Source organism: Aplidium turbinatum, chromosome 17 (genome assembly GCF_918807975.1).
Source record: "Aplidium turbinatum chromosome 17, kaAplTurb1.1, whole genome shotgun sequence".
Lineage (NCBI taxonomy): Eukaryota > Metazoa > Chordata > Ascidiacea > Aplousobranchia > Polyclinidae > Aplidium > Aplidium turbinatum.
The window spans coordinates 12593492-12862769 of NC_137488.1; the positions used below are offsets into that span (position 1 = coordinate 12593492).

General features: G+C 37.3%; 14 protein-coding genes and 1 non-coding gene across 20 annotated transcripts; 6 read left to right on the plus strand and 9 right to left on the minus strand.

Moving 5' to 3' along the window:
• Positions 1-4574: 4574 nt before the first annotated feature.
• Positions 4575-13692, plus strand: LOC145786336 (trans-1,2-dihydrobenzene-1,2-diol dehydrogenase-like). Of its 2 annotated transcripts, XR_014291287.1 has the most exons (10): positions 4575-4754; positions 6406-6517; positions 7358-7521; positions 8415-8583; positions 10299-10378; positions 11502-11633; positions 12313-12481; positions 12865-12967; positions 13063-13201; positions 13416-13692. XR_014291287.1 is itself a non-coding variant. In XM_082597975.1 (9 exons), exons 1-8 carry the CDS (start codon positions 4656-4658, stop codon positions 13179-13181), a joined length of 1044 nt encoding a protein of 347 aa, XP_082454101.1. In that variant the 5' UTR covers positions 4578-4655; the 3' UTR covers positions 13182-13201; positions 13416-13692. The 2 variants fall into 2 exon arrangements, 1 of the variants encoding a protein (XP_082454101.1); XM_082597975.1 differs by lacking the exon at positions 12865-12967 and having other exon boundaries at positions 4578-4754.
• Positions 13693-14097: 405 nt separating this feature from the next.
• LOC145786334 (sodium- and chloride-dependent creatine transporter 1-like) lies at positions 14098-40238 on the minus strand. 3 transcript variants are annotated; one of them, XM_082597972.1, is made up of 14 exons: positions 39596-40220; positions 36129-36235; positions 33642-33772; positions 33253-33379; positions 32245-32368; positions 30092-30227; positions 29690-29824; positions 28128-28231; positions 26505-26629; positions 24414-24526; positions 20690-20818; positions 17471-17674; positions 16324-16491; positions 14098-14237 (listed from the first exon to the last, which is right to left on the minus strand). In XM_082597972.1, the coding sequence occupies exons 1-14, from the start codon at positions 39712-39714 to the stop codon at positions 14184-14186; spliced, it is 1776 nt and encodes a 591-aa protein (XP_082454098.1). In that variant the 5' UTR covers positions 39715-40220; the 3' UTR covers positions 14098-14183. The 3 variants fall into 3 exon arrangements, with proteins under 3 accessions (XP_082454098.1, XP_082454100.1, XP_082454099.1); XM_082597974.1 differs by lacking the exon at positions 17471-17674 and having other exon boundaries at positions 20690-20831; positions 39596-40238; XM_082597973.1 differs by lacking the exon at positions 17471-17674 and having other exon boundaries at positions 39596-40232.
• Positions 40239-56109: 15871 nt separating this feature from the next.
• On the plus strand, positions 56110-59138 carry LOC145786613 (histidine protein methyltransferase 1 homolog). Its single transcript, XM_082598301.1, has one exon. It carries the CDS (start codon positions 57937-57939, stop codon positions 58969-58971), a length of 1035 nt encoding a protein of 344 aa, XP_082454427.1. The 5' UTR covers positions 56110-57936; the 3' UTR covers positions 58972-59138.
• A 3219-nt stretch (positions 59139-62357) lies between these two features.
• On the minus strand, positions 62358-86042 carry LOC145786727 (uncharacterized). The gene is made up of 12 exons (XM_082598451.1): positions 85881-86042; positions 77694-77798; positions 77407-77526; positions 77113-77298; positions 76431-76580; positions 71387-71515; positions 70151-70337; positions 69763-69903; positions 67568-67596; positions 67250-67370; positions 62980-63053; positions 62358-62681 (listed from the first exon to the last, which is right to left on the minus strand). The coding sequence occupies exons 1-12, from the start codon at positions 85963-85965 to the stop codon at positions 62452-62454; spliced, it is 1557 nt and encodes a 518-aa protein (XP_082454577.1). The 5' UTR covers positions 85966-86042; the 3' UTR covers positions 62358-62451.
• A 5028-nt stretch (positions 86043-91070) lies between these two features.
• LOC145786198 (uncharacterized) lies at positions 91071-97355 on the plus strand. The gene is made up of 4 exons (XM_082597844.1): positions 91071-91601; positions 92494-96378; positions 96794-96858; positions 97307-97355. Exons 1-4 carry the CDS (start codon positions 91071-91073, stop codon positions 97353-97355), a joined length of 4530 nt encoding a protein of 1509 aa, XP_082453970.1.
• A 7906-nt stretch (positions 97356-105261) lies between these two features.
• On the plus strand, positions 105262-122712 carry LOC145786664 (short-chain dehydrogenase/reductase family 42E member 1-like). Of its 3 annotated transcripts, none has more exons than XM_082598372.1 (13): positions 105262-105419; positions 106330-106486; positions 108002-108097; positions 108767-108824; positions 109992-110107; positions 112117-112192; positions 113652-113734; positions 116236-116367; positions 118013-118078; positions 118691-118754; positions 119762-119835; positions 119973-120123; positions 120479-122712. In XM_082598372.1, the coding sequence occupies exons 2-13, from the start codon at positions 106337-106339 to the stop codon at positions 120598-120600; spliced, it is 1188 nt and encodes a 395-aa protein (XP_082454498.1). In that variant the 5' UTR covers positions 105262-105419; positions 106330-106336; the 3' UTR covers positions 120601-122712. The 3 variants fall into 3 exon arrangements, with proteins under 3 accessions (XP_082454498.1, XP_082454496.1, XP_082454499.1); XM_082598370.1 differs by lacking the exon at positions 105262-105419 and adding an exon at positions 105660-105798; XM_082598373.1 differs by lacking the exons at positions 105262-105419; positions 116236-116367 and adding an exon at positions 105660-105798.
• Positions 122713-135192: 12480 nt separating this feature from the next.
• LOC145786199 (uncharacterized) lies at positions 135193-142830 on the plus strand. Its single transcript, XM_082597845.1, has 3 exons — positions 135193-137784; positions 138523-138565; positions 139399-142830. Exons 1-3 carry the CDS (start codon positions 135193-135195, stop codon positions 139485-139487), a joined length of 2724 nt encoding a protein of 907 aa, XP_082453971.1. The 3' UTR covers positions 139488-142830.
• A 10253-nt stretch (positions 142831-153083) lies between these two features.
• On the minus strand, positions 153084-169754 carry LOC145786346 (polyamine-transporting ATPase 13A3-like). Its single transcript, XM_082597989.1, has 22 exons — positions 169535-169754; positions 168869-169000; positions 168138-168199; positions 166918-167008; positions 166603-166737; positions 166128-166286; positions 165428-165608; positions 164897-165053; positions 164269-164458; positions 162345-162521; positions 161540-161827; positions 161044-161163; positions 160532-160747; positions 160181-160340; positions 159601-159814; positions 159231-159303; positions 158766-158859; positions 157831-157985; positions 157338-157597; positions 155841-155995; positions 155102-155169; positions 153084-154622 (listed from the first exon to the last, which is right to left on the minus strand). The coding sequence occupies exons 1-22, from the start codon at positions 169628-169630 to the stop codon at positions 154077-154079; spliced, it is 3729 nt and encodes a 1242-aa protein (XP_082454115.1). The 5' UTR covers positions 169631-169754; the 3' UTR covers positions 153084-154076.
• Positions 169755-172351: 2597 nt separating this feature from the next.
• Positions 172352-191966, minus strand: LOC145786786 (growth arrest-specific protein 7-like). Its single transcript, XM_082598528.1, has 15 exons — positions 191846-191966; positions 191199-191327; positions 190060-190150; positions 189247-189345; positions 188368-188441; positions 184758-184937; positions 179319-179408; positions 178709-178818; positions 177914-177988; positions 176929-177007; positions 176613-176722; positions 175667-175748; positions 174709-174754; positions 174341-174519; positions 172352-172969 (listed from the first exon to the last, which is right to left on the minus strand). Exons 1-15 carry the CDS (start codon positions 191900-191902, stop codon positions 172856-172858), a joined length of 1515 nt encoding a protein of 504 aa, XP_082454654.1. The 5' UTR covers positions 191903-191966; the 3' UTR covers positions 172352-172855.
• A 2907-nt stretch (positions 191967-194873) lies between these two features.
• Positions 194874-196636, minus strand: LOC145786665 (uncharacterized). The gene is made up of 2 exons (XM_082598374.1): positions 196373-196636; positions 194874-195487 (listed from the first exon to the last, which is right to left on the minus strand). The coding sequence occupies exons 1-2, from the start codon at positions 196572-196574 to the stop codon at positions 195198-195200; spliced, it is 492 nt and encodes a 163-aa protein (XP_082454500.1). The 5' UTR covers positions 196575-196636; the 3' UTR covers positions 194874-195197.
• Positions 196637-197071: 435 nt separating this feature from the next.
• On the minus strand, positions 197072-207266 carry LOC145786200 (5-hydroxytryptamine receptor 3A-like). The gene is made up of 11 exons (XM_082597846.1): positions 207165-207266; positions 206345-206477; positions 205730-205806; positions 205077-205191; positions 202545-202732; positions 201245-201397; positions 200507-200658; positions 198482-198536; positions 197685-197969; positions 197193-197324; positions 197072-197101 (listed from the first exon to the last, which is right to left on the minus strand). The coding sequence occupies exons 1-11, from the start codon at positions 207264-207266 to the stop codon at positions 197072-197074; spliced, it is 1422 nt and encodes a 473-aa protein (XP_082453972.1).
• Positions 207267-211595: 4329 nt separating this feature from the next.
• Positions 211596-223781, plus strand: LOC145786202 (homeobox protein DBX1-B-like). The gene is made up of 4 exons (XM_082597847.1): positions 211596-212304; positions 215496-215606; positions 218282-218490; positions 222037-223781. Exons 1-4 carry the CDS (start codon positions 211596-211598, stop codon positions 222277-222279), a joined length of 1272 nt encoding a protein of 423 aa, XP_082453973.1. The 3' UTR covers positions 222280-223781.
• A 9472-nt stretch (positions 223782-233253) lies between these two features.
• Trnal-aag (transfer RNA leucine (anticodon AAG)) lies at positions 233254-233335 on the minus strand. The gene has a single exon. It is a non-coding gene; the product is annotated as a tRNA-Leu (tRNA).
• A 2042-nt stretch (positions 233336-235377) lies between these two features.
• LOC145786631 (xylose isomerase-like) lies at positions 235378-243058 on the minus strand. The gene is made up of 10 exons (XM_082598322.1): positions 242945-243058; positions 242138-242287; positions 241755-241876; positions 240718-240875; positions 240089-240294; positions 239197-239280; positions 238729-238784; positions 238181-238357; positions 235932-236114; positions 235378-235772 (listed from the first exon to the last, which is right to left on the minus strand). Exons 1-10 carry the CDS (start codon positions 243021-243023, stop codon positions 235611-235613), a joined length of 1377 nt encoding a protein of 458 aa, XP_082454448.1. The 5' UTR covers positions 243024-243058; the 3' UTR covers positions 235378-235610.
• Positions 243059-246480: 3422 nt separating this feature from the next.
• On the minus strand, positions 246481-263700 carry LOC145786754 (uncharacterized). Its single transcript, XM_082598486.1, has 8 exons — positions 263646-263700; positions 263207-263305; positions 261466-261747; positions 260940-261037; positions 260537-260726; positions 260174-260279; positions 259817-259905; positions 246481-251328 (listed from the first exon to the last, which is right to left on the minus strand). The coding sequence occupies exons 2-8, from the start codon at positions 263301-263303 to the stop codon at positions 251006-251008; spliced, it is 1185 nt and encodes a 394-aa protein (XP_082454612.1). The 5' UTR covers positions 263304-263305; positions 263646-263700; the 3' UTR covers positions 246481-251005.
• Positions 263701-269278: the final 5578 nt, after the last annotated feature.

A 269278-nucleotide genomic window follows, 5' to 3' on the forward strand; every position in this document is an offset into this window, starting at 1 on the left:
TTTCAAGCAACAATTTTAAGAATGACGAGAATAGACCGCAATCTTCCAAACGCACGTAACCATCTTCTGTGACGTAATAATGATAAGCATTATGAAGCTATTCAAGCACCTGTTAAATTTGGCTTACAAAATATCTCGTAATTCAAGATTTAACGATGATGTAATGTTTCAACAGGTGTGACAAAGGTGATGCAATCTTTGCTTATTTCTAGCAAGTCCATGAAGTAAGACGTCAGGTTCAGTAGACAACGGTTTTATGTGACGTTTGATTTGTACAGAGATTGTCCGTAACAACGTTAACCAAATCAGCAAATCAATCAGCAAATCAAATCTTTTTACATTGACTCAACACCTGCAGACGTTGAATCAATGTAAAAATCACTGAATTGCTCGCTGAGTAGGATACGCAAGGATCGTTTAAACAGGGGTGGGCAAACTTTTTGTATTGAGGGCCACAGTTGAAAAAATGTTGCAGCCGGGGGGCCGCACACTCTCATTACAAAGTAGGAAAGTTTACCAGGTGTGTAAATAAACGCATATTCACATTAAACACAATTTTTGTAATTCACACTCAGTTACGTTTAAAACTATGCAATCATCTTCACAAAACTTAATGAGACTTGTGCAGCTGTTCACAGTTTTTCACTATCTTCTGTAAATTGGGAGCAAGTTTGCTGGTAGATATCCTCATAACATCATGCAAGTTGGTGTCTTTCAGCAAAGACCTGTTCTTCGACTTGTTTATTTTTAAACAAGAAAATGCTTGTTCGCATATGTATGTGGATCCAAACAGTGTCAAAAACTCAGCAGCAAAGTTTTTAAAGTTTGGAAACAAATCGTCAGATAATGACTTGTAAAAGTCAGGCAGTGAATCTGACTTAAAATTCTCTTTCAAGTCATTATTTGCTTGCAAGTCCAGCAGTTCCAGCTGTAAATCCTCAGGAACCGAGTAAACTTCTGTAGTGAATGGAGAGCTGAGCATATTAAACTGCGGTTTCAGGTTTTTTTAAGTCTTGGAACCTTCTGCCGAATTCGATAGCCAAGGTATCCAACTGAACTTTATACTTTGCTGCAAGTTCACCAGAAGTTTTTGCTTCTTTCAGCAAAGGAAAGTGACAAAACCTGTTGTTACCAGTTTTAATTAAAACAATAAGTGATGAGTAGGAGTTTCTGCAAGTGCCGGCGGGCCGCATAAAATGGTCTCGCGGGCCGCATGCGGCCTGCGGGCCGTAGTTTGCCCACCCCTGGTTTAAAATACTCTATAGTGAGACAACATGTGTCGTGATGCAAGGTGATAAACGTTATCGCGGAGTATATAGAACTCTTTCTTTCATTTAAGGATAGATTTTGACAACTCAGATTGCGGAAAAAAGTCTAAATAACAAGACTACGCTTGAAGCGATTTCATTTTTATCAAACTTAAAACGCCTATTCGAACCAAATTAAAAAAAATTGCATCGAAATACTGCTCGTCGTCGTCGTCTGAGCTTCTGGGGCCGAGGGTCTATCCTTTTACCACCCCAGATTCACGATGTTCCCGGACTACACTGGAAGGCTGCTAGAGAGCAGCCAGTCTCCGATACCGAAGTCACCCGCATGCCATGTGGACCATTTTCATAATTATCATCTTCACTACATTTTTCATCATTCATGATCATCAGTGTAATATCATGCTCAAATAATAAGTTAATTAATCTAAATTCCTGTACCCATCAGTTATCAATTCCTATTCAATATCACACCACTGTCGTTGCTGCGAACACTCCATTTTACTTAAAACGATGCACTGTACATAGTATTTTGTATATGTAATATGTTTAATATGTAAATAATATGTAATATGTTTAATATGTAATAATATACCGTATGTTCATTGTTTATTCTTGAATGCTCGTGTTGTTGATTTTTCTTTTTTATATTGGTTGTAAGGTTCAGTCGTCCCCGCATGGTTTCATTAACTGGCACACCTCCAGTTGCTTTTAGGTATGTGGAGCCAACTGGTTCTTCCAACTAATTCATCTACCTTAAACTGTTAGGTTTGGTGGCCGTACTTAATTTAAATTCGTGTACGTAACCTTTAAATTTGCATCGCATGCACGTTTTAAACTTTTGTAGTTTTGCCACCTTTTCCTTTTGTTGGTTTTGTTCCCGTTCACTATTTGTAACTTTATCATTGTTGTTGTTTTCCGACAAAGAAAAATAAATTGAATTGAATTGAAAAAAAAAAAAATTGAATTGAATTGAATCATCCATGACGCGCAGACCTTCCACTCCGTTAGGTGGCTTGAAAATGGTACAGTCATTGATGATGTGGTCTGCGGTCTGTTCCTCGGCACCACATTCACAGGAGGAGGAAGAAGCCATTCCCCATTGGTGCATGGTTGAGCGGAAAAGCCCGACGCCCGTACGGAGACGGTTGAGGCGCACCCATGCCTGTCTCTGTAGTGTCAGGCCGATGGAGCGTGTGTCCTCGGCGTCGGGGATGAATGAATGGAGTCTGGTGGTGCTTGACTTCCATTCAGAATTCCATTTTATTTATGGTCCGCTCAAGTAGCCGCAGAGATGTCTTGTTCATCAGCTTCGTTGATCAGAAGCCGAGCGGCTGGCACGAATGGGTGTCTTGATTTCAGTCGACGGGGGTGCCCGTTTGGGAAGGCAGAGATCTTGTGGTGGAGAAGATTGTAATAGGCTCCAGTGCTCGTCGACCGAGGGACAGAGTGGCTTCTTCGCGACGAAGCTCAGCAGGTTGAATGCCAGCGAGAATGGGGAGATTGTCCAATGGTGTGGGACGCAGGCATCCGGTCACTGTGCGCAGGGCGCTGTTTATGGCAGTGTCGATGTTGTGGCAGTGAGCACTGCAGCACCAAACAGGTGCACAGTACTCTGCAGAAGAGTAGACAAGGGCTAAGGCTGCTATTCGCAAAGTGTCAGCCCTCGCCCGCCAGCCTGAGCCTGCCAGGCGCTTCAGTAAGCCTGGTGCAGCGCGGGATGTCAGTTTCTTGAGCAGTGACACCAAATGGTGGCGGTATGTGAGCGATCTGTCTATAGTGGTTAGGTAGGAGGACAGAGGTTTCCGTTGTTGTGGACATATAGCTCACGATCAGCTTCCCGATTGTGGAGGTGGAAAGCTGCTGCCACAGTTTTGGTTTCGCTGAGCTTCAGTCGCCAGTTCTGGAGATAAGCTGAAATGGTTTGCATGTCCTGGCTCAAGGTGTCTTCTAGATTTTCCCACGGCTTTGTGGAGTGGAGAATTGCCAGATCGTCCGCATATGCGTATTTTGCGGAGACCGTGGTTGGCAGGTCGTGGGTGTAGATGTTGAAAAGAAGTGGAGCCAGGACCGATCCCTGTGGGACGCCATTTTTCAGGCGTCTCAGTCTGCTTCGCCGTGGATTGCCGGTGGTGAGGGTGAAGCTTCGATTCCTGACAAGTTCCATAATCATATGGACCATATGTCGGTCAGGAAGCAGGCGAAGCAGCTTGTAAGTAAGGCCGCGATGCCATAGCCTACAGTATCGTAGGCAGCTGTGAGATCTAGAAAGACAGCGCAATACTAAGAAGCGCAATACTAGAAAGACAACAACAATACTAACACACGAATTCAATGCAAGATACACAAATTGGCGATGGACAGATCACATGATATGCACTTTGCACAACACAAAACACTAACTAGTTAAAGATGTCCAATTCTGCAGTAAAACGTTGTATGGTGTGCAATATAGCCTAGCATACGCCTAAGCAAACATCACGCGTTTTTCCCAAAACAAAGGAGGCCCGTAGTGAAAGGGGGGCCCGGAATGACTCTTCGTACCCCTAGTAAAAATTTCTCTCAGAGGCCCTGGTTCGAGATACGCTCTCTCGAGGCATGCGCTCTCGGAGTATGCGCTTGAGCAATGCATTTTCAATTCTGCTCTCCATTCATTGGCATCTAGTGGGTGGAATAATTCCCCAGCAACAACATTTCAACAATCGGAAACTTCACTCTGCCGATGTCGGTAACCAGCCCAACGTCAAAAGCCTCTATAAGTATGCGAAACTATCGGGAATAACCTATCAAGGCTTTGTCAGTCCGAGGATAGATTCAAACTGGCTTGCACGCATGCATTTGTGTATTACAACGTTTCTTATGAATCTCTGGATTCAAAACCAAACTAAGAAATAACCATGGCGGCCAACCTACAGTCCTGCACAGGCCATGCCCACGTAGGCTGCAAGCTTCAAATTGACTCGAAGCCGATCTGCTAGTAGACAAAATTAAAAGTATAAGTTGATAGTTTGATTAGTTGTTAATTAACATAGTTTTTGTGTATATTTTATGTGATCTTGAGCTAAGTTTGTGGAGGGGTTTTGCGTTATTGTTTCTATGCATGTGGCAACTCTAGTATAGGCAAATTGTGAAATTTCTAATTTTGCACTTTGCAGTGATTTGATTTGAGATTCAGTTTCAGTTTATTTTTATTTCTGTTTCTGACTATCACAGCGAATAACAATATATGTCTAACATGGCACGAGTAACATAACATAGCATGGCACGAGTCGGAAAACTTCTACTCTGACGCTACCGGTTCCTGCCATATGTATAAATTTCAGCTTTTTTTAGGAAAATATTTGGTATTAAAACTGTGATATACATTACGCCCAATACATCAGTGTCATGATGGAAGGATTGCTGAGATGGGGAATTTGTTGTGCTGGAAGAGTTTGCCATGATTTTGTTGTTTGTCTGAATTCGCTACCAAAAAGTGAGCACAAGGTGAAATAAGTTGTTATTTTTTTGTGTGCATTCATAAGCTTTAGTGATTGATTTGATCTTTATCCTCGGACTTGGATAGCTTCTTTGAGAGCTTGATCCTGGCAGTTTCGCATGCTTGTAGAGGCTTTGAACCACTGATGCAAACCTGGTCACTGAGATTGACGGAGTGAAGTTTCTGATTGTTGTTGCCGGAAAATTATTCCATCCACTTGATGCCGCTGAATGGAGAACAGTCCTGGAATACGTTGCTCAAGTGCACACCCCGAGAGCCGAACCAGCGCCACTTGATCTTTAGTCGAGCGCGTAACCATTAAGCTAACAAAATGTAAGCTACAGTATATAGCCTACTGTAATATTGTCATAGAGTAGCCTATATTATAATGTATATACATACATACCGTCTGTATAATATTATATAATTACATACCGTATGCATTATAGTGTACGGTATACTGGTAGCTGGTGTACAAGTCTTTGCCCTGGTAAGTGGTTATAAATGTTATGACATGAACATACTTCAAAGATTTCAATCAACCAAGACATATAGGGTGAAGTTAGTGGACAGTTTTCTATCATCCTTAGGTGAAGTGTATGAACAATAAAGCAAAGGTAAAGTAGTTTCACCCTATATTTTTAGTCGATTCTCATGAATGACATTGTGGTATTTTGGCCAGGGTGGAGACTTGTACACCAGCTCTGTATACTCTACATTCTTTGAAGCAAGCTAATCTAATGCCATGCACATATTTTAATCAATGCAGTATAGGCTCAGTTAGCAACTTCCTTTTTTAGGAAGTGGTTATATCTGCGGCGACATACAATTGCAAGCTGCACACAATAACACGTTTAGAATTATTTGCCTATGCAAAATTCCAGTCTTGTAACAACATCATAGATGCAGCCACTTTTTATTTAATATATCCTATTCAAAAAATTTTTCAAATAAAAATACTGGCACTCGAAATCTAATCAAAGCTATTAAATGGTTTTATGTGTTGCAATTTTTGAACAAGAAAAGAAATAATTGAATATCGTATTTTAACTTGCGTTGTTTTCTTCTGGCTTCCACTATAAACATACTAATGCATACTTCTGGCAAATAGTGGAGCTTCTTTTTCTTCGTCGTATGAGCTGTCTTCTTCCGGACTATATGTTTGGGCATGAGGTCATCAGCCACTCGACAGTCTCATCATCCAGGGCCTTCAGACCAAGCGTTCCATGTGGTGGTTGATGCATTAGGCAGTCATGGACGACATTGTCTACTGTCTGGTCTGTGGCACCACACTCGCATCCTGGTGAGGGAGCCAGGCCCCATCTGCACATGTCTGAACGAAAGCGACCGACGCCGGTTCATAGGCGGTTAAGCCGGACCCACGCAAGTCTTGCGAGGGACATTCCCGGAGGGTGGGGATCGATGTCGGGTAGGAAATCACGGAGTCGGGAGGTGTTGTTTTGCCACTCTGTGTTCCATGTGTAGCTGATGTCATGTTACTAAAGCTTTTTGTTGTTTTATTAGAAAGTGAATGTGTATTGTTTTAGCTTGTAACAATATATACCTTGTGGAACTTTTTTATTCTACAAAGGCCACAAGCATTAATCATCTGAATGATCAAATGGATGTTCCTATAATTTGGCCCACTTGCACTTTTAGGTTGTTGCTGTAGCTGCCAGAGATCATGAAAAAGCGCAAACTTTTGCAAAGGCTCATTCCATACCAGCGTTTTATTCTGATTACATAGATTTGACAACCGATCCAGACATTGGTAATTTAGTTATAAAGTTGCTTTAATTTTTACATATATACTGTACGGGTCTGATACTATTCGGTGAGTCCGATTCGGTGAATCCGATTCGGTGAGTCTGATTCGGTGAGTTCCTAACTTCTAACCCCTAACCCTAAAACGGCAATGATAATTAGGCTACGGTACCCCATAATTTAAAAAAAAAATTGAAAAAATCCCCCGTTAAAGGATCGGACTCACCGAATCGGACTAACCGAATCGGACTCACCGAAACGGGCCATTCCGATACTGTACATACAAAGCATTGTAGGTTATTGGTCAACTACTAAAAGTTAAAAATCAACAAAATGTTATTGGAAAAGTGCTTACTTGTACCATCTGTCAGTCTTGCCTTGACTTACTTGGTGATGAAGTTCAAAAGTTTTATAATTCATAAGTTTCTGGTTGACTAGGGTACTTAGTTATTGTCATACAATAAAAAGTTATTTTAAGATAATATGCAACTTGAAACAGTGGATGCTATAAGCTATATATAATTGCTTTGCATTGAGCATTGTTATCAACAAGAGCATTATCTAAAATAGATTTTATTTTACAAATTTATGATGTTCTGAGTTTATCAGTTTTTATTATATTTGTTTCTGAATTATTATTGGTGAAAGCTAAAACTATTGAGCAGCTTATTATTAAAAAATAATAAAAAGGAACTGCTCAAACTTTGACCTAAACAGTCAAAAACGAAGAGCTTTAAATTGATGTCTTAAATTTCAAGTATTTTTTTTTTCATGTTAATTCAAATAAATTTCAATTAACCCTTATGATGTGGAAAGTATTCATATTTAGTTTGTTTTTGCTTTACAGATATAGTGTATATTGGGGCAATACACACAGAACACTTCAAGCTTGCAAAGATGATGCTAAACGCTGGAAAGCATGTTCTTTGTGAAAAGCCCATCTGTGTCACTGCTGCTCAGACAAAGTCACTTTTTGCCTTCGCGAAATCAAAGAACCTTTTCCTCATGGAGGTTTTTAGTTTGATCAATCTTTAATAACAGAATGCAAAGCTGTATGTAAAGCTTTCTCATATGTTTGAACTGTCGTATATTTTTAATAATATGGAATTTAGATGTTTTTGAAGTTATGTGTAAAAAGTAACATCTTGAGTTTGTATTGTATGTTTATGTATAGTACTATTCTATTCAGTGTATGGTATAGTATATAATTACATATATTCAATATATTTTATGCAATTTCGGCATTTTATGAGCTAGTGCAGTTGTGTGCAACTCTTTTTGATAGTAGGTCAAATACGGTTAACTGGATATTAATCTATTACCACGATGGATCACATAGCCCAGTGAACTTTTACCACTTACTTGAAATTCTGATGTATCATGTATACTATATATAATCATGTTGTTTACTTTAGAAACTTTTAAAACTGCTAGAGTGCTGGCAGTTGTGCTTAGTCTTAAATAAAAAGTTTTGGTCATGAAACCTATGACATGGTTATTGATTAAACATAACGACTTTTATGTATACATAAAATTAGTTAATGACTGGTCAAATCTTTGTAAAATTGTATTACTACATTCTCTTTATTTGCTAATTCCTGCAATTAGATTGTTATGAGTGCCTGTGGACATATCATATAAGTCATCCATTGATATAAGGTTAAAAAAGTTAACTCCAGTCGCTTATGTATTTTATGATTGACAGTCAGGGAAATAAAAGAGGTGGGAATTACTTGCAAGAACCGCACTAAACTTATGTTTTAATTTGCACATTCCTGGGCTCCTAGCACATTTGGTTGTGATGTGTTGTAACCCTAGTTTTCTGCACACATAGCATGAAAAACCGATGTTTAGCAGCGTCGGCTATATTTGTTTACTAACACAATAACAACACTTCGATATAGGGATTTTGGAGTCGTTGCTTTCCTGCTTATCAAAAGATACAAGATCTGATAAAATCCGGTGTCATCGGAGAAGTACGCAGTGTGTTTGCTCAGTTTGGTAAATGTTATACAACCCTCAGGGAAAGAATGCGATACAAAGAAACTGCCGGTGGTGCCTTGTTTGATATAGGTAAGACCGTAAGTTGCTTGTGTAATGTGTATATACTCCAGGGATTTTTTGGGTTTTATTGTTTTTTTTTAAAAAAGATGCAAAAAAAGGTAGATTCATGCTTATTTCACCTCAAAACTACTTTTTACGAATGAAGTGCCTTTTACTCACAGTACATGCTGGCTGCTGCGCCTGGATGTAACAACGTGATCTGTGGCGGCCTCAAACGCAAGAAGAAGACAGTACATGCTTGCATAACTCAATAAAATAATACACTAGGGCTGTTGTTGCTTGAATGTTGCATCATCCATTAATTTCAAGATCAAGTTGGATGTTGCATCATCCACTGATTTCTATACCAAGTTGATGCTACCGTGGTAGAAATCACATTATTGCATCATTTGCTTTAGATTTGAAGGCAAGGAGCATTTATGCCATCATGTTTAAATATTTTTTATCGTTTGTATATATATTATATATAGTAATGGATGAGCAATTGAGCGATTGCGTGGCCAATGGCCATTTAGGCAAATGCTCTGAAACAGCCATGCGTTAGAATCCAGAATCTGTAATTGGTAAATAGCCTCCTAAATTGCATTTCACATCATATATACAGACTACAGTAGAGTAGTACTTTCACCAGTTTAACTATAAGGCCTTCTTGCATAAATGGTTTTAGTGTAGTATACACAAAGTGGCATTACTTGATTTTTGTGTACTGTACAATATCCACTGCGTTTTCAGTTTACTCTTGGAAATTTACTTCACAATCACATCCTTAAGTCCTAATTTGAAGTTTGTTTTAAGTGTCTTGTAGTGTTTTTGTTCACTTTTTTAATTTTCTAATAAAAAGTGGACAAATATGATGCTCTGGGTTTTTTTAAGTGTTTTTTTTTGGGTCGGGTAAAATACCGACAACCCTGATATACTCTGTGCGGTTACTTCGTAAGAAATAGTATCAGATTTATCATAAAATGTTGTAACTGTTTACGTGTCAGACTACCGAGCATGGTTATTCTGAAGTGCGGTATTTGAACGGTGGTATTGAGCTCGTTTTCCAAATAATACGATGCTGTTTAGAATCCTGGCTTAAGTTGGTTGTTGAAAAAACAGTACACCTTGTCCTCCACTCAGGATGTGATAAATTGGGTGGGCGTAGCGGGTCTGCTACTATTCGGTGAGTCCGATTCGGTGAGTTCCTAACCTCTAACCCAAACCCCTAACCCTAAAACGGCAATGATAATTAGGCTACGGTACCCGACAATTAAAAAAGAAAATCCCCCGTTAAGGGATCGGACTCACCGAATCGGACTCACCGAAACGGGCCATTCCTGGGCGTAGCCGTTATTAGTGCCAAAGGCTTAGTATAATGAGAACCATATCTTTTCACCTCTGATGCTTAGTATTGAGTACGGGAATCACCTTTATTTTTCTTGTAACTTAGGAGAATCTATTTCCCTTGTGGGACTGTGAATGTTAAATTATTTTCAACCATTTCTTGTTATTGATACTTGAGCAATGAGCAGTTGACACCCTTGTGCTATTTCTGTAAAATTAACTTTAAACCAGACCAGCTGCCAATATTTAACCTTATCAACAACTTGTAGTGTATTTTGTGTATTTGGATGCTATATTTTTGGTCGTTTGTGCTAAACATACCTCAACTTTATTACGTTGTGTTGTATCATGGTGGAATTGCATGATTTTTATTTCCATAACACCTGATGACATTACAGGTGTCTATGCTCTTCAGTTTGTTCAGTTTGTATACAACGTGCCTCCCATTGAACAGTACTCCCATGGATCGCTTTTGGAGGTATATGACTAATATATCGAGTTTAAACGACGCAGTATTTGTGATCTAAAATGTGTTTTTTGTTTTCATGGCTCTTACTTTTACTAGTTTTCGAGTTAAATTCATAATTCTGGCTTGCTTTCACATTTTAAACTCCTCAACGTCTTGCGCACAGCCGTTTTACTAAAAAGTTATAGTGCATTCCAAATAACTATGTTACGAATGGAGCGGTTATTTTGCACCAATGTTCTGCAACTCTGTAAGGTAAGTTGCAGTTGTAACAAGGCTAAGACTTTATGAAATTACAGTTATATATACAGTAGGCCTATATAAAACAAATCCTTTAACTTTGCGAATAGTCTTCAGTTTTGTAAAAGCAGCAACTAATTACGTTCAGCTCAATTTCAATCCTGTTTACCGTGTTGATATTTTATGATAGAGATTAGAGAACCTATTTTTTACGTCGTTGATTTTTTTCCTTCGCATTTATACACCAGACTCCACTTTCTGTTTTTCTATTAGGTGGCTAACCGCTGGTTGAAACCACCAGAGCTCCATGGCATATTAAATGGATAACGTAAAAAATTGTCTACTACATTGAAAGGATCAGCCATTTTCAGTGCCAAAACAAAAATGGCTTGCTTTAACGGGTCTGCTACTATTCAGCGAGTCCGATTCGGCGAGTCCAATTCGGCTAGTCCGATTCGGCGAGAGCCCTTTTCGGCGAGTTCCCTATTCGGCGATTTTTTGAATTTTTTTTTTAAATTATCGGTTACCGTAGCCTAATTATCATTGCCGCTTTTACATCGTTTTAACGTCGCTAAACGTTGAAATAAGACTCCAACCCCTAACCCTTACCACAAACCTAACCCCAAATCCTAACCTCTAACCCCAACCCCTAAAACGGCAATGATAATTAGGCTACGGTACCCAATAATTTAAAAAAAAAATTCAAAAAATTGCCGAATAGGGAACTCGCCGAAAAGGGCTCTCGCCGAATAGGGCACTCGCCGAATCGAACTAGCCGAATTGGACTCGCCGAATCGGACTCACCGAAACGGGCCATTCCGTGCTTTAACCAAGTTTGCATTTTTAAAACTGAAATCAATACAAATTTCCGCTAAACTTGTCAAGTTTCTTTCAGGAGTCTGGAGTGGATTCACAGTGCGACATATTTTTAAGATACCCAAACAATTGTACAGCCTCCATTAGCACGTCTTTGTTGGCTTACCTCTCCCGGGAAGGGACGATTTGCGGAACAAAAGGAATAATAAAGGTATGAAGCTCAGTGTTAGGGTAGTCTCTAATAAATCATTTGTTTTTCACTACTGTTGACAGTTTTGATATATTTTTCTGGTCTAAATAAGCTAACTTGTCTTGTAAACATGCTAATAATCTGCATTTATTGCGACGTTCGTCTACCTGACATGACTGACTTCTTTAAGAAATCATTGCTTCTGGTGATGACCTCTTGTTTGCCATATTTTGCAATGCAAAACCGTGTAGCCGGTTGTTCGAATTTTTCGCTGTTGAAATGAAGCGTTAAACTATTATTGACATACAAAACAAAGTAACTTCAACGGTTTACACAAAGAAATGCAACTTAATTAAAATAAACTCGAACGTTTTTGACACGTAGCCTACTTGTGTTCTCACCAGGAATTACTTTAAATCTGCAATATTAAATTAATTAAATAGGAAATATCAGAAATATACATAAAAATGAGAATTAGTAGATAAATCTGACTATGCACTGTAACGACACTCCGGACTAAAAAGCACAAACTCTATAGTGATATAAGAATGATTACGAGTAAACAACAGGGCGGAAAAAGTGTTATTTCTTGAAAAGACAGTTCCAAACGAAAGTTTTGCTAAGAAACTTGGTCAAAATAAATCTCTTCGTAACAATATTCCGATTTTTTAAAATCTCTCTAACAGATATTCTACTGCAGGTGTGCTATCCGTTCTGGTGCCCTACTAGGCTCGAAGTTTCCGTTGACTACGGAGAAGCTGAAGTCTACGAATTTCCTTTGCCTGCCGTTCCCGATGGGAAATTAAATTTTAAAAACAGTGAAGGTTTTGTCTACGAAGCAATAGAAGTAAGAAAGTGCATTTTGAACGGTAAGTTGCATGGCCTCGGCTCATTTGATATTTCATCTCAGTGGAAAGCAAAGTTATTAGAAAGGATATTGATCTTCCCACTGATGTACTTCAAGCGCTTATGTTTCAAAACTAATTTCCACTCGACGCTTGTAAGTTGCAAAAACAACCAGTTCTTGTTTGCATCATTTTAAGTTTTTTAAGACTTTTAATGACTGGACTGGGCCTATGCACTGTTGTGAATTTTACCACCAAACTAAATTTATTTATGTTTTTCCAAATTCCTGCACTCTTATGCGTTGGGCTAACTGCACCAAGTGTTAGCTTATCCGAGAAACTGTTTGCCTGGTGGAAATAAGACACCAATGAATTCGATTCTAACATATATCTCCAATTTCATTCAGCGGGACCCAATGGTTGCAGTAATTCACAGATAATAACAAGCGTAAACTTCACTTTGTCAAACTCGGTGACCAGGCCTGCGTCAGTTGTGCAAAGCCAGCACAGGTATGCTAAGCTGCCAAAATTAAGCTTTCAAGCAGGCATTCCTAGTCGAAAGATAGCTGCAATCCATATCAGCTCTCAACTTTTATTATTTTCAGGTTTAACCGAGTCACCCCTGGTGACACCAACGGCCAGTATCGAGGTATCGGAGATCATTAACAACGCAAGACTGGAACTAGGATATACATTGCCACAAGATAAAGAACAACCATCCTGATTTTTAATTCACATGTTATGGTATGCGTAAAGGCTATTTGAGTTTTTGGCATTGAAAGGCTACCGTGCTAAATTTGCATTTTTTATACGGTAATTCTTATTCTGAAACCAATGCTAACCATTTTTGAACTGCTTTTTCTTTTTGGACAATTAGCTAGTTTTAACTTAGCGTACTTCGTATTTCCCATTCAACTCAGTTTAACTCTTAATATTTAAGTTTGTTCTGTTCTTGCAGCTTGGCACGGGTGATCGAACAAGTTCAGCTACCAGTCGGCTTACTTTGAAGCATGACAGCTTCTAACAGACTCAAGTGTTTGCTGCTACTTTAATTGCTATAGTTTTGTTTCACATTTGTGTTACTCGTAACGTTTTACTTTTTGTGCACATGGCTTGCTGAAGTGAAATGCGTAATGAAAATGCTTTGTTCTAAAGCTTGTGTGGATCTTGCTACAAGATCTCTTTGCCGCACAAGGGTCTATTTGAACCAGAAACAAACAGTAATTGACAATGTGCCTGTTGGAGTGTTGGTGTGTCTTCTGTCAGTTGGATAGCCGAAGTCTTACCATAACTGGTGTAGTCTATCTTTGCATACCGAATTAGCCTGTTTAACGAAGTGAATTTGTCACCAAAACTGGGTAGCAGTTGTATTTGCAGAAAATATGGCTGCAACTCAATATGAATTATTTTAGTTTGTGATAGCTATGGTGCAGAAAGGTTGCAGCTACCGTTACCCAAGCTCAGTGAGGTTGGTAAAACTAGAACAGAGACCAAAATGCAAGATTATCCAATGAAAACCTTTCATGTATGCCAACTTCGTGGAAGTCAAACCATGCGTATGGTAAACTTTGCGCTGCAGATCCTGTTGGGGTACATTGCAAAAACGGATTGTCATTCATGCTTAAAGTACCGACATTCATTCATTGGAGACAACGAAGGTGTAAATGTTGCTTTAATGAAAGCTGGTTACTATCCACATAACTGGTTCTGGTTCTTCTCGACAAATTTACTTAGTCCTTTTTTTCTGCTGCCGTATTGGTTTCATTCCAGTGGCCACTTTCTAAAAATATGGAAAAGTAGTGAGAGATCATTGTACCTGGTTAATGGTTAGCCTATTTTTTTTTTGGCAAAGCGACGCAAATGAAACATAGTTAAAGCAAACCCGTTTACTCTACTGTCACTGAGCAGCCCTGAATGCCCACACTGCAGATCTAACACTCAAGACGTCGACCATCCAATCAAACAGTGTCCAACGACTATTACACTTGTCCACAAGCAACTTTTGATTTATACAATTAGCTGAATTTAGATCGATGATTTCAAATCTGCAGTCGGATTGTTTTCAGTTACCTATCACGCCAAGGTTTCGAGAGACCGGTATCAAATTAGGCTATTTTCGGAATACAACAAAATTTAGCCAAAAACAATAATCTATCACTAGGCTGTGCTCATTTTTTGTGGTTTAAAAGCTTGTTGCTTTGATTTGTAGCCTGCGTAGTTGCAGTAAAAAAAGTTCAAAGCGTTATTTGGCATTTGTTGCTTATTACATTTGCTGAAATTTGTGTTGTCAGTAAAAAATCGAAGCTTGTTTGCGAACTGTTCACCAACTTGTTACGTGATATTAAGATGTTGCGACCGTGCCTTATTTTAAATGGATTGTCCTGTTTTGGTGTCAAGCACGTTTATAACGTTCTCGTTTTGTCGCTTCGATCTCTGCTATGTTTGACATACAGGTATATTCATACTGGTATTCGTTGTGATTAGTGGCGTACCGTGACCACTTTGACAGGGTGTTCAGTGACGGCAAAGCAACAGCTGGGGGGTCTCCCCCAGAAATTTTTTAAAATTAACATTGAATTTGGTGCGTTCTGAGAGCATTTTCAGCACAAATTCTGAACATGAACAGAACTGACAAAAATAATGTTGTCGGAACGGAGAAGAATACAAAATAGATATTTATTTGACAGCGCCTATTGAATAAAAGACTTAATAATATCAAACATTAAGTTGCATTTCTAAAGTCACATACTTCAGTTCAGTTTTTATTTCCGACCATCAAAACGAACAATATTACTTGCCATAACACAGCAGGAGTCTGAAAAAACGCGAAACTTAAAGCGTGCTCGAGATGGAAATGATTTACTTCATGCAAGGATTAGGCACGGTCGCAACACCTTGAGAAATGTAGGCTACAAGCGAATTAAAAACAAACAGGTGAAAGTTAAAACAAAAAACAATAGCAAAGCAACTCGATAATAAACAAGAAAAGAAAGTCGATTGCTATGTTGGTCGTCTGTACTTTTATCCGCCGTACTACTTAGTAAAAACGAAAATGTTTAACACCTCGACTACAGAAGGAAAATTCATCTACAGCATAATTCGATTCTACTTGTTTGTGCAATAAATTTTTGAATTACATCGTCGTAGAAAGCTTGCTTTTGCTTCAGTTCTAGCAAAAGTTCCTTCTCTATTGAAAGCAAGCTGAGCGAGCTCAGTCTTTCTTGTCCTTGTGTGGAAATTACAAAACGATTAGATGTGTTGTTTTAGAATGGTGCATCAATGATATTGGCTGTTGCCATAAGCTTTGTTGCAGATTTAGACAAGCTAGTCCTAATTTACTGGCACTTGGTGCATAAAAAACATTTTATCTTATCTTGTTTCCAACTCTGATCACCTCAAACTCTAATCCAACAAGCTAAAACTTGCTATTGCCTGGAATTCCCCCAATGACGCGCCTATGTGTTCAAATCAGCGAGTGCACAGCCTGGCTGACCTAAAACCATTGCTGTTTTCGCTGCCTTGTGACGTCATTTTTCTTAATTGTTTATTTTAAATAGCACTCGCCAAGCTGTCAGTGCACACCAGCTTAAAGGTAATGAGCGAAAAAAAATTAAAGGCAATGACCTCAAACGTTGGAGTATTAAAATTAGAAGGGGACGAGTTTTGCAATTGAAAAGAAAGCAATCAACATGCAGCAAGATGTTAGAATATCATGAAAGTAAAGAACATCGACAACCGATGGAAATTTTCTTTTTTTCTGGATTTCTTGGGGTGTTCAGTGCACACCTTGAACACCCTGAATATACGCCACTGGTTGTGATGGTCAGAAATACAAACAAACCGAACTGATATGATGTGACTCGTACCTGTCGAAAAGTTCCCTCATTATGTAACACATTGTAGATGGCATAGCACGGGACACAGAGCATGGATGACAAACATGACATCCACCCAATTGCGTTCGCCCATGGAGGAAAAACATAGCCATGGACTACCAGTGGAGCGAATTTCACAATGTAGTAAAGGATCACCAGCTGAAAAAAAAGTGAAGTGTCAGGATACAAACCAACATAACAGCATAAGTGTAGTATAATGCTAACATTGTGGTCACTCGTGCGTGACGTCCCGGCGTAAACACGAGGGACAATGCTGACATTCGGAAAGACGCCACGAGAGAGAACGTACTATATACAGATTGCGCATAATACAACAATAAGGGGCTGTCCAATGTCCATAAACGACGTCTGCAGTCAAGCGGAAAGGGGGGCGGTTTGCAAATTGCGGGCTTTTGTGAAGAAGGGGAGGGTTCTTGGGATGCGGACATATTTTTGATAGTAGGGAAAATACAAACAACAAAATCATTTTACCAATCGTCTGACCTCCACGTCCCCATATCTATTTCTAAGGCAATACACATCAAACACAAATGTAATGAAGATGTTAACTCACAAGTCGAGTAAAAGAGTGAAGTTGAATTGGAAAAAATTGATGAGTAGGCTATGCTACCATGATGGTATTCTTTGTGTACCAGGCTAAGGCGCTCATGCATAGTTCTTTCCATTTAGGCTCAATATTTGACTGTAGGCTAAGTTATTTAAAATTGTTATGGTTGTTGAGGGAAGTGAGGCGCTGTTTTTCACGAGTTCGTTTTCCATTGATTTTTCCACAAAGCATTGTGCTCCAACATGATCAACAGAAGGATTTGGAGCGAAGATGACTAGATTGGGCCAACATAGTTTGCATAGGCCTACATTTTGCGGAAATAGGGGAAGGAAGGTACCTAATGTTTTGCAATTTAATGAGGACGTCTTTTATAAGAAGCTCTTGAGAAATCTTTCGCTGTCTAAATGTGCAGTTTCGAACCAGTATTGCGCGTTAACCAATTCTATATTAATATTTAGGCTACAGTGACAAACGACTTGCTTAGCTCAGGGCACATACCCAGGACTTCTCAAACTAAGGGGTCGCGAAACATTAAAAGTAGGTCATCTGTCAGTCTTTAACGTATCTTACCAGGGTTAGTATTGGAGTTGCAAACCGTATGCAGAATTTGAGGTAAATTGATGGATAGTAGCCTATCATATCATGTACATCTTCATAAAAGTTGTCAGCACCGTACATCCATCCGACCGTGATTGACTGCATCAAAACGAGCCAAAGCAAAGCGATGCCACCCACAGTGTAGTTGTTAAATAACTCAAACACATAAATTCCTCCCTGATGTAAGATTATAAACAAATCTAAGTAATTGAAACAATACAAGTAAATGAAATTAGTCTACTACGGTAAATTATAAAAGTCGCTTGCAGGCTTGCACATAAAAATATCTAAATCAACTTTATTGGATAAGCAAAGCGCCTGGGTTGACGCTTGAACAAATTGCAAGATCATAACGGCGTGGCCAGTAATTTAATTTCCAAAGCCTGCATTTCAAAGGCAACTTCCCATTCAGTAACAAAAGTAAGCGGAAACTGCTAACTTCGGTAAGCTTGTCTGCATTCGTGGTTCAACGGTTCTAGCCTATAGTCTAGCCCAGTGTTTCTTAAACAGGTGAATGGTTCACCCCAGAGTGAATAAAATTTTTGCAGGGGTGAACCAACCAAAAGGGGTGAATAAGGGTGAACCGTTAGAAATGGATGATAGCTTGCGAGCAGGGCAGATATTCAGGATGTTCCACCTGAGAATTTCCAAAAACAAAATCCATTCTAAGTTTTTCAATTTTTAATCAAAACTAATTGTCTTTTATAAATTTCAATATTTTTTATTGTTTGATTCTTTTATAAATTTCAAAAAACTGACTGAAAACTAAAAAGAGAAATGCACTGAAATGTGTGAACTCATTGATGAGAGTGGCATTAGAAGAACTGATTCATCCGCGATTTGAAAAACTACTTGCGAAAGTTCAGGAGCAGCCTAGTCTAGAGGTTCTCAACCTTTTGAGATTCAAGGACCACTTAAAAAAATTGTGTCTCAGTCACGGACCACTACTCCCCTCCCTATCCTCCCCCCCTTGTAACGAACAAATGTCACTTATTGCTTGCTAAGTCATAAACAGTAGTTGGTTTTACAAAGATTGCTACATTGGTGCGAGCCTTGAGCTTGCACATTTGAGCACAACATATCCAAACGAGGTGTACGGTAATGCTTGAAAGACTCAATCGGAGTTCATCTTCGACTAAGTCTAAAACGATAGGCTACTTTGTTTTTATTGTAACCAATGCAGAAAATCCACGTTCGCAAAGAAAAGATGCCGCAAAAGGTAAAATTATTTTCAAAGCTTTCTGAGACAGTTGTGGATAGCCTACTCATGCGAAGCTTGTATCCAAAATTTTATCAAGATCACTCTCAGATGAATGCAACATATTCAGAGTAGTGTCACTGGTCAGTTCACGGACTGGAAACCCATGAAAAACTCTGAACGTTGAAATCTCCAAAGCAGAAGTTAAATTGATCCTGCAGTGACTGAGTATGGTCAGAAATAAAATTCATCAACAGTTGTTTATTGATTTCAGCATTTTCTGGTTTCTCAGTGAATTCGTACAATTGATCAAACATGTCAAAGTTGCCGTGCAATAATCTTGTCCTCAAAAGATAAAGTTTTTTTTATAAAAGCAGAAACTTTATCACTGAGGGTAATTAAATGTATCTGCTTTCCTTGCAGCGATGAATTAAGTTTATTCAGTTGTTCAAAAATGTCAGCCAAATAAGCCAGAACTGCAACCAAAAGCTATCGTTGAAATGAGCAGCAAACTTGGATGTTTTCTCTAAGAAACTCTCATGCAGCATCACGTAACTCAAACAGTCGGTTAAACACTTTTCCCCTTGATAACCAGCAAACCTGAATAATGCATCAGTAGCTGTTCATGATCAAGATCCTTATTCGAACATAATGAAGCAAAGAGACGACAATTTAGTGGATGAGCCTTGATAAAATTGACAGCTTTTATGCAAATGGTTAAAAAACAACGATTTCAGACTTAGCTCTCGAACCACCAAGCAAATGCCCGCAGACCACTAGTGGTCCGAGGACCACAGGTTGAGAACCGCTGTTTTAGTCACTGGTAAACAATTTTTTGCAGTAAATCGACTACTGAACTGTTGTTTTTTTGCTTATTGTAATAGTGAAGTTGTTTTGCACTGAGTGTATAAGTACAAAAATTTGTTGACTGTGTTTTGTAGCTTTATATCTCTGGACTCGAGAAATTGTTGCTTGCAATGGTAAAACTTAGCTTGCAATGGTAAAACTTAGCTTGAGTTGATCTTAACAAAAATCGAAACAACCTAACTCATTTTGTGCTGTTATATATAAGCGAGATAGTATTATCATACCGGTGTCATGAGACAAGGGTGAATGAAATCTGGAGATAGATGCTAGGGGTGAACAAAACAAAAAAAGTTTAAGAAGCGCTGGTCTAGCCTACCTATCAAGGCTTCGTCAGTCCGAGGGTAAAGATTCAAAACTATACCAAGATTAAATAGCACCAGTTCGAAGACAGTCACTTTTTACAATTATTGTGCAAAGCAAATCTGTCTGACGATGTTTTACGATGATTCACATTATGAAACAGAACACTACTTTACTTTCTTGGTGTGCTGACAAATTGAACAAAACTTGCCAATATGAAAAAGTAACACGAAATAAAATTAGCTTTCTAAAAGGCTTAATACCCTACAATAAAATAATTCATGTGACAAAAGTTTAAACTTAGCCTATAGTCTGCGAAAGGAATATTCCAGATCCTAGCCGTAGGAGAGTAAAACATTTGGGGGGGGGGGGGGGCAAACAAAATTTGCCCAAATTTTGTCTGTGCAAAAATACTTTCAAAAACGCAAGATTATTCGCAATCTCTGGGATGGTGTGTAGTGTAGTCTAATACTATGCGCGGACATTTTGCCGAAACCCATTTTGCCGAAAGACATTTTGCCGAAACCCATTTTGCCGAAGGACATTTTGCCGAAAGGACATTATGCCGAAGGACATTTTGCCGAATGGACAAATTGCCGAAACAATTTGGAAAAAAATTACTTTGAAGTGACACAAAGTCTCGTTACTATGCAAGCAGTGCCTTTCGACCGACGAGTCTCCGTCATAGCCTACACCCCACGATACGTCGACTGACAGTAAAGTTGATAAAGGAACAATCGCACAACGAACTAATCATTAAAATATTTGCAGTAAGCCAGCGGTTTATTTTTTGTGAAATTTATAAATGTCTTATTTAAGTTACTTACGTTTGTGATCAACATAATTCCGAATAAAAACAAAATGAAGCATGCAATTGCACTGGCAAATTCTTTGTGCTGTTTTGCTTTTTCCCAGTGATCTGATATTGTTGTGAGCATACCCTCCACTCCTGAAAACTAAAATATATAACTGCAACAAAATAACTAAAAAATCCATACAAGGAAAAATGCTGCGTTGCATTTCACCAGTAGACTAACTAGAAAAAAAAGTAAAGATCTTATTTAGTTTCATCAACGTGAACATTGTAGGCTAATGAAAAAATAAGCTATGACCAACAAAAGGTAAGCCTAATGAGCCAAACGCCATAGTGGGAAAACTGATATAATTAAGTTAGTTACTATACCGATATAGTCTACCAGCCTAGATTTGTAGTGTAATTATTGTAATAGAAGCAGTAGCCTACAAGGTGGTTATACAGACTTAATAGCCTATAGGTTACAATTAATGTGATCATATCTTTATAAGATAGTTATATTATAACAGGTTATTAACAGTTAAAAGACTGATTGCTTAAAATCTATTAGTTCATTTTATTGCAAAAATGTATCAGTGTATTCGTAGCTCTATGCGTAAACCTCATAGAATATCTTCAGTTGTCTCACTTGTAGCTTTCATTGCAAATCATTTAGCATCACTTGGGTGTATGTTGTTGTTCTCTTTAAGTTTTTTGATCAAACTTGTAATATCTTATCGTGATTTTTTTCTGTATATTATTTTGTTGTCTTGTTTTGCATACTCTGTTACTTTTTGCTTAATAGAAAAACTTAAGAGTAGATTTTTTTTTTCTTCAGCCATGTAGAATAAGAAGCTGTTTCTTCCCAATACAAAATCCAAGTTTAAACATCGTTTAGGTGATCCTCAGTTATGTTATTGTCGCTTTCTTATGTATTGCATTATTTTGTACATCATTCATTTTTTTGTCGATTCACCAATTTTTGTTTGGATAATCTCATGGTCATAGCCGTACGAGACCAAACCATTTTGGGGGGGCAGAAAGTAATTTGCCCAAATGTGCACGCTTTTATAGAAATTGCCCAAATATAATGTATGCGGTGCATGATAACAGTGAAAAAGCAACATAACAAGATCACCAGCAGTGGCGTAGCCAGTAATTTTGAAAGGGGGGGGGTTTGAGGGCGTGTTTTGCTTATTACGATACCCAGCAGCGGGGGGTCTGGGGGGCCTCCCCCAGAAAATTTTGAAAAATTACTTTGAATTTGGTGCATTCTGAGAGTATTTTCAACAAAAATGTGGTTATGAATATTCCTGTAAAATGGTGCTGTCCGGTGGCATAGCAAAAGGATAAGATCATGTTTTCTTCAGTATTTTTCGGAAATAAAGCTACAATTCTCAATGTTTCCTTGTTGCTAATTCCTGGCTGAGATATTTGAATATTTGGTAATGGCAAAACTCGCTCTTTGCAATACCCAGCCCCCCCCCCGGCTACGCCACTGATCACCAGCTAGCTAGAATTTCTTACCAAAGTAATCAAGATAGAACAACTGAATTCATCTTTGAAGAGCATGGTAAGTAGGAGTAACAAATATTGTTTTACACATCACAAATAATAAACAAGGCCACTTAAATATTCAGTTGTGATGTCATAAAAGACTCAGAAAAATAAACATTGCAGGAAACCGGCTCAGGGTGACCATGCGGATTCAGAAAAAAGTAATTAAATGTAATAAAACACAGACATACCGTACTACTTCTGTTCAAATAAACTTTGTTCAATCAATTAAAGTAGTTTTGATGATACGAATTTTAGTACAAAAATAAAAAGGTCTGGCAGCACTACTTCTAAAAATATGGTTAGGCCAGGTAATTTGATGACAAAAATAACTAAGTTTAATATGTTCTAAGTTTGCATACAGACGGTGACGTAGGATTCAAAGAAACCAATTAGCCTAACAGTATGTATTTACATTGATTCAATGTCTGAATATTGAATAATATTCAATCATCGGATTTGCAGAAGGCGTCGTTGGATTTTCAAAAAATCGCCGAATAGGAAACTCGCCGAAAAAGGCTCTCACCGAATAGGGAACTCGCCGAATAGGGAACTCGCCGAATAGTAGCAGAACCTTTTATGAAAGTAACCAAACAAAGCTAAGCAATATCTTAACATTACAGTACTTTTAACAGGTATAACATGTTTTTGTTAAATGTTGTGGTGTTGCTTAGCTATGTCCATTTATGGTTGAAAAAGTACTGTGACCTTCCCACCCGAATTGTTTTGTAAAAGTAGGCTATTCACCGGATTTATATAAATTCCTATTTTGTAGTTGCCCAAATCAAGATGATGCATTTATGGATAGGCTATTATGAAAAAAATTAAAGACTTTGTAAATTTTGATGCCGAGGCAACTGCATCATGCCAATTTGGGCAGTTTTATAAATAGGCCTAGACTATGATGAGATAATTTCATATTTTTGTTGCCCAAATCTAAACGATACAGTTATGTAAATGGGAAAAATTAATGAATTTGTTCATTTTGGGGAAACTGCCTCACGCTAATTTGGGCAGTTGCATAAACAGAACATAAACAGACAGTTTCATCAAATAATTTCATGTTTTTAGCTGCCCAAATCAACACGATGCATTTGTGAAAATTAATAAAATTAGCTTTATAGCAAATTTTGTGTTTTGATTTGGGCAGTTTCACAAAAGTATTAGAGACATATTTTGGTGGTTGCCCAAATTGGCATGATGCAGTTGGTTAAATGCATTTCGTACTATAGTTTGATCACCATGCAATACAATACATCAATACGGGTGTGCCAAATGAAAATTTTGCGGCACATTTTTTATGCAAATAAGAGGCTGTACTTAGTTTGATAGGTAAAATATATTAATTTATAGTTTTTCTTAATTCATGCAACTTTGTAGCTTTTTATATAGCAATTTTTGCCCTAATAATTTTAAGATTTTGCCCGGATTCGCAACGTTTTGAAACAACAGGGGGGGCGGCTGCCCCCCCTGCCCCCCTGGCTCGTACGGCTATGCTCATGGTTCATCTGGGGGAGGGCTGGTGTGACGTTTGACTTCGATCACCGCAAGCCCGCGCGAGAAACTAAATTAGTCTCGCGCTTGCCTTCAGATGATCTCACATTTTTTGTAAGTAACACGTTCCTTTTTTTGACTACGTTGAGCAAAATTCATCAGTTTTTAATTTGGTTGAGGTAAAGAATGGTCGTTTGTTTGCTTGTTACTAGATTTAGAGAAAAGGAAGAAATAAAACAAAAGGTGCACAATTGTTTCCGTTTATTGTCATAGCGTCAAAACTTAGACCAAAGAAAACAGAGGGGAAAAAGCCCGTTTTCGCACATGGCCACCATTTCCCCGCCAGTGGCAATATCTTACAGGCTTGACGGACTACCCCAATTGTAGTCTGCAGCAAAGAGGATGAGTTGTTAAAACACTTTTACCGTCGGTGTCCTGCTTTCCTAGTTGACTGTCATCACCACTAATTAGGAACATCAATGGACAAGCTCGATGGCCTTTTACTGGGCAGTCTGTGTGGGCTCCTGCGGTGATTGAGTGATTCAATAACAACAACACTTTGGACGGATGCAGAACCTTATGTTTCCTAATTTGGGGGATGTTTCTGCTTCCGTGGTCAAAGGCTCTTAGCCTACAAGCGTGAAAAGTTACCTGGGTTGGGTTTTCTAAAGGAAAGGATCTTAAACATTTAGGAATCCCTAAACTACCTGGCTGTCCACGGCGATGACAATAATCATCAAAAAGAACAATCCATTCCACAATTGAGGCAGGCCCAACAGTGACAATGCAAATGGGTAGGTAATAAAAGCAAGACCTGGACCTGTAAGACAACAAGATATATGGCATGACACATTTTGCAAAAATATTTCAACTAAAAAAATGTCGTTGTTGTCGCACAGTATGATAAAGTAGGCCAATGCATGGTAAATTATCGCAATCATAGGAACAGTGGAAAAGTTATTGTATTCTTGTCACAAAGACAGCCCCAAACAAGATAGCACGTTTCTTCTTTTTTCTCGTCGTATGAGTGATTGGAGCCGAGGGTTTATTTTTGAATATTATTATCCTATATTCCCGTGAGGTTGTTCTCGTATAAGCAAAAGATTTTAAGATGAGCGACTTCTGCTGCAAAGCAGGGTGTTGATGTTTTTTTGTGCCGTTGAAATCAATTCAGTTTGTTTTTATACTTTATTAACACAGAAAAATGTGGTCATGATGGGCAGTTGGGCACCCATCGAATAACAAAAAGTAAAAATTAGAAATGAATTGACTTTGCAAAAAAGTAGATGAGGCTCTCGTTTAACAGATGAGCAGCTAATCATTTCGCCAAATTTACCAGCATTATCTACTCCCTATGTCCCAATCATACAACGCCTACCATCACGGCGCCCTTTTGTAAGGCATGCTGCAAAACTCCAGCTCGCTGATTTCAGCACGTCAGATGCCTGGTCCGAGGAATTGAGCACTGTGCCAAAAATAAAGTCTCGCCTCGTTCTATTCGATGTCTCTCCTGCCTCTTCACTCCCACTTGGTTCTGAACTTCAGAGAAGGGAGTGGGTGACACTGAACCGAATAAGAACGGGAGTTGGCCGCTTCAATGCTTGCTTGACACGCTGGGGCATAAGGGACTCTGCTGCTTGTCAGTGCGGTGCGACGGAGCAAACAGCTAACCACATCATCTTTGGGTGTCCCATCTATTCCCCTCCCAATGGAATAACAGGCCTCCGCACACTTAACGATCTGACGAAAAGTTGGCTCCAAGTCCTTCCATTCGGCTGACCACAAACTTTCTGCTTCATACGAACGACGACGACGACCAGCATTATAAAAAGCTCAAATTGACTAAATGTATGCAAAAAATAAAGTGCACATTGGCCTACTAATTTGTTGCAATAATCTGCAGTCACAATGTACTGCGATTAATTATTATTAATTACTCATTGAGTCACTACTATTTCACAGTGTTGTACGCGTCAATGAAATAAATTGACGGCGTCAGCGTTAGCGCGAATTGCCTAAAATTTTTACTGCGTAAGCTCTTAAAAAAATTGACGGCGTCAGCGCTAATTTCTAGCGTTATTTTAGCCAGGGTCTCACAAAACGGAAGTATTCGACTTCTAACGAGTTTGGTGTTTGAGACTGTTTCGAGCTGCGAAAGACGATTTCGTCTTTTCTCGATTCATGTTAACCCAGGATAGCCTACGATAAACAAACTTGAAACTGCAGAATTGGATAGACGAACAGCTGCCACAGAAAAAGATTGTTCATTGCTATCAGTCTGAAAGTCAAAACGTCAAACAAAATTCAACTCTCATTGTGAAACGAGATTTTCCATGCAAACGAAAAATGACGCATAGCGCGTGACGCTTAAAATCGGCAAAATAGTTGACGACGTATCACTTCCGTCAACTAAAAAATTAACCGACGGCGCTAGCCTCAGCGTCAACGTAGGCTACAACAATGCTATTTCATAGATGTAGGCCTGACACAGCAAAGCAAAAGTAGGGTTGTTCAAAACTAATTTGGTTAGCTCTAAATGACATCAAGACACAAAGAGAATTGCGTCCCAATAAAGATTTTTAAATCTGTAGGCCTACTGTACTAGTTTTAAAATACTGTACTATTTTTATGCTATATTCTATAGAGTTTTGATGTGCTTTTTATTTTGTGTTTTGAGTACGAAAACACGACATAGATTTTTTGCCAAAATAAACGAATTCAAAGGTTTGAAAATCTTATTGCTTCGGACAGTCTCAGTTAACATTAATTAGACGAAGTATCTTAAGTTGTGACATCACCCGACGCAACGACATTATCAACTTCTTTGTGCATCACTGTAGCCATGTGGCCAAGCACCCCAAACACTGCAATTCCTGCTGCAAAAGACGTGGCCGAACAGGATACAGACAGCATGATGCTGTGCCTGTGGAGAAATAACATCGCTGAGAAAAAAAATCAAGATACCTTACAGCAGGGTTAATCAACTAATCGCAACAAAGGTCCAGTTCGACAAGTTGAATATTTTTAGCGGTCCGGTGAATCAGTTGATTGGTGTTGAATTTTTATCCTCGGACTGACAAAGCCCTGATTGGTTATTCTTGGTAGTTTCGCCAGGGCCGTTGACAGGATTTCTCGGGCCCGGTACCAAATTATTTTCGGGCCCCCTTCATCGACAAAGTTATGAATATAAAGGTTGTGTACAAACTTTTATTGATGTCGTTTAAGCACTGTCGTTTCACCATAGGACCAGAAGTGCTCGAAGTGACAGACCACTTCACCTACCTTGGTTCAACGGTCACCAGCAACCTGTCCTTGGACAAGGAAATCGACAGACAGATATCCAGGGCTGCAGGAGTGATGACTCAACTCGGGGCGAGAGTGTGGGACAATAATCTTTTGACACTTAACACAAAACTCAAAATGTACCGTGCGTGTGTTCTTAGTACTCTGCTGTACGGTAGTGAGTCCTGGACCACTTATGCCAGACAAGAAAACCGCCTTGAAAGCTTTCACCTTCGTTGCTTGAGGCGCATTCTTGGTATTTCCTGGAAGGACAGAGTACCCAACACCACTGTTCTGGAACGATCTTGCTCCCTGAGCATGCACCTTCTCCTCTGCCAGCGACGTCTACGCTGGTTGGGGCATGTATCCAGGGATGGGCGCATTCCAAAGGACATTCTGTACAGTAAACTTGCCACAGGGAAACGCCCAGTAGGACGACCTGCACTGCGTTAGAGACGTTTGCAAACGCGACCTGAAGCGAACTGACATAGACCCTGCCAGCTGGGAACTGATCGCAGCAAACCGCAACAGATGGTGCTACGAAGTCAGTGCGAGTCTAGACCCCCCTGTCAACGCCCCTGTGTTTCGCATACTTGTAGAGGTTCTTGACACAGGGCCGGTTACCGAGATTGGCAGAGTGAAATTTTTCGACTGTTGAAGTGTTGTTGCCGGGGAATTATTCCATTCACTATGTGCCGCTGAATGGAGAGCAGTCCTGATATGCGTTGCTCAAGCGCACATCCCGAGAGTCGAACCAGCGCCGCGTGATCTTGAGCCGGGCGCGTAACCACTGAGCTAACGGGGCGGACAGAAAATTATTTCACACGCAACATGGAAAGTTAAACTATCTGTACCAAACCACGTAAAATGTAACTCGAATTGGATTTCTGAGAAAGCGTTGGGGTTCTGCGAGTCGAAGCTCCCCAGCAACTAGAATAATCATTGCAAAAATTGCTTTCTCCCAGTAGAAATATGTTTAAAGAAGCCCTGAAACGTGGCAATAAGGTTATTCTTCCAAAAGCTCAAGGTCCGCCATCAACACCCAGAAGGTCCGGATTCGGACCGCGGTCCGCCAGTTGAGTGGCCCTGCCATACACTTAGCCTATAAACAACGTGCGACAGATACATAAGTAACTTACTTGTAACAGTCCATGTGATATTCATTATAACTTCCTAACGTCACAAGCACAGCAAAGCAAATCGCATAAGAATAACATACTTGAGTGCCAGCTTGAACCCAAACCTAAAATGAAACAATGAAAAAACGCTTTATAATTATACTCACAGTACAATTCATACAGTATTACATATACAATTCATACATTCATACAGTACAGTACATTCAAAGATTGTAATTTATCCAGGGTAACCAAACTTTTTCTTTTTATGAGGTAGACCTATGCGTTTTTTCTTTTGAGCCGCTTGTTAACTACCGTACATATGATTAAGCTAAAGTTTTAACACCAAAGTTTATAACACGCACAACGATTCTTCTTGCCTTTTTTGGTTACTTGAATCATACGTGAAAAAGCGATAAACCTTATAAAACAAAATGAGGTGAAACGGTAGAAAAGACTGGATCGTCAAGGAAGGTCAAGACCGCCATAATCGAGAGGTGAGAACACTGGTAAGATCGATACTAGAAAGGGCAAAAGTTTGATACCGCCCCAGAGCATGCGGTAGCTGTATTGTTGGCAGGACACTTAAAAGGCATGCCTGAAGGTGGACACGAAGATGGGCTTCCTTGCCTTTCCGTCCACTTAACCTAAATCTTCAACTACAGTGCGTTAAAGGCATAGTAAATGAAATTTTCAAACGGGAATTAAGCATTAAAATGCGTAAACTGAACATTCAAGAATACATTTAAAAAAGAATTACCGAAAAGAAATTATTTTCAATGGCACTGGCAAGGCCCAAAGTTCAATGTTTCATTTATTTCTATTTTTTTTCAAAATGACCAAAAGGTGCAAACACTGCTCGAGAATACGTCACTATCGACAGCAATAACAAAAGCCACGTTAACACTAACATCAGATCTGATGTTTTGAGCAAACTGTCTGATGTTTTGATGTTGAAATCTGCTGTTTTAATGTACATACATACATAGCCTACTACAGTTAAATCGCCCGCAGTAACAACTATTGCGCGATCAACTGATTGCTCGCCTATAGTGACGTAGACTGTACAGTCGCACGCTTCGCTGCTCACGCCAATTCTAGTTTTGAAAGCTCTGACCAAAGCGGGCGCGGAATGCTGATCAGACCGCAATGGGGCAAAATTTTATTGAAAATCGTTTTATGGTAGCATGTTTAACACAAAGAACGTGGAAAATCGCCAAGTCAGGTTTTTCTTTTACTATCCCTTTAAGTCTGGATACAACAAAGAAGAGTCAGCCAAAAATCGTAAACTTCCGAGATTTACGAAGTGATTAAAAATAATCTGTGTATCCTCTGTGTTCAGAAACTTAATTTAAAAATCTCATTGTAAAGTTAGCCCAATTTTTCGTATCAAACATAATTTAACAAAAATGTAATTAATAAGTCCACCTCCAATCCTAGATTATCATTTCTGACCCTTGAAGAAGGTAAGATGAAATCTTTACCAGCTCAGCTTACTGAGCCACCCAACATTACAGCATCGTTTTATAAGGCTAAGTCAAATCAATATTATAAAGAATCTCAAGTTACGTTTGAAAACTTACATTTGGATCTTGAAGTTTGGTCATATTGGGTCGTAAATAATAAACGATTCCTTCAGAAGCTCCCTCTAGTGTGCAAGCTTGTACAATCAAAATAGCCAGAATCACATAAGGAAAAATTGCGGTAAAATAGACAGCCTAAAATTTTCAGTTATTTTTAATTATTTGTATTTCTAAATACCACAGCAAAATCAACATAGTAAAAGTATAAAAAAGGTATTAGCGACAAAACGCAAAAGTTAAAACGTGCCTTCTTTAATACTGATACCGTGATACCGTACAAACATAATTTTATTGGTAATCCTTCTGTGGTTTCAGTAATGTGATGAACTTACTGATGTAGCCTATAGCACTGAAACGAGTTTCTAATCCCGTAGTTATAGATATCCCTGACTTCAAACATACCTTTCCTACTGACTTTACACCCTTGAATATGCAAAAATATACCAATACCCACGCCGCTATCAGACACAATAACATTGGCCAGTTTTCAAGTGTCCCAACACCCTGCAATCCAGAGGATTTTCGAAGCACGTAGTTGCTGTAAAATAAAAGAGCTGAACTGCTAAACCTATGAGTAGGAGCAGTAGCGTTGACAATGGGTTCAGTGGGTACTTGGACTTCGGATGACTTTTGCCCCCCATAACATATCTAAAAGGTCCGGAAACTAAAAAACCACCGCGTACTGTAACGTATATAGCCTAATGCATTTTTAGATATAATGCATTTTTATTACCAGATGGTAATAAAAATGTCTGGACTCTGGCCTTCTGGGGTCCCGAGAATCTCATTCGTACCGCACCCAAATTATACTCTCAACGGCCCTGAGCAGGGGGAGGGTTATTTGGCATTTTTTTCAAATAGCCCACCTACAGCTTTAGCCCTGGTTTTAGTTTAGGAGTAGCCTACAAGGTTCAGAACAAACGTGTGTTTGTTGGTTCATTTTTATATAGTTTAACCTACTTACATATATTTTGTGTTTGTTAGCACAATAACACATTATTTGTCTATTTTTGTGAATTAGCTACAAATATGGTCCACAGATGCAGGGCTTCCGAGAGAAATAAGGACTGGTCGGGAAACAATGACGCTCTAGTTGGTTGAGCAAAAATGGTACACGCTCAGCTAAAGTAGCACTAGTTTTTAAGTTAAAACAATAGAAACCGTTCGGTGGTATAGAAATCCGTAGGATAAAGAACATCACAGACTCTACAGACGTTGAATCAATGTAAAAAGCGAATGATTGGATGTTAGGGTTCAGATTTTATATCTTGAAGCAGTTTAACACAGCCTACATGAATATAAGAATGATTTGTTCTTAATGAGAAACATCTGAAATAGTGGCATCAACAATGATCGAAAAATACTTGAAACAACGTATTTCATCCAAATTTGTTCATTTTTAAGTTGTTTCATTTTTATTTTATTGGTAAAATCCCTCCCTCCTCTCAAAAAAGAAAAAAAAAATTATATAGGCTACTCGTTTTTCCTTTACAATGTTATGCCAGGGGGGAAAGTTGCCCGACTTCTCCTCTCCTCTGGGAGTGCATGCACAGATGGAGAAGTTGTGTCCTAAGAGAAATTGCTAACAATGCTCGTTAGCCAATTTTATAAAAGAAAAGTTGTTTTTCTCATCATTGGGCTGCTTTCACCACTCAACCATTTTAGCAGATTCCAAACAAAATACAAAATTGAAAGAAGCAGGCTGCAATCGCTAAAAATAAATTGAGCAATTGTAGAGCTGCTACTACTAAGACTAAGCCACAACGGAATTTAAATGAAACCAATCCTTCTTAAATGACTATCAATTCCACATACCTCCGTATAATTTACGATCAATTATACTCTTCTCACGACCTCTTTTTGAGGCCGTGACCGCAATTGTGGAAACTATGCCGCAAACAATTGAATGGTCTCGAGCCGTAGCATGTGGTCTATTCAAATTTTATGACGTTTTTGAAACGTGTTCTCAACTTAGTGAAAACCAAGTTTCATGTACGGAAGAAGCAAATATACCAAAGCAGGACCGGAATGAGACTACATATTAAATATCATCATTCTTATCCGAAACCAGTTATGGTATTGTTATTTTGAAAATAACGTTCAGAAAGCTGAGAGAAGCAAAAAATAAAAAGGTTGATAATCTTGATTTAAAATTTGTAGTGAAACGTTTGCATTGCCTTATTTAGGTCTACTGAGCTGTAAGACAAACATTTTAGAATTGAAACAAATCAACCATTCTTATTGCACTGTCTTGGAATCGATTAAACAATGTGCAGTAAAATCAAAACACATTTACTATGACCAAGAAATAATAGCCTACCATTCTCTGTGACTCTTGACCAAACTTTAGGCTACACTTCAGTATCATCAGTTAGCTATGCGGCACTTTCAGATAAGGCCTAGTGCAGAGGTGCTCAATCTATTGTTATCATGCTTGTGTTGACTTTTGAAGGAAATTTACCTCCTTCAGTCATAAAGCTTAAAATTGTAGTAACAATTATGCTTCAAATTTTGAAAAAGCAAACATGCCATACATTACTGCAATACTTTCTTACTTCCAAAATTCCACAATGGGAAGCATCTTTCCTGTGTTATTTCCATTAAAAAGATCAGTATCATTTGAAGAAACATTAACGAACATCTCATGGGAAAGGCAGTTATCACTATTCCACCAGTTTTCTACAAATATTCACAGAACAATCAATAAATAAATAAGAAATGCTGCTATTTATTAATTTTGATTTCCACTGTGTGGCACAGTTTATTTATTTCATTGTCTGGAACCTATTCCCTTGACATTTCAGTCCTTGCAAGTTTTCTTTCATTACTTGTTTGCAAGTTACAACCGCGTTTCGAAAATATAGAGTTTCTTTGCTTTAGTTTATTAGTTTCTTGTTGGGCATCTTGTGCTTATGTGTATAAGTTACAAAAACACATTTAATTTTTAGTGGCTAATTTGAACATCTTTATTCCTTCCTCTATTTTGTTAGATCTTTGTCAATCAAAAATGAAATGATGTAGGGCTTTCTTCTTGGCCGTCAGTAGCCTACAAGGCTGAATATAGAACAGCGAGCAACTGCGATGAATAACCATAACGCGGTGTAGGCTCCTAGCCCTAGCTCGCCATTCGACACCAATCGACAGCCGATTGAAGGCCAAGCATTGACAGTAATAGACACGTGTTTATACCACGACGTTGAAGCTCATCCGTATCGGATGACCCCAACCTCATGGGAGAAACACGTGTCCATCGCTGTCAATTCTTGCTGCAACGGCTGCCGAGAAACATAAAAATGAAAAAGTTGGCTCTCAAAAATATTAAACAAGTTTAACATAAAAAAACGAAAAGTTACAAATTCGAAACGTCAATTTGCTAGACAAATCAAAATATCACAATTACATTGTCCAACGTAGATTAAATGCTAAAATCAAAATTTGAAAGTTATCATTCAAATCATGCTCAGGCGGCTCAGGTACAGCTAATAATAAATGACGAAATAGCCCGTATTGTAAAACGTTATGATTTGGTGAAACATCAGGTTACTTAACATACAATAGCTTACCACAATGCATCCAAGGCAATGTCGCTGAAGTTAGTGAATGCACAAAGTAGAAAATGGCCCACGCCATCACCACAATGTAGTAAATGTTACTGTAGGTTATTATAAGTGTGCAGCCAATGCCAATTCCCTGAAACCATTGAATAATGATAAGAACCTATCGGTATTTTACCTTTGGGGGATACATTTTACCAAAACGTGTGTTCAAAAATAAGTCAATCTAGCCTACGTTTCTTGTGTACAAAGTAGGCTATAAGCATTAGGCAAACATTGTATGGTGTTTGCAAACCACTATTAATTTAATTTGTGCAGCTTGAGATAATGATGTGAAAAGAATAATAAGGTTTATGTTGTAAAATGTCATTACAGTCATACGTGTAAGAGAATCCTACCCTCATCATTGGTGCTATATCCCATACTTTCACTGCACCTCCTCTCCTGTGTTGTCCGAGAGCAATTTCTGTAAAGAGCATTGGAAAACCACACAGCAAAGCGAACAATGCGTATGGAATGAGAAATGCTCCTGCAAATAAGTTACATTGCAACATCATCAGGTTTTAGGGAAAAACAGAAATTACAGTTTAAAAGGCACAGACATTTACCAGAAAGGACAACTAGACACAAGCTCAAATTCTCAGTATGATACAATGCGGCTAGGGACACCAATTAGAAGGTGATAAACCTACTTAAAACTGATGCTAAAAAGTCACAGAAATGAAGGCAACTGGTAACACGAAAATTCAGGGGTCGACCTTAACTTTTTTTCGCACTGGCCAACCGGACCAGTGGCTCACCATTTGCACTGGTCCGCACGAGATCGCACTGGTCCGTCCCGTTTACTGATAAAAACAAGATTGTCGTGGGAAGCACGGAGAGACGTCTGATTAAGTTTTCGACTTGACATAGCTCCCTTTTGACTACAATATCGCAACTTATGACTGACCTGCTTTCAACTTTATGACTGACCTGTTTTAGCGTTGCAGATGAAACAAAAGATGCGCATATTCCCCGCCTTTGATCGGGTTTCCATGGCAACGGTCGTGTGTGCGCTGGTTTTGAACCAGCCCTTGTTGCGCTGGTTGGTGGTTACGTCGTGCCGAGACTTCAAGTTCATTTTCACAGCGAGCGATTCACTGCCGCGACAATTCACTGCAGACGTTTCGACTTTCGAAAGCAACATCGAGTCTGTTTGCAAGCGCATAAAGCTAAACGCACGCTCCGTCTACGTAGCAAATTATGTTGTTTTTGGGTGCATTCAACATCTGATGACATTGAATCGACACAAAATGGTAGATTTTTGCTATGTCGCAGGCAGCAAAATCAGTCACTTTTACATTGATTTAACGTCAGACGTTGAATCAATGTAAAAATGACAGATTTTGTTTGGTGTGGAATTGTAGCATCCTACTCGTTCTAGTGATTATTATTTATCGCGAAGCTGCTGCGGTTTGCTTTCAAAAAATGTTGTCCTGCTGCCGATCGCTAGTTCATCTATTGTTTTATGCATCAATACAGCATAAAAAGTTGGCGCCTATGTTGTAGCTAGTCAGGAAGTGCAAATTTTGGTTTGTATCAGCTACTTGAAAGGAAATATTTTCATCAGAAAAAATGACCGAAATAAATAAAAAATGACCGAATTTTTTCAAGTCATTTCGGACAAATGACCGAAAAGCGTCAGCGAAAAAAAAAACCAGGGTTGAAATGATGTAAAAATGGCTACTTTTGCCATCAGCTCGTTAACCACGCCACTCTAATGTGATCTTTAAAGCAATTGCCTGTACTATTATTGTTTCAGCTCCGTATTTTTTTTGCGTTAAACAAACAATTGTAACAATTCAAATTTAAAATATATTTTTGCAGCATTAGCTTTATTTTTGTCAAAAATTTTGCGGCGGTCATTTATGACCGACCATTGAGTCGGCTTCGGCAGACATTCGAGTTCATTCCGGCGGTCATGTCCGCCGGATATTTCGAGGCCTGATGAATGGTGGCAATAACATGGAAATATACAATGGCAATAACAGTAACAACAGTTTATCTAGGCAAGACATTCAATCTACTGGGCTACCAGAGCTCACGTGTTGTTGCGATTCCCCTTTTTCTTTCGATTTAATATCGTCACATGATGTTGCGATTGCTTTTTTCTTATGATTTAACACGTGATGTTGCTGCCTTTTTCTTACGGTTTAACACGCACAGATCACGTGTTTTCTTGTTTGAACAGAAGCGCAAACGAGAACCACGCACTAAACGATCAAACGACATAATGCGATGATATTTTCGCACTGGACAGTCGGACAGTGCGAAACGATTCGTACTGGTTCGCGGAGAACTCGCACTAGACATTGGCCAGAGGACCAGCGCTAAGATCGAACCCTGCGGAAAAATATCTCCGGTCGAACCTGTCGACCGACCGAGACACAGACACAAAATCTTTACAGCTAATAGGCTAAGTTTGCCTTGCCTTTTTTGATTTATACTTTTCCATACATTATTAAATAAAGTAAACATTTACATATAGTTTGCATTGCACGTTTGTACAAGACAGTTTCCCCATGCAACATAGTTTAGCGGAAAAAAGTGAACCTAACTAAGATAGGAGCCAACATGGCAACATCTAAAAAGCACAATAGGCGTGATTGCTGTATTGCAGTAAAAGCGTAGCCAATATCAAAATGCTTAAGCAGGAGGGTGCGTTCTTTGCAAAGGCATGTCGGTTAATCTTAATTTTGAACTTTCGTTTTTTTATTGATCCCGTCACAGCTTAGACCCAATTATTAACTCGCGACTTAGAACCTCAACAGCGTTACTTTTAACTTAACGTAAAAATAACACGAGCGTTTTAACGTTTTAGCAAGAACATCAACCTGATACCTCACCTCCTCCATGAGCATAGGTGATGTAAGGAAATCTCCAGATATTACCAAGTCCAATGATTCCACCTAATACGGATAAAAATGATTGCAAATTGTTGGACCATGTCTCCCTGAAAAAAGCAAAAAGATCAATTGAATAATGAAGCTTGCCATCTATCGTAAGCTAACTAAGTCTTACGGTGTCGAACCAACGTCCTTTCAAAAGTCGTGTCAACACTCTCGCACCTAACGGCTACACCAGTGGTTCCCAACCTTTTTCATGTTGCGGCACCCTATCAAAGAGATAAATAGTTTGCGGCACCCTGGCAAAACTGGATCAGTTTTATGAGTTTTCGATATTTCAAATTTATACAAATAGCAAATGACAGAGAAGTTTGGAAGACCATGATCGCCAACGATTGTATCAGATCAGGCACTTAATCATCATCATGTTTCAAATAACTGTATGAAATAACACAAAATGAGTTGTACAGTATAGCGCGCATAAATAAATGTACTTATTCAAAAGTCAGTGTAAAATTTGGGCTTGACTTCCTGCACAAGTCCCTATCTGGGGGACATTCGATAAAGCCACAGCTTATCACACGTCTGGTAATTACGGAGATCTTCCCCCCCCCAGTGCTGACGTGTGAATAGATTGGTTTACAATAATTGTTCGCAAACAATCGTGCAATTTTATAATCGTGATGGGTCATACAATCCGATAATCCATCACTGCAATTTGACTTTGTGCGCCGTAAAACGCAAAATAAAATCATGAAAATTGGCAATAATGATGCGTTTCAAACGTTTTTATGCAAAGAACAGCAACGAGTCAAAATCTCTTTCACGCTGTTTTTTCTGGGCGAGAAAAACAAAGGCTTATCGCGGATTAGAGTTAAAATAAATAAATAAATTCCGTACTTGACGGGTTAAAGTTAAAATAAAGAATGGGCCGCAACCCGCAGTATTGCAATATCTCGCGGCACCCTTGAGCATTGCAATTGGCATCCCAGGGTGCCGCGGCACCCCTGTTGGGAACCACTGGGCTACACAGACAAATCTTACAAAAGAGAGAAGTGGAAAACTAATTTACATCACCGGTAGTATAAACTATGCATCTTATTTTGCTTAAGTTCAAAAGATATAGGCCAAAGTCAAAGTGAACTTTCATTCTGTAGCGTGTAAGTTTAATTAAAATTAAGCAAATTGGCCAAACATGGAGACTTAAGCTTTTTTCATATACCGGTGTAGCAGTCCAAGAGTTACTGCAGGTCAAAAGTTACAAGGGTTGCCAAATATTTTATTTTAATTTTGTTTTGAAAAATATTTAAATTTTTAACCTCTCAAAAGGTCAGATTAATAATTATAAGTATTTTGTAATGTTTTAACTAAAAAGCTTGCATTAGTTTGAGAGCAATAAATTTATTACACTTAGTTGAAACAATTTTCGCTTTTCTATCGATTGCGAAAACGCCGGGCACCCCTGGTAACTTTTATACTGACAGGAACTTCCAAACTGCAACGCCGCAGAAGCAGTCCAAAAGTTACTGCTATTGTAAGTGGGTGTGCTTTTTCAAAATTCGTTTGGGAAAACTTGTAAATGGACTGAAAATTTTTAAACTTTACTTGGTCAGTAGATTAAACCCTCTGCAATCATTCGAAAGAGGAATTCCAAGGATAAATATTCTCACCACGAAACCATTATTCTTGACTTTAAGTTTCGTGCCACGTGTTTTCGATAGGAGTTCAACAGAAATTCATTGAAATCTCAAAGTGTTCAACACTTTCGTAAAAGTTAAAGCCTTCCCCGCGTGTGAGACTGTGATAGCCTACTCACTGAAGGTTGATGGCGTTTTGACTATTGGTTGGCCTACATGTAGCCTAAGTTACTTTATATTTCTTCAAAACGGTAGTTATGAAAGACCAGACCAAAAATAGGCTCAGTGCTTCATTCACTAGAAAACTTTAGTTTTAACTTTCATGAAATACATAAAATATAGTCAAAGACTATGTTCGTCAACTACAACTCAAGACCAGCCACTAACAAGTCAGCCTTCAAATGCAAACTTTGCACGATACAGTAAGGCCTGTAGCTTATTAAATGCCACTGATTCCCGTATATAGCAACGATTCAAACTTTGGAATGTTTGGAGCAATGATCAGTTAAGTTATTTGTTTCAACAGCGCTGTATAGCCTACAACTACAACGAGTCAATAAAACACTCATAACACTATACATTGTGAATTGTAGGTTGCATCATAGCAGAATCAGGATGACAGCAAAATACTATAGGCAGTGCCGGTCTTAGGGTTTTTCGGGCCCTGTGCGGAATATGCTTTTGCGGGCCCCAATGACAATAATCCAATTCAGTGGCGTAGCTAGGTACTTTGAAAGGGGAGGGGCGGCGGTGGCGGCGACAACCAGCGGCGGGGGGCCTGGGGGGCCTCCCCCAGAAAATTTTGAAAAATTACTTTGAATTTGGGACATTCTGAGAGCATGTTCAACAAAAATTTAGGTATGAATATTACTGTGAAATGGTGCTGTCCGGTGGCATAGCAAAAGGATAAGATCATGCTTTCTTTGGCATTTTTCGGAAATAAAGCTATGTCTCTACAGTATGTTGAGTCTGGATGCAACCTATTTCGTCCCCTGAAATCGTGTAACAAAATTAAATTTCGACTTATTTCGTCCCCTGAAAAGATCGAGAAATTTTGAAATGTTTGCGGCAACTCCGATCAGCGATTTCGGCTACGTCGTTTTTTTTTCTCGATCTTTTCAGGGTACGAAATATTCAGGCGACGAAATAGGTTGAATTCGTTGAGTCTCTATGTTTTCTTGTTGCGAATTCCTTTGCTGAATTCACTTGTTGAATTTTTTCTTTGAAAAAGACAAAATTACTGCATTTTCTGAGTAAATTGCGGGCCCCCTAATTTGCGGGCCCTGTGCGATCGCACGGTTTGCACATCCCAAAGACCGGCACTGCTATAGGCTTAGTGGTCATCTAGTCAATCACCTCCCTATGCAAATATATTTGCCAACGCACGTAAGGCATGGACACAACTTCAAATGGTATAATACAAACAAATCAGGTTAAAATGATAGCCTACGTAAATTGTTTGGTTACAAATTAAAATTTCATTCCAATACATCAACAATTTCTGGTACAAAACTCATCTTTTAACTTTCATCTTATTTTCGCTTCATTCCCAATTAGGTTTATGCTGTAAACCATGTTGTTAAGATGCAATGGTGGATAAGTCTTCAAGTTCAACATGTTTCCAATGTTGAAATCATTTATACAAATCTGCTGCAGGCGTCAAATCTGACAACCCTGCTTTAGTAACTTCTGGACTGGCAGTAACTTTCAGACCGCATATACGCGGTCCAGAAGTTACGGTAACTTTCAGACCGCAGTAACTCCTGGACCGTTACACCGGTATCTTTTTATTTTGTTAAACATGTGTAGAAAATGAAGTCACAGACCTACCTTTTAATTTCACGATTATCCGGATATAATTTTTCGTCTAGATCACTGCTGTTGTTTCTTGACATACTTCCTTTTTTAAGCTCAATTAATAAACAATTATTTGCATCCATCTTGTTCATTTTAATAAATAGCCTTAGTTCTTAGGGTGTACGAGATTTTATAAGAGGTAGCTTCTCTTTTCCTACCTACCTGTTCTTTTCTACCTACCTACCTATTCTAATCTACCTACCTGTCCTCCACTAAAATTCTAAGTTTTACTTATGGCTCCACGTAGTTGTACAATGTGCATACCAACGGCTACACTCTGGTAACAACTCGACTGTCGGACTAAACTAAGCTTGTCTAAATGGTTTGCTCTTGTCATGCTTTATTGGGAAGTCAATCCGTAAAGTGTAAGAAAAAACTGGAGTGGCTGAAGAGGTAAACAAACCTACAAATCGGGTCAATGGTTCTAAGGGCGCAAGAGCACAGCGACGTGACTTGCAAGATCATGCTCTTGATGCTCAGTCATGTGGAAAGAAATTGGAGCCTCATCGAGTATTTTTCTTCGTTGTTTAGATGAACAAAAGTAATAATAAAGCGAGAGATGCGGATCAAACCGTGTCCACTACAGAGAAATCGTCCAAGTGCTAAAGGAAAGGATAAATGCTTTTTTTACTACAATCGTACAATTGATTGCTAGTCTATTAGTCTTGGACAAACTTGTTTTGAAGCTTCATCATTAAAAATACTTTCTTGCCTATACAAAACTGGTAAGATCTGTGCAATTTCTCTCAGCTTATAACGTGGAAAATTTGAACTGCAGAAACATGAAATGGACATGCCACTTTAATAGTTTATGGAAATTTTTGAGTTTAATTACTTGCTTTTAATTAGTGTAAAACTTTAAGAATGACAAGTTCATGAATCTTCGTATATTTTTTGCTAACTAGCTTCAATCTAAAGTGTATTTGTTACCATTGAAAATTAATCTTAAAAGTTTGAAAAGTATCGAAGAATCATGCAATTTGTACGAAAATGTAAAATTAACTAACTTTCTTTTTTGTTTATTCTCACTTAGCATTATTCTACTCACTTGAGATCTAGCTTGCTTATAATAACTAATCATCATCATCATCAATATGTTCCTACCTCCTATTAATAACTAAATAAATAGAAAAATACTGAACTGCAACAACAAAAACTACAATACAATGAGTTGAAACAGTTTCCTGCAAAAGCACAAATATTAACTATTTACAACATGCATGAAAAAGGGTTCCGAAAATTTAATCTGTGTCGAGTGATGGTTATAAAAGTAAAATAATCTTGGATCTAATGAAGCATAAAATCAACACTTGATGCTCGTCTGACAGCTGGGTAAGGCTGGTACATATATCGAAAATTCTGCGTCAGGTTGTTGCTCACCGATGTAAGACTACTTCAACATTTATCATATTTCAACGTTTTTAAAAAAATCTTTCAGGGGTGAACTCGTTGGTGATGTGAAATAGCGCTTGACCGGCAGGAAATGCTACCTCGCACGATTGTTTTGTTTTATAGTGATTCAACGTTTGCATACGTTGAATCATCATTAAAAGAATGCAAATACATCGTTGCTGTAGCTTAAAGTTGTGGTTCAATTGTGCAACGTCGTTTCACTTTTACTAAAGCGATGCTTGCCATCGCATGCAATCACTGGCAAAGCGATCAAAATAGTTTGTTGCAGATTAGTCTCTCATTCGGCACAATGTACAAACGCAGAAAGTGTAACACTATAAGCGTTGATTACGCGAGAACAGGGGACGGCACCCCATCGGGTTTGAGACAGAGGGGGTGAGATATGTCTAGCCCCTTGGTTCTTGTTATTTTAACAACTTTGTCAGACTGCTGGCTTTGCGCATTTTACGCGAATGCACAAGCTCTCTCTCTCTCTTTAGGTATCATAGCTGATGCAGCCCTCGATGTACAATGATGTTCCAGTTTGATCGATCTCGTGCTTCTTGCCAAATTTTAGTAGGGTTTTTGATAAGTGGTTGAAAATTGTGCAAAAATGTGAATCTTTGTGCTCCTCTTGACCGTTTACCTAGAATTTTTCCACTTAAAGATAAATCTTCAAGTTCTCCTTTCCTTATAATGTGACCTAAGAACTTCAGCTGTCGCATTTCTAAAGATCTCAGTATCTGCTGCTCCTGGCCCATCTGTTGGAGAACTGATCTGTTGGTTTGAAAAGCTGTCCATGGAATTTTAAGAATTCTTCGGTAAAACCACATTTCTGCAGCTTCAATTTTATTTCGGGTTTTTGCCGTTAGTGTCCAGGTTTCACATCCGTACATCAAAATTGACCAAACAAAGCATTTTAACAAACGAATTTTTAAGGTTTTGGAGAGCTTTCGATCTTTAAAGATTTTTGCCATGGTGTTGAAACTTGACTTTGATAATGCAATGCGTCGTCTAATTTCTTCTTCACATCGGGTGCTTGGATTCAGTATTGAGCCCAAATAATTAAATTTTTGAACCTGTTCAATTTTGTTATCATTGCAGTACACGCAAATTGTTGGTTCAGGAAGACGTTTCGAGACTGCCAGAGTTTTGGTTTTGTTAATGTTGATTTTTAGTCCATATTTTTCACTGGATGTTTGAACTGCATCAAGTAAAACTTGCAAACCACATTGTGACGTTGCAAGCAAGACTGTGTCATCTGCATATCGAATGTTATTTATAAGGTTTCCGTTTATATTAATTCCTTCATCAATTTCTTCCAGTTCTCTAAGGATGAGTTCACTATACAAATTGAAGAGATCAAGCTACCTTTCTTCGAATTTTCAACAGTCGGCTTCGCCAAATGTCTTGTTACAAAGGTTGCTAGTCGGATTGTGCTGTGGCAATTTTAGCTTGTCTATTTAACGTTGAATAACGAGCTTGTCTGCAATGCTAGTCGAGTCTGAGTTGCTAGTCGGATTGTGCAGTGGCAATTTTAGCTTGTCTATTTAACGTTGAGTAACGAGCTTGTCTGGAATGCCTGTTACGTTTTTTGGCAATACATGTATGTAGTCTAACAGTCTGGCAAGCTTGTGTTGCGACTGTGGTTAGTAGCCACATACTTTTTCATACTTCACAATAAAAACACAACAAATATAACTACAAAAGCAACAAACTATGCGTGAACGTTAGCTACTGTCAGGGCCTATGAGAGTGGGGTACGGAGGGTACAGCGTACCCTTGAGGGCCTAGGCCTGTGTTTGTTGGGGGGCCCGGAATTGTGGTTTTATAATTTACGCGCAAAAATGTTTGGTTAAAACCATCTTAAACAACTGATTTCAAGCATAAAAGTTGTTATTCTTTAGTCCTGGGGGGGCGTAATCTAGAAAAAGGGCCCAGAAAGGTAATCGAGTGCCTTTTGAGAAAATTAGGGGCCTAAAGTGGTAATTTAATGCTTTACGTGCAAAAATGTTCTGCTAAAAGCACCCTAAATTAATTAATAAAAGTTAGTTACTTTCCTGTCCTGGGGGGAGGGGGGGGGGGGGGGGAGGCATAGTGTACGCCGCGAAGATCGCTCCTTTCCAGCACAATCTATGACTGTTTCAGTCGATCTTAAACCTTGGCTGTGGAATAAAACGATGATGTAGGATTGTAGGTAATAAACCAAGGTACCGTAATGCTAGGTAATAAACGTCTTCAATGCAGGCAGCTGATCACACAAAAACAGTTTTATAGAAAAACATGAGAAAATAAAGTAAAAATGCCCGAAAAGTTGAAGCGATAGGCCTACCACACCCATTAACGGCAATATTCAATCTTCATCGTTTAGTAGCTTGCATAAATATTTTTAAATTGTATCACGGTTTGGACACGAAAAATTGAAGAAGATTGAAAATGTTCATAACGTCAAAAACGTAACATTTATATTTGCGACCCAAGCCCATTGAGTACCTTTCATGATATTACGATTTAATGCTCACCCATGACGAATAGGCTCAGTGCCGGTCTTATGGTATTTCGGCCCCTGTAGCCTACGGAAATGCTTTGCTGGCTTTAATGACAATGATCCAATTCACTAGCGTGGCTAGGTATTTTGAAAGGGGAGGGGTGTGGTTAGACGGTCGGCGTGCGAAGCTTGACGCCGTGATCGGCCAAGGCGACACCTAGCGGCGGAGGGTATGGGGGACCTCTCCCAGTAAATTTTGAAAAATTGTTTTGAATTTGGGGCATTCTGAGAACATGTTTAACAAAAATTTGGGTATGAATATTACGGTACCGTACTGTAAAATGGTGCTGTCCGGTGGCATAGCAAAATGATAAGATCATGCTTTCTTTGGCATTTTTCGAAAATAAAGCTATGTCTCTGTGTTGAGTCTAGATGCAACCTATTTCGTCCCCTGAAAAATTCGTACCCCGATTTCGTACATTGAAATCCGAGTAACAAAATCAAATTTCGACCTATTTCGTCCCCTAAAAAGATCGAGAGAAATTTTGAAATGTTTGCTGCATTGCAACTCCGATCAGCGACTTCGGCTCTGTTGTTTTGCGTGCAAACACAAGGAACAAATCGCGTAGGCTACCGAAACAGTGAACAATTTTGTGCTAAGGGGGTTTTTACGCCCTTAATGATGGCTTCTTGTATGGCTCCCGGTTGTACTAACCGGGGAATCGTCAAAGGGGTATCCTTTCATCGTTTACCTCTGAATAATGACGACAAGCTGAAGAAATGGATCTCGGCGATGAAACTCAAAGACCCACCTGTAAACCAGCACTGCCGTGTGTGCAGCAATCATTTTCTGGCCAGCGATTACCAACGTGATCTACAGGCAGAGCTACAAGGCACCAACCAAGTCCAGACACTTGCTCATCCCTGAAGCTGTTCCTTCAGTCTTTGATTTTTCAAGATAAGTGAAAGCCACTGTCAATGCAGTACCCACAAAACTCGATCGACCTAGGTGGTAGGCTACAGGTCTGTGAGTACGATCAGCAGGCGTTTGGATCGAATAGCAAAGAGAGAAAAGAACAAGACTTTGAAACAGGTCAGTAAGACAGTAAAACATTGGTTTTAGCTAACACAGAGTCATTCTCCTGGCAACATTCGCTTTCGATTATTGTCAGCATGATGGCATAATTACCACACATAGGCCTACACCAATGCAAATTTTCCATCCGCTGCTGTCCGAACTGGTGTTGTCAGAGAATGAGTCAGAATGATGTTCTTCGCTGTCAAGTCGCCGTCTTTTTGGTTCAAAGAGAAATCCTTGTCTAGTTTCAGACATCTTGTTTGTGCTGATATTCTATTAGCCTACTCAATATACAATGACCTATGCGACGTTTCTAAGGCAAATGTGTGAAGATGTTTACTTGGCTGTCCGCCGATGACGATACAAGACACATAGCGCCATCAGGTGGCTGATTTTCATTTGGTTATATCTCCCAAACAAAAAGGTAGGCTATATCAAAATTTTTTTTTGAGAAATATAATACTTTTGACACACTAAAGACTCATCAAAAAAAAATTTTTTTTTTATTTCAGGTCCCCTTTAAGCCAATGAAATACAATTGAGCGAGCCACGCAAGCGAGAATTTTTTTCAAAAATGAAATGTTTTTTCTTTTGATTGATATGCAAAGCTAAAACAACGGGAGAGAAATTTTAAAAACATCTAGCAACTTTGTTGACGGCTGAGCAGAAACTTGGCAGCAGATTTTCTGTTGCATTTATAATTACAAATTGGGTTGCCATTATAAGTAGTATGTTTGTGTAAAGTTACTAAGTTGGCAGAATTTTGGTAGGATTTTTTGTGAGTTGGCAGAATTTGAAAAGTGTTTGGCAGTTTGGACCATCCACTAATTTGGCAACACTGGTCTTCGTTCACAAACATTAACATTTACAACTTAGATCGAGCAGTTGAGTGAGGAGCACTCCAGCCAGTGTTTCCACTTTTAGGGAAATTTCCCTAAATTAGGGAAATTTAGAGTAAATTTTTGTCTGTAGGGAAATTTTTAGGGAATTGCTTGTTTTAGGGAAATATTTAGGGAAATTTAAATTTTACAAAACGAAATCAATTTTTTTTTATAAATTAGAATTTGGCTGATAATTTAAAAAAAAAAGCTTTAAATTTAGGTTTTTCAATTTTATTTTGAAACACTGGAATTTCGCAGAAAATTTTCAGGCCAGGAGTCAACAAAGTTGAAAATTTAAATGGCCTTGCGCTGATTCGCTACGGTGTAGAATTTATCGAAGCTGGCTGCTGCGAAGTGCCTTCAAAAGTTCAAATTGTGTTTTAGGCAGCCCATTTTTGAAAACGTGTTTGTTTAAGTATCACTTGTATTTTGTTGTAACTTTTTATTTGGTGGAGTCTTCTCTGACATCAAAATTCATTTTTAAAAATGCCCTTAAAATAAGAAGTTTAGAAAACTTGTTACATTTTTAATTTCTTTTCAATTTAATTTTTCATTGCTGGCACAAACATGTAGTGAACAGCAAAGTAACAAAAGGGAAACTAGCAAAATAACAAAACGTAATTTGCCGATGCTTGACATTTGTCACATTAAAAACAGGGAAGCTGACTCGATGACTGATTTCTTTTGTTGCATCCTGTCTGTTGTGGTATCTAGACTGGTATGGTGCTATCTTATTCATATTGTATATAATTGGGTGCTGGTTAAAGATCGGCCGCCTTGGTCAGTGACGTCACGAAAAAGTGTGACGTCATGCAAAAAAACGCAACTACTTTTAGGAAGGGTGCAAAAACGCGGAATAGAAGTAAAAGCGGAATGCTTAACTTAAACTGTACTATTTTGTACCAATTCTCAGCAATTCAATTTTTACAATAAAAATACCAAACCAACACAAATTAAAAATGTATGTTTTGCTTTATTAACCTACCAAGTTTCACGTTTATATGTTATCTACAAAACAAGCTTTTTTCCAAGGCGATTCGATCGTGGTTCAGTATTAGCCGCCCACAGTTTGCTGTGATCGATGAATACTGCCTCCACCAAATATGCTGTAGCTTTCTCATTTCTGCTCGGATTTTAACAATTTTTCTATTGTTGGATGGCATTATGCTTCATCTACTCGAATGCATTAATTGCCAATCTAAAGTAGGCATTATATTTATGTAGCGCTAACTTAAACTTTACTATTTTGTACCAGATCTCAGCAATTCATTTTTTACAATAAAAATACCAAACCAACACAAATTAAAAGAGTATGTCTTGGTTTATTCATATGTTAACTTTCACATTTATATCTAATCCACAAAACGAGCAATCGTTGTTCAAACGTAACCGCTCGACGAAGCTTTTTTCCAATGCATTTTTCAAGGCGATTCGATCGTGGTTCAGCATAAGCCGCCCACAGTTTGCAGTGATCGATGAATACTGCCTCCACCAAATGTGTTGTAGCTTTCTCATTTCTGCGTGGATTTGAGAAATTTTACCATCGTTGGAAAGCACAATACTGCATCTATCCGATTTAATTAGTTGCAAGTTTAAAGTATGCATTATATTGATCTAGCGCTAACTTAAACTTTACTATTTTGTACCAATTCTCAGCAATTCAACTTTTACAATAAAAATATCAAACCAACACAAATTAAAAGAGTATGTCTTGGTTTATTCATATGTTAACTTTCACATTTATATCTAATCAACAAAACGAACAATCGTTGTTCAAACGTAACCGCTCGACGAAGCTTTTTTCCAATGCATTTTTCAAGGCGATTCGATCGTGGTTAAGTATTAGCCGCCCACAGTTTGCTGTGATCGATTCATACTGCCTCCACCAAATATGCTGTAGCTTTCTCATTTCTGCCCAGATTCTAACAATTTTACTATCGTTGGATGGCATTATGCTTTATCTACTCGAATGGATTAATTGCCAATCTAAAGTAGGCATTATATTTATGTAGCGATAACTTAAACTTTACTATTTTGTACCAATTCTCAGCAATTCAATTTTTACAATAAAAATACCAAACCAACACAAATTAAAAGAGTATGTCTTGCCTTATTAACCTACCAACTTTCACGTTTATATGTTATCTACAAAACGAGAAATCGTTGTTCAAACGTAACCGCTTGACGAAGCTTTTTTCCAAGGCGATTCGATCGTGGTTCAGTATCAGCCGCCCACAGTTTGCTGTGATCGATGAATACTGCCTCCACCAAATATGCTGTAGCTTTCTCATTTCTGCTCGGATTCTAACAATTTTACTATCGTTGGATGGCATTATGCTTCATCTACTCGAATGGATTAATTGCCAATCTAAAGTAGGCATTATATTTATGTAGCGCTAACTTAAACTTTACTATTTTGTACCAATTCTCAGAAATTCATTTTTTACAATAAAAATACCAAACCAACACAAATTAAAAGAGTATGTCTTGGTTTATTCATATGTTAACTTTCACATTTATATCTAATCCACAAAACGAGCAATCGTTATTCAAACGTAACCGCTCGATGAAGCTTTTTTGACAATTTTACTGACGTTGGAAAGCACGATACTGCATCTACCCGAATCAATTGATTGCATGTCCAAGGTATACAGTATATTTATCTGCTAACTTAAACTTCACTATTATAACATCAATTACTCCGAAAGTGATATGACATTTGGACAACACCATGAATTCCAAACAGACTTAAGCAATGATATCCATAAGCAGACACTAGGCAAAAAGTGTTTACTAATTCTCTTTAATTGAATCTTGCTTGAACATTTTTAATTATTCCAGACATGTTGGATCAATGTGCTTGGCCTACGCAGTTTTTGAAGTCAAGATTCAGTTGGTCAAGTAAAAATAGTAGGCTACACATTTAGCCAAACACAGCAACACCAGTTTTCAAGATTAAACAATAGAAACCCTTTAATGATGCAGAAATCAGTAGTCTTAACAGCATCAAATTTTACGTCTTGAAGCAGTTTAACATCGCCTATTTTAATACGAGAAGTAAAATGGGGTGACTTTGGTCCAATTATGAGCCAACGCTTACTTTAATTTTACAATGGTTCTGGGAGAAAACTTTAATTGTGACCGATATTGAGGGCTATCAAGAGCCCTTACATATTACCAATTTTGAAGTCATTTGGTCCATGCGTAGAGTTTCAAAAAAAACAAAACTATAAGTGGTTTTCACTCCAGTGTTTATTTGTGAATTAGGGTTAACTGATTCGTGTAGATGAAGTATCGTGCTTTCTAACTATGGTAAAATTATTGAAATCCGAGCAGAAATGAGAAAGCTAAAGCACATTTGGTGGAGGCACTATTCACCGATCACAGCGAACGGGGGGAAAATCGAGTCGTCTGAATGCATTGGAAAAAAACTTCGTCGAGCGGTTACGTTTGAACAACGATTTCTCGTTTTGTAGATAACATATAAACGTGAAAGTTGGTAGGTTAAGAAAGCAAGACATACTCTTTTAATTTGTGTTGGTTTGGTATTTTTATTGTACAAAATGAATTGCTGAGAATTGGTACAAAATAGTAAAGTTTAAATTAACGTTACATAATTATAATGCCTACTTTAGATTGGCAATTAATCCATTCGGGTAGATGAAGCATAATGCCATCCAACGATGGTAAAATTGTTAAAATCCGAGCAGAAATGAGAAAGCTACAGCATATTTGGTGGAGGCAGTATTCATCGATCACAGCAAACTGTGGGCGGCTAATACTTAACCACGATCGAATCGCCTTGAAAAATGCATTGGAAAAAAGCTTTGTCGAGCGGTTACGTTTGAACAACGATTGCTCGTTTTGTTGATTAGATATAAATGTGAAAGTTAACATATGAATAAACCAAGACATACTCTTTTAATTTGTGTTGGTTTGATATTTTTATTGTAAAAGTTGAATTGCTGAGAATTGGTACAAAATAGTAAAGTTTAAGTTAGCGCTAGATCAATATAATGCATACTTTAAACTTGCAACTAATTAAATCGGATAGATGCAGTATTGTGCTTTCCAACGATGGTAAAATTTCTCAAATCCACGCAGAAATGAGAAAGCTACAACACATTTGGTGGAGGCAGTATTCATCGATCACTGCAAACTGTGGGCGGCTTATGCTGAACCACGATCGAATCGCCTTGAAAAATGCATTGGAAAAAAGCTTCGTCGAGCGGTTACGTTTGAACAACGATTGCTCGTTTTGTGGATTAGATATAAATGTGAAAGTTAACATATGAATAAAGCAAGACATACTCTTTTAATTTGTGTTGGTTTAGTATTTTTATTGTAAAAAATGAATTTCTGAAAATTAATACAAGATAGTAAAGTTTAAGCTTCGTCGAGCGGTTACGTTTGAACAACAATTGCTCGTTTTGTGGATTAGATATAAATGTGAAAGTTAACATATGAATAAACCAAGACATACTCTTTTAATTTGTGTTGGTTTGGTAATTTTATTGTAAAAAATGAATTTCTGAGAATTGGTACAAAATAGTAAAGTTTAAGTTAGCGCTACATAAATATAATGTCTACTTTAGATTGGCAATTAATGCATTCGAGTAGATGAAGCATAATGCCATCCAACAATAGAAAAATTGTTAGAATCCGAGCAGAAATGAGAAAGCTACAGCATATTTGGTGGAGGCAGTATTCATCGATCACAGCAAACTGTGGGCGGCTAATACTTAACCACGATCAAATCGCCTTGAAAAATGCATTGGAAAAAAGCTTTGTCGAGCGGTTACGTTTGAACAACGATTGCTCGTTTTGTAGATAACATATAAACGTGAAAGTTGGTAGGTTAATAAGGCAAGACATACTCTTTTAATTTGTGTTGGTTTGGTATTTTTATTGTAAAAATTGAATTGCTGAGAATTGGTACAAAATAGTAAAGTTTAAGTTATCGCTACATAAATATAATGCCTACTTTAGATTGGCAATTAATCCATTCGAGTAGATGAAGCATAATGCCATCCAACGATAGTAAAATTGTTAGAATCCGAGCAGAAATGAGAAAGCTACAGCATATTTGGTGGAGGCAGTATTCATCGATCACAGCAAACTGTGGGCGGCTAATACTGAACCACGATCGAATCGCCTTGGAAAAAAGCTTCGTCGAGCGGTTACGTTTGAACAACGATGTCTCGTTTTGTAGATAACATATAAACGTGAAAGTTGGTAGGTTAATAAAGCAAGACATACTCTTTTAATTTGTGTTGGTTTGGTATTTTTATTGTAAAAATTGAATTGCTGAGAATTGGTACAAAATAGTAAAGTTTAAGTTAGCGCTACATAAATATAATGCCTACTTTAGATTGGCAATTAATCCATTCGAGTAGATGAAGCATAATGCCATCCAACGATAGTAAAATTGTTAGAATCCGAGCAGAAATGAGAAAGCTGCAGCATATTTGGTGGAGACAGTATTCATCGATCACAGCAAACTGTGGGCGGCTAACACTGAACCACGATCGAATCGCCTTGGAAAAAAGCTTCGTCGAGCGGTTACGTTTGAACAACGATTTCTCGTTTTGTAGATAACATATAAACGTGAAAGTTGGTAGGTTAATAAAGCAAATCATACTCTTTTAATTTGTGTTGGTTTGGTATTTTTATTGTAAAAATTGAATTGCTGAGAATTGGTACAAAATAGTAAAGTTTAAGTTAGCGCTACATAAATATAATGCCTACTTTAGATTGGCAATTAATCCATTCGAGTAGATGAAGCATAATGCCATCCAACAATAGAAAAATTGTTAGAATCCGAGCAGAAATGAGAAAGCTACAGCATATTTGGTGGAGGCAGTATGAATCGATCACAGCAAACTGTGGGCGGCTAATACTGAACCACGATCGAATCGCCTTGGAAAAAAGCTTGTTTTGTAGAAACGTGAAAGTTGGTAGGTTAATAAAGCAAGAATTGGTACAAAATAGTACAGTTTAAGTTTAAAATCAATAGGCATTCCGCTTTTACTTCTATTCCGCGTTTTTGCACCCTTCCTAAAAGTAGTTGCGTTTTTTTGCATGACGTCACACTTTTCGTGACGTCACTGACCAAGGCGGCCGATCCTTAACCAGCACCTGTAATAGACCGATCCATCGCCTAGCAACGCTCAGCCAATCAGAGCGAAGGAGAGCAAGCTATTTTTCCAAGCCCACTATCTAGCATTGCTTTTATGCAGTTTCCGTCACATTTATGCTGTGATTTTTTAGAAGTAGAATTTTCTTTTGCGGTACTTGCAGGTTTGACAGCAAATACCTATTTGAGATGTCTTAAAAAACTTAAAATCGGAAACCTGCTGCAAATAGTGCTTTCTAAGACACAGTTTAACTGGGTTGTTAGAGCCATGCAGTGTTATCAATAGTTTGAATAGTTGATCATATTTTTATAGAAGAAGTTATATAGCCTGGATGGTGTGCTGTGCTGCAACTGCTACGTTGTTTGTTTGATTTGTTACAATTCACTGGAGTGAAAAATTAATCTATAGGCCAAATCTTTTAAATGAAACCCACTTCTTAGCCTGCAAAGAGTCAAAAGTGGCTGATTTTCCAAAGACAATTTCAAACATTTTTCTTTGCATTCTTTGTATTTAATGGCACTTGTGGCATTTTGCATCAAAAAATTAAACAGGGTTTTAAATTGCACGTGACTTAAACCAGTATAATTTGCAAATAATTCACTAACAGGAGAATTTAAAATGGATCTTGCACTAATAAATGACCCTTCTTGCAATTGTAGCAAAAAACGAGATTGCGATTCATGTTGCATTTTTAGAGCACAAAGTTCTTCTTTCAAAGCTTGATTTTCAGTTATCAGCTTGCATGATGCATTATTGCATTGCATAATAATGATGCAATGAACAGTGAATGAGATGACTATGTAGGCTACAAAAGAAGCAAAAAAGTATTTCAAAAGCACAAAACATTAGCCTAGTAGGTTATAATTATCCATGACATCTCATTTAGTCATTTTGCAATGGGTAGGGCTATGGTTTATTTCTTGATTTGTATGAATTAATTAGGCTACTGGTAGCTTACGGTAGGCTACTAGGCTACCATTGGTATTATATGTTTCAGTTCATTTTTTTTTATCTTATGCAACCATTGAATTTAAACAACCATAGTTTACAGGCTATGCTATTCATTGCAGAATCATGCAAGCTGATAACTGAAAATCAAGCTTTGAAAGAAGAACTTTGTGCTCTAAAAATGCAACATGAATCACAATCTCTTCTTTTGCTACAATTGCAAGAAGGGTCATTTATTAGTGTAAGATCCATTTTAAATTCTCCTGTTTGTGAATTGTTTGCATATTAGGCCTATACTGGTTTAAGTCACGTGCAATTTAAAACCCTGTTTGATTTTTTGATGTAAAATGCCACAAGTGCCATTAAATACAAAGAATGCAAAGAAAAATGTTTGAAATTGTCTTTGGAGAATCAGCCACTTTTGACTCTTTGCAGGCTAAGAAGTGGGTTTCATTTAAAAGATTCGGCCTATAGATTAATTTTTTACTCCAGTGAATTGTAACAAATCAAACAAACAACGTAGCAGTTGCAGCACAGCACACCATCCAGGCTATGTAACTTCTTCTATAAAAATATGATCAACTATTCAAACTATTGATAACACTGCATGGCTCTAACAACCCAGTTAAACTGTGTCTTAGAAAGCACTATTTGCAGCAGGTTTCCGATTTTAAGTTTTTTAAGACATCTCAAATAGGTAGGTATTTGCTGTCAAACCTGCAAGTACCGCAGAAGAAAATTCTACTTCTAAAAAATCACAGCATAAATGTGATGGAAACTGCATAAAAGCAATGCTAGATAGTGGGCTTGGAAAGATGGCTTGCTCTCCTTCGCTCTGATTGGCTGAGCGTTGCTAGGCGATGGATCGGTCTATTGTACCATACTACTCTCGCAACAGACAAATAAAAGTTTTCTCTCTGTAATATCAATGAATTGATATTGAATGGCTCACACAGTATGAAGAAAAAGAGAACTCAGAACAAAAGTTTGGCTGGTTTGTAATTGTGTATACATATATTGTAAATGCACAATTGTGGCAGTAGCAGATCTCGAAACAATTAAATAATTTTAAAAATTTCTGTTGATTGAGCGAGATTCTTTTGTTGTTTCATTTTTTGCCATTTTTTGTGTGCTTATCAAATTCCCATGTGTATCTATCATTCGTTGTTTTTTTTATCTGTTGCTACATATAGAAACCTGGTTTTTTTATGCTTTTTTCAACACATATTTGTTCTTTTATTTTAGGGAAATTTTTAGGGAATTTCAAGGTTTGATTTAGGGAAATTTAAGCAAACTGTACACTAAATTTAGGAAAATTGAAAATTTGAAAGTGGAAGCACTGACTCCAGCTGCGAGCAGTTTACCAGTTTACCAACACCAAAGGAAAAGTTGTGCGCCAAGTGCAGTTTTGCATTGGTTAATCGTACCATAACCTGGTGATTCTCCGTTGGAATTAGTAATGTTTAAAATTTTATCAACAGTATTAGCCTACTAGAAATGGTAAATTTATTTATTTTTGTTGTTGTAAATGTTTTTTTTTTGTGAAAGCAAAATATGTTTGTTCTTTATCAATTTATCGTAAACAAATAAAACCTAACAACCAGACGGCATTTAACATAATATACCGTAATAACATAAAAATAACCCAAAAATTACAAACATTTTCGGCTATGCTCATGTCGCCGCCCCCCTTTTCAAGTTACCAACTGACTGATGTTTTTCATAAGTTGAAAGTACAAAACTGATTTACTGTACATACACAAAAATTGAAAAAAAAAAAAGAAATGCATAAGAATGCAATGGCAGAGGAGAGGCAAAATCACGCAATGCTTAATTGTCGAGGAAAAAATCACAAGTCAATGATAACGCAAAAGTACGTGAAGACATGACATTTAGAAGATAGGAAACGTCTGCAGCAAACCGCTGCCTATTGAGCGAGGATTGCAAGATTTTATGAGCAAAACCTCATGGATTTTAGTATCAAATTCGGTGAAACATTTAGGTACAATTCTGAAAGACGTACAATTGTATTCTCAATAGGCAGTTGTTTTCTGCAGGCGCCTCCTATCTTTTTAATGTTGTTTCATTCTTATGCATTATTTTTTTTTAGATTTTTGTCTATGCAGATCAGTTTTGTAATTTTAAGTAATGAAGAACATCAGTCAGTTGGTAACTTGAAAAGGGCTAACATGAGTATGGCCGAAAACGTTTGTAATTTTTAGTTTATTTTCATGTTATTATATTATGTTAAATGCCATCTGGTTGTTAAAGAATGATTTGGATGAACTTGTAAATTTCTGTTGATAACTTAAAGGATACGTAAAGATACTAACAGACAATCACATTCTGGATGACCAAAATCATCAAAGACACCATGGAATGTTGATGCAGTCAGCAGCTTGGAAAGAACCTGGAGTCTGTGCAGAAAATTTTGATCGTAGATCTGAACTTCTATCTAAGTATAGGATACAGATCAAACAAAAACTTATATCTGACGACATTAGGCAATGAGTAATCATGTATCAGTGGTTTTGTGGTAAGATTGACGCTGTACCAGACTTCCTTGACAATGTCTGGTTTTCGGATGAGGCACATTTTCTACTGTCAGGTCATGTGAACCCTAAAAACAACATCTTTTGGACTAGCACACCCCCTCAGTAATGTCTGCTAAGGCCATTACACTCTGTCAAGTTCACTGCATGGGTCGCCATCTCCAAACATGGCATCATTGGACCATTCTAGTTTGAGGACTAAAACAAGTGGTCTGTGACAATTAACACCGAGCGATATATTCAGGTGCTTAGAAAATTCTGGACAGCACTTGGTTGATAAAGAGAGGTCATCATGGATCTCTAGTGGTTCCAACAGGATAGTGCCACCCCCCACACCTCAAACAAATCATTGGCATGGCTACAGCAGCGTTTCCCTGACCGACTGATTAACCGCAGGTATGACCCGAAGCATTCATCGACTTAGTTACCCGATTTTTATCTGTGGAGATGCCTTAAGGACGGGTCCACGTCTATTAGGCGCAGACAGTTACCGTAGGTGCTGGTCAAATAGGCGCGGACACTGTGGTGTCGGGATATTTAGGTCCGGAGCACTGTGGCGCCCGTTCATTAAGGTGCTATTCCTAGTAAAGTTTGCAGATTGTATCAGCTCAGCTTTTGCAAAACCTAGTCGGGGTTTTGATGGAAAACTACAAGTTACTCTTCACTCAAGCCTACCACCCGCTTGAATATAGGCTATGGCATATTTTTTACTGATGTTTAGTGTAGTTATTATTTGACTTATATAACTAAAAGTGAACTCAGTCATGTTCGGAAACTTGAATAATTTATTAATAAAGCTTTCGCCGACGCAAAGCTGGACTAACAACAAATAAATGCCGAACACGCCCATTAAAAGAACAATATAGTTTTCTGTTCAATATAAGATTTTGTGTGAAAAGCATTGCCGGTTTAAGCAGATTCACTCACTGAAGCCATGACATATTTTTCTGTTCAATATAACATTTTGTGTGAAAACTATTGCCGGTTTAAGCAGCTTCACTCACCGAAGCCATGACATATTTTTCTGTTCAATACAACATTTTGTGTGAAAAAGCATTGCCAGATAAAGCAGCTTCACTCACTGAAGCCACTCACATGACTAACAACAAATAAATGCACTCGCATTAACAAAACAACATATTTTTATGTTCAATCTAACATTTTGTGTGAAAAGCATTGCCCTACCTGCCAAGCTGATACAATCTGCAGATATTACTACGAATAGCACCTAAATGAACGGGTTCTACAGTGCTCCGCACCTAAATATCCAGACGCCACAGTGTGTGCACCTAATTGACTGGAGCCTAACTGTCTGCACCTAAAAGACTTGCTCCCTTAAGGACAGGGTGTATGGCAACAACCCTCAGATTATCCTTGATTTGAAGGCTGCAATAAGAGCTCTCTCAAAGGAAGAATGTGGGAGGGTCATCAAGAACTTTGCCAGTCTAATCCAAATGTGTTTGCAGCACCGGGGAGCTCATTTAGGGCACATTTTTTGAGCGCCAGTTAAACAAAGAGTTTTTGTGGAACAGACTTGATACTCTGGAGATGTCTTCTACATAGACTTAATAACCTAATGTAGCTGAATTCTTGTGTTGATCTAAGTAAAATTTTGGAAGGTAATTGATTTTATTGATGAATATTTTTTTTGTGTCGCCCAGTAGATCACCTTTCATGCCAAAGCAGCTCTGATTAGTCTATTTCATTTGATTACAAATTCCAATGCTTTTAATAATTCAAAAACAATGAGCTCCAAGATTTAATTTATTGTGAAACATGGCATCAGGCTCTGACGTTACAAATTGGGGAGCTGGTGTACAAGACTCCGCTCTGGTTATAAATGGCAAGGTGTAAATATACGCCAAAGGTCGGAATCAATCGACCAATCATATAGGGTGAAATATGTGAACTCCATTTAACCAAGCGAAAGCTGTTTATGCTTTTACTACTTTTTTTACTTCAGTATTTTGTAACCCTAACCTTTAGAGTTAGGTGAAGGTTTCAGTTGGGTTTAGAAAATAGTAAAGCAAAGGTAAAGTAGTTGACACAAAACAGCTACTTCACCCTATATTTTCGGTCGATTCTAATTTATGACATCATGTCATTTTTGACCAGGGCGGAAACTTGTACACCAGCTACCAAATTGGTTAGTTGGAGCAAGAACTTCTAGCCATTTGTATTAGCCTACTTTGATCAAATAAATTAATTTTCAGACTGAGTAAGCCTTTTTTAAAACCTAATCATGGCAGTTTCGTCTACATGTAATTTAAACCGCTAATGCAGGCTCAGTCATTGAGATTGCCAGCTCTAGTGAATTTTTTCACTTGTTGAAATGTTGTTGTCTGTGAATTAATCCATCCATGATGTGCCACTGAATTGAGAACTGTACTTGAAGTGCGTTTTACAAGCATAGGCTGTATATATCATGAGAGTCGAACCAGCACTGCTTGACTTTACTGTTTCTTTGTTCACAGTCAAGAGCTTAACCAACTGACTTAAAGAGAAAGTTTGAATAGTGTATCAATGTTATTTTTTTTTAGTACCGTTTCTAATTTTCTAAAGTGAATTGAACTACAGTAATAAAAAGCAACTAGCCTCGAGTAAGACATATTCAGATTTTTGCTTTTTTATTGTTATGTTTAAGTGAATTCATCTCTCTTTTGATTCATGTATTCGACCATCGACATACATTAATTTTAATTAAATTTTTTTCAGTGTAAACCATACACAGTATTTCAAAAATATTTTGCAAAGAATAATACTTTGTGTTTTCTGATATAGAAAGTAGGTTAAACATATTACAGTTAAGTCTGCTGAACAACCTATCAAGTTCATTTTATGGCCTTCCAATTCAACTTTAATGTCAAGGAAGAAGTTAATGAGAATATAATAAAAAGCAATGATGCAATTCGTGACGTTCAAACAGTTGTTTCCTGCAAAAATATGAAGCCAAAAGTGCAAATTAAATCATGCGTCTTGTCGTCATTAAATGAAATATTGAGTCGTTGGAGAAGCAGTGACGATCCCTACAGCATAGAGTGGATTCAGCTGAACAATGATGAAAAAATATGTTATGTAAGGTCACATACTACTGAAAGCAATTTCAATGTCAGGGTATGTGGTGAACATAATGAAGAGAAAAATATCACCAGTAAAGATAGTCCAACACCTTGTGCTAATTTATTAGAAACTGCAGATTTAGTACCACAAGTATATGAAGGTGGCTTAAAAATTTGGGACTGTTCTATGGATTTGGCAAATTTTGTTGTTGAATCTGAGTTGAATTTTAAAGATAAAATTATATTAGAAGTCGGGTGTGGCGTAGGCTTGCCAGGCATGGTAGCTGCTAAGGCATCGGCAAAAACAGTTGTTTTTCAAGATTTCAATGAATTTGTATTAGATACACTAACTGGACCATCTGTCTACCTTAATGAATCGATACAAAATCAGAAAAACAATGAAGTTTCTGAGAAGATTCAATCACTAGGCTGTGGTGGAAATGAATTTGATTTGATTGCCGCTGAAGTATTTGACATGGGTTGCCCAACGTCCAGTGAAAAATACAGTTTTATCGCTGGGGACTGGAGCGATGTTGAAAGTTGCTTAAACACCAAGGTTGACATTGTATTATCATCAGAAACGATCTATGATCCAGCAAATTATGAAAAACTACACAGTTTAATATGCAACTCTTTACTTCGCAAAGGTATTGCTTACATTGCTGCTAAATCATTTTACTTTGGAGTTGGTGGTGGTGTGCAATCATGGATAGAATTCGTTGCATCCAAACGTATTTTCCTTGTACAACGGATACAAGTTATTGATGCTCCTTTAAAACGAGAAATTTTAAAAATGACTTTTCAACAAAACTGATTCGTAGCTGTATTGTAACATCATATTTTATTCTTTTTTAAAACAAATATTTGGTGCCAAACCCTCTGCTGCTGCTTTGGAATAAGACATATTTAGCCTTTGGCATTCGGGGCCTTTAGATAGCTAGCTTGACAATCCAGGCGTAAGTCCAGGCCTCGAAATTCACGGCGGACACCGCGGACATGTCCGCCGTTACAGCATGTGATGTCCGCGGGAAGTACCATCTAGATCGGTCATATTTGTCCGCCGAAAAATAACACAGGAACTAATACAAATCGTCATTGCATAGCACGAACAATTGTTGAGAGAATACAATTTCCCGCGCATTCTAGCGCGCATCTAGAAAATGTGAATACTGTATCCCTTATAATCCCTTAGCTTTCATTCAAGTCAGAAAACTTTTGATTTTTACGTTGTTTCAACGATTGATGACATTGAATCATGATTGATTGATTGATTGAATTTTTATCCTCGGACTGGGAAAGCTTCTTGCAGAGCTTAATCCTGGCAGTTTCGCATACTTGTAGAGGCTTTGAATCACTGACGCAGGCCCGGTCACCGAGATTGACAGAGTGAAGTTTCCGATTGTTGAAGTCTTGTTGCCGGGGAACTATTCCATCCACTAGGTGCCGCTGAATGGAGAGCAGTCCTTAACGTACGTTGCTCAAGCGCACACCCCGAGAGTCGAACCAGCGCCGCTTGATCTTGAAGCTTCTTCGTTCCAGAAGTGACGCGCTAACCAATTGACCTATCGGGGCGGTTGATCGGGCGGGGCAATTGATCATCGTAGCATTACGTGAATTCTTCGCAAAGAATCGATGGGAGTAGGCCTACGGGTGCTTCTACACTAATCACGCGCAACTTAGTTCATGTCTTATGTCACAATGTCTGGCTTTGATCTCCGAGTAATATTGATAAAGAAAGGTTGGTTACAAAATTAGAAATGCGAGTGGGCTATTACAGCAAGATACAGCAACAGTTGTTAAGTTTTGGTTTTACAGTAAGAAAAAGCCCAGGGAAAATTCACTTTCGCTCACATGACACGCAAAAATAAACCTTAAAAAAGCCTAGTAAATAGTGATGCTTTGCACAGCAGAAAATAGTAGCGTTAGTGCAGAAGTTTTCCGACTTGTGCCCAGAGCATTGTGACCTGTTTTTTTTTCGCTGAGACTTTTCGGTTATTTGTCCGAAATGACTTGAAAAAATTCGGTCATTTTTTATTTATTTCGGTCATTTTTTCTGATAAAAGTATTTCCTTTCAAGTAGCTGAGTGATACAACCCAAAATATGCACTTTCTGACTAGCTACAACATTAAGTTTCGCTGAGAAACGTTGTCGTGTTTTATCTGAGAAAAGTTAAAGCAGACAAACGTTTCTTCAATATTCATCAGCGAAACTCAACCTTGCAACATCCGGCCGCAGACATTGACTATGACTATATATTTTTTCGGACTTTTTGACCGAATTGACTAAGTTATATTTTTTTCGGACATTTTGACCGAATTGACTACATGTTTTTTCGGACATTTTAAACGAATTGACTATATTTTTTTCGGACGTTTTGCTAAAAAATTGGTCAATCACCGATAAACAACCGAAAAAAAGAAACCCAGATTGTGACGCAAGAAGCCACACGACCACGTTCGGTGGAAGTTAACCAGTTATGCTGCGTATTAAGCAGCTACTCGGCGCTTTTACTCTTCAAGCGCACGTCGTTGGTCTGATGAAAGCCTTTCAGAGTGACTTCACTGAAATTTAAAGTCTTCTAAACCGTATAGTTATAGTTCTCAAATGGCGAAGAAATATCAAGTTAAAGTGATTAAGCATGACGATCGACGTCAAAACTGGTGTGTCCGCCGAGATAGCTGCTCAGACCGGACACGTATGTCCGCCGTCAACAAAAAAGAATTTCGACGCCTGTAAGTCGATGATTGTGAACAAAAAGATGCTTTGAAATCAAAATTGTCACAATGTCCCATTTACTTACACTTAAAAACTGTGATCTAAATTTTAATCGAAACATTATTCACGCAATTTGGCTGTTATTCTGTTTTTAGGTGGTTTAGCGTACCAGGCTACCAAGTATCAGTATACTGTAGTTTCAGTTGATTAGCACAATTGAATTCATTTGGTTCTGTAAATGGTTCGCCTCGATAGCGCAATAGTCTGCGAATCGCTCAACGACGATGATTTTGCTCTCGGGGTGTGTCCGCTCTGCATCCAGCAGCACCATACATTCAGGAGATGGAATAAACAGACAATAAGCAGCAAGCGGAAACATTCCTTTGCCAGCTCGGTAACCTGGCCTGCGTCAGTGATTCAAATTCGTTACAAGTGTGCAAAACTGCCTGGATTAAGTTTTAGTCAGACTTTTTGGGTCCAAGTATAAAGATTCCCACAGTCAATAATAATTTCTTTAACCAGGTGTCACGTCCTTTTGCACTTGTTTTTTTTCCATCAAATAGCTACAGTATGTTTCATCAGTTTAAATTAACATTTTCTGCATCCTCTGTATGATGCAATTTCTTATGTAACACAGTGGGCTACGCTTTGATACAACTGCTGGCGTACAGTTTTCTGTAGGCTAAGTGGCAGCTGTCTTACTGAGATATAATATCAACATTGGGTGTTGAAAACATAATAATATCAAACTTACAATGGGTTAGCAGTTCACGTTTTTTTCTGTAACTTCTCTAGTTATTTGAATGTGTTGTAAGTTTTAAGATATACGATAGTGTTGTGAACTACTTTTGTGTCTTTTCATATGTGCGTCTGCTTAAAAGGCCCTGTTCAAAGCTTGGTTAATCTATTTCTATTCATCTTGCCAATAAAGTGCAGCTTACATTTTGAGTGATTGAACAGACAAGCGTAGCCAATAGCCATTGTCATACTTTGTAAATTTTCAATATGGATCAATTTTACAAGATCATAAACAGTTTTTTGAGGCTATCCCGGTGGCCTGTCTTATATAATTAATTTTCTATCCATCTTTCTCCGCGCAATGTAGCTTGGGAAAGCGGCAAACACTGGTGGCCAAGACTGTTGATTGAGGTCAACACCATGGTCTTATAAGGCTGCAGTGACATAATGTAATTTTTTTTAGTTCGAACACGTAGCTGTGTTGTGTTTGCATCAATTCATATTAAGCTTTGAGCATTTTTTAACGAATTTAAACCCATTCTCAGAGAATTAGTTAAGTTTAAGAGCACTGAGGTAAGCTTTCTCCTCTCCGAGTAGCTTACCAGTGCATGGAATGTCTAGGCTCCCTACCTGTAAAAAGATTGCACTAATATCGAGAAATCGTTTTCGCGGGGTCTTGTCCGAACTAGGTGCTCAACCAATTCTGTCACTGTCTCAGAAAACATCACTGCTTTGAGATACGATCATGTGTTTTGTGTATTTTACACTTATCAAGCAACTTGTTTGAACTGTTCTGTCAATGTTTTTATAAAGCATGACAATTTTTTTCGAAAAATCTTTTCAGTTGTGGATTGGTTTTAGCCCAAGCCTTCTTCGAGACGATCTTTGACGACTTTTCTTCTTTTTCAGTCGTCGTAAACGTCGCTTTCTTGTTTTCTTTGAGACTTTATTGTTACGTGATTGATGGACGCCGCCGATTCTCTCGTTTTGTTGTGAATTCGCAGTTTCTGGGCGGCTTGGTGCAGTTCGTACAGTGGGCCTATCTATTTCGCCAGAAACACTGGCCAGATCTGGAATGTGTCATAACATCACTCAAAAGAAAGAAGCCTACTCTTAGTCTATAGGAAAATTCTTCAAACTAATCACACCACAGCAAGGAAGTTTCCGTACCTAGTTTCTTAATCGATCTAGCCGTAAATAGCCTAGTTATTTGTTGATACAGAAATATTTATGAGTAAGTTCCAGAAAATTGTGACATTGCCATCTACTGTATAGTTTCGATGATGCATGTAGGATATTTTTTTCAGCTCAAAATTAGGACGATATCTAAACAAACTAATGACTTATTTTAATATTTATAATAATTACCGTTTGACGTCGAACCAAATTCCCGGCAACAAGTTTTGTATGCGCTTTTGCAGTTTTTTCTCATGCCGCTATAGCTGCAAATACAGAGATACTGATAACGAAAGTACAAAACAAAGGTTTGGAGACACGGTATAGGCAGCAGCTCAGCCAGGGTTGGGACTATCGATTACGAATCGATATTCGATAGCGCTATTCTTTACTTTGTCACTATCGAATCCGTGTTTTCTTTTCTTTTTCAAATAAGTATCGATTGGCTGCTATTCTTTACTTTTTTGTGCGTTGAATCCGATATTCGGTACTTTTCTGTAAAGTTTACAAATAAACAACGTAAAATATTAACCGAATTCCACAATTTTATTAGGCAGAATTTGAAATTCTATTAAAAGGAGGAGCGAAGTTTTTTTGCGGGGAAACCCTGGTTGATCGATTTAAACTGTGTTTGTGGGTAGGCACTTTAACATTACCCACTGGTCGAAGAGGTACGCAATCATGCGTGACATGTTCATTTGCGATTCAGCTGATTTCAGTCATGTGACTCGTGACGTGATATTCTGATCGAAAAATTTTGATACAAAGAAATTTAACTGTATAAGAAATTTAACTGTATACTGTATAAGAAATTTAACTGAATGCTTCACCACAACCACCGTTGCCTAATGGTTAGGGCAGAGGAGTATAGTAATTTCGATTTCGTGGGTTCGATTCCCACCCTCTGCTAATACTATTTTTTCTTCTGCAACTGAACTGAGTGCAAGAAGGATCTTAATGGTAGCCACTTTAACAAGTCGAAATTGTGACTAAAACACAAATATTGATTGAACATTGTCACGCATGATTGCGTACCTCTTCGACCAGTGGGTAATGTTAAAGTGCCTACCGTGTTTGTGACTCTTCTCAGAAGGATTATTATTGCATAACTGCATTTTAAAACTATGTTTTGTTACTCCTAGTCCTTTGAGTGGGAAGTATTTTTCACTTCTTTGAATTTTTTTCAATTTGTTACTGCCTTGAGCATTCAGAAAGAGTGGTGGAAATAATTGTTTTTTTTTCAATATCGATTACTACATTCTTTATTCTTTACTTTTTTTTCTAGTATCGAAATCGGTTAATTCTTTACTTTTTGTGGCACTATCGAATATCGGAATATTCTTTACTTTTTCACTATCGACTCCCATCCCTGAGCTCAGCCCTAACTTAAAGAAATTCATAATATTTTACAAAAAAAAGATTAAAAAAACGATTTCGTTTTCTGTTGATCTATTGTTTTAAATGCTCTTAATTTAGTTTTAAATAAATTTAATTTTTACACACAAAAAATAACATAATTAAAATAAACTCAAATTCGACACTTAGGCTACGTGTGTCCTCATCCGGAATTAAATCTTCAATATACATAAAATCATAAAATGAAAATTCGTACGATAAATTTGACTTTGCACAATAACTGTAACGACACTCTGGACTGAAAAGCACAAACTCGTCGTCGTCGTGTGAGCCTCTGGGGCCGAGGGTCTCTCCATTTACCACCCCAGATTCACGATGTTCCCGGACTACACTGGAAGGCTACTAGAGAGCAGCCAGTCTTTGATTTCATCATCCATGACACGCAGACCTTCCACTCCGTTAGGTGACTTGAAGATGGAACAGTCATTGATAATGTTGTCTGCGGTCTGTTCCTCGGCACCACATTCACAGGAGGAGGAAGAGGCCATTCCCCATTGGTGCATGGTTGAGCGGAAAAGCCCGACGTCGGTACGAAGACGGTTGAGGCGCACCCATGCCTGTCTAGGTAGTGTTAGGCCGATGGGGCGTGTGTCGGTGTCGGGGATGAACGAATGGAGTCTGGTGGCGCTTGACTTCCATTCAGAAATCCATTTATGGTCCGCCCAAGTAGCCGCAGAGATGTCTTGTACATCAGCTTCGTTGATAAGAAGTTGAGCGGCTGGCACGAATGGGTGTCTTGATTTCAGTCGACGGGGGTGCTCGTTTGGGAGAGCAGAGATCTTGTGGTGGAGAAGGTGGTTATTCCAGTGCTCGTCGACCGAGGGACAGAGTGGCTTCTTCGCGACGAAGCTCAGCAGGTTGGATGCCAGCGAGAATGGGGAGATTGTCCAATGGTGTGGGACGCAGGCATCCGGTCACTGTGCGCAGGGCGCTGTTTATGGCAGTGTCGATGTTGTGGCAGTGAGCACTGCGGCACCAAACAGGTGCACAGTACTCTGCAGAAGAGTAGACAAGGGCTAAGGCTGCTATACGCAAAGTGTCAGCCCTCGGCCCCCAGCTAGAGCCTGCCAGGCGCTTGAGTAGCGCAGCGCGGGATGTCAGTTTCTTGCGCAGTGACACCAAATGGTGGTGGTATGTGAGCGATCTGTCCAGTGTTACCCCAAGATATGTTGGTTCGGGGCAGAAGGACAGAGATTTTCCGTTGGTCTGGACATGTAGCTCACGATCAGCTTCCCGATTGTGGAGGTGGAAAGCTGCTGCCACAGTTTTGGTTTCGCTGAGTTTCAGTCGCCAGTTCTGGAGATAGGCTGAGAGAGTTTTCATGTCCTGGTTCAAGGTGTCTTCTAGATTTTCCCACGACTCTGTGGAGTGGAGAATTGCCAAGTCGTCCGCATAAGCGTATTTTGCGGAGACCGTGGTTGGCAGGTCGTGGGTGGAGATGTTGAAAAGAAGTGGAGCCAGGACCGATCCCTGTGGGACGCCGTATTTTAGGCGTCTCAGTCTGCTTCGCCGTGAGCTACCGGTGGTGAGGGTGAAGCTTCGGTTCCTGACAAGTTCCATAATCATATGAACCATATGTCGGTCAGGAAGCAGGCGAAGCAGCTTGCAAGTAAGGCCGCGATGCCATACGATGTCATAGGCAGCTGTGAGATCTAGAAAGACAGCGCCGGCCTTCTTTTTTGCCTCAAAGCAATCCTCGATGTCTTGGGTTAAGAGTGTGACCTGATCTACGGTGGATTTTCCGCGCCGAAACCCAGCTTGCTCTATTGGAAGGATCGGGTCAATGATTGGGTTGACGCGGGCATAGATCAGTCTTTCGAGGATCTTAAAAGGAACACAGAAGAAGGATATCGGATGATAACTCCTTGGGTCCTCTGGTGGCTTGTGAGGCTTAGGGATCGCAACTACTAAAGCTCTTCTCCAGATTTTTGGGATTGTGAGGTGGTGCAGGCAGGAAGAGAGGAATCTACGTAACCAGGACTTTAGGGCATGGCCAACATGGAGCACAAGCTCAGGGCAGATCTTATCCGGCCCTGGAGACTTGTGTGGTTTCACTAGGCGGAGGGCGGTGGCGAATTCCTCTGGAGTGAAGTCTCCAGAGATTGCTTCTTCTTGTGGTGTTTCCACTCGCCACAGGGCCGGAATGGCCCGTTTCGGTGAGTCCGATTCGGTGAGTCCGATCCCTTAACGGGGGATTTTTTCAATTTTTTTTTTTAGTTATTGGGTACTGTAGCCTAATTATCATTGCCGTTTTAGGGTTAGGGGTTTGGGGTTAGGGTTAGAGGTTAGGAACTCACCGAATCAGACTCACCGAATCGGACTCACCGAATCGGACTCACCGAATAGTAGCAGACCCCCACAGGGCAGATACTTCCTTGGCAACAAGGCGGAATGTCTCGCGGTCCTTTGTCTTGTAGACCCTGTTCTGCACTAGCTGGGAAGCGATGGCATTAGCAGAAACGGGGCACTGACGAGGGGAGTTTGCTGAGCGCTCATTGAGGTTGTTGATGATGCTCCATGCTTTGCGGCTTGAGTGTGAGAAGTCGATGGTTTGGACAGCTTCGTTCCATCGCTCAAGCTTCTTTGTGTCCAGCCGCTCAAGTAGTCTGGTGGCGGCCATGTTAGAAGCAGCACCACTTGTGGTGGCTAGGTATGAGCGATAGAGAGCTTCACACTCAGAGTCTCAGCATGGCGTATAGCTGGTTCGATGGCCACGTGGTATTGTGGCCTTTGCCGCAGTTATTATGGCGTTGCAGAAACTGAAGAAATGACACAAGAATGATTACGAGTAAATTATGCGGTGGGAAACAGATCACATGAGGTGTAAACTGCAGGCATTGGACAAACAAACATTTTCATTTTATGTAGGCTATAGCAATAGGCCTATTGCAGATTGCATCCCACTGATGGCTATGTATGAGCGTGTATGCTGAACAACAGCGTCCGCTACATTCACATGAAGTGTTCAGGTCTTCTTAAGTTACAGTAGGCTACCGTACAGCATTAAGTTATCCAATGCAGTTTCCTAAAAATTAAATCATCTTACCGATAGAATCGTTTCAGAGAATATATTTTTGAGTCGCGTTCGCATATTATGCGGCGATTGTTGGATCGTTTCCGTGGTCGAGCCGCTTTGCAACATTCCTTGAATATCCAATTAGGACCTCCTGGCGAGAGATTCTGAAGTTACTCGTGTTTTTTTTAGCTACATCTTAAATGACGATTCACATCACCAGAGGCGGCTAAACTCTGAGGTAGGTCTACTTAAATTGATTTTCCAATGTAGCCTACAGTATTTTAAAATGCTATGATTGATAAACTTTGTAGGCTATGGATAAAAAAAGGAGAGCACTCAGCCACTCACCTTTTTTTTTCTTTGTCCGAAGGTTGCTTCTGAAAACAGACAATACATCTTTAGAGAATTTATTAAATAGGCCTATGCTAGAAAAAACAGTTGCATGGCACAGTTCAATTTCGGTAAAATAAATGCGAAAACAAAGTTCGCTAAATTGTTTTTTAATTCATTGATCTTATTCAATCAATTAGGCTACAAATAATTTAGACTGTCGGCAAGTGCAATTTTCAAATGATAGAACAACGCTCAACATCAAACTGCCTGTTGGGCTGCCTATTCCGTTGAGTTTTGATTGATTAATTTGTGGAAACCTTTATCCTCAGACTGAAAATGCTCTTTTGAAAGCTTAATTCTAGCAGTTTTGTATTATAGGCTTGTATGATCGACGCAGGCCCGGTCACCGAGATTGGCCGAATGAAGTTTCCGCTTGATGAAGTGTTGTTGTATGAATAATTTTATCCATGGTGCCATTGAATGGAAGGCTGTCCTCCCGAAACAACTACGTTGCTCAAGTGCATACCCCAAAACGCCGAACCAGTGCTGACTACTGCTTAATCTTGCGGTTACACGTACGCTAGGAAGTAGGCTAAACGGCATCCAGGCCGGATAGCGACTGTCAAAACAGCGACTGTCATAATGGCGACTTCATAATAGCGACGTAATGAAGTGAGCGACATTCCAAACAGCGATTGTATAAATGCCGACTGCATTAAAACAGCGACTGTTATGATAGCGACTTAACATATGCCAGTATGGCCAGTATGATCTGCGGCAGTTCCTTCGAGCCCTTGCTCACAATTTAGAAATAAACGTGGCTTGATTTTTATTGCAAGACTTTTGGTTGTTTTAAAGTCCCTTTTGGTTTCAATCTTTTTCTAGACCCTGAATTTTATTGCAAGGCTTGACGACTTTCTGTTGTTTGGCTTGACTAGCCTATTTCTTTTTAAATCATGTGACTTCTATGGATAGTCCAAATAAAATGTTGTTTTAAAGTCCCTTTTGGTTTCAATCTTTCACTACGCAGTGTTTGCCTATTTGTGCGTGCATACGTGTGTAGAGAGGTGTGGGGGATGGAAGGTATGTGTGGAGGGAGTGAAAGAGTGCGTGTGCGCGTAAGCCTTGGATTTAATAAAAGAAGTGAGGTCGCTGTTGTGGCAGTCGCTGTTTTTGATGAATCGCTGTCGTGTAGTCGCTCTATTGACAGTCGCTGTTTTAAATGAATCGCTGTCGTGTGGTCGCTCTATTGACAGTCGCTGTTCTGACAGTCGCTATTTGGAACCCGAGCCAGGCTAAACAAACAAGTGGTAGCCTATAATTTTTGGCAAAAAAGAAGTAGTTTTGATAATTCAAAATTTTTTTTCTTTTTAGAAGCGTAATGCTGTATGCCAGTGAGACGTGGCCAGTTATTGATTGATTGAATCTTTATCCTCGGACTGGGTAAGCTTCCAGTAGAGCTTAATCCTGGCAGTTGCGCATACTTGAAGAGGCTTTGAACCACTGACGCAGGCCCGGTCACTGAGATTGACAGAGTGAAGTTTCCGATTGTTGAAGTCTTGTTGCCAGGGAATTATTCCATCCATTAGATGCCGCTGAATGGAGAGCAGTCCTTAACATGCGTTGCTCAAACGCACACCTCGAGAGTCGAGCCAACGCCGCTTGATCTTGAAGCTTCTTCGTTCCAGAAATCACGCGCTGACCGAGCTGTCGGGGCGAACAACGCGGAGATTATCAAGCGTTTGAGTCATAATGACAGCGCTATGGTAGGCTAATCGGTAAGGTCTAAGGTGGATATGCTCTAATGGACTGGCGGACAGAGTAGCCTATCAAGTGAAGAATTGAGAAGAAGGCTTGGTATCTACCAAGTAGAAAAGGTCGTACGGTGAAGGAGACTCCGTTATTATGGCTCAGAAGGTTCAGGAAGAAGTTTATGAAAGAAGAAGGGCGTAATCCACGTAGACGACCAAAGAAGATGTAGTGCGATAACGTGCGCAGCGACCCATGAAAGGGGAACCTTGTGGCGGTCAATGTTCAAAGTAGGAGTACGTGAAAAGCCGCCATTAAGCCGGGTCGAAATTTACTGACGTCCAACCCTCGCAATACGGGAAACAAAGGATGTAAAACCGTGCACTTACTAACTAAGAGACTCTATGAATCACTGACTCTTTTAAACCATCTCCTCTGTTAAATGCTCGATGAAAATTTACCTCTTTCGTTTTGAAATGCTATTCACTCTGGCGCACACAGTGCGGAGTAGAGGGCGGTTTATCTTGCCACTAGATGTCGCGGACTCCAAAGTGTCATCATATAAATAAGCATTAATTTCCGTATAGTCCACTACAGATGCTCTAAAAGAAAAAAGATGTGGTTAGACAGTAGGGGCTGTTTTGATTCTAAAAAAAAACAAACTAACACAATAGACTAAACTTGCAGTCAACTAAATCATCCAACCGTAGGCCTATAACCACACTGTTTGCTTTGGAACTTATTTTAAAAATGAATTGTAATGTCATAGAAGATTCCGCAAGGTAAAAAATTACAGGAAACCGGCTCCGTGAAGAGCAAACAAGAGAAATTTGTAAAAACAGCAACTACCTTATGTACACGCATCCACAAGACGGCGCTATCCAATCCACAGACACCATCGTTTTGTTTGTGGTTTCGTCACTTTCGACTGCTGTGTTGCGACATTGTGGAACAACTCGTGCGTGCGCGTATGAGCCGTTTCGAGATTCTTCTAAATAACCCGTTTCACAGTTGCCGTCGGAAATGTGGTTCGCTCCTTTATCAAATATAATATAGGAAATTAGGTGTCGAAAATACAATTTCATCTGGGGAAAAGGGTCTTTCAATGTTTTTATCACGTTTTTCATTTTGATCAATGTCTTTTTTATCATTGGACTACGTTGTTTTTAAATTTTCTAGAAGTTTTTTTTGCCAGTTATGACAAAACTGATTTCTGTTCAGAAGGAAAAATCTGAGAGGCCAAAGAAGAGGTAGTTAGAGTTGGTGAAACAAGACATTCCTAGCGAAGAGTCACTGGGTATATTCAACCCCAAAAAAAGGGAACGGTAGTCGCTAACTTTAGAAAAACCTGGCTGACCTATCCTAACTGAGACAAACACCTTGTCACCAGTAGCGTTTACAGGGGTAGGCTGCTTTTGGATCAGGGTCGGGATAAATTTAGGAGCAGGTAACATTTCCAAGGGGCACATGAACTTGAAGAAACCATCGCGTATTCTTTGATTATAGTGTGATTTGGTGCCCGAGGACCTTGATTTGGGTCTCGACGATCTTATTGGTACCGGGCCCAAATTAGGTCTAGTCTTTCAACGGTCCACTTATTACTTTATCACATGAAGAGATAGGATAAACGCATTTTCCCTAAATTCCTTCTTTTAAGTAACGAACAGGATTAAATAAAGAAAAAAATTAAGCCAAAATTCAATTCAAAATGATATAGAAACACAAATAGTTCTATAATAACAACCGCTCAACGAGTAAGAATAATCATCTAACTCCAATACAAAGGAAGATTGAACAACAGTGCTTCAATTCTCGGGGTAGGCTATATTGTATACCCCGAGAATTGAAGCACTGTTGTGCTTGAGCACAGCAGCTCTCCACTCAGCGGTACCTTGTAGACGGAATCAACATTTTGACAAAGCGTGAAAACTGTAGCTTACACAGCACACTCTCAAAATAGACGACCCGCGTCAACAGTTCAAAGATACAAAACTACCGGGATTAAGCTTTCTTAGGTCGAAGATAAAAATGTTCTCAATCAATCAATGTAGTAGACCCAAGACTGTCTTAAAAATGCTTCATCACCTCTTGCGGCAGGCAAAACCGGATTCCGTTTGTGCATTCGTTTCTTTCTGATAAATACATTTCCAGCTTGAGCTACTTCAAAGAGGAATTCTTTGAACGGACAATTCACATTGATTGCTTTTAGGACAACTGAAATACAACATTATTGCTATATTAAATATTACGGAAAAACAACGCTATTGTTATTATTAAACTATCATTATTGTAAAACTCCAGCGCTTTGTGACTTATGGACATACTTTTATGCTAATGAACTGCTATACCATTACTGTAAAGAAAGGTGACTGGGACAATTGTCTCTATTCCTGAGGCGTTGCAATTAACTTTTCTCAAAACCACATGCATACACAAACTACACAAGTCGCATTTTTCAAATTTTGGATTTGTGCTGAAACTTTAACTTAATAGCCAAAGTATATGGCCCTGTGTAAAAACGTAGCGACTCAGTAAAAGAATTTTGATTTTGAGAGAAGAACATCTTTCGGCATGAGGGTTGGCCCAGCAAAACTTCAACTTTCTTGTTCGCAAAGTCATTTTTGCGACCTGACTTTTTGTTAGCAGTTTTTCAATTCACGGGCTCTCGAAACGTTCCAGGTAGAAAAACTTGCCGTTTGCACATTGTTTCAACGTAACAAAGTGTTGTTTGGCTATTGCTGTTAGATAGTTTGTAGTGATTAGAAATCTGTCATCAGTTCAAAATCATACAGACACAATAGCGGATGAAGAAACAAATTCTTGAAGGGCACCAAAGTTCAGACAAATCGAAAATTGTAAGAAAAGCCGAAACTGGACAATGCAAACGTTGGAGTCCAAACAAACTGAGGGGGGGTGGTGGCTTGTTCCCAGGAAATTTTAAGAAACTTCAGAACGTTGCGGTTGCTTTTTGCATGCTTTGTGGGATTATAGGCCTAAGAATTTTCTGCTTCCGACGCAAACTTTGTACTTTACCATAATCACCATAGCTAGAATTCTATGAAAGTTAAAATTTTTGTGTCAACTTTGAAGTTTCATTTAAAATCTTCTTCTGATGACCACGGATAAATTTCAATGACCGTTTTTTAAGAAGTTTAAATTACCTTTATGTGTTTATGATATCACGAGAAGGTAAGTAGGCTAGGTATACAATACATATTATACACCCTACAGTTTAAACAAAGGGAGAATTCTGTTTTCCTACTTTATACCTACCTCATACCTTTGTTGCCAGCGGAATAGGTTAAATTAATTGTCAACCTAAAACTTGAGAAAGTAATCTTTTTCCTTCATTTTGTTGGCAGTGTTTGATATGCACATTGCCTCATTCCAACCATACCCCTTAAAACAGCTCCCAATTTGAAGTACTTGTGCTAGTGCTCCCTATGCCGCCGGTTATAGGTTAATGCGATGTAGTTGAACGGGCAAAGCAAGCGAGAAAACTTTACAAAACCACAAACAGTTAACATGTTTTTTTTTCAGTTTTCTGAGGTCATGTGTCCAAGCGTTCCCATTCCAGATCCGCTGCTGCATAAATAGTCACACACTGGCTGCAAAGCAATGAATGACTTCGTAATTGAATTTGCAAGGGTAGAAATTTGATCTGCACCGTTAGGCAGTTTACTTGTTACACATCTGCCTTGCAGAATGCCATGGATCTTTTGTGTGGGGTTATTTGCTTTATCAGGCAATATTAGAGGTTGCGTAATAATGCTATATGCAGGCTACCACCGTTCATTAACGTTGGTCATAGCTGGGAGTCAATTTTATCTGATGTAACAAAAATAATTTATTTAACCACAGAGCTAAGAGTGAAAAGATGGTTCCTACTTATTTCAACTTTTAAGAAAAACAATCCTTTTTTATTTAGAAGTCAATAATCAGATTTTTGAACTTTAGTTTTTTGTCGAAATGAAAATACGCTTCGCCTACAAAAGGAGGTTTTAAACAAAACGAAATTCATCGTCCCAAAATAGGCCTAATTAGAAATAAAATGAAGACAAAGACATTTTTGTCGGAGCGAGATTTTGTTTTGTTAAAAAATTGTTTTGCACACTTAATCATGAATAACTAGTAGGCTGTGGTTATTCTTCGAAGATCATTGCTCGAAGCCGCAGACTTTAATTGCTGTGTGCTTTCTGAGAGCAAAACAAAGAATAAACAAGAAAGACAAAAATGAAACATTGCTTTCCTTTCGAAAAAAGAAAAGACAAAATTTCTTAGACATTATATGTTTTTGAAATCGATAGACTATAAGAAATCCTTCAACAATTCAAAAAAATTTGTACAGCTCCATCTAACCTTGATTGACAGTTTATTAAAAGTGATTATTGTCTCCAAATGTGCGGAAACGTATTTTTCGAAAAGAAAATGAACTGGTAGCCTACAAGAAGAGAATGAGTTTTATTTAGTTGCTGAAATTACATTCCAGACAAAACACCTTCTCGATGTGCTTGTTCTATTTTTAAACTGTCGTTTCAATAGAATTTTCGCTTGATAAATTGTCGTAATACCCTGTTTTATATCAGTCACAAAAGGTAAGCTTTTGCGAACCATCAAAGCAGAAAATGTCTGAACGATAACTTCATTTGTGCTAGTCTACTGTTTCAAATATCTCGATGAACCTGAAGAAATGTCATTAACTGCTTAGTTGCGGTTTCGCGCGCGCTAGCGACAAAGTGGAACCATGCTTTTTTAAAAACGGGAAAGGCCGTTTCTTGATGCCAATAAAACAATTTCGTACCTGCACAAATTGTTTTACTACCAGTACTTATGTTTTATGGGCAAATGTGCACACTTTTCTATTTTACGCTCGGTATCTGCGGAGATATTGTATCAATGTATGTAACTTTTATGACTGCACGAATAACATTCGTGTACTGTTATACAGTCAAAATTCACAGTGCAATATTTCTCTAGACAGCAAATCAACCATTTTTTTACATTGATTAAACGTCTGCAGACATTGCATCAATGTAAAAACGTTTGATTTGCTGTCTGGGTCAGTTTATGATTTGCGCCTAGTTTCATGATTTATTTCAGTACCATTCAAACATCTTCAAATGATAAGACCGAAAACTGAAAACAGTTTAATCCAGGGATCCAACAAATTGGTAAAAACAATGCTTTTTAAAGCCCAAGCCTAATGCACTACATTCGCTTCTACAACAAAACCAATTTCCAAATAGGCTATAGGTTGTAGAATTGGCCCTCTTGGCAATGAAAAGCCTTTGATTTCAGCAAGCTTATTAATTTCTTGCTGGGGCCCGCTTTTTAGTTATAAGTAGTCTATGTTTGCCTAAAGTTTGCACAACCATGCCGATACTGTTATTTGCAACAAAGCTGGCAGCCAGGTGCAAGTTGACGGGGTAAGAAAACTTCACGTCAATGTTAAACAACAACAAACAAATTAGGAACAAGTTATTTAAGTGTACACTATAGTAATTACAAGGTTGTCACAAAATTTATGTTTTTTTCCAAAGTGTAGTGGTTCTCAACAAGAAGGAGTTCCTTTCTAGAAATGGTTTGGTTTGGAATATCTTCGAATATATTTTGTCGTACCCAGGCTTACTGCTGGCCATTGAAGGGTTTAGGTTGCGCATCTTTATTTTCAACGAGAACTTATAAGAGATTAAAAAAACATCCCTTCAACTCTTTCTGCCATTTTGTGTGCTAATGGAGAGGTGATAGATTCCTAACTATTTTTAGTGAAAAATGTATTAAAAAAGGCTGAAAACCGCATCACTGCATTAATGTAAGTTTGAATGTTAGATTTGTATTTCTGCAGGTGTAATGGGTTAAAAAAATTCATGTCAATTTAAAAACAATGATAGATGAGTTCCAAACAAGGTATTCAAGCATAAGCTACAACAATTTTCTAAAAAGGAAGCATTGTCAAATAATTTGTGATTTTTTTAAAAGTGTGTAGTGTAACTTAGGTGAAAAGTTCAAATGTAAACATGTATTGCTACAACGATAACAATGCCATTTCAGGCTGGCATTTGTTTGTTCTTTTTTTTGTTTATCTGTTGAAAGTTTCAAGAAATGTTTGGATTTGAACTTTGGCGGCGGCACGCACATTAAATTATTATGTGGTCCACATTTTCAACCGCGGCACAGCTGCGTAAACAGCAAGATACCTTCCCAGACAGCAAAATCTGTCATTTTTACATTGATTCAACGTCTGCTGACGTTGAATCAATGTAAATGTGACGGATTTTGCTGTCTGGGTTTTAACAAGTGATACGAAGCTGGGAAAAATATATCACGACCAACACTTATCCAACTAAAAACATCTATTGTTTTTACAATGTTTTAGATTTTATGGACGTTGAAGCAAAGTAAAAAAGACGACTTTGTTAGCAATTAGTTCATTTCCAGAATAAGCGATCGTTGTAATATTAATTCAGTGTCAGATGGCCAATAAAACATTACAGCCATCGCTAAAAACATCTAACATATATCGATTTGAGTTATTTAAGGATTAAGAAGATAATCTTCTTTTTATTAAAAGAAGAGTTTGTGATGGCATCACGAATTAAACAGCAAAAGGATAGAAGAGTATAAACAAATGTAAAGCTAGGAATAAATATTGAAAAACGTGCTGGTTCAGTGCACCGCAAGATGTTTTCAAATTAATGTTAAACATCTTTTGGACATTTAATTAACAAACAATTTTGGAAAAAAAAGTACAAAATTTTATTTCAATATCTCCGTGATTATTGTAATGTCGTGACTTTGTGCAATGCCGGATGAGGTACACCACAAGTAGGCCAACTAGCATGAACAGTGCAAATACTGCAGCAATGCAAATGTTTGCTCAATGCTCAATGCATAAAACACGATTAGAATTTTGCAAGACAACAACTCCAACAAGTTTTTTGATGTGTGAAATCTGCACAATACACAATCCACATTAGTCTATCAAACATAGAAGTCTTCTTAATGATTGGTATATGTCCCTAGCCTAGCAATATCCGCGAACAGTAGCCTATTACTTCCTATCATCACCTTCATGTTAAAAATATGATTCATTCAAAATTTAAATTAATAGTTTAGTTTTTCAACTTACTTTTGTATTTCTGGCCAGGTATAAATCCTTTTCTTAATTTTCCCAAAGTCAATTTATATTTTGGGACATCACTACCTTCCACAATTCTATTTGTCCCGCGTGACATTTGTGTGCCATCCAATAGCTCTCGAGAGTGTGGACATGAATCTCCTATCATTAAAAATTGTGGATATGAATCCCCTATCATTAAACAAGAACATAGCCCATCAAGCATGTTGTGCTTGAATATTCACTAAACATTTTACATCTATTGGTATAGATAGGGATTAAAAGTAGAAAAGCACGATTTCAGCTGGTAATATTATTTTGCATTTATTCAACGTCTACAGACTTTGTACTACAATTTAGTTGGCTGGAAGCGCTCAGTTAGCATCTCATTCCAACTTTCCTTCAAATATTGTTTACGTTCTCACACAACTTACAAGGCAGTTGAGTTCTTTACAACCAGAAAATCAGTCTTTCTGGCAAAGTCTGTAGACGTTGAATCGGTCCTTTCAAAGATTAGAAAAATTGTACAGGTTGTCTTACTTCTCACGAAAACCTGAGAGAAGTTTCATAAAAATGCAACTTCATAATCGAAATGATGCCCTGTGATATTAACGGAAATACGACACAAAATGGAAAAAATTGCAGTCATAAAAATAACATTAGTAGCTGAAAAATGACAATAAATAAGTCGTACCGTTATTATTATTACTAGAAAAGTTTTCGATGCCAAGCTGTGCAAGATAAATGTTCAAAGCGTCCGTCTCGCATTCACAAATAGAACATCCAGTCGTTGGATCGACCCGTAGATTTTCGCATTCCAGTCCATTGCACTGAGTGGGTGCACAAGAAGTACCAGTGCCTTCTGCATTCCCGGAAGAACCTGTAAATAGGTCAGTAGTTTGGGTCAGCTAAAAACGTGACAAATATTTCTAAAGTAAAAATTTGTTTGAAGTCTCCAAATAGTTGACGACTAAAAATGGGCAGTTACTTGTGCTGTTGCATTCACATAATGTGCATCCATCAGGGGTCCGTTTCAATCCTGCTGAACAACCTAAAAGATCTGCTGTACAGCCATGGAGGGCGCAATGGCGATTCAGAGTTAGAGTTTCTGAAAAAAGATATGATACATTTAACAAAAGAAGTTACTTGTTGAACTATGCCAATGTTTGCTTTGTAAAGCGCTAAGAGCATCACATATCTGGATACAGTGTTAAAAAAATGACGTTATTATTATTAGTAGGGTGACTGCTTACTATATAAGACCTTGAAACATACCCTCGCATCTGCAGAGTTGACAGCCTAACTCATCTATCATTAAGCGGTTATTGGAACATCCCAATCTTTCTGCTGTGCACAAGTGAAAAGGGCAGCTTGATGTTTCTGCATAAAAACAATGGTTTTAGGTCACAGTAACATTTTCATTTAGCTCTTGAAGCTTTTAAAAAAAAAAATTATTTAACAATAAATGTAAGCAGATCCTCTTCTTATTGATACATGTGATATTGATGAGAGTAATGCTCTTAGCAAAGGAAAATCTTGCATAGCCAGTAGCCACAGACGAAGTTACAGTACCATAGAGGGATCGAGTCAAATTGGTCCAAGTAAAGCTAGTAATCCCAAATTCAAAACTAAAATCGGGATGAGGAAAAAACGTTTGATTAATCATGGACTTATTTAAATGCAGTAAATGTAAACAACAAAATAACCAAAAATAATGAGTATCACAATTTAGGATAGTTGTTAGTTATGTTTGTCATACGGAGAGGTATCTACTTATAAGAAAAACTACTTTCATATCCTATTATAACGAATGTCAACTGTATCTCGAATTGAAGTGTTTAAATTGAATTTGATCTTTACTGAAAGGCTGCGGTTCACAAAATTTCTTGGGGCTATATGGGATACTGTGTTCTAGACACAATATTACAAATATTTTGATAATGAAACCGCATTGAATCTACCCAGACAAAAATTAATCGTGTGCAGACGTTGAATCAATATAAAAAAACGGTTGATTTGCTGTCTGGATATTGACTTCAATCTGTCACTGAAAAACGGAACAAACAAACAGTCAATTTATCGACAACGCCACTTTTCTGAAATTACTACAAAAAGCGAATGAAATGTTTTTAAAGTTCAAACGCGTTCGCAAAGGGTGGAAGATTTGGTTACTGGTCGTTTTTCTGCGAATGATGACAATCTAATTCAAAGTTGAGTTTATAGGTTTCATAGTTCCCTCACTGATTCACATAAATTCGAAAAAGTTTTTTTACAACCTTGACGGAAACAGGTATCATCCAATGGTTGAGTTAATTACTTGGTTCACTGAACCTAATCGAAAAACATTTATATGATAGTAAATCAACAAAAGAGAAAATAAAGTTTGTCAGGATGAGGTATTACATATAAAAATCTTGTCTAGACTTGTTGACACCCAAACAACAACGCTTAACAATACGGCATAAATTAGTCACACACAGCAGGAAACTCCATAAAATTTTGTGGTTATACTGTACAATTGTTGCAGTAAATAAATCGGTTACATGCTAAGATTTGCTTAAGCGTTTGTCATTGAGATGAAGAAGTTTTGAAAGGCATATGGGCAAAACAAAAAATTTACATATTGGCAATTGCTAGATTCTCTATGGAAGGTGGGACATGATAGGCTATTATCACTGTGCGATAACCTCTTTGTGATGTCACCAAATTGTCGGGTCAAGCTTCCTTTAATATAAGTGCTACTCAATTAACTATGAATGAAACCTAACCCACGCAGAAAAGAAAAAAACTATTCTTGAAACTGAAAAGTATAACTGTTTATAGTGTTTAGGTTATAAAAGCTATAGCGAAAGCACAGACTACTTTTAAAAATACAAAATGCTTTAATAAAAGATAAAGTGAGTTACAGATATGTTTATTTCAAATAGATAGTTTTCCAAGTACTGCATTTTTTGTGATGCGTGAAATTAAAGGTTTAACGTTAAGTTATAAGACGTTGATGCGACACTGAGAGTATTCCTTGGGAAGCACAAGTTGTAAATGTGGACAGGAGCAAATGATGCAACGTCTCCTCGAATGCCCTGTCCTAAAAGCAATATGCTCTGCACAGGATTTATCCGAGTTCAACGATAGAGCAAGAGCTTGCGTGATGCTCTGGGCTACGGCCGTGTGACACACGACGAAGAAGAAGCGTGTCTGTTTTACAGACTAAATGACCTCGATTCTCTCTTAAAAAAAGATAAAAAATGTTAGTTTTTTGTGACAAAAACAAAAGGTGGGCTCAAGGGAGAAACGATATAGGTTCTTCCTTGCGTGGGACGTTTTGATAATTTCTTCAGATAGAGTTTCGTACCTTTATCGCAAGCAACAACATTCCGTTTACTCCCCCACATTGCCGTGCCAGAAATATTGTTCGCATATTTTTGAAAGCTATTAGTCTTTCGTTTGCAAAATGGGAAGGGAAATAGTCTAATCATAAAACAAGGCAAGCGATTGACTGAAAGTCTTGATAGCAAAAAAAACTTTTCTGAATACACTCATAGGTCGACATACAGTTGAATTGTTGTCACGTGGTTTATCAAAAAACAAAGACATATAAAAACCTAACATTAAGTTAAAACTGTTATAAAACAAGAGATAAATAAAAACAAACACCGTACGTTGTTATTCAGACAAAGTTGACTTGAAAAAAGTTTGCATCAAAACCCGAAAATCAGGTTCCAAGTATCGGGAGCGCATGATGCTAACTTCATCATCGCACCATGGTCTGACCAAAGTGAGCAACTCCCCAGACAGCAAATCAGTCGGTTTTACATTGATTCAACGTCTTAGACTGGGTAATTGTCTGGTATCACAAGCGTGCCGACATGTGTTACATATTAACGACTTTGTACTTAAGTTAAGAAGTCAACTATTTGTTACATTTTTTGTTTTTTTTAAGATGGCAGAATACATAGCTTTTGAGAAAGTCTAGTCCCAGAAGATATCAAAGGTTAAGTATTTGGCGAATGGTTGTGAAAGTAAGCCCACAGTACTCGTGAAAATGTTTCAAATAAAACAGTTCTAACGTATATTTTATTCAAGGGCGTTTATTGATTTCGTTTTGGTTGAAGTAAAGCAAAAATTTAAATTACTCTATGAAAAAGCGGCTTGAAATAAAACAACGTGAACATTTCTACTAAGAAGAAACTCAATTAAAGAAACAAAATTAAGATTTTAACTTACTTTTGATAGGTAGACTACTACTTAAAGACTATAGAACAACGGCATGCACTTTTGACTTTATAACACTTTTTTATTCAATACTTTTGACAATGTTGTGCTCTCAGAAAAGTTAGTGTATATAATTTTAAATTATTCTATTTGCATTTACTGTAATTAAGTTTCGCATTGCAGATTAACTTGCATCAGCATAATACGCGATACACAAAAACATACAATAAAAGTTTCGACAAACCACGAATATTTTTAAGATTAATTTTATTATAATTTTATACCTTTTATGAAAAATGCTGTGGTTGCTTTCTTACGTTGTTACGTTTAGTTTTTGGAAACACGAAAACTGGCAGCTGTCCAGAGTCGTTGCTTTCTTACGTTGTTACGTTTAGTTTTTGGAAACACAAAAACTGGCAGCTGTCCAGAGTCATTCAAAATGGTATCGTTTTATTCGCTGGTTATAATTTTGATCGTCGGTATATTTTCTTGGTAGTTGTTGTCAAAAACAATTGTTGTAAGTTTTGGATTGTATCAAACGCATTGTGAAGGACGTTGTTCACTGGATAACCTAATGCAGACTCCTTGGCAAAGGCATGGGAAATTCTTTGACTTTCAAACTTTGAAGCGAATTCATACAGATGCACAATTATATTTCACTTTGCCTTTTGCGACTTTGTCTTGAAACATGTAGCAAGTTCTCGTACACTTGTTTCTTATTGCTATCATAAAAAGGTGAAGAATAAAAACGTTCGTAAAAAGTCAGATGATGTAACAGCAGCACTCTTTTCAGTATTGTTCAAGGAGTAACCCGTACAACAAAATCCGTCAATTTTACATTGATTCAACGTCTGCAGACGTAACTTCGTCATTTAATTTGTAACATCTTTAACTCTTCATTTTGGTTTCTTAAAGTCTTTTTATAACTTTTATAAAAGCGAAAAGACTTAAAACCAGTTAATAAAATTGGTTCGACAGGTGTACAGACGTAGAACCAATATCTTTATTGCGGAAACAAAAAAAAACATGATTCACAAGTTATCCGCCTGGTTGTCTGTGGGTGGAATGTCAATTGAAGGTTGTGCTTTTAAAATTGAAAAGTTAAAATAACACCATTTTCAGGTGTTCACATGAAAATTAATCACTTTGTTCATAATTTTCGCAAAACAAATTGACACCAAGGTGTCTAGACTTAAACAGGCAAAGTGGTTTTCTCCTAAGGTCGGGAATTCCATTTCGTTCTGCGAATTTTCATGCGAAATAGCAGCTTCATGAGCAAAAAAGAAAAATAAATATGTACGCAAAACCTTGCATAGCTTTAACGCATTAAACTCAGAATATTTTTTTATCAAAACCGCAGCACATATTTTCTATCTCCCGAACAAAGCAAACCATTGAGATCTTTTTATTTCTTCGACGAAGAGAACTTTTTTATCTTGCAAAATCAAACCTCATTGCCAACAGCTACCTGATAAAATACGATCTTTATGTCTGATCTAAGGCCAAGAGATAGGCTATGTTCCATCAAAACACGACCAAATTAAGCAAACACTCAATTTATGAAAAAAGGCAATCCGATTGGTTTGCTCCTTCATTGCAACACAACAACAAACCTGACAGCGGTGAAACAACCTGAAGGTTTAACTTCAACAAAGTTATTATACCTTTTTATTGCATTGAAATATTGATGAGAGCAACTAAGTGGGCGTAGCCTACTTGCGCATTTGTTCACGATCGCATAGCTTGTATTTGTTCACGATCGCATTTGTTCACGATCGCATAGCTATTGGACGAATATAGCTTCTTTCATTGTATTAACCCAGGGGTGGGCAACGTGCGGCCCTTTTCCATTTTTTGTGCGGCCCTTCATTTTCTTCCAGCTATTTTCCCTCAAATAAGGCTATTTAAGGCTATTTTCATCTCAATTTATACAATTTCGAAGCTTAAGAAGTGATATGACCGTCTTTTCACTCCCCTGTAGGCTACTTGTGAAATAAGTTTTACGCCTGTAGAAATCCAGCTTGAATTGAATTCACTGCAGGAGGATGACAGTCTTGTACAAAATTTCAATAAGATAAACTCCATTGCTGAAAATATGAATTAGTGTTTATTTGATATTAACCAAACGCGGTCAACACCAGTAGGCTTACGGAGGTGTAAGAACCAGAGATTCATAAAAGTTCGAGATGACCAACTTGGCCATGGTACCTGACAAGAGAAGGGTCTGTCAAACAAAAGTGCTGCCGGATATTTTTAGAATTAAAAAAAAAAGTTAAATAGTGGTCGCCCAAATCTTTCCCGTTTGAAACTAGCCTGAAGTTTGAAGTTGAACAAAATTGATTTAAAACAACTTTTGAATTATGTTAATTTGCAAAGAAATTGTGAAACTACTTACAAAACATAAATTGAGAAGAACATACAGGTTTATAAAATAAATTATCAAGTATTAAAAGACGAAAATTTAAGAAAACATCAAACACACCTCAGAAATATAAAGCTTCATGTTCCAAATGTTGAAACCTGTATTTTTTTCAAGTTATAAATTTTAAGCGTAGGAAAGGTAAGTTTGCAAACACTGTGATGGTTAGATAAGTGGATAATAAAATTGCTTTAAATTAATTTTGGAATAGTTTTTTTGCGAGCATGTTTTGAGTTTCTCAACGGAAAAATACTAATTCCTCTTAAAAATTTGAAAAACGTCTGGCATCACTTTTATTTAACGAACCCTTCGGTTGTGAGGTCGTTGGACATCCCGCACTTCTATGAATTCCTGGTATGAACGTTTAAGATTGGAACTTTTTGGTGAATGATAGAGCACAATTTTGCTTGTTTTAGGCTTAATTTAAAAAAGTATATTTCTGCGATCCAAAAGCTCACGAAATTAGTTCTGGCATTATTTCATAGCCATTTTGAGTTAGAAGGTCATGCATTATTTCCTTAACGATTTACAAACAAAATTTGAAAAGGAGCTTTCCGCAAGATTTAGATCAAACTGTAAGTTAGAAAACCTGTTTATCTTTTGAGTTTTTTACTGCTTGGCATCAGACACAAAACTTATAAAATTTGAAACAACTTTTTTTTTTATAATCCATCTTATAATTTTAATTATAACCTAGGCTACTGCCCGCAGCCCTTTCGTGTCTCTTCTTTTTCGTAAGTGTGTTATTTTTCTTTGTATAAAAATGTTCTTTGCATGAGAATCTGTCACCCTTTTTTTAACTTTACCAATCCACTCAAACCAACCTTTTTACATCAATTTAACGTCTACACATGTTGAACAAATATAAAAATGACGGCTTTGTTAGTCCAGTGCAGAGATCAACACGAATTCATTCTGACTCCTTTATTTATTTTCTTTTAACCATTTAATGCTCTCTATTTTGCTTCAGTAAGTTGCTTGAGTGAATCACTATGGTTTTGGAAAACCATTTATCCTACTTTTTGTCTCTATTGAATGCACCACCAATCAGTTAAGAACAGTTTAAAATGGTAAAAGGTCATTTTGTCACCAACAGTTTTAAAGCTAGCATCAATCCATAACTCAAAAAATTCTTGATCGTTTAATAAAACATCGATGAAAAGCACGAAACAAAATGAAGGATCGATTGAATTCGCTCAAACATCTTGTGACATATGCCGGCCTCCGCCTACAACGCTTCTTACTGCGACAGAAAATGCTCAAAAAGCATAGGTTGCAACGGTAGGATAATAAAATTGTAAATAATATGACTTTAATTCAATTATGCTAAACCAAAACCAGTAGGCTGATAATGAACTGTTTAATATGTCTGACAATACCAGTACTAAGTAGGCCAGTGCTACTCAAACGCCGGTACGCGTACCGGTGCCGGCACGCGAGCACTTGGCTGCTGGTACGCGGTCAGTTAGGAGAAATTGTAAATTGAGTAATTTGTTTTATGTTGATCAGAACGTCTATATAATAATTTTTAGGCAAGGATAATGTTCAATCTGCTTTCAAAGCTATAGACTGTTTGGTGGTCTGCTACTACGACGACTTCCAGCTACGTCACAAAGAAATGTTATTTCGTAATTGTTATCCATTATTTCAACAAAGTATCGCAATGTTCGATGCGAGATGATCATCCTTTTTGTGTGTTTGTGCTGTATCCACGTGCTTGACTATACCTGCAGCGTCCAGTAACGAGTAGAGAAGTGAGAGGCTCAATCGATCGGCCACACTCTGACTTCAAAATATCAGATGATTGTAGTGAGTTGAGCATGTTTTTACATAGATTTGTTGAAGCTATAAACCTTGTTCTTTTTTAGAAAGTGAGTTAGCTGTTAGCCTATATTAGCATATAAAAAGTATAGTTTCAGCTTTGCATTTGCACCAACTGTAAACGTAGAAGAGTTAAATATAAGTGTCGATTTAAAAGATAAATTATTGGATCTATCTGCTGATGAAGGTTTGCGAAAATCTTTTGAATCAAACTCCCTGGCAAGCTTCTGGGTCAAAATAAAAGCAGAATATCCGAGACTGTGTACCATGGCTATTAAAACACTGCTTCCACTCCCTTCTACATATCTATGTGAAGCCGGCTTTTCTACCATGAGCTGTTTAAAGGGAAAACACAGAAACGCGTTGGATATCCATGCTCCTCTTCGAGTAGCATTGTCTTCCATTGAACCGCAATTGGATAAGCTGGTTGCAAATAAGCAAGCGCACACTTCGCATCAAAATTGGAAAGACCATTAATAAAAGTCTTTTTTTACTTGTTTTTTTGTGTATTTGTTACAAAAGTAATAATGACTTTGCTCTTGTCTTTTTTTCCAAATTGACCGGGACGCCAAGTGATGGAAGGTGCTGAGCCGGTACACGGCATAAAAAAGTTTGAGTAGCACTGAAGTAGGCAACTTAAAAGGCAAAACAGTACCGTAATAATATTGAAGTGTTAAACATCTTCGAGGCTGACTTACAGTTAATTGTAGGGATGGTGATACACAAATAATGGGGTAGTTTCATAAAAAAAAAATAATGAATGCTTATAACTTAGCGATTCTTATCCCATAGTCCACAGATCTCTTGGAAGTCCATGAAAACTTTTACGGAAGTTAGGAAAAAATACTAAAGCTGAAATAGGCAACAAACTTTACACATTCAAGAGCAATTTGATAAGATTATTCGGCGGGGTCACTCAAAGGCATTTAGAGGCCGCAAACTTATTTTTTTTGAGAAAGATCCGTAACCATAAAATGGTCGGAAACCACTGCGCTAACTCTTTGACTTACCTTGACAAAAAACGGATTGTACAATCAGAGAGAAGTGGAAAACAATAACTAAAATGTCACGAAGGGCTAGAACAGTCTTCTTCATTCTTCAAAAGAAGCTAAAGCAAGAGCGTTAAGGATTAGCCTAAATTCAGAATTTTTCACAATCAATTTCATCAATTTTTTTCTAGAATATTGAAAAACAAAAATAACTTGTAATTTTGACATAACAAATGCAGCTTATGAGCTTAGCAGTGAAGGCTGTTTGAAACAAAGATAGCCCACTTTGAAATACTTGGCTCAGACACAAATTGAAATAATTAATTATAGGTTTTATTGTTTAGTTAAACATAAAAGTTCTGTTTGCTTATAACTTGTCAACTATCGCTTATTCAAACTTATTTAGTGCATAGCCAAAAATATTTCGAATTATTTCGGTTTCAATGCAAGATTTGTCGTTTTTGTGTCTTTTCATTTCAAACTTAGAAGTTAAATGTGATTGCGCGTTTTGCAATCATGACTTTGTTCCTGTAGGCTACAGCAGCTGGTAGAACAACGACTGTGCTTTCTGCCTTTCAACCTTACAACGCAAAAACACCACAAAGGTGTTCTTGAAATCTCATCAGCTGCTCGCTAACTGGTTTATAAATACCTGATTTCTTAGCCTGTGCTGTGGTCTGTAAAGTAGGATATCCTTGTCTGAGCTTTTACAAAACTTGACCTGTTAATATCAAACATAAAGATATCGTCACAAAAATTAGTTCATCTATTTAGCTAATGCTATAGGCCTACAGAACGAGAAAGGCAAGGCATACAAGCGTTGTGAAATCTAAATACAAACAAATCTAAATGATAACAAACAAGATAGGAAGGCAACGTCTGGCAACTCTGAAACGTATTTCCAATCAAGACAACAAGGTTTCCTTTTTATTTTGTCGGATATTCTTAGTAGTCTAAATGCAAACATTAAGAGATCTTAATTTATTGCAAATCTACATCTACGCAAAACTGACATGTAGCCTAAGTATTCTGCCCTAAGTTAACACCATCTATAGTCATGTTTATATTCTCTGCAGCAACTACAATCTTTTCGAATCTGTAACTATTTGGAACAGGTTAACAAGCAAAGCACCACCAATTCTTTTAATATAACACAACTCGCCATGAGAAGAGACCCGCGAGCTGCTGCGAGCGCACAGCTGGTAGAATATTTCATTCGATTTTGACAAAGGAAAAAAAGCGCGACGGTTTTTGACAAAAAAATAACAATCATCTAATTCTAATCGCTCTGTTTCGTAAGCTCGCCTTTCAGCAGCTTTAGGTTTTTTAACTCAGACAACTTCAACAGAGAACATCACACTGATCAGAGGTTTTTACCTTTTTTGCAATCAACGTAGCCTTGTGACCCTCCATAATAGTTTTAACAAGAACATATTTAATGTATAATTTTACCAAATTTGATTTATAGCCTAACGAAATCCAGTTATGTCTGGTTTTGCTGTTATAATGCTAACTTCTGAAAACAAAAATATGTTTTTTCGCAATGTTATTACTGTTTTTATTGCGATTCTCTGATTATTTTCATTTCTTATCAAGCGGCTTGATTTCCCATTTTTACCGGTTGAATTTATTGCAACCGTTTATCGATTTTATTTAAATCAGATTCAGTGAGATGGTTAGTAGGCTACTTCATCTTTCAAGCTTGTCAATGGTTGGAGCTGTCGATAAAAGAACTTTTAAACAAAACAGCATACAAAATGATATTTTTCAGTGCCGTTTTTCGATATCGACAGATTCATGTCTGACACAGGATTCCAAATCATCTCGCTGTTTTGCTGTGCATGGTTACTGGTTAACTTTAGTCTGCACAAAGCAACGTAGACTACTAGAACTAGGTGAAAATGTCGAAAGCTTTCTCGTTGTTAAAGCTTTTGAAACCTCTGAAAAGTTAAACAATAGAGCAGTGGTTCTTGACCTTTTGCCTTGTCGGCACCACCTTGAAATTACCAACCAGTTCTCGCACCCCCTCCAAGGATTGGCTGAAAAGGAATAGTTGCCTACAGTTCGAAATTTTTGTTGAAACCTGGAAAAAACAATTTTGCTTCTTACGTCTTATTATAACAAACCTTGATAATAATTCAGCATCCCCGCACCGCCTAGGCACAGGTCTCGCACACCTTAGGCCTAGTGGTGCGTGCACCGCTAGTTAAGAACCCCTGTTTTGACTGGAGGGGGTAGGATTATGAAAAAAGGGCACTTTTGTTGCTGAAAAGCCAATTTTTTTAAAGTTTTAAGATAAGATATTATTTTGAGGCAAACATGAAAGATTACAATTAGGCTAAATGCTAATAGTAGAAATTGTTATATTGCGAAAGCCGAAATGTGCAGTAGCTTACATGACCTTAAAAGGGCACCATTGCCCCCCATCCACGTAGATCAGGTCACACTCTTAACCCAAGACATCGAGGATTGCTTTGAGGCAAAAAAGAAGGACGGCGCTGCCTTTCTAGACAGGGGCGCCGGAACGATTTTTAACTGGGGGGGGGGGGGCAAGATTACGAAAAAAGGGCACTTAATTTTTTTCAAGTTTTAAGATAAGATATGGTGATAATGCTAATCTATCAGCTCACTATGTAGGCTAGTATGTATTGAGTAATGATAGCCTACAAGTGTCCGGTATACAAAGAAGGGCATCATGCTATGTTATAATGATGTAGCCTAACCTACTGTCAAGCCTTAAAGCATCCGGCGGCCATGGTCGCTAAGTGCTTGAATGACTGTTGGTGCTACCTCCTCAATTGGCCAAGTTTGGCCGCCGGTCTCTTCTAGCCAATTATTTAATTTCGCAGTAGAATGATCGTGGATTAACTGTCGAAAATATGTAGTATCAAAGAGTGACGCAAAATTAGGTCAGAGCGTCATCATCGCCACTGTTGCACTGTGCGGAAATATTTGTTATTGATGGAATATATCCATCTGCGATCACCAGCGCTGTAAGTCTTGTTTGTAATTTCCGACGTTTATTTTAACAAAGTGGTCACAACGGTAAACCATAATCTCTTCGTGGGAAAATTGTAACATAAGATTCCCGGATCCGTTCGTCTGCATGCAATGACCGAAAAGAAACACTCCTCCGAAAACGTCTATTCGAGAATTGTATTTCTGTAAAAAATAGCCCACGGCTGTCGAAATTGGGACGCAACACGGTACTCCACTAAAACTTGTCACTACAATACAGATTACTTGGATAAAAGACGGAAACTTTGTCCAGCTGGCAAGCACTAAGAAATACAGTTAAATTTGCGACCAACTTCCAAGTAACAATTTTACGAATGGTCAGAATAATTTGCAATATCTCAAACTCACGTAAGCAGTTATGTGACGTAATAATGAAAGGAATTGTGAAGCAATTCAAACAGGTGTTCAAAGGTGATGATGCAATGTTTCATCAGGTCTTACGAACGATGGTGCAATATTTGGACATTTTCTAGCAATTTCCATGGCGTAAGATGCCAGCTAGGTTAAGTAGACCATAACGGTTTTATATGACGTTTGATTTGGTGAACAATTGGCTGGAACATAGCGGCCCCTAGTTATGACAGTCTAACATGGCATAACTAAAAAAGAATTGACGACAATTGTGAGCCAATGAATAAAAACACACGATACACAAATTGTTTGAATCACTCACGTTTAAGTTAATACGCAAATACAAAGGGCATGCAAAGAATGAACAACAATACGAATAATACACGACGATACATGAAATTGGTACCATAGGTACACGCTAAAATGACGCTATATACAATGGTTGCGATAATAACCGACTGTTCTGGGCTCAGACAAGGGTCGGCCACCGCAGACAAAACCAGGCTCAAACCCTAACACTTAAGTGTTCTTTACGGGGGCGAGGCACGAAATATCCCTCAACACGTAGTCTACTTTCACTTTCCCCGTACTCTCATCATAGTTGCAGACGGCAACTTTAGCTCTACGAACCACAGGCTTCCCTTTCCTAATTTGTGGGACCACCTCATGCACCCTCCCAAGTTGATACTTTCCACGTTTACCAATATCTTGGAGAGAACCCACCACTACAAGTTGACCAGGCTCCAAAGTTTCGGCCATTTTTAACCATTTTTTCCGGCCCTGAAGCCCTGGCAAGTAAAAATCTATCCATTTGCTCCAAAACTGCTGAGAAAGTGACAAATTGAACCGATAATCCCTTCTTAGTTGGTCACGATCATGTGGTTGCCCAACAGCACAGTATGGGTCTAAGTATGGGGTCAAAAGTGAGGCAGGGGTGATGACAGTAAAATCCCTAGGGTCGTCACTCAAAGGTACCAAAGGGCGTTCGTTCACGATCCGAACGGCACTGCCTGTGTACGTAAGCAGTTCAATAAAATTGGGCTTACGTATTGAAGTGTCCAAAATGTGAAAAAAGTACTTGGTCATATCGACCACGAAATCAAATCTACCTAGCCGAAATCTAGCCAAGAGATCTGCCAGAGGGTTTAACAAATCAGGACCCGAAAACATTACATCATTAACACAAGTTCCTCGAAATTCAGACTTGCCATCGTAAACAATACGCTTTTTTAATTGTGCCGTCACAAAGTATAATAAATACCACTCAAATCCCTTTACATTTACTGCTTCACCAGCACGCTCAATATAGGCATTAGATTTAAGATCCTTCATGGTGTCAGTAAGGAAATCACGAAGTTCAGGTTGTTTTAAAGCCTTCTTCCTTAAAACAGCAGCTCTATCTGACGATAGAGCTGCTGTTTTAAGCTCTATCTGACGATATTTCCACACAGCAATCTGTGTGGAAATGCTTAAAGCCCTGGACGAAGAAGGAATATACATCATATAGAAGCTCTTAGACAGAATATATGAAAGTGGTGTGATTCCTGAGGACATGTTGAAATCAGTATTCATTGCACTACCCAAAGTTCCAGGAACACTTGATTGTGACAAACATCGCACTATTAGTCTGATCTCACACACTGTGAAATTGCTGCTAAAGATCATCCTCCAACGCTTAAGAAGGCAATTGCTTCCAGAAATAAGGGGCAATCAATTTTGAAAATTGCGCTGTTATCCCTAGGGTTAGTAACAATATTTAACAATAAAAAAAAAGAAAAAAAAAAACTTAAAAAAAACAAACTATAAAATGATATAAAAAACAAACAAAAAAACATTGGCTTCATGAAAGCAGGGACCTCAGAATACTTCAGAGATCCCTGCATGAAAGACAGGGGAACAACCAACGCAATCTTTACGATGAGAATACTTGGTGAAAGAGCAATCGAAGTTCAACAAGACCTATATCTAGCATTTGTAGATTTCAAAAAAGCCTTCGATAAAGTTCGTCACGAACAGCTTTTTGAGATGCTGAACAACATTAACGTTGATCACAAGGACCTGCGCATAATTAAGAATGTGTATTACCAACAACAAGCTGCAGTTCGCCTACCGGAAGGTCTGTCTAGATATTTTGAAATTCAACGTGGGGTCAGACAAGGCTGTGTGATGTCACCAGATCTGTTTAACTTGTATAGTGAAATGATTCTCAGAGAAATAGAAGGTATTGATGAGGGAGTTTTAGTGAACGGCATCTCATTAAACAATATTCGCTATGCTGATGACACTGTGCTCATAGCGACATCCCCGGACGGTTTACAAACACTGATTAACAAAACTTCAGACATCAGTGCAAAATATGGAATTGAAATTAACGTATGATGTCTACTTGTATATTGTGGTAACTGTTTATTATTATTATACGTTTTCGTATTCGTAAAGTCACGGTTATTTTCCCCAGAGAAAAACCGCGACCTGACGAGGACAAATTGAGTGCTTCGAAGACAATTGCGCGTTTTTCCAACATAGAACAATCATCCCAGCTTGTTGGTGGTATGCGAGCAGACAAGTTCAAGTGGAATCACCTCAGTGTAGATCAGGTGTTTTAACATCAGACAACCCGCACCGCTATACGATCTTACATTGAAAGTTTTTCTCGGTTGACGGAGGTATCAACCGATTGATCCGGTCGTAAGTATAAACCGGTAGTGTACAGAATTATTTCTTTTAGTAAGAAATTTTCTGGTCGCAGAGTTGCGACTCGTTTGTCATCGTTCGAATAACGATTGGCAGTTCTCGTTGATCTCTTGAAGAAGTTTACTTAGTATTGTTATATCGCCTTTTCCTCTTTCTTAAAACTCTTTGAATCTTAAGAAGTGGGAAATTTTATAGCAAAATGGCCTGTGAAACTATTGAAACTGCTGTTAAAAATTTAAATGATTTCTATCTTGAAATCAATAACCTTATGAAGACTCCCCATTGCGCAAAAACGGTACGCGCTCGTCTTCCTGATTTAGATAATTTGTTCAGTTCTCTTATGGCACTTTGTGTTGACATTTCTGCTGATAAACCACTTCTGGAATCTTGTACTTTTAGTAAAGATGACTATTCTCGTGGTAAAGACGAATTCTTGACTTTTGTTGAAGGCTGGTTGCGAGAGCAGGATGATGAACACGAGAGTGGTCATACTCCTTCTATTGATATAATTCGTGTTTTGCAACGTTCCAAAAATGGCTCTAAAACCGGTAGCCATATGACGACGACTTAGAGATCTTGCAGGAGTTCTAAACAAAAGACGCTGCAAGCCAAGTTGGAACTTGCGCAACTGGCGGTAAAACACAATCAACAACGTCGTCTGGAAGAAGAAAGGGAAGCTAAGTTGAAGGCCGAACGAGCTGCCGCTGAAGCTAAGTTGAAGGCCGAACTCGCCGCCGCTGAAGACCGTCGCGTTCTGGAAGCAGCCCGGTTAGAAGCCGAGGTCTGGGAGGTCAACTCCCAAGAAGGTTCTCTGCGAAACATTCGATCTCAACCCTTCGACCATCTCAACCCAAACAAGGTACAGTCAACAATGTTTCGTTCCAGTTCTTGTCATATAAATCCTGGGTGTTCTAGCTTTAATGCCGATGTGCCTAATCCCGGTGTTCCAGCACAGAACCTTCCCTTGCCAAATGTTAAAATTAACGAACAATTTTCTATGAAGAATGACTCTGCTATTCTAGCAGGAATAGTTACTGCCGTTAGCGCTGGCATGAATATGCCAAAATATGAATGCCCCAAATTTTCAGGGGATCCTAAAGACTATTTTACTTTCTTCCGTCATTTCGAAGAAACTATAAATTGCGCAGATATAAGCCCCAGCAAAAAACTGAGTTACTTACTTCTATACACAACTGGCAAAGCGCATAACTCGATTAGTCACTGTCCTTCACTTAAAACGCCTGAAGAAGGCTACAGTAAAGCGTTAACAATTTTGCATGACTTGTTTGGGCAGCCGCGCGTCATAGCAGAATCTTTTAAACGACAGTTGCTTAAAATCTCTGCAATCAAACATCTCGACAAAGAAGCAATGCATAGCTTCTCCACAGCTTTGAGAAAGTGTTACGAAACCTTAGATAGCCATGGACATTCTTACGAATTAAACTCTTACTTAGATGATCTTGCTGACAAGTTACCGCCGTGTATAAACAATTCTTGGAAGAGAAAGTACGCAAAAATTCAATGCAGACAACAAAGGGCTTCTACCTTTCGGGACTTCGTCGAATTCGTAGAAGATGAAGCAAAACTTTTAAATGCTTATCCTACTAAAATTGAAAGCGAAAGTTCTAAGCGCCACGTAAATTCTTTTGGTCGTAGTGGACAAAAATTCAGCAGTCAGCGAACTTGTGCTACGGTTTCAGCCACCCGTGGTAATCGTGCGTCACAATCCTTTGAAGGCAAAACACGACAAAGACAGCGATTTGCCGGTCGCCAGTGTTTCTTTTGCTCTGGAAATCATATACTTTATAAGTGTAATGAGTTTTCCAAAATTTCTTTACAGGATCGCCGAGATTTTCTAAACAAAGAGAGGCGTTGTTTTAATTGTTTCAATAAACATGCCACTTCAGATTGTAGGTTTGAGAGTACATGTACCGAAAAGGGTTGCAAAGGTCATCACCATTCTTTGATGCACTACGTCTCTAGTAAAGCGTCTCCTGATGTCACTCGAGTCAACACAGGTAAGTTGCTTTCAACTTCTGTTTCTTCCGATTCAGTGTTAGGTCATAAAAGTTTCTTTAACGTCGTTCCTATTAAAGCAAGGGCTAATGGGAAAGAAGTTAAAACTTACGCCTTTCTCGACACTGGATCGGATGCAACTTTCTGCGATCACAGTTTGATCGCGTCGCTTGACTTAGAGGGCGAGCCCAGCCAAATAAAGCTGAGCACTGTAAATAAAAGCTTAGATACTATTAAAAGTAAAAGAGTCAGTGTCTCAATTTCTTCTTTAGATGAAAAGGTCAACTTTGAAACAGTGCAAGCCTACGCCATAGACAAAATACCAGTGTCTCCAAATCCTAATCTTTCTTGCGACGATGTTTCCAAATTTCCTTATTTGAAAGATTTAAATTTTGAAACTTTAGAAAACGCCCATGTCTCAATCTTAATTGGCATCGATGTTTTAAAGGCTCATAAAGTTTTAGAGCAGAGAGAAGGAAACAATGGTGAACCCAGTGCAATAAAAACACCCTTAGGTTGGTCACTTTTGGGATCATCAAAAAATCAAAACAACATTTTATCTAATTTTATTCATTCAGATGAAAAATTGGACAATGCAATCCAACAGTCTTGGTTTGAAGATTTCAAACCGGAAGAGCTTTCTTTTCCATCGTCTGTGCAAGACAGACATGTTCTTAAAGTGCTACGTGAAGAGGTGTCACGCACTGATGGTCACTATTACGCACCGCTACCCTGGCGGAAGGACGTAAGTTTGCCTGAAAATAGTCGCTTGATGGCAACAAAGCGCTTAAATTCTTTGAAGAAACGCTTTGAACGTGACGATCAATTAAAGCAAAAATATGCGTCAAAAATGCAGGAGTATCTAGAAAACAAACATGCAGAGGTTGTAAACGAATCAAGTAGTGATGATGAACAAGGGCAAAAACGTGTTTGGTACTTGCCACATCATCCAGTGATTCATCCCCGCAAACCAGACAAAGTCAGAATAGTGTTTGACTGCGCTGCTCAGCACAGAGGGGTAGCTTTAAATGATGCCTTGCTGCAAGGTCCTGATCTTGTAAATAGCCTTGTTAGTGTATTGACACGCTTTCGCAGAGAGCCAATTGCCTTGGTAGCAGATGTAGAAGCGATGTTTCATCAAGTTAAAATAAAAGAACATGATAAAGATGCATTTCGTTTTCTTTGGTGGCCTGGAGGAGATCTTTCTAAACCTCCCGTCAGCCATCGTATGCTGATACACATCTTTGGTGCTACATCTTCGCCTTGTTGTGCGACCTTCTGTCTGAGGCAAACTGAACAAGAGTTCGGTTCAAACTTCAACTCTGCTACATGTGATGTTGTTAAAAATGATTTTTATGTAGACGATTGTCTAACGTCTGCTAGTTCTGTAGATGACGCTGTTCTTTTAGTCAAACAGCTTAGAGAGTTGCTTCAAATTGGTGGCTTTAACCTTACAAAATGGATTTCAACGAGTCAGGAAGTTCTTAAAACTATTCCTGAAAATGATAGAGCGAAATCTGTTATGAATGTTGATCTCAACAGTCCGTTGAAGGAACGTGTGCTAGGTGTTTCTTGGAACGTTTCCAATGACCAATTTGCGTTTCAGGTTTCAGACAATTTTGAGTTGAAAACGTTTACGAGACGTTCCATTCTATCTGCTGTTAATTCTCTGTATGACCCATTGGGTTTCATTGCTCCAGTCGTGCTGACTGCTAGAATTCTGCAGCAAAACATCATTCAGCAAAAACTTGGCTGGGATGATCAACTGCGGAATTCAGATGTGCTTGAGTGGCAAACATGGTTTAAGCAACTGCATGATCTTGGTGAGTTGAATTTATTTCGTTGTTTTAAACCTCTTAACTTTGGTAAAGTTGTTAGTCATCAACTTCATCACTTTTCGGATGCTTCTGTTCAAGGTTACGGGTTTGTATCTTACTTGCGCCTGGTCGACGATACGGGATCTATTCATTGTTCTTTTGTGTGTGGCAAAGCTAAAGTTACACCACCCAAATCAGAAAGTATTCCAAGACCGGAACTTGTAGCAGCGGTGTTGGCAGTTAAAGCCGACAAGTGGCTTCGTTCTCAACTTGATTATTCAAACTGTCAGTCAATCTTTTGGACTGACTCTAGTGCGGTAAGAAGGAGTATTAATAATGAAAACAAACGATTTAGGACCTTTGTGTCAAACCGTTTGGCAAAAATTCATCGACAAACTACGCCTTCCCAATGGAGGCACGTCAATTCTCATATCAATCCAGCCGACGATGCATCTCGCGGCCTATCTGTAATTCAGTTGTTGAAGTCTCGATGGCTAAAAGCTCCGAAGTTCTTGTGGAAAACAGAAGACTTCTGGCCTTCTATTCCCGCTTCAGAAGTAAATTTTGAGTCTCTTCCTTTAGATTTTCAGCCTCTTGAGCCTAATATTGTCTCTGCAGTTCAGGTAAGTCAGACAGTAGCCGTAGACAATCTAATTAGTTATTTTTCGACCTTGCACCGTTTAAAAAAGGCCACAGCATGGCTAAAACGGTTTTGCAAGTTTGTCCAAGACAGGTCTTCTGTAACAATTAAAATCTTTACAATTAGACAAAAAATGATATTCAACTTGACCACGTGACGAACAATAAAAACATGCCGGTAGGTCACTACGTCTGGTCACACCACCGCGCGGTGCGCCAACAGCAGTCGAGTAGGGGAGACTCGGGTAAGTTGGCCCAGCAAAATGTAAAATTGAATTTGTGAGCTAATTACAAAACATATGTTAAAGCGAATGCCATTGAAGAGTAGAGAATTTATCACTCTAGAAGTAGACATATTCTTGCATCAAACCAACATTCTTAGGTATGTAATTTTTCAAGTTTTCCGAAAAATTAAAATGGACCATCTTGCCCGCCTGTGCAGGTAATTTAGCCCACCATGGAAGGTAAGTTGGCCACCTGGCCAACGTGTCCATCTCTCGGTTTAATAAACAGTAGAAAAGCTCTCTTTCTCCTCAATTTTTCTTTCTAATTATTGCTTGGTTTTATACAGGCATGCATACATTGTATGCAGTCATGTACGGTACCGGTTTGGTTTATACTATTATAATGCAGTATTTTACCTCAGTAAACTTTTCGTACATGGGTACACCAAATAAACTTTCGAAAATAATCAAGGCTATATCAAATATCATGTAGTTGAAACGGCATGCCTTTATATTCCTAACGATGCTGATAGGTAGGACCTTGCTTGCAGTACAAACCCCATTTTGCATGGGTACCAACACCGGAACAATTTTTAATGTATCTCCGAAGCGGGGTACGTTTTAGACCGTCGCTTGAGAAGTGGTTGCATATTTTTCTTTGACTCACACCATTCCTCAACATCTTTAGCCCTCTTGATACAACTGCTGAGACACAGTTTCGCCATTGGTTTTCTTGATCTAATTACTTACCATTATTCTATTATTACAATATGGGTTAGGAATAAGTTGTCGCAATATGTGGCATAAAAACGATGTTAGGAAGTGAATTAGCCTATTGTTATTGATTGCTGATGTAAAGCCGCGATTTACTTACTTTGGATACTTGGTGCTTCAATCTTGAAAAAATAAGTCATCGTATTAGTTAGTCCATTATCATTCTATATAATCCATCATGAAGGCAAGTTGGCCATGGTGGCCAACCTACCCACCTACGAAATGGGCCAACTTCCCTGCATGGCAACCATATTGTAAAAACTAAAATTTATGTCAAACTATCAAACTTCTAAGAACGGCTTCACCGTCAAAGTGAGCTCTAATAACTACCCTAGCGTTGCACTCACTAAATAATAACCTTTCTTATATAGTAAGAAAAAACTCACACAACATGTAAAAAATTCTAAAATCCAAAAATTTTAAAAATCACAATTTTTCATACAAAAATCGAGCTCACAAGCTCATACTGCTTGCTAGAGCCTCCCAACCTGGTGATAAGGTAGTTTAAACAGCCTTTTCTTGGTATGTGTATGATACGTCACAATAACTATTGTGCTTAAAAAATTATTTCGAGTGGGCCAACTTGCCCGTTGGGCCAACTTACCTGAGTCTCTCCTACTGCGAACTCCCTGAAATCACATTATCATGGGGTTTTACCGACGTCTGCCTAACCGGACATGAAGGCAATTTTCCTTTGCCAAACTTTTTAAAATGCTGCGACTCACCAGAATCGCCCATTAGCATAATGCTAAAATCAGTCGACTTACGCGTTTCCTCCCGTACTACAAAATCGAACAAACTCTGAAAAGTAGGCTCATTAGTGCCACCATACTGATCACCTAAAAAGTCAAGATAACGCTGCTTAGCGTCAAACGGGAGTCGCTTAGCCAAATCCAAAACAAAACGTCCTTCCAATTATCACGCTGACCATAAGCTTGCGCGTAAAGCAGACACTGCGACAATTCATCTTTAAACTCTTTCAAATCACTAGAAGAAATCGAAGCCAATTTGCTACCATAGCGATACTTTCTAATTTCCGGTTCGGCGAAAAGACCTCCACGAACTCCAAAACGCTGGGACAAGCGAGCTAACGACATTTCTATCCTGTCTTCCTCTGACAAGCCAGGAGTGTCAGAAACCAAATTAGCAATCGTTTGCGCAGCTGTTCTAACACAAGCTGCTTGTAACAAAGTCAAACGAGTTCTTTTAAAGGGCGAAGCTGCCATTAAGGCCGTAACACGATTTTTAAAGAAGATAAATGGCATATTATTACCATCGTAACCAATCAAGGCTGTCTTATCAAAAAACGTCCTACTATTTTGGTATTCAAAAAAGCAATCCTGCTGTTGAGAACTCGATTTAGCGGGAGAAGACAAGCTATATCCCTTAAGGGGCTGAGTGGGCTCAGTCACATGCACAGCCCGATCACGACCCTCACACACGTTAAAATCAGGAGACGCGATACGCCTCTCACAACCACCCAAATTACGTGTAGCTGGGCGATCAAAAACTAGCGGCGCAGAAAACTGTGAAGGGGGCAAAACATTACTGCTAATGGCGGCCACGTGACCTGTACGCTCTGGGGGAGGAGTTAGGTTATAATTCACAGGCCTTGGCTCTAGAGCCTTCGGAAAACCCTTAGCGCGGCCCCTAGACGTCCTGAAACAGCTGGAAAACGTGTGGATTGCCCTGGTCCACTCACGGACTGAACAGGCGCTTGGAAAAGGTTATGTAAATTAAACTGCGGTTGATGTTCACTTCTGGAATGGCTAGAAGAGCCCTTCTTAGAACTACGCCGGGAGCCCAAATCTGAACGATATTCAGCTAAAACTACCTCTTTACGTTGTTCAGCCTTCAACTGAGCGTCTTTGAGTGCGAACTCAGCAGCTCTCGCTTCGACCTCAGCAGCTCTCGCTTCGGCCTCTGCTCGTGCGGCCTCAGCAGCTCTCGCGTCGGCCTCAGCTCTCGCGGCAGCCTCTGCTCGTATGGCCTCAGCTCTCGCCATGGCCTCAGCAGCTCTTGCTTCGGCCTCAGCTTGTATCTGGAGCTCCTCTCGTCTTAGCTGTAGGTTAATTTGTGCAACTATCCGAGACAAACTCCTAGACATCCTAGTGCTTACATTTGAGGCGCTATCCCCAGGATGTATGTCAGCATCCAACATATCTGAGAACTCACTTATTTTTTGTTCGAAGTTATTTTTTAAGGAATAAAATTCGGGATCTACCCTATCACGAAGTTCTGCCAAAATTGCAGAGTTGAAAATTTTACTCAAAAGAGCATGGAAATGCCGTAATTCCTTCTAAAGTAGATAAGTTAGATTGAAAAATTAACAGTTCCTGCTTATCACTCAAAGAACCTAGAGCTACAGAAAATTCTCCAATTTAAGTCAAAATATCCCGTCTAAGATGCCGGGCCTCTCGAACTGACTTAGCCTCATCGTTACTGGGTCCCTCCCCAGAATGGCCTGCCCGACCGCAAAGAAGATCATCAGGCTTAAACTCAGTCGAGTCGACGGCGGTCGAGTCCCTGTCGCCACCAAGTGTAGACATATTAAATGTTGGGGCTAAATTTACCAATTAAAAAATTAAGTTACACAAACACACAAAATTATTACAGTACCGTAGTTATAAAAAACTTAACTGCAAAGACCGTAAAAATACAAAAAAGAATTTAAATGCACAATACCGTAGATGTAAGGGTATATGAATGAAGTCCAAAAGTTCCACAAAACTTGCTTGGATTCGTCCACTTGAATCTTCAAGCACAGATCGATTGTCTTTAATTTTCTTTTTTCTTGCCAATGAATGTCAATGTTGTTTTTTCTTCAGAACCAACAAAGAAACGCCTTTAATTTTTAACTTGAAGTTCTTCAGTACCAACTGAGAAGAAAAGTCTTTAATTTTCTTTTGCTTTTGTAGACTACCAACCAACAAGATCTTCTTTTATTATTTCTTTGCTTCTGTAGCCTACCAACCAACAACTTCGTCTTTTACTATTTTGTGCTTCTAAGTTCCAACTGACAACAACGTCTTTTATTATTTATGTGCTTTAAGTGCTTCTTGGCTTACCAACTAACAAACCACGTCTTTTATTATTTATGGTCACAACGGTAAACCATAAGCTCTTCGTGGGAAAATTGTAACATAAGATTCCCGGATCCGTTCGTCTGCATGCAATGACCGAAAAGAAACACTCCTCCGAAAACGTCTATTCGAGAATTGTATTTCTGTAAAAAATAGCCCACGGCTGTCGAAATTGGGACGCAACACGGTACGCCACTAAAACTTGTCACTACAATACAGATTACTTGGATAAAAGACGGAAACTTTGTCCAGCTGGCAAGCACTAAGAAATACAGTTAAATTTGCGACCAACTTCCAAGTAACAATTTTACGAATGGTCAGAATAATTTGCAATATCTCAAACTCACGTAAGCAGTTATGTGACGTAATAATGAAAGGAATTGTGAAGCAATTCAAACAGGTGTTCAAAGGTGATGATGCAATGTTTCATCAGGTCTTAAGAACGATGATGCAATATTTGGACATTTTCTAGCAATTTCCATGGCGTAAGATGCCAGCTAGGTTAAGTAGACCATAACGGTTTTATATGACGTTTGATTTGGTGAACAATTGGCTGGAACACAAAGTGTTAATCCGAAGTGCTAATTTACATCGGCTGGCAATATTGTCGTTTTTATGTCGATTCGATGTTGTCGGACATTGAATCGTTGTTAAAAAGGAGAACTAGGTTAGTTGACATCCGAAGGAAAAACATTTTTGATCATATTTTGCAAAAATTATGCTTCTTTTAGTAGCCTATCGGTAATGTCTTCACATCATTGAAATACTTATTTTATTACCTTGCTGTCATCGTCAACACAATCATGTCGAACGTTGGGACGTCGCCCAGGCCCAGACTTCAACAACGCTAATTAATCATTTTAGCATTGTTGCAAGTTTAATTCTATTTACTTGTGCTATCGTTATTTTTATTTTGTATTTTGGCCGCTCAGCACGCAGATTTGGCCGCCGAGAAGGAGCTCCCGGTAGGCCACGATGGCTGCCGAAAAAAAAACGAGTTTTAAGGCCTGTTACCTGTGTTGCAAAATTTTGTGCCGTAAATATTATTTTGAGGCAAAAATGAAAGATTATATTTAGGCTAAAAGCGAATAGCAGAAATTGTTATAACCTATTGCAAAATGTGCAGTAACTTACATGACTTTAAAAGGGCACCATTGCCCCCCTGCCCCTCCATCTGCAGAACAATTGAGGGCAGGGGGGCATCCACCCCTCTGCCCCCGCTTCCGGCGCCCTTGTTTCTAGATCTCACAGCTGCCTATGACACCGTATGGCATCGCGGCCTTACTTGCAAGCTGCTTCGCCTGCTTCCTGACCGACATATGGTTCATATGATTATGGAACTTGTCAGGAACCGAAGCTTCACCCTCACCACCGGTAGCTCACGACGAAGCAGACTAAGACGCCTGAAAAACGGCGTCTCACAGGGATCGGTCCTGTCTCCACTTCTTTTCAACATCTACACCCACGACCTGCCAACTACGGTCTCCGCAAAATACGCTTATGCGGACGACCTGGCAATTCTCCACTCCACAAAGTCGTGGGAAAATCTAGAAGACACCTTGAGCCAGGACATGAAAACTCTCTCAGCCTATCTCCAGAACTGGCGACTGAAACTCAGCGAAACCAAAACTGTGGTAGCAGCTTTCCACCTCCACAATCGGGAAGCTGATCGTGAGCTACACGTCCAGAACAACGGAAAATCTCTGTCCTTCTGCCCCGAACCAAGATATCTTGGGGTAACACTGGACAGATCGCTCACATACCGCCACCATTTGGTGTCACTGCGCAAGAAACTGACATCCCGCGCTGCGCTACTCAAGCGCCTGGCAGGCTCTAGCTGGGGGGCGAGGGCTGACACTTTGCGAATAGCAGCCTTAGCCCTTGTCTACTCTTCAGCAGAGTACTGTGCACCTGTTTGGTGCCACAGTGCTCACTGCCACAACATCGACACTGCCATAAACAGCGCACTGCGCACAGTGACCGGATGCCTGCGTCCCACACCATTGGACAATCTCCCCATTCTCGCTGGCATCCAACCCGCTGAGCTTCGTCGCGAAGAAGCCACTCTGTCTCTCGGTCGACGAGCACTGGAGCCTAACCACCTTCTCCACCACAAGATCTCTGCTCTCCCAAACCAGCACCCCCGTCGACTGAAATCAAGACACCCATTCGTGCCAGCCGCTCAACTTCTTATCAGCAAAGCTGATGTACAAGACATCTCTGCGGCTACTTGGGCGGACCATAAATGGAGTTCTGAATGAAAGTCAAACGCCACCAGACTCCATTCGTTCATCCCCGACGCCGACACACGCCCCATCGGCCTAACACTACCTAGACAGGCATGTGTGCGCCTCAACCGTCTTCGTACCGGCGTCGGGCTTTTCCGCTCAACCATGCACCAATGGGGAATGGCCTCTTCCTCCTCCTGTGAATGTGGTGCCGAGGAACAGACCGCAGACCACATTATCAATGACTGTTCCATCTTCAAGTCACCTAACGGAGTGGAAGGTCTGCGTGTCATGGATGATGAAACCAAAGACTGGCTGCTCTCTAGTAGCCTTCCAGTGTAGTCCGGGAACATCGTGAATCTGGGGTGAGAAAAGGATAGACCTTCGGCCCCAGAAGCTCAGACGACGACGACGACGATCCACAGAAAAATTGAAGGCAGGAGGGCACACGCCCAAAGCTTAACATCAATCGAAGCTTAACATTCAACCCAAACTGCAATACCGAATGCAAAAGCTTCCAAAATTGATGATGCTGCATTTTACATTCTAAAAAATGTTAATGTAGGCTACATCAAAATACCGTATCCTACACTACGGTATAGGTGGTCACAGCGGTAAACCATAATCTCTTCGTGGGAAAATTGTAACATAAGATTCCCGAATCAGTTCGTCTGTATGTATCGACCGAAAAAGAAACACTCCTTGAAACGTCTATTCAATAAGTGTATTCCTGTAAAATTAGCCCGCGGCTATCGAAATCGAGATGCAACGCCGTACACCTCTAAAAACTGTCACTACGATACAGATTACTTGGATAAAAGACGGAACTTTTGTCCAGTTAGCAAGCACTAAGCAAACAGTTAAATGTGCCGCCAACTTTCAAACAATCATTTTACGAATGACCAGAATAGATAGCAATATCTCAAACTCACATATGCAGTACTGTGACGCAATAATGAAAGACAATTATGAAGTCATTCAAACAGGTGTTTAAAGCTGATGTAATATTTTCTGTTTAAACAGGTTTCAAACTGAAACAGGCCCAAACAGGTCCAAACAGGTTTGACACAAGTCTTATGAACGATGGTGCAATTTTGGCACATTTTCTAGCAACTTCCATGACGTAATATTCAGTAGACTTGAACGGTTTTTATATGACGTTTGATTAGGTGAACCATTGTCTGGAACAATAGGCTACAAAGTTTCTAAACTAGAAAAATGTTAAAAACGCATGGTAAAAATTGAATTTTCCTTATAACTAGACATTTATGCCCAAATGATTTTATTAATAACTGCATTAGTAGAATATAGAGTAGGCTAAAGAAGCAAAAAAACTCACAAGATTACCGGTACCAATAACCAACAGGTTTTTGAATCCTAGGCTACCCGTGAAGAAATGTAGCCAAACAAGCTAGTGAATAAGCTTACCTCTGCTCACCAATTGTGCTCTTTTACCGTTACTTTTTGCAAATGTTGAATCAAAATTTATCATTCTATCTAAATTGCAATAGGCTACCACATGCAACAGTTTCCAAAATCGGTGATAATACATTTTACAGTTATTGGAAAATATGAAATATCAATGTACGGTATCTCATAAATTATAACAATTATGTAAAGTTTGTAAATTGAAGAGGTCAAAACATCATGGTAAGATTGATTTGCCCAAACAGCTGGACTTCTTTGCCTAAATTCGCGACGTTTTTTTTTCAGCGGAGGAGCGACCACCCCCCTTGCCCCCATTTCCTACGGCAATAGATGTAAAGCAGTCTGAATGGATTTGTGGACCTCAGAAATTATTGAAACCACTAGTTAAGAAAAAAGAACATCAAACGTTCCAAACAACACAACACGTAACTAGAGTAGCCTACAGCAGAATCGTGCTTGAATACGAAATGATACCATTGAAAGCCCTTCCATATGCGCAAACCGGCAATTTGTAAATTTGCCGTTATACGTCGCTGCTGCTTAGCTATTTTGAATTAGTTACCGTGAACGCTAAAACGAATGACGATCCAGCTGCCTGGCTGGATCGAAAATGTTTTTTTGAGCCTCATAATACTTTTCTGTGAAAGGTAAATATTGAATGGAATAAGTATGGTTGTTACGGCCAATCTCTGTACAAATCAAACGTCATATAAAACCGTTCAAGTCTACTGAATATTACGTCATGGAAGTTGCTAGAAAATGTGCCAAAATTGCACCATCGTTCATAGACTTGTGTCAAACTTGTTTGGACTTGTTTGGGCCTGTTTAAACAGGAAATATTACATCAGCTTTAAACACCTGTTGGAATGACTTCATAATTGTCTTTCATTTATTGCGTCACAGTTACTTTCTACGTGAATTTGAGATATTGATATCTATTCTGGTCATTCGTAAAATGATTGTTTGAAAGTTGGCCGCACATTTAACTGTTGGCTTAGTGCTTGCTAGCTGGACAAAGGTTCCGTCTTTTATCCAAGTAATTTGTATTGTAGTGACAGTTTTTAGGTGTACGGCGTTGCACCAGTCATTTCGATAGCCTCGGGCTAATTTTACTGGAATACACTTTTGAATAGACGTTTCGAAAGTGTGTTTATTTTTGGGTCATTGCATGCAGACGAACGGATTTGGGAATCTTACGTTACAATTTTCCCACGAAGAGATTATGGTTTACCGCTGTGACCAATGGTAAAACATATGCTACTACCCTCTTACTGCTGTTTTGTTCTTGGTAAGATGCGATATATTACATGAAAATATCAGTCTTTGATGTGATTGAGATAAAGTACGGTAGCCTACCTTGTTTTGACAGCAATATCAGGACATGCTCAAAAATTGTGAGTTAGGCGATAGACATACTGTTGCACATGAGGTATTTACATTGATTTTTATTTCTTTTTTTGCCATATCGTCTGAGTGAGTTCTTATGAACTTTCACAATTTTAATAATATATAACAAATTGATATTGGCAGAAACATTAGGTCTACTACTTTTTTCCCACAACTCTTGAAAGTTTTTGTCAAGTCCATATCGAAAGTAGCACTGACTCTGCAGATGCTATTAATGTACTTCCAGATTTTAATTTAATGACAGGACTAAATGGACACAGGTAAAGATTGACAATATTAATTAGCCACAACAAGAGATGTATTTATGGTATACATTGGTTGTGTTTTTATTTCCATGTTGCAAAATAACGTAGTTCAGTTCAGTTGTTTTGCATTCATCAAATGCTGGAATTTGCACAACGATCTAACCTCTTAGTGTAATTTATTAAGAATCGATTTCGCTACAATAATAGCTTCGGTTCTTCAACAGTTTTAATGATTCTGTGAAAAGGATTCTTCCCTTTGGTATTGGTAGGCTGCAGTGCTATATTTGTATATATTCAATAATAATCCTTTAACTGTACCTGCATCTGTGTAAATATTGTATTAACATAAAGAAAAAATCAATTCATTGCATAAACTGTTTCATTGCATAAGATTTTTAAATTTAAACATTAACATACCGTAATTTGGTTTGATAATCGCATATTTTGGTAAACTTATAAAGAAGTTTGAAAAATCACTTATATGTGATTATCTGGTTTCAGCTGTATATTGATATAATCAAAGTCTTTTGTGTTTTTTCTTTTCAGTCACAAGATGAGGTTCTTGGTGACTGGCGGTTGTGGTTACTTTGGCTTTAGACTAGCTCAATCTCTTTATTGTCTTGGTGCTCATGTGAAATTGCTTGATTTGGAACTTTCTTTAAATATAGAAAAACAGTTGGACAATCGATTAACATTTTTTAAAGTAAGTAGGATTTATATCAAAACACATTATTTTTAAAAGTTTTGGTTGTTGTGTAATGTATAGGCCTATGCTAATTAACTATCTCACTATATAACAGCAATTGCAGTATAGCCTGCTATGTCTAGAACTTTTAACTGGTGTTTGTCAGTCAGTCAGTTCATTTATTTGTCACAAACACAAACATGAAAAGAATACAAAGTATATTATATACAATAATCGGTTGTGGGTCATATGACGAGGAGACTGCGAAAAGACCAAACGGTCATCTAGTCAGCAGCCACCTCAAGCTAGGTGATGTAGGCCTAAATAACATATACGTATACAGTAAATACACAAACACATATACAAAAAAATCAAGCATTTGGTGATACAGATACACATGTTTTCATTATGCAAAAAAAGAGAGAAAAAAAAAAAAGCAAACAAACTAAGCAGGTTTACCATGCTGCTGAATGAATTAATTGTGAGTGGAGTTTAAGAGATATTAATCGACAATTTTAATCAGTAAAAAAGATAAAAAGCAACATATATATACCAAAGAGATGAGCAAATAGAATAGAATAATGTAATTATATAGACAAAACAGTTATTATTCAACAGTGTCGTTTAAATCAAGAAGGTAGTGTTTAAAGTTTCTTTTAAAAGAAGTTGGAGAAAGACCTTTGAGATCACCTGGGACCTCATGCAACACTTTAGGACCCCTTATTAACATCTGCCTTTTACCTAATTCAGTACGCACCCTTGAAACAAAATAGTTACTGCTGGATGATTGGCGCGTATTGTGTGAGTGGCATTCAGATAGTCTGTGGAAGATATTACATTCCGTTTCTGGTAATAGATTTAAATGGACTCTGTGCATGTATTTTGCTATCTCCAGTTTATAAATTTCTTGTATATTTAACAGCTGTAGTTTTTGGAAGAGTTGCAATGTGTGAGCTGTATAGTTGCTGAATGTCATGGTTCTAACAACTCTTTTATGCAGTTTGGAATGCTAATGTTTTTATTGAAACTGTTCAGCTGTTCTGCAAGCAACTCATTAGTATTAAACAATGTGTTTGAAGAATTATTGTGAAAATAGTGCCATGAAACTACATCAAAATTTCTTGTGTTGCATGACCATTTATTAAAAAAAGGACCTACATGGAATGAAAAATACCCAAATGTAACTGTGATCGATAAACTGTTTGTTTGATGAACTAGGAAGTTTGAAAGTGTATAATATTATATAGACTACATGATGTAACAATACACCATTGTTCTGACTCTCTGAGTTTTCTTGGCACAATAACGAAGATTTGCTGTCTCCACTACCTAGAATTATGTGCAGCTTTGTGCTCAACTAGTTTGAATACTACACTGAAAAAACTAAAAACTAAATACACATTGTGTACATGCATTACATAGTTATTCATATTTTTTGCTAGGTTGTAGTGTAATTTATGGTTTTGTTGGGTTGGAGATCTAAGACATTTTCAACTTGGACTAAACCACTGGACTATGCTCTGAATTTTTCAGGGAGATATTTGTCATCTTTCGTCTTTGTTAAACGCCTTGGTTGATGTCGACTGTGTCTTTCATGTTGCCTCTTTTGGGCTCAGTGGATCTGATCAGGTTAGTATCTACATTTGTATTTTGTTTGTTTCCTAGCTTATGCTCAGTGTTTAAAGATTTATCATACATTTTACAATATGTTGGTAGGAAGGTGAAACTGGCAATTTTTATCTCCACCTTCAAGCCTGTGACTATGTCTCTTGCTAAGGAATAGCCATATACTCTTGAGCATTTAAATTAATTCTTTTTATGTGTCATGCAGCTCTTCTCATTACTTGACCAATGACCATGCAGTTAGTAGCGTTGGCAAATTGGTCCAAGGGCTACTTTTGTTCCCTAGCCCAAAATAAATATAGGAGTCTAAAATCTTTCCAGGGGACTGAGAAAGTTAAAGAAAATGTTGCACTATAGTTTTGTTATGGTCTTTTTTTAGCAATGTCTTGTTTTGGGAGCCTGAGAATTTCATTGGTACCGCTTGCCAGGTCCACCGGTTCAATATAGGCTCTCAGCGAGCCTGCATGCAGTAGTTGTGTAACAAGTTTAAGTTTGTGAAAATAATACTTTAAAATTAGTTTAATTGGGCATCATAACAAGAATTGTTTGCAGATGCATTGTTACTATTAATATTGCATATATTCTACATTACATTTTTTGCCACAATATTGTAGAAATATAATATAATACAATATATACCATTGAAAATACTGTAGCGCATCAATAATTTTTCAGCTTTGTAAGAAATTAACTGAAGAAGTCAACGTGAATGGCACGAAAAATGTCATAACTGGTATGTTGTTTACTGATTTGCTAGCACACAACATTATCGTTGAACTGTGTTTATTTGTGACTGTACATGAAAGGTTTGTTCGGTTTTCATTTAGTATAAGCACTTGAACACTTATTCGTGCATAAAATGGCATAAATTGAACACTTACTCAATTACTCATTTTAGACTAGTTAGACGCTGAAAAGTCCACAAACGGTACCTGAGAAGAAAACTATTGAAAGCGCATTAGCTTATTACATTTATTTCATACTTTAATGGTTGACAAATAAAACCTAACAACCAGACAACACATTTTACAAACCTAACAACACCTAACAACACAAACCTAACAACACATTTAACACAATAACATGAAAATAAACTAAAAATTACAAACATTTTTCGCCCATACTCATGTTAGCCCCTTTCAAGTAACCAACTGACTGATGTTCTTCATAAATTGAAATTACAGAAACTGATCTACATAAACAAAAATCGGAAAAAGAAACGCATAAGAATGAAACGGCAAGGCGGAGAGGCAAAATCACATGACGCTTGCCTGGGAAAAACATAAATCAGTGACATTCAGCAGATACGGTAGAGGCGCCTGCGGCAAACAGCTGCCTATTGAGGCGAGGATTGCAATATTTTATGAGCAAAGCCTCATGGATTTTTCAAATCTCGATCAAATTCCGTGAAGCATTTACGGGCAATTCTAAAAGACTCAAAGACTAAAAGATGGTTTATTGTTTGAACAAGTTTGACAATCCAGTGTATGATCTTTAAAGGCACTTTTTCTGTTGAGAGCAGTTAAATCCAAATACTTCCTCACTCTTGTGGCCAAATGTCGCGTGGACATACCAATGTATGTACAGTCCGCGTCGTACGAACAAGTGAACTTGTTCACGACATTTAAACACAGAACTTGAAAAAGGGCTAACATGAGTATGGGCGAAAACGTTTGTAATTTTTAGTTTATTGTGATGTTATTATGTTAAATGTCGTCTGGTTGTTAGGTTTTATTTGTCTATGGTTAAAAAAATCAGCTCTCTACCAAAATTGCACTTTAATGGTTGTGTATTAAATTGAAAGCTCAACAGCTAAGTATAAAGTTTGTTAGTAACAAAATGACACAATCACATAAATTTTATGCGTTTTAATGTTAAAAAATGTTGATTTTCATGTAAGCATGCCAAGAAGCAGGAGTGGAAAAGCTGGTCTATACAAGCAGTTACAATGTTGTATTCGAAGGCGATCCTATCGTGTGGGGCGATGAAAGCATGCCGTATGCTGATCCAGACAAGGTATTTTTTGGTGGTTTATTATGGTGCAACTAATGTGTTTAAATAACTACGTGAAACTTTACACGTAATTGATAGTTTTCGATTTGTCATTGTCCAAAAAAAATAAAAATGTCTCAAAATGTAATGTCTGCGGAGTTTCATTTTTAAAGATTTTTGTAGTTTTAAAACGAGATTTCTTGATTAATCTTGTGAGTTGGTGTTTCTTAAATACATTGCATTTGAAGTTAGTCTTGTCGTCGTGTGAGCCTCTGGGGCCGAAGGTCTATCCTTTTACCACCCCAGATTCACCATGTTCCCGGACTACGCTGGAAGGCTACTAGAGAGCAGCCAGTCTTTTGGTTCATCATTTAAGACACGCAAACCTTCCACTCCATGCGGTGGCTTGAAGATGGTACAATCGTTGATGATGTGGTCTGCGGTCTGTTCTTCAGCACCACATCCACAAGCAGAGAGAGAAGCCATTTCTCATTGGTGCATGGTTGAGCGGAAAAGCCTGACGCCCGTACGGAGACGGTTGAGGCGCACCCACGCTTGTTTTTGTAATGTCAGGCCGCTGGGACGGGTGTCGGTATCGGGGATGAACGAATGGAGTCTGGTGGGCGGTGGCGTTTGACTTCCATTGAGAGTTCCATTTGTGGTCAGCTCAATTAGCTGCAGAAATGTTTTGTCCATCAGCTTTGTTGATCAGAAGTTGGTTGGTTTTTAATCTTATTCTCGGACTGACAAAACCTTGTTTAGGTTATTCCTGGTAGTTTCGCATACTTGTAGAAACGTTTGACACAGGGCTGGTTACCGAGATTGGCAGAGTGAAGTTTTCCGATTGTTGAAGTTTTGTTGATTGTGGATAATAATTATTCCTCCATTAGGTGCCGCTGAATGTGGAGAGCAGTTCTTGAAAATGCGTTGCTTAAATGCTTAAGCGTATAAAGCCGTATATCCCGAGAGTCGAACCAGCGCCGCTTGCGAGTCGGGTGCGTAACCACTGAGCTAACGGGACGGACATTGAGTGGCTGGCACGAGTGGGTGTCTTGATTTCAGTCAACGATGGTGCTCTTTTGGAGGAGCAGAGATCTTGGAATGAAGAAAATGGTTGAGGTCCAATGCTCGTCGTCCGAGAGACAGAGCGGCTTCTTCGCGACAAAGCTCAGCAGGTTGGATGTCAGCAAGAATGAGAAGATTGTTCAACGGTATTGACGCAGGCGCAGACCGTTGTTAATGGCACTGTCGATGTTGTGGCAGTGAGCAGCATGGCACCAATCAGGTGCACAGTATTCTAATGAGGAGTAGACAAGGGCGAGGGCTGCTATACGCAAAGTGTCATCACTCGCTCCTCAGCTGGAGCCTGCCAAGCGCTTGAACACGCGATGAGAGTTTCTTGTGTGGTGACACCAAATGGGGGCAGTACATGAGCGATCTATCTAATGTTACCCCGAGGTATTTTGGTTCGGGGCAGAAGGACAGTGATTTTCCGTTGTTCAGGACATTCAGCTCACGATCAGCTTCCGGTTATATAGATAGAAAGCTGCTGCCACAGTTTTGGTTGGTTTCGCTGAGTTTCAATCGCCATTTCTGGAGATATGCTGAGTGGGTTTTTGTGAGAAGACACAAATTTGTGCTGCCGCCATACCAATGCATCTATACAGTTCAATTCACCACGCCATAGCTCTCAGAAGGGCTGAAGACATTTCTTTCTAGAGCAGCATACTGTTCATAATCATGAAAGAAATCAAGGGCTATATTGGAAGGGGCACCGCTTCGCAATTGACGGCATGTCTTTAGTGGTGTCGAACCGGCTCTTGAGCGGTATCGAACCATGGCTATCACCACTTGGCTACACGTCTATCCAGTTATGGGTTTGTCTTTTGATCAATGGATGTACAGCGAGATAACGACCTGAAACATCACCAAATTACAAGCGTTGGCTTACTTTTTAGTGCCAGTATTTTGCCTTTTTCGTTCGTGATAATCCATGATATTGCTGATTGATTAAACCAAAGTTTTCGTTGCAGCTGGTCGACTTTTATTCAAAAACCAAGCAGAAAGCAGACCAGCTTGTTCTGAAAGCTAATGAGACCCATACACATGGTAAAATTTTATCATTTTTTTTCTTTAAGTTTTACATTTATTGTGAATTATCGTTTTCTATTTTTATACCTCAGATTGTACTGTACTGACTCAACATGCGGTGATCATCAAGTGGGGAGCGGTAAAAAAAAAATTGAATTTCCAAAAAGAGTTGTTCTAAAATAGTGGCCTAGACGTAAAAAACATGTCTTATTATATTTTTGGGCAGTTGCCTCCAACAAAAGCGGGAAAAGCCATAAAATTGATATAACTTGTGAACCGTAGGTAATGGAAACCTGATTTTTGGCTCTACGGATTCAGAAAAATTATGTTCCTATTTCCTTTAAGAAAGAATTATCATCTAAAGCCAAATGTTTTTTTGTAAATGTGGAAAAATATATATCATATAGTTTCTCTCCTATCATGCAGTTTCTCTCTTTAACACGCTTTAAGGAAAATAATCAACAATCTTTGACGCATCTCTAAAAGTAAAGCAAATTACATTTCGTGATTTTGTAAATGACGTGTTAGTAAATACGATACGACTTTCATTTTGTTATTTTCCACAAGTGATGTTTGAAACTTGGGCGTTGATGCGACAGTTTCAACACCTTGCCTATGCAGAGGTGAGACGGTTGATAGAAATCGGCATTCTTTTTGTTAGCAACTTTCGTGTCAGTAAAAGAGTACCGTTATATTATTGCTGTTTCGTGTCCGTGCGAAATACATATCAAAATAATGCATACCTATCCGTCGTATCTAAACGTGCATTGACAAACTGTTTTCCCGTGTTTACGTTGGTAGGTAGTATGTCAAACTGCCAATGTCCGTGTTATTATGCAGGGTCTTTTAAAACGCTATAATCCGCTACTGTTCTATCATGTTTTTTTGGGTGGGTTGAACATATCGCTAGATCAGTAATGTTGTGGCCTAGGAGTCACGGAAAAACTTCTGGTAGGTCACGAAAACGTATTATCACGTCCCTGATTGAGTATTTGCTTCATAAATATCACCCCTAGTGGTTTTGCTAAATTAGATACTATAATTATTTAATATTCATCTACAATTGTTTATGTACCTTTTGCCAGTGCGTTGGATTAAACTATTGTACTTTTGTAACGTTTCAACGCTCAGTAGTACTTAAGTTAAGACGACTGGATATAATGTTGGGTAATGTGACATCCATGATGAAAACGCTGCAAACATCAACAACAAAGATATTCAAAAGAATTGTAGTAGTTTTTTCATCATTAGGCCTGGTTTTGTGTCTGCCGTTGAATATAAAAATAAACCACTACGGCTGGTATTTAAAGTAGCCAATTTTTACGAGATAAAACCCTAAAAATGGCCACAAGCATTATCTGTGTACGCCCTTGTGATCAATTATAAACTATGTGGCAACCGTGTTGCTGTTCCGAAAATATTCGCAGATGGCATTGAATCACAGTTGGACAGCACTGACTTATACTCAACTGAACAGGTGGAGGTTTACTGAGGACATGCTGCTTGAGACCAGCTGGGATATACGGCCCTGGAGAACGACGACATATTGAAAGGGTCACAGTAAGCGTTTGGTGTGGGTCGCTTACGTTTGTTTGTGTTTCAAAATGGATTTCGGAAGTTTCAAACTAAAATTTGTAGACGTAGTGTGTATAGCATCCTGCTTCAAAAAGACATTTCAAAGTCAATGTCGTCTTAGATTTCATACAGTAACTTTGGCCTGGCACGCTAAAAACCACAAGCACATACGAGAAAAGAACAAAACTAAGTTACGATGGGAAAGCAACTTGCTAAAGGTTAATAAGGGAAAAAATGCAAATTGTTGAGACTGATTGGAGTGGTTGCATTAGTGCTAGACTGATTTCGCACAAAGAGTTGATTCTTGTTTATCCTTGAGAGCATATCACGGCACATAAACAGAATAAATTTGCTGTTGCTTAATAACGTGTTTCAAGATGAAACGACGTATTTACAATTATTGTGTTGGCAAGTGGCAGTTGTTGCAACCTGGCACGTATCATCATCATGTAATAAAAGGGTCACTTGATCAAAAACACTGGACAATTTGAACAAAAAGATGAGGAAAATACACTGAAAGATATTGTTTTGTAACATTTGGCTCGCATGGAAATGTTGTATAAAGCTCTTTACTCTTAAAGGTTGAATTAACCAGGTATGTATAGATTACTTCCACCACAATCCTATTTTTTCTAATTCATTCCTGAATGGAATTGCTGTCTGCTTAAAGGATTACTTTTATAAAGGTGCTCTATCTCTCAATTGGTCGCCTCTGTGTTGATGAAACGGTCCAAATTGTTTACAAATGGTTTAATAGCTTTTCCTTGTAAATGGTTTGTTAGACATTGTGAGGTACTCGTCGACCTCTTCTAAGTTATATCACAATAGAAGCGGTGGGTTATTCCCATGATTAGCTGTTGCCTGTACAGCAAGCCCAATTAACCATCGCAAATTTCTTTTTGTCCTATTTCGTTCTAGACAAACAAGAGCACTGTTGAATGCTTTTCTTTTTGATTGTTCGTCTTCCGTTCATGTTTGGACCAGCAAAATTGAAATTCGTTTTTCTGATTATTCCAATGGAACTGAATTTGGAATTTTATTTCTTGAAAACGCCTGAGCATATACGCCAACTCACAATTAAAATTTTTAAATTGAACACGAAATCTCGAGACCACGAAAAGACATCGGATATCGATCATTGACCGGAAATTTGACTCGTATAAGTCTGTTAAAAGTAGGCTAATCTGGGCAATTTGTTTTATTTTTAAACTTTTAAAGGGATACTAAAGGAAAAACCTGACTTGGCGATTTTCCACGTTCTTTGTGTTTAACATGCTACCATAAAACGATTTTCAATAAAATTTTGCCCCATTGCGGTCTGACCACTATTGTGGGCGTGCTTTTGTCAGAGCTTTCAAAATGAGATTGAGCCTGAGCAACGAAGCGTGCGACTGTGCAGTCTACGTCATAAAGGCTAGCAATCAACCAATCACGCAATAGTTGTTACTGCGGGCGATTTGACTGTAGGCTATGTATGTATTTACATCAAAACAGCACATTTTAACATCAAAACAGCAGACAGTTTGCTCAAAACATCAGATTGGTAACGTGGCTTTTGTTATTGCTGGCCTTTATGACGTATTCTCGAGCAGTGTTTGCACGTTTTGGTCATTTTGAAAAAAATGAAAATAAATGAAACTCTGGACTTTGGGCCTTGCCAGCGCCATTGAAAACAAATTTTTTTCGGTAATTGTTTTTGAAATGTATTCTTGAATGTTCAGTTTACTCATTTTAATGCTTAATTCCGGTTTGAAATTTTCCTTTAGTATGCCTTTAATTAATTTGAAATTTAACATAATCACTGTCATAATTGAGATGTCAGGATGCGTTCAACTTTTGGACCTGCAACTTTTGTGGTTGTGATAAGAAATTAATCATACGATTTTTCGACAATGGTGAAAGCTGGTACTGCTTTTTGCATTCATCAAATGCTGGCATTTGCACAAAGATCCAACTTCTTAGTGTAATCTATTAAGAATCGATTTCGCTATAGTAATAGCAACCTCACCTTATTCAAATAGATGAAATGGTGAAAGCTTTTTTTTAAATCTTTGAAGTTTCTGTTGAAAGGTTCACGGTAATTTACATCCTCTATAAAAACTTGGTGTAAAGTCATAGTTGAAAATCGTTTTGACATTTTGAATTCTTGGCAAAATAATGTTTGGCGAAGACAAAGCATAATCATCTATTTTTGAAAGTATTTTGATGGCAATATTTAGATCAACAAGGGCATTGAGTTAGCGTTTTGTTGTATTGACACTTCAACACTGCATCAAGCTTGTTCAATGATTTCCATAGTATCAATCAATCGTAGTATCAAATCAGTCGTATCCATAGTTACAAAGTGTTTCATTTGTCTAGGCTGTCTCATTTGTCTCATTTGTCATTCGGGTGAGTTGCTGTCTTTAATAGACAGCAACCAGTGCATCTTAACATTGATCTGCTGGCTGGGTAAATCACCCGAATGACAACGCTTTTGTTTGAAGGGCTACATCAATGGCCGCATGATGCTGATGCGAGTAGGAGACGCTGTTACCGATTGGGTGCATGTCGAAAACCTGATACAGGCCCATCTTCTCGCTTTGCAAGGCTTGTCGTTGGCTTCCGATCATATTGCAGTGAGTAATCGCTCGCTTTGTATTGTTTATGCTCCCGTTCATTAAATTAATCACTTTTTACACTGATTCAACCTCTGCAGACGTTGAATCAATGCGAAAATGGGCTCATTTGTTGACTGGATTAGCTGTTGTCACTTTTTGCATATTTTGCGGTGCTTTCTGTCATGTAGGTTTTGTTGCAAGGTTGACTTTACGCTTGCAATATACTTTTTTTTATCCCATCAACCTTTTAGCATGTACCTTTAATAGCTTGCAAGGTTTTGCCATAATTTTCTGTGCATTGGCTTGTTGGCATAACGTACATTACGCCACTGAACAAACCAGCAACAAAAAATTAAATCAGAATATTTTTTGATTTTTGACCCGACAGTAGCCTATTTTTCTGTTTAATGATTATATCGCAGTATGGTAACTTTTGAGTGTTTCATTTTCTGGTTGGAAATGTCGCTCATTTATGACGTTATGTGCTTCAATAAATTCCTTGATTTCGATTCTGACTTGAATGGCCTTGTTTACGTTTAAGATACGTTACCGTTCCATTTGTTCTCTGTACTCAAATGTGTTTTTCGTGACGTTATGTTTGTTTACAATATATTGCAGAGCAGCCTTCTTCAGGGGTTACTATTGGTCATTTGCAGGCTGTCAAATGTCAACCAGTTGCATGTTTAAATATCTGCCAAGGCAAAGATGGCTTAGATTTTCTGCTCTCTTTATCCCTTGACTAGTTTTTGAAGTCAAGTCATCTTTTTAACTACTTATTCCGACATCATTCCGCTGGGCTCTGTTAAAACTTATTTGTGTTGTAGCAATTAGTCTATACAAAAAAATATGCTCACGCTTTATCGATTCACATTTTCTGCATCAAACAGAAACATTAAATGTGAAACATGGAAACAGCTTGCATTATAAACAATTTTTTCATACAATTTGTATGTGAGACAATACATTTTTGGCATAGCCACTTGAGCGGAAAACGAACAGACGTTTACTTGCTTTTTTTCTTTAGCCAACCAAATCGCTTGTGCCGATTTCAGGTGCAAAGATATTACACCCGGTCACTAAACTCTATAAATTTAAGGTTCATCTTTCGTTGGAAAATTTACATTCGTTCACCCATAGTTAACGCTTATAGAAATATCCGCAGAATGTCCAAACAATGTTTTGAACATGTTTGCAGGCTTGGAGTTTGTATTTCCTCAGTTTCTTGATGTTTTGGAAATTGGTTTGACGTCATTGAAGGTTGAGCTTATTCATGAAGGGTCTTAAGGAGGTTTGACGCCACTACATGGCTTGATGGGGCGGAAGCACTCAATGGTTCATGCCATGATTGACAAAGTCGAGGAAACGTTGTTTAAATGAAGCCCTTGTGTGGTTTACTTCAGGATTTATGATGAAATATTGATTTTGACACTTGACCAACTGCATTAGCCTACTTTTTTAACGGGATCTATACATTCGCCATTGTTCACATCAATCAAAGCTTGCTTGTATGAAGCAAATTACCAAAGCAGTTTTCAAACTCACCTAGTCAACAGAATAGGTATTTTTCGCATTGATTCGAAGTCTCCAGGCGTTGAAAAAAGATAGTACTCGTTGTCTGTGTTTTGAAAACTACTTGTTTCTTTTAGAATTTTTTATTGTGTAGGCTGGAAAAGCTTACTTTGTGTCAGACAACAACCCGATAAAGGTGTACGATTTCCTTCAGCCTTTAGTAAGTTATATTTTGAAATACTTATACAGCTTTTATTTTTGACATGACGTGAATCATCTGCCGCGTAACCTGAAAGTTTATTGATTGAACTGCCTGATTTATTTGCCTCATCTACCGTTGCTCTGCTGACCACCGAACGTCGCAATTGCACACAAACGCACAGCTTCCTCACAAACAAAGCGTTCAGTTTCTGCTCTGATTTGCTTTTATTTCGTGTTTCGGTATCCAGTTGTTTCAAATACTTTTGCTACCTTTTCTTATTTTACGTTAAATCGCCAGCAATAATATGAAGTCACTTTCGGAGTATTGATGTAAACAAATCAAATCAAATATAGTTATTACTATCTGAAGCCTTTATGATGTAAACAATCATGTACTCTAGCTTTTAAATTTAATTTTTTTTATTTGCAATGCACTAAGCAAGCACTTTTTATTACATTTTTCGATGGTTTGATATAGCATTCTTAAAAGAATACTTATTACTTATCCTTTAAAAAAAAAGTGAAATCAAAAACGATTTGCCCCTAATTGCCGTTAACAAATGCGGCCATGATACTGTTGCAGATGCAGCAACTAATATGAGATATTCTTTCGCTTTCACTTTGCTTTCAGTTTCATCAATTGGATGCAACAGTGCCGAGGTGGAAGTGTCCATATTTTCTAATTTACTTTATCGGTAAGTTCTTGTGCACGATTAGTTTCCGCGGTGAGTCAGTAACTTTATGAATAAAAAATTAAGAATATGGTCGGAAAAAAATTGTTACATTTTCATAGCTCTTTTAATTAACATCGTAGTTATCAAAACTTTTATGATGCGTTTGTAAGGTGAGGAGGAATTCTTAACATAAACTTTGCTTGATTGAGAATCTCATAACTTTGACAAGGGAGTCATGTTTGTGTCATGCTGTGCGAATAAAAATTCAATCGCCATCTCCGCTTGAAGCAGATTGCGCATCAACATGGATCCATGACCATGAGTCACGGTTTTTAGCTAGCTCGCCCAGTGTCGTCAAATTGAGTTCGGTCCATGACTGGATGTTGTCATGCCATCGTCTTGGTGGTCTGCCCCTTTTTCTCTTTCTATTTGTTTCAGCCTACATCAATCCGAGGCTGCTGATTTAAACCCCTGGCCGTAACTGTCACATCAGTCCGGGGGTGCTGATGTGCCCTCCTGGTCGACGTGCGAGGACCCGGATGTAATATATTCTTAGTTGCGATGCCATTAGTTTGACATATTGATACCGTGAGATTTTAAAGGCCGTACTGCTTCCATGCTGGCTCACTGCAGGTTGGAAGAGAGTGATTAGTTTATGTCACTGTCATCAGGAGATTGTCTTACGGGGCTAGAGAGCTCTTTTGCCCTAGTCGGGGGGACTAGGTTTTGTCTGGCCTCTACCTTTCGATCAACCTCGCTTGGGTGGCCCTTCCAGGAGCAAATGCTCCCGCCAGTACAGTTCTAGAGGTCATTGAGGCACTGAAACTCTTTCACCACGTTAAAGTAGTAGTCCAAGAGAGACTACTACTTTCAAGATTCGTCTCTGGATTTAGTTATTTTCTTAACGAAGGCACGATGTTACTCCGCAAACGTTTAAATTAGTTGCCTTTTTTCTGGTTTGTTCAACCCATGTTGTTCAACCCAATTTCGATGACGATTTTTTTTTTATAAATTCTATGAACTTCCAGCTTTCATCACCGAATTGCTACATGATCTCATGAAGCCCTGGTGCGCGTTTCAACCGTTTTTAACCAGAAACGAGGTATGTTTTAGAAAACTAAAGTGTAAAATATTAACATACGTCCAACAGCTATACGTCCTTGCAACTGTTCTAATTAATAGCTCAAGACCAATATAATTAATTTATACGCTTAGATTTTGTATGTATTTTCTTGATAGGTTATGAAAATGTCTTTGGATCATTATCATTCGATGGACAATGCGATGAAAGAATTAGGGTACAGGCCAAGGAGATACGACTTTGCGGACACGGTGGCACTGTATCTAAAAGAACAGAAAGTTTACAATCCGTGCACAGATCAAACCACGGGTACGTCACGTTTGACATGTAGGATCTAGACATACTTAAATTCCGAGATCTTTGAAAGTAAAAAGGATGATAGTGCATATGAAAAAACTGTTGTTTTATGGAAACACATGGTATTACATGCGAAGGAAAGGCTACTTTACAAACGACGCCACTCTGTCCACTTCTGGCTTGAATTCAATAGCCTACCTAGAAACAGTAGATAGCTGTCACCACGTGGCGATTTGCAACCACTAACTTTCTAGAATTCAGTTTCTGGTGTTTTTTTTGTGCATCACCTTTTCTACTGGGTAGCCGAGTGGTATGATCATCGGAATGATGGCACTCTTTCTTCATGTAACTTTTTTCATTTTTTCAGAGACCACTCAAAGTGAAGCCGAATGGTTCTGGATTGTGATGACTTCAACATGTGTTTTTGTTTTGCTAAGTATCTTCACCAAATGCGTTTTCAACGATGACATATTGCACTTGTTTTTCTAAAAAAATATTATTTGTAGCAAAGTATGTCTCGTATTATCGAGCATGACGTGGTTTCAAACCGCCGACTCTGTTGCAAGACCAATGCATTTTCTTTGCTTTCATCGTTTTAGTTTGCTAGGTATTGTTCTTAAATCAGATTGGGCATCTTTTAGTTGGTTTTAACTGTATTTTGATGACATTTGTAACACGAAAGTGTGGAAGAACGTAGGCTACAACGTTTTAATGCAGGCAGCTTGGTTTTAGAATGTTTGCCACGGCCGTCGGGCACAGTTTAATTTCAGTATACTGTAATTTACGACTCCTTTTGTGTGCATCAAAGTTTCATCACAGAATTTTAACCCTAGTTAGTTACAGAAGGTTCTTGCCAGACACTGACTCTTTCAAAAAACTATTTTAAAATATACACTTAAAACACTGTGTTTCCAACATTTACTGTGCCTTTTTAATGACGAGTTTGTAAACAACATTTCTGATATACCTCGATAGAAATAATAATTAATATACAGCTTGAGCTAAACGGATAAATTCATTTTAATCTTTTCTCTGTCAAGCCAGAAAATAAATGATATAATACAATTATGCGTAAACTCCAGTAAGTAAAGCGATGACTACCATCTCTGAAATCTAACTAGCTGAAATTTAACTTGAGGTATCAAATGCATGTTGTTTTGCCTTAAACAGATCTCAGCGTAAAAGAATTAATAAATGTAAATGCTAGTTTTTTTTTTTACTGAACGAAAATGCAAAATACGATTTCACGATAGCCTAGTATCAAAACTATGTTGTTTTTAGGCTATAAGCCTAGAACAACGTTACTTAGTTTTAAAAAGCATAAATACTGTAGGCTACCAACCTGAAAATGCACATGCACTGTACTAACAAGAAACCTGGACTAACTGTATATTCATTTACTGTTTGCTAACGTCGATATGAGTTTTTGAGCTTTTAAAATGTTATGATTAGGCTACTGTGTATTGTATTCAACTGTGCTTTCTTTATTACCTAACCTTTTGCCAACCTCATTACACAGTAACACACGCCATTTGCTTTTTGAAAATTAGTATAATTGCATTAGTTTGCCCATTGTCTTGATTACGCATTATCATTGCTCATTTTATCATTACCATGACATAGCACATCACCGTACTCATTACTTTAGGTGGAGCTCAAGTGCTGTTAGCTTGCCCTTTTTATTATGATCTCCATTGTTGAACAATATCTTGAGCCGACAGCATATGAGACATTCTATAATGTTGATGGGCGGCAAAGACAGATATTGTTGTCTTTGCTCAAACGTATTTTTTGCGATATTACATTGTTGTTTCAAGTATGTCTTCATTTTTGAAATCTTTTTAAAATCAAAGTTTTGGACTTACCTCCCATATTCTTTACTTGCACATTTTTATCTCAAGCGCTAGAGTATTTTTCTTATTTCAAGTGTGTTAGTTTACAAAGTGCATTTTGTTTATTGACAGCTCTTCAAAAGCAACTGAATAAGTTTGACGTCTGACGATTGATTGTCTGACGACAGATTGACGTCTGACGACATCGAATGACGACGTCGTCTGCATCGGGCGTCACTCGCCTCATATGCGTTAGTTTCAAAGTGACAACGATCACTTTGAAGTTATCTTGTGTTGTAACCAGTGTCATTGTTGGTTCTTCATTGCTTTCCGCATCATAGAATCAGTGCGATTGCATTGTGGATTACAGCTGAATGTGTTTTTATCGTATTGTAGGTCGGCTGCTCTGTTACTTTATCAATTTAACTTTATCTGATGTGGGCTATTTACTTAGTTTAATTTTCTGATCATGGTTTTTGCTGGTTTTGACTATTTTACCCCAAATAATAGGCTACAGTGCTTTCTCGATTATCCGGTGTAGTTGGGACAACCGTTTTAAAAAATTACCGGATAAGCATAAATAAACGGATAATTAAATTTTTATATTTAAGCTTAAAAAAAAACGGAAAAATAATATGTACTTTTATTGTAGGCTTACTGTAGCCCACAGCAGTGTTTTTCAACCTTTTATGAGCCACAGAACACATCATGGATTAAAATAATCTTGCGGAATAACAAACGAAATGTTATAATGATGCAATAAAATAAACAACGCAGTAACACTTTATTTTCAATTATTCTCAGGGCCTGTTAGACTGAGGCACAAAGTTGATGTTAGGGAAGGAATTGCAGAAAAGCAAACGCGTAGCAGTAGGCCCTAGCTCTTGTGATTTTCGACCGGTGTTCCATGGAACACTGGTCAAACTAATAAATTTCATGCGGAATATCTGACAATCTTTTACGGAACCCCGGTTGTATTTTTACAAACTTGTAAGTTATTCACAAAAAGGCAGAACAAGTTGAAGTGAAATATTGTTGTCGATTGCACTGCAGTAGTAGACTCACCTAAAGTAATGTTAAACGTCACCCAATTTATACTGAGAAAAGAATGTATAATTGAGGTAAAGAGTATAAAGCGCTGGTTTGATTGGAACGCCTGCGAACAATCAAGTCAGAAGTTTGCACCCTGGACACAAGAATATTACGCTAACTAACGTAAAACTAGAACAAAAATCACTGGTCTAAAGTATAAGTATTGATAGACGTTCGACACTAGTTGAAGACATTGTCCGCTTGAGTATGAGTTGCGACAGCCAGTAGATCTACTGAAGAATGAAACAACTTTAGTTTAGGAGAAGATTCACGTTTTTCAGCAGCTACCTCACGAAGTTGAACCAATGTGGAACTGTGGAAGTATTTGAAACTGTTGCTGATGTGCAAGTGCTGAAACTGTTGCTTCCGGCTGAAAACGGAGCCACGGTAGACATTGATCAAACATTCGCATTGCCTCTGCATGAGAAACAGGACATTGTGCTTTTTGCATTAAATGTTTTGCATTCTCATCTACATTCTCTTTATTCGTTAAGAAAGAGTTTTGAAGCCAATCGTTGAATATGACTGCTGTAAACCCAAGTATTTTTCTAGCTTCAATCAATCAATCATTTTATTTTTCGTCATTAACGCGTCCGGGACGAAAAAGATACTAACTACAAAAATCGATATAAACCTACCAGCACGTTAACGAACGGGAAAAGGTGGCAAAACCTTGAAAGGTTTAAAACGTGCCTGAATGAAAAATTATGTAGGCTAGTAGGCTACAGTATCAGTAGGCTAGTTAGCACGGCCACAAAACCCAAAAAAACAAATAGCAAAAAATAAAACAAAAACAGAGAAGCACACATGTAGCCTAATAAATGACAGCCTAATGAAAAGTGTTGTGGATTAAATTTGCCAGGTCCAATCTTGATGTGGATGAGCAGTTATAATAATAATAATAGGATGGAGAAAGAAAACCGGACATAAAAGAAACCCATCCTCAGGCAAAAGCCTGTTTCAATGTGGCCCAGGAGAGCAGGTGTTGAGCTCTTTCTATGGTTAGACTGCACATCACACAGTAGCCTAAGACGATTGAGGTTTGATATCCAGTTTAAGGTATTGTTTCTTGTCCTGGTGGGTGATGGAATGGATGAGCTGGTAGATGATGATGTCCTGATGGTGTTGTTGATGAAGCTCTCATCCCCCTTTGCGACGTGTCGTGTTGATTATGGAGTATTGCGTTTGCTGTTACTTCGATATTGCGTTTGCTTCGATACACAACAGGCAATGTAGATTTGCCAATTCCACAAAAACAAAGGGAATTATTTGCCTTGCTGCTAAACAACAATGGCAGTTTAATGCAGTCCCAAACTGTGGTATGGGCAGAGCCTCATAGTGACTCTGGTATGCGTACCACTAGTGGTTTATGATGCCACATCTAGCTCAGTGGTTCTTAAACTTTCTTCGTTGCATCGTTTTTTAAAAATTTTGTTGGACTTGCAAATCATCAATTGGCGCAGCTCCAGTTGCTTTAGGTAGGCTATGTGGAGCCAACTGGTTCTTCCAACTAATAATCTAATTCATCTGTTTCAAACTATTAGGTTTGGTGACCGTGCTTTATTCACTTTCATCTACGTAACCTTTAAATCTGCATCGCATGCACGTTTTAAACTTCTGTGGTTTTGCCAACTTTTCCTTTTGTTCCCGTACACCATTCGTAACTTGTTTTCCGACAAAGAAAAAATAAATTGAATTGAATTACGTGGTCAGGGACTTCAGTCTTACTTTGCCACCAGAAAGAACTGCTTTTTCTACCATATTTTCATAGTTTGTATTGAATTCAATAAATTGTTGAGTTCAGTAGCGTAGCCAGAAATTTGGAAAGGGGGGGGGGGGGTTTGGCGACCGGCGAGCGAAGCCCGACGGTGTGTTGGCGTAAGACGACACCCAGCGGCGGGAGGTCTGGGGGGCTCCCCCAGAAAATTTTGAAAAATTACTTTGAATTTGGTGCATTCTGAGAGCATTTTCAACAAAAATGTGGGTATGAATATTCCTGTAAAATGGTGCTGTCAGGTGGCATAGCAAAAGGATAAGATCATGTTTTTTTCGGCATTTTTCGGAAATAAAGCTAAGTCTCTATGTTTTATTGTTGCTAATTCCTGGCTGAGATGTTTGAATGTTTGGTATTGGCAAAACTCGCTCTTTTAATGCAGTTTCAAGTTCAAGGTTTTGCAGTTCAAGGTTTTGCAGTTCAAGGTTTTGCCACCTTTTCCCGTTCGTTAACGTGCTGGTAGGTTTATATCGATTTTTGTAGTTAGTATCTTTTTCGTTCCGGACGCGTTAATGACGAAAAATAAAATGATTGATTGAATTAGGCAATTTTTTTTTAGACTGAAAGCATCATTCTCAAGCATAAAGAGACTGAAAGCATCATTCTCAATACCGTGACGTCACACTCGTGCCAAAGGGGGGGTTGTAACCCCCAAAACCCCCCCCCCCCTTGGCTACGCCACTGGTTGAGTTGTATCAGCAGTTAGCATTTTTATGTTGATACTGGCAGACTCTGCTAGCATACTAGTGTGAGTATGACAGTCTCACTAATTTCTTGGTTTTTGGCAACACTGGTATAGTTCTGGTTGGTTGCTCGCTTAAAAATAAATTGCAAAAATGCAAATTGATGTTGCAGTGTTGAGTGTTGTTCAAAGCCTGGCCTGTAACTTTTATTGTTAACCACTAATAAGTTCAATGGATTATTTGCTGGAAACACTACATACTTGAGATATGCAAGTTATATATACACTGCACTCTAAGTTTCCGTACTGATAGGGAGAAAGCGAAACGGCCATATGCTCCACTAGTCAGTTGCCACTCTGCAACAGGTTTCAGTTGTGATAGTCACAGTTGTAGTGATAGAGAACAGGTGCAAAATGTCTAATTTGTATTGAACTCTCAGCCTGCATGTGCAGAGATTGAATGCTTTATAATTTTTATGTGCAGGTAAATGAATTTATTTAAGGAGATTCTCCTGATGGAATCAATTTCAGTACAGTACCGTACGGTACCGCCTTTAATAAATTTGTCGAAAAATGTGCTTACTTGTAGAAAACCTTACATGTTATATATCTTTGGAAAGAGTATGGAAATTGCAATCAAAATATGGCACTTCAATTTTTTCCACGGGTGTATATTTATAAAGTATTACGGTATACGGTAAATGAATTTTGAATTTATGTGCTAGAAAAACTTGATATACCATATTTGCAATAGTGTTTTAATTCTAAGTGAAACTGCATAGAAATAGCAAAAATCCTCTCATAGATCACTTCAGTAGGTTATATATTGCTTATGCCTTCAAAATTTCATGCCATTTGATAAGAAATAAATGAGTAGCGTAGTTGAAAACATCAAAAAATGACTCAAAGAAAACAGCATTTGAAAAACACCCATTAAATCACAAGCTACATTACTCACATTTATCACTGTAAGTTTTGACACACAAAGACATTGAATAGAGTCAAAATTTTACCATATTCAAAATCACGATAAAATTTACTGCTTTTTAGATACAAAAAAGTTGTTTTTCCATCAGGAGTGCCCTTTAATCAAGCACTTAAACAATGAGTAATAAAAGATGCGGTGGCTATTCTTGCCATATACCGGTACTGTGAATATAACCTTTGAGGCTATATACACCTGTTCACTCAAGCATGACGTTTTTTTCTTGCCTTTTCTTTTTTCAACAACAAAACAAAGCTGCGTTTATAACCTCTAAAGCAGAGGTGACAAACCTGCGGCCCGACAAAGAATTTTGTGCGGCACTTGACTATCGCTCATGCATTAAAGAGTTAAAGACTAAAGACATCTCAAAGCTGTTTTATATCTTCACTGGTTCAGCTTTCCTTTGCTACAGGTCGAGGCTGACAGATGAAAATCTTAGTGTGCAGTTGAGAGTTGCCACATCGTCTGTTCGACCTAATATTGAACGCTTACTGCTTAGTCAAGCAAAAAACTTTCCAAAAATCCCACTAAGCAAAAAATTAAATACTTCAATGTTATTTTTTAATATTTTGTGCTTCAATGCTGCATTAGATAGCTTCAGCTGCATAGGCGCCGACTTTTATTTTTGCACGGGGTGGCGGATAGCACAATATGGCAACCTAAAAACTTTCAAACTGCATGTTTCTGTTTGATTTTAACTAAGCGTGTTTCGTAAATGCAATTGTCTTTTCACACCTGATTTGTAGCTCGATAATTTACAAAGCAACTTTAAAAACACAGGAAGTATGTCGTGAATTTGATTGTTACGTTGCTGCTCTGACACTTAACATTTGGCAAAAGTATTTTTGCAAACAGCAGCTCTGTCAATCCAACTGTTAATCAACTGGTCAAGTTGTAACCGTGAAGCTTGGTAGATCGCAAGTAGGTTAAAAATTAAAAAAAAAGGTTTTTGAGGGAGGCAATGGAAAGATCGTATTTTATTTATTAATAAATCCCATTGTAAACCTAACAAATGTAACAATGACTTATGACAAGTAACAAATAAAACGATCGCAACAACAAGGAAAAAACTCGTAGCCACGTGTTGCGTAATCTTCACGTAGCTTGCTTGATGTTACGCGAGTATCATGCTTGTGACAAATGCAATCATTTTCTTCGCAATACTGTATTGGTTCATCTCTTGCTTTACGTTGAGTTGAAGCAAAAACCAATGATCAAAAAAAGATTTAAACGTCCGTTCAAATTACATTTATTTGCAGTAAGTAATGTAACCTAAACGGGGTGGCTGCCACCCCGTAAGTCGGCGCCAGTGTTCAGCTGTATGATTCGCATGGGCTTTTGTTTGTTGTTTGAAAAAAGAAATTTCATTAACTGATTTGTTGTTTCGGAGCATAATGGTCGAAACATTTCGTCAACTTGAGCAAAAAGGATAGAGCCAAAAGAAGAAGAAATCATGCTCATATGAAAGCAAACGCTTAAACTGGAAAATTAAACTTAGAAAATTAAACTGTCTTTAGTGCAAGTACTGTTGCTCTATCCTTTTTGCTCAAGTTGATTTGTTTTTATTTTTACTGTTGTATATATGTTTCGATTTTGCGTAAGATAATTTCCACTGTGTGGGTTTTATTACTTTCATTTGCCGTTTGTTACTTTTCATAAATAATATCTTGAGTCTCTTCTAAAACATTTCATAGTAGGTTACGATTAAAAAGTTGTGTGGCTCGATAACTCGTGTATGATTGACAAAGCGACTGGCGACCGCAAAAAGGTTTGTCATCCCTGCTGTAAAGTCTAAACTCAACATACGCGCCGACTTTCGGGGGGGGGGGGGGACAGGGATCGGCGCCCCCCGTAAATTTATAGTTGAGGGGCAACAAAAATGGCTATTACAAGTGGTGTTTCAAAGATAAAATACTTTGCGAAAGAGATTTAGATCATTTAAACGGAAAGAATGCCGAAAGCAAAAAACAGCCTACCCTACGTTGCTCTTGCCCACAAAACAGCAGCTGATCGCATGGCTTTCTCTGGAACGTGAATTACTAATGAGATGCGCACGACACGCACGCTCACAGTCGCACACTGCTTGTCTTCCGCGCGTGAGGAGCAGCTTCAAAGTCAAAACGCGTGGTAGCGAAAAAGCGAATGATTGAATGTTTATTCTCATTTCACGAGTTATCCAAACGTTTGTTAGATTTTTAAATCGATTTTAGCAAACTCTATCGAGTTGAAACTACGACACAACAAACAATTACGTGAATACAGCTTAAAAAAAATGTATTTTTCAAAACTGTCACTCAGTGTTTTGCTTCAATAAGCACTGTATTGATGTATATATATAGGCTATTGTGAAAATATATACATCTCATACACTCATCAATATACACTCATCTATATACACTCCTGCACTACCGTTTATACTCGTGGATAGATCGATCTCATGTATAAGTTGTTTGACCACCTTATTCCCAACACTACCATTCAATGGTTCATTCTAATAAGTATTGGCATTGACATACTATGATCGTTGAAGGTAAGGAAATTTCAAAGTTGAGTGTAGAGTAGCTTACGCTGCTGGAATAGTCACGTAACCATTCACAGCAATATTAAGTAAACCAGCTAAATTAGAGGCACTATTTTCAACGAGGTCTTCCCGTTTTGAGGTCAATTATGATTGAACAGAACACATTGTTTTGTTCACAATGTGTGAGAATAAAATCGAAAACCGATAAAAGAAAAGGTGTTTAATGGTCTTGGCCGCAAATATTGCCTACATTAACGACGTCTCTTACCGCTATTATCACCTAGCCAACCTGACATCATTGTTTTATGCGGCCGCTAAGATTTGACATCGACTTCAACAATCATGGAATGTTACGTAATAAGAACGATTATATCCTACACGCAAAAATAAAAAAATTGATCTCTTAAAACAGCTCTTTCTGCTGTTTTGTCTCGTGAGCTTTGCATATTGCTCAACAAGTGTATAAAATTTAAAATTGACAAGAAATCATTAAATTTGAAAATTAAGTTTGAATCACTGGAAATAAACGTATTCAAAACTTTTGCTTCGCGGCCGACGCCATTTCACACTCCGTAATCTACGTCGGCAATGATTTTGCCACAGTAAAAATGCCAAATGCGTTCATTATGAAAACTACCGAGCTGGAGACAACGGCTTGTCCCGTGAGTAAGTTGAACCTGTCTTTTTGAGGTGAAAATCACTTGCAAACATCTCGACCTATACTCGAGTATATACGGTATTCGATAAAAGACTATAAAGGCTTTCGATAATAAACAGAAGAGAAAACACTTTACCGTTGTTAACGCTTTGAAGGTAAGTAATTAGTAAAACGAGGTTAATAAAACTGATAGCGGGTTTCCACTCTGCTTGAGATCATGATTTTTTGCGTTTTATTTTGATAACTTCACTGTCTTGATCGTTGTTATTCACTCGCACGAAAATGAAATGAATCGACTTGTTTTCCAACTGTTCCAATTATGAGCTAACAATATCAAAATTTTTTACGACTGGGCGTATGCGTTTGCGTAAGTAAAACTTATCGTCTCAAGCAGCGATTCTACAAATTCGGAGTGCGACCTCGGTGTCAATATAAACAAGACACTAAGCTTAATCAAATACTATTTTAGTTAAGTAAAATAGCGTTATGGTTATATGACGTCATAACCTTTCTCGCCCTCCAAGGTTTTTGGAAAAGTCGGCGCCTATGAAACTCAACAATGTTTAGTGTGAATGTCCGTGGCTTGTAACGACTGCATCGGTCTCAGATTCTAAAGAGCGTCGGTTTGACACTGTTCAGGAGCGTTTTTTTTTTTAAACTTTATCAATACAGGTAATAGTGTTTTTGCTGCTTTTAGCTGTAACAGTATGAATAATTCACGTTTATTTGTTGGAACTTTTTCAATTTTGTTGGAGTTGGAGAATTTTTCTTGGTAAATTTTGGTTCTCCAAAAGGGGGTTGATAATGTTCCGAACAAACTTGCACGTGATATTTACTGCACAACTGTTTGCTCCTTGGCAAATTTCTTTTCATGTTCTTTTCTAGCCAAATTTATGACAATAACTGATTTTATGGGATGCCAACATGGTATCGACTACTTTGGTTGAAAGTGCGAGATAGAGAGTGGTAAAACATCGCTGAAAGATCTTAGGGACGAAATATCTGGCAAGCATTTTATGCACTCTATTTTTACTTTGAATGAGTAAGTTTAGTAGTTGCATTAATTAACAATACTTATTTCAAGAAAGTAGTTTTATCACAATCATGTAAAGGGTTTTAGTTTTTCCATTTTCTTAAAGCTGCCACCTTCATACATTTTTTAAAGCATGCGTGACTTCACGTTTTGTACTTGGTGCTGTGGTTGCACAAAAAGATACAAACCCTATGTAACAACACGCCTGAGTGCATAATTGAGGTTGTCTACTTGCTTGAGTAAACATGGGAATGTAGCCTCAGAGGCTATATTTGCAGTATATATATCATAAATATAGCCTCTCCCTCTGCCAATAAAAAAATATCTTGCTTAGGTTAAGCAAAAATTTTTACAATGCCAGTTTCATGAAAATTGCAGTTTCGGAGTTAGATAAACTTGTGAATTCATAAACAAAATTATAGTTTTGAAATCTTTCTAAGTTTACCATAATTTTTACCAAACACATGTACAATGACATCTCCACGTACAAAAAAATCTGATGTAACGGTATTGTGGAGGACAAAATTTAGCTCAAACAGTTTTGTTCCCTTTGTGGAACAATGGCAATTTACTGTACACATTTTGCTAATGTTCAGCAGCAAGGTCTGACTGAGTACCAAGGTTGAGAATAGATTGTCAGTTTAGAATGAAAATGTAGATGTAGAAGTTTTCACACGAAGTGATACAGCTGTGTTTCTGTTGGGGTAGTCGACCTTACTTTTTACAACAGTAAAATTGTTTTATTGCATAATATGGAATGTATTTTAGCTTGGTAAAAATTTTGAAGCTCTTAGTTCTTTTTCAACTCTAATCAAGCAAAGAAACAGTTTATTTGAATAGTTTGTTTCAAGCACAACAGCAAAAATATTTGGCCAAAGCTGAAAATGTAGATGAGAGTACTTTACAGTTTACATGGTAAAAAAAAAGAGAAACCCGAGTAGGCAGTAGCATTGATAGAGGGTTCAGGGGGTACTTTTAAATTTAAACCTGGGCCCGGCATAATTTAGGGGTCCGAAACTTTTCCTAAAGGCCATGGTGTTTGTAGAAACCATTGTGTACTCCTTGGAAATGGTGCATTTTTTTATTATATCATATGTGTCTTGAATTAGAGACTCATGATCTCATTAGTAGCAGGCCCAAGTTGTGTTCTCCGTGGCCCTGTGAGTAGCAACAATAGCCTAGTGGAAGTTCATAAAATGCATGGAGGATTATTGCAAGCTTGAAGAGCGGAAAAAACGCATCTTCATTTTTGAAGACAAGTAACTCAGTGCTTGCTGAACATTCAAGAACACCATGCAACAGCAATTAGTGTTTCTTCTAAACTACCACAAGATAAATGCCTCTATGGCCTACTCTACACCACCCCCTAGAGCTAGCAATGTAAACTCAAGGTGGGTGCAGAAAGAATACGAGAAGTATGTGCACAAACTGCAACATTCTTTATGAGGAGCTTGACGAAACTTGTTTAAAGGATTATCACACTTGTCAGTGCGTAATCACAAATAAATGAATGTTTTACCACCAATTTATAACTATTACCATACAGGCAAGAGGGTTCTAAGTCAATGGAGTAAGAAGTTGAAAATCTTGTATATATGGGAAATTTCCAATGTTCCACAAAGGAAACATAACGTAACTTTTGTTAGAGATATGTTATGACCCTAAAACTTCCCAAAATAATTGTTATCACAACAAAAACAAGATAGGCTATACAAAAACTTGTCAGTTTTGTGGCTATACTTCAGTTTGTTCTGTTGATCTTGGGCTTGGTCAGGCCTTTCACATTCAACTGTAGCAAATTGATGCTTTTCAACACCACAACCAAGGTTACCCATTCTAAACAGTTGTTTGACATGAAGGGCACATGCACTGGGTCAACGTCACTTTATACGGTTGCATAGAGCTCTGTGAGCTTCAATTGCTGTCTTGATTTGTTGTCATTCGCTTGATTGCAAGAATCAATTATAGGGGGCTCACCACATGGAAGCTGACAACTTAAACATCATAGACACTGACAGTCATGCTAAACAAAAAATGCGACATTCTCCTTTCACTTTCGGTAAATGTTTGTCCCTGCCCATTTCTTTGAAATGTGTGAGCGAGGAGAAAATCTTGATGCAAGTATCCGATTTGTTTCTTTAAGTGTTAGTTTTATTATAGTATAAGCATTAGATAGGATTTGGTTTAGGTCTGGATTTCAGATTTTGATGCAATAGAATCATTGATACTTCTAAGCAAACTGTAATTTAACTGATACCCAGCTGAATTCCAGTGCATAGGCTAGTATATCCTTTTAAACGTGCTAGCGTGAGATGTTACAACTACCGGCACAAGGATATTAATTCCTTCATAATGAATAATGGCATGAGAACGAATTTCAAGCTTTTAATATTTGCCCAGAATGTTTAGTCTAATAATGCATAATATTTAAACGGTCTTGAATATGTTAAAACTGTTTCAATATCTTTATTAAAATGGATTATTGCTTTAAGTATCACCAGAATTTCACTGGGTGTAAGAATAAAAAATGTGACAAACAGGTTTAAAATGGGTTTAAGTTGTGGTTTTCAGATTAATATTTTGTAGTTAAAAATAAAACTTTGAAAATGATTCTGCTTTGTTGTGCCACAAACATTAAAATCTAGTAACATTTCAGGTTTTGCCATTTAGTTTTCATTTTTAACATTCGTTCATATATTATGTTCTTGGTTTTAGTCTTTATTGGTTTGTTGCTGAACCCGAACGTCAACCTTGTTTGTGTGTAAAAACATTCTTTCACAAACAATACATATTTTTTCATTTGGAGCTGATAAAAATGCACTTTTAAAATGTTTTTACAGTCAAACTCTATTTAGCCAATGTTTTTGATTAAATATTAATTTATTCTGTTTTTCATTTACTTCAGCATATGCAGTTTACCACCCAAGTTAGTTGGTCAACATTTTTAAAGTTTACTGTTTCACACAAACAAATTATGTGTTACTGTATAAATGGTTCAACATTGTTTAGATCACTAGTTCCATTATAGTCTATTGTGTTGATAAACTATTTTAATTGTTTGATGCTGAAAGCCGAGATAGCATAGTTTCTGCCTGAGGCTATAAAACTGTAGCAGTGTTGTATTTTTTTTCTATCTAACGAAAGGTTAGAGAACGTATGATTAAAACAACTGGAAAAGAAACTTACATGATGTTTTTTTTTATAAATATTGACATTTAAAAAGTTTACATGTTTTTCCAAAGCTTTTCTTGAGTTTGTGCGAGCTGTATCATAGCAATTAAATTCAACTTTTAGGTTTGTGGAAAATCTACTAGTGATTTGTTTTGTATATGCACTGGGAGTGTTTGACAAAATATTAAAATATATTTTTAAATACTAGTAGGTGTTAGTTAATCATTCATTGAATGCTATGCTTTCTGGCTCGATCCTATTTTTTTAAAGTTGTGTGTTTAACTTATTGGTTCACTGAAGTCATCCTTTGCTGTAGTTAGTAGCTAGGTATACTTTTGGTTCACTGTGTGGATGTTGAAGTATGGCAGTTTTCCAGGTGATTTCAGCAAAGCCCAATTAATACATTTTCAATAATTTTGTTGTGTTAAGTTTCAAATTGAGTTGTTTTGCTAGAATGCTGATTAGTGATTATTGAATTCTGCTTGGGCTTTTTTGTCAAAATGATTTACAAGGAAAATATTTCGTTTTTTTTTGCTCTCTAAAAGGTTGTTGATTGGAGGAGTTTATTCGAGTTTTATTCTTCTAGTTTGGGCATAGAATTTATATATACTTGGTTGTTGAACCTCAAGCAAAGTTCTTTGATAAAGATCAGCACCTTATAATTTCATGACAAGGCATGCAGTATCCTAGAGGCAGCTGTAAATTAAAACAGTATTTTTTGTTCTGTAATTTTTTTAAATACCAATTATATATTATATATAATGAATAATTTTAAAAGGAACGGTAACTTGATCTGTTTTTGGTGTTTTTGCACAATTGTATCTCACATTTTATGTTGTACTTTTTGCTGGAATAGTTGATGTTTGTGTCTGTTCCACAAACAACTCTGGATGATATAGTGTACAACAGAAGCATTTTCTAACTGTAACAAACTACACTGCTGCATGATTTATAACTAGAACCTTTTGAGTTATTTGTGGCAAGTAGACTTATGCGAGGTTCATTAAATGGTGGTTTACTGTATGTAATATACGTATACTGTACTCGAGATTAAACCACAGAAATTTCATGCCTCATCATAGCAGGCTTAGATCAAAATGTTTGTTCAGAAATAACTTATTTTTGTCATTAAGCATGCTAGATCAACCACAGTTAATGACTCCAATATTATGCTAGGCATTTACTAATGGTACAAATGTGCTTTAGGTTTTTAAAAACATCTTAAAAATATACATGTAACTGCAAGTCTTTCGTTTACAAGAAAGTCTGTTGATTGGGCAGATTGATAGTTTGAACGGGTTCTGGTATTGCTGTTTCCGTTTCATCATCAATGATGTTTATGGATCGGTCAAAGTACGAAGATCAAGCTGCCGCTGTAAGCTCACAGTTTTATAAAGACGACAATCAGTCGCTTATAGGTAGCTACTCTTCCCAGTTCCAACAGTATGAGCTGGAAACCATGGACGCGCCAAGACATATTTGTCCAGTTTGTGACAAAACCTTCAGAGCAAGTAGTCTCCTTGATATTCATATGAGGGTTCACGTTGGAGCTAAGCCCTTTGTTTGCCCTGTATGTAATCATAGAGCTACTCAGAAGGGAAATCTAAAGCTTCATATGAAGAAACATCATGGGCAAGATTTACCCAGTCATATTGATCTGACTCCTGACAGTGGAATTTGGGGAAATTTTTCAACAAGTGATAATTCTGACGAAACCGAGTTGAACTGTCAATTGAACAATAAAAAGAAGACAACCTTAGCACACAGTTCTCTTCTCAATGAAGATGTGGTAGAACTTATCAAAAAGTGCCAAAATAGCATCGGTCAGAGTACCATGGGAAGAATCACAGAAAGCTTAAATGATTTTTTGGATATTGCCCAGCAGAAGGTAAGATCTGGAAGCTTGTCTTCACAGAATGAATTACAAAAAGAAGAAATCTCATACGAGAACTTAAATTCGAACAATAATCGAATTGAACAGGGAACTTTTGAAATGGACAAAAACCCTGTGTGCGTTATGACTGCACCTGCTGAAAATTACAGTTTTTCGACAAAACCAAATGTGCAAGAAAACACTTCGTCAAAAAATTTTTGTTATTGTAAAATATGTGGTTGGAAGACAACTAGTTCTGGCTATTTGAATGTTCACATGAGGAAACACAAGGCTGAATCACATATTTGTACCCTATGTGGCAGAGCTTTCAAAGAAACTTGGTATCTAAAGAATCACATGAGGTCCCATGTCAATGACATCATTTCAGATCCCGTCTTAAACTTTGCTGAAAGTAACATTGCACGTGAAAACACAGAATTAGAATCTTCGTTCCAAGATGAAGAGTTGATACATAAAGAGAACAATGAGAAAGCAGCTTATTCTATGTGCAGCCAATGTGGCTTCATTTTTTCGAAACAATCTTTACCTGCTCACTCTGAGACTTGTGGAAAAGAACAGGAACGCATTGCAGATAGCGACATTCTTGAATTTTCATACAGTAAAGCTACTTTCATGAAAACTCTCCAGTTAACAAATAAAATATGTAGAGAAAAAAATGGCCAACTTCCTTATTTGAAACATTTTGATGCAATGATCAGTAATGCTGTTGTTCATTCACGTGATATTTGTAGCGAGGATGCCAAATTATCAGAGAACTCGAATTCTAAACCGTCCAGTAATCCTTTGCATTTATTGAAAAAAGAAATTGAGAATTCCATTGTTCAAAATGGAATAGAAGCTACAAAGAAAAGCTTTCAAGAATTAATAAAAAATCCAGATTTTAAAATACTGCTTTCATCTAAACATTTGCATAGCATTGCTGAACTTTTTAATACCAAAGAAAGTATTTTGAAAAGTGATGGTTCAGTAAATCACCACATCTTAATGAAAGGAAAGATGAAGCTCTCTCCCTCACACAACCCTTCCAAAAATTCAGCAATGCAGTTGCTTGCCAGCACAGGAAAGTCATTAGATGTTGAGAAGTCAGCGCTAACGGACCATAGTGTTGACAGCAGCTCAGTTGTTCAACCGGTTCAGCGCTACAAGTGTGAGTATTGCTCCAAATGGTTCAAATACAAAAGTGTGTTAAGCATCCATATGAGGTCGCACACTGGCGAACGACCTTACAAATGCACGTACTGTGACTATGCTGGCACGCAACACAACTGTCTCAAGGTCCACCTTCAGCGCCACCACCCAGAAATTTATGAAGCTCAAAACGAAGAAAGGATCGCGAAAGCAAAAAATATTGAAGTCAGTGAGGTTGTTGAGCAAGAGGAGTTGTTTGTTTCCCAAAACAGCCGATTTTCTCCCGCCCGATGTCCGATATGTGATCGTGTGTCCCCTTCACCGGGTTATTTGAAAATTCACATGCGGTCGCACAAGACAACTCTTGATCACGTTTGCCATATTTGCGGTCGGGGATTTAAGGAGTATTGGTATTTGAGCACACATCTTCGTACACATGACAATGAGATAAACACCTCTACTGGTCCTGTCGAAGAATTTCAACATTTTGGAACAAATTTAGACTTGCCTAAAGCCAGCGCACGTATGCACAGCGTTCCTTTACGGAAAGAGCATTTGACAAAGCAGCAAAGTGTGCCACTTAACACACGCGACAGAAACCATCTCGGACACAGCTACTTGAGCGGCACATCATCATGGAGCCCTCTCGATAGGCACGAAGAGTTTTATGAAACACACCACTCCATTCACCCCAGGCCGTGTGAGGTTAGTCCAGAACCTCCTCGGCCACACGTAAGCAAGCGGAAAGCCTTCCAGCCCTCTCGACATCGACCAGAGCCTTACGTGGCTCACGAACCGAGATCTCGCAAGTCCAAACCACGGAAGTTTAGCCACGGAAATTATCTCGTTCCGACGTTTGAAAGTTTGCCCTTCGCTTCCAGCGAGAATTTGGATCAAGAAGACGTAAGAATTTAGTTTTTATTTAAACTTTAATTCTTAGCATGTATGTTTATTTTGCGAAATTGAACAACATTGCCGTACTTAAATTTCTACTTTCTTCTTTTTGTCTTTAAATCTATGATCAAATTCAAGTGAGGTGGTATTGGACGGCCAAGATTAAAATTTTATCTCACAACTCTGTATTGTTTTTAATCATTTTTTTTTTTGCTGAATTATATAATAGCGTTGGATTGCACAACACTTTAGACATGCTTATGCAGCTGTTTCATAAATCAGCATAATATATCACATGATGAACGATCCCAAATAGAAATGTGACTTTGAACATTTTAACCATTTGCGGATGCTTTTTAACCATATTTTATCGGCTGTGAAATTTGTTGAACAGGAAAACAGTGTCATAAAAACATATTCTGAGTACGCAATGCGATTGATAGTGTGTTGTACACTGGTATTTATACCATCAGTTTACAAGTTTTCCTTTGTAATAAAGTTTCTCACTCTTAAACATTTGCTTTCATAATCAGATTTTTTAGTGTCATTTATTATTGCTTAGTTGATGATATACATATGACGTTGTTGGCATTTTTTTTCTGTGTTACCTATCAACACGTAAGTTAAATTGTCAGCACAAGACAACAGTATTCTAATTGCGATAGCCTGTAAGTGCCGAAACTGTGATAATTCTTTCGCGAAAGCAGGCCTGGAACAATTGGCAATTTTACATAGGATTTTTTTCAGGTTGAGACAGCCGAAACTTTAACAACATTGAATGCTTGCGCAGGTGAGTGTTCTGGGTGGGAGTAGTTTTGCTGTTGAGCAAGTGATTTTATCTCTTTTTGACCACGCACAGATAGACACTAGACAGAGTATTCGAAATTGAAAAAAAATATCGATCTATTTCTTTTGTGTATTTCTGTTGTCTTTGAATGCTGATGCGATCGCTATGAGACACAGACTTGTTTATCATTAAGAATGAAGTCACGGTATGTAAATCAGTGATCGTAAATGTAAAGTAAAAGTTTTTTTTTTGAATTGCATTCACTTGAAATTGGTCTTTGACAATACCGTTTATTGTTTCTTGCGTTATGTCGAGAAACAGGAACATTAAGTTGTTAGTTGTGTGCCTTTGTTTAGACTTCAATGGTTTTACATGTAACTTTATCTTTCTATTATTTTTAAATTTAATGACCTTTAAATTACATGACAGTTTGCAGATATTTTTTGGACCAGTACTGCTCCTTATCTTAAGTTAAGCTGCATTCATGTATAATTTACGTCATTATCAGCTATAGCAACTTTTATATTTTTTGAAAAAGGAAGCATAAAGTTAATTAAATTTTGAACAGTACATATATATTTTAGGAACTCTTGATAATGCAGTGCATTGCCATATACTGCTTCACGTTAAAAATAGACTACTGTTTATAATTTCAACGCTTTCTAAGTATATAATAAAATTTATCATCCAATTCTCATCAACGCTACTGTCAAAGCATCTGATCTCTAAAAAGCGTCCAGGAAATGTGTTTTTAACATTAATTTTCATTTTTCATGGCATGATGCTAAACTGTAAATATATTATCATTTTTTTATGTGTGATTTTACTTTTTTTAGCCGCTGAACAACCACTAGATCTGACAGTCTCCATTGCTACAAGTACAATACCAACCAAGGAAGAGCCATTGAATCTGGCCATCAAATGATCACCTTTTTGTTGCCTTGTGGTTGCAAAATACGTCTAATAAACATTACTTTGAGTTGAAGACATTCAGGAAAATCATTAATTTTATGAATCATTGCAACTTTTCGTTTTTTTATTTTTGCGAAGACACCCAACTCATGTTTTCGACCTGCTTTGGTTCTGCGGCCAAATGTTTTGCAATGGCTTGTTTATAAAACGTGGCAGTAACTCTCTCCCAGTGTTTTTATCGTGTGTGTCATATTTTAACGAATGTTATATTAACGTAAATATTGTGAATACTATCTTTTTATGGAATCATAAATATGACGTACTGGAAAGTCTGCTTTGACAATTCCATTTCATTTTTAGCATCGGGTGTTTCGTGCTGATAATCACAAGTGCTGATAAGTATGTTGTAAAACGACAAAAGCTACTGCAAACTTTTCAGTGTAAAATCAGTAAAAGTGTTATCTCGAGCAGTACATGTCTGATATCATTTAATGATCACTTTTTTATTAACATGCTTCAAATCATATCTTTATACAACGAGACGCGTTAGTGTAAGTCGTTTTTCAGCCAACAAATCAGCACTTTTTATATTGATTAAACGTCTGTGATTTGCGGGTTGAGTTGTATCCCATGTTATGTGATGTTGCTGTAAATTTGACCTTTTAATACTTTTTACAACGACAGAACACGCCTCGAGTTGTTTTTTTATGTTATTCGAGGTCTTCAATATAAATCAAATGCTCACTTCAGTTTTATTATATGCTGAGGCTTGTACGTTAAACGAGTGAAGGGATTTAATTTTTTCTCTTCCTTGCTTAAAAATCCAGGTGCTATTTGTAATCAGTTAAATTTGGATAAATTCAATATTTTTATCTTTTTAAACATATTTACATATATTCAAATCTTTGAGCTCAGTCATTCCATGGCAAGCACACACATAAACCATTATGTTTGTTTGTTTAGTTAAAAGACAACTCATTTTTGTGGGCACTCGAACTTATGCCTGGCTGGTAGCCTGCAATAAAAACAAGCAAAAATTAGTTTTGTGAAAACCAGCGAAAAACACAACTTGAAACCTTGCAATGACATGTACCATTGCATTAATAACACTTCCGTGCGTTGCCTAATTTAAGTTATTTGCTGATGAAACAAATCAAACAACCTCTTTTCATTGTGCAGTAAGTTTTTTAACAATCATGAAAAGCTCGCATGTCATATACTCATTACAAGAAAATACCATAGGGTATTTTTTTATCTCGTCTTTTTCTGTTCTGCAGAAATGAAGCATTTCAAAACTCAACAACGAACGTTCAATGAACGTCGTCGATTTTACGTCCCCACATGTTGAAGCGATGTAAAAAAAATAAATTTCACTGCAACCCAATCTATTATATTGAAAGTGACATTTTCAAACAATTTTCTTATTATATTAATTATCAATTCAAACATGGCATTGGATGTTGTTTGTCCTACGCAATACGTACAAGTAGCTCGTTTAATGGATTTTTTGCATGCGACAAAACGATCATTTAATAATCATAATTTATGTTCGTGAAACATAAATTATTAATTTGGAGCATTACCCAGATAGCAAAATCCGTTATTTTTACGTCTGCAGACGTTGAATGAATGTAAAAATGACGGATTTTGTTATCTGGGTAGCCCCCTTTATTTTTGCTCGTTCTCATGGCTGTTATCTATTGATATGGTGCAAGAAAAAAATGTTTTGGGCTATTTCTTGACAGCATTTGTGTTTTTTAATCAGGATACAAAGCGCTTTTAAGAAAATGCTCCATTTTTTCACAGCTCTTTTCATTAGGTGCTTTGAGAAATTGTAGTGTTGATTTTTTTATTGTTTTTTGATTTGCAATTTCATTTCTGTCACTATTTTTCCGCCCCTTTTAACAAGCATTGTTAATTTTTATGTCGCTATTGAAACGCAATAGACTGTGTGCATTATTTCTACCATATATTATATACTCTACTTTTCCACAATTATGGAATGTGGTGTTTAAATACAATGTACTACAATCGCAATTATATTTACCACTAGATCGAATGTACTTATTCCAATTGAATATACAAGATGGCTGTGATTTATTAGCTGAACAATTATCCAACCAGTAAAGCTGCAACTTTGAAAAAAGAGCACTTTGCTGGTTCTTGGACAACCTGGGCAGCCGAATGCGAAGACGAATCTTGAATTAATTTTTTTGTGATCATATCTACATTGTCTATTAATATGAGATTCTAATTTACTTTATATGCTGAGAAAAATGATGTGTTGATTTAACATGCAAACAACGTCATGTTGCTTGAACATAGACCTTATTGAGCAGTACCAAAATATTGATGTTTGACGAATGCGATTTTGTAAAATTGCTTGATGTCGCATTATCCTGACAGAAAAATACGTCATTTTTACGTTGATTTAACAGCAGACGTTAAGACGTGAAGCCGTTAAGACGTTAAATCAACGTAAAAATGACGGATTTTGCTGTCGGATATATTTATCGCCAGTTGTCGAAACACTATGGAGGAGGTATTGGTTCATTCAACCAGTTAGCAAATCAGTGCTTTTTTGCAGAACAGGGCTGATTTGTTAAATGGGAAAGGTTACAGCAGTTGTCTGAAAACGTAAAGGTTATCATTTGTCAATCATGAACTTGGCGTATCGTTTGCTTTCGAATAATTTTTATGACATTCGTTCAACATTTTGAAACCATAAATCGATCAATTACTCGCAGTGTTCTCTCCCATTTGACTAGCCGCCATCTGTACATCGTTTTTGCGTTTGGAAATGTCGAAACGATGTCAAATGAGAAGCTTTTGCCAGCTGGGTTATCATGATAGAACGTCCCTTTTATTTACCAGTTTGACCAGATGCATTTTTTTGCAAGCAACAAAATGATGTCTTGTCAGCTGCATCCCAGGGGAAAAAATTTGTCGTTTTTCAACGTCTGGCGACGTAAACGTACAAGGGACAACATTCTTTTCTGGGTGGTGATTGCGAAAAGTGCTGGATTGCTGTTATTTGCAAAGAAATCACATGACTGTGTGAATGGCTTCGAGAAAGGAAATCACTTAATTTTTGCTTCATTTAATCGGCAGATTACGTTGCTATGCATTCATTGAATGCGAAATAGTGATGAACTAGTATCAATGACACATTCTGTTACGTGGTAAACTGCGTTGAAAAAAAAAGATTTAAATGCAGTATTATGATCAGAGCGTCGAAATTTCTTAAACTGGTGTCAATTTGGCACGGCTCCCATCGTTTCAACTGCGTTTTCTTCGTCTACTTTTGTACACAAATATGATCACACAATTTCGCTTAATAAACTGGAAACATGGAGCTTGAAGTTTCTGAGTTCTGACTGTCGTATGACTGTTTCACAACGTACAGAAAAGCTGACCGTAAAACACGTGAGTTGGTATTTCTCAAAACTACCATCAGCATTTTTTTTTTGCTACAGCTTGCAACTGTACTTTACTCACTGCCATTTAGGGTCATTTAACCAGGTGTTTTATTTTGTGGTGATTTGAGTGACATTGGAATGGCTTCAATAGCTTTGATTAGTGTTTTTTGGTTCAGCATTTAGAAAAAAATATAAGTCTTGTAAATTCATGTCACTTCCTTAGTTAGGTCAATCAGCCAAGGTTCTGTTTTTGCCGATTCCATCATAATGTGAAATGCACTTGCAAAAGCAGAACTCAAAAAGATTTGAGACGATGAACAACTTTCAATCAAATAAAGTTGATAAAAGACCCGTCGGGACATTTGTAATTCCCCTGCGGTTGTTTACAGTGGAACGTTTTATGTTTCACAGCCTTTTTTATTTACTTATGGTGAAAACGATCTTTAACGACTTTGCAGCACTACTTTTTGTCTTTTATAGATTTTTCATGCGTCAATAGAATGTAAGGTTGCGACAGCACACCATTTTTTGTTTTTTTTGTTTTTTTTACTTCGCTGACAAGTCTGAAACTCTAAACAACGTGTTGAAAGAGGTGGGCGGCTGCTATAAATAATAAAAAAAAAGTTATCAGCGTCTTTCTTCGTTCTCTATGGAAACATCACTCAAATTGTTCTTTTTTCATTGACTCAACGTTTGCATAGTTAAAAGGATTGTTTTTGAAGCTGGAATTCGGCCAGAAATCCAGTGATAAAAAATAAGACCCTGGCAGTTTGGCAACGCCTTTGCGGCGTTTTACCCAGCTAGCACATTAGCTCTTTTTTGCATTACTCCAATGTCTGCAGACGTTGAATCAATGTTGAATAGCTCTGATTTCCTCTCTGATTTTTAGTTTGTATCAAAGCAGGAGTTTTCTTGTAAGCTTTCCATGCAGAAAAAGTTGTTATTTTTCCATCCTTTCAACTTACCGATGCAAACAATTTCAACTGGCTTCGTTGTTGTGTTGGAACAGAGAAAAGACTCTATTTTTACATCGTCTCAACACCCAATTGCAACTAGTTATCTTGCAACTAGAATCTTAATGCAGCCAACAAATCAGTCCCTTTTCTATTGAGTCATCTGCAGACGTTGAATCAATGTAAAAATGACGGATTTTGTGTCTGTTTTAGGACTCTTGAAATATCATACGATGTAATTTTATTGCTTTAGCTATAAAAGACACCCCAAGGGTGTCATATGATATTTTAAGCGTCCCCAATTGTATTTGTAACGTGTAAAAAACCTTCGTTGGGATATGGCAAAGGTTCTCATCATATGAAAAACAATGTTAAAGCTTGTCTAGTTCTCCACGCAAAAAATTAAAAAACCTCGTTGACGTTTGTGGCAATCTGAACTAAAAAAAAACAAACGGAGCGTTTATTTTGCCGGTGAATCAACTGAAAAGCTGACATGTAGGCTATTCAATTATGTGAAATAAACTCCCGAAATGTTTGTTTTACAAACTACAGACGCTAAGGCTCTCTCAAATGAGGAAGTTATTTTAGCCATTAAGAAAATTCAAAGTTTGAATTTTATGGCCAAAAAAATTGTGTGGGAAACACACGATCAATAAAAAAGTAATCTTCAGGAAAATTTCTCAGTTGGCGAGACGAATTTTTATGATACAAAACCGCAGCAATAAAAAAATCAGTTTGAATAAAAATAGCATAAACATACACGTAATGCGTTTTCATTTTTTAATAATCCTTTGAAAAAAACGCCTGGCTGTTACTTACAAGTTAGTGCTTATTGGCACCAGCCACAGTTTAGGGATTTTTTTAGTTTTGTTTTGAAATTCGTTGACTTAATGTTAGATGATGATAAAGTATGATCATTTGGATGTTTCAGATAACAAATCAGTTGTTTTTTTACTTGAATCAATGAAAAATACAACTGGTTTGCTGTCTGGGTGGTTTGTATTGAATGACTGAAAAGGAAATCTATTTGCTTTCGTTTTGACAGCGATAAACTTTTAACAGTTTCTTTTTATGAAAAGGCTCAGATTAAAACCAAGAATGAAGACAAATTAGGTTTCTTTGAACAAAAACGCCAAAAATTATGTTTGTTTTTAAGTACTGTACCATGAACCAGAAAGCCTGTTCGACTTCGAGTTTCAACAGTGATTTATTGCCAACTACTGCTTGCAGCTTGTGAACCTATTTCGAGTTGTGACTATGTTTGGTACAATCCGGAAGGCACGAACAACTGTTTTAAAACGGGAGCGATTAAAACAAGAACTACTTTCGCTGAAAAAGTTTGGTTTCCTGGAAAAGAGGAGGTAGTCTGGAATCGAGTACTGCTTTTTACTTGTTAAAATATCTAAAAATAGCAAGCGATACTTTATTGTTATGAGCGATTGTTTCGTTTGTTTCCTACTCGAGCGTTTTAACTGCTTTTGACATCAATTGGAGACTCTGTGGAGGTTTTTATCGCTTTTTCATCGCCTGTGGGTGTTTTCTTTTTTCAAGTCATTATTTTTACTACGGCAAAAATGTTTTTTTTGGCGAAAAATTCTTCACCAGTTTGAATAGAATTGATAATTTCTAAACAAGAACATATGATTCAAGGACACCCAGTTTAAATTGTGGCCTACTTTTCAACGTCCGAAATTTTTCCTCTTTTTTTCGAATGGTCGAAACTGTTCCGTCGAAATTGTTTGGAAATCAAACGAAACGGATTTTTTCACAAACCTTTTCATTTCAAAATAAACGAAAGCAAAACAAGATATTTAGCGTCGAAACAAAAACCTCCTGTTTCAAGCAGCCCTAGAAGCTATGTTGTATTTTTCATACTCGATTAATTAACTTCAAGTGTTAAAAATTGATGGTTTGTTTACACTGAAAGTTTCAGTTCGGTTTTCAATATCTTTTATTATATGCAAATTTTTCCGTTTTGTTTTATCTATTATGTTATGTGATCTGTTTTATAAGTTTGCAATTTAACTGGCAGACAATCTTTTAAGTGGTCCACACTTTTATATTCCTCAAAGTTTTGAACACTTAAAAATAGCTGATTGCGTGAGGAAAGAAATGAAAGATCAAGTAGACGACACAACAAGGCATGAAAATTATTGTTGCTTGATTTTTTTTATTCCACCATTCACACTAAATAGCAGGTAATTCTTGTCACCAACATATATGGTAACCCAGCATGACAATTCTAACTCTCATTCTTGATCGCGTCACATGATACATAAACATCATCAGTACCACTGAGAGTATTATCTGCATAATCTTTTGCAAAGTTGTTAGCATCTGATGAAGCTATGGTTTCTACAATGGTAGAAGGGGCGTACTCAGGGGGTTAAATGCCCTCCGAAATATTTTAAATAAAAATTTCACACTCTGTTACAGCATCATTTGACAAAATTTTACTATTGATTTAGGCAGAAAGTACACCCAGAATGCGCAATTTCAAGGTATTTCTGTCAAAATCGTGTGAGGAGGCCCCCTACATCCTCCTGTGGTGCTTCGCCTTGTTGCCGGGATTACTCACATTGGCAGAAATACTTATTTGCCCCCCCTCTCAAAATTTTGTGCTGGCTACGTTCCTAAATGGTAGCTAGGCCTACTAGTTGCACCATTATGTAAACATTCATGCAATGGTCTACCAATGTGTCACGATCATTGATTGCGCCATCATTACATCATAGTTTTTAGATTCAAAATAGGAAGACGATGTCTAAGTAAATTCGAGTCATATCAAAAACAGTTATTTTTTTGTTCCATACATTCATAAAGAAGTGAGAACCTCCCCACGGATTGATTACATTTAATTTGTTTCATGAATAAAGATTTAGGCGATCGACATCAACTGATTGATTTTTTATGCTAAAAAATTGATATATTTTACTTTTATATTTTTCATATCCTGCAGATGTAGCCTACAGAAAAACTAACATGGGTAAGCAGGGCCGGATTTAGCTGATGGGGGGCCCGGGGCACTTTTAGATCGGGGGGCCCCCGTGCAAAAAAAATTTTCAAGCCTACGGCGCGAAAAACCATCTCTACGTCTACAGTAGCATCAGTCCAGTACTGCACAGCATTTTGCAGAAACTTTAAAGGCCAAAAGGGAAAAAATAACACAAAATCACATTTTTTTTCACATAGGGGGGCCCTTCAAAAGTCGGGGGGCCCGGGGCAACTGCCCCCTCTACCCCCCCCTAAATCCGGGCCTGTGGGTAAGTCATGCGTTACCTCAGGTTTCATGTTAGATTAACAATCATCAGGTGCAACACTTAGTCAAATAGAATGAAACACTTATTCAAATACAGATGTAGCCAAAATATTAAGTGATTCCAAGTAAGAATACAATAAAGTGCTGAAAACTTTTGAAAGGACTTTTTCTTGTTTATTTTTGTTATGTACCTTAGCCTACCTACATTATAGATTAACTGAATGGAAAGAAAATCAAATGACTATACGATAACATCGAATGGGTGACGATGATAAGACAACTAAAGTGTAATTAACATCATTAAGATACGACGTTATTTCGGACAAGTAGCAGCTCATTGAAAAGTGTGTTGATAACTGGGATGGTGCAAGGCGAACGAGCAAAAGGACGACATAAACTAAATATTTTGACAATATCAAGAAAATTACGAGACTGCAAAGCACCCCGGAGTTACTCATAACAAAAGACGGATCTAAATGCAAGGAATTTAAGATGGAGGTCAAAGCTGATCAATGAATTGAAGAAGAGGAAAGTCTACCTCTATTTTTTTCGCGTGGCAAAAACAGGTTAAAATCATTGACGTCACAAAGATTTATATGTCTGTGGCAGTAGCGCACCCAGAAAAAAAGTTTGGGGGGGGCTAATTCAGAAATGTCGGCCGAGTGATTTGAGACAATAGTGACAGTGACAATAGGCCAATGCCCATCTCTTTTTGATTAATATTTAAAGGCACTCACAGCCAGTGGCGTAGCCAGGAATTTTGAAAGAAAGGGGGCCCGACGGCGTGTTCGCCTAAGACGACACAAAGCGGCGGTGGGTCTGGGGGGGCCTCCCCCAGAAAATTTTGAAAAATTACTTCGAATTGGTGCATTCTGAGAGCATTTTCAACAAAAAATGTGAGTATGAATATTCCTGTAAAATGGTGCTGTCTGGTGGCATAGCAAAAGGATATGATCATGTTTTCTTCGGCATTTTTCCGAAATAAAGTTAAAGTCTCTATGTTTTCTTTTTAAGAAAGTGAAAGCATCATTCTCAATATCGTGACGTAACACGCGTGTCAAGGCGGGGGGGGGGGGGGGGGGGTGTTGAAACCCTCAACCCCCCCCCTCGCTACGCCACTGCTCACAGCCCACAACCCACCGGTTGCCGATACATCAGGATTCGTTCTTTCAATCAGACTAGAAGTTGGCCTAGTGAACCCAATGCTACTATATAGCATCACCAGCTTCGATCCTCATCCCTACGTCCACTCTTGCAATCTTCTATAGATCTCGACGTATTCGTCATGTAGGCCTATGACTAGATAGAATTAGCTTTCCGTTTGCCAACACAAATAAGTGCGAAAACAAGAACTAGAACGAAACCAGTTTGAAACAAAACACTAATTTTGTAAACAATAAATTTGATGTGGACGTTTTTTCTACTTACAAAACATTCAAATTTAGTTTGTATTTTCAACTAAAGTCCCAGACGCCTTTGTCTCTCTGCTCAAACGTCGTAGGCTATACAGTTTTACATGTCCGTGTGATGCGGCATTGACGTACGGTACATCGGTATGTCCAACAGACATTTGACCACGAGTGTACAGGAGCATCTGAACTTTATTGAGTTAAAGAAAAGTGCCATTAATGACCATATCATGGAGTGTTCTTTTTGCTGTGATCGAAAATTCTCTGCTGACTCATTTAAAATTTTACGCAAAAGCAAATCCCAATTTGACACCAAAATTCATTGTTATGATAGGAGGCACTGTTAATCAAACGCTACAACCCAAATTTAAACAAACAATTATTTGCTGGAGGCAAGTCCATTCTCTTCAACATTTACTTGATGTATCACCTTCCCTGTTCGTAGTTATTTATGTAGTTGCCTTTTCCTAATGTAATTTTACCTTCAAGAAGTTAAAATTTATTGCATTTCTATAAATATTTTCAGATTCTTGATGATTGCTTAAGTTAAACTGAAAACATTCAACTGTTAAAACTATTTGTTAGTTAAATATGTAAAATATATTGTTATAATGCTTAGCCCTGTTGTATTGTTGTGTCTTATTCATGTCTAACCTGTAAGCAAAATGTATAAATGAGGAGCATACAAAAACTTCATTTTTAGTCGCGGGTTTGGGGGGGGCTTGAGCCCCCTTAGCCCCATGCTGGGTGCGCTACAGGTCTGTGGTACAACAAAATGAACTCTTTACCAAAGCTTTATTATTTTATTGTTATTGAATAAGTGATAAGCCGAGTTAGCAACATTTTACAAACGGTTTAATTATTCATTAACTTAATGCTTCAGTTCTTCTGGTGTTAAATTAAATCGTTTTCCGGCTTTATAGATTTTTTGGTTTAGACGCAATTAAAACGTCATGAAAAACGCAATTATTTTCTTGTGAGTAGCCACGTGATCAATGATTGAAGATCGAAGTCTACGATATAGGCTACTGCTACTGGGTGAGTGGGTGGTATGGTTTGCAGGCGCGGATCCAGCAAGTAACCGGAGGTGGGCGATTTCAACAAAACGATGCGTAAGCCCATATTAATCCGACATTGAAAATACACCGTGACTAAAGTTACTTTTTTGTGTTTTAGAGGGGCGATCGCTCCAATCGCCCCTCTTGGATTAGCCGCTGGTTGTTTTTACTGACCGTCGGTTACATTAAGGCAGTGGATAGCGGTTTCCAACCACTGTAGACTTGCGGCACCCTATAGAAGAGAAGCTATTTTGTGGCACCCTGTGGCTAACCAGCGATCTTTCACTTTGAACGTGGCAGTTTGGTGGAACAAACAGAGACGTAGCAAGCGCCCTCCGTAGCCTCCGACCGGAGGGGGCCCCGCAAGGAATGAGGGCCCCTAAAATTTTTGGGCGGCGCCGAATGATCCTAACCGCTGTGCGAAACGGTTTGCTGAACCGTGCCCTCTCCTGTGTAGGCCTATACATAATATGAACCCTGCATGTTGTGTAAAATAAATACCGCCTTCTAGTTTCTGCGTTGTGAGGGGCTCCGGATTTATTTTCGGAGGGGGCCACGTTCTTTGTTGCTGTGGCCCTGGGAACAAACCTTAACAGTTTCACACCCACCAAACATTTTAAAAATGCTATTTATTCACAGTGGCGCCGGCAGGGGGGGGCAGGCGGGGCAGCTGCCCCCCCCAATGTTTTGGGCATCATCTTTTTAATTTTTTTTTTTTATTAATACTTATTAATATTATTTTTTTAATATTTGGATCCCAACCTCAAGTAAGTCAACTCAAGTTGCAAAAGGGGGAGGGGGGGGGGGGTAAAAGCTCTTTCTTTAAAAAAAGTATGGAAAACCTTGATGACTAAATTGTACAGTAGATAAAAAGATTTTCTACAGAAGCAAAGATATATAGACTTTTTAAAGTTTTAACTAACGTCACATTGATGTAGAAAAATAACAACCTGTTAAATTTTTGATACCTCACACTCCCATGACTTCTTCCGCCCGCATTTTGGCATTGGTTGCTTGCAGTGATTATTTCACTTAAACAAAACGTTTTGTTTCAGCAGTTTTGAGTTGTTCAATTCTTAAGTTGTAAAGGAGACTCAATTTCTCTAATATTTATCATTTATGTTTCTTCTTTAATCTCAGCAGAGTATAAAACTTGTAAAAGTTTTTCATCCATACGACGTCATGAATGCAATTATATCTCAAATCAGCGTAATGACGTGACATCATCTAAACATTTTACCGAATAATAAATTAACAAATTCGGTCGTCAAAAGTGGTTTGGTGGTGGTAAATATTACGTAATGAAAAAAATGTGATAAGGTTGGAAGACATTACGTCATGTATTTTCAATACAAATTGAAGTTTAAAATTTATTCTTTTGTTCATAGTCGTAACTCGTAATCCACCTTCAAAGCGGTATTACAAAGAACAATTTTCGATAAGGGGGGCATCAAGAATAAGTCGACATGACTTTTAACCCTTAGAAGGTTGGGCTCCTGGACTCTTGCTCAGTTTGGGGGGGGCTGTCGATTCTTCTTATGCTTTAGGAGTGATATCTCTGTTATTTTGGCACGGTTTCAAAATTTGGGATTCACTTTGTAAAATTATTCACTCTGAGCATATCCGAAAATTAAAACTATATGAATTTTAGCACTGCTCATATACGTTGTAATGTTGAGGTCACTTATGAGTGTAATTTGTAGCCTGAGTTTACACATTATTTTTTGGTAGAGTAATGAAGAACGTGCATTGTAATGTTGTGATTAATTTTTTTTTACATTATTTTACATACAGCCAATGCCCTTCACGCTGTGAAACAGTTAGGATTAACGAGACATGGGCCAAATTAATTACTTTCATCCAGCTGATGGGAAAATGTTTCACAATTAGAATATGAAATATTTCAGAGGATGTGCTGAGAAATACCTTATATCTTTCAATATATAACCTTTATTCGCTCAAAATTTCAGCTCAATAGAGGTGAATAAAAGTTAGGAAAAATCAAGAAATCTCGTAGTCGCAGCCTCAGTGGTTTTAGAGATACAACTGTTGATACAAAAAAGTTGAATTGACAACCCCCCAACCTTCAAAGGGTTTGCATTGAGTCAACAGATCTATGCCTTAAGGTTTACGTCAGCTCCGGAGATCGGTAAAATGTAAGGTTGTCATCTTCGGTGCACCAAGACCATTGATTGATTGGTTTAGTGAGGATTCGTAGTCCCATTGCTTTCATTTTGAGTGATCATACTGATTTTCAATTTATTCCTACAAGACGTTACGTAATGAAAAAATACATAACTAAGGTTGGAAGACATTACGTCATGTCTTTTTAATTCAAAATGAAGTTTTAAATTTATTCTTTTGTTCATAGTCGTAACTCGTAATCCTCCTTCAAAGCGGTATTACAAAGAACAATTTTCGATAAGGGGGGGCATCAAGAATATGTCGACATGACTTTTAAGGTTTACGTCAGCCCCCGAGATCAGTAAAATATAAGATTCTCATTATCGTGACTGTAAGCCGCGGAAACTTTTTTCTCTAAAAAACATATTCCCGGGAAGCTAAACATTTTTTCCAGCCGTGGTAGAAAACAAGAGAAATTAAATAATATACCACTGTCTAACTGTCTTGCACCAGTGGCGTAGCCAAGGGAGGGGGGTTCGGGGGTTTCAACCTTTTAAATTGAATTTACGGATGTTAATACATTGTTTACAAGAAAAGCTTTAGCCTATGATGTAATTTCTCGTCAAACTGTGCAAGGATGCAAGCCATCTGAAACTGCTGAGATCGCATGTTCGATCTAGATTAACATCTAAACAGCTATTCGTTATACAAAACTTGAATATATCAGAAATAGCCTAAAGTAACTTCATTGTCTCAAAGCTTTTTGTTTGACACTCATCAAGATGTATGACCTCTATGACGTTACATTTTCTAAACTTTGGGTTGACTTCAGAGCATAAAAGTTAGTGACTTACCGGAATAAGATCGCTTTTTGAATCAACCAAGGAGAAAATTGATAAATAATAAAACTGTAATAATCTCGCAAAAAAAGCAATCAACCTATGTCTCTAAAACAAAGTTTGCCTAATTTTAAACGAAACTGCATTAAAAGAGCGAGTTTTGCCAATACCAAACATTCAAATATCTCAGTCTGGAATTAGCAACAAGAAAACACAGAGACTTAGCTTTATTTCCGAAAAATGCCGAAGAAAACATGATCTTATTCTTTTGCTATGCCACCGGACAGCACCATTTTACAGAAATATTCATACCCACAATTTTGTTGAAAATGCTCTCAGAATGCACCAAACTGAAAGTAATTTTTCAAAATTTTCTGGGGGAGGCCCCCCAGACCCCCCGCCGCTAAGTGTCGCCTTCGGCAAACACGCCATCGGGCTGCGCCCGCCGGTTGTCAACACCCCCCTTTCAAATTTTTTGACTACGCTACTGTCTTGCACTGTCAATATTTTGCCCCCCCATTGTTGAAGGTCTGGCGGCGCCACTGTTTATTCATTCTTTGCATGACTTTCAGTTCAGCTCTGATGCAGTATGGAGGAAAGTAGACAAGCTCGCTTGTTGTGCATACCATTGGGAATGGCAGTTATAATAATAACACTTTTCGAAATCAATATAATAACAGTAACACTTCAATTTGCTGGGAAACTGAATGTCATTTTAAAACAGCAATTTGAAAAAAAATTAAAGATAAAAATCAGAAGACAAAATGGGCGGCAGCCTTCCCATGTAGGCTACAACATTCACCTACAAAACTACAATCGACAATCAGCTCAAGTTGCACCGGTATTGAATGTGACATCACAAAGCCACAACAAATGCAAGAGTGTCACATTAAAAGTTGTGATCACGAAACATCACAAACGAAATCACAAGAAATTACCTCTCATTGATGTAACAAAAACGATTATGCATGAAAATTTTATTATCAACAATGATTCTAATAGCAAATCATTAGAAGACAGATAAAAAGCGAATATGTGAAACAGCTCATGACACCCTGGTTGCGAACCACTGCAGTAAAGTTTTCGTTTATTTTGTTCTTCTTCTCCATGATTGTAAGTTTACGGGTGGAACCAGGGTTTAATCTTCAACGCAACACTAATGTTCTTTGTATATGACATACAGTAGATGCAGTGGTCAGACAATGATAATAACTGTTTTCACATTGCAAGCCTAGTGTAGGCTTACGACAAGATTAATTATCAACTCTCGCGTTAAGTCATGACGTAGGTTTTTAAGTTTTTTCCATCATCAGTCTTCAAAGCAACCTTCATTATACCGAAAAGATTAAAAACGTTACTAACATACGTTTACGTCACTTTTTTAACCGACACTTTGTTTAAAACATGGGTTAACTTATAAACAAGTTGACAGAAATTACAGTGTATGTACTAACTATAAATAACAGTGCAGTATAACACGATTAACGGACAATTTGCAACAAAATTAAACACTTGAAGTGAGTAAACTGCACTATTGTTTGCTATAAACGAGTCATGGATGATTTTGAAATGTTATTGTTCACGCTTGAGTGTAAAAGGGTATCTATTACTTCGAGAGGATGTCGTATGCCTCCACCTGCCGACAAGACGTAGCCATTTTCATAACCGCTAGCGCTCAAGTCATCAAGAATGACCTTGTATCGTTTCGACAGGTGATGACGCAGAAAGCAGCGACAGAATCGACGGAGTTTCGTCCAAAACTTTGGCTGTTCGATAATTGCCATTTCAAAGACAACAGCAACAAAGCAATGGGCTGCAGCTACGCCTACAAGGATTACAAGGAAGATTGTGTCTGGAATCTGTCTGAGTTGTAGCGCATCGTCAACCTCGATGGGAGAGAGGAAGATGAGGAAGAAAGTGAAGAGAACAAGAAGAAGAGTAAAGAAGATGTACCAACGGTTTTTGTAGATGGGAGTGCGGAACGGACGACCACGAGAGAATGCAAAGGAGACAGAAATGTAAAGAAAACAAGAGAGAAAAAACAACGTGGTAGTTTCGTAGGTTAGTATGTTGTCTTCGTTGTCTACCTGTAGATACATACAAAGTACACTTGAAAAAAAGAAAAAAGTCTGTTGAATCGTCTGATGTTACGTTTATTAATCATGGTGCGACGTTGTTTCGACATCTACTTGGAGACATTAGTTAAATTACTTACACATGATGTCAAATCGCGCAAACAACCACCACGTGACCAAATGGATCAACTTTAGACTTTCTGATGATACTTTGTTGTCAGTTAAACTGCTTTGCCAACCAAACTCTGCTCTGCTTCAGGGTGTGTTGAATCAAATAAAACTATAGTTTGAGTTGTTTACAATAATTGTAAAGACATATTTTTTTCACAGGAGTGGCTGCGTGGGTTAAAAACTGCAAGCCTTATTTCTCGAATCCTAAACAACTATTACCTACACATAAAAACATACGCAGTGTGGGTTCCGTTTATTACTAAAGTGTATTTTAATTTTTAACTTGTATCGAAAACCTGACAAGTAAGCAATATACTTACTTGGGACTGGTCGGGCACGTGATTAAGTTGTGGACAAGTTAGATTACCTCCTATTGTGCTGTTTATAACTGCAAAACAAAACATCAAAAAAAGGAAACTTAATCGTGTTTAATGACTGCTAAAAAAGTTTCATGGAAATATTGCTTTATATTATCAACAAATTTACGTAATCTAATGGTACAATGCTCGGCTAGTCGCCAAACTTAACACACAGTTCATCATCTTTTGTCTAAAGCCCGCCATAAGCGGGTGATACATAAAAAGAAAATGTAATTAACCATGCTTTGACAGAATGTACAAAAATAATGTACAAACTTAATGTACAAAAAGAAAATTATTGACTCATATTAAACAAATGCTAAATTAACCTACTAATCAGTTTTTTGATTTCTTATCATCTTGGACAGCTTCATCGTTATTTATGTACTATTATCTCTTTGTCTCAATTATTCAATTATAATTATCATTGATGAGTTAAGGGTGGCTGCTTGACTTGAAGACCTTGAACGGTCACTTCGCAGCCTCCCGCTGCTGTGATGCTACCATCATTTTTTACTCGTTTTTTTTTTATTGTAAACTTTTCAACAGTTTTACTGTACATTGTGTTTTGATTTATTGTACATATTTTTTCGCAGCGGCCAATAAACAAACAAACAAACAAATAAACAAACAAACAAAGAATGTGTAGTGTAATAAAATTAAAAAATTAGTCTTATGGTGAATACGAATTTAAACTTGCTTTGCACGGGAGACAATCCGGTGTACCAACACTGAGACTGCACAAAAAAGAACATCACCAATTGCGTGATAAGCTGCAGTATTATCTGCACTATCAATGACGTAAGAATCTCCGTCGATACAAGACTAGAAGGCGGTCGACTTTTGTCCAAATATCTAAAAAAAAAAAATTAACAGACATGTCCTAAAAAATACAGAAGTACTTGTGAGATAATTCAATCTATTTTCAGCTTCAATTGCATGCAAAAAGAGTTTTCAACAAAATATTTTGAAGAAAAAACAGCAATTAGCACCCAATGCCATTCGTAACTTTGCAGTATTTTCTGAAATGCAGGTTATATCAAACTGGTTTGGGTGCAACAGAACTTAGCAACTCAACTTAAATGGCTCCTTAGTCCTACGTTAGCAGCACTCTCATCCATGGGTTATGGGTCTCACTACTAACTGAACACTTAAATAAAATTGTTATGTGTGAACTATATCTGGTTTGCTGTCAGTTATGAGGCGAAGAGAAGGTTTTTCATAGCTCAACGCTGCAGATCTTTTCACCTGACTCTCTTCAGAAGCCTGTCGTCGGAATAAAGTAAACCTAAATTAAGTGAGGTATTTATAACTTTATTCTAATGCCCAGCTCCTGAACAGAGTCGGACAAAAAGTACTGTAGCTATGAGCTATGAAAAACGTCCTCGCCATATTTAAATTCTGTATTACAAATCTTCAAGTCAGCTGCGAGAAAAACATTTTCCAATAATAGCAATACAAATATCTTTAAGTTGGTAGAATACAGTATTTCAGATGAGGTCCAATGACCAACTGTGGCTGACGCCAGGAAGATCGCTCCTTTTCAACAGGCCCTATAAAGGTAAAAAAGATAAGACCCACACTTGATCCAAGCATCGGGGGATGAGAACGTTCCCATTATACTACTGTAAGCCTTCGGCACAAACGAGAGTAGAGTGGAGAGTTCCTTTCTCTCGGCCGCTTTTCTTTCAGCAACTACGCCCACCCAATTTATTACACCCTAGGTAGAGGTGAGCGGTGTCTTTCAACAACCAGATTAAGCCGGGAGTCGACCCAGGATTGCATGATTGGAAAGCGAGCGCCTTCTCCGCTGCGCCATCCCATCTACAGACCCTATAGAATGTCATAAAAAATTCTTAGCATATGACTATTGATAACTTCCACGTGTAAGCTTCTTCTTCGAGTTCGTACTTTATTTCCATTCCAAGTGCAGTCCCAGCATTACTCTCTCACCAGTGTTCGTCACGGCTATTGTATCCATCCAATACAACATGGCTGGTCTTTCCATCGTTTTATGAACTTTTTCCTTCACTTTTTCTGGCACGTTTCTGTCACAAAGTACTCTTGGCATTTTCTTCGATGCTCTCCATTCAATCTGGCATCTCCTTGTCCTTTTTTTTCTACTTGTTTTTTTCTCATGAACTGCCAAACTTAGGTTAGGTTAACAAATTAAACTTTTTACATAGCATAGTCTTACTTGTGAGCGTGGTTTTTCGACATGGTAAAAGCGGCAACATCGATTATAATGAGATCGATGTAGAGGTATTGCCAATCACCCAAGTTAGAAAACTTGCTGTATAAGATAGTGATGGAACAAAACTGAATGATGGAATACAGGGCCATGAACTTAAACATTCCATACGAAGTGATCAAAGCAGCCCTGCCTTCTCTAATCAAGGTGGGAACGCACTCGATGCCCAAGTCAGTGTGAGATGTGAAAGGAGCAGCTACGGACGCCTGGAAAGTATCCAAGTCGTGAAATAATTCATTGTATTGTCATATACATTTTTAAGCCACACCATCCAAGGTTGTGTGTGGTGTTGATTTAAAACAACGACATTTTTTTCTCGAAATTTAACTCTAAACCGTCCAAATGTCAGCATCAAATTATTGAATACTTAAGCTAGCATAAACAGATTTCTTACAATAATTTTAATTACACAATAAGAAAAAGGCAGAAATTCGCTCACCTCGTATTCTGACAACGAGAGCCCAGTATGAGCCCGCTTCAATGCTCCGCAGTCATTCGCCCCATCCCCACACATACACACGTGGTAGTCTGCCTCTTCCAGCTCTTCCATCAAGCTGGTTTTTTGAGAGGGAGACATACGAGCAAAAACAGCACCTGTACGCGTATGTTGCTGTTATAGGCTACTGTTACAACATGTGAAGATGAAATGGATGCTTTACTTCTTGTAGAGTAACACTTTTTAAACCCAACGTGCTCGAGAAAATATGGCTCCCGCGGCGAATACAACACAAATTGTGTCATTCCTTGTGAAATGTGAAGTTGTTTTGCATTATATAATCAAATACAATTTTCAGCTTTGTAAACTTACCCGGTCATAAATTATTTAGGATTCAATTTTGCGTAATAAACTCAATTGCTATACGAAACTAAGAAGTAAATTCTCTTCTAAGGAAAGTTTTGCAACATTACATCATGTCATAAGTCGAATAAATCACTATTTTATCAGTGAATATCAATAAAAAATGATTGTGCAATAATTTAAAAACAAAAGTTCCGAGAAAGGCTTAATTAGTTATGTTAATCAGCAACTAATTCTCTGGTAGTTCTCAGCTGCCGTGGCAAATTTTTATTACAGACGATTGAAGCATCCTACACCACCAGGTGCCCATACTGCTCCCGCGAAGGTGGACGCTTGGCTTTGCACAAGAGGAAAAAGTAAGAGAACACACAATAGTTTTTTTTTTAAACCTTGTTGTGTAAATTTACGCAAACCATTTTTAGGTAAGAATTTTTTCTTTATGAGCAACAACTCCATGAGCTGTAACTAACACAAGTCGACGCAACTGTAGAATTAAATTTTAAACGATGAGTCCTTGGTCTGAAAATGAATATTTCCTACAAAATCAAACAAATGAAAGATAATAGACCTATTACCTTTTACAGCAAGCATTTCCATCCACTCCGGAAAATGATCTTTGATGACGTTATAACTTGGTCCAGACACAGCTAGATGCCAGGGTTGCAATTCCTAAAAAGTTAATTTATCCAGAATGCAACACATTTGGTAGAAAGATAGCATAGTCACACACAGCCAGTCGAAAACAAATCAATCACCGTTCTTGAGACTTAAAAACGAGTGGTGATGAATAAATAAGGGGTTAGATTGTTTATCCAGCATCAATAGGCTATTTAGCCTTTTTTTGGCGACAGTGGATCTTGCCATTATCGTCCCATTTGAGATGAAGCGGCGTGAACCAAATATACGACCAGATGAGGCGCTGATATGCAGGGCTATATAGAATCAGTATAAGAACTTTCAATTCCTAAAAAGGCCAAGCATTTATAAAGTTGGCCCTGCGCTCTTGATTCAAATTCTTATCAAGGGAGCACATTACTAACCTGCTTTGCAGTAAAAATCTGTGCATTGTCGTATCCGCTCAGTGTCTCTTGTTTTTTTGATGACATTGTATTCCTAAACACACATCAAAATATCTATACCAATGATGTTAGCCTGCTGATTTTCTGACAGAATGTCAAAGTAGTAAAAAGTCAAAACACAAGGGGTTAAAAAAATTGTTAACAGGAATTTTTTTCTCAAAGCAAAGACAGGTATGACCAATTGCGCAATACGTCACATACAAGAAGACACGTTACGCACAATACAACGTGCATGTACGATGTGACACGTTACTTATAACACAACTTGTGTCGTGCCTTACGATGTGACATGCACTGCACAAAACTGCTAAAGTTAACTTGCACTACATACATTGGGATAGCTGGACCGTTTGGTGATTTTTCCACGACTGACCACATTAACGATGCAGGTTTAGATGGGGTCGATGAGGTCGTAGAAGCGAATAGCACTGTGTCGTGGGGCCCAATGAGGCGAGCTTCTCGAGCAACACTGAGGGCCGTAAGGAAGTTGTCCCCCGTTACCATTAAAGTTCGGATGTTGGCTTCTCTCAATGTCTTCAGCGCGCCTATACATTGAACTCAAATCTCTAAAGTGCATCTTAAAGTAAAATTTGCTTAGCCTGATGTTAAGGGACAAAAGATACAAAGAGTTGCAGGTCAGATATATTTTCAAATAAAAGACAATTGGATGGTTTTTGCAACTTCGCCCAATATAATTGCTTTCAAACAAGGAGCCACAGGTCTATGTGGTGTCGTAGCAAGAGTTTTTAAATAATAAAAATTATCGAATTTATGAGACGAAAATATTTAGCAACAGTGTAAATATTCCAATTGCCTTTCATGTATTTTTCGCTACAGCTAATTAACTCATTGACACCACGTGACGCAATAAGTTCAAGACTACTGTTCTATTGAGGCACATCTCTTCTGACCTGTGGACTGTGGTTTCAGTTTGTTCTCCAAAGCTATCAGGCCGAGAAATATCAAATCGGACTCTACCGATTGTCGCTCGGATTTTTGAGCTTTGTGCCAGTTTGAAGAGAACGATTTGAAAGCGGCACCAATCATCCGCAAGCCTTGCTGGGAGTAATTCTGCAAAGGGTGAGACACACAAACTAAAGTCATTTTGTATCAATCAAACATAGATAAATGTAAACACAAGTTTGTGACCTTAAGAAATAAAAAGGTGCAGCCATTATTTTCAAAAAAACGACACAAGAATACACAATTTCACTGAAACGCAAGTAAGTAGTTTAAGTATGGATCATAAAATATAGTGATACCTTCAAGACTTCATGAAAATCCGTTGGAACAGACTCAGGCCGACACAGCTTCACTACAGTCTCAGGGGCACCTTTCATGTATACCATCATTTCGTTTGGTTTCGACTGGTGAGGCTTTACAATGACACTGGCTCGTTGCAGGGAAGAAGAAAACGCAAACTGTCTCACGATCCCAAGATCGAAAGACGAAGATGCGCCGGAGGAATAGCTTGGAGCCTAAAATAAAAAATATACTTTCGACATCTTTAAAAACAAGGCATACTCTTGACACTGTAGAATTTTCAGGAAATAAAAACGAAGGCAAGGTTAGAAACCAGCAACATGATCAGTTGATCACCATTACGAGATCACTGGAATACTGAAAAAAAGTGTGATTTCAAGAAGCAATAGTAGATAATGTCATAACTGACACATATGATGCTTACAAGAAAATGCATTGAACAAAAGTGAGCTTGTATTGCAATACTAAACACAAACAAGGACCGAGCCGCATTGTTGTCTGCTTAACTTACTTCTGCCGCTGCCGAATCAGCCGGTTCTCTTTCTTCTTGATTCTTTGAGTCACCTAAAAACTGCTCTGAAGGGGAAACATACGTCATGGCAATGTTCTCGAACTTGCTGCTGTCATCCACCTAAGAAAAGTTAATGATACATGAAAAACCGCGTTAAAAACGGTTGTAATGCAGCAGTCTGATACCGCAGTGCTCACTGATGACAAATAAAAATGATAAGTTGCAATAGCACAACCGTAAAAGTCAAGGATGGATTCAGCGAGTAGGAAGTAGCCTTAACTGGTGAGATATCAACCAAACACAATGATGGGTAAGGTCTACATTAATCCGACCTTGCAAATGCACAGTGATAAAGTTACTTTTCTATGCTTTAGGTGGGCAATCATCCCAATTGCCCCTTCTGGATCCTCCACTGGTAAAAGTTACGAAATGTCTAGATCTTGACAAACTGCGAAAGCATTGCAAATAAGCCTACTTAAAGCAAACAAAGCGTTACCGATGGTTCTTGAAGTCTCCAGCCAGTAGCTTCAAACATTTTCATGTCCAAGGGGTCACCAGTGAGTTGACCATTAATGATTGTCAGCGTATGACAAGACACAATGCAATGAAGCAATTCACTACCGATGCCGAGTTTTTCCACGATTTGATCAGGCTGAACCACATTTCGAAATTTCGGGTCTTGTGATGTCGTGGAATGCAACTTGTGGTTCACCGGAATTACCAAATGTAGATCAAGACCTTCTTCTGTTAAAGTTCCTGTTTTATCAAAAGCAACCACATCCACCTGTATGTAAAACAGTCTCTACGTCTATAGCATATTTCTATTTTAAGATTATATAGTAGCTGCACAGCTCCAGCACAGTCGATAATTGTTGTAAAAAGAAACATTTCCAAAATTCCGATGCTCCGTTTGCAATGCCATTAATTGTCATGTTGGTATGAGGATCGTAAAAACCTACATTCCTCTACCTACTGGCGAGCGCGTTAACCTCCAGATCACTAAAGCCCCATAACAATAATTTTTATATGCAACCAGTTTTTATATTCAATTCTATTTTTATCAACAATTTTATTTGTTAGTACAAAAAACACGATTTCTTTAGCTGTTGTTGTTGTTTCTTATCCAGGCTGACGTCAGGTAGTTAAAGATTTAGATTAAGTGAACATGAAGGCAATTTTCGTGTCCACCATCAGGCATTAATTGTTCTGCCAAAAACAGAGCACTTACCACTCGGCTGTGCATCTGACCATTTCTTTACCTAAAGTGGGTCTTACACTGAGAGCAACTCAAATTAAGTTACCTGACCACTGATGTTGATGCGTTGAGGACTGATACAGTGAATCTTCTGTCCTGTCAAGCGATGTTGAGCATACACGATTCCTATGCTCATTGCGAGAGGAAGAGCCGGAGGAACTGATATTGTGATGAGATCAATGGCATTAAAGGCGATGTCCTCTGCGGAGACACCGGCTATACTCTGTAAAAACATGAACAAGAAAAATGCAATATGAATTTGAAATTTTGCAGTAACTAAGTGTGAAAAGGAGCTTTGGACTTGTGGAAAGTTCCCATCATGGAAATGTTTACCTTCTGTCACCGCGGTTCTAATGTATACGACAACGAGGACAGCCACCAATCATCTCACAAATATGTTGTATTGCAGAAAGAGGTTTTGTCACATCGCAGATAGCCTAAGTGAGCACTAAATTATTTTATAGCAAAACACGTGTTATCGTGGCCACAGAAGTAAGAAGCTATCAAAGGGTGTATGTTTGTTTGTTTGTTTGTTTTATTATCTTTATCCTGCATTGCGGGAAAGCGGACTTGAGCGCTGCATCGGTGTACGGTGTATCGGTGCATCGGTGTATGCATCGGTGTACGCCTTTCGACGTACACCTGACCCACGCTGCAGCCGACTGCAATGTCTGTTTCCGGTTGTCTACTCTACTTATGACTGAAATTTGGTACTACCCATTACTCGAAATCGATCACTGGGGCAATTATCGTGGGGTAACTATCGTACCAATTATCGTATCTAGAGGCAATTATCGTAAAGTTTCTTGCCCAGAGAAACAACAGCAAGTGCGGGTGGCTGGAGTCGAACATGCAGGCTCTCGACTGCGAGCCCAACGCGCTAACCACTCGGCCACTGCTGCCGATAATGTATCTATGTAGCCTATGTAGCCTACTAATGGCAAGATGACAGAAGTAATTCTTCTACTCAAACGTTTTTAAATTTATTTAAAGAGACACTAAAAGGAGGTGGTTTGGCAGCCAAGCTGAATTTTTTTTTAACTAGCCACAGCTACTCAAGAAGCATGTAAACATTTCTGTCATAAACCATTTTAAATTATTTACACTCTGTCCCTTTTTTAAACAAATAACTTCGCAAATCAACAGCAGGACATAGTTGTAAATTTCCAGTCCGGGCATGCATAGCAAACGTCAGGTGCTAGCTATGTTAACAATATCTACCATTTACAAACCGATGTAATCAATCGAAAAACACTCAAAAGATTAATTTTTGTAAAACTGCAACTATAAAGTCTGAAAACGATACAAAACATTGTAGGACTAGAAAACTTGGCTGCCTAATTTTTGTAGAAAATTAACAACAAAAGCACGGTTTTGAATAAAAATCTGGGATTAGTGGATGACAAAAAATAGTGACAATTTTGAACAACAACACAACATGTTAAGAAAACCTTAAAATCCAAAGTACAGCAAACAACCTTTTGTCCATCATAAAATTTGATGCAAAGTAAGACTTAAAGTAAATCACGGCTTCAATGCAGATCAGACACTGACCAAACTTCGGCATAGAATTTGGGAAAACAGTTGTCCGTTTGACAAGCTTTGCCGTCGTCTGAGTGTCGGGTTTTTTAGTTGTTACAATCTAAGACGATTTGCATTACTTCTACTTCCTAAAATCTGAAGAAATTTTGAACGTTTCGAAAATATAACGAAACAGAATAACTTAACATTGGAAACAAAGCTAAGTTTTTTTGTTTTTTTAAATGAAGACAAAGGAATTTTACGTCGAAACAAATATTTGGAACTTCACAGTGTAGATTCTAAATATTTGGAAATTTTGTAGCATTGAGGTTGTGAACAGCCTAAAAAGAGTTCAACTTTGATGGAAGATTGAGACTGATGTGTGGTGGTCAGTAACGTAGTAGATGCATCTTATCATGAAAACGTTTTTAAAATACGAACAAACTAACTTGAACGACAACCGTGTATATGAAACCACAAAGGGCGAGCAGGAATAATACACCAACGAATTTGTAAGCGTCTCGCAGCAGCTTCATGTCGACTGGTTTCGGAAACAGTATGCTGTGAACAAGTTGTCCTTTGGCGGTGTGGTAGCCAGTTCTGACGACAACAGCTTTCACTTGCTCGCCTCCGTAGTTGCTGAGAAATTAAAGTAAAACAGATTAAAGTTATTTAAAATTTTGTTTTCACAATAAAATTGAAAATGTAGAATCGGTACATGATCATTTTCGTGATAGGTTTCACTTCATTCGCAAAAGTAAACAGCTTCTGGAGACGATAAGAGAATAATGAAGCTTTGAAGTCAAGTGGCTCGATGTGAAATTGAACCGAATTTCCAAGCAGCAAGTCAGTCTTTTTCACCTTGATTCAATGTATTCAGACTTTAAATTAATATAAAAAGAGCAGATATTTAGGCTGGGATCTACGAAGAGGTCTTCAACAAAAGTACAGCTGCATCATTTATGCTGTTCACCGTTACTATAAGATCATAAACTTACAAAATACAACAGCAGTTCAAAAATGAAATTTTGTTATTAAAAACTATGCAAAAGTACTACGCAAATTTTACGGTCATACCGGGTCTGAAGAACCTGAGTTCCACTGAAAAGTGTGTGACGTTTGTGGAACTCTACGTCATACATCTGTTGGATTTCGCGGTCGCCAATAGGCAATCGAGATTTGGTGACTGGTATGCTCTCTCCAGTAAGCATGCTCTCATTTACAATACAAGTCCCTGAATAAACAACAAAACACGGAAAAAAAACTTCGCTTAATAAAGTATGCACTTTAATGTCATGCGATTATGCTGACAAGAAGGAGAGTTTTGAATCATGTAACGATCCGCGTTAAAAATTTACAGCTAAACAGTATTCAGAAACGTAGTTTGTAAAGAGAATAGAAAAACTGCACCCACTGATAAGCAAGATGTAAAATATGGAGCTTCGCTAATAAGACATTTAAACAAACAATGTGGTATTTCACCTATGCCTAACCCACCAGTCACAAGCCTCTAGTTACCTCACTGACAATAGTCTTGAGACTAATCATATCCAATAACTATTTTTATGTGACGAAACAGTGTAACAATGAAGTCACCAACCCACTGACCTGAAACAAGCACAGCGTCACAAGCTAGCTGGATGCCTATTGGTGGTATGACAATGACGTCACCAGGCACCAACTCTTTTGACCATACCTCGATCGGATCAGAAGTTTTTTTAAGTATTTCAGTCTTGGTTTCGTTATGGTACTCTACCATGTTGTGCAGCCGAATACGTTGCTTTCGAATCTGTGAAGAAAAACGACAAAAATTTGTACAAAAGAAGTAACTAGTGCTTTTAGTCCGCTTCGTTAGCTTAGTGGTTACGAGCCCGGCTCAAGATCACGCGGCAAAAGTTCGACTCTCGAGGTGTGCGCTTGAGTAACGCACGGACTGCTCTCCATTCAGCGGCACCTAGTGAATGGAATAATTCCCCGGCAACAAGACTTCAGCAATCGGAAAACTTCGCTCTGCTAATCTCGGTAACCGGCCTTGCGTCAAGAGCCTCTACAAGTATGCGGAACTACCAGGAATAACCTTTCAAGGCTTTGTCAGTCCGAGGATAAAGACTCAAAACCAATCAACCTTATCAGATGAACTTTGCAACCAGTGCTAAAACGATAATTATCCAAATGAACACACAAACTTTTCAGTATTCACAAGCAAAACAGCTATGTACAACGTGCTCTGATAAGCAAACGGCCAGTATTTTTACACAACATTCAGAAAAAAATTTTAAACGACGTAATGAACAAACGAATGTATTACCTCAATTAGAGATGCTATGGCAGATATAGTTGACATGATCAGAATGGCAGTGGCGTATGCGTAATACTCATCTACCATCCAAAACGTCACGGCGAAAAGTTGAAACACGTAGAACGGGTTGAGGATCTCATAGACAAGAAGTTGAATATGGGATGGAATCTGAGCCATTAGTTTTAGATGAGTTTTCAAGCTCACATATAAAATTAATTAATATCAACTAGCCATGATATCATAACAGTACTTGAATTTTCTTTAGTGTAGCCTACGTAAGTGACTAATTGTATCAGTTTAATGTAATGTTTCCTAGTGCATTAGCGTACTAATTAAGGTTCTGTTGAATACTAATTGATACACTGTACACTACTTAAACAAGATATTGAATTAAGTCATACTCATGGTTGACTATATTTAATTAAAATGCATATATAGTTAAAATACGTTGTTGAACAAATACAGAAAACCACTGTACACCTACTTTAACAGTGATGAGGTTCAATCCAAACAACTTCCTTCGCTTTTCGGATTCATTCTCACTTAGACCACTTTGAGAGTCCTGGTGTATTTGTCCAATTTTGACTTGGCCATCCAAACCACCAAGTTCCACAAACGTCTGAACAGTAGCTACAGTAAGTGCGCTATACTGTGCAGTAGAGTAGCATATATACCGTGTCGCTCAGAATACATTCTTTAAGAGATTTAGTAATTACAAAAAACAGGGTTAACCCATTAGGCAAAACATTAGAATAATTACAATAAATACTAAGAGCTTTCTGCATTTGATCTTGAATACCTGCTGTTCGAAATTCCAAACATACTTATTCAATTGATGGACAAAGTAGCAAACAAGTACATCAGAATTGTAGTCGTGATTTTTTAATGGCCTGCAAACCAACAGAAACAGTTTCAAAAAACATGGCAAACATCATCAACGTAAGAGGTTACATAACCATGTTAAACCAACGTTACAAAACTGAGCCTCAATGCAACATTTTACATTCGAAGCAACCGACTTCTGTTTTTTAACTGAGCGTTTTAGAGAGATCATGTCCTACAGTATTTCATTATCAGCTGGAGATTCAATCGCTTGAAGTCGTGACGATGCGGTTTCTGACGATAATTTACAGTTCAACAAATAATTCTATGGACAATTTGGCGCATGATAGATGGCCCAGCTGCTGGTGTGGTCTGTCATATCTTCCTCCTTGGCGCACTCAAAGATTACGGATGGTGCCATCTTCTACTTGTGCATGTCAGAGCAGAATAATCGGTCGCTAGTGCCCAGGCGGTTAAATCGAACCCTAGCCTTTCTTAACAAAAACATTTCGATTTGGAAAAAGTTAGATGAAACTTTGAAATCTCGTGAAGTTCTTTTTCCACTCCAAGCTCCATTAGCGGCTCTGCCAGTTAGCCGAACTGATGGATCGGTTCAGCAGTTTACATCAGGAATTGTGCGCCCAGTACAAATAGGTGTCTAGAGTTCAATAGCCTGGTTGCTTGCTTGAAGACTTATAAAGCCTGAAGTGGAGCAAGTAATCAGGATTCAAGAAGGGACAATAAAGGAACAAAATGACTTCTTTGCGACAAAGCTCAGCTTGTTGGATGCCTGCAAGGACATAGAGGTTGTCCTATAGAACGACTCTGGGTCACAGATATCCAGTCACAATATGCAAGACATCCTTTATAGCAGTTTGATGGTAGTGGGCACTGCGACTCCAGATAAGTGCACAGTCACTGCACAGCAGTATTCTTCTGATTTGTAGACCACCGCAATAGCAGCAGTGTGCAAAGCGTCAACTTCCACAATTTATATTTATGCCATTTATGCATGATAGACGAAGAGTGAATAAATTTCTCATGATTATCTCTATCAGACACTTTCACGTAATCAATGAAGCATGCATATTCATCTTTTTACGGCGTTATAACTTTTCACAAACTATTCTTTTACCCTGTATAGCCATGCTAATTTAACTCTCAATAATTTTATTTACAAGAACAAGCAACTCATACTTATTTTCGGTCAGAAGGTTGGCCAACTCCAATGGCATTTGCTGGATCTTACTCACAAAAACCTGTAATTTCAATGTAACGTAAAAACGATACAGTATCAGTCTCACAGAATGTGGAAAAGTCATTCATCATCATAAAGTCATCAAAATTTTCGAAGCCTACGGTCACACTTTTTATATATTTAAATGTGTTTGTATACTACAAAGCATGTAACCGAGTCGTTCATATGAAGCATCTCGGCGATTTCTTTGTTCATTTCCAAGGAAACTCATTTGGTCGTCGTAAGGACATTCGTTTTTAAAAGGCGCTATATCGGTGGTTTGAATTGTCAGTGTATTTGTGTGTGGTCAAATAAACAACAAGATCGTAGACAAGCATCAAGCTAGACATAACCTGGCTCGCAAGACTAGAACATAACAAAGTTAGCTTTCAACAGCACAGATGCTTCTTTGTCAACTTGTTTTGCCTAATTCTGAAAAAGCATTTGACCGTAAGATTTAATAAACATTTCAACGTACTCCAAATTATTCGGAAGGTTGGAATGTAGAGGAAAAACATACTGAACAACTGTGGTGGTAAACGCATGATTTTAGTAGCAAGAACTTTCCACCATCAGTGTTTGTCCATGAATAAAGGCAGTGTGCGATGGGGCACACGTTACAAAACAAACCAATGCCAATGGCAGTTGCCAAGGCCAAACATTGCCACAAAGTTTTGCAATTTACACTAACCTGTTTGGTTTCATCAGTGGCTTTGAGATACACTGAAGTTGCTTCTTTCAGTGTTGTCCTGGAAGAAGTACATTTCAGTTTCCAGTCGGGTCTCCAGTAAAATATCAAAAGCAAAAATCCACAAGAAAATATCTGACAAAAATTGGATTTTGTAAATATAGCCTACAGGGTATAGGCTATGTAGGTTTTAATTAAAAGTGAAATGTTTCAACACGGTCGAAAGATCAAGCAGCGCTCGTTCGACTCTCAGGATGTGCGCTTGAGGAATGCAAGTCTAGGAAAATTGATCTTCATTCAGGGGCACCTAGTGGATAGCGTAATTTGCAGACAACGACACTTCAACAAGAGAAAGCTTTCCTCTGTCAATCTCGGTGACCAGGCTTGCGTAGGTGGTATAAAGCCTCTAGAGACTACAAGTAGGCGAAACTACCAGGATTAGCTATCAAAGACTCATCCGAAAATAAAGATTTCTACAATCAATCAATATCTTTCATCCACCTTTAGGTTTACACAATATAGCCTATTGTAGACTGCTACAAGCACAATGTTTATCAGCATAAAGCTGGAGTTTAATGAAAAATCACAAGATTTTTTGTAACTTGCAAAGTAAGCCAAACTACTTTGCATAAAAGATAAATATGAAATATAATCATGTGATTCACTGACCACACCGAATGCAGATAAAGTAAACTTCCACCAAGTCCGTTTATAGCCTTGACAAATCAATTCATTGTCTGAGTCTGAGTTAATAATACATTCCATTTCTTGAAGTCTTCCACTGTAAAATATAGCAACTGCATTTTATTAAGTCTGCAAACGTCGACATGTTTGAAACAAATGGTTGTTTATACTTTATAGCACTATAACCTACCTTCAAACGTTAATTAAAAAATTCAAAACACAAAAATGCCTTCAGATCTAACCTCAACAGTGATTAAAAAAGTTTGTTCAACAGAATAGCCTACTAAAAATAACAAGCTTCCCCTATCGGTATGTACAAATAAATAAAGCAGTTAGATGCTGAGCCAATTGTTTGTTCAATGCAACTCTGTCAAGTATGCTTAGGCTAGTGATTGAAATTTTCATTCTCTGTGTGTATTTACTTATTGGGTTTGCCAACTGTCACACATTTGTGTAGAACAACAGCCACCAGGGGCATGTCATGGTTTATCACGATTTACAGATTTTGCCAACAGTTTGAACATTTGCTTCCTCCACTGAATTATAGCACCAGCAGGCAAAGAAAAGGAATATTAAGTTTTACGACAATTTCTGTCAGATTTTTATTCTCTTTCTAACAGTCTTGTTGCATTGTTTCCTCTTTTGCTGTATTTTCCACTTGACTTTGCTGTTACAACATTTTCAGGGCATATTGCAAATACCAGGTAGTTTTTCAAAATTTGAAGAAGTCTGCCAAACGTGTCAGATCAGGTCGCATCTATACGTATTGTTATCAAGGAACAAATACAATAAATTCAAACACTTATCTAATTTGAAGCTCTCAATTCAAAATGCTTTTTAAATTTGTCAGGTCTCATTCAATGTCAAGCTATCTAAACACAACATTGATCAATTGTTGCAATATTTGACACAAGCAATACTGATGGTGAGAAGTAAATATTGATTGAGCTACACTAAGGACATCACAATAAACTTGAGATACCTTTACTTTAACATTCTGAAATAAATTAAATTCTCAAATCGCTTGTTGGCTTCTTTCATTCGTCCTTGACAAACCTAACAAATCAGATTGTGAACATTTTTTCCCGAAAAATTAAGAGTCCAATACAATGGAACTTGTCAATCATGGCTTTTATATGGAAAATTGCAAAGTATGAAGGTTACAATAAATGGTGATGCAAATAATCTACATACAATAAAAGTAGGCTATAGCCTACATTAATTCAACAAGCAGGTGCATCATAACCTACATGTAAGTCAAAACTCACTGCATGTAGCGTGCAAAGTACAAGCATTGTTTTGCAGCAACCAACAGCGCAATGCAATTGTGCATTACCTTTGAAATAGTGAAATTGTTCATTTCAATGATTTTAAATTTTGAGTTTCCAATTGAAAAAAACTTGAGCTTTGAATTGCTATCTCAGAGAGAATTTTTAAATTTGACCAAGAAATCTCAACGGATTTAAAATTCAAGAACACCAACCAACACAATACAGAATTGATTTCACAAGTGACTGTTCACTGTTCAGTTCGCCCCGTTAGCTCAGTGGTTACGCGCCGGCTCAAGATCACGCTGCGCTGGTTCGACTCTCGGGGTGTACGCTTGAGCAACGCATTCAGGACTGCTCTCCATTTAGTGGCACCTAGTGAATGGAATAATTCCCCGGTAACAACACTTCAACAATCGGAAAACTTCACTCTGCCAATCTCGGTCACCAGCCCTGCGTCAAGAGCCTCTACATTCTACAAGCATGCGAAACTACCAGGAATAGCCAATCAAAGCTTTGTCAGGATAAAAATTCAAAACCAACCAAAATCGTGTTACTGCACTGATGGTTTGTGCGTTGCAGAGGAGCCTAAATTTGCAGTTTTGGGCTGCAGCTGTACGGATCTGAGTGAAACTAAGATAGGGTCAACATTCACAAATATTCTTATTTTAATGATGTAGATTTCTGTCTGGGCCACCTTCCCTAATAAATGAAAAAATCTTGGCAAGCAACTTGGTCTGTAAATTTGGCTACTTCTTGGACCTCAATAGGCTTGAAGCTAAGCTACTGATTTAACGTTGTATTTTGTAATATGCTTATTCAAAATACATGGCTATGTCTTTAATCTCAGGAAGTTTTTGCGACTAGTCACGTGACAACAGTTTTCTATAGAGATCTGTAAACGTTCACACTCAACGTAGCTGACTGCACATAGCCAAATGGTGAGAGCTCTGGTGCGGCACTCATATTGCCGACGATTTGACATCGCTCAAAAGTATGCGGCTGTGTCTATGGTAGGACACTTAAAGACATGCCTGAAGGTGGACACGAAGATTGGCTTCTTCGCCTTCTCCTCCACTTAATCTAAATCTTGAACCACCGGGTTTTGATACGACCATTTTGATATTTGGCTTATCCTACCGGTAATGATAAGTTCTTTTTTTTTTCAAAATAAAATACCGTAGGAATAAATTCTGAGATGAAAAAATGAGTCGTGCGTAATGAGACCAGTCAGCTTAAATAATGGTCTAATTAAAGAAAAATCCAGCCCAATAAGCCTAGCTTCTGCGATAAGAATTGTTACAAATGAGTACTCTTAATCCAGGCTACGTTTTTTCGTTTTTTCCTGACCGGCATATTTTCTCCAATTTAGCTTATGCATCTTCCCTGTGCTGACCTTATTCCTCGCATCATCATCCTATAAATTATGTTACAGTATAAATCTTTCTGTTTCATTTCTGCAGCAAAGCGAGCAAACGACAAAGCGGCTGATGAAAACCACTGTCGGCTATTTTGTGTCCAAATTATTCTCGCAAGGACTCCTTCAATGTTGGAAACAAACAACGATATTGAAGATGATTCAAAAAATTGCAAAATGTTACAAAGGACGTGAATAAAATTGCAAGAAACATCTAAACAACTAAACGATACAAAACCGATTTGTAGTCTTTACATGTGTACAGAGCAAACGTGATGGTTTATGACAAACTAGCTCTTTGCGTTGCTTATTTAACACAATATTTGTTCCAATATATCGATACAAATTTGCGTTTATGATTTATTAAGCTATTGGGATTCAAAATTTTATAAACGTTGTAGATTCATCGTCAGAAAATGTTTAAACAACGTCAAAAATTTAAAGCGGAAAACTGATATTTCGATATTAATGGTTTCAAGAGAAAACATTCAACACTGTCCTGGCAGCAAACACTGACTGTGTACTGAAGTGCATAGAACTAAATATTTACAAAAATATTAAAAAAAAACGTTGTTATTGTGTATTTATACGGTAAATGAACATTAATTAATGGAAAAGTATTCAAATGACAAGGTCTACGGGTTTCACTTTTCCTGTTGCGTTTTTTCGCACCCAAGTCTCCCTGTCTTTCTCAGGATCAGTTTCGTTTATGAACTTATGTACGACGTCACACGTCTGAAATAAAAAGACGAAATATAATAATCTTTACCTCGAATGTGTTCTTAAATTATGAGACAACAAAGTCGTCTTTGTAAATATACTTTGTAGTCTGGGAGGGGGAGGGCGAAGGGAGCAATTACCTCCTCTTCGGAAATATTTTAATCAAGCACTTCCCACTCGGTTACAGCATCATTTACAAAGGACAAAGGTTTACTATATGACAAAGGTTTACTATGGATTTATAAACTGAAAATACTCTCAAAATGCACAATTTTATTTTATTTTTTTAAATATTTTTAAGGGAAACGCCCCACAACCCCCTCTATTTGGTGATTCGTTGCCGGGCTAACTCGCATGTGCAATAATACTTAATTGCTCCCTCAAAATGTTGTGCTGGCTATGCCCCTACTTGTTAGTAAAATCTTCTTTTACATGATTGAGCTCAATTATAAGTCGAGGTAAGTCAAAACTTATACAAAATAGATGCTGGGCAACATTGGTAAACGTCACAAACCATAAACATACATAAAAAAGTAACCTCTCTACCCATATTGTGTCACAAGTTAAACTCATCAGCCCTGCTAGGTTACCACCCGGCTTAGGCAGTAGCCTACTAGTTGCGAATGCGAACAGGAACAAATGATGCAACGTCTGCTCGAATGCCCTGGTCTGCAGTTTAAATGCTCTACAAGAAATTTAGCCGAGTTCAACGATAAAGCAAGAGCTTGCTTGATGCTCTGGCCTACGGAAGAGTGATGCACGAAGACGGCCGCTCAGCTGATCAGGGAATGTTATGTTCCGAATGGTTCGGTCTCTCGACTTCAACTATTTTACTGTACGACAAATCTATAATGTGATAAGTGAAACTGAGCAAGGAAAATTGAAAAAACGTAGGCGCATTTTAATTTTCCTACTATTATGTTTTCAATACAAAGGAAACAATGCAGCGCCCTTCCCATGCCGTTTGGACATTGGTACCGCGATTTATAGTGAAGATGACATTTCCGCGTCGTGGGTAGCCGATATTACATGCATGGGCTCTTCGTTGTATTCGTTCTCTTCACTTTTTGCATGATTCAAGCCGAACTGATATAGGACTTGAGATGCTATTAGACCAGGAGTGTAAGCAAGGATAATTTTATGCCTGGTTTGACAAAAATAGCTAACCCGAGCAGAATAGCCGTACTTTTGTTGCAAACGCGGTATGGCTGATGCACAATATAAACCATGAGAAAATTTACATCTAGCATATCAGGGGATGCGGTTTGGCGTCCTTCTTCTGCCTGTTACGCCCATGTATCCCTATACCGTTCATTGGTCTCTATAAAACGAGTTCAATGGTGAAAAATACAAACAAAGCAAAACCTTAATAGTAGAAATACTAACCTTGTTGCATTTGCCGTTCGTGTCCAGCATAAGCTTAATGTAGCGCGATAGCAGAGCTTTCACTGTGCTGATTCTCAATACTTCGTGTTTTTCAAGAGTGAGTGATGAAGTGACCATTTCCTCAAACCAATACTGTCGGTGTTTGTTATACATTTCAACCGAGTGGGACAAGTCTTCGGCTGCAAACATAATTAAGATGTCACGTACACAACATAAGAAACATTTTCGTGTTGAAATAAAATACAAAAACAAACTAATGCATAAATAATGTTTCCAGTTCGTTTATTTCGCAATCCGACTTAGGTTATAAACCTAAGCAATCTGTTTTTACGGAAATATTCGGTAACCCTGATTCAGAAATCTCTTACCGTGTTTTGTAGATTTTCTTCGCGCTCTTTGAACATCGTCTTTAGTCTGCAACATAAATATCATATTTCAAGCGGATGACCTGTAAAACTTTTTCCAACCGCCAGGTTGTGCACTTTATCCGCTGGCGTTATTCCTCGTTTTGTGAAGTATTTACCAAAAGCTTGAAAAGTAGTCGAAGGCGAATTGGTTGGACGCAAAAGAACGGTGATTAACTGGGCTACTGATTGTGAAAACCCAATATCGAAGCTTGTAAAAAGTCACTTATTTGACGTAGAAAGCATTTATTTTCAACGGCGAAACCGCATGCAAACTGGCAGCAAAAAGTGATAAATTGAACGGAAACGAAAATTGTCAGCTCCCAAATCCGCACGACAAGAAGTTGATGTCAAATAAGTTTGACTGAAAGATAAACTGCATGATGGGCGATCGTGATTGGCGCAAATCGAGGTGGAATTGTAAGCAAATGATGCGAGTGCCTTGCCAGACATAAAAATACCCATTTATGATGCAATTTTTCACTCGAACCAGCACTTAGTTAGCAATTGTCATTTTATTATGTTTCAACGTCTATTGAGATCGAATTCTAATCATCAGTGTTGTAATAGTTACGATGACAGCCAAGCATATGAAACGCGAAAAACTCAAAACATTCTTTTTTATAGTTTACTCTTGACTGACGGAGATACAAGCGGTTTTTGTTTTGAAACCAATGTGACAAAAAAAATGCGCTCTGCCATTTTTAAATTGGTGGGATTTGATTCACGTTTTTATTTTCAATCTTAAAATAGAAAACTGTTCTCAATGACAACGTAGCCTACACCTATGACAAAGACAACCTTTGGGCCTCCCAATCAAAGTGCTTGATGAATTATTTATTTGACCTTTCCTTGAGGCATATGACTCCATCTAAAATTAACACACCTGTCTAAATCAATGCATTTATATGTAGCATCTTACATGTTTCGACGAATTAAGCTTTGTTTCGAAATCTTTCGTTCTTTCAACCATCATTTGCTTGGACTTTTCAGCAGCCTGGTACCTTTGTAATATTAAATGCATAGTTATTGGTTATGTAACTTTAGCCCAAAGCGACCTGCAGTCGGCCTTCTGTATACACAGGCCTTGCAACGAGCAATCAGCTGATAAAACACAACCATAACCTCAACCAGAATAGGTCACTTGAATGAAGACGTTAAAATTGAAGAGATTACATTATTTAAGATTGTAACAAGACTGAAGTTATGAGATTCATCATAAAAGTAGCCTACAACTTGTCAGAAAACTGACTCCTACAAAACATACTAGTCAGCAAATCAATCTTTTTTACATCGATTTAACGTTTGAAGACGTTGCATCAATGTAAAGTGATTAATTTTTTGGCTGGGTTAGGTTCTTGGATCACGACAAGGTTCATCATATGCAAGTTTCGTTTCTGATGGAGCGAGCACACATTGCAAAAAAATTAGTTGAAAATTCATTGCTAAAAATAACGTTGAATCAATATAAAAATAAACTTGCCATTGGGTTGTCATGTATTTTTTTTAAATTGTCGAAAAACATGATTAACCGAAAGATTAATCAAAAATAATAAAAATTTCAAGAAAGCAGCCAAGTTTTTAATTAACACGCACATCAAACTCACGAGCCAGTGAACACACGATTAATATAGGCAAAGTTTTTATACAACTTTTTGTCAACACACGAACGACATCTTATAGTAATAGCATCTTTTCTTCCATTAGCTGCAACGTTCATCTGGTGAATGCGAAAAGACAACTGGCTAGAATAGATGATAATCCTGATGAACACCAAAACTTTTCAGTACTCATCTTATGGCATAGTGTCTAAAGCTGTTTTCTTGTTTAAATCTTATTGTAAAGAGGAGTTGGATGCTTAAGCTTACTTGAGTTGGACTTGTTTTCGCAGTTCTGCTAGGCCTGTTTCCAATTTCTTTAATTCCTTCTTCTCCTTATCTTTCTGGTCCAAAAGGGGTTGGGCAACTTCCTCTCTGAGCTGCATAAGATAACTTTTCTAATCAGGTTGTAAATGCGTAACGTTCAATATTCTATGGAAACGTCGAACAAATACAAAGCAATGCAGTGGGTCCAGTATATGGAATACATACATTCATTTATCTCAAAACGACATAATACTTGTGGCTTAAGTCAAAGCTAGTTCGCAAAGTTGTATTTTAGCAGCACTATGTTTAATGTGCCTACCCTAGAGGCAAATTCCTGATGTACTTTTGACTCTTGCCACATCGCACCTTTCACTTGTTTCAGGGTTTCTCCTAAAGTCCTGAAAGTAAGGTAGAACGGCTCATTATTATCAACAAGTGTACAATATTGTGAACCAACTTTCAGGATTCAAAACGATTGGTGAACTGCATCATATAGCATATAGGCTATATACTTTAGTTACAAAATCACAATTTAATTTCTTTTGTTTTTTCAAACAAACAAGCCATCATAGCGTTGATGATCTAGCCGGACATGTGGAGTAAAACGTTAAAATGGAAAACAAAACAGCAACAACAAAAAACATCCAGCTTGTCGAAAACACCAGCAATTCACAGGACGAAGGAAAAATGACATCCAAGCACAGGTTTTGCTAAACTGAAGTTTTCGAGAACAAAGTTAGTTAAAAAACATTCAATAATCCGTTGTATCTTTGTTCCATTGTGCAATATCTCCAAACCCCTTAATGTGTGATATAGTTAGGAGTATGCGGTAATGTGAACAATGAATCACTCTTTCTCTTTCTCTGTAGGTATCATAGCTGATACAGCCCTCAATGTACAATGATGTTCCAGTTTGATCGATCTCGTGCAGTTAGCGTAATTGGCCTGCTACACACAATGGTTGCATGATATTTTTTGAAATATTGGCTTAGCAGGCCTAACTTGTTGGCTTTATATCAGCTTGTTATAATGACACAAAACTGGCTCCAAAATGATTTGTTGATAATATACAATTTGTAGCAGTTAATGATTATTGTAAAACATTGCGTCATATTTATAATCGATTAGTAACAGCCAGTCACCCGATCCACATATTACGCAGCAACAAATATCGTTTAATTGAATTAAGCTATCCCTCCCAGCTACCAGTCCACAACATCCTGCAGGCTGTAGTTTTAAAGCATCTTCACCAAGAAATTATAGGTGACATTTTTTTTATCTTTGAAAATGATTTCAAAATTTACCCTTCTTCTTGTTCGGCGAATATGCTGCTGGCAATGGACGCGAGACCTTTTGCGTACTGCATTTCCAACGCCTCTCTGCCAAAAAAGTTATTTTAAAAAATAAGTTAAACTTGTTTCGAAAATTCGTCAATAAAAGAAAATGTTAAAAAAAAATTGGGTGCTGGATAAATTTTACTTGTAGAAACAGCATCTATTAAACTTGCAAATTTTTCATTGAAAACAACAAACAAAATACCTTGAATGCAACTATTTTATTGGCATTTAGTAACATTTGAATTTTGAAGGAATGAATACGTGATACGTTTTTCTGTATCTTGAGTAACAGTTTGTGACTGGTTTGAAGTTTCATCACTTAGATGCGACTGACTTCTTTAAGAAATCAGTTATAGCAATACGAGTTTCATGCAAAAACGTTGAGGGGATAATTTGGCCTTGGCACTATAATGAGAGAAACATGACTCCCAAAGAAGACACTTCTGAAAACAATACATGGCTCGTTTTCGTCCAGTTACTGGGCCCCATGGAAAAATTTCGGCCTCTCAAGTCACCCCGACCCCTAGTCCAAAAATATCCTGGCATGCCCTTGCTACTAATTTTATGTTATATAACCAAACAATAGAAAAACGTTTTAATCCGAGTCGAAGTTACGTCCAGCAACAAGAAACTGAAGTAGAACAAACAGTTCCTTGACTAATGCTTCAGTGACATGAACAATTGAACATGTAGTCACGGCATTCCGAGAAAGTGAACTATTATTACCAGACAACTTAAGCAAATTTAATTTGACAGACTGACCTCGCCTTTACCAGGTCTGACATTTCTTTGCACATTTGTTTTCCTTTCAGCATTTTTTGAAACAAAATGCAAAATCCACTTTGAAAATTATGGTTGTCGGCCCTGTCGCCCTGCAAGTAAGATTTCAATTAACAGGCTACTTTCAACAGGTCTGGTGCTTGATTAGATGACTACACATGAAAAGCTTAGTGGCCAAATGGTTATTGCTTTTGGCCCTAGTGCTGGTAGGTAAGGGTTCGATTACAGGTCGGGTCATACCAAAGACTTTAAAAACGGTACCGATAATCTTCTTCCTTGCATAAATGCAGTGAAGATAAGTCGGGTAATAATGTGATGATATTACAAATATAATACAAAATTTAAAGTGAGCTCTGTCGCTAAAAGACTTTGACAGCTGTAAATCGACAACAAATACAGTAAACCAGAGTATTTAGTAGCATAACTATTTTTTATTAAAGGCAAGTATTCAACCATAAAAAAGTGTTTTCAGCTCATAATTGTTTCTTGGTTTTAATAGGTTGATGCCGCTATTAAACAACTGCTCAACAATTTCGTCAGCCACAGCTATTATTGCATGAATAACATAAACAGCAACAAACAACTCACTTACCCAGAAGTAATCACAGTAACTAAACTTTCCCGGGTGCAGCAAGGTTTGTTCTTTAGCTCCCATTTCATCGGGGAAGGAGATGCCATTAACCTGCAACAACTCTATACTGATTTTGGTGCTACCAATTAATAAAAAAAAACCTAGCTCATATCTGAACACAGTGAGGTAAGGCTATCTAACTTTTCAATGACCAGAGATGAGGTGATTGCAACGGCAGTTTATTGAAAATCCATGGCTATTTTCCGATTGCCATTGCATGAAAAAGTTTTATCGATGACGAACGCCTTATGTCGAATAATGACAGAAATATGTTTGCCCGTTTGCCCAATAGCTCAGCGAAGAAACTCGGTTCCTCGAATGAAGGTACGGCAAGATCAAGCAATAACAAGTCAACCTTCGACGGGGCGTTTGAACAACGCTTACGCTTACAGCCAACACTTCAACAACAAGCAGAAACTTCACACTGCCAATCAGCAACCACGGGTGACCAAGTGTTATCACGGGTGACCAATGATGATCTAATTTTAGATGGTCGAATTCATGTGCACGCTGTTCACTTTTCTTTTGATCCGCAGTTGGTATAATTACCGTGAGGTAACCGGCAGTGGCATTGGTTGCAATGGTTCCGAGCCTGAGTCAGTGGTTTAATGCTAATGGGCCTGCCAACCATCACACACTGCACAGATCAGAACTAGGGATGGTTAAAAACGTTTTGTTTTTAGTCGTCGATTTTTTTAATCGTTTTTTTTTACGTTTTATTTGGGTTTTTTTTCGTTATTTTATACTGTTTCAAATCGTTTCATACATTTTTTTAAGTAACAACTGTATTCATTTATCATAACAAAGAACTGCAAAAGAAAGAGTTGAATTATAGCTGCTGAATACCTTACTATGGTCGCATGCTCAGCAAATGGTACCAATAATAATAATAATAATAATCGTGTTTTTATTTGAGATGAACCAATGAACCATCCAGCTTCAAGTGCTACCAATGATGAGGATGAGAACTGTTTGGTCCCAGCGAGGTGATCACGTCAACAGTCAACCTCATTTGTTTGTTTATTTCTTTCCATGTATTTCTTTCATGCATAGCTTATTACGATGAGTATTATATGGAGTATTGTGTTGTTCTTTACAGTCTAATTGGTGGATCTACAGTCGAATCGACTGATTCAAGTTAACTCATAGATAAAAAAAAGGGAACAGCACCACACTAAATTGACCAATTCAAGTTCTTTCAATTTCAATTTAATAAACTTGAATTTGCCAATTTTAGTGTGATGAGCTCTACTTTTTTAGATTACCTTATTACACTACGCATGCTTTTGGATCATTGGTGGTCAAAAGAAAACTCTAATGAAAAGTTTAGTGACAAAGCTGTATTTTAATGACTTACAAATGTCTTGATTATTTCAGAACAATTAATTTAGAAAAGCAAAAGTAAAAATTTTGTTTCAACATTTTAATTTTTGGCAGATTTTTGGTGCAAAAAAACGATCGTTATTTTGTTTTTCTTTTTAATAAAAAAACATGTTTTTCAAAATAAAGAAACGAGAACAAAAAAAAAACGATTCACATCTCTAATCAGAACACGGAATGTCAACCAAAATTCTGTTGTTTGCAGCAAGCATTTACACAAATTGAATCGTGCCTCACAATTGCGTAACACAATGTTGACTAATCACACATGCAAAGCCACATAAATTTGCTGTTAGTCTATCATTACGCAACAAATATGATTCTAGCAAGCAAATCTGTCTCCGTTACATCAACAACCGTTGAATCATTGTAAAAAAGGCAAAGTTTGCTATCTGCGATGTCGTTTTACTGCTTGCTGAATAGTTGTGTATTTTCATTCTGCAGCAAGTTTTGTAGTTAACCTATTTGTGAAGCAGATGCAAAGACAAAAGACGCAACTAATGCTTCAAGTCTCTAAAAAACGTGTAGTGAAAAATACATTTCTGGCACTGACGGATCATGTGCAGGCTGAATTTGGTCAGAAGTCGTTTCTGCCATGTTACTTCATTGCGTGACGTTAAAACAACGCAAATGTTTTCGAAGTACGAAAACTGAGCGCTCAATGGGTGAGCACAGCAAACAGAAAACACAACTGTTGCCAACTGTACTTTCCTTTCTGGCTACAAAATAACTACGTCACTTAGTATAGGTGTCATCAGTGCTAACGGGTTTGCCAGAGTGCCATGTATTGTATTTTGTTTTGCGCATTTCCACCCTCTTCAAATCAGCCGATGTGCGTACTCTTGTCATCATTTTATCCGCCTATCATCAAGGCGCCTATTCCCTTGATATGCTACACAGCTTGTGGATAAGAACTTCAGCTGCATGGAGACATGGGCCCAGGAATGGAACGAGCTGCCACATATCCCTCCCCAGTTGAACCGCCCCGACAGCTCAATTGGTTAGCGCGTCACTTCTGGAACGAAGAAACTTCAAGATCAACAGCAGCGCTGGTTCGACTCTCGGGGTGTGCGCTTGAGCAACGCACGTTAAGGACTGCTCTCCATTCAGCGGCATCTAATGGATGGAATAATTCCTCAGCTACAAGACTTCAACAATCGGAAACTTCAATCTGTCAATCTCGGTGACCGGGCCTGCGTCAGTGATTCAAAGCCTCTACAAGTATGCGAAACTGCCAGGATTAAGCTCTGCAAGAAGCTTTCCCAGTCCGAGGATAAAGATTTAATCAATCAATCAATCAATCAATCAGTTTTCAGTTATACCAGCACTCTCCACCCCTCCTGGAGCAGACCTCTCAAGAAAGGCATGGGTCACATTGAACAGGATCAGATGTGACGTTGGCTGCACTGGAGCTAATTTGTTTAGGTGGGGGTTGCACAATACGCCGATATGTGTCTGCGGAGCGGTAGAACAAACAATGCAACACATACTCCATGAATGTTCCATCTTACGGCCCCCAAGTGGAATCATTGGTATTCGACAACTGGACCCAACTACCGTATCATGGCTGCACGAGGAGGCATTGCCAATCTAAGCTACTACAAGTCAAACGAGCGAAGAAGATCATTTTATCGTATTTTTACTGAATTAATTCATATCAAGTAGGCCTACGCGTGTAGTTGTCATACAATTAAAAAAATGCTGATAAGTGGCAAAATAAAAATCTGCTTTTCAAGCAGGAAATGAAAAGGCGGATTTGTAAATTTTCATTAAAGAAAGACTATGTCTATTGCAATTTGTACCTCGCATAATTACACTTTTGCTGAGGCCAAAAACACTTCATGTAACTTCTCAATCAGTAAATAAGTGCTCTTTTACATTTAATGTTTAAAAGTATTTGATTCGCTGGCTGGGATGGTATGTTTTCAAAGGTTTAGACTGAAGTGCACATATTAATTACTTCCTATAGCATACTATTTTTTTCCGATCATTTTTACACTATACCTTATCATCTGCTGGGTTTCCAATAAAACTGGTAGAATAGCTCGTAGGCCCAGGGACAAAGCAAAAATGTCTATCAACAATCGATGGCGTTGTCTCTTGAACAAGGGGCTTTGCACAGATGGCGTTGGCTCAAGTGTTATGCTGTAGCTATGCAGTACATCAATGCGCTTTGGAAATTGAATGTTGAGCCATTTTGTTACATTTTTAACAAAATATTCAACAAACCTTAAACCACGATTTCCTTTTCTCGTTGTTTTTTTTTTGAGTACTTGCTTGGAACATATTAGCCCTTAGTCGGCTGCATAGCCGAGTGGTGAGAACCCTGGAACGGCAATCGAAAGGGCGCCGGTTCGACACCGCTCAAGTGCATGTAGCTGTGTCTGTAGCAGGACACTTAAAGGCATGCCCTGAAGGTGGACACGAAGATTGGCTTCCTTGTCTTCCCGTCCACTTAATCTAAATCTTCAACCACCGGGTGTAAGCCTGGATACGACAAACAAAAAAGCCCTTGTCAAGCGTCTAAATAGCTGATATTCATACAGTTACCATCTCCGCTTGAAGCAGATTGCGCATTAACATGGATTATCTGTTACCATGAGTCACGGTTTTGAACTACTGTAGCTCGCCCAGTGTCGCAAAGTTGAGTTTAGCCTATGCCTGGATGTAGTCATGCCACCGTTTTGGTTGTCTGCAAGGTTTTCCTATTTCCATTGGCTTTACCTTCAATGCAGATTTTGCTGACTCCTTAATTTGATCTTTTGGTATGACTACTTGAATACACAATGGCAGAACTTCTGATTTTATTGTTGCTGCAATTGGATGTGGCTTTATCATGTTTAATAGGTGAGTTTTTTTTCTATTGTTTTTGACAACTTATTTACGCATTCTAGACTGTAGAAGTGTAGAGCACGGCTGGTATAACGTAAGTGCTGAAATGTTTTGATTTTAGTTACAGATTCATTAAATGAAATTAGAAATACAAAGAGCAAACTAAGCATTTCCAACTGAAACTTGGACTCCCTCCTGTTTGTTTTCAAATGTTCTATAGTCCACAAGTTCATTTGTTTGCACGACGCGAACTGTAGGTTGGTATGTTCACGCGAGATGTGGCCACGAGAGTCAAGAAGCACTTACAATAAATTTAGCTAATCCACATATAAAAGTGCTTTAAAGACCATATGCTTGAATGTTAATCATGCTTAGGCAATAAACCGTCCTTACATTCTTTTAAAATTACACTTCAGCGTTCTCCGGAACTCGACACTAAAATTCACGAGGCTATTGTTCATCAAACCCTGCAATCCTCGGCTCAATGGACAGTTGTTTGCCAGAGGTGTCTCGTATCTGCTCAACGTCTTTAACTGAATTGTCATGTGATGTGTTTTTCTTCGTGTAATCAAAACGTAACGTAACTGTTTTTTTGCATTTCTTATTTTATTGCATGTATCCCATGTGTTTATCAGTTGTTTGATGCTTGATAAGGGTGAACATGAATGCAATATAGCCGAAAACGTTCGCAATTTCTAGTTTATTTTTATATATTGTGCCTCTCAGTGTCCTATGTTGCACACATGCAAATGCAGAGTAAACTTTTGGGGAGTAAGATGAATATTTGTGAAGAAACTGAAACAAAAATACTTTTTGATTGACTCTTCATAGCCTAATGCTGCAAATTGGCAACAAGTTTTACCCTAAATCGTTTGTATTGGTTGAACAACAGTTACTACACTTTTTCGAAAAAAAAATCTTAAAATTTAAATTTGTGTCGGGAGCTAGGTACTTAAATTGTGTGACTTGGTTTTATCTATTTTTTTTGTGTCTCACAATGATGACATACTGCTTTGACAAGTCACTTGTGTAATCATGCTGCTGATTGCAAGAGATGGTCAATGCAAAAAATGACCGCAGTCAAAGATTTTCAAATTTTTAGTGCACAGTAGACAATACATTCAAATAAAACAGCAGATTGTCGTTGGCCTAACCCCACGACTAGTTTCAATACTCTGTTGAACTTACCATTCTAATGCGCGGTTTGATAGCAAAGGTGACGCCATTGGAAGTTGCGTTGGACCTTGTTGATGCTCTGTTTGATCGAATAAGAACGGGAGATGATGGCTTCTCTGATGTGACCGGAAGTGATTTGCTGTGTGGCTTGGTCGGACTTAAATCTCTTTGTTGATTGACTGGGGACTCCGGCTGTGAAATAATGTTTTGTTATATACTGTAATTGAGGAAAAGCCTATATGCATTATGCATGTATCATGCCTACTTTAGATGAGGCCTAATTTGTCACATTTTGCAGGTTTTTACGGTCGTTACATGTCTGACTGAAATTTTCTATAAATACGACTTTTTCACTTTTTGCTTTCTTGGTAATAAAATAGGTTTTTATTGTTTTGGAGAGACAGTAAAAATAGAGAAAAGTAAGTTTAAAAACATTTAATCAGACTTGACAATCTGATTGAAATTTTCTATGTCAAATCATCTTCCTTTTTTCAATCATTGTGATTGTTGAAACTTGTATGATGCAATCCTTAAAACCATTTGAATCAAACTGCATGAGATTGAATATACAAAACGGAAGAACTGTTTTGAACAGTTTATATTTTTCAACATTTTTGGATACAAAAGAATATAATAAAATGTCTGGTTTAATCTTTTTTGAAAATTGCATCCAAACCCCCACATCCCGAAAATTACTTTTCTGCAAGACTATATTCACACCGTAAATACAAATCACTTTATATTTACGTCTTTTTGTTTTTGGAATTTAAAGTTTAAATATTTTTTCCTACTTGGCTAAAACGTGTTGCAAAATAGCCGCTAACAGATTTTCAGGGCTAGATAGCCTATACTCCGGGTAAAACACAGTAAAGTTATTGTTACTATTTGTGCGCATGCGTAAAACCGTGAACTAAATAAGCTTAGAAACGTTTTGTATGAACAGGGCCGGATTAAGGCGGGGGCTGATGGGGCTGCAGCCCCAGGCCCACCAAGAAAATAGGCCCACCGATAACAACTTACTAAGAGCAACTGACATGCTTATTGTCAGGATCTAAAGAATAAAGGACGAGAATCATAGAACGAATGCTAACTGTGTAAACCAGTGGTTCTTACGGGTACGCCTCCCCAGGGGGCGTCAGCTAATTTCCAAGGGAGGTGCGAGACCTAACGTGCTCTACAATAGCCCCGATAGCTCTACAATATCCGCCCCGATAGCTCAATTGGTTAGCGCGTTATTTCTGGAACGAAGAAACTTCAAGATCAAGCGGCGCTGGTTCGACTCTCGGGGTGTGCGCGTGAGCAACGCACGTTAAGGACTGCTCTCCATTCAGCGGCATCTAATAGATGGAATAGTTCCCTGGCAACAACACTTCAACAATCGGAAACTTCACTCTGTCAATCTTGGTGACCGGGCCTGCGTCAGTGATTCAAAGCCTCTACAAGTATGCGAAACTGCCAGGATTAAGCTCTGCAAGAAGCTTTCCCAGTCCGAGGATAAAGATTCAATCAATCAATCAACTTAAAACCGTTAATTTAACTTAGTTATGGTCGTGCATAATGGAACGGTTTCATAAAACTATTCAGGCGCTGCAGGATAGCAAAACTACTTTGAATAAGGTAACAAATTTTCTTCATGGTCTACATTACTTTGTTAAAACATTAAGATCCCAATTTCAAGAATTCGAAGAAAGGGTAGAGTATTAAGTGTCTGTCATCATTATATTGAAGAAATTTCAAGAAAGAAGAGAAGAAAAGTATGCTTGGATAGCGGAGGTGGATCTGAAGACACAACACTTAATCCATCGAGCAGATTCAAAGTAGACTCATATTTGCCAATCATTGCCCAAATTATTTTGTGAATGAAATCCCGAATTGCAGCATATGATCGTCTTCAAATAAGATTTTCGTTTCTGGCGGAATTAAACACCATGTCTAACCGAAACATTGAAGAGAGTGCAAAAACATTGCTTCGCAATTATCCAGATGACCTAGAAGAATTAGGCTACTGCTTGAAGAGATGATTCATTTTTCTGCACTGCTAAAACAACTCCATTTTAACATTGCAGATGACAACTCCATTTTAACGATGTAGGATAGAAATTCAAATGTTTAGATTTATTAATGAAAATGAGTTGATGTATGCATTTCCTAACGGAAGCCTATCTGTTGTAGCCTACTAAGAATGTATCTTTGTCTGATGATTTCTAATTGCTGAGGTGCTGAGCGCTCATTTTCAGTGCTTAAAAGAGTAAAGAATCAACTGCGTTCATCCATGGGCCAAAAAAGGTTGCATTCCAGAGTTGGTAATAACTTCATCGGTGTCTATTTTTTTCCAAAACTTTGTTTTCAATGCAGAGTAGAGCTAAGGAATGTAGGCTAAAGCTCTTTGCTTTGTCTAAATCCAGAAAACATGTCCTTTGAATGTGTTTAATAAGTAAATACTGTAGTTCGGGTATAATTTTTGTTATTTCATTTTAATTGTGATAGGTACAATGAAGGGAATGAAATATAGGCCTCAGATTACTATATAGCCCCAGGTTCATCAAAACCTTAATCCGGCCCTGTGTATGAATATCAATGAATAAAAACAGTCCGGTTTGGTAACCAGTAGAATTTATTTATAAAATGTTTGCCGCCGTAAATGTGACTTCTTTCGTATTCTTATTCTAATAGCTTCAGTTTGAAGAAAATCTTAAATTTTTTTCATTGTATCCGAAAATCAAGACTAAAGTTAAATTTGAAATTAAGAACCCTCTTTCTCTAATTTAATGTGATTGGTAAAATTGACGTTTCACCATTAGTAAATCAATGATTAAAAATACTGTAGAAAAATTCACAGGTAAGCCATGTTCAACTAAAAGTCTGGCGCGAAAAATTGTTGGAAATTTGGAGTAGCCTATATGGCGATGAGTTTGCTTTCATACCCACACAATGCCACACGCGTAGGCTACCATTGAGGGTACGCGTACCCCACTTGATAAATCTATGATTTAGTTTATAAATGCAAAACACAAGCAACTCTCTAGTGCACAGATTCTGTGGCCTACGTAAGTCAATTTCTTATTCTAGGTGAAACATAGTAAATTTAATTGCAGGTCAATCCTTTTTTACAATCATTCAATCTCTGCAGACAATCAACGAAAATAGAATTGCTTTGCTGGATAGAAATATTAAAGATTAGGTTGTTATTTAATATCCGAAGCTATACCAGCAACAGTTCAACACGGCGGACATCGTGAGCGGGCCAGACAACCATAGTTGGCGCAGTCTCAGTTCTATGTACATAATTGGCCAAAATGAGATTTGCGTGACACAGAGGACATTGTTGGATTTGTGCACATTTTAGAAAACAAGAATTCACATTCATGTTATTTGGAGTCATTGCAAACGTCGCAGAATAAGTTATGTATGCCTTATCACATGATCGTTTGATAGTTGTGGCAGAATTTGTTAAAGTTTAGTTCATTAAACGTTACGTTGAAACTACAAAAAACTAACACTTGCCAGTTGCATGTGTTGCTGAGTACATACAGCCTAATCCACTCTCTATTACTTAACTAGCTCTAACGAACTTTTAAACCGCAGTATATATTTTTTTGGAATTTTTAATTAAATCACTTACCAAGGTAACAGAGTGCAATTGTCCAACATTTTTTGTAAGTGGTAAAGAAAAATGCATTTTTGCGTTGGCTGAAGCTAAAAAAAAAACAAAAAAAACGCGTTAAAACCAGCCTAAACCAGTCAGTAATTAAATTGCTGTAACAGAAAAAACATCATATCAAACGTTAATGATCTCAAAAACAGGCAGAAGGTTTGGGCGTTAAATATACCAACCAGAAAGCCACTTTGCCAACACACAAGCCAAAAATACAAACGTAAATATTGGTGACACATGATAGTAATGTATGGTTTTATATAGCAGTGTAACAATGCAGATATTTGTTGTACTCAGCTTTATCTTACTTGATACTTCTCGAATAAGCTGTTACAATGCATTAGGTCTTTCACTGACGAATGTGTGCCTTTTCAACAACAAGAAAAAAAGAAAACACTACAGATCTTCGGTATTACTTAGACACCGTGGCCTACTCATAGAAAATGGATCAGTTTATTGCAGAAATGAAACAGCATATTTGTGAATCTTTTCCTACTTTAACCCTTTGGACAAACACCATTGATATCAACACAGAAGTCACGCAAAAATTCAAATGCAAATGTGACTGTATTCGTAACGACTTCACGCATTATATTCATAAGCACTTCAGTAAAACATATTCCAAACACAATGGGGATGTTGGGTGAATTATAATTTAAGAAGTAACCTAAAAATAGACGGTAAAGTTGCAAGCACAATTTTATTTCAAGCTAGAACGTAAACCTGATGTTTACTAAGCTGGGAAGCTGGTTTCTTTTGTGCACAAATCTTTGGAGTGAACAATGGTGCTATGTCTAAGCTGAAGTTACAACAAAGATATGAAAATATGACAGCAGCCTACTGCACCTGTGTTGTTGGTTGATGCATTTGCAGAAGTATCGTTTATTTCGTTTGAAACGTGATTGAGAGTGGATTCAAGTGACTTTGGTCGTTTCCAAGACGTTGCTACGATTGGAAAAGTGACGGTAACAAAATTACACCCATGAAACTTGCTGTTACAATTATTTAAATTACATAAAGGTTTTACTATTTTGAAAAGCAAAATTACACGTATTAATTTGTTATGGATTCTGTTGATTATATTAGATCCATCACATTTGAGATAATGTAAATCTATTAAAATCAACATATGGTAATGTTAGAATAAACCATATGAAACATTCAGTAGCGTAGCCAGGAATTTTGAAAGGGGGGGGTTTTGACCACCCAACGGCGGGGGGTCTGGGGGGCCTCCCCCAGAAAATTTTGAAAAATTACTTTGAATTTGGTGCATTCTGAGAGCACTTTCAACAAAAATGTGGGTACGAATATTCCTGTAAAATGGTGCTGTCCTGTAGCATAGCAAAAGGATAAGATCATGTTTTCTTCGGCATTTTTCGGAAAAAAAAGCTAAGTCTCTGTGTTTTCTTGTTGCTAATTCCTGGCTGAGATGTTGAATGTTTGGTATTGGCAAAACTCGCTCTTTTAATGCAATTTTGTTTAAAATTAGGCAATTTTTTTTAGACTGAAAGCATCATTCTCAATATCGTGACGTCACACGCGTGCCAAAGGGGGGGTTGTAACCCCCAAAACCCCCCCCCCCCCCCTTGGCTACGCCACTGGAAACATTTGACCTTTCATACAGTAATGATAAAATACAGTTTCTTCAATGATCCTTACCATAAGTTCGCATGTTCACATAATATGTTTCACCAGCCTCCGATGAAACTCTTTTCCACTTATCAGTATCTCTGGTAGTGGTATCTGCATCCTATACATAAAAACATTAAAATACGTACCGTACTCTACATGCATAATAAATATACAACTGCCTACAGTGAGGTTAGTATAAATAGTAGTGACTAAAAATAAAATTCTGTCCACAATCTGTAAAAACTTTGCAAAATATATCAGCTTTAGTGGATTTATCCTTTGAAAAAGGATCATAGACTTTAACTTTATCAGCAAACTAGCAATAGAACATACATGTATTGCATAGCCTAGTCATATCTGAACAACACGATTGATTTTTGTTTTTAAGTTGACTTAAAATTACCCACTCAAGCTGCACAATATTATTATATAAATTAGATTGCCATTTCACCTAATCAAACTAGCTGTTAACAACAACAGAAGTTTATTGTAATTAAATGGAAAATTTTGTATCGGCAACATTCATTGCAGCTTTGAAACGCCTTTGATACTTAAAAACTTATTGTAAGAAGCTAATATTTCTTATTTTCTGAAAAGTTTTATTGAAAAAACACTTTAGGGCTTTGTTAAACAGTGGTGTGCGTTTTTCCTCCAGTGTGGCTACAATCTCAAAATATCATCGAAAAAAATGAATTTTATCAAGAATAGTACAGTTCTGTTTGTTTTTATTTCTGACCATAACAACGAATAACAATCTATATCCCAAACATAGAAAACGTTTATAAAAAGGTAGAAGTGACAAAACGCGAATGTTATAACGTTCTTGATACTAAAACAGAACAAGAAAATAGAACCAAAATTAGTTCTTACAATTTTTGCCAATTACCAGCATTTTGTTCAACAATTTTTGCAACTTACCAGCATTTTGTTCAAGTTTCTTTAATTAGGCTACACAACTAGAATTATTTGTTTGGCTAAATATTGTATGGCCAACCTTCACATTTCTGAAGAATATATCACACTACTAGTAATATAATAGTTTTAAATCTATTGCATGTAGTTTAAGCCTATCAAAAAGTTTCATTTAAATTAGGTGTCAAAATTTTATTCATCAATGGTTATAAAGTATTGATTTTAAAAAGTGACTTCCTTATAATTTATCTTACTCTAATCTTCTTGACATATGATGCAGGAAACCATCCTCTCGTCCCATTCTTTTCTCCTTCCCACCAACCAGAATTTCCAGAAAATAAAACTTTAATGATATCGCCAGCTTCAAATTCTAATGTTGTAATCTAAAGAATGTTTTAAGCATACTGTAATTTATAACGCTCATTATGAAATAAACAAAAAATATTGGTGGTAGGCCACACCTATAAAAAACCCAATACATTTTGATGTTTCTGCATGTCAATTATAATGTACGACCTATTAGCTTAAGTAGATTCTGTAAAAGTAAGCCAACATTTGAATTAGTCAATTTATAGAAGTTAGCTTAGTGGGCTATAACATAACATAAAAAATCAAGCATGTCTATTGATAAATTAATCTTTAAGCAAGTAAAAAATATGACATAACTAAAATGAAGAGTTCCTGCAAACTGATCTCAAACAAGCTTTTTTGTGTAGATATCATCACTACAGTTACGCGTGACAAGGGTAGGTAGGCTACTCTTCTGGTCAATCAATGTTCGAAATACACAATCTACTTAGCGGGATATTCTCAGTGCAAGAAATATCAAAGTAGCCTACTATAGTTTTCAATTAGTAAGCTAAGCGATGCAAATCATAGTTATCAGACAATCGCTACAAACCTTTTCTCCACCTACTCCATCGTAGTCGTATAATGCTCTACAACAAACTTCCGTCATAGTCACAATCGAACAAATTCAGTGATTCAAAAGAAATTTTGTTTACAAACAAATTCGATCAGCTGTTTCTTAATAATCACAAGATGGCGTTACATTTGAACTAGTTCGAGATAGTGCGAAATTCTTTATTTTTTAAAAACAACAGAGTGAAAATAAATTGAATTTTGTCTAATAAACAGATAAATTGAACTGAAAGTTGTAATCGTTTGGCTGTTTTTCAACAAAATATAATATAACCTATTGCTGTAAATTTAAATACTACTCAGTAGCTCATAAACAGCGGAGATAAACTTAAAAGAAAACAATTTCAACAAAAGATAATAGAATGCTTTGAAAATAGGATAAAAAGATAAAACTTTGACCCACCCTTATTACCATTTGTGAAGATAACTTTGGTAAAAAAAAAAAAAAATGAACACAACAATTTAAACTGTTGGAAATTACTGCTAACTTTCATTGAAAATGTTTAGCATCTTACAAAGATTTTCTTTTGTATGCGCAGTCAATAAAATGTACTATAGGCTAATTCTTACAAGCTTTTAATCTAACGTTTGGTTCTAAATCTCAAACAAAAAATAAAGAAGTGTGCAAATTTTTAACAATCTACGTATTTTTTATTCACTTGGAGAGACTCTTTATTCCACATGTTTTACTTCAGTTAACTTTTTGCAACTTCACGAAAACTGGCAACTTTAAAACGGAACAAAACATTCCTCTGGAACTTAAACTCAGTCATAATGATAAACGTAACGCTCAAACAAACAGTAAGTCGTTCTCCGACACTTGCCAGAAACAAGCGGTTGTGATGGGGCAGACACCTAAAATAAAAGCTTGCTCAAAGACGGCACCAAGCTTGTGTTGTTTTTCGTCTATAAATCTGCTTGTTTAACTATTAAGTATTCTATAAGCTTGGAAACAACAATGTAAGCCCCCACTCATGCTAACAAGTTTGTCCAATCTACACTAAGTGGTCTCATTGAATACCAGTAGCCCACCAACCTACAGCAAATCAATTAACTACCTTGACAGATAATATTGCAAGTGTAGTAGACTAATAAGCTATTCCAGTGGCTGCATTTTCTGCTCTATGCTATGGCATTGAAGTCGACTTTTGGAGAGTCAAACATAAACCTTTTACCTAATTAACTCACTATTTTCCAGGTGCAGAATTTGCTATGTAAAACAGACCTGAATGATCTTCAACGCAATTTTGTCTCATCTGCTTGGTAGGTCAACTATTCTTGATCCGGCAATGCCACCTGTAAAATATGCCATGAAGCAATCTACATATAGCAACATTAATTGCCAGCTGAATCGTTCGCAGTTTTTCGGCAACATATGCTCATTTGACAACTGCTGCTGCAGTCGTGATTCACGCTCATTAAATTTAGCTTTGCTAGATGGAAGTTAATGACACGTCATTGCCCACGTGATATGACCGTATGTACATTCTACAGCCAACTGTAAAGTGGCACGGTCATTGAATTTATGCAGAAGAAATACCGGCTAAGTTGCAATCCAAAATAATACTAATGGTTTCACACTAAACTGTTACGAAGACAGCTATGTTGACACAAGGTTACATCTGGTGTTGATAGCTTATTATATTCAACAAGCTGCATTCACTGTTAGAATGTAGCCTATGTCTAATGTCTATAGGCCTACGGGATATTATTGAGCCAATTAGTCTGCAATCAGTCCACCCTGATAGCTCGGTTGGATAAGCGCGCGACTCTATCAAAGTAAAGATCAAGCAGCGCTGGACTTTACTCTGCAAATCGCTGTACTCCGGCCTGCGTCAGTAGCTCAAAGACTCCACAAGTATGCAAAATTGCCAGAAACCACCTTATCACCTTTTATAAGCTTTCTCAGCCCCATGATAAAGCATAGACTGCAGGCCTACGGCATTTTTTATATGGCCGATCATCAAATGCGTCTATCCCTTAGATTTTTATGATAACTTTCGTGAATTGGATTGTTTTATTTTCTTTGGCTTCGGATTCTCTAATTTTTAATTTGCTTTAATATTTCCATTACGCGATTCTTTTATTACTGCGTATAATTTTTTTCTTGGATTGTAGGCTTATGTCTTCCTTATATGCTTCATTGCCATTGATATCTGTTCTTTTCAACCATGCTGCTGATTGTTTTAGCCATAACGTCAAATTGAAAATGCCTGCTGTTGCAATGTAAGAAGCCTGATGTCAGGCAGCATCTTGACTGGAAAACTGCTAGGTTTTTTGGTGCTGCCAGCTTTTCAATTGCTGTATTCTTATTGTTGTGTAATTGTGTTCTTTTTCGACTCGTATTTGAAAGGCTAATACCATGTGAAATTTGTAGTTGGACGTTTATTGTTTTAGTGCCATTAGCGGGTAGGCTACCATCAAAGAATGCTATAGAAATGTAGGTTATGAAATGGGGTTGCAGAACAAAAAGTTTGTGAAGCCCTGGTCTAGTTGACATCTCATTGCGTTTGCAATAAAATGCACTTTACAAGCTCCAAAAAAGCGATAAAATCACGTCTTACCGTGATTTAGTAGCTTTTATAGATGTACACGTTCAATATTCAAGATTTTGAAAGCAACTTATTCCTTGCACATTTTTTAATTTATTCAATAGTACCACAATTGACTTACACTTTAACGACATCCTGCGGCAAAGATCATTGACTCAAAAAATGATGCAATTTAAATGGTCGCAAGGTTTTTTGAGTATTTGTTATATCATGCATTACAGCACAAAACATCTACTGTATTTAAGAATCTATACATGCCATTTAAACAAATAATTGCACGAATTAACTACTTGAACAAAATAAAAATTTAGTAAGTGTTTTGTTCGATACGTTAATCAGAAAAAATCATAAAAAAGACAGTATCGATTTATGTCTTTAAGTCTATATGAGAGACAAATATTTCACACTCAACAAACCGCGTTTTTGGACAATCGCAGTCCAGATTTTTGTGTTGGAGACAAACATGAAAAGGTATCAAGTTTGCGACTGTGCATTCAATCACGCGACTCGTGTTGAAATATGGAAGCATTTGTTTGAAAACAGTATGGCTCCTCTCTCCATTCCGCTTCAAAGAAGCCTGGTCTTCATCGCGAAATATCAGAGTCGACCAATTGAGCAGTTAGGCTTACCCTCCTAATATATTACGTTGTGTAGCCTAAATGCAAAAGCAAATTATTGATGTGGGTGCTGATTTATTTGTAGTCTATTTCTTGATAAATATGTTTTTTTAATAAGAGAAAGTTCATTTCTTCTGTACAACACATGTTGATGAGGTGTAGTTTAGATACTGAATACAACAGCCAGTAAAATTCCCAAGTGAAAAACCACCACACAACCAATGTATGCAAACATGCACACCACATCGAGCTTTCGTGCTACAGATCTCCACTTCTCCTGCATCATTTCTTCGACTTGTTTGTTTTTGAATTCACTGTTTTGCCAACTTGCGTGACAAGATAGTTTAGATACATCTTGTGAAATATTGCACAAATTCTTTTCAATCGTTGAATCCGATCGCGTTTCGTCGATTGTGATCGTAGTGAATCCATTTTCTTCTTTTGTTTCTTCTTCTGTTTTAAAAATAAAACAAAACACAGCACAATAAGGGCACTTTGCATCAGTCTTTGCTATCAATGCAAAAAAAACAAACTTATACAGCATTTTAAACTAGTGGTGGTTGCTAACCCTGATTTGTAGATACTCTGAGAATGACATCTGTTGCAGGTGATGTAGATCTTGACCAGATTTGATAAAGATCTGCATCAAATTTAAGTGGATGTCTGGGTTGGTAACCAATGTTGTTAGTTGAGCAATAGTTCAAGTATAAGGCCGTAATTTAAGCTATAATTATACAATGGAAATTTTAATGTTTTCACGATTAGAGAATCTTGAAAGTACTGTTTTATTTTGCATTTACAGTTTAGATCAAATTCAATATTTTTGGCTTTTGCCCACGCACTTGCTGAAATTTATCGGATTTATTTTAAGCTTATTTTTGTTGCCGACTAAACAGTTTTCGTATGTTTTTGAACAATTACATCGTAGCTACAGCAGTGTGAATTACTTGTTCTGAAAATGTTCATTGCTCTGATGCACAAAATGCCAAAGGCATAAAACAGTTTCTATTTTTTGTATTTTTTAATTTCATAGAATAAACACTGCAGGTATAGGTTACACGTAAAAAATTAAATAAGCCAAATCTTGATTAATCGACGAAATGGCTCTCTCTTAGTCTCACAGTAAGATTTTAATAAAAAGAGTTGTAACAAGTCGGTTACGAACAAGGATGTAGCTGACAGAGAAGCAGAGACTTTTTTTCTTTACTCTCTATTCAAATTTGGAGGACAAAATCTATTTCTACATGCAAGGTGATGTTAGCGTACAGTAAACTGAATCTCATTCTGTCGCTAAATTATTCATTTTTTTGATTGCAAGGCATGTAAATGGAAACTGACCTGCTGTGGCAACGTTGTCACTTTCTTGTTTACTCCGAGCGCCAACTGATACGAAAGACGTCACGTCTTCTGTCCTTGACGGAGTAGATTTGTGACTTTGTCTTTGACGAAAAATATTGTCTGTTGCAGAACCAGGGTTACAGATTTCAAGGTGTCCATTGTTTGCTGTTGATTCGCTGTTTTTAGTGTTGCGGTTATGCATAAATCGAGAAGATTGGTAGGAGATTGATTGTATTACCTCATCGTGTTTTTTTGTTTTTTGCAAACAGCATGATCTGGTGAATTTTATCCATTTCTTGTGCAGTGCATCAAAAAGTGAGACCTTGTTCAAAAATAACAAATTGTAAGCAAAAAGTCTTGGTTTCAATTGCACATGACTTGTTATATTACCATTTCATTTTGTTCAAAAGTGGGTCCAGCAAGTAGCCTTAGTAGAACGGGAAGCCTTAGCTTTAGCCTCTTGTACAAAACACATTGATGTGTAATTGTGTAGATCCACATTAATCCGACCGTACAAATAAACCGTAAATGAAGTTACTTTTTTATCGTTTACCGGGGGAGGTCGCCTGATTTTCTCCTCCTGAATCCGCCACTGTCATTGCTATTAATTTGCCCACCGGAAAAATAGGGTTTTTGTTTTAATGTTAATACAAAAAATATTACACAATGTATTAGTTTTTAACAGTTTAAGTAGTTATATCAGAACTGATCTTCGCCAAGAGAGATATACTAGTGATCATTAGTGAATGTTAAAATTTTGCTAAATCTGTGGACCTGGGTGATGTCGGCGTGGTAACACTGAGCAAATATCAAAAATTACCTGAGAGAGTGATTTACTCGGAAGCTTGTCTTCTGGTATTGAAAATTTTGATAAATTGTCATACAGACCAGAAAGTAATAAAGCAGCTTTCACCCAGAGTGGTAGCACTTTGATGTTTGTGTAGGATACACCCTAAAAAAATTGTAAAACGACATCTGGTGTTTTTTGCTTGAACCGTTTTACCATGAGATGTAGGCATAGTCCACATGGTACGAATGAAGGTAAATTTTTAGTTAAGGAAACATTTATTTAGGCTACCGCACTTCATGGCCGCTTCCTAATTGGATTTCGCCACTGTCCTTTACTAGTCAACAATAAAACATCAGCTGCGATGAAATGTCATTGAATGGTATTAAAGAAATTGTGTTGTACATCTTAGGCGTTGTTTCTAAATTTATTTTAGAACTATTTAAAAAAAAGTTACAGGATCAAGATGATATTGCTTTTCAGAAGCCTATAGATTTTGTTACAGAAAAATTTCTAATTGCTTACCGTGGATGGGTCTGTTTCCATCACCGAACTAACTGGTATATGATGCACGTACAAAACCAGAACGGTCATAATGATATTAATTCCAAGTAAGGCCATGCAAAGGACAAAATAAACTCCCAAATAGGGACCAGTAGAAGCGGGGAACATATCACCAACGGTCAGGATGAACACCATGAACGTGAGAAGAATGGTGATTTGCAACCCAATGCGCTCTCCGCTGTCTGGTGGAAGGTAGAATCCAAGAAGTGAAATTGTAGTTAGTAAAATGGCGGGAAAAACCATGCTCTGAGGAAAACATATCACGATTTGTTAATCAACGAACGGCTGTTTCAAAAATAATAATTCTTTTTTTTTTTTTTTTGGTAAAGTACAACAAACAATTCAAAACATAAGCTACCAATAAGTGCAACAGACTCATATCATCCCGTGGATCATATAGACTGGTTTATTAAACTACATGTAACACAAACACTACAAAGTTCAATTTCTAATACAGAGTCATACTCATAAGTCTTTGTTCAGGAGTATACGATGAAGATACTATGAAAAGCCATATCAGTAAACATCGCCGTGGTCATTTTAAGCGGGAGTAGGTTAGGTTTTTGTTAGTCTAACAGATTCAGCGATACCCTTCTAAGTTGGATATCTTTTTAAAGTGATTTTGTTATGTGCTGCACTACTTTTTTTTATAGTATTATATCATGCATAATATATGTCGTATGATTCGAATGTACACTGTAGTGTATACTGTATAGGCTACAATACAATATCATGTATTTTTTATCAACATCACATACCTGAATGTAAAGAGAAAAGTTTCGGCGAAATAAAAGTTTAAATTCAACATCAGACCTGAATAATGCATTAAAATGACAGTACTTAAATACAAATCTAAACCGACATTATTGCAGCTAAACCAACTTAGAGTAAACTGTTTTGGCAGCTCTATTTTATGGGTGTATTTTGTTAAAAAATTTATCTATAATATGTTTTCATCTTTGTCATCTCGGGTCGTTTACTACATACAGTAAGTCACTAAAACTTGTTTTGCCATTCTATGTTATTTACTTGCATCACTTAGGGCTTAGGCCATAGGCGTAGCCAGGGGGGGCGAAAGGGGCCATGGCCCCCCCCAAATTTTCAAAGTTTGGATCCGAAGTTGAACCCTTTGTTGAAAATATAATAAAATTTGTAGAAATTTATAACTTTTTCCAAGACATCTGGCTATTAACACCCCCAAGGACTTGTTTTAGACACACAGAAAGACACCAATAAATTTTGCAAATCATAAATCGCGCAAAATTTACTCGATTTACGTTTCTTTTAACTAATTTGTGGAAGCAATTTCAGAATGGCTTACTTTGTTGGGTTTTTGTGTAGCTGAGTTTTTGGTGTTCTCTAATTTTAGCCACAGATTTTGCCCGTTTGTGTGTAAGAGCTCCCTTTAAAAAGTTAATAGCTGTTTATCTTCTAATAAATTTCATACAAATATCACCCTAAAAGTGTTCCCAGAAAGCGCTATAATCCATCATTTAAGTGCAATTTTGCAAAAATTTCCGGGGGAGCATGCCCCCGGACCCCCCTAGAATACGCGTACCTTTGGCACGCTTTACCCCACCAGTTTTATTGCTTCCCTCGCTCAAGCCACCAGGATGCGCCACTGCACATCAGGTGGCGATGTCTTCACTTAAATCAAACACTTTGTCGTTCTCTTCAATTCATCAAATATTTGCCTCCCCCCCCAAATTTTTCCTGGCTACGCCACTGGCTTAGGCTATAAGTTGCGTCAACGATTATAACTTTGTGAAGTAGCGTTTTATTTGCTTCGAAATCACATGAGATATAATTTGTTGTTAATGAAGCTACTTTTTCTTGGTTGTTTAAACTGGACACAAAAACCATGCTTGCCCATGCTTATATTTTCCATCAAAAATGCAAAGATATAGCAACGAAACGTAGATAGTTGGCCCTTTTTAGGCTATTTTATTTTTTCTCTGACACAAATCTAAAGTTACTGCTCTGGATAGTGTGAACAACATAGCCTACAACAACCTATTTACGACTACACTGCGCGGGTGTAAGCCGTTTGCCCTGACTGGCCATAAGCCTGCTGGAAAATGATCCTCCCATTACAATAGGCCTAAGGTGGAGCTGTGTCTGCTTCTCTCTCGGTTTTCAAATTTAGAAAACACTTTAGAAAACACTCTCGGTTTTCAAAATTTTGAGACTTGGCTTTAACAAAATTTTATACACCAATTCTCTCCATATAGCCAGCTCCAGCACATCTCCCCAGCCCTGGCTCGCATCTTTAGCTGGTGACCAGTCATTCCCGGGTGCAAATTGCCCGTTCCCACACGACATATCCTATCTATTCCGGATGATGTAGGCTGGTTATTGAAGGTCCTCACAACTTGACTAGTTTTCTTTTATGTTTTACTCCTGTTTTAACGTTGTTGATGCAAATAAAAGTCCAAAAAATTGTTCAAAGTCAACTACTATAAAAAAAAGTTAATTTGCATCCGAATAGTCAAAAATCAGAGACCATGTTTGGAAAGTGCACCTTTTTTCAGCAAGCTTCTTACACTTATGCCTACTTGGTTTGCAGTTTGCTCAAAAGCTTTCAGATCATATCAACATCAAATGATTGGATACGATATGAACAGCCGTTGTGCTACTCAACCATGTGGTTGACGCTTGCTGAAAAAAGTGAAGACCTAAAAAGAGTCCCAGTGCGATACCATAAAAGGCAATTTGACAAGGTGAAATATTTATTTAGGACTATTTATTTCATTGTCTGCGTGGTTAAGCTACTATAAACTTACCAGTGTGAATCACTAACTCTCAGAGGTACAGTTTCTTTAACAGTTAAGTTTGAACCCATCCGATAAAATTGCCTCATCATAATTTCTTGATCCTTTTCAGATAATCTATTTGCTTTGCCGGTGTCGGGTAAAACAGAAAGGAAGTTCTGCGACTGAAAACAATGTGCACAACAATAATTATAACAATCCACACAGAAGTAAAAAGTGGTAGTTTTTAGAAATAAATTTAATATGTAGGCCTACCATAATTTAGAATTAATAGGAGCTGTAGGAAAGATACAGCTCCGTTACCTCAGTGGTTAAGCACCTGCGACTCGAGATCGCGGTGCGCTGGTTCAGCTCTCGGGGTGTGTGTGCGCTTGAGCAATGTATTCTAAGGACTGCTCTCCATTCATGGCACCCAGTAGATGACATAATTTTCCAACAACAACACTTCAACAACAATCGGAAGCTTCATTCTGTCAATCGTGGTAACCGGCCCTGTGTCAAAAGCTTCTACGAGTATGCAAAACTACCACGAATAATCTATCAAAGGCTTTGTCAGTCCGAAGATAAAGATTCAAAACCAACCAACCAAAGATTGTTATGAGATTAAACATAGTGAAGATCTGTTTGATAATGTAACTTTTTCGTTTGCTGTACGTTTGTTAAAATTTCTTAAAACTACTGTATATCTCCCATGTCGCCATCTTTAACATTTTATGGAATGGGTTGTCTTCTTGTTGGTCTACTACGTACAATTTTAGTTATCTTGATGTCTTCCAGCATCCACTCCCCTGTGTTGGCAAAATATAAAGGAATATCCTTGAGGACATCCGCTGTTGTTCTTTTCGAAACCAAATCTACTTTCGTTGTTGGAAAAGTCCATGAGGCAAATGTAAAGTTGCATGTCTGCAAAAGCAATGCATGCACCTATACAAACGACTTTTTACGATGAGGAATTGTATTATTGGTAAATTATAGCTTTCCATAACAAAATGCAGTGTTCACATAGCCTACAGCTTGATTTTGATCTTACATACAAACTACAGAGCAGAAATATTTCTAAAAAACTAGAATATTAAATATCCTATTACTTTCTATTATGCACTAACTTGCGTCGTAGGCCTACCAATTGTCTAAAAAACTAAAGTAGTCTTCCAAGGATCCAACAATGGTGTTTATTTGAAAGTGGCTATCATTTATTTGCTTACATTGGCTACTGGACTGCAAGTTTTTTTTTTTAAGAAAATCATATCACTTCTATAAACAATGACTTAGCCAATGTAATTTGATTCGACGTCATGTGGGATTAGTTTACTAAGACATTATTTATTCATTGCAAACTTAAGAGATTCGGGCCAAAGCGGATGCTACTGTTTTGTGTTTGCTTATCGATGCAATCAGATTAGAGACCTTTTTGTGATGCTTTAGGCCAGACTGTGATGCTTAGGTAGACAAGCTAATGCAAAACATTCAAGTTACAAAGTATGGATGCTTAAAATTGTTCCACAGATTTGAAAAAAAAAGCTAATTTTTTGGTTTATTTAGAGTGAATATTTTTATTGTATTTTTAGCTTTATCTTTGGTCTAATGTGTTTTTATTATTTCAGATTTATCACCAAACAAACACACAAAAACTTGACTGTTTTCTTACAAATCATAAATAAACAGGAAAAAAGTGAAAATGTGCACGAAAATGATTTTGTTCACTCAAGATGGTTTGGAATAGAAAAATCTTCAAAGTAGCATGACCAAAAAAAAACTAAAACTCATAAAAAATTCATTAATATTTAGCCCAAACATATCATTTAAAATAAGGTCTTCGAAGAAATATGAAAATTACCTTTTCAAACTACTGCACCATGCACATACAATATATATCATTATTAGGTTTTGCATTAGACCTAGACTACTTTCATTTTGTTTCAGGATCTAAACTTTAATTTTCTTTAAAGTAATCCTCATTCAAGTACAGTATTTGAAGCACATTTAAAAGTTGTTGCTTGTAACTGAAAAGGAGGAACAAAGGAACATTTTCTTTCCCTACTATTCATACCTGTCTATCAAATGGGAAATTGGCTATCTTGATATGACAAGTCGTTTCATAAGCTGTGGGCTCCAAATATCTCACTGTTCCATTGTAGTTCACCACAACGTAAGGAATCTTCGGACTGTAATCCCTGGACCCTGTTTCCTGGTAACAGACAATGTCAGGGATCCACAAGGAGCTTGACGGGAGCCAAACTGCCAACAAAAAGCTAAAGATAAGATGAAGTTTAATGTAGGCGCAGGGCCATTGGGAGGATGATTTGGGACTGGCACCAATGAGAACCTCAGACCCCGAATTAAGACACATCTAAGAAGAGCAAACTATATCCAAAGAATAAGAGTTTTGTTTCAAATTTTCAGGCCCTTTGGAAAAGGCTACGGGCCTCTAAAATCTCGGGCCCGGATCCAAAAGTACCTGAACCCTCCTGTCAACACTAATGTGTAGGCCTACTGTATTTTATCTTTTTCGTTGATTACTCGATATTCGTCGTCGTCGTCTGAGCTTCTGGGGCCGAGGGTCTATCCTTTTACCACCCCAGATTCACGATGTTCCCGGACTACACTGGAAGGCTGCTAGAGAGCAGCCAGTCTTTAGTTTCATCATCCATGACGCGCAGACCTTCCACTCCGTTAGGTGGCTTGAAGATGGTACAGTCATTGATGATGTGGTCTGCGGTCTGTTCCTCGGCACCACATTCACAGGAGGAGGAAGAAGCCATTCCCCATTGGTGCATGGTTGAGCGGAAAAGGCCGACGCCCGTACGGAGACGGTTGAGGCGCACCCATGCCTGTCTCTGTAGTGTACTCGATATTGAAGACATTAAACATTTGCTTACGTTGTAAAAACTCTTGAAAAAAATTATTGTTTTATTTTGACTTTGATTTTTCTTTGCTTTAATGGATTTTTTGTTTCTAGCACTAGTTGCAACGTTCATCTGATGAAAGTGAAAGTAAAAGCAACGACAAACAGGTTGGTTTATTGTTTCACTGACGTTTCGCGCACTATCACAATGCGCATCCTCAGAGCGAATAACATACAAAATAAAATTTACAAAGTTATATAGCCTACTGTAGCGCGGTTGAAGGTAGGAAAAAATGAAACACACATTATTTAAAAGTTGGACGAAACATTGTCAGCGGTTACTTTCCACGTTAAATTACGTAAAAACATGCTTCGACTTTATGTTTAATGTTGGAAGTTTTTACGTAATTTAACGTGGAAAGTAACCGCTCACTCATCTTTTGGCCAACCTTTAAAATAATGTGTGTTTCATTTTTTCTTATCTTTAACTACACTACAGTACAGTATATAACTTTGTAAATTTTATCTTGTATGTTATTCGCTCTGAGGGTGCGCATTGTTATGGTGCGCGAAACGTCAGTAAAGCAATAAATCAACCTTTTGTCCTTGCTTTTACTTTCACTTTCATCAGAGGAACGTTGCAACCAGTGCTAGAAACAACAATTGTCCTGATGAACACCCAAACTTTTCAGTATTCCATTTAGTGAAATTTTGTGCAGGTGTTTTAGGCAGCATTCGAGAAGTTTGCTTTCAAAAGTATAAATATCCGTGCGCGGACATTTTGCCGAAAGACATTTTGCCGAAACCCATTTTGCCGAAAGACATTTTGCCGAAAGGACATTATGCCGAAGGACATTTTGCCGAATGGACAAATTGCCTAAAGGACTAATTGCCGAACGGACTAATTGCCGAAAGGACTAATTGCCGAATGGACAAATTGCCGAAACAATTTGGAAAAAAATTACTTTGAAGTGACACAAAGTCTCGTTACTATGCAAGCAGTGCTTTTGAAATAGAATCACTTTGCTACTGTTTGTTTGCCTAAAAATTACTTTGAAGCAACACCAAGTCTCGTTACTATGCAAGCAGTGCCTTTGAACTGGTAATTATTTTGAAGTGACACCAAGTCGCAAGTCTCATTGCTATGCAAGCAATGCCTTTGAACTGATAACTATTTTGAAGTGACACCAAGTCTCGTTACCATGCAAGCAGTGGCTTTGAAATACTGTAGTAATTACTTTGCTACTGCGGTTGTTTGCCTAAAAATTGCTTTATATACAGTATCCACAGTTTTTGGAAATCAGTATTAGTTTGAAGTGACACCAAGTCTCATCTATAAGTATAGGCTATAGGCTATGCAGTCTCCACAGGTTTTGGAGATCAGTATTAGACGTTCGCTTATACAAACAACACTTCTGTCGGATACTTACGCGCTGTCGCACATAATTTGTGAGTGAAATCTGTTTGTGAATGACATTTATGTGTTATTAGGTTATGATAATACATAAAATGCATTTGTATAATTTCGGCAATTTGTCCATTCGGCATTTAGTCCTTTCGGCAATTAGTCCTTTCGGCAAAATGTCTTTCGGCAAAATGTCTTTCGGCAAAATGTCCGGGTACCTAAATATCAAATCGTGCTTCATCCAAAATAGTCTAATAAAATAATACAAAGGTGAAAAGGCACTTCATGTATATTCAGTGATATGATTTATGGAATTTGTATCAAACTTTTACTCTGAGTGATTCCGTCGTGTTCTTTCGGGTTCCAAGTGAGATATTGGTCCTTCCAGTACAGCCTGTATCTCAGTAAGCTCTTCAGTGTCTGTTCCTTCTCATTTAAATTGAGAACCTAAAATTCTTTTGGTTACTATAAGCTGTCATAAGCACAAAACCTTAATTTAAGAATCTCAACTGTTTTACTTTGAAAAATTAACACACAAACCCCACGACACAAAAACTTTTCTTTCGTGAATGCTTTTAAATTTCAGGTTGTGCTAGTGCAGAATTGAAATGTTTGAACTGCAATCGTAATGATGTATGTTTTTAAATGTATGTGGTGTCTGCTTGTCTACTACAACGGATTTTTTATATCAATAAACGTTTAAATAAAGTGTACGGTTTAATTGCTTATATAGTTTGAAACTTACTGGAATTAGACTGCAATAAAACAATTTGGTTTATCTCTTTTAAACGAACCAACCGCCAGAGTTTTTTTCTCTTCATAGCTGTTTCACATCTTATACCGGCAATGCTAGCTTTACTGACTTTTTAACATCAATCCAGAAAGAAATCTTTTTAGTCTTTTGAATTGTTTTGGCACATTAATGCATATAATTCAATTTGTTGTACCAACTTCTTACAACTTTTCCTGAAATAGACTTGCTTACTTGCATGTAGGTGAAGTCAATATGCACCAAAACAACATCTGTATTATTCTTGACCGGACGAATTGCTCTGTCATATCCTGTTTGAAAAAAAACGCAAATTTACGAAACAAATTTGTGCTGCACACTTTGTAAACAAATAATGTACTTTTATCTGTTTTCAACTCCGTTACCATAGTAGGCTTAGTTAAAATTTAAAACATAAACACTTTGTGTATTGAGCATTGGCATTTATTTCATTTTTAAAAATTGTTGTGATTGTATGTCACTTGGAGAACAAATCAAGCGAGTTCTAAATTTTGAATGTGATTCTATATTTATAATTTTTATTTATAATTTGAGACATTTCTGCTTTGAAAAAAAAAAGAGCTATCACAACATGATGAATTGGCTTCTCACTAACTCATTGTTTATGTATTGCGTGTGGGACAATTTGAATCAGAAAATATATTTTCTATATCCAAATAAACTTCTTTAAAATCCATACTGGTGAGTCGTTTATAGCTTGAAACAAACACTAATTTTGGTAAACATTATTGAGCAAAATAGGTTGAAATACTACAATTAATCCTCTGCCCATATACAGTAGATTTATTCTTCGTATGTGTAAGCGGTAACCTTGAACTTGAAAAAGATTGTATTTTAGCCTCTTTAGAGCATTTTCTTGAGTATGGTTTGCTTGGGTTTTGTCAGCAGATAATATGTTGTATTGCTGGGAGCTGGAGTCAGATCCAGAAGAAGACGAACTAAACTGTAAGACAAGCCACAAATATGAAGATCCCTACTGTGAACAACCTTTTATATACATATTATCGTACTTGACTTGCACATGTTCAGTAGGCTAACTTACATATCAGTGAAAAAAGTAGTGGCATTATTCAACACAGTAGATTTATTTCAAATGATGTCACCTTATTTCAAATAGGTTGAATTGAAATATTGACAACAAATTTTGATTCTTACAATAAACCTGCCTTGTATTTGCTAGAAGAGGCTTTGATACCCCCATTGGGTCACATAGAAGGCCTTATAAAATGGCATTGACTTAAATCTAGTTCTTGCTTTGCTCTCAACATTAAAGAAAAAGAAATACTGGGGGATGGTAATGTATTCAGTTAATCCCCTATGCAGCTGCGTCGAAACTGTTTGCATTCAAACACCCTAAGCATAATGCATGTTAGATAAGTGGCATATTATGATAAAAACACACATTGTCATTATTATTTGATAAAGACAAAAGTGTGGTCATAATGCTACATGGACGACTACTAACTGTACACTCAAAGGCGCAAGTGAATAATACACAACGCTTCACACTATACTTGTGATCAAACTTAGAAACCCAATTGGCTAGATAAAACATGTTAGTAAAAATGTTGTATCTACACACAATGTGCCAATCAACAACATAACGTGTCCTATTTGAAGTCATGTTTACCTGTGTTATGCCAGCAAGTCCAACTTTTGATGCCGTTTTTCCTCCAAATCCTTCTTTATTTTGCAACAAGCATAAAATTAACGCAAGTCGAACTTTCAACATACTTGGCTATGGTAAACTTACTTATGACCGATTGGCAATGGCTTTCAAGGAGTGCTATTCTTCATATACGCAAGCTAATACCATTTATCTGTATCTTGTAGTTTGTAATTTTGATCTACCAAATGTTATCACAAACGGGTTGAATTTCTTCTTTGTTTTTTATGGCTTAGCCACCTTGACAAAAAAAACCTTTTTATGTTTAATAAAAAATAAAATTAAGAAAAGGTATTTTTCTTTTTCTTTACTACGGTGAGCGTAACTGCAATGGAAGACTTGCGTAGTTCGAATTTTTGGAAAATATGTTTTTGTAGTCTACTTAATTATTTTTGTTTGGTGAAAAAGAGTTAAAAAACGAAAACTAAAGCAACAGACTTAAAATTTTCTGTTACAATAATTTACGTATCAAGACTTTAAATAGTTTTGTTTGCTTCATGTCAGAAACTCAAATGAGCGTTTAAGCAAACAAAAAACAAAATAGCAAAGATGGTTTATTTCTCAACTTTTGAGACAACAACAAGCAGCAACAAATTGTTGTTATTCACTGTTTACACTTTATCAATTTGAAACAGCAGCTAAAAATTTACAAAGTCTTAATTTTAGGCATTTATGCATCCCAGCCTAAACTTAGAAACAAGGTCGACTCACTAGCTGAATAGATAAAACTGTGTTCGTTCACTTTGGCATTAAAAGCAGCTATGCGTACTTTTTTCTTTTTGGATTAACACAGTTATTAATAAGCTAAAAACAAACCATAAAGTGGTAAAAGTTTATTTATTTCAAAACTTCCAGGTTTGTTTTCTGCCAAGGAATACGACGAATCATCAAGTAATAAAAAACGCAAAACTGACCAATATTCAAGTCTAGCTCACATCACCTTTACTAATAAACCAATTTCATATTCTGTTTTACGTTGCTTAAGAAGCAATGTTGATGCAATACTTTCAACACCCTCTTGATGCAAACCTCATATGGTCGATTTTAAGATTTTGCCGTTGTGACAATGATTTCTGTGATACATCAAAGACTGATGCCGAGAGCTAAGCTATAAAAATACTCCGCTGCATTAGATTACACAGAATTATTGATTGTGAATTGTAGTGCAGTAAACAGCTTTTCTAGTCACGGCCAACCTATTCAAGGGAGTTTCTACGTTTTGTTTTGAACGTTATATCACAGCTAAAACAAACCGCGGTTCAAATGGTCTTAATAGTCCAATTTTCGTCTCTCCTCGCTGTTCCCTCTTCATTATTTATGAACGCAAATCTTACAAGGCTCTCAATACAGTTCAACACCAAGGACGACTTGGCTAGAATGTCTTGCGTGTTGTAGTTTCACTCAGTTGAATCAACATTTGCTGAAGTCAAGGACTCCCCCCCACACAGCAAATCAGTTATACTGAAATATGTGATGCTGAAATTGAAACTAAATGTACGTTTTCCGGACAGTCACTTTTGCTAACTCTCACACTGCATGTGCTAAACCGCAAAAATTACCACATTTGACTCATCGTTTCAACATCGCCTGACGTTGATACGATTCAAACAGGGAAACTTTTATTTCCTTGTTAACAATGCATATTTACGCAAAAAATTTTTTGTATAATGTCTTGGTTGCTCTTAAACTGTCTGCTTGTGAAGCACTGATGGTGTAGTGTTGCCAAAGTAAATTTCGAATACTATTTTTCGCTATAGCAAAATACAAGAAGAATGATGTATTTACAAGCATACAAGTAATTCTATTTTGACATCTGCCGTGACAAGTAATGCGCAGCTACATTGGCGTATTTAAGAAGACAATTGGTGTACACTGTACGGTATTTTAAAAAATTGAAAAAACTTTTCATATGCTGCAGACAACTGAAATTGTTTAGGCGCTTTTCATCATCAAATGGATGAATTAGACCGCAAAAGATTTTGTTACGTTCAATTTCGCTTTTTTAATTAAATTTTCCCACATTATAGTTCAACGTTCTGAGTTCTACAAGTATTAAGAGACACAATTATATTGTTTTGAACACTCAAGAAAGAAATGAGAGGGCATGGAGATTATTGTAAATTTTGTATGAGTACGTTTCAACCATGGCAAGTTTCTCTTGGTGAGAAGTGAGAACTAATTCTTTAGCTCTGGAGCATCATCGTGCGGTAATAATTCTATGTAGATTAAAAGTTGAGTTGGGTGGAATGAATAAAATCCTTCGACACAAGTATGTGCAATTGTGTGGCTTAAACTTAAAAAAACGTCAATTTACAAGTATTTACAGTGTTTTGTTAGTTTAAAGCTGCGGCGTAAAATTAAATCTTTTTGTACAGTCCATTTCAAGATCAAACTCCCTTTACAATGCCGAAATTGGAAAAAGTTTGACATAAATTGAATATCTAAAAAAACTATAAGTTTATGATATTATTTTATTGAATATGTGGATCTACAGTAATAGTTAATGCTACAGATTGATTGAAAATATGCTTGCTTTTGTTTTTGAGCTTGCTCGGTTGGTTTTTAAAATGGACATTGTTTATTGTGCGATAAAAATTCGATAAAGAATCGATAAAATGGCTTAGCCTATTATACTAAAACACAAGTACTTTCAATGAGCTATGAGATGCCACAACTTTCATTAGGCCTACGAATTTTCTTGAATCTTTTTTCTTCGTTTCCAAATAAAACTTTTTCTACTTTTGTTGACTTTAGACCGGAATAAAGTAACAAAATCCTTGAATTCACCAAAACCACAACCCAGCCAGCAAAATCCGACATTTTTGCATTGATTCAACGTTTGCAGACGTGGAATTAATGTAAAAATGTCGAATTTTGCTGGCTGGAAAAACGTCAGAAAGCAACCCAATCTTCAAGTTCAGGTAACTTTTAAAGCAGCATTTTATTGAGGTGTTAAAAGGTTCTATTGGCTCATTAAATATAGACAGGAAAAGGTTTTACTTTTAGGCCACCCTTCAAGTTAAATGAGGCATAAATTAGTGAAATGAATGCAACATAATTCGTTTACGGCTGCTTCCAATGTCTTTCACAGTTTCAAGGAGTTAACTTAGATGAAATGTCATGTAACCTGTTTTGTACAAGTTGGATGAAAACGTTTATTGAACCTGCATCAAAAGCTGTGTAAGTCAATGTCGTTGAAATAGTTCCGCAAAAAATTTCGAAACAGGCAGCCTACCAAAAGGTTGGTAAAAGCTTAAAAATGTTAATTGTTTAAAAATATAATTTTGCGATTAGTAAGATGGGGTGCTGTATCTTAATAGATTGGTGCTGAATGCCATTTAGTGATTATAGTAATAAAATTTGCATGTCATCATTGTTTAGGTGTCATTGTCCCACCACACCCATAGCAAAAAGTGTGATCGCAAGCGCTGTAGAGTGTAGAGGTCTACATGGCGATAACAAACAAAAGTTTACACAAAAAATTAATCTCCTTTTTCAGTGAAATAGAAAATTTTCAGAGTTTTGAATGAACTACAAGAAACAGAAAAAAAAAACTATGGTGCCACCAAGCTAATGTCCAGCGATTGAAGATCTGACGTGAGTATAAGTAGGTAAGAAGAAAGATAAGGAAGGAAATTTCTGTGTCCACGTTAATTAGTTTGATTGAAAAAATTAAATTTTCAAGCCAATTGGTGTTTTGTCAAGACACAGCTGCATGCCCTTGTCTGGCATCGAACCCGGGTTCTTTCGAGTGTCGTACAGGCACTTATACCAAGCGGTGATGCGGCCAGTAATAACATAATTATATCGATTTCCATTTTTGCACTTGCAGATGAGAGAACAGCAAACAGTACGTGATTTTCAAAGGGCGAAAATTTAAAATACTAGTAATGGTTCAACGTTTCTGTTAAATCAACATCGTCGAAACGTGCATTTTTTCTTTGAGACGACTGACTTTCAGTGTATTTAACTTACCGCCTGTCTTGTCTTCAGATTTTTGTAGTTATTGCTGCTTTCTATCGCTGCCTGTGCTCGCACGCTGGCTTTTGCGGTGCATTTGAGTTTATTCCAAAGGAACAGCAGACAGCACAATACATGTACCTAGGCCTATATTTTCAGTGTCATTTGATCTCCAAAAAAAGACGGTGAAGCAGCTGATAGAGTTTTAGTTTGTCAAAAGTTGCCCTTTACAACCCTTACTTTGTCGATGTGGAAAAAAGTTCTTGTTTGTGCCTCTTCAAGTCATAAAAACCATAAGCTACTGATTGGAAGTTTCAGGAAGTTTTACTGAGGATTAATTCTTTGATCAGTTTATTTCAGAAAAATTTTGTAAGCGAAAAAACGTTAGGTTTGTAAAGTAGTATGCTTCCAAGCATAATTCGACCAAGTGTAGCAATGAATGCCAGTACAACAGAAACGACAATGCAACCCACAGACAGGAATAGCACTGAACATCAATGTGTGCCTGCTATTTCATGGCCAGCACTTTCACTAAGTGGATGGAATCCGAATATGTTATCGGCTTTGCCAATGACAAATCCAGATCTTTTCGGTCACAGATTTCCCATGAACGCACAGTACATGCAATTTGCGGCAGACTTTTTGGCAAGATCTTCAATCGAACAAACATCAACAGTTGCTTGCAATAGGAAGACATGTCAGCAGAACTACTCAGAACCGATTAACCAAAAAATGAAAACGAAAGGTTTGACTTTAACGTTTCAAGAAAAAACAATGACTGAACTTCCTTTTGCTAAAGCAGAAAATTCTTTCACCAGTTCTCCTCCAATATTAAGTGGAGCCATGACCAATTATCGTGATGCTTTGGACAAGAAGCACAGCACTTTGAGTGGTCCATCGAAGATCCAAACTTCTAAACCTTACTGTTTGCAAACTACCTCACTGCCGTTAGATACCAGAGAAGGAAAGCCCGATGCAGAATGCATCACTCAACCTCACGTCACAAATAAACTGTCTACTGATGAACAATGCAATTCTACGTATTGTAACAGTGAATCCAAAAACCTTCCTCCTGAAAAACCATTTTTAAAATTCGGTGTGCAGGCCATTCTGTCTCAAGTGCAATCACCACTACCTTTAAAAAGTAAGTTTTTGAACATCAGTAAAATTTCTGATTTAATGTTTTTTTGTTTGTTTGATAGCTTATCTGTGCCATTACATCAAGATGAATTAACTGAGTTACAAAATTAGTGGAGGAACTAGCACGGCAGTTGCAGAATGAATTATATTTTGTCATCATACAGCTTCTGGCAGACATCAATTTAATTCCAAGTTCAGTCAATTTTAATACTCTAACTTTAAATTTGTTTCGACTGTGTTATTTTTTGCAGGGCAATGAAAGTAAATAGGGGCTATAAATATTCAAACATAGTAGACGAAATCAAATCGAATGCCGTTCAGAGAATATGTTTTGAAGAAGGTCCTCAATTAAACCCTGTCATTGTTCTTTTTCTATCATTTACTGACGTAGGATACACGTTGTAAACCGGAAGTTGGTAGCCTATGTTAAATTTATTGTGTTTTAAGTGAATTTGGCTGCTGTAACTTTATTTCAAGTTTGTTTGAAGCTTTGTGTGAAGACCTCCAAGCAGGCATATTTATTATTTGTGTTGAATAGTTATGTTGGGTAACTCGCTCTGTGAAAGATGAACAAACCGACAAACAAAGAGAAAAAGCAAAATTTTATTACATGATTTCGTTCTAACTTTTACACAACTCTGTACTTTTAATTTTTTATTCAACTTTTTGATACAAATCGCTCCGAGTTTTTCCAACTTCGAGTTTTCTGTCTGACTGTTTGGGTTATCAGTACCGCTGGCAAGAGGTTTAGGTGAGTGTTTTTGGATCCGGACCGGGACAATTTTAAGAACTAGAAATTTTTCTAGGGAAGACGAGAACAAAGAAAACACCACATATTCTTTGGAATTTTATTGTTTTTTTTTTACTGTCTTGTCTGAAGGACCCGAATTTCTCGTTGACACTGGGCCCAAATTCTTCTTTCAACAGCCTTGTACATTATACAAGTGATAACACACACAGTGACAACATGTGGATATATCTGCCGTTGGTTGGGAAAATACATTTGATTTTTGTGAAAAAAACTAGGTCAAAAATCATTTATCTACTCAGTTTGGTTGCTTCTTTTCATGAAGTCAATCTTCTTCTGTCATCTTGAAGTGATCTTCTTCAAGTTTTATACAAGCTTATGAAACGTTATTGAAGGCTGTCATAAAATAAGTGTCATATTTTTTCGGTCCTGGTTCAAATCCTAACGCTATCATTTATTTCTGCCCAACGGCGTTTTATACTTTCTATACTTATGATGTTAACAAACACTAATACGCAACATAAACTTTAGTTTAGCTCGGTAATAGTCGGGAATTTCCCTTTCAATTGAAACCAAGGAAATATCCGTAGTGGATGTACATAACAAAAACTCGCTCAATTGATTTCAGTTTCGAGGCAATTTTTGTCAAATAATAAACTCATTTATTACGCAAAGGCAACAGGAGAATTTGTCACCATTTAAATGAATATGAATGAGCGAGTAAATGGCATTTCTTCTATTCTAATTAATTACTGTTTGAACGACGACTCCATCATATTTGTAATTTGTTTTCTTTTCAGTTAATTGATTGCTTCTGCACGTTCTATTTTTGAGTCTCAGATTCTGCTCGTAGCTGTTTGACGTTCTGTAATGTTTTTTTTTTTTTAACAAGAAAGAAAGAAAGTAGCTGACGATGATTATGTTCAATCATTTGGAAAAACAGCAATTAATGAAATCATGAATGGTACTTTTCTCTACACATAGAAAACAAATAAACGTACATGATTTATACTGATGAGATCTTGTATTTTTCTTATTAACAACTACACTCAGCAAACTGCAAGCATTAAAATAAAAAATACCTGCACAAAGAAATACACCAACTTTATTTTAGAAAATATTGTATTAAATTTAGTGATGTTTGTCAGTTACAGAAACCAAAGCTTTTATCCGTTTAAATGCAACTGAATGGATAAGTAACTTCAATTAACAAATTAAATATATCTCAAATCAAAGAAAGGATATTTAGGATGTTATTTCTTCATGTACACTTTTTAAAGCGACATTTCACACGGCAACACTGATTGAGACTGTTAATTGTTAAAAAAAGTAATGAATTGTAGTAAAATACACTTGGAAGCAATAAATAAACGTTATTATGGTTTTATTGAAGTAGCCATTTTGTCTTTATAAACATTTTTTTGTTATCTCGGAACCTGTTGAACAAAGAAAGGCAATGAATACAAATCAGGGCTGGTACAAATCCAATTATTTTTTCACATAGAGGTAGCGGGACTAACGTCGCTTCAAGTGTTGACTTTTGTAACATCACCGCATCATATCTATAGTTTGTATCTTCATTGCAAAGCTGACAGTTGATTGGTTGGTTTCAACCCCGTCAAAATAGCTTTTAACTGCCGAGCAAACGTTTATTAATATCCATTACACATCAAAATAACAAAAAAAACGTACTATAAAATTTGGCGCTGGACACACCATCACCTGGACCATGTTTGTTTTCAACAAAGTTTAAGTTTAACTTTGGTGTGTGATATATCACTCATCTACTATACTATTTGCTATTGCTGAACGAGTTAAAAGCGGCACATTTTTATTTGTTTAACATCAATTAAGGTCCAAATATTGCATCTCCACATGATAAAAGACACCGCCACTTACGGAGCAATATTAATGGGTTTAGGTAGCGATTTCATCTTCACTATTTATTTATATCAAAATGGACATTTTACTTTTATGAGCTTTAGAATTATCAAAGAGCGACTACACAAAAGAGAGCTTTGTGGAGTAACGGATAGATATCTGGACAACTCATAGACTTTCCATATTGCAGACATCATGTCGCCTTTTGTAGGGTTATGATAAAAATGCCAATATTATTAACCAGTTGCATCTCTTGTCTTCAGCTAGTCCTGAATTTCAAAAAAGGTGATAAGCTTCAAACGAATTCTGTAAATTTTTTTGTGTATTTAATGTTAAAAGTTTTAATTGAAGAAAACATTTATGTGGTACCTGTACAGCAGTCTATGCTTTTCGGCTATAATATTGCAACAAGTGACAGCCCGTGTGTAACTCGTCTGAAGGCTTGACTGTTGGTCAAACAACTACAAAACAGAGGATACAGAAAGTCTTCGTAACAGACTGCTGTATGCTGATTATCGCAATAAAAACATTTTTATAATTTAAAATTGCTGCATTTTCATTTTCAGATAGCCAATCATTTTCTTCCAATGCCAGTCACGTGCCTCTCGTTACCAATGAGATCCATTCACCGTTTGGAGTTCCTCCATACTCTTACATGAATACCCAGCTTTCACTTGGTAACTTTTTTTAGGTCAACCAATAGTTTAAAACTGAGTTTAGCAGTTATTTTGCATATCTGTAAACTTTAAGTCTTATAGATGTTGATAAATGCAGTGCCAGTAAAAGCGTACAGCTTTATATGCAGACTTTATCACTCAAATGACGATTCGTAGAAGTGCAATTTGTAAAAACTTAGTTGTCCAAGTCAAGGCAATCGTTGATTACAAAAGATTGTTTATAGTTTTTATAGTTAGAGTCCATAATCCAAGGAGAGTTTGAGCTCCGAATAATATGTTATTGTAATATCTCACTTTTGTTCATAAAACTTTGTTTATCTATATTTAAGCGAAACGTTACATGACAGAAAATTTTTCTCTGGAGATGTGACAAATAAAATGAGTCTGTGCTAAAATATCACACGTTTCAGGACCAATTTATGACAGATTCGCTTTTATAAACAGTCCAATATTAAGTATAACCTTTTTGATTAAATCAAATTGCTAAGCCAAAAGAGGTTTAGGCTGACTTAGTTTAATTAGGATTTGAAAATTGCCTCATATTTGAGCAGTTTTAGGTTTTGCAAGGACGTACGAACTAATCGAAAATACAATTTTCTTTATGTTTACTGGACAAATCACGGCGGGTTAACTTACCGAGTTACAAAGAAATGTTTGTCAGAAATAAACCAAGAAAAACATGGAAAATACGCCCAATCTAGAATCCATGCTAATATCACATACAACAAATCTCATCCAAATATTTAATATTTGTGTGGAACACGGATGTTTTTTTTTAAATAAGAAATTTGTTCCAGACAATAACGCAATTACAACTTAGTAGATCCAAAATTAACATCTACAGGAAGGTTTTTAACTTTGTATGGAAATTACTCCTGTGATTACATCAACGTTGAAACTTAATGTGAACTGCACATGCTCTAATTTCTGAGAATGGGCTGACCAGTGACCATACCTCAGCGAACACAAACAAATAGAAAAAAAATTGTAAGGCATTATTTGTAATACTTTTTACATAACATAGAATTTTATTCACAATCCTAGTTAAAGAAAAACGGTTTCATAAGAAATTAACATATTTTATGAAATTGATATTACGTATTATTCTTTTTAACTATGGCTGATGTTGCAAGTCTGTTAAGTCCGGAAATCATTAATATGTGACTTTAAACGTATATTGAGGTATAAAAATGGATTTTTAAATTGATAAATTCAAATTACATGTTTTTTTCTTCGAGTAGTTATATTGACCAATATTTGGTATATTAAAAAAAAAACATATCTTCGTCTATTCTGCAGGCTTTCTTGAAAATAATATCGTGTGTGTTTGGTATAAGCTACCCTTGCCGTACACGGCCATTTTAATTTCAAAATTACTTTAGAGGGGAATAAGTTGTTTACGAACAGCAGCTGTTTCAACGTAATCTCTGAAAAGATCGCGTTTATATTTTTTATGAAGATCTTTTCTTTTAATGTTATACCAGACTAAGAAAGCCTAAATATTAAAAAAATTAAGATGGAAGAATTGAAAAAAGTAAATTAACTTTTGTTGGCAAAGCTGTGGTTGCCTAATGTGCTTTGTCAAGACAATTAACGTTGTAATTTGAATATCTCTGATCGGAACCGTCAAATAAAAGAGCATTTGGTTTGCGTTTTGGAGATCAAAAAGAATATTGACTAAATGGGAGTAAACCTCCCAATAGAACTGTAGTGTTTATTAGCTTCAGGTGGATTTGCAGACAGTCAAATATTCTGTTGAAGACGACCAATTAAAGATATGTTGTAATCTATTTACTTTCCAGCTTTCAAATTGTAGAATATGTCAATTGTTTATTTCATTACCGGTAATGACATTAAAATGCACAACCCGAATCCTTATTTGTGTAAATTACGACCTACACAACATTTAAGGTTGATTTTAATAATTCGATAATTTTTTTTAACAAAATTGCGCTCTGTTGTTATAGCCTAGGCCTTTGTATGTAGCCTATACCACACGGTGCATAAAAACCCCTTGGCTACGCGTATTTTGTTAGTTCTCCATTAGTACCCTCATTTCAGCAGGCTATTTATCATAGTTCTGATACAAACTTACAAAATGGCGTTGCCAATTTTAAAAGATCTTACAAGGATAACAAGTAGCCTACTTTTTAAAGTAATTCAAAGTTCAATTAACAGTAGCCTATTCTTTTTAGTTTCAAATTTGCAAACTTCTAAAATAAATTCTTTACAACCAATTGAGCTATTGTTGTGTATTTATAATGACAGCCCTGTGTTCGTTTGAAGGCATGAGACGAATATGTTGAGCTTAATTTTTCAAAGTATGAGATATTTTCTCAAAGCATTATTCATTTAGGTAATTTTTGATGTTGGTAATATACGTATGCAGAACATCGTGACTGCATAAGAAATCTTGCTGAACAGCCGCAACGGGTTTATTTTCACTTGTTGAGTCAGTTTTTATTGCTAACAAAAAACAAAAAGTGTTTGTCTTAATTTGACAATAATTTAAGTAGGCTTACATGCAATTGCACACACGTGTTGGAGGATATTTTTCATCTCATTATCTTCTATTTCGAATCCCACAATTGCCATGTAAACATGCAATATATGTTATTTTATGTTTTTTTTATGTATAATTGTCAATCTCACTTTTGGTAATTTTTTTTTCACAGGAAGCCATTATTTACCTCCTCTTGGATCGTCGTTTCTTCCATGGTTTCCACAATCTATGCGTGGGAAGAACAGAAGAGGAATGCTACGGAGAGCAGTTTTTTCAGATGCTCAGAGAAAAACTTTAGAAAAAACTTTTCAGCAACAGAAGTACATCGGAAAGCCTGATAGAAAAAAGCTGGCAACAAAATTGGGTCTCAAAGATTCTCAGGTGAAAAATTCGATGCTGCTCACACTAAACAAAAACATTCTTAAATATTAGGATGAACATGTGATCAGTGGCAGAAAATCTTTGTGTTATATTTCACATCTGATTTATTTTATTTGAGGACAGAAATTACGTTTTGTGTTAACATGTTATTTTTTAGCCCTTTCCGTGTGATTTTGACCGACCACATTCCGTCATTTTTATCAAGACGCAGAGTAGGCTATAGTACCCTACTTTGATTATATTTATTTTATTACATTGTTTCACATTCACACCAAAATACAGGAACTGCAGCCTTTAGAAAAGTTGCAGAAACAAAAAATTAAGGAAATTATTTTAAATTATGAAATGTCCCGCTGATAAACATGTACAGGAAGCAAAAGGCTGACTAGAAAAAGTTGAGAGGTATCCAAGTTTTCATGCAAAACCATCGTCAGGCCCAAATTTTTTCAAATAAAGTATGAATATACGCAGTACAGGATATGCAGTAGATTGAGTTTCGCTTTTAGCAGCATGATCGTTGTTAGGCTAACTTCACAAATGTAGATACAAATGTCTTGTTTTAGCCTGGTGCTACGAGTTGGCTGTGGTAGTAGCGGTTTGCACTAGCTTTTGGAACACAGTTCCCTGGTCATGTGTTATGACGAATCACTGTGTTCCGAAAGCTAGTGCAAACCACTACTACGACAGCTAACTCGCAGTACCAGGGTAAAACAGGTCTTTTATATCAAACTTTGATAAAGTTATAAAATACGCAGTATAAATCAACAAGTGTGTGCTAGTTTTTACCGGTAAACAAATTTAATTTTTTTTTATAAATCACATTCTCAAATGATTGCCTTTCATCAATTAATAGCAATTTTAATTTTCCTCTTTGTTTGTTTGTTTAGCTTTTTTAGTTTGGGTCTGACAAATGTTTTGTTTCAGGAAGCACAAAGCTTTTTTTTTCTGTTGGTACATGCAGGGCCTGATTAAGGCTCACGGGGGCCCGAGGCACAGCTAAGTTTAGGGGCCCCTGTTGGTAATCGCTTTCAAAGCAATGCCATGTAGTCTCTGCGAATGATGAAATATGGGCTAAAATATAGTTCAAGCAAAACTATAACTTCATAAATATTAATTTAGCCAATTTACCTACAACTTTCTAACAGATATGAACACTTTTATAGGCTACTTATTACAAAAATTATTGGATGAAAAATCTCTCTAACAGATTGGCAATTGAGCTCATTTCAATTTCATACAGGAAACACTAGCAAAATATAGGCTACATTTGAACTAGCAGATTTTATTAATGGTTCCTTGAAACTAGTGCTGTGTTAAACCTTTTGTGGGCCCCGGGGCCAGAATAATTTTGGGCCCTCTATCGTCAAGCAGACCTATAATATTGTGTATATTTTCACTGCATCGACATGGAAATGTGGTTCATTTCAATAGACCAGTTTAGAAAACAACACAAGTGTAAGTAACCGCAAACACAGGTCTATCATTTTTTAGATACATCTTTGCTCGGAATGAAAGCCAAAAGTGTTAACAATTTGTAATAAAAAAAATACTAGGGAGCTGGTATACAAGTCATGGCAACTCATGATAAAGAGGAATTGACCAAAACATGTGGATTGAAGTGTGTGGACAGTAAAGCAAAGGCAAAGGTAAAGTAGTTTCACCCTATATGTTTGGTTGAGTCCTGTCTTTGTCATGAGTTGCCAAGGGGGGTGGGGGGGGACTTGTATACCCACTCCAATACTGGCAATGGAACATTATCGGTCACGACGCGGTCATACCATCGTACCACACAAAATTTTGACTGTTTTAACTTTGCCCTGCTTTGCCGCCCGGTACCGCGCAGATAAAATCTGAGGATAAAACCAAAACTGTAGAAATTATTAATTTCCATTCAGATTTGGCCATCTGGTAACATTATTGTTTTTCACTATTTTTATGTTTTATCTGGCAACATTACTTGTTCTGTCAACCAGAACCAAGGTGAAAACATTGTGATTGCACGGAATTTGTAAACAAAAGCAGTGTGAAGCGTTTTGAGGATCAGGTGTTCAATTATTTTTATTCAACATTATTTCATTCCAAGGCAAAGCTTTCATAATTTTATGTAGGTATTCAAGTTAATTAAAGTTTTTAGGGTATGGTAGCCTAGGTTAGTGGAATGAATAAACAGGTCCCTTGTGTTAAGAATGATTTTTGTTTTGTACCGTACAACTTGTGATATGCCAGGCTTATAAGGTATTTGAAGATAAGAGCAATTTCATGTGCATATATTCAGAAAAAGTAAATACAAAAGAACGTTTGAAAAGTACAGGACAGGTTTTTCCTGCTCGCAACATCACTAGTCAAGGATATTTATAATTATAGTATTGTAAATGTTAAAATTGAAATGATAATTAAACTATCTGAAATGCTATTTTGCTTACAGCTAACAATTTTTTAAAACAAAACACTTTTATTGATGAAAATAAATTGAATATGTAAATTCACAAAGGGCCCAACCCCATTTTTTTATTTTACTTTTTGTGCTTTCCGATTTCTTTCAATGAAAAGAAATTGAATATGTGAATTCAAAAAGGGCCCTCCAGTTGTTTTTTTGTTTATTTCACTATTTGTGCTTTCCAATTTCTTTCTATGTCTTCTAAATGATACTTAAAAAAAACAGCCAGATTTTTCAAACATATCGGTAAACACATAAAAAATACCCTATCAATTTTTCCATTGATTTTGAAATGGGCCCAACTACAGCAATTGCACTTTAACTTCTCTATAGTTTCTCCACAGAATCCTCACTGAGTGAACTTTGTAGGTATGATGCTTACCAGTATGTTTAAGCATATAATCATTACCGAAGTTCACCACAAAAGTAAATGACCAAAATAATTAAAACAGTTGTGCCAAAAACACTTTGTGCCAATTGGGCCCTTTTTGAATTCATATATTCAATTGCATTCAACCTGTTATATGTTAAATACATTTCTGCAGATCATGTTACTAACGTTATCGCATTTTAACTTTGTTTTTAGATAGTAATGGTGTTTTTAAAGATGTTTCAGTGTAGTTAGAGCCCAAATTTGTATGCCCCAAATTTGAGGTGTTTTAGTATAATAAAGGCCTAAATCATCTTCTTAATGGACAAGTACATGCAGTGAACTTTAGCAACTCAAAAACACTTTTCTGAAATGCAAAAATGTATTATTTGTGGGCCCCTTGAGATGGTGGGCCTGGGATCCGGGCCCCCCTTGACACGGCACTGCTTGAAATCTATAAAAGTATAGACGCCTACGGTACTAATGTAAAAAAAATTGGGGGCCCCCAAAACCAGGGGGCCTGAGGCCTGTGCCTCGTGTGCCTCATGGTTAATCGGGCCCTGGGTACATGTATAGAGATATCAATCCTAATTTTTCTGTAAATTTATGAAAATTTGCTTTTGAGCTTGTGCCAATTTAAGAATTCCAAAGTGACGTTGAACAATCGTTTATAATATTTTTCTTTTTTGACAGAAAGTCATAACTCTTCACAACTTTGCCGTTTCATGCATTATTTCAGGTAAAAATTTGGTTTCAAAATCGTAGAATGAAATGGCGTAATTCCAAAGAGAGACAAATCCTCATCGCTGAAACTTCCACATCCTCCAGCTCCAGTGCAACCGATGAAGATGTAAAAAGATCATCTTGTTGCCTTCAAGAGAGTACATCATCTACGATGTCGGCACAAAACAACTGTATTATTGCATCACCGAACGAAGACAGCAAATATTCAGAAAACGTAACATTACTGAAGTCATCTTGAAAAATAATATCACTTTGACGTACACTATCGAGGTGTTTCAAGGTTGTTCCAATTTCTGAAGCAGAATGGGCTAAAGCTTCTCTCATAATTAATACAGTTCTAAAATAAACATTTTTTTTTCACTGCAGCGCTTTAAAGTAGATTTTTCGCCTCCGTGGTGTTTGCTGCTAAAATACCTACAATAGCCTTATGTAGCTTCATACGATAGCAGTTGTACTACAGTTTGATCAAAAACTGTTTTATGGCCTACCAATTTATTTATGAAAAATAAAATAATACGACATCATATAAACCCTGCGTTTTTAGTTTGCGTTTGTTACAGCCCAAAGTTGTGTGTGCTTTTTTAACTTTTTGAAGTTATGAATTTAGTGCTTTTGAAAAATTTATCTTTCATACAGGTTTTAAAAGTGCTTTTACAGCACTTAGACAAATGTGTACACAAGTTCATATTTCAAAGTAAATTTGTTAGTTTTGGAAAGAGGCCTGGCGGTGTTGTTACAGCAAGAGTTTCAAAACTATAGCAATAATGATATAGCTTGAAACTTATTTCAGATCATCTTTCGTTATCCTTACTTTAAAAGATGTCATCTGGGCGTGAAAAGACATGTTTTCCTCTGTAGCAATATGCTCACACTTCAAGAAATGTTTTGCTTCAGTAACAAGGCGTATCACTCAATGAGATGCTATAGAAATTGATGAGGCGTGAGATTGTGATCACAAGAGATAGCAGTGAATACTAGTTGTAGTATTGGGCTTGATTACCGATGTGTGTGGTCCGATACAACGCTCAATGACAAGGTTATCCACAATTTTTGTTTTTGAGCATTGTCATTAAAACAAACACCCGCGGTAAAAGTATTGTTTTCAACGTGAGATGAACCGAAACAGTTTCGTAATGTTGTTAGAATGTTGTAAGTTGAAGCTGATGTAAAGTGTCAATATCATAAATTTTAATTTAATCTTTTTTTTAATGCCGTTGAAATCAATTTGGAAGAGAATAAGAAGCATAAACAAAAAGGCCAACACTCTATTTCAATTTATTGGACAATTCACCGTTTGATATTGTGTCATTTGAAATAATATGTATTTGATTATGAAATAAGGAATTGCTTTCTTACGTGCTCAAATGTTTCCATATTTCAAAGAGAAATGCAATTTTTTGCTCTGGTTGTTTGTTTTGCATTATTTCACATATTCCAGTTGGCCACGATTTAAACCGAATGTCAATAAATCAGCTCAAACAATGTCTTATTGCCACCTTCGGCACGCAACAGTAAATTTAGCTAGGAATTTTCGAAACAAACATACACATAATGATTTTCCAAAAACGATAATTTGTCTCCAACTGGCTAATAATATGAAAATATTAGTAATTGGCAAATGTAACCACCATATTTACTTTTCTCTCGTTATGCCGTGTACGATTCCAGTCTTCGTGATGGTACAATAGGGCCTGAACAAATGGCTTATATCCGCTCTTCATTGACACTTTAATCATTATTATTGTTTGTTTTTGCCGAAACTCAAACCGCTTTTTATCACACACAGCTGTGATCGTGTGGACTGAATGGATGGACAATCAGACATCGCGATGCCTAATCATTGTCCCGCAAACTCGGTTTAGAAAAATCAAGGCTTTACGGTCTAAAGCAATATCAATTAATAATTCCAAAAGTAGGTTGGCTTGTCTTCAATATCTTCGTAACGTCTTGTAAAGTCTTCAAAGATTGGAAACTCAATGCAGGTTTTGAAAACGAAAAGAATAGTTTTAATAATTTTCTATCAGATAATAAGTTTTTTTAACGGTTTTTCAAACACATCTCATAACTTCAAACCTGTTCAAAACGATTTTTTTTTCGAAATAAAACAAATGGAAATTTTACCCAATAAAAGCTGTTGACTAGCATAAAACGCTTAACAAAACTTAATTCAAGCTGTCGGCCGGTAAAAAGATCAAATAGAAAAAAAATTCACATCGTATCATCAACGTTAGACAACGTAAATACTAAATAGTTTACGGTACTTTTTTAGTAGTCTAACTTTGACAAAATCGGTGGACGTCGAAACGACTTAAAAACAGCAAATTTCGCTGGCTGATGGAAAGTTAAGGCAAGTAGCCTATTTTTGGGTCGAAAAAAAAAGTATGTTTCAGTTTGTATTTGGAATACTTGCAAGCTCGAATAACTTGGCTTCAGTTGTCAACCCTCCAAATTTACTACCTAATGAACTTCTTTTAGTTAGAAACAAAAACGAAATCCATTTCCAAAAAACGTAATTCTAACTCAAACAAAAATAAGAAATTTTGCCTCGAAGTGAAGCTGAACATTTTGAAAGTTCGATTACAACTAATTTTCTCACTTTGTTATGTAGTTTTGTTTCGATCATATCAAGCAGCTTACAGAAAGACGACTTATTCTTTTTGATACTTCGGCTAATCGGCATTTTTAAACGTGCAAGTTTCATACATTGACGCAATTAGCCTATTTATTCACAAATAAACTTTGTGACTGCAATAAATTGTTCTTCTCTCTCTGTTCATTGGATGCCGATTTCGGTCACTCCATGAATTAATCCCACCCCAGAACTCCCAAACACCTAATTATTATATGGATATTGTTTGTATGGTTTTTTCGTATAGATTTTTACCTACGTTCCACTAGGCCTACTTTTAAAAAAAATTCAAGACTTGACACGAAAAGAAAACAGAAATTAGATACGAGATGCGCAATAGAAGTTTAACAAGCCGACTAACACTATCAGCGATAATATTTTTTTTACGAAACCTCTCAAAATGTAGGCAAAATCTTGAAAAGGTCCCGCTGAACAAACACTCGCCAGGTGAGATAAAAAAGAATCAAATATAAAACAGATTTTAAGCGTAGGCTTTATGTTTGATCAAACATACGACAGGCGCTTTGATTCGGCACTAAATGTCAATTGGAAAGGTAGATTGACGCAAAAAAGATTGCTTATTAGATTTGTTTGTTGAATCCGGAACTCGGCCAACAGCGCATACATTTTTGAAACGAATCCTTTTGTTGAAATCACGAACTTTCATGTTGATATAACATTTAGAGAATTAAACCAGACATATTAAAGTCGGCAAAAGTTTATTTCCTTTATGAAAAACATTATTTTACATTCAAGTTTAGCAAATAGTTTTTAGTAGAATTATATAAATTTGACACGAGAGAAAAATATTATTATTTTCCAAATGCTTTCCGAAAAGTTTTGTAGGTGGACGTTAAAAAATAATCAAATTATATAATATCAAAAATATTCATTTTAAATTGGATTCAAGGCATGACGTCCAAACATCGCATGCTTAAAAAACGGTTTAAAATTGTTTTGTACTATCATGTCTTTCATGTGCTTATAGTGGTAAAGCCTGAAGCGCAAATAAAGAATCTTCTCAATTCGTCTCCAAGTATACTATATGGCACCAGACCGAAAAATAGTGAAGAATTTTTCCTTAGGGAAAGACTGAAGAAGTGAAAATAATTGGTAAAAATCTCCTCAGAAAATATTTTTCCTGGTAATTATTCTCCGAAAAATATCTCCTAAAAATAATTATCTGGGAAAATACCCTCTAAAAAAAAATTAGCAATGTCCATCCGAAGAATTATTTCCTGGAAAATATATTTACTAGAGTAATATTTTTACTCTAATTACAAACAATCCTTCAAATCAAAGGAAACAATAATGTAAGAACCAGCGGTTGCTCGTTTTGAATCGAGCGGATTTGCGAAGAATCGAAGGTCGCCCAGTGGGCCGCTCTTGGTAGCCTACAATCCGATAAAAAATAAAACAAATAAATTTTGCGTTCAAACAAAATAATTCTGAAATGCGAATGTACAGGCCTACACTCTTGGTCCATAGATTAAATAATTAATTGGCTAAGGCCAGTGGCGTACGCAGGGGGGGGGGGCATTGGGCCATGCCCCCTCCTTAAAAATGTTTTAGTAGTTAACGACGTAGATTAAGGCATTTAATATGTTTTGCATTGCTCTGTCAAAGCAATTACTGTAACAATGTTGTTTTATAGACTAAGCCAATACGAAATACATGGTCCAATCCACCTACCCCACCCCAGGTATGCCTATGTGGCATACTGTAAGCCTATTATAGTGATTAGTGAGAGTGAAGTGGATAAAGTCTAAACTAAAACCATACTGGGATATCATGAAGACGTCTGGGATATCAATGGCCAGTGGGGTAGCCAATGGGGGGGTTACAACCCCACTTTGGCACGCGTGTGACGTCACGATATTGAGAATGATGCTTTCAGTCTCTTTATGCTTGGGAATGACGCTTTCAGTCTAAAAAAACTTGCCTAATTTTAAACAAAACTGCATTAAAAGAGCGAGTTTTGCCAATACCAAACATCTCAGCCAGGATTTAACAACAAGAAAACATAGAGACTTGGCTTTGTTTCCGAAAAATGCGGAAGAAAACATGATCTTATCCTTTTGCTATGCCACCTGACAGCACCGTTTTACAGGAATATTCATACCCACATTTTTGTTGAAACTGCTCTCAGAATGCACCAAATTCAAAGTAATTTTCAAAATTTTCTGGGGGAGGCCCCCCAGACACCCCGCCGCTGGGTGTCGTCTCAAGCGAAAACGCCGTCGGGCTTCGTCCGCCGGTCGTCAAAACCCCTTCTTTCAAAATTCCTGGCTACGCTCCCAATGGCCCCCCCCTTGAGAAAATCCTGCGTACGCCACTGGCTAAGGCCATTCTACCAAAAGAAAACAGAGTTGCTTGCTGAAAAAAGAACAAATTGAAACAAAACTAACAAACGAAATTTTACATTTAAAGAAAACGTTTCAAAATGTCAAACAGTTTCTGTGTTGGCATACCAGCTAGCCCACTAAATCAAGCTTCCTTTGATTTAGCCTAATTTGTAGAGAGCAAGTTGCAGGAGACATTTTCACTTGGCAATCGGTAGCCTATGTATGTCCATCAGCTACAAGATGGCATTCACAATAGGCTACTGTAAGTCGACAATTCAGAACATAACTTCAAACAAAAATCTATTGTTAAATAAGCTTACAACAAATTTTTATGTTGAATCAATAGCTTTTGATCATAAGTTATTGTATGAAAGATACAGATAGTACAAAATAACTTCCGGGTTTTAGAAGATGGAACAAGCAAAGCCTAGGCTACCTATTTTATTAGGCTACCCTTTCAATAAAATCGATCAAACAAACTTAAAGAACTTTGATGTAAAAACATTATTGTCAAGTGTTTCACAGATTCAAAGGAAAGCATAACCTAATCCCATAAAATGAGATTATAAAAATATTATGATGATATTTATAGAAAAATTGCCTGTCGCAAGTTATTGGCAACGAACAAACTTTGCTCAGTCTAAAGTGCTCAGATTGCTTTTATCGTGTTAAATAAAGCTTTAATCTTAAGTAGGCCAACAAAACCTATTTTACAGAAATCTGAATTTTATTGGTTACATGCGTCAGAATTTTAGCTAGTGCTTTCATGGCAGTTGCGAAGATAATTTGGGCTCAGCAACCAGAATCTGTCAGCAACCTACCAACTAGAGCAGTGCTACTCAAACTTTTTTATGCCGTGTACCGGCTGAGCACCTTCCATCACTTGTCGTCCCTGTCAATTTGCGAAAAAAAGACAAGAGCAAAGTCATTATTACTTTTGTACGGTAACAAATACACAAAAAAAACAAGTAAAAAACACTTTTAGTAATGCTCTTTCGAATTTTGATGCGAAGTGTGCGCTTGCTTATTTGCAACCAGCTTATCCAATTGCGGTTCAATGGAAGACAATGCTACTCGAAGAGGAGTTTCTGTGTTTTCCCTCAGCTTATGGTAGAAAAGCCGTTTTTACATAGATATGTAGAAGGGAATGGAAGCAGTGTTTTAATAGCAATGGTACACAGTCTCGGATATTCTGCTTTTATTTTGACCAAGAAGCTTGCAATGGAGTTTGATTCAAAAGATTTTCGCAAACCTTCATCAGCAGATAGATCCAATAATAATTTATCTTTTAAATCGACACTTATATTTAACTCTTCTACGTTTACAGTTGGTGCAAATGCAAAGCTGAAACTATATTATACTTTTTATAGGCTAATATGAGCTAACAGCTAACTCACTTTCTAAAAAAGAACAAGGTTTATAGCTTCAACAAACCTATGTAAAAAACATGCTCAACTCACTACAATCATCTGATATTTTGAAGTCAGAGTGTAGCCGATCGATTGAGCCTCTCACTTCTCTACTCGTTATTGGACGCTGCAGGCAGGCGCGGATCTAGGAGTTTTTTTTGGGGGGGGGCCAGAAAATTTGAAAATGAATTAAAAAGTAAGAAAAAGATAAAACAGATAGTCTATGACAGGGGTTCTTAACCTTTTTTGTCTCGTTTACCCCTTGCCGAATAAAAAAAGTAAAATTTACCCCCACCGTTTTGGTGGCCCCTTGTGATGTCATCGTGTCCAGTCAACCATGCGAAAAAATGCAAAACATCTTTTTTTGTCTGGATTTATCTTGACGGGGTCCTGTGAAAAATAATGTCTACTCGAATGACTTTTGTGCTTGCTTTCCACGAACACTTTTGGAGATTCTTGGAACAGTCGTTGAAAGAGCTACTCGCATGTCGTCTTTGGGAACAAAGCGAGATCGATGTTTTGTTTTAATAGTTAACAATGAAGAGAACCCTGCTTCACACAGATAAGTAGTTGGAAAAGGTATAATAACTTCAAATGCACGATTAGTCAGCGTAGGAAACTCTTCAACTAATCCTCACCAAAACTTGGAAAAGTCCCCATTGCACGATAAGAATTTGGAACAAAGCGTTGTTGAACATTGAAGATCAATCAATTCATCTTTGCAAAGATCATCGTCAGCAATACTTTCTAACTTGGCTTCGAAGGGATGAGTTATCCAAAGAGCAGTAGCCTACTGTTAAAACTTTCACCTTCGAAGTAACCGTCAAACTAAAGTTCTTTTTTAAGGCGGGAAGGTGCTGGCATACTTCGACTTCGAGGTCAGAAATCTCGTTGCGACTTCTACTGACTTTTTGACTTTTTAATCATCAAATGTTGGAGAATTTGTGTAAATTCCTTTTTGAACTCTTCTACTCCACAGATCTAATTTTGTCTGAAAGCCCTGAATTTTATCATGTAGGCCTACATCTATAATGGTAACACTTTTTCCTTGCATTTGCATATTGAGCTGGTTTAAACTTGAAAAAATGCCTGTCAAGTAAGCCAATACACCAAGAAATTTGTTGTCGCCAAAGTGCTTACTCAACGGGATTTGCGTTCTCGAAGAAAAACTTCGATTTCACCATATAGATCGAAAACTTGAGACAAAACAAGACCCCTATAGAGAGCCACCGAACTGCGGTGTGATAAAGGAGAACAGAGTGTTCTGACCCCATCTGATTACAAACCACTTTGAAAAGACGATGATTAAGAGCATGTGCCCTGATAAAATTCACACATTCAACCACATGCTTCAATACTGCTGCTTTCAAATATTCTGGAGGGTTTTACTTGCCAGTACATGTCGATGAAGGGCACAGTGAGTAGAAATGATGTTTGGTGCGCGTTCTTTCACCACAGTTGTGAAGCCAGACTTAGCACCGAGCATAGATGGGGCACCGTCTGTGCAAAGTGAACCCACATTATTCAAGGATATATTATTTTGTTAAAAGAAATTATCAATTTTTTCCAGTTTGCCAGTATCCATTTTTTCCAAAAATGTAGCACACATAAGCTGCTGAAATGAAACTGGTAGTCCACTTGTGTGGAGATAAAAGAAAAAGACGAAAACTTACATTAAGCATAAATTTTGAATCAAAATCGAGTGCAACACTACCAGTTTTTTAATAACTAAAAAAATGAAGTTTACTTTAATTTATGATTCAGTAAATTTACCCCCTCTGTAGGTGAAATTTACCCCCAGGGGTAAATTTACCCCCGGTTAAGAACCCCTGGTCTATGAGGAATCAGTGGCGTAGTTAGGAATTTCGGGGTTTTGACGGCCGGCTGGCGAAGCCCGACAGCGTGTTCGCCAAAGGCGACACCCAGCGGCGGGAGATCTGGGGGGCCTCCCCCAGAAAATTTTGAAAAATTACTTTGAATTTGGTGCATTCTGAGAGCATTTTCAACAAAAATATGGGTATGAATATTCCTGTAAAATGGTGCTGTCCGGTGGCATAGCAAAAGGATAAGATCATGTTTTCTTCGGCATTTTTTCCGTAATAAAGCTAAGTCTCTATGTTTTCTTGTTGCTAATTCCTGGCTGAGATGTTTGAATGTTTGGTATTGGCAAAACTCGCTCTTTTAATGCAGTTTCGCTTAAAATCAGGCACACTTTGTTTTAGAGACATGGAGACTGAAAGCTTCATTCTCAATCTCGTGACGTCACACACGTGCCAAAGGGGGGTTGTAAGTCCGCTGTGGGACTAATATCAGATGTTTAGAAGCATATCAATCCATTCAACAATTTCTCACAACATTTCGGGGGGGCCCGGGCCCCTTGGGCCCCCCATAGATCCGCGCCTGGCTGCAGGTGTAGTCAAGCACGTGGACACAGCACAAACACACAAAAAGGTTGATCATGTCGCATCGAACATTGCGATACTTTGTTGAAATAATGGATAACAATTACGAAATAACATTTCTTTCTGGAAGTCGTCGTAGTAGCGGGCCACCAAACAGTCTATAGCTTTGAAAGCAGATTGAACATTATCGTTGCCTAAAAATTATTATATAGACGTTCTGATCAGCATAAAACAAATTACTCAATTTACAATTTCTCCTAACTGACAGCGTACCAGCAGCCAAGTGCTCGCGTACCCAGGGCCGGTTTTAGGCCGATTTGACCGATTAGATCAAATTGGGCCCCGCACCTTGAAGGGGCCCCGCGCTAGCGGGGGTCTTTCTGTATTACGAGGTTTAAAATACTACTGAAACGTAAAATAAAAATTGAAATAATATTCTTTCTCATAACATCAATTTGTTATGCATCGTAACTAAATCAAAGTTATATTTCTGTGTCTGCCTGTTACGTCAAAGTAGATTTAGACAACTTAAAGATCATGCAAAATTATTTGGATTTATAAATAGCTTTCAAGATATGCGAAAGGAGGAAATAAGGGAGCACACATCAAACCTTGAAGCTGCTTTAACAATTACCACAAGAAGACATGACGCTGAAGAAAAGATTGTTACAGAAAAAAACAAAGATATTGATGGGTATATGCTAGCTGAAGAACTTGAAGCTCTAAAAACTTTCCTTCAACCCAGAATTAAGCCGTATGCCCTCTATGAACACTTGATAGAAAACAATAGATTTACAACATTTCCTAATGTTTTCATTGCATTGAGGATTTATTTGACGATGCCAATAACTGTTGCATCAGGGGAAAGAAGCTTTTCAAAGCCGAAACTAATTAAAACGTACTTGAGATCTACAATAGCTCCGATAACTCAATTGGTTAGCGCGTCACTTCTGGAACGAAGAAGCTTCAAGATCAAGCGGCGCTGGTTCGACTCTCGGGGTGTGCGCTTGAGCAACGCACGTTAAGGACTGCTCTCCATTCAGCGGCATCTAATGGATGGAATAGTTCCCCGGCAACAAGACTTCAACAATCGGAAACTTCACTCTGTCAATCTCGGTGACCGGGCCTGCGTCAGTGATTCAAAGCCTCTACAAGTATGCGAAACTGCCAGGATTAAGCTCTGCAAGAAGCTTTCCCAGTCCGAGGATACCTAAAGATTCAATCAATCAATCGCGCAAGAAAGACTTAACAGTTTGTCAATGCTTTCTATGGAATGCGAGATTGCTAAAGCCATTGACTTTGAAGTTATTTTGAATGACTTTGCTAATAAAAAGGCAAGAAAAGTTTTTTTCTGAAAAACTAAAGGTTAATTGCCTAATTTTCCTTTTTTGCTATTAAAAGTAAAACAACATATCGTAAATAAACATCCACATTACCTTTAATTTGTTTTATAGCAAGTAATAAATGTCTATCTTTGTAGTTTGTATGTACTGGTATGTATTTTATGATATATAAACACCCATAAATTTTGCTATGAAGAGTAGGGGCCCCGTCATCACATTTCTAATTGGGCCCCGCGGTTCCTAGCACCGGGCCTGCGCGTACCGGCACCGGTACGCGTACCGGCGTTTGAGTAGCACTGAACTAGAGGACCTAATCTCCAAACAAAACAACTCTAAAAAACATGACTAGCCTCCTAACAGTGACATCTTCCAGTGTTGTCACAAAATATGGTCAGTCTGGTAATGTTGGATCGTTTCAAAATGTTTACTGCAACTTTGCAGACGCGAAGATCCTATTTATCATCCCCAGGCGCGAATCTAAGAGTATTTTTCGGGGGGGGCCAGAAAATTTGAAAATCAATTAAAAAGAAAGAAAAAGCTAAACAGATATGAACAATGATACTACGACATATACGATATGCTAGAAAATAGACATTAAAACAACCATTTTCATCAATTGTGATGCCGAGGGACTAATATCAGCTGTTTAGAAGCATATCAAACCATTTGATGCGGAAACATACAATTTTTCACAAAATTTCGGGGGGGTTAGTCATCATCATCCCCATCACTCATCAGTCCATCACCATCATCATGTTTCTTACTCGAGAGAGTTGGAGTCACTGTTTGTTTTCCAAATCATTCTTGATTTGCCTTTACTTCTTTAACAATTTACTTTCTTTTCTTTCAATGATCTTTGCAGACGGTTTTGTCGTACGTAGGTACTGTGTGTCAGAAATATTTGAAGTTCTTCTTTTGAAAATTTGTAAAAGAATTTTGCCTAAATCGAGTTTGAATACTATTCCACTAGTACTCTAGTAGTGAGTTTTGGCTCCCATTAAATTTTTATTTCATGTTTGTAGTATGTTTTTAAACTACTTCACCTCGCGAAAAAAGTTATAAAAAACGTATTTGATAAAAGCATTGGCAGCGGTGGGATTCGAACCCACGCCATCGAAATGACTGGTGCCTTAAACCAGCGCCTTAGACCGCTCGGCCACGCTACCTTGTTCAGCGCGGCTCGAAACAAATGTTCTAATACCGCGATGACGCATTTCTATCGTGTGATATACAGATGTAAACTGATGAAATGAGAATGTCAAAATGTCCAGTGTGAGTTCAATGCAACGCAGAATATGACCGCAAGCACACATCTACCAACACAAAAAATTGTTGGTTTTGCACTTTTGCATTCCCGAGCTCCAACTCCCTACACAGCAAAATCCGTCATTTTTACATTGCTTCAACGTCTTCAAAATATTTTACGGATTTTACAGATTCAACAGTTTTACAGATTTCACAAAATTCACGTTGAATCAATGTAAAAATATTAAAAATGAACGTTTTCTGGATGTTCTATTGCAGTTAGAAATGTATTTTTTCGTTCCTATGCCTTTATATACTTGTGACAACTTGTCAGCTGTGGTGTAACTACCTTTCGTCCAGGAAGAATCGCCTACGTATTGAGGATGTAACTATTATTACAGAATGTTTTTTGATCAGCAGAGATTCTCATCTCGTTCTCATTCTCGTTCTTATCCGTAAAAATTTACATCAGTTTGTCACACGTTGCTACGTCTGCCAACCGATACCATCTTTGTGTTCTACACTATGACACCTCATCGGAGTTGAGTATCTGCATTGTTCCTATTTTTTTTATGATTGCTTGTGTGAATAGGCATTTTAGGTCTGATGCAAGATAGGTTATAGCCAAGGGGTTCTTAAACTGGGGTCCGTGGACCCCCAAGGGGTACGCGGACTAGTTTTAGGGGGTCCATGAAGACCCAATCGAAATCTTAGTGTATAATTTCAAAAATAAAATAACTTTTTCAAAAGAAAAAAGATTAAGTTCAAACAACTACCCTATCAGCCCTATCAAACACGAATCCACAATTTCACGTTCTTGTTGAAGACAAACAGCAGCATTCTTCACATCAATGAAATTAAATCAAAGATATTGAAAAACAATCTGCATTCGCTATTTCTTAAATTTAATAAATCATAGATTTTGTTACCAATTCATTTTAATTTTATTGCGTAATGTCCAATTTTTGCTGATCAAAAAAGTTTCTCGGACTAGGCCACAAAGGGGGTCCACGCAAACCAAAATGTTTTTTAAGGGGTCCCCGTTAAAAAAAGTTTAAGAACCCCTGTTATAGCCTAAATGAATAAATAAGTTGAATTAATGTGATTGAGCAACTATTTTTGCTATTACAGTATCAGATATTGTTTCAAATTTGAAAGACCTTTTCTGCTGTATTTTCACAGATATTTGTTTGTTATCACGGCGATGATAGAAATGACATCAAGCTCAAGTAAGACAAAACAAGCGTAGGTAGGAGAATGTACATTAATTGTTACGTCATTTTACGCCTTTTTTGACATGATGGATATGTAGTCACTTACAAAGTTACACTTGTGTGGTGAAAGCTTCGCAATACGCTTAAATGTAGCCTATCAATTTAATGCTGTAGCCTACTCTTTACTTGTTTGATTAGTATTGATCGCAGTAGCCTACGCATGCATTTGGATCATTGGTAAATTCAAAAAAATATTGAAAAATTCATTTCCGAAATTTTATTTTTGAATTTTGTGTCGAGTTGGCCAGATTAACAAATAAAATAAATATAACCATATCCACTTAAAATCCATTTCAAAACTTTCACAGGGTTTTTGCTCTTTCGTATAAAGCATGTATATTTCTGTAGGCTTAGGCTATATTATTTTACGCACTCGGCTCAAGATCACGCGGCGCTGGTTCGACTCTCGGGGTGTGCGCTTGAGCAACGTATTTGAGGACTGCTCTCTGTTCAGCGGCACCAAGTAAATGGAATAGTTCCCAAGCAACAATACTTCAACAATCGCAAAATTTCACTCTGTCAATCTCGGTAACCGGCCCTGCATCAAGAGCCTCTACAAGAACGCGAAACTACCAGGAATAACTTATCAAGGCTTTGTCAGTCCGAGGATAAAGATTCAAAACCAAACCAAACCTGTATAAGCTGAACTAGGGGCTAATGGAACAAAACATAATTGAGACTGCTTCTTTGCTTCATCATTACTTTTATTACCATTTTGCTCCATTTAACGTTTCTCAATCTTTCTGTATTAAAATTTTGCTTGTCAGATTAGGACGACGAGATAGGCTACTTTCAAATCAGAGTTTCGTAAAATCATGATTTTGTTAGAAATAAGGTTTTTGCAGTTTGGTATTTAAGTGAGTTAATGACAAAATTTAAGAATAATGGAGTCAATAAAAATATTGTAAATTGTCTCGACAATTCAGAGAAGGTATCGATTCAGAATAGTTTCGTATTTTTCTTGTTGCCCGGATCGTCTTTCTGGCTCACCGTTTTGCATTACAAAGGCTTCACATTCTTCGAAAGTTGCTGTACCTGCTTTAACCTTTGCTCCCAATCCAGATTCATATGTCAAGTAACGATCCTGAAATTGGTCACATCACATCAAATAAAAAATACTAAGAATTCCATAGATTTCTAGAAAAAGATGAATCAAAAATATATAGATTTTGATGTCATTCATAAAATTATGACAAGAGCGAATTAAATAGCAGTTTTCAAAGTCACAAAATAGTAGACTTACATTCTTCATTTTCTTTAAAATTCCATCTTCTTTGATTTTTGCAGCAATTCTAAGGGCCTTAGCAAAGCAATCCATTGCCCCGACATGCGATATAAGCATATCAATGACATCACTAGATTCACGTCTCACTTTACAATCGAAGTTGAGGCCCCCAGGAGCGATGCCACCTTGATCCACTACTGTCTAAAAGAAGGTGTTGTGGATGAGGTAAATGCAAAAGTATATAATTCGGCAGTGTTGTACGTTGACGCCGTCAATTTGACGGCGTCATTTGACAGCGTCAACTTTTTGTTGACGCTGAGGCTAGCGCCGTCAATTTATTTTTCAGTTGACGGAAGTGATAGCGCCGTCAACTATTTTGCCGATTTTAAGCGTCAAGCGTTATGCGTCATTTTTTTTCATGGAAAATCTCGTTTCACAATAAGAGTTTCACAATGTAGCCTATTCTGGCCAGCCCGACTCATCCGAATTACCGGCTTTTGCGTTGGTTGGAATGGCTCCCTGGAATGTTCACCAAATGGTGATGTATTGAGAACGAGGGATGATAGACAGAAAGCGAAAAATCCATGAATGGCATCGCGGACGTTGAAGATACTTTATTTCAAGAGCTCTATGCCCCTGAAAAGAGCGATGTTAGTGCAGTGGACCTCGTTAAAAGATTTATACATGCTAAACTATGACAGCACGCCTGGAACAGTGATACCTTTCCGTACAGTGGCGTAGCTAGGGAATGTGCCGCCCGAGGCGGATTCAGATTTTGCCGCCCCTTCAAGAAAAAGCATTTTAAAATGAAATTTTTTTAAATGACTTAAAGTGAAATTATTCTATGTTTTGAACCAGTAGCGTAGCCAGGAATTTTGAAAGGGGGGTTTAAGGGCCGGCGGGCGAAACCCGACGGCGTCTTCGCGAAAGACGACACCCAGCGGCGGGGGGTCTGGGGGGGCTCCCCCAGAAAATTTTGAAAAATTACTTTGGATTTGGTGCATTCTGAGAGCATTTTCAACAAAACTGTGGGTATAAATTCCTTGGTATAAATCCCCTGATATAAATAAGCCTGTAAAAGGGTGCTGCCCGGTGGCATAGCAAAAGGATAAGATCATGTTTTCTTGGGCATTTTTCGGTAACCTAATAAAGCTAAGTCTCTATGTTTTCTTGTTGCTAATTCCTGGCTGAGATATTTGAATGTTTGGTAGCCTATTGGCAAAACTCGCTCTGTTAATGGAGTTTTGTTTAAAATTAGTCAAACTTTGTTTTAGAGACATAGAGACTGAAAGCATCATTCTCAATATCGTGACGTCACATGCGTGCCAAAGGGGGGTTGTAACCCCCAACCTCCCCCCCCCCCTTTGGCTACGCCACTGTTTTGAACGTTTCCATTCTGTTTGCTTTTATTTTTCGGGTACTTTTGCATTATCAACAAAAAAAACGTCCTGTCTGAAAGTGCCGCCCCCCTAGCTACGCCACTGCTTTCCGAGTAAACGTTTTCAACTTGTTTTTGAAATACAACACACCAATACCAACCAGCGCTGCTTTGGAACGCATGTTTTCACTTTGAAAGGACAATATGCGTCCCAAACGCAGCAGATTGTCAGACAAAAGTTTTGAAATGCTTGTTTTTCTGCAAGGAAATAACTAATAGGCTAAGCAGCTAATTACAATACAGTTTCAAAACATAATAGCCTACCTGCTCTTTATTTATAGCTATTGTTATCCTAAACTTGGCTGAAATATTTCCGTTTTATGAGACGCTGGCAAGAAATAGCGCTAGAAATTAGCGCTGACGCTGATGCCGTCAATTTCTTTAAGAGCTTACGCAGTACTTTACGCCGTAAAGTTTTTAGGCAATTCGCGCTGACGCTGACGCCGTCAATTTATTTCAATGACGCGTACAACACTGTAATTCGGTTGCCTTACCTGATAAGTGATAACTCATGTTACCTTTATGTGCAAAAGCTACCAAGTTACTATAAGCAACACAGCATTGTAGATCTGTCTTAAAAATATTAAGTTCAATTTACTTTGCTGTGTCGAAATGCAGCAGTAATGATGAAGTAAAAATAGAGTACGGAAATAAAAACAACAAGAAAAAGGTGCCAGAGCCACAAAAGTTTAAATGAAAACTTTAATGTAAATCAAGGCTGCGAAAAATACTATCTCTGTAGCAAACGATGGTGACTTTATATTGCCTTGACAAATTTATCTTTGATTAATTATTTTATTGTCTTCATTTTAGGAGAAAATATTGAAACCTTCATAATCATGGTTGCATTTTTCACATCCATAGGAAACTGATCAGTGTCCCATCCAAGATCTGGAGATCCTGTATTGGAATCGATGGATCCAAGCAGATCAAACGCGGATGACATTACAATATCGTGTTCATGGCTATGTCCGGCCAAGGTTGTATGATTTGGTTCGATATTCAACTGAAAAATAATTTGGTTCAATCGTGAGTTCGATTAATCTGCTGTTGTACATAAAGCATGACTTGAAGTTTCAATAACACTTTGATTAAGTTTAAATTCATTTATCAATTTAGCCTGCACAAGCAAGTTTTGCGAAAGTGCCAGGAATAATTTATCAAGGCTTTATCAGTCCCATGATAAAGATTAAAATCAACCCATCAACTTATTTCATACAGCATATACAATACTTTTCTTTCAGTCCAGTATTCTTGCCTATTTTAAGATACGTCCCTTGTTCTGGAAAATTGCTTGGCAGTAATTTATATTTATTTACAACTTGATATGGTATAGCCTATTATATGACTGTGGCCTACAAAAACAGAGTATTTTACCTTAAAATCTTTGTCCAGCCCATACGTTTTGAGAAAAGCGATAACAGTCATTGCGTCTGGAAAATTAACATAAAGTTTTATGCTTCGTAGCAACATACTGTACAAAAATGTCTTGCCTCAAAAGCGAGTGAAATTGTGTATGATGCAACTTTTTGCATGTTTATTGTATTTCTCGAGTAGACTACATAAAAACAAGATTTACAAGTTTACACGAAGTTTGATATGTTCAATTGTTTTCATGATGTCAGGTGGTGTTGCAAAAAAACAATTCCAAAAGTGTTTTCGAAGTTACACAGCTTTCATCTTGGCACCATTAATTGACACAATCTTGAAATACTGTTAAAAGATATCCTGGAGAAGCATAATCTACTGTTTATGAGCGGCATTTGAGTAATTATGATGACATTTCCGAAAATAGTAAATACGCAAATTGCAGTCAACAATTATATTTTCAACTTAGCCTATTACCGTAATCATATTGGTGTTTGGTTGGTTCTTTTGGCTTTGGTTCGAGCAAAAGTTGTCCAGTGAATCCAATTTTCTTCTTATAAGCTATAATTTGAATAGAATAAATATCAACCTAGAATTACGTAACCTATAAGAGGAAAAAAGTCTTTTCTGGCCTGCTGCTCGTTGGATTCAAAGAGGTAATTTAGGAAGACGTTTGAAAGAAGGCTTGTTAGAGCCTAATAATCTACTTTGGGTGGAATAAAGGGCAATGGATGATGAGTAAGTAAAAACATTGAAACGTGCAAACAGTGATTCCTATCTGAAGATCTATGAATCCCTCGAAAGTCTGTAGAATGTTTGAAGGTGGTTCGAAAATGCAAGGCTGGATCAATCTCAGCAGGAGTACAAAATAACACATTATTTTGGTTTGTAGAAAGTTGTGCAAGGGATAGTCCTTTTATTCTTTTCTAGAGATGTTCAATTGATTTTTACACAACTGTGGAGAGAAATTGACTCTTGTGAAGAGTGGCAATTTATTCTTTTCTAGTGTTCAAATGATTTTTACACAACTGTGGAGATAAATTAACTCTTGTGAAAGGGGGCATTGATTTTCATCGAAATAAAGTCATAAGTTTGCATCATGCAGTTTTGAAAGTTTGCTAGAAATGAGCTACTCTTGAGGTCCGCGGTCTTGATAATTCTTTAAAATTCAGTCTCTGGGTACAAAGATTCAAAACCATTAGCTCGCAGCTTTCAGCAATGTCTTGATAACTTTGTTACAATAGTTTTTTTTATTTGCTTAGCCTACCCGAAACAATTGTGAGGACATTGCAGTGTTTCAAGCTACTATACGTCTAAACTTAACGGAATCTTCTCAACTGAAATAAAATCTAGAAGCCATATTACCTACCTACTGCCATTTTAAAGAAATTTGCCATTTGGTCCAGTTCTGCTCGTACGTCTGTGTTAAGGATTGTATAATAACCTTCTCTGCCTCCCCAAAACACAAAGTTCTCAGCTCCTAACTTTTTTCCGACTTCTAGACCTTTCTTTACTTGCGCAGCAGCATATGCCAAGACATGTGTATCGGGATTAGTGGCCGCCCCGTTGCTATATCTAAACACAAATTCAACATAAGGATATATTATATGATAAGATAGAGAATGGCCATTAAAATCCATTAAGTAAGGCCTATTTTGTATTTTACTTATCACATCAATTTGAAGATACTTTCGTTTGCCAACCAATTTACTGCATACACAAACTGAATACTGAAAGCACTAGTTGCTACGTTCTAGCACTAGTTGCAACGTTCATCTGAGGAAATTGAAAGTAACACAAAGTTATACACACACAAACAATTATTATACACACAATTACACAATTGCATTCACACAAAGTTACGCCTGGAGTTTGCGAGCTTAAGGTAAAAAATAAATAAATAAAAACAAACAAGTCGTTTGGACTGTGGTTTCAAAATTTCCTGAGTTGAACTAGAGATCTAAGTATTGAAAATTAAAATCTTTAATGTAAATGAACCTTGGATGTGCAAACAGATTGCATGTATTCCACAGCAGCTTGATTCCAGTTTCTTGTTGGAGCTGGCTTGCGAGCTCTACCAGGCGGTCAAGATTTTGGTTAGTTTCGGCCAGTGTGGCGCCTTCTGGTGCAACGTCGCGATCATGAAAACTCCAATACTGATCAAAAGGATTCAAATTAAGATGTGGACTGACAAGCATTTTATTTACGAAACGTTACTTGTTTGACATGAAACAAAATTGTATTGCAACAAGTTTAACAAATTATATGGACGATATTTTTATATTGATCGTCCTGTTTTATTTTTGTTTCGTCACTGACGCAATCTACATTAAAACTTGAAGGAAGCAGCATTTATATAATTGTATGCTTTGATGTCAATCTGGTTATCAGTTGTGCTGCTTCCAAAATGTAAAACTATTTAAGACTGGTGGATTTAGCAGGCAAATTTTATGTACAAAAATGTATGATCGTTTAAGAAATCACACAAAACCCAGTGTTTTTGCCGTGTTAAAGTGCTCTTTGGCATAAAATAGTGCACGACTGTATATGAATTACTTGTAAGTGTATTTACTATGGTATATCATGGCCACCTAAAGATACGGCCTGATTTGTCACATTTTGCAGAGATTTCCAGGTTTTTCTAACTTTGGGCGAACGTTTAAATAAATTTTTCTAAAAATTAGATTTTTACGCTTTCTTTATTCTTTTCCCCAGATGACACAATAGGTTTTAACAGCCTCACATGTTGCAAAACAAAGAAAATTTGATTTTGTAGATTTTAGTCAGACTGTTAATTTTCAATAACAGTCTGATTTTGCGTTTTTCAACTTACTTTTCCTCATTTGCTACTGCTTCCCCAAGGCAACAAAAAAGTTTTATGTCATTAGGAAACTGCAAAAAGTGAAAACATCTCAAAAAATATCAGTTAAGCTCTAGCAGTAGCTGTAATCAAAATCTGCAAAATGTGACAAATCAGGCCGCATCTCCAGGTGGCCATGGGTATATAATTATTATTGAAAAATATGAGAGTATACCTTTACGCCAAGTTTGGACATAAAGTCAAACGCAACTCTCATTCTGCGCTCTGCATTCTCAACGCTATCTGACAGGTCGTCCCAAGGCCTGATCAATGTAGGAAAGCCAAAGGGATCGGCACCTGTATGAAAACAATGCATTGTTAACTGGATTGAGCATCTTGTCAACAAACTAAAACTATGCAATTGCTTTTTCGAAGCGTTTCGATTGATGACGTTTTTTCGATAGCTGTTCCGACACTAAGCGATGCTTTTGAACATGAACAAGAAAAATACAATCTATTAAAAACTTAAACAACAAATTTTACTGCGGTCAGAAATGATATAAAAGAAAAAAGATGTTTATACATCACAAGGAAGTATTAGAATAAATATAGTGATACCTGTTCCTCTGAACGTGTGCCAGTAGCAGACCGAAAATCTTAACCAATCCTTCATCGGTTTTCCCATGATTATTTCATTCTCATTGTAATATTTGAAGCAGAGAACATCTTCTATGGCAGCATCTGGCTTGTATGGCACTTTCTTGATGTCTGGCAAATAGAGAGCAAGCAATAGAACGTTTCATGCAATGTCGCTGTTTTTTTTTTTAATTTTGTATGGTTCTGGAATCTGGATGTGGCTGTGTACAAAGTTGAACAAAGATTTCAAATCGAGTTTTTTTTCTATAGCCTACCTCTGTTGCTGCTATAGCGTGATGTCTACCTCTGCATTACCAATCCCGCATGACTTCAGTAGTAAAAATAAACACAAACTAACCCTTCATAAGATTTCTTTTATATACTGGGCAGGTTATAGGCGACACATGATCTCACCTCACGCTGTAGCAATGCTTTTTCTTTCCTTTTTAATTCAAAATTCATTCTCTCTACACAGAAATTTCAGTCACCGATAGATTCATACATAGGCCTATACATTTCGTGAAACATCAAACAGTAAAAGAAATTTTTTAACCTTCTAATTGTTTACAAGAGCTTTTTAATGAAGCACGATAAGACACAACTAAGAAGAGTGAACACAACCCGGCCCAGCTAGACAATATTGCTCTTTTTCTATGTTGCAAGGTTTAGCGACGTTGAAAACATTTAAAAATAGCAATTTTTGATGGCTTGGACAACGATCAAGTGATTAGATCAGTGAGCTAAAGACACGAATTCAACGTCACAGATTCAGTTTAAAAAATTTCTTACCGACTGGATATCTTGTGATTGCTGCTGCTTTTTTGGCAGCTTCATTTGAGGATGCTGTTGTTGGGGCAAAGGATGACATGATTGCTAGGCTAACCTTAATAGATCACCATACCTGAAAATTTTTAAACTTGCAATGAAAAATAATGCTTTTTACAAAACACATCGTACATGCTACTGAGTGAAGTTAGGGTAACAAACTTTATTTCTACAAATGATAGAAATGTGCAGCAGAATTTGAGTCAAAATCTGAGTTTATCTCGGGATTTCTCAATTTCTGTTAGCTTCGAACTAACTTTTTGTGGGGTGTGAGCTATGTTACATTTACGCCTCACCACTTTTAAATTGCTTCGCCATTGATAGTGTTCTATTAAATATTCAATATTAACCTGTGTTGTAGGCAATAACCTCACTGCTGATTTCAATCTTAAAACTTGTTCAATGAAATATCTTTCAATGGGTTTATATTGTCACTTTAATTGTGGTGCTATAGCAGGAACATTTCAAGAATGACACACTTCTTTATTCTAGTTTTAAATTCCTAACATTTTTCAACATTACTGTATATACATGGCGACCTTTACAGCCGTACAAAAGTCTTCCATAAAAAGATCTCTTCATTCAAAAGTAACCCACAAATTTCACGGCCTACACTGCAATTTACAGTAAAATTAAAGGCTGCTTGGTTTTGAGAAAAAAGTTATGTAACATATTGGATATACATGATTTGATTTCGTGGTAGCTTAATTGTTCTTTGCACATACTTTGTGCTCGAGACTTTAACTGTAAAGTCTCATGTTTGTGACTATGACATCTATTTAAACTTTAACAAGCCTTTGTTGCAGTTAAAACCAGTCGTATTTCATACTCGTAACATCATTTTACGTAGGCCAGCCATCAACTACAGTTTGGTCTTTAAATAATTACACCTTAGCTATTGTTTCTTTAGCATTGTACCATTTTCATGTAGGTTACTAGCAATTAATGAAGCTCTACTTCAAACTATCGTAGCCTATTATCAGATTTTAGTCTGTTTGAGGTTCAAGTGATCTTTCACGTGCTTTGCGATTTGCAAACTTTTGCAAAACGGAAAAGCAAGCAAACTTCCACAAGAGTCAATAATTAACTGGGTGCCTATGTATACTTGGTAGGATGATAAACACCAAACAAACACTTCCTTAGAATGAACCACGCCGAACGTTGATACCTCATTTGTCCTTCTGAAACAATGATAAAGTTCATTTTAAATTGATTACTGTCACAGAACAAGTTGCTACGATTTATTAATACTTGCACTGTAGCCGGAAATCGTCATTGCACAGCAGTTATTAGCAAAATTCAGCAACAGTAATGATTGCACAATGCACATACACGCTTTTATAATTTCCTGTACGCAACCATATGCAATGATACGAGACATGTTTCCTTTTTCTGTTTGATCATAGGCAGGAAGCTAAAGACCTTTTTATCAAAACTCATAAATTACATGCTTTTATGTTTGGCTTTGCCTTTGTGATAACAATGAGTACGTACACCACCGGCTCAGTGCCCGAGTGATTTCGCCTTAGGCTCTAATGCTGGTAGATCTGAGGTCGATTCCAGGTCGGGCAAATAGAAGATTTTAAAAACGGTACCGATAGTGTTATTTCTTGCATAACGTAGGGAAAATAAGTCCGTTAATAATGTGATAACATCCTGGATATAAAATTAAAAATGATCCCTGTCGCTAAAAGACCATAACTGTTCTAAAGCGACAATAAATAAAACCCTGAGTAAGAACTGTAATATTTATAGAAATGTCTCTTATGAAAAATTTATTTTAAAAAACTGCAAAAAACGTCATCGCATTTTCATTGAGTTCACATGAAAACATTGTAAAAAATTGGTTCAATATGTCGCTTGAAAAATATTCCGAGTGCTGCATTAAAGTCCTGCATTGGCCGATGCCAGTTTTCAGCAGGGCTGCGGAGCCGTTATAAAAGAGGTCTGGCTCCCGTTCCAGCTCCGGAGCTGTCAGGTTTTGTTACAGTGGTTCCGGTTCCATCTCCGGAGCTGTCAAGCTTTACACCAATTGCTCCGACTCCAGCTTCGGAGCTATCAGGTTTTACACCAATGGCTCTGGCTCCAGGTTCAGAGCTGTCGGGCTTCATGCTAGTGGCTTCGGTTCCAACTCCAAAAAAGTTGAGACGTGTGTCCAAATTACGCATTTTTTTTAGAATTATCATTCAATAGATAGAATTTTTTAAAACATTGCTTTTCAAAACAACGATAAATATGAGAAATGTGGACAGTGTAATAGCTCTGTTTTAGTTATGAGTAATTCGTGAAACGCAGGATATCACCTTCCTAGCTTATATAATGTCAATAAATTGCTTTCATATGCTAGGTCTTGAGCAGTAACGTTGACAGGGGAGTTCATGGGGTACGTTTTTATTTACGCCCAGTATGCCTTTAGGGGCTATAACCTTTCCAAAGAGTCCAGGAGTTTGAGAAAACTTTCGCGTATCCTTTGAATATGGTACGTTATTCTTGGAAGTGTCTTGATTTGGGTCCGGAGGATCTCGTTTGTACCGGGCCCAAGTTATGCTGCCAACGGCCCTGCTTGGTTATGCTGTACGGGCCCTGCTCAGTTGTGCTGCCAACGGCTACAGCAGTATGGTTGGCGAAACACAATTTTCACTGTTCTATAGTGAGTAGCCTAATCAATAGTCAGATAGTGCTGACGACAGGAAGATCGCTCCTTTTCAACTAGTGTCATTCTATCAAAAAGAATCAACATTCATAGATGTGGCATTTCAGTGATTTAAATACGACTGGCTACTAGCATGTAGGCCTACCAAAAGAACCGGTTGTCAATTGCTATAACAAGGCTTATATTGTTGCCTAGTGTCCCAGTACAAAGACCATTTGAAACTGTCAGGAATCCCCGTATCCACTCAAAGTAGTATGCCCTGGCTTCAATCATTTGTGTGCCTTTTCCTTCTGTTTCTTCATTTGCTCTCTTGTTAAAATTAAAACCATTTCACCAATTCTGAATACATTACATTTTTAATCTTTGAAATTTTAAATCACTTTTCTTTTGGGCTCACTAAGCAATCCACGTGAATAGTCTACTGCTTATTTATTTACATCCGCCTATTTGTTTAAAAAGCATTGCAGATAAGTAACATCAATTAAAAGTTCTTTCCGGAAACAAGACTGTGTGATGGTAAGCTTGGGAACAGAGGCTTCAATAAAAAAGAACCAATAAACATTCTACGAAAGGCTCGTAAACATTGTGGAACTCGAACTACAACCGTGCCGTTTAGCATGTTGGCGAAGGCAAACTGATCCGTAACGTGATACCAGTGAATAGAGCTACTAGAGCTGCTCTCTAGTAGCCTTCCACAGTAGTCCGGGAACATCGTGAATCTGGGGTGGTAAAAGGATAGACCCACGGCTCCAGAGGCTCACACGAAGAAGAAGAAGAAGTGAATAGAGTTACGCCGCATAATAACTGTAGTAGAGTTACCAGTGTAGAAGAGCCGTTACAATCATCGCATGTTGGGTAAATTTATTTCATTCGAAACAAAAATACAATGTTGCAGGTCTTTTATAGGGTATTCTTGTTGTATATGTAAGCTACAAATGGTCTTGGTTGAAAAATAAAACGTGCTTAACCTTTCATGTTTTTTGTTTGGTTTATTTCTCAGCTCAGTCTTTTGTGATGCTTCTGGCACAAACCGTTATTGAAAAGCATAATTATAATAAAATCACTAGTGCATTTACAAATCGATTAGTAAATCAAACAAGCAGGTATTTACGAGATAATATAATTATGCCAACGATAACAATTTACATGGGCCATACTGAAACAAGTGATTGGAGTACATCAACATAAATGCACATCAAAGTACTGAATTAAGTGTAGCATAATCAGTACGTAATTATTAGACTAAAATCATTAAACCTTTCCTCACAAATTATTTCGTAACTTGGCAGTATCGACACAAATATCTACAGCATATCGTATCGATGCATATCTGTAACAAATTTTAAAATCTCGACTCCATCTTCGATTATGGAGTTGGTTTGGTGGCCGAGTAGTGAAGAGGGCCCGGCGTGTATGGCCAATTGACCAAGCCAACAAAATCCGTCCTATTCACATAGAGATTCGACATCTAGCAGCCTCTCGCGGTAATCTGGTCAAACATCAATATTAATAATATGGAGAGGAAAAAATAATTCTTCCACTCAACATAAAAAAGAAAGATTTTGTTGACTAATAGGGTAGTTCTGGAGAAGTCAAGCAACAATGGAGAAGGTGCTTAAATTTAAACAAGATACCTTCACAAAGTGTGACTTGTCAATTTAAAACTTGTGTGATAAAACAGACTCCACATTTTCGTATTGGAGTTTATCACAGCAAACCTTAAGCAAACTGAAGTAAAGATACCAGAAGAAATAACATCTGGCCATCAAGTAATTGATCACAGAACTTTAGTTTAAAGCTATAAAATTTAATCAAAGAACAGCTTGTTTGGTGCAATGTTAATTATCTCATTACCCTGCATAGGGACTGATGCATTTTTTCCATTGGTTAATTATATTCTAAACATAGGTTATTACCCTACTGCGTTACCAAGATCTATACTGTCCTGTAATCGAAACCGCGTTACACGTTCATTGTTGCACTTAGTCCAGACACGCTATTTTTTTTTTAACAACGTTCAAGGGAAGAAGTAGATTTCTTGTGACGTCAGTTATACTCACCTTTTCAGACAACTTATTGTACACAAAGAGTTACATAAGGAATAAAAATATACGTTTTACCGTGTGTAACAACACACATTGTAAACTGGCAAAATCGTAAAAAAGCAAAGGATCATAGCCTACTGATTTATCAAATCACACCTCTTGTTTGGAAAACAAAAACAATTTACAGACACCCTCTTGGGTTGGGCTACTGGTTAATTTTACCTGATTTGATCTAATGTCTAAGGACAGTGGCGTACGCAAGATTTTCTCAAAGGGGAGACCGTTAGAAATTCTTTTCGAATCGAAACGAAAACAAATTGAAAAAACGCCCATTTGCTAATCACAACCAGTAAGACATATTGTGTAAGATTAACCTGCCATACTCAGTTTGAATTGACGATAATTTCTTTAGTTTGCAACAACTAGATTACTCGTTTGGATAGGTTTTGTATTGAAAACAAAAAAATGTGATGTAACACTCGACGTAGCATATAACGTTTTACGTAGATGACGTAGTCAGCTTACTCAAACTAATGAACCACGCGCGTATTGAGGATACGTTCGTGACCTACGTTGGATTTTCTTACTTTGAGAGGAAAGTGTTCTACATAACTTGACAATTCTTTTTATCAAGAGTAGTTAAATGCAACTTTATAGTCTGACCAAAGTTTAAGATAGCCGAGGCTATCTGTTGGTGAAATATAAACCCTCACAGCAGTGGCGTAGCCAGAAAAAAAATTGGGGGGGGGGGGGCAAATATTTGATAAATTGAAAAGGACGACAAAGTGTTTGAGTTGCAGTGGCGTATCCTAGTGGGTTAAGCAAGGAAAGCAATAAAGGTGGTGGGGGGTTAGAGCGTGCCGAAGGCACGCGTATTCTAGGGGGTCCAGGAGCATGCTCCCCCGGAAATTTTTTTGCAAAATTACACTCAAATAATGGATTATAGCGCTTCCTGGAAACACTTTCAGGGTAATATTTGTATGAAATTTATTAGCAGATAAACAGCTATTAACTTATTAAAGGTAGCTGTTACACACGAACGGGCAGAAACTGCGGCTAAAATTAGAGAACGCAAAAAACTCAGCTACACAAAAACCCAACAGAGTAGCGATTCTGAAATTGCTTCCACAGATTAGTTAAAAGAAGCGTAAATCGCGTAAACTTTGCGCGATTTACAATTTTCAAAATTTATTGGTGTCTTTCTGTGTGTCTAAAACAAGTCCTGGGGGGTGTTAATAGCCAGATGTCTTGGAAAACGATATAAATTTATACAAATTATTTTATATTTTCAACAAAGTGTTCAACTTCGGAATCCAAACTTTGAAAATTTGGGGGGGAGGCCATGTCCCTTATCGCCCCCCTGGCTATGCCTATGCCTCACAGTCTTTGCGTATGTCACTGTAATTTTGGATTGAATTATTAGATATGTGAATATGAAAAGCATGATGGTAGGCCTCAACGGATAAGCAAAAACTGTAATAGTTTGATAAATAGGCAATGTCTTCAGATTAAAGGGATAAATCGAACCTCTCTGTGAAAGTTCAAATATCGAATGTAATTTATTATGGCACTTTAAACAAAAATTATCACACTCTCAACAAATATAGGCCTAACAAAAATAAAAGGTCTACCCCACAGGGCCGTGTGAGCATCATTTCGCCCCTTCCCTCCGAAATTCATTAGTGGGTCTCTGTTTTTGAGTAAAGGTGGCTAAAATGTATTTCAAACCACGAGTTTTGAATTCAGATCAAAAACGTCAGACTGACTCCACAATCTGTTGGGACTCCATTTTTGACTACATGACAATGTAATGGGCTATGGAGTTTGACAAAAATAGCTAAAAGATTTTTATCATCATCATTGCCCACTGCTGAGTGAAGGTCTTCCCCTTTTTTTGTCAATCTAGCCGATCCTATGTTTCTAATACCAGTTTGTAGGTCCACATTCCACAAAAACTAGGAAAAAGAATGACGCAGTGTTTGTCTTGAAAAAATAAGACCCTGGGTTGAATGCAAAACAACCCACTTCAACAAGATAGTTACAAAAATTTGGCAACATGGAGTTTCCTTCCGTATGCAAGCTCCCTCTCCCCTCCTAAAAAGAAAAATCCTGAAAGACATTTTCCGAGAAAGCGAGCTGAAAGACATTTCTTCTGTAAACAACAAAATAGCATAGAATTTGTGGTTTCCCGGGTTTAAAATAGTCATTCCAAATGATGATCAACAATACAAAACCGATGGATGCAACCTAAGCTATAAAATGTCGAGTTTTTGTAGCAGTATTGTCACATTTTTTATTTAAAATTTTTAAGAAACGCTACATCGACTAAATATGAACATTGGTGGGTCCCTAAACAGAAATGTGGACCCACTAACTGAGGTTTTGAAAGCGGTAAAAAGGGCCTTGCGTAATTTAAGCTATTGAATATCGAGCTTCTGCAGCAATATTTACATTTTTTAAATTTCATATGGCCAAAAAACATTAAACAAACTGAAATGAGTTGGCCCTTAAGCAACCGTGCCTCCCCCTCAGGAAAGTACGAGGGGCGATTAATACGGCGTACTACCCAAAATCACTCTTGAACAATAACATGTTTGCACTACACAACCCCAACAACGCTAAAATAAATTAACATGTTTTAAGGAGGGGAGGTCCATGGCCCAATGACCCCTCCCTCTGCGTACGCCACTGTCCAAGGACTTGCACTAGGAGCACTCAGATATTCGGACATTCCTTAAACGTTGTAGACGTTAAATCAATTCAAAAAGTAACTTTGACGTACACTACGTCATGTTGCATCTAGCTTTTCACTTCATTGACATACCTAGTGACATTACTAATCATTGACAAGTACACGAATGATTTGCCAACATTCTCAAACAACAACACTTCAGCACCAGAAGGAAACTTCGCTCTGTCAATCTCGGTTACCGGCCTTGTGTCAGTGGTTCAAGCCCCTACAAGTATGCGAAACTGCCAGGAATAACCTCTGAGGCTTTGTCAGTCCGAAGAGAAAGATTCAAACTAACCAACAAACCATTGACTTCAGAAGCCAAATCTTTGTCCGATCTGCTTCTAATGCATCTTTACATTAGAAAATAGCGACGTAGTCAGAAAAACAACGATAAACAGGAAAACTAGTTCTTGAGCGAAAATATTTTCAATGGCCAAAAGCAATTTACCAACAAAGTTGTAGGCTATTGGTGTTAAATAGATTATTTTTGGTGCAAGACAGAATACAATTTTTGTGGAGCACTCCCTTCAGTTCGTCGTAACTAGGCCTCTAAACATCAAAACTATTGTTTATTAATTGCGATATCCACCCTTTCAATAACCCCTTGGGTTTCCTCCCGGGCGGTATGCCCCCCCTGGTCCCATTCCCTGCATTCTCATGTCTTGCTGGTTTGCCATTGGAACTTCATAGTGATCGTCGGTATCCAAGCTTGTGGTACGAGGAGGAGGAAGGTGTCCAGCATTACTGTTTTGAACTTCCACATCCTGGTATGTACCATCCCCCATGGTATCATCTCTTGTGGTATCATCTCCTATAGTATCAGCATAGATGTTGTCGTCCTCAGCAACTAGATTTGTGTGTCCTTGTGCACGTTGATCTGGCCTGTTCATTTGCTGGGGTTCAGATCTCCTCATTCCTGTGATTGTAAAGTTGCTATTAGCCATGTTAACGGATTGCAAATTGTGAACAACACTTTAAAAACAATGTAAAACTTGTGAAAAATACGAAAATGTGTGAGCCAATTAAACATCTTTATAAAGTTGTTCACGTGCACTGTGTACTGTGTACTGTACATTTATTTTATAATCAACACTTCTCTTTCGAAGAAGTGTCTAGTTGTCTACAATCTAATTTTTATTACACATCACCTTTTCCAAAAGACTTTAATTTCTCTTGGCAATTCAACTATTTTCATTTTGAGTTTTTTGGAGATGATGATCTCAAATAAAAATCAGATTGAAAACGGTTGTTGGCTAAAATTAAAGTCAAAAAGTATTTTACAAACTAGATTAGAATTGGAATTACTTTTTTACTTTACATTGTCTAGAGAAGAATCAGGCACGACGCATCAAATTTTCCACGACTGGGATTGAATTTGAAATCAAATGTAGGTTTCGTTACTGTTCACGATCACTATGTGGCGTCAGATTTCTAGGAACAAACTCAAACCAAAAAAAAATTGTAACCGAGCAAAAGCTTATCAAAAAGCATTATTTGCTTCTGATAAGTTCATATAGAAATTGGTGTTCAATGTTTCAACATGAATTAATTGAAATTTGAATATTTTTGCTTGGGTGTACCACTCATGCGCAAAGCAAAGTAAGTATTAATCTAACACGCAAAGATGCAAAAAAACAAAACAAGTATTAGTACTGTATACCCTACAGCAGTGACGTAACGCGAATGACGTGAACTGGACGTGAATGACGTGATGACGCGAGTGACGTAAACGTAATACCCTCAGCGAAAAAGAAAATTTAAGGGGAACGAAAGCATCTGTTTGAGGGAACAAAAGTATCTGTTGGTGGAAACAAAAGAATCTGTTGGTGGGAACAAAAGAATCTGTTGGAGAACCAAAAAGATCTGTTGGGGAGAACGAAGGCATCTCTTGGGAGGAACAAAAGTATGTGTTGGGAGAACAAAAGCATCCGTTGGGGGGAACAAAAGCATTAGTTATAGGGAAACTTTATTTAGCATGAATTACAATGGTGTAAAATCATTGTAATGGCGTGAAGGCATTGTTTTTTGGAAAAAATGGAATTTTTGCGAAGCGATCGACCCCCAGCCCCTCTCTCCGTAGCTAAGTACCTGGCCCTTACAATGAAAGTGCAGTTAGAATTTATTGCTGTTACTGCATAAAGATACAAGCGATAAGCTTACTTCGGAAACTGCTGTAAATCGGCCAAAACAACTTGACATCAAACAACAGCAATAGCTGATGTCACACTATAGCTACGTTTAACTGTTTGCACTACTAGCAAGCTACAGCAAATGTAGGTAAAAATCGATACAGAAAATGTCCCTATGAAAAATATCCATAAAGAAAATATTCATACTTAAAGTATGCCCTAGAAACTATTCTTATTTTTGAAAGCGTAATAGTCATGAATGAAAGACATATTCAGGAAAGGAAGTGAAAGTGGACAAAGTTAAAAAAGTTGCAAAAATAAGTGTGGAAATTAAACAAGTGCAAATTATAAAACTGTTGTTAATAAGATATCCATATGATATATGTAATGCTAGGCTAATGTGATTCAAAATTGTAATAATTACTTCTCAGATCAAAGAAAACTCGTCAAAACATCCCATTTAAGCTATTCTTTTTGTAATAACTTTGATGAACATCCAGGTGACTTTATGGATATCCCGTATAGTATTTTACTCCAAACAAGTGAATATAAATTGGTACCATTGCTGTAACCTATGTGATCTTCTAGCAGAGTGTACTATACAAGAACTTAAATTTGGAGTTAGGAAAAGATTTCGTGTTAAAAGATATGATCCGAAAAAAAGTGTAAGGCTAAGTCATATGCTATACAAGTGTGTACAGTATAATAATTGTATGTGATTCTATTTGAATTCTATTTGATTCTATTTGCATAAGAACCTTCTGGTGATCTTCCTTTTAGGGTGAAGCAGGCTGTAGAAGTTTTAGAAAGTAATAACTATACCGTATGTGCATAATGTGCTATACAAACCTATATAAGCTATTACGCCGTTATAGGCAGAGTTGCTGAGGGTAGTACTTTTCGTAACGTCTTTAGCAATAAGCTTACTATAAAAAAAGTAGTACGACTTAACCCTATTTCCTGTGGGGGGGTCGGTGGGGACTTGGTACTTTTCAAAGCAATATCATTAAAGAACTGCGTGATCCACAGCTTTGAAATTTCTTGACTTTTCCTAAAAATTATTCAAGTATTTATTCCACTTTAAATGACGTTGCTATTGTCTATAGTTTTAAATATATTACATGATTTTCATAACATACTCTGATATTTTAGCTAGCTACTAGCTAGCCCTTTTGTTTTCAAATTATACGGATTAATAGGATTACTGAGCGCCGCAGTGCATGGTCTGCGACGCAGATATCTCATGAGTTGGCTTTGTTGTAAAGCATTCAACCGTAATGATTCCGCCTTTTGTTTGCAAACTCGAGTTTTGAGTTGCTTTGATTAATCTTTTAATTACATCTGAGTTTCTTTGAAATTATAAGAGAGCACCCGATAAGCTATGCTGAAAAAAATGTAATTTTACGTTGTTTTCTATGGCCAATACATTTTGTTTCTAACTTATAACAAGCAGCAGTAGGACAATTCTTGACAAAACTCTGTTTATCTCATAAAACAAACAGACTAATGTGGTATATTTCTTGATTTTTTGTCGGAAAGCAAGGAGTGCGTTCTTGACCCGCCAATAAACTTTTGCATGTACCTGTACAGTGTACACTTATATTTACATGAATATTTATGGATGTTGTGAAAATGTTTTATGAAAACGAGAGATTGATGGATACTGAAAAGAACTTGACACAGACTATCTAAACCAGTGTTTCCCAAACTTTTTTTTAATAGCGCCCCCCTGGACAACGAACAGAGCATCAAACGCCCCCTTTGACAAAAAAAAGTAAAACCAAAGTTATTCTCCATTCATTACAACTTAAAGACCAATTCTAATGAGACGGATGAGGTTGGTGCAGATCAGCCTCTTGATATCAAGTTTCACTTTGGATAGGAACAATCTTAAGTCTCCCCGTCTGACTATGCCAAGACGGTTTCTTTTGTTATCCAGAAGCGTTGTTACGGCACTGAAAGCACGCTCCAACAAGTATGAGCTGGGAAAGGCAATGATAAAAACTTTGACCCGATTCCGCACGTGAGGGTATTTCTCTTTGATTTGGTTCTGTTGCCAGAACGATTGATACGAGATATTGAACTTCGGTTTGAGTGCAAAATCGCTTTGCAATTTTATCAGTTCCTCCTCAAGAATTCCATGTTCGGAAATATCACAGAATGGGTCGATTATCCAGTCATGGATTTCTAACTGGAATACATCCTGGAATCGAACTCCCATGCCTTTGTGGACTTCTTCAAGATGGTTGCTGTACGTCTCTACATCAACATCGGATATGCCTTTGTCACTGGTATCAAGTTGATGCAAGCTTGAGAATTGGAAAAATTCTCGTCTGGCTAAATTTCGCTGATACAACACGAGCTTATTTCGTTACCCTGAAGGGATAATTTTGATTCATTAAATTTGGTAAATATGCCTGACAAGTAGGCGATATTATTTCTCACAACCAGGACGTCATTCGCAAGGCCAGGGTCACAACTATTTAGAAATTCCACAATAGTTTCAATCAGGGAATAAAATCGTGCAAGGCAATTTTTCTTGGAAAGCCATCGTACTTCGGTGTGGAGTAGTAAGCGCTTAAAAGCTTCATCGTTCTCATTGCACAATCGTTTGAATAAAGCGTGTATTCACAGCGTGCGCTTTAATTTTATTCACTGATTTGATGACAGTCTTCAAAGATAAATTAAGACGAACGCTAGATCAAAATACTCTCGGACTGTAAGATCGGATTTGCGTAATCGCAGTGCTTCAAATTATCATGCGTTATGCGTTACGTTACGACCTCAACTAACTTGTAAGGCAATGCAAAGCGAGGTTGCCTACATAATTACCACAATATTTGCCACGGAGCTCTTATAGTCACCGTCTTCTTTTGTATTTCTTTGAAGCGAAACATGACAAAAATGCTTTGCAATCCTCTTCTAACTGCCCCGATTTACTCTCAGCGTCCCCCAATCGCCCACTTTATAACCAGCGCCCCCTTCATGGTCGCCAACGCCCCCAGGGGGGCGCTGGCGCCCACTTTGGGAACCACTGATCTAAACTGTTTGGCTTTTGTGGAAAAACACGCGCAGCTAAATTATTGTGCTTTGACAAACATTGTGCATATTGTATCAGCACTGAATCTTTACCTAAATGGTAATTTTGCAGTTGCTTGAGAGATTACAAAATTATTTTTTCTCTACGAGGATTTAAAAGTTTTGATATATCTCAGCAGAAACACTATTAGGACGAACCCAATAAATTCAAACTTTTCATTCAAATGTTGGTCTTCAAAAGCTTATTTTCACAAAACGGTGTAGGCCTATATCTTTTTCTGCATAAATTTGGACGTTTGTGTCATTTGGAGCAAAGTTGTTTGTTGGGTTGAAAAAATCTGAAATTAATGCCTCATTTTTGTAACGTATTGTAACGCAATCTATCAGTCAGCCGCTTTTGTGACTTTTTGTTTTCAAATACTTTTCCGTGATAAAAGATTGGCTTTTGTAATAACGCCTTCAACCATAAAGTTGCATTCTCTGACTGCATCTCAAACGCTATACCATACTCAGCAATTTTGCTAAAGCATTGTTACACAAAATGCATATCTGACAAAAGGAAAATATGTTGAATTGAATTATTTTTTGTACGGATCGTTTTCCTTGTCCTTGAAAAAAAGAAAGAACGATTTTTATCGTTTGGCATAAAAATATGTATATTGAGGTTCACCTTGGTTTGCATAATGAAAATCGCCCCAAAGAATTGCTTGAAGTGATTTTAGCAGCTATTTGATCCTTCGCGATGATATCAATTATAGTTTCTATCAGATGAAACCTGTTCAAACTATTTTTTTTTTAAACTATGGTTCATTCAAGAATATAATACTTTGTAAATATAGCTTACTTCATTTTTGTGTTTTTACTTCGATTTTTTCACAAGCAAGACTTTACACAAAACAAGTTATTTGCAACGTGAGTTGATTGACCATAGTAGCCTAAATGGACCAGAAAGCTGTGGCCAAAACTTGATCACTTTTTATCAAAATGTTTGCACATTGGAAACAGCAATCACTTTGTTTCAAATCAGCAAATCACTTTTTGTCATTGGTTCAACGTCTGCAGACGTCTAAACTAATATACGACAAAATTGGTTTTCTGGGTCTTCGGTTCGGAAAAACATCATGATGATGTATTGTGACGTGGTCTATCAGCCAGCAGTAGTTTATGCGTCTTTTGTTTTTGGGTGTGTGTCAATTACAAAAGATGGCTTTTGCACTAACGCCATCAACCGCAAACTGCATCAAAAATGCTATTTCAAAATTTGAAAAGAAAGAAATCTTCTAATGCGTAATAAATAACGACACAAAATGCATGTCCAACAAATTAGAAAAAAATGTAGAAAACGTTATTTTGCAAATCTAGTTAACAACATGAAAAAAAACACTTCAATCATTTTGACACAAACGTGCATTTTTAAAATATCAATAACCTTCAATTTTGCCCAAGGAAAAAGTCAACACTTTAGTGATTTTTTGTTTTTTTACGACAATAGCACTCGGCCTGAAAAAGATTTTTTTTCTATTTTTCGTATCGTTATGCCACGACTTTGAGTTTGTCACGCAGAACGGGAGTTCCATTTGGCAAACGACCTCTTCTATGGCGTACCAACACGATTTGACTAAACGATTATTATTATCACTACATTTTGTCACAACTGTTTGCAAAATTGTTTCATTCAAAGTGATCATTGTTGGTAGCTTAAGTATTGAAACATATCACTTTGAAATGCATCGTGACATAGTTTATCAGTCAGGAGTTTTAGACGCTCTTTGTTTTTGGAGTGCATGATGGCCTAAAATGGAACAAGCTCCTATCGAAGCAAGTCACTACCTTTGGATAGGTTGTTGTTCAAATACCACGTGACACCATTAGGCTACCTTACTTTTCTGTATTCAACCGCTACCCAGACAGCAAATCAGACACTTTTTACATCGATTCAACCTCTTTAGACGTTGAAATAATGTTAAAAACGAATAAATAGCTTCCTGAGATGTGCTGTGAAATACAAAGTGTTTCTTGATCATGCATAACCAAATTCGACAATGTGAATGTGAAAAAAAAATTGCTTGATTTAGTTCCAATATCAAGTAATGACAGTACGTTTGAAAAAGTGTAGACTATAAATATGTGGCTCAAAAAGAACTTGAAATAGTTTTTTTGCGGTGATTTTGTCTCATTCTCTGCAAATGTTGAAACAAAGCAAATTTTTTTTTACAATGCCTCCGGCAAAACAACAAGCAAACGCGAGTCGGACGCCAATTACGATTTCATTGAAGCGTGGACGACGTCTCCGCGTAAGAGATTAAAATCTACACAATGGAATTAACCCGTCACACTCAATTATAAGTTAATTAAGAAGCAATTTCTCAAGTCAAATAAAAAAATATGACCAACCATCAAATTATTTGATTTTTCAAGTTGCGCTGTTGAACAAATTGCAAAAGAGTTTCGATGTTATGTTGTCAGATAAATTATCTACACCATGTGAAAATTTGATTGATCTATCTTGCGTAGTTTTTGAGTTACACGAGCTCAAAGTGATAGTGTCGAACCGACCCCCCCGTCCGCAAGTCAACTGGCCAAAATACGTCACAGGAAAAAGGGTTAAGCGCAGAATTATTTAATGTTGAAGGGTAGGAAAATCAATGTTCTGCCAAAAAGCCATTATTGTAGCTACAAAAAAGACTTAACTTTATGCGCAATAATAACAATCAAACATATTATGAAACAATCTTGTTTCCGTTCGAAAAGTTATTTCTAACCAAAAGTAAAATTTTATTGTCATTGACAAAAATGCGACTGTTTTGAAGAGTAGCCTACTTAGTAATTATAATTCTTTCTTCTTCTTTCGTGTAAGGGTGTGTCTCTGCTTGTGGTTATTTCATCGATGCTCATTAATGAAGTGATTATAAAGATATACTGTATATACACCACGGAATGGGAAGCTGAGCTAAAGAAGGCTTCTTACTGGTAGTTTAACCAAAGGCTTGTTTTAAGCCAGCAGAGTAGCAACCACTTATTATTGCTCATTTACCATCTTTATATTGAAAAGGCCATTAACATAAAATGTGAACAAATAATTTGTTACGGTTTGAAGGTGATTTTCCACAATTTTTGTTTCTAATCGGTTACGCATTACCATCATCACAGCAAACATACCTTGCTGAACAGTCGGTTACTTTCACATTCGTTGTTTGATGATTTTATTACAGTGCAACGCTTGAAATGGTGATTGTTGATTTTGCTAAGATTACTTTCGAAATGGTGTTTGCAAGACTTTCATTATTTTATGTGCCTATGCTGTAACTGAGGAGTTTAAGCAAACACTGAAAGGATAATTTTTTCGTGTTGTAACATTGACTGAATGTTACTAATCCTTGGTTGCGTCACTTTTTGTTTGCTTGCCTTACATTCGCCATACGATGAAATCACCAATTTGGTTATTTAAACCTTTGCGTACCCACCGTCCCGTCCTATGACAGTACAACTATGGACTACTGAACCGACAGTGATGTTGATCAGACGAGTGGCGTAGCTACAAAGAAAATTTTAAGGGTACAAAAGCAACAGTTGAGGGAGAAAAACATGTTAATATTTGAAATAAAGAGTTTGTTAAAAAATATAGCTACTGAATGCAGCCAAACATTTATAAAACGCCATTGAACATGTAATACAATGTCATTAACACGTTGTAATAGCATTAAAACTTATTTTTATGGCAAGATAAAACTTTTGAGGAGCGATGCTGCTCCGAGCCTCATTTCCGTGCCTACGTCTCTCAATCAGATAACGATAAAAGCAAAAAAAAAAATTGTATCAAGCTGTAGGATTCTATGTGAAAGTCACTTTTAATTTGAGCGATAAAGTTTGGAAACTGAAACTGAATCTATCAGTTAATGGTTAAACATCAGCTCAATGGACGACGCAATGGTTGGCATTACATCTTGCCCAGATGATATTTTGTGGCCTGTAAAATGCTGAATCAGGGAGAATTTGTGGTTTGTCATCTTGTAACTATGTTTGCAGTGGTTTATGCCGGGTTCGAATTCAACAGATAGGAAAACAAATAAATGAAAACTCTGTTTTGAAACTTTCAAACTTTTCAGAAGGTTGAGCGTTTTGTTTGAAAAGTGGTTCACATTTCACAATCGTAAACAGCTTAAAAAATATTTAAGCTGTTTCAATTACTAAAACATTTTATTATGGAATCTTTCCAAAAGCATATTGCTTAACAACCTGGAGATGGTTCATAGGCATTAGGTCGGCTTTTCTGTCTTCTCTGCATTTCTTGTATCCTCGCCTTGCTCATGGACTGGTTTCTTCGACTAAAATTAGAAAAAAAGCGTCACCTGAAAATCTTTTACTTGTCGAGGTTTTGTATTGTGTTCATCATATTATAAACATCCATTGAAATCCTACTTTGTCTGGTACATGATTGCATGTATCTAATTGCTTCAGTGAACAAGCCTTCAAAAATCACATTTTACACAAATTTGCGTAAACTATTCAACCGGAAAGTAGGCTATCGTCAGCTTACACTAATCTTACTCACATGTAAAGAAAAGAATACACATTTACAAGATATGTTATCACCTTTTGTAACATACAAATCCAAGTAAGACAGCCAACACAGCGACGGCAACGCCCAGAACAGTTCCGACCACAATAACAGCTGTATTGTCTTGTGGCACTGGTGCAGCTTCAAAAACATCATCAGTTAGAATAAAAACCTAAACAAGCTTTTATACATCGCCATTTACCTCTTTATTGATTGCAAGTTTAAATAAATGCCATGATATAAGGAACCGATGAGAAAACACGCACTGCAGTTTAATGTTTCTCAGTATGTAAAAAGTTTTAAGACACAACCTAAGCAACTTAGATGCACTTTTAGTAGGGAAAACATTTGCACAAGCAACCTAATCAAAATAATATATAAAACTCTTATTTCCCTACCTGTAGGGATGATTGGTTGTTCATAAGTGCAATTTCCATTGGAAACTGTGTAAGGTCCAGTGCAACTAGACATTTTCATCGCTACTGCAATGTTAAGTACATCTCCCTTCTTCATTTCCCAAGTAAAAGTTGTTGTATTTGCATCATTGATGTAAGCGACAAGTATTTCTGAGTCGTCTTCGATTCGTATCTGAAAATTTTCAATGCCAAACCTTGATGTAACATTATTACGGTGTGCAGCATCGAAAAAGTTCAAGACAAACACACATCATTTCGTATTTACCATAGAAACAGAAACTTTTAAATACACGTGTCGAGAAGTCTTAACTTCCAGGAATATAGCCACTGCCAAAAAATTCAGCTTTCATCTGCAATATCTCAACAGCGTCAATTTGCTTTTTACCTGATATCCTGTCCGATATGTGATGTTGGTCGCGTTCCATTTAACTTCGCATAATGTAGAATTCAAGGTTTGATGGGTTACACTTGGTACTTGATCGTCTAACAAGACAGGAAATTGAGTCATGTTTTTCACAACGCTCCTTTAAAACTACCACAATCGCAGTACTTTTCTTTACATGTTAGTACATGTTCAGTACATGTTAAAAACTAATTTGTCTGTAGTTAAAGTGGCACATTTCACATCTAGGCTATAGATCAAAGAAGAATTACATGAAAGGTAAAATGTTTTTAAATGGTTTCGGTTCTAGATTTATTCTTTTTTCGGAAGTTCATTGTTATTCCAAACTTGATATTCAATAAAATTGTCGACAAACGTGTGATATAAATCACTGGTTTTGATGGTGGATGGTGAAAAAACATTTTATTTGGTTTATTCACGAAGGAATTGTCCAGATTGTTTTCCATAGCAGCTTGGTTAAAGTCAAACCAGTTGTCACTGAGCTGTTCGATAAATTTATTTCACTAACCTCTAACAGTGACGGTAATGCTTTTGTTTGCACTCTCAGAGATTCCGTCAAAGTTTGTGCTGTGTGCCTCGCACGTGTAGGCGGTAGTGGTTCTGACATTCTGGACGGCAAGCTCCGTCGTCTGATTCTCATTGGTGTTTAATATAACCACATTTCCATCATCAGTTACGTTCCACCTTACATTGTATGGCTTTGGATTGGATCGAAAGCCACAGCTTAAAACTGTTGGGTCGTTCATGCATAGAGTAACTGGCTCTGAAGCATTCGTGAGGACCAATGGAACTGGTAAAACACAATAAGTTTTATCACACAGTAATTTATTGATCTTTTCATAGATGATCATAGAGTAGTGAGATGAAATTAATCAAGTTAAAAATGTACATAAAGCACTTCTGTTTACAATACTAAAATTGCGTTAACTTTTAATTAAAAGTATGTTTGCAATTAAAGTCAAAATAGTAAACACAATCCACAGAGCGGTGGTGTTCAAACGGCGGATCTCGATCCGGTTCCGGATCTTTTCAACTTTTTGTCTGGATTTCCAATAACAACGGAAAACATGGGATACCAGTGGATGACAGTGAAGCATTTTGATTTGGTGTGCTTCTGCATCCTGCATTCAAAGACTAGTCGATTTATGCCCTCACATGTTTATTGCCACCGGTTGGTAATGCGGTTGTGGAAAGAGCATTTTCTTCACTTTCAGAAACAAAAAACAAGCCTTATAAGCCAACTATTTGAAGATATGTGATCAAAACCAAACTGGGCATTTTTTGACAATCGATTTGGCATTTTTTGTAAATCTGATCTGGCAACCTTGATGTAGTCTAGAAAAAAAAACTTTTTATACTATTTTCATGCGGATACCAATTGTTAGTGTTTTGAGCAGTTTTTGAGGCTGCTGCTATTCTGTTCTCTTTCTCGCATCATTAAAGCTATTATCAACATGGCGAGTAAGAAGCGCAAAATTGATTCAGAAAACAGTCAATTCAATAAGGAATGGACTGAAATAAAGCACCATAAAATTAAAGCGTGTCCAATATGTTTACTATTTGTATTCAGTGAATCATCATTCATCATGTTGTCAGGTTTGGCTGTGGTAGATCAAGGCAGAAATCATTTAAACACGCCTGCCATAGAGTTTACGCAATATACGATTGCAACAATAACAAACAAACAAAAAACTTCAAGTTGCACGTGTTAGTGATGATATTTCATTTTATTTCAAAAAACTTTGTTGTTCTTTCAGTACCGGTAACAGAATGAATGAATCGATCGTGTTTGCGTAGGAATGAGAGAGCCTTAGTAAAGGCTTCATAACTGGCCATTTCGCATACTTATGATGATTGTGCACCAACAACATCGTTTAAGTAAGATCATCGACAATTCAGTCTTGAACTTTCCGATTTTGCTTGACAGCATTTTTACTACAAACGATTTCAGCCCCTGACCTTAGATCAGTCTTCAAACAAATACTACAGAGGAAGTTTGAGCCATCTCTGCTTGATCGTTCCATTTCTTGTCTATCGATTAATTAATGATTCTCCTAGAATTTTAATATATTGTTCTTGATGATAAACACTACAAAAAACCGTTGAACCTTTTGTAGGAATTTTTTAAGGTCAAACGATATATTGACCTGACTAACTGGAGTTTCCAAACCGATTTTGTCGATCAACATTCATTCGTTTCAATTACAATCAAGATTAGGAGAAAAATAAGCAACTAGAAAAATACTTACCATATATTTGCACTTTCAACTGAGATGTTGTGTTGGGTGTGTTTAGAGAATCGTTAGTCAGTTTGCAGGTGTATCTCATTTCAAAATCATTAGCCATTGCTAAACAATTTGTAGAAAATAAAATAAATTAAAATTTTGTTTTACTAAATAGTATGATGTAATCAAAGTTGTCAGTTAACATGATGATCATCCTGATGAACAGCTAAACTTTTCAGTATTCACTGAACTTTTCATTGCAATCTTCCTTTAAATTCATCAATCCAAAAGGATGCGTAGTGTGATAAAACTAATCAAAAAAAAGTAAAGAGTATCACAATAAATTGGCAAACTCAAGTTTATTATAGAGCTTTCGCCGTACAAGGATGGCTTCTTCTGTCGGCTATATAGCCTACTGTATGCAAATAGAATCAATTTGAAACAGTTAGCATTTGGAACGCACCTGGAATATTGAAAAATATCTGCACTCGAAACGTTTCATTGATGGATGAGTTATCATAACCCAGAAAGACCTGATACACATCTGCAGTTACACTATCTGTCAGAATAGTGTTATCTTCATTAAACCAAGCTACAACTTGATCGTCCATGGATGTCGAATTGATCACTGTGCATGTGACATTGCCTGAATCGTTTTCACGGACAGTCACTGTTGCTTCATCGATGCTGACTATGGGTTCTGCATGCACTGCAATAAAAACAGTTTCATAGATTGTTTGCACATTGGTGACCATCAAGATTAAAAGTAATCGTTTTGCAACAAAATAAAATCACTGGACAATTTTTCGCCTTGTAGTTGTACAAGCAGGACTAAGCTTTTTTATATGAAAAACGTCGTTACTACACCAGCTGAGATAAAATGAAGATCAAGAACTTTTCCAACGTTGTAGATTTACAAATAGGTTGTGGCAAAAACGTTATATCAAAAGAGTGCAAGTTCACTCAGAGAAATTCTCTAAGAAACTTTAAGCGTAGATGAAAGCACGCCGGTATTTGGCTTCCACTTTTTTGGCGGAGGCAAACCAATTTCGGGTGGGCTACGGCATTGAAATAGCTTCGCTTGTTTTATATTTTGAGTTTTAAGTAAGAGTATCAGCACAAACAGTTGCATATAGAAAGATCACATTCACCTTACGTGGTCACATTTGTATCCAAGCCATTTGTATCATGTTAAAGTTGTTTGCTGTCATCGTTTCTTGAAAACAACTACGGAGTAGTTTGTGCAATATTGCCACTTACCAACAAACGCCTTGGTTTAAAACTTTCTGTGGGTTTGGAAATGTTGCCTGGAGGCTTTTTAAATTTACATTTTGTGTTTAAAATAAAAAAGTCATGCAGATTGAGGATCCGGATTTGGTCCGGCTTGTATCAAAAAATCGAGATCGACATCCGATCCGGATCCATTGAAAAACAGCAAGATCAGAATCCTGTTCCTGTACCCCAGAAGAAAAAGAAGATCAAAAGTAGCGCGGGCCTCCGCTGCTTCTACGTGGTATAATTGTCTTGAGCGGACATTGGAAAGGTCAATTCAAGTACTTTGTGAAGTAAAAATGGGCTTGAAAACCAATGGTATGACGTTTCACTACCGCATTCGCTTGCACTTCCATTTCAACGTCGTTATGGAAAACAAGTTCCAGGTGAAATTTAATTCTTATCTATCAAACATGCCAAAAACAAGTCATTTTTCCACTTTCAATTGGAAAGTATTGGTAATGGAAGTACGACTGAAGCAATTGTAGTGCATATTTGTTTCTGCTACATTGGAAAAAATTGGTGTTACTACTGCAGCCGCCATTCTACAAATATGTAACGCCCCTTTTGCTAACAAAAAAATGCGTTACTAGTGCGTTATTGCCCACCTCTGCTAATGTGCTACAATACAAAATATGCACAAAATAATGCTGCTTAATAAATTATAAGTCCACTTCTACTCTATAGTTAAATTAGACTAGAGAGTATCAATATAGAAATAACGCAGTGCGTTGACTGACTTACCGTGGAAATAACTTATTCCAATGATTACAAACAGACAAGCAAACCTCCACATGATGATGGAATATTTAATTTTATGAAATATTCAACTTATATTTTAGTTCGTTTACATCTGCATTAACATACTGTAAGTTATCATAATAACAAAAGATAGTTTTTCTACTTTTCTAAAAATATAAGTTCTTTGCAATGTTATTTAGCACTTCGATACGTGATTAATCTTTGACAATCTAAGATCAGACTATTCTCGTCTTTTCTTGCTCCTTCGAGTACAATAAAGGATTCATCAGTCAGTAGGCGCAAGCTGGATTAATTTTTTAGTGCAACCCCAATCGTCCACTACTTTTGTCAGTCACCTCTCAATCAAACTTAAACTTGCGTTTGTTGGATTTGCAAATTTTTCTCGCCAAAAAATAATATTAAGCAAAATAACTATCATGATTGAAGTCCTAGAACAATTATTGCAACAGCTCTGATGAGTGCAAAATTCAAACGAGACGGTTCGGCTACACAGTTAAAAATTGGTTATCTTCCTTCGACTAGCACTAAGCCTTGCTTTTATCAATGTTTTGAAAAATGATTGAAAGAATAAAATAGTGTTGTCAGACCATGCGCTCGAATTCTACAAACCCAACCTTTTGCCACCAACACCTTTTCTCCAATTACCCGGTTTTCGAGCTAAGCGTGATTTCTATAAACGTTTGAAGCATAGAAATATCCCAAATATTAAACTTTTGTTTCCAGCAACCTGAAATTTCACCAAATTGGGGACAAAATTCCCCATCTGGCAACACTGGATTAATGTTCCAATTGAAGTAGCTTGCGATTATAAAACAACTTCCTTTTACTACCAAATTTTGGTAGAGAGTTTGCTTTGTTGAACCATAGACAGACCAAGCAAAGTTACTTTAACTGGTTTAACATAATGTATTACACAAAAACATATAACATAATTAAAATAAACTCGATCGTTTTCGACACGTACTTGTGTCCAGCTATATCTTGTAATTTTCATTTTATGTACAGTATATTGCAGATTTGTAATTCCTGATGAGGACACAAGTACGTGTCGAAAACGTTCGAGTTTATTTTAATTATGTTATATTTTTTGTGTAATAGGCCTACATTATGTTTCACCCGTTAAAGTTACTTTGTTTTGTCTGTCTATGATTCTACCAAACCTACAGAAAGTAGTCGACCTACCGGTTTTCATAGAATACTTTTGGAAACCTGATTCGATTTCTCTTTAACAACAATAACGTTGCCTGCTTCTTCGGTCATTAGTTCACAATCACAAATAATTTTTTTCCGGAAGTCTAATTCAGAAGCAAGAAACTACTGTTTGCATACCACACGTTTGTGTAAAAATGCTTCAAAAAGTTTAAAATTTGTCAAACCTGAACCAAACCATAATTTAGACCTGCCATAAAATTAATTCTAATCTAAATTGTGTTTTTAAATTAATTGAAGAGATGCGCCAAAATCAAACCTAACCTGTTTCATATGGTGTCATTGCGTGCGCTTGACTGAACAATGTGAGCATAATTTTTTGTACATAGGACGAAGTACTGGTACAACGACCTCGACTGCAAACATTCATGTTTGCTCACTGTTCAGTCTCTGAGCTTAAATTATGTTTCAAAAAGACTTTCGTTTTAACGTGTGACAACAAATCGGTGAAATCGTCAAAGAGACCAAGAATTGATTTTGGATTCTGAGTCTGGTGAAAATTTCCTTGAACAAGGCTTTTTAAGTATGATGCTGTGTAATAAAGATCTCGCCTCATAAAGTTGTAATGTAAACCCTAATTAGACTATCTCAAAGCATTGTTCCTACACGCAATGCATATTTTAAATATTTTGTGTTGTCCAGTGCCATCAAGACGTCCATTACTCGTTTTATGTATGAATCCAATATGCAAAACAATATGCTAAGATTTCGATTCCAATTCTCACGTAGGCTATAAATTTAAATACGTTTACACACAGCGCTGCTTGCGAATCAAACTTCGGCGTTCTGCAACTTTTAAGGCTTAAGCAATTGTACTTTTCAGCTTAAGCTAACTTTAATGTCAACTTTTTTCTTAATTTATGCACTGTACTTTTTTCAATATGGCATTAAACCCAAATCAAAAAAGCATTTTTTGGTTTTTAACTACATTTTTATCAATTATTACCAGTTTTTAGTTTATTTTCAGCTATAACCATGACATGCAAAAGTGGTAATGAAGATCGATGTCCTTGTTTTCCATCCACTTCAGGTTGGATGTAGCCTACCAACGGTGGAATGGTAACGGAAAACAACTTATTTTCTTATCCTTTTTTTTTCTTATCCACAATCATAAGTAGACCTAATCTGCTGATTGAAATCGTTGTTTGCTGATCCACAGATGAACTTTGCGCAAACATCTTCGATTAGGTTATATCTAATCAGACGGTTAGCTTAACCTGCCTTTTGAAAGATCCGCTGTTGGCACATTCAACCCTTAATTTAAACTTTTAACAACCGAGCTTAAACAAAAACTTTTTAAGTTTAAGTCGGATTCTTGTTCGTGTTCATAATCTACGTAGGAAAGAGCATGTACAACTATTTCAAACAGTTGTTTACTACTTTTTCATGATACCCGAAAATCGTTTTGTTGCCAACCCTATAAGCCTATCCTTTCGACTGCAGAATATCCAAGCCGAATAAAGTTTGCTTTAGTGACATAAGTGCTATCAGTTTGAACTGAAAGCTGTTGTTAAATGAGCCAGTTATGGTCAAACCACAAAATCATTTGTTGTCCAATTTACACAAAAACATAGTTGTCTGGTTGAGAGGTTTACGGGAACCAATGCAGGTTGATAAAAAACACAAACCAACAGATCTATCAACTTTTATGGATGTTATTTGTTGAGTCAATTATTAAGTTGAAATAGCCTATAAATCATATATTGCTGGCAGTGCCCAGCAGCTTTGCCTTTGGTGGGATTTTAAATTTTAAAATCTCTCTTCTTGAGACATGTGTGACGTGATGTCCAGATATTCGGATCAATAATGATTTTCTTACTACTGTATTTATTTTTGACACCGTTATTAGCGAACATCATGCACGTCCAAATCCGGTGTGGAGTTAGAACCCTTCTAGTTCGTGGGTTCTGGTTGCATTCCTAGGTTTGCTGCACACAGTTTTTAGGAAAGTGCATGTTCAATTATGTAAGTTCAAAAGCAGCTTGTGTTTTGGCCCGGACAGGCCAGTTAATAAATAACTAACTAGTAACTGCATAGTAGCCTACAATGCCGTACAAACTTAGCATAGAGTTGGATGAGGAAAGTTTAATAACTCCTCTATGCATTCTGCGTTTATGACGAGACAAATCAAATCTAAACCAAGCTGTCGATGTAGTCGTAAAATAGTATAGGAAGGTCTAGCTAGAACAAACAATGCAATGTATGCTTGACTGCTGGTTAGCCCATATATTAATTATTTATCACCTGTAAAAAACTTGTGACAAAATGTTATAGTACGACCTGTCAATAAATCGGCTGTTGACTTGCTAACAGTAAACATGTGATTAAAGACCAAATACGGTAACGAAAGACAATATTCAAATTAAAACGAAACCATAAAATGGTAGTCTACAACGGCATTGTCTTGTTTTAATTTAAATATTAAAATACGTTAAATTTTACGAGAATGCTGATTGTGTGATATGGAAGTAAATTATGGATTTGTTGTCAGAATAAAGTAAAAAAATCCAAACAAGAGTTTTTTTTAGACAAAACTCACTAAAAAAATACTTATTGCTCTTCAGGACTTTGTCTGCTGCAATGACAGGTAAATTAACAATATTCATACTAACCATCCCAGCCAGCAAAATCCGTTCTTTTTACATTGATTCAACGTCTACATAAAACTCTTATGCGTATGAAATGAGATTTGTCTGTAGCTATTTTGTAAAGTTTTAAACCTCACAGCAAACAGGATTTTCTGCTATCCTCACCAGGAGTTTATCAATTTACGATGACATAGACAATTTTTTCGAACTTCTCCAAACATGTGCTTCACAACACAAGAACTCTAACTGCAGCCTATAGGTTATA

Bases quoted from the DNA above. Each gene is read 5' to 3' on its own strand.
- LOC145786346 (XM_082597989.1), bottom strand. From the start codon at position 169,630: ATGGAATGTATTATTAACTCAGACTCAGACAATGAATTGATTTGTCAA. The intron at 166,287-166,602 runs GTAGGTGTACAG...CTAATGGCTCAG, and splicing joins TGAACCTCATCACTGTTAAA to ATTCCATCCCATATTCAACT. The intron at 159,304-159,600 runs GTATGTAGTGCA...ATGTGTGTTTAG, and splicing joins AACGGTCCAGCTATCCCAAT to GAATACAATGTCATCAAAAA.
- LOC145786198 (XM_082597844.1), top strand. From the start codon at position 91,071: ATGAAAGCAGGGACCTCAGAATACTTCAGAGATCCCTGCATGAAAGAC. The intron at 91,602-92,493 runs GTATGATGTCTA...ACGACGACTTAG, and splicing joins AATATGGAATTGAAATTAAC to AGATCTTGCAGGAGTTCTAA. The intron at 96,379-96,793 runs GTAAGTCAGACA...TAATTTTTCAAG, and splicing joins ATATTGTCTCTGCAGTTCAG to TTTTCCGAAAAATTAAAATG.
- LOC145786336 (XM_082597975.1), top strand. From the start codon at position 4,656: ATGATGGAAGGATTGCTGAGATGGGGAATTTGTTGTGCTGGAAGAGTT. The intron at 6,518-7,357 runs GTAATTTAGTTA...TTTGCTTTACAG, and splicing joins GACAACCGATCCAGACATTG to ATATAGTGTATATTGGGGCA. The intron at 12,482-13,062 runs GTAAGTTGCATG...TATTATTTTCAG, and splicing joins AAGAAAGTGCATTTTGAACG to GTTTAACCGAGTCACCCCTG.
- LOC145786200 (XM_082597846.1), bottom strand. From the start codon at position 207,266: ATGTTGAAAGTTCGACTTGCGTTAATTTTATGCTTGTTGCAAAATAAA. The intron at 201,398-202,544 runs GTATGAATAGTA...TTGCTTTTGCAG, and splicing joins ATTTCCCATTTGATAGACAG to ACATGCAACTTTACATTTGC. The intron at 197,970-198,481 runs GTATGTGATGTT...TGTTTTCCTCAG, and splicing joins ACTTTTCTCTTTACATTCAG to AGCATGGTTTTTCCCGCCAT.
- LOC145786199 (XM_082597845.1), top strand. From the start codon at position 135,193: ATGTTTATGGATCGGTCAAAGTACGAAGATCAAGCTGCCGCTGTAAGC. The intron at 137,785-138,522 runs GTAAGAATTTAG...GATTTTTTTCAG, and splicing joins AGAATTTGGATCAAGAAGAC to GTTGAGACAGCCGAAACTTT. The intron at 138,566-139,398 runs GTGAGTGTTCTG...TACTTTTTTTAG, and splicing joins AACATTGAATGCTTGCGCAG to CCGCTGAACAACCACTAGAT.
- LOC145786664 (XM_082598370.1), top strand. From the start codon at position 105,776: ATGACAGGACTAAATGGACACAG. The intron at 106,487-108,001 runs GTAAGTAGGATT...TGAATTTTTCAG, and splicing joins ATCGATTAACATTTTTTAAA to GGAGATATTTGTCATCTTTC. The intron at 116,368-118,012 runs GTGAGTAATCGC...TTTATTGTGTAG, and splicing joins TGGCTTCCGATCATATTGCA to GCTGGAAAAGCTTACTTTGT.
- LOC145786334 (XM_082597972.1), bottom strand. From the start codon at position 39,714: ATGAACAAGATGGATGCAAATAATTGTTTATTAATTGAGCTTAAAAAA. The intron at 30,228-32,244 runs GTAAGAAAGTAT...TTTATTTTACAG, and splicing joins CCCATTGTGGAATTTTGGAA to CAACTACGTGCTTCGAAAAT. The intron at 28,232-29,689 runs GTAAGTTTTCAA...GTTTCATTTTAG, and splicing joins CCAAACTTCAAGATCCAAAT to GTTTGGGTTCAAGCTGGCAC.
- LOC145786631 (XM_082598322.1), bottom strand. From the start codon at position 243,023: ATGTCATCCTTTGCCCCAACAACAGCATCCTCAAATGAAGCTGCCAAA. The intron at 239,281-240,088 runs GTAGGTAATATG...TTCAAATTATAG, and splicing joins TTTCTTTAAAATGGCAGTAG to CTTATAAGAAGAAAATTGGA. The intron at 235,773-235,931 runs GTAAGTCTACTA...GACCAATTTCAG, and splicing joins TTTTAAAGAAAATGAAGAAT to GATCGTTACTTGACATATGA.
- LOC145786786 (XM_082598528.1), bottom strand. From the start codon at position 191,902: ATGACGGAAGTTTGTTGTAGAGCATTATACGACTACGATGGAGTAGGT. The intron at 189,346-190,059 runs GTAAGGATCATT...TTCCAATCGTAG, and splicing joins TGTGAACATGCGAACTTATG to CAACGTCTTGGAAACGACCA. The intron at 188,442-189,246 runs GTGCAGTAGGCT...TTTTTTTTTTAG, and splicing joins TGCATCAACCAACAACACAG to CTTCAGCCAACGCAAAAATG.
- LOC145786754 (XM_082598486.1), bottom strand. From the start codon at position 263,303: ATGGCTAATGATTTTGAAATGAGATACACCTGCAAACTGACTAACGAT. The intron at 261,748-263,206 runs GTAAGTATTTTT...GTGTTTTACCAG, and splicing joins GTTGAAAGTGCAAATATATG to TTCCATTGGTCCTCACGAAT. The intron at 260,280-260,536 runs GTAGGGAAATAA...ATGTTTTTGAAG, and splicing joins ACAACCAATCATCCCTACAG to CTGCACCAGTGCCACAAGAC.
- LOC145786665 (XM_082598374.1), bottom strand. From the start codon at position 196,574: ATGCATAACCGCAACACTAAAAACAGCGAATCAACAGCAAACAATGGA. The intron at 195,488-196,372 runs GTCAGTTTCCAT...TTTTTAAAACAG, and splicing joins TGACAACGTTGCCACAGCAG to AAGAAGAAACAAAAGAAGAA.
- LOC145786202 (XM_082597847.1), top strand. From the start codon at position 211,596: ATGAATGCCAGTACAACAGAAACGACAATGCAACCCACAGACAGGAAT. The intron at 215,607-218,281 runs GTAACTTTTTTT...TTTTTTTCACAG, and splicing joins GAATACCCAGCTTTCACTTG to GAAGCCATTATTTACCTCCT. The intron at 218,491-222,036 runs GTGAAAAATTCG...GCATTATTTCAG, and splicing joins TGGGTCTCAAAGATTCTCAG to GTAAAAATTTGGTTTCAAAA.
- LOC145786613 (XM_082598301.1), top strand. From the start codon at position 57,937: ATGGCCTTCCAATTCAACTTTAATGTCAAGGAAGAAGTTAATGAGAAT.
- LOC145786727 (XM_082598451.1), bottom strand. From the start codon at position 85,965: ATGAAGAAGACTGTTCTAGCCCTTCGTGACATTTTAGTTATTGTTTTC. The intron at 77,527-77,693 runs GTATGTTTCAAG...ATCTTTTTTCAG, and splicing joins TCAACTCTGCAGATGCGAGG to AAACTCTAACTCTGAATCGC. The intron at 69,904-70,150 runs GTAGTTGCTGTT...TTTTTCTTTTAG, and splicing joins TGTGGATGCGTGTACATAAG to AGCATCTGTAGTGGACTATA.